Raw genomic sequence first — 213454 nt, 5'->3', positions numbered from 1 at the left:
CGTGAGCCACTGTGCCCAGCTGAACTCATTCTTTTTTATGGCTCCATAGTATTCCATAGTGTATATATGCCACATTTTCTTTATCCAGTCTATCATTGATGGGCATTTGGGTTGGTTCCAAATTTTTGCTATTGTAAATAGTGCTGCAATAAACATACGTGTGCATGTGTCTTTATAGTAGAATGATTTATAATCCTTTGGGTATATACCCATTAATGGGATTGCTGGGTCAAATGGAATTTCTGGTTCTAAATCCTTGGGGAATCGCCATACTGTCTTCCACAATGATTGAACTAATTTACACTCCCACCAACGAAGTAAAAGCATTCCTATTTCTTCACATCCTCGCCAGCATCTGTTGTTTCCTGAGTTTTTAATGATTGCCATTCTAACTGGCATAAAATGGTATCTCATTGTGGTTTTGATTTGCATTTCTCTAATGAGCAGTAATGATGAGGTTTTTTTTATATGTTTGTTGGCCTCATAAATGTCTTCTTCTTCTTCTTTTTTTTTTTTGAGAGAGTCTCACACTGTCCCCCAGGCTGGAGAGCAGTGGTACGATCTTGGCTCACTGCAAGCTCCACCTCCCGGGTTCATGACATTCTCCTCCCTCACCCTCCAGAGTAGCTGGGATTATAGGCGCTCACCACCATGCCCAGCTAATTTTTTTTTTTTGTATTTTTAGTAGAGACGGGGTTTCACGGTGTTAGCCAGGATGATCTTGATCTCCTGACCTCATGATCCGCCCGCCTCAGCCTCCCAAAGTGCTGGGATTACAGGCATAAGCCACCACGCCAGGTATAAATGTCTTCTTTTGAGAAGTGTCTGTTCATATCCTTTGCCCACTTTTTGATGGTTTTTTTCTTGTAAATTTGTTTAAGTTCCTTTTAGATTCTGTAGATTAGCCCTTTGTCAGATGGATAGATTGCAAACATTTTCTCCCATTCTGTAGGTTGCCTGTTCACGCTGATGATAGTTTCTTTTGCTGAGCAGAGCTCTTAGTTTAATTAGATCCCATTTGTCAATTTTGGCTTTGGTTGAAATTGCTTTTGGTGTTTTAGTCATGAAGTCTTTGCCCATGCCTATGTCCTGAATGATATTACCTAGGTTTTCTTCTATGGTTTTAGGTTTTATGTTTAAGTCTTTAATCCATCTTGTGTTAATTTTTGTTTAAGGCATAAGGAAGGGGCCCAGTTTCTGTTTTCTGCATATGGCTAGCCAGTTTTCCCGTTACCATTTATTAAGTAGGGAATCCTTTCCCCATTGCTTGTTTTTGTCAGGTTTGCCGAAGATCAGATGGTTGTAGATGTGTGGTGTTATTTCTGAGGCCTCTGTTCTATTCCATTGGTCTATATATCTGTGTTGCTATCAGTACCATGCTGTTTTGGTTACTGTAGCATTGTAGTATAGTTTGAAGTCAGGTAGTGTGATGCCACCAGCTTTGTTCTTTTGCTTAGGATTGTCTTGGCTATATGGGCTCTTTTTTGGTTCCATATGAAATCTAAAGTAGCTTTTTCTAGTTCTGTGAAGAAAGTCAATGGTAGCTTGATGGGAATAGCACTGAATCTATAAATTACTTTGGATAGTATGGCCATTTTCATGATACCTATTCTTCCTATCCATGAGCACGGAATTTTTTTTTCCATTTGTTTGTGTCCTCCCTTATTTCCTTGAGTAGTGGTTTGTAGTTCTCCTTGAAGAGGTCCTTCACGTCCCTTGTAAGTTGTATTCCTAGGTATTTTATTCTCTTTGTAGCTATGGTTAATGGGAGTTCACTCATGATTTGGCTCTCTGCTTGTCTATTACTGGTGTATAGGAATGCTTGTGATTTTTGCACATTGATTTTGTATCCTGAGACTTTGCTGAAGTTACTTATAAGCTTAAAGAGTTTTTGAGCAGAGACGATAGTGTTTTGTAGATATACAATCACGTCTTTTGCAGACAGAGACAATTCGACTTCCTCTCTTCCTATTTGAATACCCTGTATTCTTTCTTTTGCCTGATTGCCCTTGCCTGAACTTCCAATACTATGTTGAATAGGAGTGGTGAGAGAGGGCATCCTTGTCTTGTGCCAGTTTTCAAGGGGAATGCTTCCAGCTTTTGCCCATTCAGTACGATATTGAGTATGGGTTTGTCATAAATAGCTCTTATTATTTTGAGATACATTCCGTCAATATCTAGCTTATTGCGAGTTTTTAGCATGAAGGGATGTTGAATTTCATCGAAGGCCTTTTCTGCATCTATTGAGATAATCATGTAGTTTTTACATGGTTCTGTTTATGTGATGGATTATGTTTATTGATTTGTGTATGATGAACCAGCCTTGCATTCCCGGGATGAAGCTGACTTGGTCATGGTGGATAAGCTTTTTGATGTGCTGCTGGATTTGGTTTGCCAGTATTTTATTGAGAATTATCACATCGATGCTCATCAGGGATATTGGCCTGAAATTTTCTTTGTTTGTGTGTGTCTCTGCCAAGTTTTGGTATCAGGATGATGCTGGCCTCATAAAATGAGTTAGGGATGAGTCCCTCTTTTTCTATTGTTTGGAATAGTTTCAGAAGGAATGGTATCAGCTCCTCTTTGGTATTATTCTCCTTTGCTAGAATTCGGCTGTGAATTCACCTAGTCCTGGACTTTTTTTGGTTGGTAGGCCATTAATTACTGCCTCAATTTCAGAACTTGTTATTGGTCTATTCAGGGATTCAACTTCTTCTGGAAGTCTTGGGAGGTTGTATGTGTCTAGGAATTTATCCATTTCTTCTAGATTTTCTAGTTTATGTACAAAGAGGTGTTTATAGTATTCTCTGATGGTAGTTTGTATTTTTGTGGATCAGTGGTGATATCCCCTTTATCATTTTTTATTACATCTGTTTGATTCTTCTCTCTTTTCTCCTTTATTAGTCTTGCTAGCCATCTACCTATTTTGTTAATCTTTTCAAAAAACCAGCTTCTGGATTCACTGATTTTTTGATGGGTTTTTTTAGTCTCGATCTGCTTCTTTTTTGCTCTGATCTGAGTTATTTCTTGTCTTCTGCTAGTTTTTGAGTTTCTTTGCTTTTGCTTCTCTAGTTCTTTTAATTGTGATGTTAGGGTGTCAATTTTAGATCTTTTCCGCTTTCTGATATGGGCATTTAGTGATATAAATTTCCCTCTAAACACTGCTTTTGCTCTGTCCCAGAGATTCTGGCATGTTGTCTCTTTATTCTCCTTGGTTTCAAAGAACTTATTTCTGCCTTTCGTTATTTACCCATTAGCCATTCAGGAGCAGGTTGTTCAGTTTCCATGTAGTTGTGCAGTTTTGAGTGAGTTTCTTTCTTTCTTTCTTTCTTTATTTTATTATTATTTTTTTTTATACTTTAGGTTTTAGGGTACATGTGCACAATGTGCAGGTTTGTTACATATGTATCCATGTGCCATGTTGATTTCCTGCACCCATCAACTCGTCATTTAGCATTAGGTATATCTCCTAATGCTGTCCCTCCCCCCTCCCCCAACCCCACAACAGTCCCCGGAGTGTGATGTTCCCCTTCCTGTGTCCATGAGTTCTCATTGTTCAATTCCCACCTATGAGTGAGAACATGCGGTGTTTGTTTTTTTGTCCTTGCGATAGTTTACTGAGAATGATGTTTTCCAGTTTCATCCATGTCCCTACAAAGGACACGAACTCATCATTTTTTATGGCTGCATAGTATTCCATGCTGTATATGTGCCACATTTTCTTAATCCAGTCTATCGTTGTTGGACATTTGGGTTGGTTCCAACTCTTTGCTATTGTGAATAGTGCCGCAATAAACATACGTGTGCATGTGTCTTTATAGCAGCATGATTTATAGTCCTTTGGGTTTATACCCAGTAATGGGATGGCTGGGTCAAATGGTATTTCTAGTTCTAGATCCCTGAGGAATCGCCACACTGATTTCCACAATGGTTGAACTAGTTTACAGTCCCACCAACAGTGTAAAAGTGTTCCTATTTCTCCACATCCTCTCCAGCACCTGTTGTTTCCTGATTTTTTAATGATGGCCATTCTAACTGGTGTGAGATGGTATCTCACTGTGGTTTTGATTTGCATTTCTCTGATGGCCAGTGATGATGAGCATTTCTTCATGTGTTTTTTGGCTGCATAAATGTCTTCTTTTGAGAAGTGTCTGTTCATGTCCTTTGCCCACTTTTTGATGGGGTTGTTTGTTTTTTTCTTGTAAATTTGTTTGAGTTCATTGTAGATTCTGGATATTAGCCCTTTGTCAGATGAGTAGGTTGCAAAAATTTTCTCCCATTCTGTAGGTTGCCTGTTCACTCTGATGGTAGTTTCTTTTGCTGTGCAGAAGTTCTTTAGTTTAATGAGATCCCATTTGTCAATTTTGGCTTTTGTTGCCATTGCTTTTGGTGTTTTAGACATGAAGTCCTTGCCCACGCCTGTGTCCTGAATGGTATTGCCTAGAGTGAGTTTCTAAATCCTGAGTTCTAGTTTGATTGCACTGTGGTCTGAGAGTCTGTTGTCATGATTTCCATTCTTTTGCATTTGCTGAGGAGTGTTTTACTCCCAATTTTGTGGTCGATTTTAGAATAAGCCCTATGTGGTGCTGCGAAGAATGTATATTCTGTTGCTTCAGGGTGGGTGAAGAGTTCTGTAGATGTTTATTAGGTCCACTTGTTCTAGAGCTGAGTTCAAGTCCTGAATATCTTTGTTAATTTTCTGTGTCATTGATCTATCTAATATTGATAGTGGGGTGTTAAAATCTCCCACTATTATTGTGTGGGAGTCAAAGTCTCTTTGTAGGTCTTTAGGAACTAGTTTTTGTGGATCTGGGTGTTCTTGTATTGGGTGCATATATATTTAGGATAGTTAGCTCTTGTTGTTATTTTGATCCCTTTGCCATTATGTAATACCCTTCTTTGTCTTTTTGATCTTTGTTGGCTTAAAGTCTGCTTTATCAGAGACTAGGATTGCAACCTCTGCTTTTTTTTGCTGTCCATTTGCTTGGTAAATATTCCTCCATCCCTTTATTTTGAGCCTATGTGTGTCTTTGCATGTGGGATGGGTCTTCTGAATACAGCACAGATAGGTCTTGATTCTTTATCCAATTTTCCGGTCTGTGTCTTTTAATTGGGGCATTTAGCCCATTTACATTAAAGGTTAATATTGTTATGTGTGAATTTGATCCTATAATCATGATGCTAGCTGGTTATTTTGCACATTAGTTGATGTGGTTTCTTGATAGTGTTGTTGGTCTTTATATTTTGGTGTGTTTTTGCAGTGGCTTGTACCAGTTTTTCCTTTCCATATTTAGTGCTTCCTTCAGGAGCTCTTGTAAGCAGGTCTGATGGTGACAAAATCTCTCGGCATTTGCTTGTCTGTAAAGGATTTTGTCGTTCGCTTATGAAGCTTAGTTTGGCTGCATATGAAATTCTGGGTTGAAAATTTTTTTCTTTAAGAATGTTGAATACTGGCCTCCACTCTCTTCTGGCTTGTAGGGTTTCTGCAGAGAGATCTGCTATTAGTCTGATTGGCTTCCCTTTGTAGGTAACCTGACCTTTCTTTCTGGCTGCTCTTAGCATTTTTTCCTTCATTTCAACCTTGGAGAATCTGACGATTATGTGTCTTGGAGTTGCTCTTCTCAAGGAGTATCTTAGTGATGTTCTCTGTATTTCCTGAATCGGCATGTTGGCCTGTCTTGCTAGGTTGGGGAAGTTCTCCTGGATAATATCCTGAAGTGTGTTTTGCAACTTGGCTTTATTCTCCCCGTCACTTTCAGGTACCCCAATCAATCGTAGGTTTGGTCTTTTTACCTAGTCCCATATTTCTTGGAGGCTTTGTTCCTTTTCTTTCTTCCTTTCTTTTTTTTTTTTTTTGAGATGGAGTTTCACTCTTGTTGCCCAAGCTAGAGTGCAATGGCATGATCTTGGCTCACCACAACCTCTGCCTCCTGGGTTTAAGCGATTCTCCTGCCTCAGCCTCCTGAGTAGCTGGGATTACAGGCATGTGCCACCACACCCAGTTAGTTTTTGTATTTTCAGTAGAGATGGGGTTTCTCCATGTTGGTCAGGCTGGTTTCAAACTCCCGACTTCAGGTAATCCACCTGCCTTGGCCTCCCAAAGTGCTAGGATTACAGGTGTGAGCCACTATGTCTGGCTGTTAGTTCCTTTTCTTTTCTTTTTTTTTTCTAATCTTGTCTTCAAGCCTTATTTCAGTAGTTGATCTTTAATCTCTGATATCCTTTCTTCTGCTTGATTGATTTGGCTATTGATACTTGTGTATGCTTCACGAAGTTCTTGTGCTGTGTTTTTCAGCTCCATCAGGTCATTTATGTTCTTCTCTAAACTGGTCATTCTAGTTAGCAGTTTCTATAACCTTTTATCAAGGTCCTGAGTTTCCTTGCATTGGGTTAGAACTTGCTCCTTTAGCTCAGAGGAGTTATTACTCACTTTCTGAAGCCTACTTCTGTCAATTCATCAAACTCATTCTCCATCCAGTTTTGCACCCTTGCTGAAGAGGAGTTGCAATCATTTGGAGGAGAAGAGGCATTCTGTTTTTTGGAATTTTTAGAATTTTTGCCCTGTTTTTTTCCTCATCTCCGTGGATTTATCTACCTTTGATCTTTGAGGCTGATGACCTTTGGATGGGGTATTTGTGTGGAGGTCCTTTTGTTGATGTTGATGTTGTTGCTTTCTGTTTGTTAGTTTTTCTTCTAATAGGCCCCTCTTCTGCAGGTCTGCTGCAGTTTGCTGGAGGTCTGCTCCAGACCCTGTTTGCCTGTGTATCACCAGCGGAGGCTGCAGAACAGCAAAGGTTGCTGCCTCTCCTTCTTCTGGCAGCTTCATCCCAGAGGGGCACCGGCCTGATGCCAGCTGGAGCTCTCCTGTATGAGGTGTCTGTCAACCCCTGTTGGGAGGTCTCTCCCAGTCAGGAGGCACAGGGGTCAGGGACTCACTTGAGGAGGCAGTCTGTCTCTTAGCAGAGCTCAAGCACTGTGCTGGGAGAATGCTCCTTGTCAGGATCTGCTGCACTCTTCAGAGCTGGCAGGCAGGAATATTTAAGTCTGCTGAAGTTGTGCCCACAGCCTCCCCTTCCCCAGGTGCGCTGTCCCAGGGAGATGGGAGTTTTATCTATAAGCCCCTGATGGGGCTGCTGCCTTTCTTTCAGAGATTCCCTGCCCAGTGAGGAGGAATCTAGAGAGGCAGTCTGGCCACAGCTGCTTTGCCACGCTGTGGTGCGTTCCGCCCAATCTGAACTTCCCGGCCTCCTTAGCACTGTCAGGGGAAAACCGCCTACTCAAGCCTCAGTAATGGTGGATGCCCCTCCCCACACCAAGCTTGATCATCCCAGGTTGACATCAGACTGCTGGACTGGCAGTGAGAATTCCAAGCCAGTGGTTCTTAGCTTGCTGGGCTCTGTGGGAGTGGGACCCGCTGAGCGAGACCACTTGGCTCCCTGGCTTCCGCCCTCTTTCCAGGTGAGTGAACGGTTCTGTCTCGCTGGGGTTCCAGGCACCATTGGGGTAAGAAAAAAAAAAACCAACTCCTGCAACTAGCTCGGTGTCTGCCCTAACAGCCACCCAGTTTTGTGCTTGAAACCCAGGGCCCTGAGTGTAGGCACACGAGGGAATCTCCCGGTCTGGGGATTGGATTGCAAAAACTGTAGGAAAAGCATAGTATCTGAGCCAGATAGCACAGTCCCTCACAGCTTCCCATGGCTTGGGGAGGGAGGCACCTGGCTGCTTGCGCTTCCCGGGTGGGGTGATGCCCCACCCTACTTTTGCTCGCCCTCTGTGGGCTGTCCCCACTGCCTAACGAGTCCCAGTGAGATGAACAGGATACCTCAGTTGGAAATGCAGAAATCACCCGCCTTCTGTGTTGGTTTTGCTGGGAGCTACAGATCCTAACTGTTCCTATTTGGCCGTCTTGCCAATCTCTGGGGATCATTCTTTAGAAAGACTACTGTAAACACTTCCTTTTAAATTATAGCTAACTTGGTCAGGTGCGGTGGCTCACGCCTGTAATCCCAGCAATTTGGGAGGCTGAGACAGATGAATCACGAGGTCAGGAGATTGAGACCATCCTGGCAAACACAGTGAAACCCGGTTTCTACTAAAAATACAAAAAATTAGCCGGGCGTGGTGGTGGGCACCTGTAGTCCCAGCTACTCGAGAGGTTGAGGCAGGAGATTGGCGTGTACCTGGCAGGCAGAGCTTGCAGAGAGCCGAGATTGCGCCACTGCACTCCAGCCTGGGCGACAGAGTGAGACTCTGTCTCAAAAAAAAAAAAACTATCACTAACTTAATCACACACAAAATTCCTTTGATAAATTCTCCTTCACTAACCTTGTCATAACTTACACGTAACTACGACATGCTTGGGGTTCCTAATTTGTCCTCTTTCCTAAATAATCAGTCATTTTGCTTTAGGACAAAAATTTACCATACAAGATCCTTTTTCATAAAAACTATTCTCTTTTCTTTATAGCATTCCTTACCAAAAATATGCCATAACTTTTTTTCACATCTCGCTCCCCTACTTACTGATTTTTTAACCTTCTTCAATAAATAACTTTCAAATAACCTCCAAATGACACAATTTTTTTCAATAAGAACACAAATTACAGAAGTGTATATCAGCTAGAATACTTATCCTTTGAAACCTTAAATTTTAGTGCAGAAAACCCTGAACTGTCTGATGGATGTTAGCATTTTATAAATGAAAACATTCCACAGTTTTAGAAATATGTTTTTCTATATCATAACCTTTTCTTAATTGGAAATTACCCAGACATTTAATAAGAATTTATTACTTAATTCAAAATATTTAAAAAATTTAAAATTATACATAGAGTCCACTTAGAAGCCTTTATCTTACTTACATGTACTCAATTTTTTCATTTTAACAGTTTCTGTAGATTACTTGTGAAAACCGAGATATTACACAAAACTAATTATTATTTAAAGTTATTTCCCAGTTAATCATTTTTAAAGTCGGAATAGCAGGTGAACACTTAAGTAAGAACCTTAAAGTTAAATGCCTTTTGCTGTTAACTCAGAAGATTCAGCTATTTTCATTGAACCAACAATATTAAATTAGTCTTATTTGACAAAAAAAATCACACAAAGATTATTCTGTTTTTGGCTGGGTTTATAGTCTCACAACCTTTGTGACAAACCCTGACACCTTAATATAGAGTCAGAGACAAATATAAAATCATTTGTTCAATAAACTCAGACAAAAATGTATGCTGACAATTCTGATGACATTTCTATTTTTACCAATAATTTTTTTTGAGACAGAGTCTCACTGTTGCTCAGTATGGAGTGCAGCGGTGCAATCACAGCTCACTGCAGCCTTGACCTCCCCAGGCTCAGGTAATCCTTCCAGTTCAGCCTCCCGAATAGCTGGGACTATAGGCATGTGCCACCACACCTAGCTAATTTTTCTATTTTTTGTAAAGACTGGGTCTTGTTACATTGCCCAGGCTTGCCTAAACTCCTGGGCTCAAGCTATTTTCCTGCCTTGACCTCCCAAAGTGTTGGGATTATGGATGTGAGCCACCATGCTTGGCTTATTTTTATCAATAATTTTAAAGCCAGTTTTATTTACCAAAGATTCATGTAAATTTGAAAAGCATTTGGACTTAATTTATGAGTACCCATTTACTTTTAAGCCAATTTTGTAGCATGCTAGACACAACATATAACATAATACATGTACATATCCATAAGCTTATCAAAACATGTATACATACATGCACAAAGATCCAATAGCTTTTACCTCAGAACTCTAGCCATAAGATAGCAATACAAACTCACCACTTTATAAAAGATAGCTGAATCCAAATTATTTTTCTGATGAAATTGGAACCTGTTCACATGGCTAAAACCTGATAGGTAATCTAAGGAAAGCTGTGGACCAGAATTTGGGTAAAGTAGTTTTCATGGCAGTTTTGATTTTAAAAACATCTTTTACCTCTTTTTTTTTCTGTCAGTTTCAAATGAGTTTCTAATGTTTCCATTTTAGCCAGAACTGGCTGATGTGTATAAGAAAAATGAAATCTCCAAGTAACCTTGAAACAGTAAGTTTTATTTCAACATCAGTAGCTTAATAACAGGTTGAAAGTAGGCAGAAAGGAAAATAAATTGATAGCTTTAGAAGACTTCTTAACTTTATAGTTGCAGGCTAACCATTTGAACTCTGAATTTTCCTTAGTATAATTTGCCCATTAGTTAAAAATGTGCACAAAAGCTGGCAATAATATATAACCAGCTGGAGTCCCAGATAGTCTAGGAAAAAGTTCACATGCTTCCCCACTACATCTCCCAAAGCTTGACACAGTTACAGGAAATACTCTGGATTCCCCAAAAGGATGACAATATCAGGGGCCAGGAGATTGAAAACTGTTTCTCCCCAAGTGAGGACAGGAGCAGCCTATCTTGCTGCCTTCTGACAAGCGGATGAGATTGGTCTTATTGGGTGGGACAGAGACTGTGCTAAAGTACTCTTGGAGGGAGGGGTAACAGTAAACAGAGACACAAACACAAACAGATCTGATGCAGACCGAGCATTCCAAATTGATCCTAAAGAGGGAAGACTGGAGAAAAGTCCTGAGATCTTGTCTGAAACCCAGGTGGCACCACAGAGTGACCTGCATTCAGTCCAGATGTCACAGAGGCCCACACAGCACCACAGATGACCTATACCAGGTCCAGTATAGGGGAGACATGAAGGGGAGAGAAGGGAAAATCCCCAAGACAAAAGCAGTCTTGGCAACTGCTGGGAATTCCCTAAGGTCCCACTGTGGAGTCAGCTAGCCATGAGAAGCTGGAGTTTGCAAGTGGACTCTGTCCTGCCTGGTAGCATGGGTGGGTAAGCCCTGGTGCACGCCACAGCCAATTGCTCCACTCATTGGAAACCAGGTGTACAGGTTGAGTCGATCAAAATACACAGTTCCTCACCTGGGGCACCGGATTTGTAACCAGAATGCCCTTTGGCCATTCCCCAACTGCTAGCATTAGTTGCTAATGCTAAAGTTGCTCTTCTTTCACCACACCTTGCTTCTCCTGTATTTGGCCTCTGAGTGCTGAGCAGTGGGACTTACCCAGTCACACTATGACCATGAGTGTACAAATATTCTTTAAGTCCCTGCCTTCAGTTCTTCTGGGTAGATACGCAGAAGTATAACTGGGGAGGCATGAAGTTGAAGGGATTTCTAAATTTCAGGATAATCCAACACTTTCACCTCACCCATCAATAAACCAATCCTTAGTGTTGTTTTGTGGAAATTATACAAATTACCCAAGACCTCTTTTACTTGTTCAGAATTATTTTCATTCTGGTCTAATTTCCGTCCGTCTCCTGTTTCTTGGCTACATTTGCTCCTTATTATTTCACTCTTACTCTTTGGGCCAGAAAGCAATTGTGGGTCTCCCTAACTTTATGCTCAACTCTCAGACTACCCTATTTACAATTCCACTTCTGCTTCTTTTTGGGTATATACCTTGCCCCAGTGATCCTTTGAGGATCGAAATGCCAAATCTGACCCACAAGGCAGTTTTCCTGCCACACCTGAACTCCAGTGAGGGAGGGGCTTATATATTTTATTGCAAATTCCTCTTCCAATACCATGCCCATTGCTATAGCCATACCACACAGACAGGATAACAGGCTTACTTTTGTCACTGAACATGAGAAATGCTGCAGAAGTATGGGAGTACAGGGCTCTGCAAGTAGAAGGTGACCCCGTTGGTCTAGTAACAGAGGCAAGGGCAGAGCTACTGTACTTTATCTGGCCAGTACCACTCACATAGCTCCTTTGAGTCATGTCCACACATCCATACCATACCTGTTAATGCCACCTCTGGAAAAAATTTTCAATAATTCAAAATGTAAATCTTTATAGAAACTTATCATCTATGGTGGGAAGCATAGATGGAAAGCATTTCATGTCCCATACTGCATTTATTAAGTATCCTATTTTACTCCTTTCTCCTTTCCCGTATGGTCAGTTTTGAGCTCTCAGAGCTGGTTTTTTCCCCTATTGCTGCCAATTAATGGCTGGTTTTCTAGGACTTAGGCTTGAAAAACCACAGGCTTTCATAATTATGGTGAAAGAAATACTAACAAGATAAGGAGAAATGTTTAGTCTTCTCCAAGAAGGTCAGTAAATAGATACTAGTTTGTATCATAAAATTATCCTTGTAAATATTAATTTTAATGAAGAGTCTTGTAAGACACTGTGACTTCAGAGATTGTTGCTGTGGCCTCTGAAAGTAACCTTTCATATCTAAAATTCTGTAATTCTGGTTGGTTGTCTTAATAATTTCTTGTCCTGGTAATAATATTTTAATTGAATTCCCTATTTTCTAAAAGGTTTAAATACACATTGTAGTAGATTGAATTGTGTTTCCCTAAAAGATGTGTCCAAGCTATAACTCCCAGTACCTGTGAATGTGGCCTTATTTGGAAAAAAGGTCTTTGAAGATATAATTAAGGAAGGGATCTCGAAATGAACTCATCCTGAATTAGAGGGGGCTGTAAATCCAATGACAGATGTTCTTATGAAACAAAAGAAGAAGACACACAGGGACACACAGGAGAGAATGTCATGTAAAGATGGAGGCAGAAACTGGAGTGGTGTCTATAAGCCAAAGAATGTGAAGGATTTCCTGTAGCCATCAGAAGCTAGGAGAGAGGCATGGAATGAATTCCATCAGAAACTCCAAAGTAACCAACCCTGCTGGCACCCTGATTGCAGACTTTTGGTCTCTATAACTGTGAGAGAATAAATTTTTGTTGTTTTAAGCCACACAGTGGTAATTTGTTATAGCAATCCTAGGAAACTAATATATACATATAAGGTTGATTTCTCTAAATGAAATGACAGGGAGTATATGGGAACTTTCTGTTCTTTCTCCTCAGTTTTGTTGTGAACTTAAAACTTCTCTTAAAAAATAAAATTTTTTAATGGTTAAAAGTTATCTACATCTCGCATTGATTGCTTAATGATAACATTATATTTGCCTAAGTAAAAATGATATAATTATTACTCAAAAAAGGTATTATAGCATTTCCTTTTTAAACCAAAAGAAGACTCTTGGCTCTTCTTGCTTCTTTCACATACCTGAGGGGAAAACTAGAACCAACGACTCAGCTAGATTTCTTTTTAAACAAAAAGTCTGCTATCTGTGTCTAATTTTAATTAAAAGGGAAAGACTCCTTGCCAGCTACTCCCATGACCATCACTGCTGCTTCCACCACATAAAAGGAAAAATAGTGATAGCAACACGGTAGACACCCAGAGGGTCTCACAGGCTCTACAGAGATGAGAATGGTAGCTGAGAATTTGGCTAGGGATCTTACCAGAGGAGTTCACTGCAACTTCAGGAGGTGCCAAAGTGGTCCTGGAGCTGAGGACTCCAAGGAGCATTGTCTAAACATGGGACAACATGGGTGGTACAGCTCTGGGGAGGTTTGAGATCTTTACCATCACCATCGCCAGTATGATGAGGGAGGTTTGCCAGATCCTCAGTGGGCCTAGAGAGGATGGAGCAAACTAGCCCAGGAATGGATTCAGACCAGCAACACCTCCACAAGGCTAGGGTTGGGTTGAGACAGAGGGGCACTATTCACCCCCAACACCAAACATCCACAATCCATCACAGATTAAAGCAGGGAAAAGAGAGGGAAATCTGAAAGACTAAATCATACACAAGAATCCTATTCACCTTAACAGACTGTTCAATTACTTAACCAGACCAAATTTATCAGACTCAATTAAAAGCTACAGGTTTTTTCCCCATATCACCTAATGGAGTAGGTATGGGGGCTCACAAGAAAAAGCAAATTTGTCATAGAAAATCAGCGAAAGTTTCTTTGCACATCCATGTGCTAAAAGTAAATTTGTGACTCCACTGCACACATTTTTACTTATTGATCAAAATTTTTCAGCATGCTTGTGAAAGATTTGGAGCAAAATAGATGAGAACCAGTGGAGTGAATGAAGAAATGTTAGAGATTAAAGTAGAATTTCTCAACCCCAGCACTATTGACACTTTAGACCTAACAATTCCTTGTTGTGGAGTCTGTTCTGTGCATTTAAAGATGTTTAACACCATCTCTAACCTCTACTCACTAGATGCTAGTGGCATTTCCTTCCAGCCATGACAATAAACATGTCTCACAAAATTAGCAAATATTTTGTAGTGGGCAAACAAGCCCCCATTTGAAAACCCCTAGGCTAAATGTTACTTTCTCAGAGTCTTATAGTTTTAGTTTGTACATTTAGACTTCTTATCCATTTTGAGTTAATTTTTGTATATAATGTGAGGTAGTCAGTTTGCTGCCAAATGAGTTATAAAAAAGCTTTGAATTTTAATATATTTTTGGATTTTGGAAGTATATTTAAGGGACTGTGAGCTTGTATTATCCTGTCCTCTGGTCACAGATGGTCAAAGTAGACATGGACAAATCTCCTGAGCTAGAAAGATTGTCATTTTAAGGACTGTAGGTTATATCTATATTGACTAATGATGCTTGGAATTGTATATAGGTATTTTAGTCATCTGTTTTAGTCTTGGAGATGTTGAGTGTATTAGTCTGTTCTCACATTGCTATAAAGAACTACCTGAGACTGGATAATTTATAAAGAAAAGAGGTTTAATTGGCCCATGGTTCTGCTGGCTGTACAGGAAGCATGGCTTGGGAGGCCTCAGGAAACTTACAGTCATGACAGAAGGCAAAGAGGAAGGAGCCACGTCTTTCATGGCTGGAGCAGGAGGAAGGGAGAGAAGGGGAAGGTGTTACACACTTTTGAACAATGAGATTTTGTGAGAACTCACTCACTAGCATGAGAACAGCAAGGAGAAAATCTGCCCCCATGATACAGTCACTTCCCACCAGGCCCCTCCTCCAACACTGGGGATTACAATTTGACATGAGATTTGGGTGGGGATGCAAATCCAAACCATATCATTGAGTGATGAATAATACCATTTAATGTTTTGGGGAGGGCCCTGACACAGTGATAGAAAACAAATTAATATGCCTCCATTTTAGATACATGTTTGGGTTAGTAGTATGAATTATGTGCATCTTTTGCCTGCAATTTCATTTTTTACAGAACTGGCTGCCTACAAAGTTGATTGTTTTCTTCAAATTCCAGACTTTGGCTGCTCTATGATAACTATAATCATTATTTTCTTTGGGAGTTGTGTGTATCTTTGGTTTAAATATTTGCTCAGGATGGGCACAGTGGCTCATGCATGTAATCTCAGCACTTTGGGAGGCTGAGTGAGGCAGGTAGATCACTTGAGGCCAGGAGTTCAAGACCAGCCTGGCCAACATGGCAAAACCCCATTTCTACCAAAAATACAAAAATTATCCGGGCGTGGTGGCACACACCTGTAGTCCCAGCTACTTGGGAGGCTGAGGCAGGAGAATTGCTTGAATCTGGGAAGTGGAGTGAGCCAAGATTGCACCACTGTTTGATTGCCTGGGTGACAGAATGGGACTTTGTCTAAAAAACAAACGAACAAACAAAAAATCGCTCAAAAGAGATTGGAAGAACAGACCAGAAGAGAAGCATGCAGATCTGAAGTCCTTTTCACTGTAACCTGGAGGACAGTGTGTGAAAAGGAACTATACTGTGTCTGTCATAGCAGTGCCTAAGCAGGACAGTCAGTGAACAGCATGGTCCTAGTTAAGGCTGAATAAATCAGACTTTGGGAACTGTACTGTTAACTATAATGTATTGGCTTCCTGGAGCCAGGGTCCATACCATACTTTGCATGGCAGGAAACAGGAGTGCTTTCCGGAATACAATGCACGTTCCCACTGCCAATCATCCTCAAGGAAGAAATGTGGCCCATAGGTAGAAAAGGACAGACTTTTCTCTGGCTGGGTCTGTGAGAAAGATAAACTATGGTTTGGGGAGGAAAAGACAGCCTTGAAGGGACTTCTGCTGCTGTAGTCCTGACCTTGAGAGGGAAGCTGTATTCTATAATTCTGTGACCAACTGAGGGGTGACTGCTGAGAAACCCTCTGGGGTCAAGTATAGCCAGTAGATTCTAGAGTAATGATAGCTGTGTTTTGTTTTAAATAATCATCTTTCCTGTGTTATTGTAGTTCTTTTATCTTGAAGTCAGCAGTTAAATTTATAACACTATAGCCTAACATTTCCTGCATTTTGGGATTTTAGGGAGATGTCTATGTCTATACTTGGGGTAAGGTATTAAGGGGATACCTCTGGCAGGATGGAGAAATGACTTTGAGAGAGTAGGAAGAGATACTGTGAGAAACAAAGAAGTAGTCTGGAGTAAGAGATGGCAGGAAACAGTAAGAATATGTTTGTGGAAGATGTAAACATTTCCCAGGGCATCTTAGAAATGCTTGGGGAGTAGACAAAATTCCCCGAAGTTACATAAGATGAGGGCTTAGACTGTGTTAACAGAACCTGGGCAACATAAAGAGACTCTGTCTCTACAAAATGTTTAACAATTAGCTGGGTGTGGTGTGTGTGCTTGTGGTCCCAGCTACTAGGGAGGCTGAGGTGGGAGGATCACTTGAGCCCAGGAAATTGAGGCTGCAGTGAACTATGATCATGCCACTGCACTCTAGCCTGGGTGGCAGAGTGAGACCCTGACTCAAAAAACAAAACAACAACAAAAAAGACTATGTTAATAGAACATTAAAGAGAAAAGCAATCCCCTTGATTCTGAACTTGGGGGATGTTTGAAGGTTATACTTGTAACCCAAAGAAACTTAACTAAGGCATACCAAGATATGTTAGGACCTTTTAGAGGGCAAAGATCTGGGGCAAACCCTTGATTTGCCAGCCTTGGCAGGGTAGACCTGAATGTGGGGAGTGAGGAGCTTCCCCTGATTCCACATCTTTAAGCCACTCTGGCATACATGATAATGTCAGCTGTAGACGGTCTAATGCTGCTTGTGTCCTATCCTCTCCCACTTTTCACTATTCGTCAAAATATATCTAACCATATTCCCATCTGACTCCGATTCTTGGCTTCATCTCTTGTTTACAGTTCTGCTCCTGTTCATTGGACCAGCATTCATATTTGATCTTCCCTGTTGTATTCTTGGCCTTTTCCCAAGGAGTTGGCTCAGATCCACCTTAGGACTTCAGGTCTCAAAATGAAGTTGTGTTTGGGTTGATAAAAATTCTCTAAAATTAGATAGTGGTGATGGTTGTACAACTCTGAATGTACTAAAAAACACGGAAACATATATTTTATTGTATGCTTTATTTTATTTATTTATTACATATTTATACATATAAATATGTAATAAATATATTATAAATATATATTTTATATATATTTATAATATATTTATATATATTTATTGAGACCATCTCACTCTATTGCCCAGGCTGGAGTGCAGTGGTGTGATCTTGGCTCACTGCAACCTCCACCTCCCGGATTCAAGCAATTCTCTGGCTCAGCCTCCCAAGTAGCTGGGACTACAGGCACGTGCTGCCATGCCTGGCTAATTTTTTGTATTTTTAGTAGAGATGAAATTTCACCATGTTGGCCAGGCTGGTCTCGAACTCCTGACCTCAGATGATCCACCTGCCTCGGCCTCCCAAATTGCTGGGATTACAGGCATGAGCCACCGCGTCTGGTCTGAAACATATAGTTTAAATGTGTGAATTTCATAATATGTGAATATATAAGTATGGTATGTAAGTAAAACTGTTAAAAACATTAAGCTCTGGATCACTGGCCAGTGCACAGTAAAAATAATAGTAGTTTACATAGCATTCACTGTATACAATATAATGATCTAAACTCTTCATTTATAATTCTCACAACAGCTCTATCAGGTAGATATTATCATTATCCCTTCTTTTACAGAGGAGAAACATGAGATGCAGGGAAGTTGTGTAATTTTGTCTAGGTCTTACAGCTTATATGTGCTCAGAGCCAAGAGAAGAGCAGGGAATCTGGCTTCAAAACCAGTTCTGTTTACCATTATGCTATAGTGTGCTGTTAGGAAAGTGTGGGAAGTTAAGTGTGTCTGTTTTACCCAACAAAAAAGGAGATAAAGTTAGGTGCTAAGGATGAGAGTAGGAGCAGTCACTGAATGATGCAAATGTTTAGAATAATTACTGAAGTGAGTCAGAGGGTGTATCATTAATCTATTGTTGCATAATAAACTACTCCAAAACGTAGTGGCTTAAAACAAAAACCATTTATTTTGTTCATGAACCTGCTGGATAGTTTTGATCTGGGTCAGATTCATCTGATTCTGGTTTGTGATTGGTTGGTTGGCTGAGTCTAGTTTGTCCTGGAAGGATTCACTCACGTGTCTGTCTGTTGGTAGGCTGGCTGTCAACTGTGGTGATGAGGGTGACTGAATCATGTGTCTCTCATCCTGTATCAGGCTAGCCCCGGCTTGTTCACATGGCTACAGGATTACAAGATCATTCTAAGTTCCAACCTGCAAGTGTTTTTTAAATCTCTGCTTGCTCATGTATGCCAAAATGTCTCATTGGCCAAAGCAAATCCTGTGGTCAACCTGCATTCAAAAAGTAGTGAAATATTTATTATTATTATTATTTCAAATCCCCTACTTTAAGAAGCATGGTGTGGAGAAATAAATCCCACTTCTTTAGGGCAGGGAAAGAATGCATGGCTATTTTTGCAATCTGCTATAGAAGGAGAGGTAACAATGGTTAAAGATTAATGAGGGGTGTTAAGGGTCTAACTAAAATTAGAAATTATACTTTTGTCATAGCACAATCCCTATGATTTTACATTTTCTGTAGCATGGCTCAGCTTCTTAAAGGCAGATTGTGGTACTAGAGGTGGAAGAGAGTGAGAACTTTGGGAATTAGTCATGGTGCCCACTCAAAGAAGGTGGCAGTGGACCTAGGGATATGGTATTTCATGGATAGGGTGATACCCACCTGATGTGGCACTGGTGCTTAACAAAGGCAGTCCCATGCAGTAGAAGGTAGAGAGTAGAGATCACTATTTTAGTGAGATAGACGAGGCTAAACAACAAGAATTCCAGATAATTTTTGACCAGTCATTTTTGTTGTCACATGTGATGCATTCCTTAGAACATCCATAAATATGAGTGTGGAAGACAGGTGAATTGAAGAGAGAGTGAAGGCAAAAGCCAGAGATACACTAAATCTTAAAATTCTGTACACAATATAAACCACAATTCCCAGGAAGAGAGTGGCTTCAATTTTTAATAAATTGGAAAGTTGGGTTAGATAAGCATGCTTACTTTATTTTTTTTCCTTTCTTTTTAAAAATTTGTGAGTGGTTTGTGTATGTGTGAGAAGTACTGGCAGGGTTATACTTTACTCCTGAATGGGTTCATAGTGATGGTATAGTCAAATTTCTCTGCTGGACTGATGCCAAGGCTTCTGCTTTTCCATTTGCAAGGTTGTATATATTTTTAATAAAGCTTTATAATTGTAATGTAATTTCTAAACAATGTGAACATTTTTCAGGTATCAGTAGACATTTTTTTCCCTGTAAAACATGCTGTAAGGTGAGGTGCAGTGGCTCATGCCTGTAATCCCAATCTGCCTCTGGAAGCCAAGGCAGAAGAATTGCTTGAGGCCAGGAATTTGAGACCAGCCTGGGCAATATAGCAAAGGCCCTGCCTCTGCAAAAAAATATACGTAAGAATAACTGGGCATGGTGGTGTGGTAGCTGCTGGGAAGGCTGAGGCAGGAGGATTGCTTGAGCCTAGGAGTTCCAGGTTGCAGTGAGCTATGATTGCACCACTGTACACTTACCTGGGTGACACAGCGAGACTCTCTCTCTAAAATAAGTAAATAAAACATAAAATGTGCTATAGGGATTCTTTGGTGAATTTGATTTGATGACACGTCTTTGTTAAATAAGATGAAAGTAGTAAGTGTGACAAAACTTAAACCTACTATCTCCAACCAAAAAGCACAAAAATGTCTTAAATAATAACAATGACAACAATAATGAACATTTTTTGAACACTTTATATGTTTTAGGCATCTGATAAGCATTTACAGGTATTTGCTCATTTATTCTTCACAACATGTTATGAAATGACTACTAGTAAAGGGTATTGGTGTGTTTTAAAACTTCCTAAAATGTTCTTCAAATGTAATAATGGTAAGTTCACTCATACTAATCAACTATTAAATTAGTTTGAATTTGGCCGGGCGCGGTGGCTCACGCTTGTAATCCCAGCACTTTGGGAGGCCGAGGCGGGCGGATCACGAGGTCAGGAGATCGAGACCACGGTGAAACCCCGTCTCTACTAAAAAATACAAAAAATTAGCCAGGCGTGGTGGCGGGCGCCTGTAGTCCCAGCTACTCGGAGAGGCTGAGGCAGGAGAATGGCGTGAACCCGGGAGGTGGAGCTTGCAGTGAGCCGAGATTGAGCCACCGCACTCCAGCCTGGGTGACAGAGCGAGACTCCGTCTCAAAAAAAAAAAAAAAAAATTAGTTTGAATTTAAAACAGAGAAGCCATCCTTGACCAAAAGAGATTCAAATTTTCAGTTCAGATATTCCTTAAAAACTATATGATAAAAATCTGTTGTTATGCCATCTTATCAGTAATATTACTCATATTAAAATAACAGAACTTCTTTGAATTGATTTTATTCTTGATTTCCTGCCAAAAGATTCCCCTGGTATTTACTTTTTAAAAATGTCCAATTAAGCTTTACTTTCAGAACATTAACCATTTAAGTAATTAATTTACACAGTTTTATTAAAAGTTTAAAGTATTACTAATTTCATTCAACATTATTGTTGTTTAGTATATTCACTGAAATTTAAATGACCATTGACATATGGAATTTTTTTTTCTTTTTTTATCAATGTGCAGGTTTGTTACATATGTATCCATGTGCCATGTTGTTTTGCTGCACCCATTAACTCGTCATTTAGCATTAGGTATATCTCCTAATGCTGTCCCTCCCCCCTCCCCCACCCCACAACAGTCCCCGGAGTGTGATGTTCCCCTTCCTGTGTCCATGAGTTCTCATTGTTCAATTCCCACCTATGAGTGAGAACATGCGGTGTTTGGTTTTTTGTCCTTGCGATAGTTTACTGAGAATGATGTTTTCCAGTTTCATCCATGTCCCTACAAAGGACATGAACTCATCATTTTTTATGGCTGCATAGTATTCCATGCTGTATATGTGCCACATTTTCTTAATCCAGTCTATCGTTGTTGGACATTTGGGTTGGTTCCAACTCTCTGCTATTGTGAATAGTGCCGCAATAAACATACGTGTGCATGTGTCTTTATAGCAGCATGATTTATAGTCCTTTGGGTATATATCCAGTAATGGGATGGCTGGGTCAAATGGTATTTCTAGTTCTAGATCCCTGAGGAATCGCCACACTGACTTCCACAATGGTTGAACTAGTTTACAGTCCCACCAACAGTGTAAAAGTGTTCCTATTTCTCCACATCCTCTCCAGCACCTGTTGTTTCCTGACTTTTTAATGATGGCCATTCTAACTAGTGTGAGATGGTATCTCACTGTGGTTTTGATTTGCATTTCTCTGATGGCCAGTGATGATGAGCATTTTTTCATGTGTTTTTTGGCTGCATAAATGTCTTCTTTTGAGAAGTGTCTGTTCATGTCCTTCACCCACTTTTTGATGGGGTTGTTTGTTTTTTTCTTGTAAATTTGTTTGAGTTCATTGTAGATTCTGGATACTAGCCCTTTGTCAGATGAGTAGGTTGTGAAAATTTTCTCCCATTTTGTAGGTTGCCTGTTCACTCTAATGGCAGTTTCTTTTGCTATGCAGAAGCTCTTTAGCTTAATTAGATCCCATTTGTCAACTTTGGCTTTTGTTGCCATTGCTTTTGGTGTGTTAGACATGAAGTCCTTGCCCATGCCTATGTCCTGGTTGGTATTGCCTAGGTTTTCTTCTAGGGTTTTTATGGTTTTAGGTCTAACATTTAAGTCTTTAATCCATCTTGAATTAATTTTTGTATAAGGTGTAAGGAAGGGATCCAGTTTCAGCTTTCTACATATGGCTCACATTTTAATCTTAACATAAGATTCTTATAAAAGGTAAAGAGAAAGAAAACAGAATGCAAGAGAAACAGGAATTTTTTTGCAAAAAGAATAAGATTATAATATAAATTTAATCTTAAATGCAGCTTTCTTTTACAGTTTGAACTCTGATTTCCATGGCAACAGAACATCAGCCAGTTTTCTACTGTAGTGAAAAAGAGACAGTCTTTTTTGACAGTCATCCAAGAAAAGTCCTCTTCTTTTAAAGAAAGCCACATTGTTTTACTGTTAAGCTTTGTTCTTATATAAGGCTGTCATTTGGTATTCATTCAACATTTAGCATTGCTTTGGATACTGTAAGATTGTAGATGATTTATGTAAATTAATTAAAATTATGATGTTTACCAATCTTGGTGGCAGAATTTTGAGGATAAGAATAAGTCTAATCGTCTAATGATTCAGCACCAGGGGAAGCACACATATTAAAGACATTGAACAATTAAGTATTCCTGGATCCTTCTACAGCCAATTTTTAAATTTTAAATTTAGTAATTCTCCTGAAAGCAGGAAGTAAGTTGGTGTTTGGGAGCTTCTGATAATAATGATATACATTATGTATCATTTTATAGTATATACATGCTTTTAATTATGTATAGTCATGTGTCACTTAATAACAGGTGCTGCTTACATATGTTCTGAGAAATGCATTCTTAGGCAATTTCATCATTGTGTGAATATCATGGAATGTACTTACACAAACCTAGAGAGTATAGCTTACTACATACCTGGGCTCTATAGCCTAGCCTATTGCTCCTGGGCTAAAACCTGTATAGCATATTACTGTACTTAACGCTGTAGGCAATTGTAACACAATGGTAAGTATTTGGTAGATTATTCTAAACATAGAAAAGGTTCAGTAAAAATACGGTACAAAGGATAACAAATGATACACTTGTATAGGGTACTTATGAATAGAGCTTGCAGGACTGGAAGTTGTTCTGAGTGAATCAGTGAATGAATGGTGAGTGAATATGAAGGCCTAGGACATCACTGTACATTACTATAGAACTTATAAATACTGCATACTTAGGCTACCCTAAAATTATAAAAAAGTATTTTCTTTCTTCAATAATAAACCAATTCTAGTTTACTGTAACTTTTTTACTTTATTAACTTAATTTTTTTAGCTTTTTGACTCTTTGGCAATAATACTTTTCTTAAAACACCAACACATTGTACAGCTGTATGAAAATATTTTCTTTATATCCTTTTCCTATTCTTAACTTTCTTTTATTAAAAATTTTTAAAACGTTTAAAACTTTTTTATTAAGGACAAGACACAAACACTTGCATTAACCTAGATTTACACTGGGTCAGAATCATCAGTCATCTTCCATCTCCATATCGTTGTCCCTCTGGCAGGTCTTCCAGGGCAATAATACACATGGAGCTGTCCTCTCCCATGATAACAATGCCTTCCCTGGAATACCTCCTGAAGGAGCTGCCTGAGGTTGTTTTACAGTTAAACCTTTTTTTTTTTTTTTTAATAAATAGGAGTACACACTAAAATAATGATAAAAACCATAGTATAGTAAATACATAAACCAGTAACATGGTTGTTTATTATCACTATCAGGTATTACGTACTGTACATAATTGTATGTGCTATACTTTTACATGACTGGCAGCACAGTAGGTTTGTTTACACCAACAGCACCACAAACATGTGAGGATGGTTATGACATCACCAGGTGACAGGAATTTTTCAGCCCCATTATAATATTATTGGACCACTGTTGTATGTGTGGTCCATTATTTACCCAAATGTCTTTATGCATTGCATGACTATATTTCATTTCATTCTTACAGTGACCCTGTGAATTAGGTAAATTTACTCAGATAAACAACAAAATTAAAACTAGTAATTTAAATCTGGCTACAAATGGCAATGGAGGGCATTGAGATATAGCAAATGAAGAGTTCAAACAAAATTTTTCTTTTGTTTGAAATAAGCAGATAACTGGTAAAAGTGTATTTTAGTTTGATATCTTTGCGAGGTAGTGAAATAATTTATTAATTCATATTGTTCTTGACCGGAATACACTGAAACTAATTGTATCCACAAGGGAAATGCAGAAGGTGGGGAAAACCTTCTTCTGTTCCAAACTCTAGGACATATTATTTTTCACTTGAGGGAGAATGGATTGGTATGTAAGCTATGAACAATGATTACCCTTTCTCATAGCTCCTGAGCAACCTCTGCATACCTCTGGGATGGTAGCATTTATCATGTATCAGTTGTTTACTGTCTGTCCATCATGCTGGACAGAAAGCTTCTGGGATGTAGTGGATTTGTTGAACTAACTTTGCTTGTTGAGCATTAAACACTTTGAAATTTGAAAACAATTAGGAAATTTTGACTTTTTACCATTTGTTCTTTTTCATGTCTTAAAAACTAGATATTTTACCAGAACAAATTAGTTATCAGCTGCATGACACTCATTTTCAAAAATCACCTTATTGCCAGTATTCTACTGCTCAGTTTCCTCCAGCTTTACAGTCTGAATCTTTACAAAGTCATTTCAACACTTACAGATTGGATCCACAGTACAGTGATGGTGGGCAGTGTGGATTTAGTTCCTGTGAATTAAATAAACCCACTTATGTGGTTGCTCATGATGCTGAAGATGGATACCCTGGAATAAAAAGGTCCAGACCAACCTATTTTTCCTTGAGAAATAAGGGACAGGAAGAATTCTGTGTAGTTTGTGGTGATAAAGCATCAGGATATCATTATAATGCACTTACTTGTGAAGGTTACAAAGGTAAGGATAAGATTAAAATAAAATTGAAATCTTAGTACAAAATTTTAGGCATGTGAGAATACTCTTACTTTTTAAAGTATGAGAGTTAAAACCAGGGAGAGCCATGCTGTGTTTAAATGGATCAATCTGTGGGATCAAAGACATGAAAATGGAATGAATGTGAAGTTTATATATTTTTCATTTTTCATGAGGACTTTTACATTTAAATGTATAATTTGATATTTACAGAGTAGAAGGTTTCCATATTCCTAGATCAGTCTCGTGTTGGAAGAGAAAATGATGTTTTAAAAGATCTGAATGTTTACTATCACATCTTTTTATGTGGTTGCTATAATTCATGCATTTGGAGGAAATTTGAATTGAATGACTTATAAGAGTCTATATTTTTTAATGCTTTGCAAAAACAAATTAAAGGTCTGAAAGTGAAGACCATTGCATTTTCCAAGAGTGAAACAGTCCTTGATAAAATTTGAGGTTTTGAAATACTCCTGCCTGGCTTTTATTAAAAAATGCAGTTTGGGAAGAGAACTTGCGAATCATTAGGTCAACATAGTAGGAAAACATGTCTGGTAGAGGTTCAGAGTGAAGTTGCACTGTTACAATCTTACAGGTCACCCCTTACAAAGAATAGCTAAATGAAGACTATGGGAAATGAAGTAACAGCTTTGTGAACAGAATAGCTGGGCACATGTTTGCTTACTCTTGAAATGCAAGGCCTTGCTATTAAAACTAGATTGACAAATGAGACATAGTTCTGGAAACCAAAGTTGAACTTTTTACTCTTTTTGTTGCATCTAAATCCTGCAACTCCCACTCTCAAGTGTCTATGGAAAAAGACGATATGGCTGGACTTTAAGAGGGATATTGACTAAGTTTATTGACGTCACTGCTTGGAATGGAAGAAAAAGATAGCAGGGATTATTGCATAAGAACAGGAATTGAAGGAGGAAATATGAAGAGGAACTACTATGCATGGATTTAGAAAGTGAAAGAGAGAATGTAGACCTCCCTCTCCCCCTGCCAAACATGGCCCCCTCAATGTCTCAGTCCAAATAAACTAGCAACACTTTCTCATCTGGGAAAGTGCTAAAAAAGAGACATATGTAGGGAAGTAAGTTTGGCAGAATATTTCTTCCTTTGTGGGTTGAGTGGAAATGTGAGAGAAGAAAAAAGATTTTCTCTATAGTTTTATTTTACATGACCACCTATTCTTTAAAGGAAGTCTTGAGAGATGCTTCATTAAATCTTGATATTCTGTAAAATGTAGTTTAAAAAATGCTTTTAGCTGATATAACCACAGTAAAATAGAGAGTTGACTTAATGTAATAGAGCTATTGAGTTTAATTTCCAGATGTGATTACTGAAAGGAATAACCTTGGAATAGAATACATGAATCAGGAGAGGATTAAGACAACTATCCAGATAAATGTATATCAAACAAACTTATTGAGCGAAAAAACATTTTATTGAAATAATTTAGTTAACTTGATTAATATGAAGGCATATATTAATAAAAATAATTAACTAGAAATACCTATGGCAAAAAATTTTAAAACTTTGTTATTAGGTTTTTTTCAACGTAGCATCAACAAAAATGCAGTATATAGTTGCAGGAATGGTAGTCACTGTAAAACGGACATGTACATGCGTAGAAAATGTCAAGAGTGCAGACTGAAAAAGTGTAAGGCAGTAAGAATGTTGGCAGAATGTAAGTGCCATGTGTTTTGCTTTTTTCTGAGGCGGATTTTGATTTTTTTTTTACCTTACTGAGAACTTAATGCATTCTTCAGGTTGTCATTTTGAATGTCTACTTATTTGTTTGGATTTAAGCTATTTCTCTAGCAAACTACTCAATTTGGATGGCCAGTTACGAATGTAAGTAATTATTTCCATAGACCCTGCTCCATACTATCTTGCTCTAATTTTGGAAATAATCACATTTTCTTCTTAATTGAAAATCTTTGTATTTTCATGTTACTTAACCTAAAGTCATGTATTGCATCTAGAAAGAGCAGAATTTTAAGTCAGTAGTTTCCAAAAGCTTACAAGATACCTAGTTATGTAGCATCTGCTGGTAATTAACACACAAGTGTTAAAACTCAACTCTATAGGCAGAAGAGTATGTAATCTTTTTGAATCCCTTCTATGTTCACTGTGTTTTTTGCTTAGATTATATGATGTTATTTAATCCTTACAGTAGTACTACAATTTTGACATAATTTCCTCAATTTCTCCTATTCCTTGTGGCTTAATTTTTAAATTAATTTTTTTCTTGTTTCCCTCCCTCCCTCTTTTTTTTTTTTTTTTCTAGGCAAGGCTTGCTCTGTTACCCAAGCTGTGAGTGCAATGGTGCAATCACAGCTCACTGCAGCTTCCACCTCTGGCCTTAGCTTCTTGAGTAGCTGGGACCACAGGCACATGCCACCATATCTGGCTAATTAAAATAAAATTCTTGTGTAGAGATGAGACGTTGCTTTATTGCCCAAACTGCTTTCAAACTCCTGGGCTCAGTGATCCTCCCACCTCAGACTTCCAAAGTGCTGGGATTATAGGCATCCCATCATGCCCAGCTAATTTTTCTTTAAAGAGTACTATTAATGTTTTCTTTTCATGTCTAATCTAGGCTTGTTCAAACTCTTATTATTTTGCATTTATGCTATTATATTAGTTTCCTGGCCATTTCTTCATTCTCTCTTTTTGGTCAATTTATCTTTAGCTGTCATAATAATCTTCATTTTTTTTATTAAGCTATACTCTTGTGCAATAAATGCCCATGCAATATTCCTTTTATTTCATACTGATTATTATTATAAAACCCAATCTCTTTTGTCAAAGTTCTTCATCAAAAGGATTCCTATTACTTAAAATTTTAGAAATGTTATAGATCTTAAGGTTATCCTGTCCAACTAGCCTGAATCCTTTACTTTAGCCCTGTTTTAGTTAGCTTGTGCTGCCATAAGAAATACCATAAACTGGGTGGTTTAAAAAGAAATTTATTGTCTTACAATTCTGGAGGCAGGAAGTCTGAGATCAGGGTGCCAGCACAGTTTGGTTCTGATGAGGGCTCCCTTCCTAGCTTGCAGATGTCTGCCTTTTCTGTGTGTCTTTACACAGTGGAGAGAAGAAAGAGCAAGCTCACCAGTGTCTTTTCTTAGAAGGCCACAAATCCCATCACCAGAGCTCCACCCCTCATGACCTTATCTAAACATAATTACTTCCCAAAGGCTCCATCTCCAAATTCCATCACATTGGGGGTGAGGGCTTCAATACATGAATTTTGAAGGATGCAATTCAGTTCCTAGCAATCCCTGGTAAGTTATCTTTTAACCTATACCTGAAAACCTATGTGAAAAGGAACTCATTTTCTCCCAGGACAATCCATAAATGAGATCAGTCCTCCTTTCCTCTAAACTTGAAGGAATTATTCCAAAATTGAAAAAAGAGAATCGATATGAGTGTAGTTGTCATGGAATATGAATATAAACATTATTCAAATGTTATTTATATGCTTTCCAGTCTCCCGCTGCATCTTTCTATGCCTCTCTCTCTCTCTCTCGTTTATCCTTCTATATTTGAATTTCTGGCTGTCTGACCCCATATTCTAGGTAAAAGGAGTTTTCATCAGGAAAGCCCTGGATTTTTATGTGGCTTGGTTTCATTCCATAAGCATACAACTGAAATGATGGAACTGGAAAAAAGATGAACCAAAAGTATTAAATACACAGTACATTCCTATCTTCATGGAATACAGGAGTCCCAGTAAAGTAATCAGCATATCATTAAAACTTTGTGATTCCTATGGAGTACACCAAGCTAGTACACTTGCTTCTCAAGCATTTGGTGCCTATTTATCTGAGAGATGTGTTCACAGAACAATGTGCATATCTCTCTAGACTTAAGTCTGCTTAAATCTATATGTGTCAAATAAAACACAGAACAATGGAGATATTTTATTTGAAAGGCGCCGTGCAAGGGGGGAAGGGACTTTTGCAATAGGGCAAGGGGGACTACTGCAATAGGACGAATGCTGTAGTTAAAAGATATACAAGCCATTCAAGAGTTAGGCAAAGAAGAGTTTATAGAAAGGAATAAATAAAGCTAGAAAGAACTGATTATAGAGTAGGATAAAAAGGTGATATGATCAGATAATGTATCAGAGAATGTTTTACTCTGAGTCTAGCCTAGTCTCAGAAAGCTATGTTTGCTGGCTCAGGCTTAGGGTGGATCAAAGTTTCAGGGCCTGGAGCAAGAAATGAAGGTTAGCCAAAGTTTGATTAATACATATTATGTTTTGATTGATCAGTGGGGATAAAACAGTTAAGATAATCATTCAGGAAGCAGAGAATGTGAATTTGCACGGTCTGCGTCTGGCTTTGTCATAGGTAAACAAAGGGGCATCCACGAGTCTTACCTAAGTCAGATTGGGAAAGGTAGTTCTTTGCAGGAAGCCATTTTCCAGAACATAAAAGGATGGGAAGATTCCTTTAGCTTTCGCTATTTTATAGGAGCATGGGACTCAGGTAAAATTTGAAATTGTCAAGACCTAGTGATTTGAGGGTTGCCCCAAGTTTGCCCTAAAGTAATGCATGACTTTGTTTTTATGATCCTGCCACCATTACCATAGATATTCATACTACACTCACCATTAAATTGAAGTAATATACTTTTTCTTTTTTTCAGTTTCGTAAGTAGTTATAGAAGCCTGTACAAACAGAGCCTGTACAACATTATTTTCTTTCCTGTGGAGTCCTAATTCCCTTGCCATATGATGATACTTTAAGTATCTGAATATAGCTATCTTGTTCCTCATGAATTCCTTTCTCTCATTTTAAAGTATCATGTCCACTACCAAACATGGTAATCAAACATGTGCAAAGCAGAGAGGAATTCAGTCTTTCTAGGTACTATGGGTATATTAATATAGTTTAAGAACACATTGGCTTTTAAAGGTGGCTGCACTATAGATCCTTTTTCTCTGTTTTAATCTCAGCTCAATCTTACTGGCTGCTAGTAAGTCTGGACCCTGAAACTATTATCTTATATTGAGCTAAGAGTTGACAGACTACCTCCTTTTGCTTGTACATGTACTGCTATTAATTTACTGTTACTAACCAGTTCACTCTAGAGTTCAAAAGTTGTATGCCAAGGACAAATTTGATTTATTAGCAAGGGTGTCCCCTAACCACACTCTGAGGTATGATTACCGTAGGATATCCCAGGTAGTGGAAGTCATTTGAAGTGAGATGAGTTGTAATGTCATGGTTCCAGATTATTAGTGAATTAAGATCCTAGCCAAAGGTTGCAGACATAGGAGACCAAGTCCTCTACTTTCAGGGGAGCTGGTGAGATCTAAGAATGTTTATAGGCCACTAGAAAAATAGGCGAGGGCTCAAGAGAAGGTTTCACTCTCACTGGGGAGCTGAACAGAAAGCTAATAAAAATAAAAAATAGAACCGACCGTTTTCCACATATCTTACTTAATTCTCACTATAACCACAATGAAATACGCATTTTATCATTCCATTTTATGCATGAGGAAAGCAAGTCATAGAGTCACATAGCTAACTAGGTGGTAGAGCCAACATTCAAACCCAGGCATGCTGACCAGCTCCAGTATTGGTTATGTTAAACATTATGTGGTGCTACAGTCAGAAATACAATGTGTGTGACTGTGTCCTCCTTCATGTTATTCAAGATTGGTTCAGAAACATTGCAAAGCCGACCTTGCAGGTTAAAGATACTAGCACTTCCTGCTAAAGAGCACTGGAAAAGTCAGGGACTGATATCATGTGCAGGTCTTAATATCTATCTTCAGTAAACTTTTCCTTTGTTATATTTCAGCATAATATTCAGTCTGAAGAGCTTTTAAAATTTTTTTTGTCATATGATGTTTGGGTTATTTCTTTAAGATAACATTGACAATTTGATCCATATTGTGGTTTAAAATATTGTCTAGAACTAGATGAAATGTGAAACCTTATGACTTACCATTAAAAATATTCTTATAGACTGGCATTTATCTATTTATCAACTTTCTTTGAATATGGTTCCTCAAGTAGTTATTACTTTACACCAACAATCTTGAATCCAACCTACATCTCCATTCTGGCTCTAAGCATATATCAAGAGGACTTGTGAAATGATGTGTTAAATTCCTTATATGCTTTGTCTAAAGTATTTCCTTGATCTTCCATTCTAAGCATCTGTCCAAGACAGAATTGAAATTAAGCTGACATGATTAGTTGTTCTGTTAATTTATACTGGGTTTCACTGATTATTGCTTTTCCTTTTGAGTTTCCATAAACAAATTGTTCAGGTTTAGTTTGTATGAATTTATCTTTCTGCCTCTTTTTGAAAATCATTATGAAGCATTCTGACTTCTAATGACATTTCCCTTATTATCTACTATTCCTCCAATATCAGACTATAGTTCAGTTCTATAGAAACTAATGTTTTTCAGTTGAAGAGATATAAATGCATTAAGAACACTTGCTTTTAAAGAATTTTTTCACCCATTTAGATGACCATTTTATTTTGTGCTGTCCAAAAAGGTTGACTTGTTTCCTTTAAGTTGTCATCAATATTACGTACAGGCACCAAGCTATGAGTCTCATTTCTTGCTTTGAATGTAACTAAAAACATGCCCTTTTCCCATATATCATGGACTCCATTTTGACATGGCTTCTTATTTTTCTTTTTCTTTTTCCTTTTTTTTGAAACAGGATCTCACTCTGTTGCTCAGTCTGTGGAGTGCAGTGGTGTGATTACAGCTCACTGAAGACCCGACCTCCTGGGCTCAGGTGATCCTCCCACCTCAGCCTCCTGGGTAGCTGGGACTACAGACACACACACCATGTCTGGCTAATTTTTATATTTTTTGCAGAGATAGGGTTTCACCATGTTGCCCAGGCTGTTCTCAAACTCCTGCATGGCCCCTTTCTTTAAAGGAGTCTATAATTTCTCTTTCCAAACAGTTAATTGTTAATTTGAAATCTTTCTGTAGTCGAAATTCTTTACCACCATTTCCTCTTGTGCCTGTGTAAGATTTTATGAATTTATTTTCCACCCTTTCATGACTTATCTTCACTTCTCTGCCATTCCCTTTTCCTTTAGGGTACTCTTCTTTCTCATAACTAAAACCTCTTAAAATATACATCTTTAGTAAGCCTCCCCACAATTAATTCCCTCTGATTCTAATGACTCCTTTTCTTTATATAATTTTTGCATTTGTGTATTCAGTTCTAATGTTTTAATATTTGATATTCTTTAAATGGCTTCGTATTTTGATATATTCTTGTTTCCCAACAAAATAATGAAATAATTTAGAAAGAGGCTAAGGCTTTTTTTTTTTTTTTCTACCTCAGCTCTTGATATACTTTTTATGTGATTGGTATGTTTTAAACACTTAGGAAAAAATGATGAACATAATAAATGATAAAGATTAATATTTGGTTAGTTTTAGTAGTTATTTACAACAACTGTTGCTCTTCAGGTAGAAGTTCTAGTTGAAGATTCAAAGATGTGTAAAGGTGGCAAGCCAAAAATAAAAATTGTTCACTTTATAAAGAGTGTCCACTGCCTTGTCTTGATTATAAGAAAAAAATTGACTGAGCTGATTTTGAACATCACAAGATACTCTCTTGACCATATGATGTAAAAATCAAAGATAAAAGCCTGTAGCTAAGGTAGTTTAACTGCTTTATGAGTTGATATTTTATGTTGTTTCCAAAATATAATTAACGTGAAAATTGTTCTAATATTAAAAAGTCTAAATTTATAATTTGGAGATGCAAAATTAATGTATAATTTATGTCTAGGATCACTATGTACTTTTAAGTAGACAAGATAGTTGTGGAATGAAAAGGAGAAAGTTATGTAGTAAATGTAATTGCTATGTACATACTTGCCCCAAAGAAGGATTCTTTGTAAAAAGACAAGTCTATGATGATATATGTATATATATGTGCACAATATAAGAGAATTTTAATCCTATCATGTTATCTGTCATATCAAAAACATTTTATATGAATTTTGTAATAACACAGGTTTGCTCACAGAAATCCAATGTAAATCAAAGAGACTTCAAAAGAACTTTAAGCAGAAGAATCATTTTTACTCTAACATCAAAGTGGAAGAGGAAGGAGTAGACAACACATTTCTATCATCCACCACTAGATCTGGAAAAGTGGCAAGGCTTTTCTTATAAAATTTGTTTCTTTAATTATGGTGTTTTGTTTAATAACTATGAATTCTATATTTATAATTTTCCTCCTGTATTTTCTTATAGATTCAGGAAAGCATGGAACTAACTCAAGAGGAACATCAACTCATTAATAACATTGTGGCTGCTCATCAAAAATATAGCATTCCTTTAGAAGAAACAAATTTGTATGTGTTCATTAGTGAAAGAAATAATGTATAATTATGTTGGGAAACAAAGGCACAAGCGTAACAGTTTAAAATTTCAAAAGATACTTGAAAAAATAAAATTCATTAATCTTATTGCTTTTTTATGGGTTAGCTGCAGGAACATGCAAATCCTGACTGAGCTTTTTGCGACTCTCAGAGACAGCAGTCTTACACATACGTGGGCTAATGAATTTTACCAAGGGGCTCCCACGTAATTACCTTTGGGAAAAATTAATTTAATACTTAAGCTAATTTTATAAAAAGTTCCCTGTTTTAAGGGAAGTGGATATTTTAGGAAAAGGAAAAAACCCTCTATTTTTTCACCAACGTTTTGTTTCTTTTTTCTTTTTTTTTCTTTTTTTTTTTTTTTTTTTGAGACGGGGTCTTACCCTGTTGCCCAGGCTGGAGTGCAGTGGCATGATCACAGTTCACTGCAGCCTTGAATTCTTGGGCTCACGTGATTCTCCCATCTCAGCCTGCTGAGTAGCTGGGACTATAGGCATGCACACCATGCTCGGCTAATTTTTGTATTTTTTGTAGACAGAGGGTTTCACCATTTTGCCCAAGCTGATCTTAAACTCCTGGGCTCACAAAGCTGCCTCTCAATGCAAAAACGTGTTTATTTTGTCTGCTTTAATCAGATGGGTGAAAACCTAAATATTAAAAAATACTGCTCAGAGCGTAGAATTCAAATAAAGAGGCTAGGAAGAGTAGTGTGGTGAGGGGAGTAAGGATGGTTAATGGGTACAAAAATATAGTTAGAGTTAATAAGATCTAGTATTTGATATCACAACATGTTGATTACAGTCAACAATAATTTATTGTACATTTAAAAATAACTAAAAGAGGCTAATGCAGTGGCTCACACCTGTAATTCCAGCACTTTGGGAGGCCCAGGCAGGAGAATTACTTGAGCCCAGGAGTTTGAGACAAGTCTGGTCAACACAGCAAGACCCCATTTCAACAAAAAATTAAAAAAATCTCAGGCCTGGTGGTGTGTGCCTGTGGTCCCAGCTACTCAGAAGGCTGAGGCTAGAAGATTGCTTGAGCCCAGGAGTTCCAGGTTACAGTGAGCTGTGATCACACCACTGCACTCTAGGGCAACAGAGTGAGAACTTTGTCTCTAAACAACAACAACAAAAAACCCCACAAAACTATAACTGGAATATTTGTAACACAAAGAAAGATAAATGCTTGAGGTGATGGATACCCATTTTTCCTGATGTGATTATTACACGTTGTATACCTGTATCGAAATATCTTATGTACCCTATAAATATATATACCTACGATATACCCATAAGAATTAAAAATAAAAAAGTGAAATTATTCAAATGACTTCAAAGACTTGAAGGTTAATGACAAGTTAATGGGTGCAGCACACCAACATGGCACATGTATACATATGTAACAAACCTGCACGTTGTGCACATGTACCCTAAAACTTAAAGTATAATTAAAAAAAAAAAAGACTTGAGAGTTAAGACAAACAAAAGGTTAATTGTTTATTTTTGGAAAATGACTTTTTTTCCTATAAAGCATGTAACAAAGAAAATTCCCTGTATGATACTGAAAAATCAAACCACTGTTGGCCAAAACTTAGCTGTCTATTTACATGTACAGATATCTCATTGTAAACATAAATTCTTCAAGGCTAAATCAACTATGTTTAATTTGCTCTTGCCATAGGAAAAATATAATTCAGTTCTGATAGAAGTGCCCCAAAATATTACCATGTGGAATCAAGAATTTATTTCAAATTTGAAATAACATATTATGATTATTCTAAGGGAGCATTTAGGATTCATACTATTATATGAATAATTTAAAATGTTAAAATACTACATCTGAAAATTATCTTTTGATTATCGATTTCAAACAATTATGTGATCTTCTCTTTAAAGGATTTGAAAATTTGACCAGTGAGGATCAAACTGCACTACAGAAGGGATCAAAAACTGAAGTGATATTTCTCCATGGGGCCCAACTTTACAGTCAGAAAGAATCAGCCTCTGAAAGTAAAAATGGATTTCTTTCTAACTTTAATGTTAATAATTACTGTTAAATTTAGCAACAAATTGTATAACATTGAGGTATTTTTATTTTAATTTTGCCAGTTACTATAGGCAAAAATACTTAATAATAGCTCTTTATAAGTAGTTTAATAAAAAGCTATTTTTTATTATATAGTGTCATGGAAAACACGTTTTTGGAGGGTCTCTTATACAATCTTTCTATAAAGTACAAACTATTAATTTGACTTCATGTTTCAGTAATAAAAATTATAAATCTATCATTTGCTGGGAGTATTTCTGATCTAACAACTATGCTGGATTCTGAAAGATTGAGTTTAAAGATTAGAAAGAAAATCAGGCTTTATATTTTTCCTTTTTACTAGGTTCTGTGAGAATATTAAATCATTCAGATTATACACCAAATTGTCACAGTAGGAGTGGTGATAGACGTCTTATTTGTTCTATGGAAAAATTTTACAATGAAGAATGTCCTTCTACTACTCTGACTGGTAATATGACTCAATATGAAATATTATATTGGATGGAAAAATTTGTATATAATGTTTCACTTTCTTATATCGCTTTGAGATACAATGATGATTTCCATATGTTTGATTCTACCCTATGTTTGGATGAAAATACATTTTCAAATCAGTTTTTTAGGTGTTACTGAAGAATTTATCACACATTGTTTTACTTCTACAAAAGAATGAGCGAATTTGATGTAACTAATACTGAATATGCTCTGCTTGCAGCAACACTTGTTTTTTCAGGTAAAAACTTTTTTTTTAGGTAAAAACTTTTTTTTTAGGTAAAAACCATTCAGTGGTAAAAATCTGTATTAAATTTGGCAATGAAATGATGAGGTTTGTGGTTACTAAATTATTAATTACAGCCAAATGTACCAATTTTGTTTTATCACAATTTCCTTCTCTACAGGAGCATTCCTTTAAGCTTATATACATGCTATAATTTTTTGCAACTTAAAAAAATGCTTTCTTGACCTCATATCCACTTTCATCTACTCTTATTTCTCTGTTCCACTTTACAGAAAAAGTTTCTTTAAAGGGTTGTGTATACTCCCATCTCCATTCCTTTTGTTAAGTCCTAAAACTTCTGCAGTAAGATTATGTCCTCTCCTCTCCACATCACCATAACTAGTCAATATCTTTAGGATCTTGGCATTGCTGATTCCGGTGGTCAATTCCTAGTCTTCAGCTTACTTGACCCATGAGCTATATTTGACAGAACAGATCATGTCCCCTCTCTTAGAACACTTTCATCACTTGGCTTCAGTTGATCACTTCTTCCTTTTTGACATACATGTTTTTTTCTTGATTTCCAAGACCCCACACACTCTTGATTTTTCTCGTTAGTGGTTGCACTTTCAGTTTATTTTGTTAATTCCTCTTCATCTCCCACAGTGACAAACGACAAGAGTATTCCAGAGCTCAGTTGTCTTTTTTCTGTACTCACTTTCTTTGCAATTTCATCCTATCTCATGGCTTTAAAGGCCATGTATACGCTGACCACTCCTAAATTTATTATATATACCAACCTGGAGTGCTCTCCCAAACCCCATTAAATAGCCTATTCAAGATTTTAACTTGTATATCTAGTAGACATATCAAATTTAACATGCTTGAAAGTGAATTCCTAGTTGCCTCCCCCTCCATCTTTCTATATTTGTTCTCCATCTCTACTAAATGGTATTTTCCATCCTTGAAGTTGTATAAGCTAAAATTTTTTGTCATCCTTAACTTCTTTCTTTCTCTTATACCCATATCAAATATACAACAAATCCCACTGGCTCTGCTCTCAAAACGTATCTGGAACTTAACCAGAACTTACTATTTCTATCCTTACCATCCTACTTTAAACTACTCTCCTAACTGGCTTTTTCTGTTTCTGCCCTTGCCTCTCTACAGTCTATTGTTTATACAGCAGCCAGAGTAATTCTTCGAAAATGTAAGTCAGATCATGTGATACACCTCAGCTCATAACCCTTAAATGGCTTCCTATTTTACACAGATTAAAGCCAAAGTTCTTTTCATCATTGCCTATTACTATTCCTTTTTCTTATTCCATTCCAGCCATACTGCTTTTGATGCAGATATTCCTAGAAAATTTCAAGCAGGCTCCTGGTACAGGTTCTAGTGTATTTGATAAGTCTTCTGCCTAGAAACCTCTTTCCCCAGATAGTCACATGACTCCCTCATTCACCATCTTAGATTTCTGCTAAATGCCATTTTATCTCTGATTTGCCTTTGAGAAATTAGTTGCCACCCCTTACCCTAAATTCTTATCCTCTTCCCTGTTTTTTTTTGGTCTATAACACACCACTCTGGTATATTACGTTATTACTTTAAAAAATGTGTATATGTCTCTTTCCTCCCTGACTCCTCTCAGACCCAGAATATAAATTCAGTGAGGGGAGAAAATTTTGTCTGTTATGTTCACTGCTGTATCACTAGCACAATGACTGGATGGATGAATGAATGCTGCCTAAACATTAATAAATTATTGATTGGCTCTTATATTTTACAGCTGGATACTTGAACAAACAGCTTTGCCTTTTACTTACTGTTGACCTTGGGAAAATTACTGAATTTTTTTAAGTTTCAAGTAAGCCCTTGGTTGCTTTTATATTCTTTTTTTTTTTTTTTTTGAGTAGGAGTTTCGATCTTGTTACCCAGGCTGGAGTGCAGTGGTGCGATCTTGGCTCACTGCAACCTCTGCCTCCTGGGTTCAAGTGATTCTCCTGCCTCAGGCTCCCGAGTAGATGGGATTACAGGCGTCCATCATCACACGTGGCTAATTTTTTGTATTTTTAGTAGAGATGGGGTTTCACCATGTTGGCCAGGCTGGTCTCCAACTCCTGACTTCAGGTGATCCACCAGCCTCAGCCTCCCAAAGTGCTAGGATTACAGGTGTGAGGTACCGTGCCTGGCCCGGCTGCTTTTGTATTCTTATAACTACTTACTGACCCTTCCTTCCTATGTAACTTAGTGGAAATTACTTAATTTTCTAAGTTTCAAGAAGCTCATCTGGAAAACGGTGGTAATAATAGAACCTACCTCATACAGTATAGTGACAACTACATAAAATAATACATAGAGGCAAGTCACTTAGCATAATATTTAGCATATATTAAGGGCTCCGTAAATATTTGTTTTTTGTTATTTAAAAGCTGCATTGTTTTAAAAGATTATGTATCTTTTGCTACTTTCCAATATACATTAAGATAAATATGATGATATTTTTCAGATCGTCCATGCCTTAAAAATAAGCAATATATGGAAAATTTACAAGAACCAGTTTTACAAATACTGTATAAATATTCAAAAATGTATCATCCAGAAGACCCACAGCATTTTGTTCATCTCATATGGAAGCTTACTGAACTGAGAACTCTGAATTATAGCCATTCAGAAATACTGAGCACTTGGAAAACAAAGGACCCCAAATTGGCTACTTTACTCTCTGAGAAGTGAAATTTGTATTCTTGCTGAAATTTTAGAATGTTGTAGTCTGTTTTAAACTTCCTAAATCTGAATTGTTTCCTTTATTATATAGGAGGACTGATTTGGACAACATGAACGGTATTGCTGTGTTACCAATATGTCACCGTAAAATGGACATCATCAATGCTCATCAAAATTTTATCAAAATTTTGTACAATATAGAACTATCACTGAGGGATATCTAGGACTCTTCCTATGATTGGACTCAAAAGAAGCAAAAGTTGTTTCCTCATGGTTCCTTCAAAAGGAGCCAGAGAGTTATTACCTGAAGAAGCTTCACTTTTTTCATTCAGTAAAACATTGAATGAAAATATATAAATTTATGGATATAAGAAAGGCTAGCTAGTGCAAACAGTTGTAATCGGAATAAAGAGAGTTTGGCTGGGCGTGGTGGCTCACACCTGTAATCCAAACACTTTGGGAGGCTGAGGCGAGTGGATCACCTGAGGTCAGGAGTTTAAGACCAGCTTGACCAACATGGCGAAACCCCGTCTCTACTAAAAATGCAAAACAAAATACAAAAATTAGCCAGGCATGGTGATGCGTGCCTGTAATCCCAGCTACTCCAGAGGCTGAGGCAAGAGAATGGCTTGAACCCGGGAGGTGGAGATTGCAATGAGCCGAGATCATGCCATTACACTCCAGCCTGGGCGACAAGAGCAAAACTCCATCTCAACAACAACAGTGACAACAACAGCAGAATAAAGTTTGTGACCTTCATTAACTAAAGCCAGACTGATGGAATAAGGAAGTAACATTTTAAACCTATTCCTGTTACAGCATTTTATGAATGATTAAAGACGAGCAAAACCGTTCAAATCTTATCGTTTCTTAATGCCTTAAAAAAAGAGATGCTTTATAAAAACAAAGTAGAAATTTTGTGATGGCAAGAATAATGAAAAATTCAAATGCAAATTATTAGAATATTTTAACATATATTAGGAAATTAAACATAATTTACTTCTCATTCTGGCACAGAATATTTTAACATTTTTGCCAACATCTTTTGTGGGAAAAAACAAAGTTCTTAAAACCAGAAATCTTTCTACAAATTTTTAAGTCCTTATATGGACAGGATGTTAATATGTTAAATTAAATTTCATGTGAAATACATGGAAGTGAGAAATTCTATGGTGGCACTATTGCTTTGAAAGACTGATTTTAAGTAAATAAAATATGGTAAATTTAATATAACACTAGGAGTAGCATTTCGGTTTTCAATAAAGAAAAAAGTGACCATAGTTGAAATTTTCACTGTCATAAAACTTTTAAAAATATCGGGATATTAGATTTATAGCCTCATTTGAATGAAAATTTTTAATTAGATCAATTATTGCCTCTGGTGGTACTTTGTGTATATTCTTAGTATCATCTTTCTGAGGGAGTATCTTATCTTTTCAGAGTATCTAGACTCAGTTTCCTTAAATAGTAAAATGAAGGAGTTAAACTGGATCATCCTTTACTGCTCAAAAATTTTGTTATATCGGGAATGATTGTTTCTGATTACTTTATACAAAATGAGCTATTAAAATATTGCTAAAGTCCTTAGAAAAAGCATCAATTATATTATGCTGCCCAGAGAAAGTTGGAAAACAAAGTCAATGTTATATTCAAAATGGAGCTCATTATTTTATTGCTCAAAATTAAGTAACTTAGAATTAGGATAATGATAATAGCTAGTTACTCAAGCCTGAAACCAGGTAGTCATCTTAGACTGCTCCCTTTCTTTCACTTCTTACTATTAAAAAGTTATCAAATTCTACTAATTCTACTTCTTAAATATCTTTTACATTTGACACCTCCTCTTCAGCTCCACTGTCCGTGTCATAGCTCAGGTCCTCATGTCTCACCCAGGCTATTAAAACTGTCTCGCTACTCTGGTCTCTTAAACCTAAACCATTCTTCATACTACAAGTTTTCTTCTGAACTCGATCGTGTAATCCTTTCTGCTCAAAATTCTTCAAGATCTCCGTCCACGAAGTCAAAAATCCAGACACTTTTCTAAGGCCTTTCTATGATACTTGCTCTCTCTCTCTCTTTCTTTTTTTTTTTTTTTGAGACTGAGGCTCACTCTGTGGCCCAGGCTGGAATGCAATGGGGCGATCTCGGCTCACTGCGACGTCTGCCTCCCCGGGGGTTCAGGCGATTCTCCTGCCTCAGCCTCCCGAGTCGCTGGGACTACAGGCGTGTGCCACGTGCCTGGCTAATTTTGTATTTTTACTGGAGACAGGGTTTCGTCATGTTGGCCAGGCTGGTCTCAAACTCTTGACCTCAAGCGATCCGCCCTCCTTGGCCTCCCAAAGTGCTGGGATTACAGGAGTGAGCCACTGCGCCCGGCTAATACTTGCTCTTGAAATCTCTAGTGTCATCTCTTGCCATTTTCCCCACTTAATCCTCACACAGAACGCTTCTTGGAATTAGTTGTACTAATAATGTCTCTCACAACTCCAATGCCTTTGCTCGCCTTCGGTCAGCCAGTAATACTCTTTCCCCATTCCCTCTCCCTCTCCCTCTCCCGCTTCTCCCCGCTTCTCCCCGCTCTCCCCTCTCTCCCCTCTCTCCCCACTCTCCCCCGTTTCCTCCCTCTGCCTCCTTTCTCTCCTCTGTCTCCTCTCTCTTTGAGACAGAATCTGGCTCTGTTGCCAGACTGGAGCCAGTGGCAGGATCATTAGCTCACTGCAGCCTCTATCTCCAGGACTCAAGCGATCTTCCCACCTCAGCCTTTTAAGTAGCTGGGGACACAGGTGCGTGCCACCACACCCGGCTATTTTAGGAGAGGCAGGGTCTCACTACGTTGCCCAGACTGGTCTTGAACTCCTTGCTGGGCTCAAGCAGTCCTCCCGCCTTGGCCTCCCAAAGTGTTGGGATTACAGGCGTGAGCCACCGGCCCGCCTAGCCAACTCTCCATTCACTCATTCTTACGTGAAGCAGTAACAGAACCATACCACATCTGTGGAGCTTCTCCTGACTCCCCAAGCCACCCTAAGAGCCACTTTGCCTACGTCCTTATCATAGGAATTACCCTAAATGATTATACGACATTGTAATTGCTTGCCCATCTGTTTCCTTCCTAAGATTGTGACCTCTTGGAGGGCAGAAATGGATTTTTCACTTTCAGCTTCAGTCTGTCATAGCGCCTGACTGTTTCCCCAGCATTCTTTGACAATAGCAGAAGCCTAAAGAACTTCCACTCCAAGGAAATACAGAATCCGGGAAAGAATTGTTCCTAGCGATTAGGGAAATCTCGCGAGATTCAGGTCCTGGGAGGCTGGCAAGCCCATGCAGCGACGGTTATTTAGCCGTTGAACTGCCAGCCGCCCGGGGCCCACGCGCTCCGGGCCGCTCAGGCTGAGCGATTTCCCGCCTTTTCTGAGGTTCTGAGGCGGGAGCTATTGGTTCTTTCTGTTGCCCTCATAGACCGTATGTAGCAGTTCGCGTGGGCACAGAACCCATGGTTTCCCGCTAGTTCTTCAAAGGTGAGGGCAGGTGCCCCGAGTTCTTTTCCTGGGGACTGAGCCCAGAGCGGGGCGATATGGTGCTACTGCACCTCCCCGCCGCAGCCCTCCGCCGTTTTCTTTTGGGTAGTGGTCCAGGAACTTAAGACAGTTCCTCCTGGCGATGTGATGGAATTTAATGGGGCAGGAGAAGGGAACGGGCTTTCTTTTCAGGCCAGCGTGGCGGCGGGCGGTGGGGCGAAAGGGAGAAGAAAACGAGGGTTTATCCCGTTGCCCACTCCGGGGGTAAGCGACGTTGTAGGGCTCCACTGTAGCGAGAGCCCCGTGGATTCCTTTTTTTTTTTTTAGCCATTTAGTTTGTAAACATCACTTCAAAGAATACATAGTGTATTCATGGCACACGGTGAAAAAAACTTTCCTTCCCTTCCCGCCCCCCGGGGCAGTAGATATTTACAACCGTAACAGAGAAAATGGAAAAGCAAAAGCCCTTTGCATTGTTCGTACCACCGAGATTAAGCAGCAGTCAGGTGTCTGCGGTGAAACCTCAGACCCTGGGAGGAGATTCTACTTTCTTCAAGGTAAATTTCCATGTGACTCTTAATTGGACTCTTCTTAACTTTAGGGAAATGAAGAAAAGTGTACTTTCTTCCTGGTGGTGTTTTATAATTATTTCTTCTCAATAAATGGTCTCATTTACCCAAGAATTTTGAATCCCACTGCTTTAAATGAACAGTGAGCATTATTGTTTAGGCATCATTCATTTAAATAATGACTGCTGCCGTAGAACTCTGCATACATAGTGGAACCTGCTTATTTTAATCCTCTTTCTTTCCGTATTTGATTCGAGGCAACTTGTAGGACAGATACTACGAGACAGAAGAATATGTTAGGAGAAAATTAGGAAAATTATCGAGAAAAATAAGGACTATTTGGACAAATGCCTATATATGAGTAATAATTGGTGTTGTGACTGAGCTTCAGATTTGGCTCTGAGCTTCCTAGTGGATAGGGCAAAGAGGGAAATTCATTTATGTAATGGAGTTATCATTGGATAGGAGGAATTATACCAAGTTTCTCAGGTGAAACAGAGCTTTAAAAAATTATTTTAAAAAATTTATCATGTGGATCCTTATATTGGAGATGCGATGATGTAATGAATATTTTATTGTATATGCTGTAAAACAATTCTTGTGGCTGCTATAGGCAATAATATATTATTAAATGCTATTCAATAAAGACAATCTTTAATTCTATCAAGGGAAATCATAAACTGAAGAAATCTACTAATATTATTCTATACTACTAGTTAGATTTACTATTATTCTTGAATGCCTACAAAGCCATATATTGAGTAATTTATGGTTTAGCTTCATCTTACAAGTGGAAATACCTAATTAGAATTTTTTCTTTGTTTATATAGAAAAGGCATTTGATATTTTAAACACTATGTACATTAAAGAATTTGCAATTATAGCAACCTCTTTAAGCAGATGTATATTACGTATGTATATATTACATTATTAGTATATCAGAGTGTATATTAGTATATAACAGCATATTTAAGAACTTCTTTGTGTCTCTAGAGTTTCAACAAATGTACTGAAGATGATTTTGAGTTTCCATTTGCAAAGACTAATCTCTCCAAAAATGGGGAAAACATTGATTCAGGTAGGAGCCTGGAAAAGCAGTGTATCAGCTTATATAGAAACATTGTGTTATATACATCGGTAGTTATTGAAAATATAACATAAGTATTATATCAGTATTCTTGACACAAAAGCTAGATATAATACTTAATATAAAAAATAAGGCTGGACATGGTGGCTAACACCTGTAGTTCCAGCACTTTGGGAGGGAAGCTGATGGAGGGGGATCACTTGAGGCCAGGAGTTTGAGACCAGCCTGGGCAACATAAGGAAACCCTGTCTGTACAAAAAAAACCAACAAACAAACCCCACCACCCCCAAAACTAGCTGGACATGGTGGCATGCATCTGCAGTCCCAGCTACTTGGGAGGCTAAGGTGGGAGGATCACTTGAGCCCTAGAGATGGAGGCTTTGAGGCTGCAGTGAGCCATGATGGGCCACTGCCCTCAGAGCCAGTTGCCCTCTCTCTCTCAAAAAAAAAAAAAAAAAGAAAGAAAGAGAAAAAGATGTTGGCATATTTAATACCTGTTGTCTTTTATCTTGCAGATCCTGCTTTACAAAAAGTTAATTTCTTGCCCATGCTTGAGCAGGTCAGTTAAGCATAGTACATATAGCTATAATCTGTTTAGGTAATGAACTGCTTATTTGAAGAAGAAAAAAGTCTTTAGTTATTGCATTACTAGTCTTCTGTATTTCATTGTTATTATTTAGAAGCTCTTATCAGAAGTATTTTCTTATAGAAACATCTATCTTTTTAGGTTGGTAATTCTGACTGTCACTATCAGGAAGGACTAAAAGACTCTGATTTGGAGGTCAGAAGATTTCCCATTCATATTAAATTTCTTGTAACTGGAATATAACTTATTACCTATATGTATATTTCTTTTGAAGCTTCAAAAGGATTATTATTTGATTAATGTTTTAAGATATATCCTTTAAAACCTTTTTTTCTGCTTCTGTATTTTTTGGGTTATGAAAGTTCCATTTATGTAGAGGCAATTTAATTTTAAACCATGAAATCAAGAAGAGGGGAAATGGGTACTATACATGAAAAGTATAGTATCAAGAGAGTACTTTACAAAATCAGCCTTTAATTAATAGATGAAATTGACTGGTTGACTGGTTTATTGTATAAGGAATTTGTAGGACATGCTATATACTTTTGATTTTAGTTATAAAAATATTTCTTATTTATGGCATATAGATGTCTTTAAAATGAAGAGAAATTCCATAGCCTGGTAAGGTACTGTATGTTTGTTGCTGTGATTATAGTATCACAGAATTTAAAATATATAGAACTTATTTATATATTTTTATAAGAAAAATTATCAACCAGCAAAAATTGATGTGATTAAAAATCTCTGATATTTACAATATAATGTGGATTTTTAAAAAGGCAGGAAATCTATATAAAAATCAGACTTGATGAAAATTATATCTTGTGTTCATTTTTATTTTTCTTGTCATTATATTTTAAACTGCATGTCCTTTAGTGAATCTTCAAACTGTTTGTATAATCAAAGTGTTTCAAGACCATTGTTAAGATTTATAGATTTCTTATAGGGTGATTTATTTTAGCTTTTAACCAGCCAGATTCTCTCACTAAGTAAAATATTTTTATGGAGCCATTTCATTTTATTCAGCAAGGTATAATTTAGTCAAGTGACCGATAACTTTAATGAAGTAGTTAATATTGCCTTAGTAGTTTAAAAGAGTTAATGTGGCTTTTAGTATGCTATTAGTGCTTAAATTGAGGAGACATTTGGTCTCAACTATTAGTATATGGATATTTTCAGTAGGCAGCTGTAGTTTGGTTATATTAGAATTTTGAACAATTAATTTTTGAAAACCTATTTTAATAGAATTCAGAGGCATTGAGCAGAGTGTATTCAAAACTGTATAAGGAGGCTGAAAAGATAAAAAAATGGAAAGTAAGTATAGAAGCTGAACTGAGACAGAAAGAAAGTAAGTTGCAAGAAAACAGAAAGATAATTGAAGCACAGCGAAAAGCCATTCAGGAACTGCAGGTATGACACAATTTTGAATTGTAAACATAGTATAGTAAATCTTATCATAATACTGTTGAAAGTAGAGTATCATTTGGGATAAATTGGATCTTGTTTTTGTGACGAATATTTTAAGGATAATGCTTTTTAAAAGTTACATCAATACTGGATACATCTTAACTTTAAGAATGAGCATAGACAACAAGTTGTATAACACTTAATGCAAATGATTAGGGAAATAATAAATCACTATGTAAAAATTGATTTAATGATTCTAATTTATTATAAAGAGTTTCAATTTTTATTCCTATTGATGTTTTATATAAATATATTCTCTTAGAATACAGTAGTTGTCGGTAACACTTTAAACTTGAAACTGTGTAACTTTATTTATTTTATTTATTTTTTTGAGACAGAGTCTTGCTCTGTCACCTAGGCTGGAATGCAGTGGCACCATCTCGGCTCACTGCAACCTTCGCCTCCCTGGTTCAAGTGATTCTTCTGCCTCAGCCTCCCAAGTAGCTGAGACTACAGGCGCGAGCCACCACGCCCAGCTAATTTTTGTATTTTTAGTAGAGATGGGATGCCACCATATTTACCAGGCTGGTCTCGAACTCCTAGACCTCGTGACCCGCCGGCCTTGGCCTCCCAAAGTGCTGGGATTACAGGCGTGAGCCACTGCACCTGGCCGAAACTGTGTAACTTTATGTGTAGCATAAGTGAAAAAAAGTTGAGAAAATGTGACATTGTGTTAGGACAAAGAAAAAACATTACTTCAAAAATATTTAGAGAAGATAATATTGCATTAAAATATTGTTGAATGTTTTTTGGAGATGATTTAGCCATCTTTATTTTAGATTGATGAAGGCCATATTCTTAAGGGAAATCATAAGCTATTACAAAAATGTTTCCTTTTTATGTGGAAAGAAAAGAATTCTTTTAGACTATTGTGCATTAGTAAAGAAATACTGCTTAATGATTATATTCATGTTTATTTTTGCTAATAAGCAAAATTTGATGAACTGTTCTGTTTTATAAATTAGTTTGGAAATGAAAAAGTAAGTTTGAAATTAGAAGAAGGAATTCAAGAAAATAAAGATTTAATAAAAGAGTAAGTAGTAATTTAATGAATTTGTTCTTTTCACATTTTTTATTCCAAATTTACTACTAAAATAATTTTCAAAAACGTATTGAGCACTTTCTATATGTTATATCATATGAATGTATAAGTAGAATTATATCTGAGTGCTATGGAAAAAGGAAGACATACATTCTTGTGTTTGGCAAACTGTAGTCACTGACTAATAACTTTTTAAAATGTCAAGCATCAGGAATAAACATTCCTTGGTGTCAAAAAAGATGCCTGATAATTCTGTATCTACAACTACCTATATATGTTGTCTGTTTCACTGCTGCCTTGAGTACAGTACTTATAAAATAGGGCTTAACTTAGTTCCAAGTTAATTCTTACTCAAATTCCTGTTTTTGAAAATGTAACAGTTTATTTCTACAGAAAAATGATGTTAGAAAATTAAGTCTAACTGCCATATGTGTTAGTAACTTCAGGATAGCCACAGGTCTCATTATTCACATAATGAATGCCTAATCAGAAAGTTACCTTATTTTGTGTTTTGAAGGTTAGACATATATTAATTTGTTAATGAATGGCCCAACGTATTCTCATTATTTTTCCTTAGGCAAATCTAGACCTGTCTACTGAACGTTTATTGATAGCAACTTGGGTAGAAACTTGTTAAGGAGCTGTCACTTTTATTTGTTTATTTATTTTAGTGGCCAGTTACTAGAACTTTTACTTTTAAAGGGAGGCAATTACTAAATCATCTTTGCTAGTAGTACAGTCAACCCACTGTTTCTTCATATAGTCATTTATGAATAATATGATCTATGCCAAATATTATAATATTTTTAAAATTTCTTAAAAATTGTAACAATGTATTTCATAACTTACATATTGTCATTTTGCTTTGAGATCAGATTACACACAGGCAAACTCTTTCCTTTGTTTCAGGAATAATGCCACAAGGCATTTATGTAATCTACTCAAAGAAACCTGTGCTAGATCTGCAGAAAAGACAAAGAAATGTAAATATCTTTCTTGTTTTATGTGATTTTATCAATTTATTTTACTGGTAGAGGTGGAGAGGGGAAGAAATTGTCTTTTTAATTTTTGGAACCAATTTGATTTGAACAAATTATATGTGCCTCAGACTATTTTTATATAAGTAATAAGGAAAGTCACAGTTCTTTGACTTTTGAAAGCTCAAAATTTTTTGAAAGGTAATATATGTCAAAAGGTATATTCTTGATATTTATAGTTAGTCCTGGTTTCAAGTAAGGTATGATTTTGAGACTAACCTCTGTCTGGAACAACTAGGAAATTCAATCAAGAATAAGATACATAGCCATGCTGGTAACAGAAAATACCAGTAGAGGCTTTGCTAAAGCCATTGTATTTATGAATAGTGGAGCAATGTTTATTTTCAATCTAAATAGAATTCTCAAATTTTTCCTAAAGAAACATTTTTAAAAAATATTCTGATATGATTGTGTTGTGTATGTGAAAGAACAGTTTAAACATTTTTAAGCATGTTTTCATTTTTTTAAATTGTAAAGTAGGATTTTTTCCCATTTTGATGAAAAATAAAAATGTATGATTATAAAATATAATTCTTTATTTTTGCCGTAATTTGACACTAGCTTTACTTTGTTTCTGCCAAGAATCCATTGGGAAATACTGTCTACCTGCTTTTTCAGGATATTCTCCATTTTTCTTAGCTAAAAATTTTAATTTGTATCATGCAGCTTACTACTTAACAGCTTGGGCTTAAGGATTAGATAGCCTGTGCTCAAATTTAGACTTTCAGTTTCTGTCCACCTAGGGAGCTTGAATAATTTGAGTAAATTATGTAGTCTCTCTGTCACTCTGTTTATTAATTAAATGCCTCTTAGTATTGCCCTGAGAATTAAATGTTAATAAATATGCTTAGAACAATGCAAAGTGCTCAATAAATGTTGGGTATTTTATTATTATTATTGTCATTATTTCTAACATTGACTGTTAGGATTTTTTATTCTTTTTTTTTTTTTTTCGAGATGTGGTTTCACTCTTGTTGCCCAAGCTGGAGTGTAATGGTGTGGTCTCGGCTCTCTGCAACCGCTGCCTCCTGGGTTCAGGCAATTCTCCTTCCTCAGTCTCCCGAGTAGCTGGGATTACAGGTGTGCGCCACCATGCCCAGCTAATTTTTTGTATTTTTAGTAGAAATGGGGTTTCACCATGTTAGCCAGGCTAGTCTCGACCTCCTGACCTCAGGTGATCCTCCCAATGCTGGGATTACAGGCATGAACCACTGCGCCCGGCCAGGTTTTTTATTCTTAGTCCCTGCCTGTAGTACCTTGCTTTTCAACACTATATATATCTTCCAGAATGTACCATACCACTACCAGCTCCTCTACTATATCCTGTGTATTCAACATTCAAGATTAATTTTTCTGCCTAGATATAGAAAGTGGTGAAAAGTACAGTGGTAGGGTAGAAGGATAGTACATTGGCTGTCTTGCAGAAAATAACTTGGGTTAGAGAGACAAGTCTGATAGTTTGTTTTTGTTCTTCTTCTTTTTTTTTTTTTAGACGGAGTCTCACTCTGTGGCCAGGCTGGAGTGCAGTGGTGCAATCTCAGCTCACTGCAACCTCCCGCCTCTCAGGTTCAAGTGATTCTCCTGCCTCAGCCTCCTGAGTAGCTGTGACTACAGGTGCCCGCCACCACCCCTGGCTAATTTTTTGTATTTTTAGTAGAGATGGGGTTTTACCATGTTGGCCAGGATGGTCTTGATCTCTTGACCACCTGCCTCGGCTTCCCAAAGTGCTGGGATTACAGGTGTGAGCCACTGCGCCGGGCAATAGTTCTTTCTTACATTTAGTTTTTAGCTAAGTTAGAAATCAGATGGTGAGGAAGGTTTAGAGAACCCAACATTTTTCAAGGTGGTCTCTTTAATAAACTAAAGTTGAGGTATGTCTTGATGTGACATGTAGAAAGTTTTTTTTTTTAAAGTCTTGATACTTGCCTTATTATTAGTTTAAACTCTATGCAGATTCTTGCCTTAAGTTGTTGACCAGTCTTTTTGTTATTGTGCTTTTTTCTTTTTTTATTCATTCATTCAATATTTTTTTAGTGCCTGCTATGTCATGAAATCTTCTAGATGCTGATGAAAAACAGCAGTGCACAAAGTCTCTACTCTTACAAGAGTATATATTCCATGGTGTATATGTGCCACATTTTCTTTATCCAGTCTGTCATTGATGGGCATTTGGGTTGGTTCCAAGTCTTTGCTGTTGTAAATAGTGCTGCAATAAACATATGTGTGCATGTACCTTTATAGTAGAATGATTTATAATCCTTTGGGTATACACCCAGTAATGGGATTGCTGGGTCAAATGGTATTTCTGGTTCTATTTCCTTGAGGAATCACCACACTGTCTTCCACAATGGTTGAACTAATTTACACTCCCACCAATAGTGTAAAGGTGTTCCTAGGCCAGGCGCAGGGGCTCACACCTGTAATCCCAGCACTTTGGGAGGCCAAAGCAGGCAGATCACGAGGTCAAGAGATCAAGACCAGCCTGGCCAACACAGTGAAACCCCATCTCTACTAATATACAAAAAAATTAGCTGGGCGTGGTGGCACGCGCCTGTAGTCCCAGCTACTCAGGAGGCTGAGGCAGGGGAATGGCTTGAACCCGGGAGGCGGAGGTTGCAGTGAGCTGAGATCATGCCACTGCACTCCAGCCTGGCAACAGAGCAAGGGCCCGTCTCAAAAAAAAAAGTTCCTGTTTCTCCACCGCCTCGCCAGCATCTGTTGTTTCCTGACATTTTAATAATTGCCATTCTAACTGGCGTGAGATGGTAGCTCATTGTGGTTTGGATTTGCATTTCTCTAATGACCAGTGATGATGAGCATTTTTTCACGTTTGTTGGCGGCATAAATGTCTTCTTTTGAGAAGTGTCTGTTTATAGCCTTTGCCCACTTTTTGAATGGGGTTCTTTTTTTTCTGTAAAAGAATGAGTTCATGTCCTTTGCAAGGACATGGATGAAGCTGGAAACCATCATTCTCAGCAAACTAATACAGGAACAGAAAACCAAACACCAAATGTTCTCACTCATAAGTGGGAGTTGAACAATGCGAACACATGGACACAGGGAGGGGAACATCACACACTGGGGCCTGTTAGGGGGTGGGGGGCAAGGGGAGGGAGAGCATTAGGACAAATACCTAATGCATGTGGGGCTTAAAACCTAGATGATGGGTTGATAGGTGCAGCAAACCACCATGGCACATGTATACCTATGTAACAAACCTACACATTCTGCACATGTATCTCAGAACTTAAAAAAAAAAAGAGTATATACTCTAGTGAGGGAGGAGGATACAGATCATTAATGAATAAATAAAATATATGTCAGGTGATAACTGCTTAAGGAGAGAATATTTTGGGACAGGGTGATTGGGAAGTTTTTTCTGGTTAAGTGACATTGGGTAGAGACCTGAATAAGGGAGTGGGCCATCTATTTTAGGAAAGGATATTTCAGGCAGAGGAAGCAGTTAAATGCAAAGTCCCTGAGATGAGAGCCTGTTCAATCTTTTCAGGTCACAATAATGAGGCCACTGTTCTGTATTTCTGACTCTGTATTTTTCATCTTTTTTCTCACTGCACTCCACTCAGGATACTTTTTTCTTTTTCTTTTTTTTTTGGCGGGGGGTGGGGTGGTCTCACACTGTCGTCCAGGCTGGAGTGCAGTGGTTCCATCTTGGCTCACCATAACCCCCGCATCCCATGCTCAAGCAATCTTCCTACCTCAGCTTCCCAAGTAGCTGGGACTACAGCTGCACACCACCAGGCCTGTGTAATTTTTGTATTTTTTTAGAGACAGGGTTTCACCATGTTGCCCAGGATAGTCTCAAACTCCTGGGCTCAAGTGATCTTCCCACCTTGGCCTCCCAAAATGTTGGGATTATAGGTGTTAGCCACTGCCCTGGCCCACATAATTTCTTCTAATCTCTCTTCCAGTTTACTGATTTTCTATTTAGTTAATTCTTGTCTGTTTTAAAATTTATCAGTTGGTGTCTTAATTTCTGTTATTGCATTTACTGGTTGAGTATTAGCTGGTTCTTTAAAAATTTGTAGTGTCACTTTCCAGAATTTTAAGTTCTTTGCTGACTTTTTAAAGCTCTACTTTTTGTTCAATTCCCACCTATGAGTGAGAACGTAAAGTAGAGCTTTAAAAAGTCAGCAAAGAACTTAAAATTCTGGAAAGTGACACTACACATTTTTAAAGAACCAGCTAATACTCAATGGACACAGGAAGGGGAACATCACATTCCGGGTACTGTTGTGGGGTGGGGGGTGGGGGGGCGGGGACAGCATTAGGAGATATACCTAATGCTAAATGACGAGCTAATGGGTGCAGGAAATCAACATGGCACATGGATACATATGTAACAAACCTGCACATTGTGCACATGTACCCTAAAACCTAAAGTATAATAAAAAAAAAAAAGCTCTACTTTTTATCTCTATGAACATAATAAAAATAGTTGTATCCAATAATGCCAATGTCTGCAATACCTTGGGGTCCATTTCTGTGATTTTTTTTGCCATAGATCCTAGTTTTATTGGTTATCTCATCAGCTATCTTAGATAATAATTAATAATTTGAGACTTAGAATGGTTAAATTTTCCTAGTTCATTGAATGTTCAGCAATTCTGGATTATATCCTGGATTATGTTACGAGAATCTGAGTCCTCTTCAGATTTCCTAGAGAACGTTTATTTGTTTGTTTTCTAACAGGCAGTCAGCTCACTTAGGTTTAGAATAGGTTCTGTCTTGCCTTTTCAGTGTGGGTGTTCCAATATCAGTTCAATTTTCAATGCCTTTGCTGTGCTGCCCTGGGTCTATTTCATGTATGCTGTACTCAAGGATAGTTCTGGGACTTGGGTAGTGTTTTATGCAGAGTCCAGTTTGCAAAGCTTTTGCCCCATGCATGTATAACCTCTCCGATTATGAACATACTCACCAGAGTGGCACATTTGTTACAATTGATGAAACCTACATTGGCACATCATAATTGTCCGAAGTTCATAGTTTACATTAGTGTTCACTCTTGGTGTTGTACATTCTATGGATTTGGACAAATATGTCTGCCATTGTAATATAATACAGAATAGTTTAATTGCCCTAAAATTCTGTGTTCTGTCGGTTGATTCTCTACACCCTACTCCAGTAACCACTGATCTTTTAACTGTCTCCATAATTTTGCCTTTTCCAGAATGTTACGTAGTTCGAATCCTATAGTATGTAGGCTTTTCAGATTGGCTTCTTTCACTTAGTAATATGCATTCAAGTTTCCTCCATGTCTTTTCATCACTTGATAGCTCATTTTTTAAGCACTGAATAATATTCCATTCATTGTTTGCACATACCACAGCTTATTTATCCATTCACCTACTAAAGGACACCTTGGTTGCTTCCAAGTTTTGGCAGTTATGAATAAAGCTGCTATAAATATCCATGTGCAGGCTTTTGTGTGGACATTTTAAACTCCTTTGGGTAAATACCAAGGAGCACAATTCCTGGATCACCTGGTAAAAGTATGTTAGTTTTGTAAGAAATTGCCAAACTGTCTTCCAAAGTGGGTGTACAATTTTTTATTTCCACCAGCAGTGAATGAGAGTTTCTTTTGTTCTATACTCTCACCAGCATTTGGTGTTGTCAAAGTTCGGGATTTTGGCCATTCGAATAGGGGTGTGTATTGGTCTATCTTTGTTGTTCTAAACTGCATTTCTCTGATGACATATGATGGGAATCTTTTCATGTGATTATTTGCCATCTGTATGTCTCCTTTGATAAGGTGTCTGTTAAGGTCTTTGTCCCATTTTTTAATCAGGTTGCATGTTTTCTTATCGTTGAGTTTTAATCAACGATAAGAAAAAAGACTTAACAATTTTGAGTCTTTGTATATTATAGAAAACAGTCCTTTATCAGATGTTTCTTTTGCAGACATTTTCTCCCAGTCTGCGGCTTGTATTCTCATTCTCTTGACATTATCTTTCGGAGAGCAGAAGTTTTTAATTTTAATGAAGTCCAGCTCATTAATTATGTCTTTCATGGATTGTATCTAAAAAAAAAAAGTCATCGTGATACCCAATATCATCCAGGTTTTCTCCTATTTATCTTGGAGTTTTATGGTTTGTATTTTACATTAGGTCTATGATACATTTTGAGTTAATTTTTGTTAAGGGTGTAAGATCCGTGTCCAGATTTTTTTTTTTTTTTTGCATGTAGATGTCCACTTGTTTCAGCATCATTTGTTGAAAAGACCATCTTTTCTCTATTTTGTAGCTGTTACTCCTTTGTCAAATTTCAGTTGACTGTATTTGTCTGGGTCTATTTGTGACTCCTTTGTCAAAGATCAGTTGACTATATTTATTGGGTCTATTTCTGGACTCTCTATTTTGTTCCCTTGATTTCTTTGTCTTTTTTCCCCACCAATCCCTCACTATGTTGATCACTGTAGCTTTATAGTAAGTCTTGAATTTGAGTAGTATCAGTTCTCCAACTTTGTTCTTCTCCTTTAATATCGTGTTGGCTCTTCTGAGTCTTTTGCCTCACCATATAAACTTTAGAATCAGTTTGTAGATATCCACAATATAACTTGCTGAGATTTTTATTGGGATTGCATTGAATCTGTAGATCAAGTTGGGAAGGATTGACATCTTGACAATATTGAATCTTCCTATCCATGATCATGGAATATTTCTCTATTGATTTAATTATTATTTGATTGTTTTCATCAAAATTTTATAGTTTTCCTCATATAGATCTTGCACGTTTTGTTAGATTTGTACCTAAGTATTTCATTTTTTTGCATACTAATGTAAATGGTATTGTGTTTTCAATTTCAAATTCCACTTATTCATTGCTTGTGTATAGGAAAATGATTGACTTTTGTATAGTATATTAATCTTTTTTTTTATTATTTATTTATTTTTTAATTTTTTAAATTATACTATAGGTTTTAGGGTACATGTGCACAATGTGCAGGTTTGTTACATATGTATCCATGTGCCATGTTGTTTTGCTGCACCCATTAACTCGTCATTTAGCATTAGGTGTATCTCCTAATGCTGTCCCTCCCCCCTCCTCCCACCCCACAACAGTCCCCGGAGTGTGATGTTCCCCTCCTGTGTCCATGAGTTCTCATTGTTCAATTCCCAACTATGAGTGAGAACATGCGGTGTTTGGCTTTTTGTCCTTGCGATAGTTTACTGAGAATGATGTTTTCCAGTTTCATCCATGTCCCTACAAAGGACATGAACTCATCATTTTTTATGGCTGCATAGTATTCCATGGTGTATATGTGCCACATTTTCTTAATCCAGTCTATCGTTGTTGGACATTTGGGTTGGTTCCAACTCTTTGCTATTGTGAATAGTGCCGCAATAAGCATACGTGTGCATGTGTCTTTATAGCAGCATGATTTATAATCCTTTGGGTATATATCCAGTAATGGGATGGCTGGGTCAAATGGTATTTCTAGTTCTAGATCCCTGAGGAATCACCACACTGACTTCCACAATGGTTGAACTAGTTTACAGTCTCACCAACAGTGTAAAAGTGTTCCTATTTCTCCACATCCTCTCCAGCACCTGTTGTTTCCTGACTTTTTAATGATGGCCATCCTAACTGGTGTGAGATGGTATCTCACTGTGGTTTTGATTTGCATTTCTCTGATGGCCAGTGATGATGAGCATTTTTTCACGTGTTTTTTGGCTGCATAGATATCTTCTTTTGAGAAGTGTCTGTTCATGTCCTTCGCCCACTTTTTGATGGGGTTGTTTGTTTTTTTCTTGTAAATTTGTTTGAGTTCATTGTAGATTCTGGATATTAGCCCTTTGTCAGATGAGTAGGTTGCAAAAATTTTCTCCCATTCTGTAGGTTGCTGTTCACTCTGATGGTAGTTTCTTTTGCTGTGCAGAAGCTCTTTAGTTTAATTAGATCCCATTTGTCTATTATGGCTTTTGTTGCCATTGCTTTTGGTGTTTTAGACATGAAGTCCTTGCCCACGCCTATGTCCTGAATGGTATTGCCTAGGTTTTCTTGTAGGATTTTAATGGTTTTAGGTCTAACATTTAAGTCTTTAATCCATCCTGAATTAATTTTTGTATAAGGTGTAAGGAAGGGATCCAGTTTCAGCTTTCTACATATGCTAGCCAGTTTTCCCAGCACCATTTATTAAATAGAGAATCCTTTCCCTATTTCTTGTTTTTGTCAGGTTTGTCAAAGATCAGATAGTAGTATATTAATCTTGTATCATGCAACCTTGCTGTAATTGCTGATTGGTTCCAGGATTTTTTTTTGTTAATTCTTTCAAATTCTCTGTATAGACAGTTATGTTATCTGTGAATAAAATAGTTTTTTTTTTCTTTATTCTCAATCTGATTCCATTTGTTTCCTTTCTTTGTTTTATTGTATTAATTAAAACTTTTAAGTACAATGTTGAAAAAGAATGATGAGAGGGGACATCCTTGCCTTGTTCCTGATCTTAGTGGAAAAACTTCTAGTTTCTCACCATTAAGTATGATATTAGCTATAGGTTTCTGTAGATATTCTTTACTTGGTTGAGCAAGTTCCCTTCTATTCCTAGTTTAGTAAGAGTTTTTATCATGAATGGGTGTTGGATTTTGTCAAATAATTTTTTGATATCTATTGATATGATCATGTAATTTTTTAGCCTGTTATGTTATGGATTACAATAATTGATTTAAAATGCTGAGCCAGCCTTGCATACCTTGACTGCATCCAATTTGATTGTGTTGTATAATTCTTTTTATACTTTTTTTTTTTTTGAGACAGAATCTTGCTCTGTCACCCAGGCTGGAGTGCAGTGGCTATTCACAGGCATGATCATAGCTCACTATAGCCTTGAACTCCTGGGCTCAAGTGATCCTCCTGCCTCAGCCTCCTCAGTGGCTGAGACTATAGGTGTGTGCCACTGCACCCAGATAATTTTAAAATTTCTTTTTAGAGATGGGATCTTGCTATGTTGCCCAGGCTAGTCTCAAGCTTTTGGCCTCAAACAATCCTTCCACTTCAGTCTCCTGAGTAGCTGGAATTGGGATTATAGGTGTGGGCCACTGTGTCAGGCTCCTTTTATACATTGTTGGATTTGATTTACTAATTTTTTTGAGTATTTTTGCATCTATGTTCATTAGAGATATCTGTCTGTAATTTTCTTATAATGTCTTTGTCTGGTTTTGGTTTTAGGGTACTGCTGGCATCATAGAATGAGTTAGAAAATATTCCCTCTGCTTCTATCTTCTGAAAGAGATAGTACAGAATTGGTATAGTTTCTTCCTTAAATGTTTATAGAACTCACCAGTGAAGCTGGCAGGCCTGGTGCTTTCTGTTCTGGAGGGTTGTTAACTATTGACTTAATTTCTTTAATAGATATAGGCTTATTCAGATTGCCTGTTTTTAATTCTGTGAGTTTTGGCAGTTGTGTCTTTTGACAGTTGGTCCATTCCATTTAGGTTAGCAAATTTGTGGGCATAGAATTGTTCATAATATTTCTTCATTTTAACATCCATGAGGTTTGTAGTGATGTCTCCTTTTTCATTTATGGATTAGTAATTTGAATCCTCTCTCTCTTTTTCTTAGCCTGGCTAGAATTTATTGATTTTATTGATCTTTTCAAATAACCAGCTTTTGGTTTCATTGATTTTTTAAAATATTGATTTTCTGTTTCCACTTTCATGGTTTTTGCTCTAATTTTTATTACTTCTTTTCTCCTTCTTACTTTGGATTTAATTTGCTCTTCTCTTTCTAGTTGCCTACAGTGGAAACTTAGATGATTGATTTCAGATCGTCTTTTCCAATTTATGCATTCAGTGCTATAAATTTCCCTCTCAGTTTTTCCTGTATCCCATGGATTTTGATAATATGTGTTTTAATTTTCATTTAGTTCAAAATATTTTTGAATTTCTCTTGAGATTTCTTCTTTGACTCGGGTGGCATTTAGAAGTGTCTTGGTTAATCTCCAGGCATTTTGTGATTTTCCAACTATCTTTCTGTTATTTATTTCTGGTTTAATTCCATTGTGATCTGAGAGCAGATACTGTACAATTCATAATCTTTTAAATTTGTTAAGGTGTGTTTTATGGCCCAGAATGTGGTCTATCTTGATGAATGTTCCATGTGAGCTTCAGAAGACTATGCATTCTGTTACTATTGGATTAAGCAGTCTGTAAATGTCAAGGTGATTGATGGTTTTATTGAATCCAACTACAGGTTAAGCAGCCCTAATCCAAAAATCCCAAATCTGAAATACTCCAAAATCCAATTGAGTGCCAAAATGATGATCAAAGGAAATGCTTATTGGAGCATTTCAGATTTTGGATTTTCAGATTGGGGATGCTCAACTGGTAAACACAATGCAAATATTCCAAAATCTAAAAAAAAAAACCTGAAATCTGATATATTAATTGTTCTGTTCCCAAACATTTTGGATAAGGGACACTCAACTTACATGTCTTACTGATTTTCTGCCTGCTGGATCTGTCCATTTCTGATAGAGATGTTGAAATCTTCAACTATAATAGTGGATTAATTTATTTCTCTATGCAGTTCTACCAGTTTTTGCTTCATGTATTTTGACACCATATTGTTAGGCCTATGCATGTTAAAAATTATTATATCTTCTTGGAGAATTGACCCAAAAGCATTTTATTTTTATTTATTTATCTATTTTCTGAGACAGGGTCTTGGTCTGTTACCCAGACTGCAGTGCAATGATGTGATCATAGTTCACTGCAGCCTTGAGATCCTGGGCTCAAGGGATCTTCTTACCTCAGCCTCTTGAGTAGTGGGTACTATAGGTGTGTACCACCACTTCTGGCTAATTTTTCTATTTTTTGTAGAGATGGGGTTTGCTACGTTGCCTAGGGTGGTCTTGAACTGTTGGGCTCAAGTGATCCTCCATTCTCAGCCTCTCAAAGTACTGGGATTACAGGCATGAGCCACTGTGCCCAGCTCTAAAAGCATTTTGAAATGGCCCTCTTTATATCTGACAACTTTCCTTGCTTTGAAGTTGGCTGTGTCTGAAATTAATATAGCTACTCTTTTTATATGATTATTTGCCATCCATATGTCTCCTTTTGTAAGGTGTCTGTTAAGGTCTTTGGCCCACTTTTTAATCAAGTTGCTTGTTTTCTTATTGTTGAATTTTAATCAACAATAAGAGAAAAGACTTAACAATATTTGAGTCTTTGTAAATTATAGATAACAGTCCTTTATCAAATGTTTCTTTTGCAGACATTTTCTCCCAGTCTGTGGCTTGTATTCTCATTCTCTTGACATTCTCTTTTGTAGAGTAGAAGTTTTTAATTTTCTTTTGATTAGTGTTAATATGCTTTCTTGTGATTAGTGTTAATATGGTATATCTTTATCCATTTACTTTTATTCTAGATGTGATTTTACATTTAAAGTGAGTTTCTTATAGACAGCATGTAGTTGGGTATTGTTTTTTGATCCACTCCGACAATCTCTTAGTTGGTCATTTAGACTATTGTCATTCAAAATGATTATTGATATAGTTGGATTATTATCTACCACATTTATTACTGTTTTTCTATTTGTTGTCCTGTTCTTTGTTCCTATTTTTGTCTTTTACTCTTTTTGTGCTATTTGTGGTTTTAATTGAGCATTTTATGTGATTCCATTTTCTCTCCTTTCTTAGAATATTAGTTATACTTCTATTTTTACTTTTTAAAGTGATTTCACTAGAGTTTGCAATATATATTTACAGTAATCCAAGTCGACTTTCAAATAACCCTCTACTGCTTCAAGGTTAATATGAGTACCTTATAATTCTTTCCTCCCATCTTTTTTTTTTTCTTTTTTTTTGGTTACAGAGTCTTGTTCTATTGCCCAGATTGGAGTGCAGTGATGCCATCTCGGTTCACCGCAACCTCCACCTTCCGGGGTCAAGTGATTCTCGTGCTTCACCCTCCTGAGTAGCTGAGATTACAGGTGCCCACCACCAAGCCCGGCTGATTTTTGTATTTTCAGTAGTGACGGGGTTTTGTCATGTTGGCCAGGCTGGTCTTGAACTCTTGACTTCAAGTGATTCACCCTCCTCCGCCTCCCAAAGTGCTGGGATTATAGGCTTGAGCCACCAGGCCCGGCTGACCTCCTCCCATCTTTTGTATCATTGCTGTCATTAATTTCTTTTATATAAAGCATAAATAAGCATTTATAATCTAATACATTGTTGCTATTTTGTTTTGTTTTGTTTTTTGAGGCAGAATCTCATTCTGTTGCCCAGGCTGGAGCGCAGTGGTATGATCCTGGCTCACTGCAACCTCCGCCTCCTGTGTTCAAGTGATTCTCCTGCCTCAGCCTCCCAAGTAGCTGGTATTACAGGCATGTGCCATGACACCCTGCTAACTTTTGTATGTTTAGTAGAGATGGAGTTTCACCATGTTGGCCAGACTGGTCTTGAACTCTTGACTTCAAGTGATCCACCTACCTTGGCCTCCCAAAGTGCTGAGATTACAGGTGTGAGCCACTGTGCCTGGCCCATTATTGGTATTACTATTTTTGACAAACTTATATGTTAGATCAATTAAGAAAGAGAAAAATAAAAGTTATTTAGCCTTCACTTATTTCTGCATTGATACTCTTTTTTTCTTTCTTTTTCTTTTTTTTGGTAGAGATGGGGTCTTGCTATGTTATCCAGGCTGGTTTTGAACTTCTGGCCTCAAGTGATCCTCCCACTTTGGCCTCCCAAAGCACTGGGATTACAGGTGTGAGCCACTGAGATGAGCTGTTGCTCTTTTTTTTCTTTATAGAGATCTGAATTTCTTACATAAATCATTTTCTTTCTCTTTAAATAATTTCTTTTAACATTTCTTGGAAGGCAGGTCTGCTGGCAACACATTCTGTCTACTTTTGTGAGAGAAAGTATTTATTCACTTTTGAAGGATAGTTTCTCAAATTACGGAATTCTGTGTTGCTGGTTTTTTCTCTCAACATTTTAAATATTTTACTCCATTCTATTCTTGCCTGCATGGTTTCTGAGGAGGAGTCAGATATAATCTTTCTTTTTGCTCCTCTATAGGTAAAATGTTTTTTTTACCTCTAGCTTTATCTTTGATTTTCTGTAGTTTGAATGTAATATGCATAGGTGTAGTGTTTTTGGAATTTATCCTGCTTTCCGTTCTCTGAGCTTCCTGGATCTGTGACTTGGTGTCTGAAATTAATTTAGGGAAAATTCTCGTCATTATTGTTACAAATATTTTTTTATGTTCTTTTTTCTCTTTCTTCTCCTTCTGGTATTCCCATTATACATTTTGTAGTGTCTTACAGTTCTTGGATATTCTATTCTGTTCTTTCTAGTCTTTTTTCTCTTTGCCTTTCAGTTTTTGAGGTTTCTGTTGAAGTATCTTCAACTTCAAAGATTTCTTTCCTCAGCTGTGTCTAGTCTACTAATAAGCCTTTCATTTCTTCGTTTTATTTTTTTTAGAGACAGCGTCTTTCTATGTTGTCTAGGCTGGTCTCCAACTCCTGGCTTCAAGTAATCATCTTGCCTGAGCCTTCTGAGTGGCTGTGATTATGGGCATGAGCCCCCACACCCACAAGCCCTTCATTTCTGTTACAGTGATTTTGATCTGTAGCATTTTTGTTTTGAGTCATTCTTAGAATTTTCACCTATCTCTTTAAATTGCTTATCTATTCTTGTGTGATGTCTACTTTATCTACTAGAGCCCTTAGTATATCAATCATAGTTGTTCTAAATTACTGGTCTGGGATAATTCTGACATCCTTAACTGTATTGGAGTCTGGTTCTGATGCTTGTCTTGTCAAAGTGTATTTTTTGCCTTTTAGTATACTTGTATTTTTATTGTTTTGGATAGCTACACATGATGTACTGGGTAAAGGAATTGTTGTAATGTGCTGGTAAAGTATAGAGGGAGGAGTGTTCTATAGACCTATGGTTAGGTCTCAGTTTTTTAGCAAATTTTTGCCTCCAGATTATGAATTTCATAAATACTTCTCAGCCCTTGCATCGCTCTCCTCCTTAGACGGGACAAGGTGGTAGAGTGGGCTGCAGTTGTGAATTTCCCATTTTCCATCTGGATGGCTAGAGGGGGATGGAGTTGGACATTTTCCTTACTTCACATGGAAGGCTAGAGCTGTCTGGAATTGGGTATTTCCCTTCCCCCAGGTTAGTTAGGCTCTGACAAATTCCCAGCAGATTTTGCTCTCCCAAGGGAGGCCTTGTTAAGAATGGGACACATTGGTATAGTTCAAAACGGCTTTTCCTGTCAGAAGCACAAGGGGATGTTTTTCCTATGTTCATTGTGAGAAACCTGGTAGAGCTCCAGAAGGTTAAACTCACAAGAATGTGGGGCCTCTCTGATGACTGGGTCTCCACAGAGGTTTTTTTATTTTTATTTTTTGAGATAGAGTCTCGCTCTGTCACCCAGCTCACTGCAATCTCTGCCTTCTGGGTTCAAGCGATTCTCATGTCTCAGCTTTCTGAGTAGCTGGGACTATAGGCATGTGATACCATGCTTGGAGAATTTTTGTATTTTTAGTAGAGATGGGGTTTTACCACGTTGGCCAGGGTGGTCTTGAACTCCTGGCATCAAGCAACCTGCCAACCTCTGCCTCCCAAAGTGCTAGGATTACAGGTGTGAGCCACCACACCCAGCCTCCACAAAGTGTATCTCTCAGATGTGTTTACACTGAATTTCCAGCAATGCGTCAATTATAGTTCAGGTTTTCTTTCCCTAACTCTGGTTCCCACAGAGTTTTCTGCTTATGGGTTTCTGCCTTGGTAAGTTGTAATTCTCTCTGTGTTTGCCTGTTTCTCCAATTTTGGGGTAGTAGTTTGTCCTGCGACTTTACTTCTCTTAAGGATCTGAGAAGAGTTGTTAATATTTTAGTTTGTTCAGCTTTTTACCTGTTGTTAGGATGGAGCAGTGACTTCTGAGCTTCTTCACAACAGACTGGACCCAAACAGCTTTTGATGCAACTTAAAAAGACCCAGTAATGATTTAGATAATCCAACGTTCATCATTAACACAGAATTTTAAATATTTTAATGTTTTCTGGAGGCATTTTGAGTATTGTCTTGTTGACATCTTATTTTAAAATTTAATCTTGAAATCTTTATATTAACAATAGATGAATATGAACGGGAAGAAACCAGGCAAGTTTATATGGATCTAAATAATAACATTGAGGTGAGTGTTAATGAAATCTGAGTATTTTAAACATAGGAATTTCTGAGCAAATTAGAGCGATTGCTACAAAGATATGGACAACTATTCTTACTAAAAAGATTATTATTTATTTGTTGATACATTATTGTATCACCAATAAAATTCCTAAGGTTTTATACTATGAGCATTAATGTTTTGTTATGTAGGAGTTTTTTGATTTACATGTTAGTGACATCACTTAATTTATCAAATATTTACTGACTCTTGTCAGAAATCAGCACATTGTGACACATAACCGTTAATTTGAAAACATATAAAGTATTATTCATCTGTGTCTGGCTTCTGTTTACCTTTGTTTTCTCATCTCCTGTCATTGTCCACTTTGCTTTTGTGCTATAGTCACTCTTTTATGTTTCTCAAATTTGCCAAGCTCTTTCTGATGGTGGTTCTTTGAATTTGTACCCTTTTCAGAACTTTTATGGCTAAGATCTTATGCACATTTCTAAACTTCATTCTGCTTTTTTGTTATTCTCCCCTTAATACTTTATCTAAAATTTCTATTTGATTGTTCTATATATATCCACCTCATTTAACTTTTCTCAAGAGCATGTAAAGCTACATGGCATTTATGTGATGTGTGTGTGTGTGTGTGTGTGTGTGTGTATTTGTATTCTTTTTTACACTTTATTGTAAGTTCCAGTAGGGTAGAGACTTTGTCTTTTTTTTTTTTTTTTTTTTTTTTTTTTTGGTAGGCTGTCGCTCCTGCTCCCCGGGTGGGGGGCAATCTCGGCTCACTGCAAGCTCTGTCTCCCGGGTTCACGCCATTCTCCTGCTTCAGCCTCCCGAGTAGCTGGGACTACAGGGGCCCGCCATTACGCCCGGCTAATTTTTTGTATTTTTAGTGGAGACGGGGTTTCACCGTGTTAGCCAGGATGGTGTCGATCTCCTGACCTCGTGATCCGCCCGCCTCGGCCTTCCAAAGTGCTGGGATTACAGGCGTGAGCCACCGCGCCCGACCGAGACTTTGTCTTCTATCCCTATTGCCTAAAAGAGTTCCTGGCACATAATAGGCACTCAGTAATTAATTAATTAATTAACCTGATTTTACAAAGCAGGGTTTGTTGAATGCTGAATGAACACATGCTGCTAGATGATGGAACTTTGGATTCACGGGGAGAGGCCTCACATTACTGGAGAAGACATAAATAAATAAGCACAAATAAATATAAAATTACAGATTTTGATACATGCTATTAAGTAAATGGCTGGTGTACCAACAATCCATTTGCTGCTATTTTGTATTGTATAACATGTTGCCAGTGCATTTAAGCATCTGGGAAACTAACGTAAGGCCCTCTTAATACATTTTGAGTAAGTAATTCAAATTACAGTGTTTTAGTTATTCCAAATTGTATGGTTTTAAATTTAATGATCACATGATACAAATTTGGTAATATTTTCATAGTTTGAAGAAAGCTATTTAAAAAAATCTAAGTATGATTCTTAAAAGTTAAACTTTATATTTCAGAAAATGATAACAGCTTTTGAGGAACTTCGTGTGCAAGCTGAGAATTCCAGACTGGAAATGCATTTTAAGTGTAGGTATAGGGATCTTAATTTTTCTATTACTGTTTTGCTACTTATATTTTTATCAGATTCCATTAATGTTTTCATCTCTTTAGCCTGATGCTCTCAACTATTTTCTATTGTCTTTATTTCTGTAAGCCCCTCTAAATCTTGTGGAATGTGGCGGGGAATTAATATTTGTTAAAAATAGTTTTGAGCTTTAAAACTACATCTTTCGTGAAATCAAACTAATTTTATTTTTTTTTTAGAAATGTGATTTGGTCTCTTTTTACATATCTTGGTATAGTATGCATGCTAAAATAATTGTATATGTATCATATTATATATATTTAAAACCTGTTATTTCAGATTAGTGTTTTAGAGAATAAACTTTTATATATAAGAATTGTAGAATTTTAGGTTATTATAACTGGTATTATTTATATTTACTATTTTACTAAACAGAAAGGAAGAAAACAGCAATATTAGCTCATTACAAACTTTTAGAGTTTAATATAATTTAGAGGTAAATGAGATGAAATAAACTTTAAATTTTGTTTGTAATAGAAATGTTATACAATTATGTTATGACATTACAGTATGTTTGTTTTATTTTTAAAGTAAAGGAAGATTATGAAAAAATTCAACACCTTGAACAAGAATACAAGAAGGAAATAAATGACAAGGAAAAGCAGGTTTTTTAAAAAACCAACTCTTTGTATTCTTTATATTTGCTAATTCATTAAATACTTAAAATTTCAAAAGAAGTTTATATTTGCTGAATGTATGATAAATTCCTGTGAGAGAATTTTAATATTATACATATATAAATATTTAGCCTTTAGACTCACTTAATTTTAATTGACTCAAATATGTACTCACTCTAGTTTTTTTTGGGTTTTAATCAATTATTCTTCTATAATATTTATATCGGTGGGTAATAGGATATTGCCTCAAAATATATTATTTTGTGAGAACTTTTGTTCAGACAAAAAATTCACGAAACATATAGATGATCATTGACTACTCAACTTACATTTTGCAGTTTGTTTTGAAATGTGCTATTCATAATACCAATGAAGAGGAACTAAAATATTCTGTTGCGTCTTTCTTTTTTCTTTTTTAGCCTAAGAAAACAAGACGCAGATGTTTTTTATATTAATGTCATGTAGTGGAAGACTTGAAAATGTTAACTCTATATCCTTTGGCATTCACAAGAATGTTTCAGATTATTATTATGCCATCTCTATCAGTTTCAAGTCTTCTGTTTCCCAAATGGAAAGCAATATATATAATAGAATCCTCTTCTATTTCTCACTGTATTTGCAGTTTTTCTTGTCTAATTTGCCACAAGATGTCTTCTAATATGGTTAACAGGGATATCTACTTAATAATTTAAAAAATTAATTCACAGTACAGAGAGAATAATAAAAACCACAAAAATAGAGTGAAGTACTAAAACGCTTTTTGGAGTTCTACGTGCATGGGCAGAGCTTACAGATTGTTGGGCTTCCTTGTAAAATGATGGCATGGCCAGCTAGTGTTTTTGCTGAGGACTCCTAAATGTCATTATTTGTAACACTTTTTTTGCTGGGGGTTTCTAAATTCTTGCTTGTGGATATAAACTTGGCTGATGGCATTCTGGAACTGAATTGGGCAGGATAGCAAAGACAGACTGAATCTTACCATTATATATGTTGACTTTTCCATTATATATACCCCCACCCATCCCTGTGCCTGGAATACCCATGTTTAGAGATTGCCTTTTTCAATTTGATATGCCACTGTCTCTACATTGGCTGCCAGGGAGTAGAGACCAGGGTGGGAGGGTTAACTGGACCAGCTGAAAAGCATGTAGACAAGTACATAAAATAATTGTAGGTATTATAAATGTTAAGGTGTCATATTTAACTTTTTATATTGATAATGTATTATTTAAATATTTTAGGTATCACTACTATTGATCCAAATCACTGAGAAAGAAAATAAAATGAAAGATTTAACATTTCTGCTAGAGGAATCCAGAGATAAAGTTAATCAATTAGAGGAAAAGACAAGTAAGAATTTATATAAGATAATATAATGTGCCTTATGTATTCCTCTTGTTATGTTCTAAACGTTGACTTTCATTACAAGTTTGTTGTAATGCTTTCTAGTACTGTACTTCTCAATCTGAGTTGGTTCGGTTGGAGGAGGGCATAATAGATTAACCTGGGGAGCTTTTGTAAAATACATGTACTCTTCTTTTCCCTTTTCCATGCTCTTACCTTTTTCAAATGTTTCAACTATATGCTCCACAGAGACAGAGACCTTGTCTTTTTTGTTCACTGACTTGGAACTGTTGCATTCCAAGTGCCGAGAGCAGTGCCTGGCACATACAAAGCACTCAAAATTAATAATATTATTATTTTTTTGAGATGGAGTCTCACTCTATCACCCAGGCTGGAGTGCAGTGGCACAGTCTTGGCTCACTGCAACCTCTGCCTCCCGAGTTCAAGCGATTCTCCTGCCTGAGCCTCCCTAGTAGCTGGGACTATAGGTGTGTACCACCACGCCTGGCTGATTTTTGTATTTTCCTAGAGACAGGGTTTCGCCTTGTTGGCCAGGCTGATCTCGAACTCCTGACCTCAGGTGTTCCACCCGCCTCAGCCTCCCAAAGTTCTGGGATTACAGGCATGAGCCACTGTGCCTAGCAAACATTATTTTTTGAATGAACAAATCATATGGGAGTACGATGGAGAGAGTTACTAATTTTTCCCAGAGAGAGACTTTTAGAAGGCATTAGGGAAAAACTGTTGAACTGCATAAAAGTTTACTAGACAGTGAACTGGAGGAGACAATACAGGTGGAATAAATGGCTTGTGCAAGTCATGGAAGTAGGAATGTTAGGGTATATTTTTAGTAAACTGACTGGTGTGGCAATATCTTATTGAACTCAGACAGATGAAATTGTAAAAGATTTGGATCCCTTTATGAAGGATCCTGAGTGTCATGTCATGTTTAGACTGTCTTATTAGGGAATATTTTTCAAACTTTTTTAAATGGCAGGACACTTGGCATAGTGTTTGTGAAACACCATGCACCTTCCAGAACATTATAGGGATCTTATGGCATTTGTTGTTTTTCTATTCTTCAAAACATTCTCTTATCTTCACATGGCAAATAATTATCTGGTTTCTGCCAATCTATACTTGCTAATTTCATCTTACTGTTGTTACTATATGATATACTCCAGATATATTGAAATAATTTAACTTGACCTATATTTTGTGCTCTTTTGATCCCACCCCATGCTTTTGGCTACTTCCTGTACTCAAAATGAATCTCTTCTCTCCACCCCAAGTCTGTTGGCTAAATTCTTAGTAAGGGCATAAACATTATCTGTTTGTCCCCTGTGACTAGGAGTGTCTTGAGGAGGGATTGGGTCTTAAATATCTTTGTAACTGTAGTGCCCAGTATATGGTTTTGCACATGAGTTCAATAGTTGGATGAATGAAATAATATTTAATCTTATCATATAAAGTGAAAAAAGTAATAAATAACTATAATTCTATATGATTTCTGTAGACTCATACCCACTGAAGTGTGTTCATTTAAGTGACTTTTCATTATTTTCCATAGGTATGTATCTTCTACTTGTTTTTCTCTGTGTTCAGTGTGGATATTTTTTACTGATCTGTTATCTAATCCTGGCTGTGATGTGTCTAATTTCCTTTAAACCCATCTACTGAATTCTTAACTTTAAATGAATCATGTATTTTTCATTTTGAAGTTTCCATTTGATTACTTAAGAGTCCAATTCTCTGGTTAAGTTTTCTCCTCTTTTAAAAATCTCATTTTTCACCTCTTAAATATATATTCATCATTGATATTTTATAGCTATTCTCTGTTTATTTCAATATATGTCTCATCTGTTGGTTTATTTCTATTGTTTCTTTTTTGAAACTGTGGTAAAATACGTGTAACATAAAATTTACCATCTTAATCATATTTAAGTGTCCAGTTCTATAGCATTAAGTATGTTCACATTGTTATGCAACCATAACCACCATCTGTCTTCTCCAAGAACTCACCATCCAAGAACTCTTTTCATCTTGCAAAATGGAAACTCTGTACCCATTAAAAAATAACACTCCATTCCCTTCTTCCTGCAGCTTCTGGCAACCACTATTTGATTTTCTTTCTTTTTACTTTTTCTTTTTTATTTTGCTGTTTGGGCATTTGTTCTTATCCTTTGGTGTGCCCAGTAATTTTTAAAATTAAATTCTGTACATTGCAATAAGAAAAATCTTGGAGCTTCCCGATGATGTTGTCTTTTCTCTGCTGGAGAGAAATTGGGGGTGTGTTGGGCTGATTATCTGATTCCAGTTAGAGACTGAGCTAAATGAAAGGAAACTGGCCAAGTATATAAGGTTTTTCAAGTCTTCAATTTTGTTTCTTCAGCTCTTTGAGACCTCTCAAAAGTAAGCTGGCTTTTCCGTACCTTAGCAACAGGACTCTGCCTGGGTTAAGACAGCATCTTAGTCTTTTGCTTATGCCCAGATCGGCAGGTGTCAGTCGTACTTTATCAGTTCACTTTCAACAGTTTTCTTTTAAGAATCTTAGCCCATTTAGTCCTTTTATGTCATTCTGTCTTTTCTGGTTGTTTCCAGCGTGAGAGTTGGTATGCTACTAACTACTCCACCCCGCCTAGAAATACTCATTTAAATTAATTATGATCAACTAATTTTTGTTTTCCTTTTCAATGTTTGCCTGTTATTACCTAATTTATTTTGTCACTTGCTAATAACGGTTCCTCAAGAGTATTAATTATCAAAAATTTAAGTAGATAACAATCAGATTTTGCATGATTTCATTATTTCTTATGGCTGAACAGTATTCCAATTTGTATATATCTATTCCAATTTGTGTATATATATATATATATATATACACACACACACATTTCTTTATCCAGTCATCTGTTGATGAACACTGGTTGATTCCATATTGCTATTGTGAACAGTGCTACAATATGTGTATGTTAGTTCTATAGACAGGACATTATTATTACTGATTTATACAGACAATATTTATTTCGTTTTACCCATGTATTTTTTTCAATTTCTTTGCTCTTTTTTTTGTATCTTAAACTTTTCATTCAGACCATTTTCTTTCTGTTTTAAAGAGGAATATTCAGAATCTCCTTTAGTGAGAATATGCTTGTGATTAGCTGTCATAGATTCCATTTATCTGAAAATTTGTTTGTTCATTCTCATCCATAAAGGATATGTTTGCATGATATGTCTTTCTCGGTTGGCACACCCTACATTATTTCTAGACATTTCTTTTAGCACATGGAAGGTATTATCCTTCCTTCCTTCCTTCCTTCCTTCCTTCCTTCCTTCCTTCCTTCCTTCCTTCCTTCCTTCCTTCCTTTCTAGATGGAGTCTCGCTCTGTTGCCCAGGCTGCAGTGCAGTGGCACAATCATGCCCTCAAGTGATCCTCCCAACCCAACCTCCTGAGTAGCTGGGATACAGGCAGATGCCACCACACCTGGCTAATTTTAACATTTTTTGTAGAGACAGGGTCTCACTGTGTTGCCCAGGATGGTCTCAAACTCCTGGGCTCTAGCGATCCTCCTGCCTTGGCTTCCCAAAGTCCTGGGATTACAGATGTGAACCACCACGACTGGCTTACTTTGTTGATTTTAAGAAGTCGGTAATATCTTTTCCCTCTCTAATGGATTTTCAGATTTTCTTCATCTTTGATTTTTAGCATTTACAGTATAATATATTAACTCATAGGCTTAGTTTCGTTTAATAGCTTCTTCAATCTGTAAATTACTGTCTGTTACTATTGTTTATTGGAAATTCTCAACAATAATCTCTTCAGATATTGTATTTGCTCTACTTTCTGTTTCCTCATTTTCTGAGTAAGAAAAAATTTTTGAGGAAAAAACATGTGTGCATCTTGGGAAGCTGAGGTGGAAGGATCACATAAGCCCAGGAGTTCGAGGTTACAGTGAGCTATGATTGCTCCATTGCACTCCAGCCTGGGTGGCAGAGTGAGACCCTGTTTCAAAACAAACAAACAAACAAACAAACCAACAAACAAACCAAACAAAACCAAACCCAAAACCAAAATAAAAACCTACATTTATTTTCTAACTCTTCTTTGACTCTTAATCTCTTTTTTCTGTTTCAACAGTTTTGCCTTTCTATACTTTAACCTATATTGTAATTGCCTTAATCTCTTTTTTCTGTTTCAACAGTTTTGCCTTTCTATACTTTAACCTATATGTTTTGCCTTTCTATACTTTAACCTATATTGTAATTCACTAATTTTCTTCTCTTTTATTTCTCACACATTATGAAATTCCTCCATTTTATTTTTAGTTACTAAGATGTTTATTTTAAGATGTTATTCTTCTTTTTCTAACTTGCCATTCTATTTTATCTAGTTTTCTATTTCTTCTTATTTTCAAGCTTGTCTTTTCTTTAAATATACAAACCATAGCTGTTTTATAGTCCTTTTCTGATTTTTTTATTTTAAATGTTTGTGATTCTCATTCTGTCTTGTTTATGATAGTTTTTAGTCGAAGTGCCTTGTTTGCTTGTGTGCCTTATTGTTTTTGACTTTATCCTCATTATTTTTACTTGAAAAAAAAGATTACTTGTAGGAATAAGTTAAGGCCTGCTTAACATCCCCCTGGGAGAATTTGTTTTTTTTTTCCCCCATGCACTTGATGTTTCTATATTTGGGACAACCTTAAGGCAGCTTGAAGGCCTGGGGTGTCCCGAACTACTCAGGTGATTTGAACCTGGGCTGCAAATCTGCCTGTGAGTTGGTTTACTTTTGCTTGCTCCTTACATCAAAACTGTTCCAACTTATTGTACAAACGTTTACTTCTTAGACATCCTCTACCTTCTGTAATCTTTGGGTTTTCATATATTTTAAATTCTTTATCCCATCATATTTCAAACCAAAAGTCCAACTTTGCCAGGGTCTGCAAATGCCCTCTGGGCACAAACAAGTTTTGTGGTTACCTTACTTCTATAGGTTTCTATTTTCTCTTCATTTTTGGCCTGTCAAATTCCTATTTTTTCAGGAGCTTAATGCTTTAATATTCTTAATATTTGATCTTGAATTTTTATTCCCTTTTACAGGAGTGTTTAAATGACAAAGCTCAACATTATCCCTTTGGAGTTTCCAGTTTCAATTTTATGTATTACTTCTAGTAGTTTTATTGATTTACTGATATCTTCCTTTAGTTTACAAAGTATGTGATAATACTTGTTTTTAAATTTCATAGCCAATAATTCTAAAATATGAAATCTTTGCAGATCTAAGTTAGCCTTTTGTTCATTTTCTGACTCTGTTCATGGTGCTTTGTTTCCCATTGTGTTTGTTGATTGTGAGGTCATGTAACTTTATTTGTGGAAATTCTTTAAGGCCTGGATTAGCAGTATATTAGGCCTGGAGAAAATTTGCGTATTCCATTTTCTAGGATCCTGGGGAAACTTAGGAGCACTTCAAATTAAATTTTGGCTCGGAGCTCTTTGGAAAATTCTGGCAGTATACATTCTGTTCCCATACATGCCTAAGGGCTAGTTTGTGCTTATGATTTTTCAGAGGAGACATTTATCACCAGACCATAAGAAATAGTATGATATTGGACACCACAATCATTAGTCAACATTTCCCTCACCAGGCTGGAGTGCAGTGGTGCAATCTTGGCTCACTGCAACCTCCGCCTTACTGGTTCAGGTGATTCTCCTGCCTCAGCCTCTCTAGTAGCTGGGACTACAGGCGTGTACCACCATGCCCACCTAATTTTTGTATTTTTAGTAGAGACGGGGTTTCACCACGTTGGCCAGGATGGTCTCCAACTCCTGACCTCATGATCCGCCCGCCTTGGCCTCCCAAAGTGCTGGGATTACAGGCATGAGCCACCGGGCCCGGCCCAGATTTACTTTTTCTATTTTTTCCCCAGAGTTGGACCAATGACCCTTTCATTCTATGTAGTTTTTTCAGAATGGAATTTTAAAAATATAAACTTGGCACGTACTTCTGTTGCTTAACATCCTTTATTGTTTTGCATGGTCTTCATGAATTATGAACCAGAAGACTGAACAAGTTATAAAAGTCTTGTTATGATCTTGTCCTTGTTATGTTTCCAATCATATCTCCTGTGGCTTATTCGTTATACTTCAAGCCTTATGCTCCTAAAATACATTTTCTTTAGATGCCAGAACGTGTCATTCTATCTCTTCTGTGTTTTCCTTTGTACATGCTCTTACACTTGCCCGTGACCTTTTCTCTCCTAACTCCCATTACCTCTGCTAATTTAATTCTTACTGTCTTTCAAATGTTTCAACTCAGCTGCTACTTTCCTGAAGTCTTTAAACTTTTTCTGTCTCCCTGTACCTCTAACCCTGACTGATCTTATTTGGCTTAGGTGTCCCCTCTATGTAAACTCAGAACTTCTAGTGAGTACCCATCAGCACAATCATTGTTTATTTGCCTGCCTGACCAATATATTGTAAATTATCATGAATATTAGGGTCCAATTTCTACCATATATCACCATTATCATCATCTTAGTAGCAGTTATCATTTATTGATTATAGATTAGACACTGTGCTTAAGCATTTTAAGTTGCATTATCTTGTTTAATTCTAACAGCAGGTGACTCTTCATAATATGGATAATTATCATTATTCTAATATGCCAGGTGGGAAAAGTAGTCAGACTGGTTAAGTATCATGCCCGAGGCCAGGTAGCTTAGTAAAAGGAAATCATATAATTTGAATTCAGAGAATATAATGAACTTCTTTTTTCTCCTATTGTTTTTATGATGTTTAAAAATGAGTGCACAAATATAAAACATATAGACTAGTACCTGAGACTTAGTATTTATTAAAAATGGGCTCTTAAGTGGAGACAGAAGCTTTTATCATTTAATAAATAAAGAGAATATTTTGAAAAATAAAAAAATCAAGATAATCAATAATGAAAATAAAATTGTGAATAATTTTACCATCGGGAGATAAATTACTTTTCATATTTTAGTGTGTATCTTTTCCTTTTGCATGCAGTGTTTAAATATTGCTTTAAACCCACTCTTTTTATTCTATATTTTATGAATATCCAAATTAATAATCAATCAATAAAATTTGTATTACATTTTCAGTGGCTACATGGTATACCATCCCATATATGTACCTCCATAATTTGTCTACTTTTGGATATTTAGGTTGTTTCTAATGTTTTGCTATTATAAAAAATGTTAAGTCCTTAAATATTTATTTTTGAGTTCTTGGGAGATAACAGTCCTGAAAAGTCAATAAAGCTTGATGGTGACCAATATTTGTGTGTCTATATTTGCATATTTCCCCCTCATTTTGGACTATTATCTAATGGAAGAAAAAGACTAATTGTCACAAATAATACTTAGTTTTCTTGGTATATATCTTCTCCTAAGTACTATCTATTTATAACTTTCTCTTTTAGAATTACAGAGTGAAAACTTAAAACAATCAATTGAGAAGCAGCATCATTTGACTAAAGAACTAGAAGATATTAAAGTGTCATTACAAAGAAGTGTGGTATGATTTAAAAACTCATTAGTGTGTAATAAGTCTCACACTATCAATCAGTCAACAAATATTTATTAAATACTAATACAATGTACAAGGACCTGGAGTTTCAAATAGTTAGAGAAGACACAATCCTACTCTGCAAAATGCTATAGTTTAGAGACATTGGATAAAAACGCATCAAAAGTATAATTAAAATACAAGACCCTGGACAGGTGACAACAGGGTGGTTTAGGTAATAAACTAATAGTTCTAAGAATTGCAAGAACAGTATGGCTGGGTTGGCTAGGAAGGCTCCATGGAGGAGTTGGAACTATAGGTGGGATTTGGAGAACAGTGAATTGAAATAAGAGTAGTGGGTGGGCATTCCAGGGTAGGGAGGAGGAATAATAGTTAGGAAAATATGAGGGTGGGAAAGGGGCAGTAAATGTATAGAAGCAGATGAGTTCAGCTTTTTTGGTTAAGGCCTTTGGATCATTGCTCTTATTTTATACTTTATTTCATTTAGAGTACTCAAAAGGCTTTAGAGGAAGATTTACAGATAGCAACAAAAACAATTTGTCAGCTAACTGAAGAAAAAGAAGCTCAAATGGAAGAATCTAATAAAGCTAGAGTTGCTCATTCATTTGTGATTACTGAATTTGAAACTACTGTCTGCAGCTTGAAAGAATTATTGAGAACAGAACAGCAAAGGTAAAATATTTATTATTTTTAATACATAAAATAAGTGAATAAAAAACAATTTACTTTTAATATTCAATGCCATTTTCTTTGCATTGCCAACTGATGTGTAATTCATATAACAACTGTAGTCAGGTCTCTTACGTATAAAGTGGGAATACAGTTTAACAGTTTCTTTGGACATCTTGGGAAAAGATGTAAAAGAAGATGTTCTTTAGGATAGTTCTCATGTATGCTTTGCCATAGAATTTAGTTATATACATAAACTCATGAAGGGTTGATGCAGTGATATGATATATTTAATGACTCTGTAGATTATTATTACCTTCCTAGAAGTAACTTCCAGGCTGTAGGGTTTATCTTACTGAGGTCTGTAGACCTTTCTGATTTATAAATTTAACAGCTAGCCTGGCATAGGTAAGTACTACTCTATGTTTATTAAATTAACCAATTAATCAGTATCAATTTAATTAATATAATTATCATTAACTTATTAAATAAATGGTTTAACAAATGTGATTACATAAAAAATAAACTAGTATTTTCATTTCATCTAAATAGCAGTTTTTCTAACACTTGAGTCTTAAAGACTCTATTTTTTACTACTCTATATTAAGGAAATATTTATATAAAGCTGTGTTAGGAGGCCTAGATAATTATTTTTTGTCTCATTAGCATTAGGGTTAATTAAGTTTGGTAGGATAAAGGAGAGCAGGTTTCTCTCTGAAGCCATAGCTGGGGTCTAGCAATATTTTTTCTCCGTTGCTTGTGCATGGTGAGGGAAAAGCTAGCCTTTCTAGCTCCCCTAATTTATATATTTTTGATTGACCTATCCAGTGATTTTTCATTTTTAAAATGGTAGGTTACCTAAGATTCCTCTATCCCTATTACCTCAGTTTTATACTTTGAGGAAACAGAAAGCCAGAGAAGTTAACCAAATTATACATGTTCTCATAATTATATTGTTCCTAAGGCAGAATTCAGTATAATAGTAGTTACATACTCAATTTCTTTCAGAGTTCTAGGATGCGTTAATCTGATTATCATCAACAGCTAAGAGAAAACTTATACCATAAGCTTTAAGGTATATCTATGTATATTACATAAATGTAATGTACAATTATGTATTTATAATAGTAATATCTTATTTTAAAATGTTACACTATATTGCGCAGAGTAGGTACTTAATAAATGTTTAACAATTCAGTGGGTGAATCTATTCTAAGATATATCAGTTGCTAAATTGCACCAATTTCAGTTATGAGATGAATTCTGACTAAAATAATATTTTGTAATGAAAATGATATATTTTACAAGATTGGAAAAAAATGAAGATCAATTGAAAATACTTACCATGGAGCTTCAAAAGAAATCAAGTGAACTGGGTAAGACTTAGAGAATAATGTGTGTACTTTAATAATATTAGCTTATTATAGAATCATAAACACTGTTTTGAAATAAAATATAATTTCCCCTCTGTCATTTGCCAGTAGAGATTGCTTGATAATATTTTTATTTCAATATTTGAAGGTAGAAAATTTAAACCTTAAGAAAGACTAGTTTATTCAGTTTTATTATGCAGTTAATAGATATTTAGAAGTGTGGGGAGCCTAAGAGAGGTCTGAGGCTCCTAACAGAATACAACTAAGAGAGGTTGATATTCTGTTTTCTTTATTTTAGGATTCAGAGACCTTAATAATTCTTAGTGAGAAATGTCTGTTATTGTTTAATTGAATTTTGAAATTTCATTGCTTTGTCGTGTTACATTATGTACTATTCACAGGAAAATGTGATCCTATTTTATCATAAGGTGTTATTAAAATTCAACAACTTTCATGGCCACGAGAGAGACATTCTCTATGGCAGTTATTTTATAATTTATGGCCATGTAATTAGATAATTCTAATAACATATGCTTCATATTCATAAATCTTCATATCTATAAATGTGGAAAATTGCAAAGAATAAAATATTTTCCAATTTTAGTGAAAAAATATTTTTTATAAATTAAAAATATTCATGAATTGGCAAGTATTTTATAAAATATTTTTATAACTTTATGTAAGCTTTATTATTAGATTTAAATACTTGTATAATTAAAAAAACTGTCAACTAAAATATTATCTGAAATGTGTGCTTTACATTTCACAAGTAGTTAGGTTGTTTGGTTGAATTTTTGGACCATATTTATGCTTTTTTTTTGGTGAGGCTTAATTTTCCACTATAGATTAACCCTTTATCATCTAAAACTGTACTATCAAATGCAAATAATTTTATCTTCTTAGGATAAATTTAAATTAGAATGGTTATAATATAAACCATTCCATTTTTTATTCTTCCTCTGAGCATAAAGTACTGTTTTAAATCATTATATATACCTATACTTACTTTTTAAAAATTATTATTATACTTTAAGTTCTAGGGTACATGTGCACAATGTGTAGGTTTGTTATATAGGTATACATGTGCCACGTTGGTTTGCTGCACCCCTCAACTTGTCATTAACATTAGGTATTTTTCCTAATGCTATCCCTCCCCCAGCCCCTTACCCCCCAACAGGTCCTGGTGTGTGAGGTTCCCCTCCCTGTGTCCATGTGTTCTCATTGTTCAACTCCCACTTATGAGTGAGAACATACGGTGTTTGGTTTTCTGTCCTTGTGATATTTTTGCTGAGAGTGATGGTTTCCAGCTTCATCCATGTCCTTGCAAAGGACATGAATTCATCCTTTTTTATGGCTGCATAGTATTCCGTGGTGTATATGTGCCACATTTTCTTTATCCATCTATCACTGATAGACATTTGGGTTGGCTCCAAGTCTTTGCTATTGTGAATAGTGCTGCAATAAACATATGTGTGCATGTGTCTTTATAGTGGCATGATTTATAATCCTTATTATACCCAGTAATGGGATTGCTGGGTCAAATGGTATTTCTAGTTCTAGATCCTTGAGGAATCACCTCACTGTCTTCCACAATGGTTGAACTAATTTACACTCCCACCAACAGTGTAAAAGCGTTCCTATTTCTCCACATCCTCTCCAGCATCTGTTGTTTCCTGACTTTTTAATGATCGCCATCCTAACTGCTGTGAGATGGTATCTCATTGTAGTTTTGATTTGCATTTCTCTGACGACCAGTGATGATGAGCATTTTTTCACGTCTGTTGGCTGCATAAATGTCTTCTTTTAAGAAGTGTCTGTTCATATCCTCTGCCGACTTTTTGATGGGGTTTTTATTTTTTTCTTGTAAACTTGTTTAAGCTCTTTGTAGATTCTGGATATTAGCCCTTTGTCAGATGAGTAGATTGCAAAAATTTTCTCCTATTCTCTAGGTTGCCTGTTCACTCTGATAGTAGTTTCTTTTGCTGTGCAGAAGCTCTTTCATTTAATTAGATCCCATTTGTCAATTTTGGCTTTTGTTGCCATTGCTTTTGGTGTTTTAGTCATGAAGTCTTTGCCCATGCCTATGTCCTGAATGGTATTACCTAGGTTTTCTTCTAGGGTTTTTATGGTTTTAGTTCTAACATTTAAGTCTTTAATCCATCTTGAGTTAATTTTTGTATACCTGTACTTATTTTCTTTAGAATTGTTTAATTTAGTGTCTTAGGCTAAGGAATAATTTTGTTTCTTAAAATGTCTTTAATGGATATTTATTTGTAATAATTCAGTCTAATATTGAAATTAAGTGGCTGCTATTTGTCATATTAAAAATGCAATTGTATTATATGATTTTCTCATGGTAAGCAATATATTTTGACAAATTTGAAAAAGTATTCTAGAATTGTGAAACAGAACCATGTGTATTTTTTAGCATTGCCTTAGATGTTGTAGGAATGTACAGAAGTAAAATACCATCCTTTTGAGAAATCTCTGATTATTGTTGGAGAAAGCTTAAATACATAAAACCTTTAGAGTAATGGTGTCCCAAATGAAGGGGTGAGCAAAATTTCCTTTAGGAAAAGGGAAGAAAATATTAGAATTTCTATTTTTATTTATTTTTATGTTTTAAATATGTTTTATAATGAATACTATAATACATATTTATATTTTATAAATTTATATTTGTAAACATTAATTTATAACATTATTATACATTTATGTAAATATAAATATGCATTTGTATTTTATACATACTTATATATTTTGGGTGAATGCTCACAGATTTCTTATTGATGGAGGTATGTTAATACTGATACCAAGAGGAAGCCTAAGATAGCAATGTGTACTGCACAGCTGGAAAAGGCTTTATGGAAAAGGTAGATTTAAATTTAAAAGTAGACTTTAAGGCTTTGGATAGCTGTAGAGGATGAAGGAGTGCAAGAAACATCATGTGTAGGAAAGTAGGATTAACAATGACATAGGTACTCAACTTCTTTGGGTGACAATATAGTCTCAAAACCAGAAATCTTGAAGGATATTCTGTACTATTTATTCTCTTTCCCTTATGCTTTACTGCTAATTGGTTATCTGGTGCTCCTTAACACCTAACTCATAAAATATAACTAACTTAAAAGTCCCTCTTAACTATCATTTGAATCTTTTCCTTTTCTTGATTTCCACAGACCTAGAACAGTTCAATTCCTCATTTTCTCTTTCTTGGTTTTAGAGTTTCAGGATGCATGTAAAGAACATAATGGTACAAAAATTGTATTTGTGAGATTAATCATAAAACCGTGCTTCAGATTACCCCCATTTGTCCTAATCTTTATTCATCCCTTGCTATATTTAACTAAGCTTCTGTTTGCTTTGCCTTTCTTTAATAATCTTTTTTCTTACCCCAACAACTCTCATTCTTCTTTGTTTCCTGGCTACACTTTACATTCTTCCTTGATGGTATTTTCTTAGGCTTACATCTTGGTTAAAGTGGTCTTCCATCAGTTCCTCAGCAGTCTCAATCCTCAAAACACTTTTAACCTATGTACTGCTCAGGTATAGCCTGCTCTACTCCTCGTATCTTTTAGGTCAGAAATCTTTGACCAGTGCTATTATAGTTACAATAGCTTGAGAATCAGTCCTTTTCTTTCTAGGATAGCCACCTTTTGCTCATTTTCTACATTGCTGCTAGTGTTTCTTTAAAAATACAAATCTGATTATTCTATGTGGCAAATTTAAGAGGCATCTCATTGCCTAAGTTCAAACTACTTAGATATCAGTTATCTTTTCATTGTTCATTTAAAGAGTGGGAGTACTGCATACCAAGTGAGTTGAAGTCAACTGCAATAGGAAATCTAGGCAAGTAATTTTTTCCCAGTTTCTTAACTTGTTACAGTTTTCTTTGGTGCTTCATGCATTGCCCATCTTCAATTCAGTCTAATATTGCTGTAAATGTGTCTTATTCTTGTACTCATCTTTCCATATGTGGATCTATCTTTGCTTTCAATTTGGTTATGTAACAGATTCCCCTCCTAGTATGTTCTATTGCTTCTGCTTTGATTATTAGATATATAATATAATAACTATTGAACTAAGGCTTAGATGTTTATTCCTTATTTAGCCTTGGATATGTAATGAGCAATGTAACAGACATGGTCTTTGTTCTCATGAGGTTTGCACTCTTCTTGGAGAGACATACAAAACAAATAATCACAAATAAATATTTAATTATAAATTGGGATAAGTGCTGTGAAGGAAATAAAAATGATGCAATGCAGTGGCTGCAATGGACTGTGTGGGCCAGTCCCCAGGCCTACAGGCAAGCGCATGTGGGTGAGTGCCAGCTGTGGTAGTAGTGGCAGGCCTGGCTGACCCTTCATCAGGCACCCAGGAGGAGTGCTTAGGTGCTAATGGTGGTGGATGGGGCAGTGTGATCCCTAGGCTCTTGGACAGTGTACTCAGGCACTTGAGGGAGCAGAGATAGTCCTGGTGGGCCTATCTTCAGGCTTCCCAGTTGTGGTTATAGGTGCCAGCTCTGGTGGGCAGGGGTGGGGTGATTCCTACGCCCCTGGTGGAGCACTCAGGTGAGTGCTGCAGCAGTTGTGGTGAGCTGGGGGAGCCTGCCCTTAGAGCATGTGCAAGTGTGCTGCGGCCCTGCTGCCAGGGAGGGTGGGATTGTTGTAGATGGCAGCAGCTACAGGCAGGCCTCTGAGGAGTGTGCGCTTCAGCCCCAGGCATCAACTGTCTGTGAGCCTGTACTCAGGGCATGTGACCCCGCTGCTGGGGGCAATGAGGTTGCTGCTAGTGACTCTGGCTTCACCTGGTAGCTGGCAGTGGCAGTGAGCAAGGTAGCTTGTCCTTGGGGTGTGTGCAAATGTGTGATGGCCCTGCCGCTAGGGTGACATGGGATTGATGCCATTGGCTTATGCTTTGGCTCCAGCAGCAGCAGCCAGTAGTAGCAGCTGAGGGAGGGGGAGCCTTTTCCTGGGGCACGGGAAGATGTGCTGCAGTCCTGCTGTTGGTAGGGTGCAGGGCTGCTGCCAGTGGGGTGCACTTCAGTGTTGGTGGCAGTAGTCAGCAGTGAGTATTGGCAGTGGGGGATGTCAGTGGGGCTCCAGGGATATGGAGATGCAGGGGTTGTTGGGCCCCAGAGCAGGATGTAGTCTCCTGGGGGCCGGGCTCTCAAAATGGCACTGGGCTATAGCTGCTTAGAACTCAGAGGGTGGGTAGGACCCAGCATAAATTCCCTCTGTGGAGCAATGCCTTTGTGAGATCTCTAGGCAGCTACCTATGTTAATCTCAGGGTCCAAAGGAGTCTACAATGGCTAGGATTGCAGGAGTCTGCAGTGGGACTGTGGATGGTTGGGGCTTTCTCACTTACCCTTTCCCTGCATTAGGGAGCCTTTCCAGGCTCCCAGCCCATCCTGAGCAGGCTGCCTAGCTTTCCTCTCCTTCCTTGCCTTTGGTGTTTCCTGACACATCTCTTTTGAATTCCAGTGTTCTTTCTTAGAGGATCTATTTGAAGTGTAATTATCTACTCACTAGTTTAGTTATTCTTTGTGGAGGAGGTGAGTGGGCAGATGCCTCTAGTCAGCCATCTTGAAGCCTTTCTTGTTTTTAAACTTTCGTCTTACATTTTCTACCTCTTTGTTGTTTTTCCTGAATTGGGAGATATCTCTATCCTATCTCTGTCTGTATCTCTATCTTCATCTGTATCTCCATCTGTATCTGTATCTCTATTTCTATCTCATCTCTATATCTATCTAAATTTGTTTCTCCCTTGCTAATTCAATCTTTAAATATGTCTGTTTTGCTATTTTCAAAATCTCAGTTGTCAAATTTTAAATTTCTAAGAGCTCTAGGTAATCTATTTCAGGGATCTGGTATCCTGTTGGAACACTATACTTAGTCAAATATCTGTTTCTGTTCACTCTATTAACTCTTTTTCTTTGGGTTTTAGTTTTTTTCACAGTTTAATTTGGAGCTTTCTTTTTCATTATTTTGCTTTTCTTCACAAATTGTTGGTACCTGATTGTTGACTCTCTAAGTATAAATATTCTTCTTTTCCCACTTGTGTATTACAATCTAATTCTTCTGATTATGGGAGTGAGTGGGAGTTGTTGTAGGGAAAGGTGGGCATAGTGGCTTGTCTTTTACTATAGGGGATGTTTATCCTGCTTAAGAATAATGAGCTATTTGGAACACTACCTCATCTGCCACCCAAATTCCTAGGATCCTTACTTTATCCTGAGGTGGGCTTTGTGGTGAGAGGTATGGTCACTTGGTCTTGTTCCACATAGCCTTCATTGAATTAGTGTGAGTTTTTTTTTTTCTCCAAGGATTCCTTAATTTTCTGGTTTGTTAATGATAGTCTCTTATTTTGTTAATGTTGTTCTTTTATATATATTTTTTCTTGTACTTTTTTTTCTAATTTTGTGGGATTGGGGTGAGAGAACATATAGAGACATGCTCAGTTCACTGTCTTTAATCAATTTTTGAGTTTTTAAAAATTAAGTATTTTTACCTGAAATAACACTTTCTAGTTAAATAAGCTATGTATATGTCAGGTTTTTCCTTTGGATTCTATATTGACATTTTATATTTTGTTAATTTTCTTTAAAGACTGTGGACAATTATTACAAGTGTTTTTAAAAATGTACAGAGTTTGAGAAATTTTCAGTAAGTCTATTACATCTCCAGTAATCAATAATGACCCTAACAGTGAGGAAGGACAATATTTCAGACACAATAAATTTTTAGCTGACAGCTGGACATATTAGGGAACTCTGTAGGCAGTTTCTTTTTTGGTTTAATTTTTTGTGGGCAGGTTAAATATATAAGAAATTAGAAAAATGCGGGAGGCTTGGGCTGGAAAGATTTTTCAATTTATTAGCATAATATTGAACTCATGGAAGTATAGAAAGAAAAACACTGGGCTTTATTTTTTAGGATGGCAAGAAAGAAGGCTGTCAGCAAAGAAAACAAGAACAAGAGTTAGAGAGGAAACAGGAAATATGAATAGTGCAAAATCAAAGAGGAAAAAATGGGGAGAAGTTAATAGTATCAAATAGTACAAACCTCCACAATGATGAAGACTTAAGAATTGTATCACAAAATGGTTATTGGTGATCCTTAAGATGATAATTTTATTATTATGGTGATAGGCATTAGTTTTACTTGGACTTCAAAATGAAACCTGTAGGTAACAAATAGGAATTTGTTGGAAAAACAAACTAAGAAATTTGATAGCTGCTTGAAAGAGCAGAAAGGTCAGATATTGTTTTATATTCAAATAGAATGTTTGGACGAGACAGGGGAAATTAAAGATTCCTCTACATAGAATCTGTGTGTATTGGTAGTGTAAGAACAAAGTCTCAGAGGAGGTGGGAATGTTGAAATCCAAAGTACAATGCTCAGAGTTAGCTTGAGAAAAGAGAATCACTTTTTTTAAGTTTGGAGTGAAGATTAAAAGGTCAGATGTTTAGATAGTGATGAGTTGAAGGTAAATGTACATTCTGACCTCATTTCAAATATATTTTATATAGATTTATTACTTATTTTGCTTTATGAACTTTGGGTTATTTGGCAATGGCATTAACTTAGAGAAACATTACTATTAATATTTATCTTTTATTAGCTTTGCATAGTTAGATTTGGACTCCCTCTATGCTTTACATTGCTCTAGTTGCATTTATCTCTCCTGATTTTTCCCTTTTGCATAGTATTATGCTTGTTCCTTCTGTCTCTTTTCCTATTCTTTTAATCCAACTTTTTAACACATTTTTTTTTGCTCATTTTAGAAGAGATGACTAAGCTTACAAATAACAAAGAAGTAGAACTTGAAGAATTGAAAAAAGTCTTGGTAAGTATAGTCTTTCCTATTAATATATAGCAATTACTTTTCAGAAGAATATTGAATCCCTTGACTTATAGACTCTCACACTATAGATGTTTTATACTATTTTTTTCAGCTAAAATGTAAAAATTATATTTGGTTTTAAGTAAAGATGCATTTTTTATACCAATTTTTATATACCTTGTTAACTGTCTTCATCAAGCTGTTTAAATCATTTGAATATGTGTTGATAGCACACTAAGATCAAATTTGCATGTTATGTAGCCGATTGTAAATTTGGCAATTTTGGATGTTGTACCCTTTGAGCAATAAAGATGCAATTTTGAAAAAAGTGTATGATATATATTCAGTACCTATATTTAATGTTCAGGTAAAATCATGTTTAGTGAAGATGTAGGGTAAAATTTCATTATATTTTAACTGATTACAGTGTATAGAACATGGGTAAGCAAACTTTCTGTAGAGGACTATATAGTAAATATTTTACAGTTTGTGGGCCATACATGGTCTCTCTTCTCTCCTTCTCTGCCTTTGCCTCCTCTGCCTTCTCTCTTTTATTTTTAAGAACCTTGTAAAAATATAAAAAACATTCCTAGCTTAAGGGTCTAGGAAAAGAGACTGCAGGCTGAATTTGTCTTGCATACTGCAGTTTTCTGGCCCCTGATGTAGAATATAATATTGTTTATGATGACTGATAATTGATTTTGTGTTTACCTATCACATCTCTACCTGATTTCACAGCTCCTAGTTCTTCTGTCCCTTGGGAAGCATTATTTTTAAAAAATTTTCTTTTCTTCATTTAATTGCTCTGGGACAAAACTCTTTGTAACTAATAATAATGTTTTCAGTGCTTTCAGATTTATTAATGCATACTTATACAGGTCTTAGCTTAAGTGTCATTGCTTTATGAAACCTCTCTTGATACTCTAGGCTAGGTTTAGGTCTTTGTATGGCTTATTTCCATAGCACCCTGAATTTTTCCTTTATAACACTTATCACAAATGAAATTCATTTATTTTTGGTATTATTATTTAAGGCTTTATTCACCCTTTAGACTCCTTACCTAGCATAGTAGCTGGCACATAGTAGGTGCTCAATAAATAAATAGTGGAATGAATGTATGCTTCAGCAAGGGTTAGGAGTCTTTGTCTTGTTTACCTTGTAACTCTAGTACTTAGCACAGAAAGTGACACTTTGTAACACTTTATAAATATTTGTTGAATGAATACTAAAGCATTGGCTTTTATATAACGATTCACTTCTGCATGGACAAGGATTGGTTTGGAGGTTTTGTTATTGTTGTAGGAAAAAACTGGGTTCTTGTCACATGACCAGGAAAAATTAGGCTCGCAGACATTTTGAAGGGTGTGTAAGGCAGGCTTTATTTGGTAAAAAGGGAAAAAAGGGAAACAGGGACTGTCAGCAAAGTGAGAGTGCTGCTAGCAAGCTTTCTGCCTCATGGATTGAATCCCGAGTTACCACACAGGAATAGGAGGGATCAGGCTCCTCTTTCTTGCAAATGGCATGAACCCAAGGCCCACCCTGTCCTCCCAGTGCACAGGCTGGTCGGAGGTTCTACGGGGAGACCTTTTTACTTGGAGACCTTTTTACATTCTCCATTCTAAAGAAGTACATCTAACTGCCATTAGAATAAGGATAAGGATAAGGACAAAGACCAATCTTAATTGCTTCCTGCTGACAGGAGGTGCTGTTTTGGGAAAACAGCAGTCAGATCTCCCTTAGAGACCTATCTAAGGATTCCTGGCAAAAGGGGCCAATGTCTGAGGCTCTGGTTGCATGACCGTTTTGGAGTTTGTTTGATAGCCTGAAGGTGAGAAGACACAAACAGGGTTATTAGAAAATATGTATCAAAATAAAATGTGGGGTGGGCGGTGAGGACAGCTCAAAAATCCCAAGGCCTTTTACAAGTTTGCACGGGGAAGGGAGGGCCAAAAGCCTAACTGGTAAAAAAAACTTTTACCCTTTTGCTGGTATGTCAGGCTTCTGGGTTCCCTTCCCCTGAGCCCAATCCTAAGCTGACCAGTTTAAGGTTTGAGAAATTAACTCTTCCCAGTTTGGAGGATGCATCCGAGGGGTGTCTCCCATAGTACAGAGACACAATTACCTATCAGTGAAGAGAGGAGATAGGAGGAAAAAGGAAAAAAGAAGGTTTTTTTCCAAAGGAGTCCCAGGAGTTCAGGATGCATTTGAAAGGGGTACAGACTGAAAATGAATGGCTACTCATCTAGAAAAAGGAGAGCAGGCATCCCTAGCGAATACCTGGGATATGTGAGGGAGAGAAAGTGAGGCATTCCTCTTTCTTTCCTCTGTTCTTGCATCCCTGAGTCCTGGCAAACATGACAGGGTACCACCCATTGCTGTTTTAGTGGCTTTCACTAATGTTAACAGGGGAGCCTAGAGGGTGGAAGTATCTGCTCTTACCCACATATGCTATATCTCCCCTGCTGTCAGTAGCCTTTGAATTCCCTAGACCTCATTTATGTCATGGATACGAGCGTAGGCTTTATCCATGAAATGGGAAGCTTGGCTTAATTGACAAGAATCAGCCACACTCACCTGCACTGTGCCTTTTAACTTCCGTTATTGTCTGCCTCTGGATCCAGTTTTCTTTCCTAGTGCTTTGACCCAAAGCTTGGAATTGAGTTTGGGACCAAAACGTGTCTCAGGGGTGTTGCATGGACTCCTTATCGTAAGCTGAATACTAAGGTAACACTGTGGAATTGAGTTTTCCTCCAACAAGGGAGAGAAAAGGATGTCTTGTGACATGCCCAGATAACTGGTGGCTATCATTATGCTTGCTAAGATTTGGGTGCATTGTGCTTGGCTTTGGCTAGCTCCCTTGGTCTTACTTTCCCAAAAAAGAAACCTCCAGGTGATGGGCACCCTATTTATTCCCATCATCTGTCCGGATTTACAAGATAATTGCTCAGAACTAGAATATTGATCCAGATTTTTACATTACCCATCCCCTTTTCTTCCTTCTGTGCCACATCTGGAGAATGCTGGTTGGTTCATAGGAACAAGCAGGGTTAGTCTAAAATGTAGGCAAAAACTTATAAACAACTAATGAGTTTAGAATGTAATGACAAATGTATGATAAGTTTTGAAATATAATTTCTCTCTCTCCAGTCCTCATCTTTGTTAAAAAAACAAATCATGATAGGACTGAGTTGTTTGCAAAATAGACTTCAGTCTTATACTTGGCCTGATTTTTTGCATACAGTACAGCAAGAATAACTATTTCTACATAGGACTTCTAGATTGGCTTTGATGGTACTCTGTTCCACAAGGAATCTCAGATAACACCCTTTAAAGCTAAGCCCAGCCATGGGTTTGTATCCTCAAATGCCTCTGAGTTGGGTAATCCTCTCCTCCTAAGGTCTGAAGACATACTTGGAACTCCTGGCCTGTTAGAAAGTGACATTCTTTACTGACCACAGGTCAGGAACCCTGTATGGGGCTGTGCAGACAAGGGTGTGAGGCCAGTTTTTTCCCAAGGGGCTTTTATTGGCTCTGCAAGTCAAGTTTGACTCCTTAAAGGGAAGCATACCCTTCTAGTCAAAGCCTTGGTAAAACAACCAGTTTCTTTGATTGTGTCCTGTTGCAAAAGCAAATGGATTCTTATTGCACTGATGCAAACAACTATATTGCCGTAAGTTAAGAATACTCACAGATAGTTTCCAAATTCTAGAGGAACCAGGCCGAGAGAAACAAACATGCTCTAAATTTTGTTTGCAAGAGTATACCTTACTCAATTATTAAAGGCTGTAAATAGTCCAAAATGTTTCCTTTACTGTGAAAAACAAAACAAGGATTAGCAATATTCCAAGCAAAAGTCAAAAAGATTGCTCCAATTTTCTGAATTCATTCAGTTAGCTCTTCTTTTCCTTGATATTCATGAACATTTTAGCTCTTCATGAATTCTGTACATTTCCCTTTATTCCAGTGTCATAATCTTCAAAGTTATCAGACCTGTATTTGAGAGCACCTGTCAAAGTTCTATAGCTTATTATAAACCATCTTTTGAAAAGAATTAAAACAAGACAACAATTGTCTGTGAATAACAAAATGTCCAGGGTAGTTACAACTAGAAACACAATTGACAAAGAAGTTTGGTACCTCTGTGGTTTACAATAACTTAACCTTAATTGCGATTGATAGCATACTCAGACATTAGAATTTTAGAAATCCCATACAATTTGGGAACATATATTAGTATTATTCACCAAAATATAACTTAAAGAATATAGAACACCATTTTGGCAATCCTATGTAACTAAACATGTCACATAATCCTGTTTGCCTCTTTTCTGGATACTCCAGAGGCCTTTCTGAAGCATCGGAAAAGCCTGGCGTCAGGAAAGGCAATTTTGAAACTGAAGTTTGATTGTGGGAAGCCTGTTAAATATGTTAGAGGTTGAAAACACTTAATGTTATGAAATAGAATTCCAGATGACATAAATCATTTATTTTGCCAAAATCGTGATTCAGAAACTTTTATAACCTGCTACAAATTTTGCTTAAGAGCAGATTAGTGCCTTATGAATACCTTGTTGTGCTTTTATTTTAATGCTCAATTTACAGAAAAACCCTATAATGCCTTTTTGAATTTAGTCAATATATGCACACACAGAGTTTTTGCAAGATTAATTTTTACAATCCTTCCACCATGTGTTTGAACTTTTAACTTTATTTTATCTAATTTGAAACAATTCTTTAATCTTAGGCAAGAATTTACATTTTTAATGCCTTCTTATAACCTTTTTTTTTTGAGATGGAATTTCACTCTGTCACCCAGGCTGGAGTGCGGTGGCATGATCTCAGCTCACTGCAACCTCTGCCTCCCAGGTTCAAGTGATTTTTTTCCTGCCTGAGCCTCCCGAGTAGCTGGGATTATAGGCGCCCACCACCATGCCTGGCTAATTTTTGTATTTTTTGTAGAGATGGAGTTTTGCCATGTTGGCCAGGCTGGTCTCAAACTCCTGACCACAAATAATCCACCTCCCTCGGCCTCCCGAAGTGCTGGGATTACAGGCATGAGCCACTGCACCTAGCCTCTTATAACCTTTTATTAAAAATACATTTTACTGTTCTTACACACCTCACAAGTAAATCTATTTCCAGTGGTCTCAATTACATGTCATAATGGTAACTTTTAGCAATTTTTAACTTCAATGTAAAATCTGGTAAGTTGTTTTGAGTATGTGCTAGGAGCAGCTAAGGTTTGACTCCTTCCTGCATAATTAAGGGTGTGGTTAGTTCCATATGTCCCCATGCCTTACCAAGTTGAACAGTTCTCAAAAACCTAAAAGCAGTTTATAACCTTAAAACACTTAACAAACCTTGCATTTGACCTGCATAATTTAGTCTACCTATTTATATTTTGATAATATCTGCTTTTTACCAATAATCTTTAAGTCAGTCTTTATTTTACAAAGATTAAAGTTATATGAACTGAAAGGTACCACAGCTTTTATCTTCCCTTTAAAAAATATTTGATCCAAGCACTTATCTTCTTTTAAGCCAATTAATTAGAGCTCTTTTTAGAGACATCACACATATGTAACTACATAGACAGGCAGAAGAAACCCCAGTTGTCATAAGATCTTTTCAAATGGGGAGAGGGATCTATCTGCATTTAATTCCTGGGGTTCCATGAGGATAACAGAGGTCTCTCCCCACTCAGATGTGCATTAAAAGTGGCAAGGCAAAATCGAGAAAAATAATTCAGTCAACTGAAAAAAACCTTTTTCCAGAAAAACAAGGTCCAATAAAAGGAAAACATAAAGGCCTTATAAATAGAACTATAACTTGGATATCCACTTTAATTAAGCTGAGTGCTCCTTAAGAAAATCCTTTTACTCCATTATTAGCCAACTTTAGTTGGGCCAAGCTACCAATATTTCTGGCTTTCAAACTTTACTAAAGCCTCAGAGAAAGGAAAATCCAAGGCAGTGCGTGGAGGGGAAGAGAGTCAATAAGCAGCAAAAGTTTATGCAGATATGAAACCATAAAGGACTCATTCGCTAAGCTAGGATTGAACCCGGGGCCACCATTGTAAAATGGCAAAGGCTAGAATAAAACATTGCTACGTGGTTACAGGTCTTTCTCACAGGCCTGCAGCAAAGTTTGCTGAGGACTATACAGAACGTCATGCAAAGCACACTAGATTGGTTGCAGCTTAAGACGAACCTCACAAATCCTTTCTCACAACTAAAACTACGGAAAATATTAAGTAGTGATCCCCATCATTCCCAGCCTAGCAAGATGTCTTCCAAAAAGAAAAAACCTGGTTTAAAAGTTACCTGCTGACAAGGTAGAGAAAAGGATGAGACAGCTTAGATGCTAGGCTGTGTTAACTGCTGACAGGGTGAAGAGAAAAGGATGCCTGGGGGAAGAACTTATTCTTATGCAAGTTGTTCCTCCACTAGGGAGAGAAGCATAATTGCTGTGGGATGGAGCTGGACTCCCTGGCTAGGGGAGGGGGAGACTCCACGGGTGCTTGGCAGGGAATGCCAGCCAGCCTCCTGGGGCCTTTGGGTCATGCGTCCCAGCAGGGAGGGGAGGGCGGCGGGGAACTGCTGCTTGCCCATCTGTACCAAAAAAAGAAAGAAAAGGCCATGGAAAGGCTGGGTTGGACTGAGGCCGACATTCCAGATCTCCGGGAGCAATGGGAGTGGGGGCACAGTTTCCTCTATCCTCAGAAGAAATCCGAAGGAAAAAAGCCTTAGAAGCGAAAGAGAAAAAGATTTTTTTTTGGTTTGCATCTCACTCACCCTTTCTCAAGCCTTATGTTTTGCAAACAATATGTTGTAGGAAAAAACCGGGTTCTTGTCACAGGATCAGGAAAGATTAGGCTTGCAGACACTTTAAAGGGTGAGTATGGCAGGATTTATTGGGTGAAAAGGACAAAAAGGGCCACAGGGACTCTCAGCAAAGAGAGAGTCCTGCTAGCAGGCTTTCTGCATCACAGATTGAATCCCTGGTTACCACATAAGAGCAGAAGGGGTCAAGTTCATCCCCCCACCCCGCAAACGGCAGGAGCTTCCTGAGGCCCCGCCCTGTCCTCCCAGTGGACAGGCTTATCGGAGGTTCTCCAGGGTGCTCTTTTTACTTGGCCGTCTCATTATATATGAACAACAATCAATATCTGGATTCTCAGGATCCGTATGTCTTGATTGGTGTGCAGCTCTTTACTTGCTAGCTGTATGATCAAGAGCAGTTTACCTAAACTCTTGATGCCTCAGCTTTTCCATCTATGAAATGGAAAAAATAATTGTACATATTTCATAGGGTGATTGTGAGGAATAAATAAGATAATTCACTTACTCATTTAACAAACATTTGTTGAGTTTTTCAGCTGGGCATGTTCAGCTCACACCTGTAATCTCAGCACTTTGGGAGGCTGAGGTGAGCGGATCACTTGAGGCCAGGAGTTTGAGATGGGCCTAGACAGTATGGCAAAACCCTATCTCTACTAAAAATACAAAAATTAGCTGGGCGTGGTGGCAGTGTGTCTGTAATCCCAGCTACTCGGGAGGCTGAGACAGAGAATCGCTTGAGCCCTGGAGGCGGAGGTTGCAGTGAGCCGAGGTCGAGCCACTGCACTCCAGCCTGGGCAACAGAGTGGACCCTGTCTGAAAAACAAAAACAAACATTTGTTGAGTTTTAATTATGCTAAAACTCTGGGGATACAGTGGGGAGCAAATGGATGCATATACTGCCTTCATGGAACGACAGCCATCAAGTAGTCACACTTAAATTCAATCACTCATTGAAATGTAACATTACAATGGTGACAAGGGCATTAAAGGATTAGTTCATAGTATGATGAGGCCTATGATAAAAAGGATTTGAACTAGTTAGGTTAGGATAGGCTTTTTTGAAGAAGTAAGGATTGAACTGAAATCTGGAGAAAAAATACAGCATATCAGATGGAGGAAACATGCTAAGATTTTTTTCATGGGAGGGAGTATGGTGAGTACACGATGAAGTGAAAGATGCTGCTGGAGAGTTAGATAGGAGCCTTACAATTCATGACCTTGTAAATCATATCAAAGGAATTTTGTATTTATCCTAAGAGGAATGGGAGCCTTACAATTCATGGCCTTGTAAATCATATCAAAGGAATTTTGTATTTATCCTAAGAGGAATGGGACACTCCAGATAATTTTAGCAGGGAGTGACTTGATCAGATTTGCATTTCAAAAAGCACATTTGGCCTGCAGGAGAATAGTATATTAAGGTAGAACAGTTAAGAGTAGACAGACAATCACAGTAGCCAGAGGAGAGATGATGGTGGCTTAGTCTGGGAGGTCATAGTGGTAGTGAGAAAAAGTGATGTAGGATGACATTACTGTTTGTTAAAAATACTGTCTTTTCTCCATTGAATTGCTTTTGCACATTTATTAAAAAAATCAATTGGCCATGTTCGTATGGGTCTATTTCTGGACTGTTATGTTTTCTTGGTGTATTTGTCTATTCATTTGCCAATGTTGCAGTGTCTTGATTACTGTAGATTTAATACTAAGTCTTAGAATTGGGTAATATGATTCCTCCAACTTTATTATTCATTTTCAAAATTGTTGTAGCTATTCTAGTTCCTTTACATTTCCATATAAATTTTATAATTAGATTTTCTTTCTTTCTTTTTTTTTTTTTTTTTTTGAGATGGAGTCTCGCTCTGTTGTCCAGGCTGGAGTGCAGTGGTGTGATCTCGGCTCACTGCAAGCTCCGCCTCCCGGATTCATGCCATTCTCCTGCCTCAGCCTCCTGAGTAGCTGGGACTACAGGTGCCCACCACCACACCTGGCTAATTTTTTGTATTTTTAGTAGAGATGGGGTTTCACCGTGTTAGCCAGGATGGTCTCGATCTCCTGACCTCATGATCTGCCTGCCTCGGCCTCCCAAAGTGCTGGGATTACAGGCATGAGCCACCATGCCCGGCCTAGAATTAGCTTTTCTATACCTTGAAAAACCTTTGCTGAAATTGTTATTGGAATTGTGTGAAATATATAGATTAATTCGGGTTGAACTGACATCATTAGTATGTTGAATCTTCTAGTACATGAACATAGTATCTGTTTCTATTTTTATAGATCTTCTTTATAATTATTTATTTCATTGGCATTTTGCAGTATTCAGCATACAGTACTGTAAATGTTATATTAGGTTTATACCAGAGTATTTCTCTTTTTGCAGGTATTTTAAATAACTACCAAATAGGCATTTGGTTTCTTTTTCTTGCCTTATTGCATGGGCTCAGACTTCCAGTATGCTGAATAACAGTGATGAGCTTGTAAATCTTTGATATCCTGATTTTAAGAGAAAAACATTCAGTGTTTTACCATTAAGTTATGATGTTACTTGATGGTTTTTTGTAGAAAGTTCTCTTGTATTTCTAGTTCACTGAAAGTTTATATTATGAATTGATGTTGAATTGTGTCAAATGCTTTTTCTGTGTCAATTTATATGATCATGTGGTTTTTCTTCTTTAGACCATTAATGTGGTGTATTCATTGATTTACAAATATTGAATGAGCCTTGCATTTCCAGGATAAACCCCATTTGGTGTTGAGTATTGTACTTTTTTTTTTCTATATTACTGAATTTTATTTGTTAATATTTTGCTGAGGATTTTTATGTTTGAGTTCATAAGAGATACTGGTCTGTAGATTTCTTTTCTTTTGCTATCTGTGTCTGGTTTTGGAGACAAAGTAATGCTGGCTTTGTAAAATGAACTGAGAAGCTGTTTCACAGAGGCAGGTCTTTGCAAACCTATCCCAAAGTTCAAAGAAGCTTAGAGGCTGAAGAAAGAGGCTTACAAATCCAGTTTCTTGGAAACGTTTAATAGGGACTTACAAACAGAAGCCATGTGTGTCTCAAGTAGTGGTAAGACAAGATGATGAATCCCTGCATCATTAACCCCCAGATCCAAGGATTATATACCTTAGAGGAGGGGCACATGTGCTTCAGAGGCAATACTAGGAATATGTCCTAAGGGCAGGATTTATGGGAAGTACCTTCTTGTATACAAGGAACAGTAGATAAACTGGAAATCTTAGAGGCCTTCCTGGAACAGGGGTTAAGCAGAAGCCAACATGGTAGATTAGCTTCCAAGATAGAGTTGTTTTAGGCTCCATTGAAGCTTTTGTTTCTTTCCTGTTTTCTGGAAGAGATTGTATAGAATTGGTATAATTTCTTCTTTAAGTGTTTGGTAGAATTCTTTAGTGAAACCACTTGGGCCTAGAGATTTCTTTTCGGCAAGGTCTTCACTATGGATTTAATTTTTTTTATTGTTATAGAAATGTGCAGGTTACCTGTTTAATCTTGAATGATTTTGGTAGTTTTTGGTTTTAAAGAAATTAGTCCATTTCCCCCAAGTTGTCAAATTTCTGTGCATGGATTTTTTTGTAGCATTTCCTGTTATCCTTTTTAATATCTGTATGGTCTGTAAGATTACCTTCTTTTTGTTACTGATACTGGTTGTTGTGTCATTTCTCTTTTTTGTCTCTTTTTTTTTTTGAAGATGGAGTCTTGTTCTATCACCCAGGCTGGAGTGCAGTGGCATAATCCAGGTGCAACCTACACCTCCTGGGTTCAAGTGATTCTTCTGCTTCAGCCTCCTGAGTAGCTGGGATTACAGGCGTGCACTACCACACCCTACTAATTTTTTGTATTTTTAGTAGAGATGGGGTTTCACCGTATTGGCCAGGCTGGTCTCGAACTCCTGATCTCAAGTGATGCACCCACCTTGACCTCCCAAATTGCTGGGATTACAAGTGTAAGCCACCGTGCCCGGCCCCTTTTTTATTAGTCTTGGTAGAGGTTTCTTAATTTCATAGATCTTTTCAAATAATTAGTTTATATTTCTTTGATTCTTTCTATTGTTTTTCTGTTTTCAATCTCATTGTTTTCTGCTCATAGCTTTATTATTTCCTTACTTCTGCTACTTTGAGTTTATTTTGCTCTCTTTCTAGATTCCTAAGGTGGAAGCTTAGATTGTTTTGAGACCTTTCTTTTCCATAAGCATTTGCATGCTGTAAATTTCCTCTAGTCACCTTTTCAGCTGCATTTCACAAATTTTTATATGTTGTATTCTCATTTAGGTTAAAATAGTTTTAAATTTCTCTTGAGGATTTTCCTTTGATCCCAGTTAGAAGTCTGTTGTTTAATTTCCATGTATTTGGAGAATTTCCTGTTAATTTTTGTTATTCTTTCCTAGTTTAACTTTGTTATGGTCAGAGAATGTACTTTTTTTAAAATTTGTTAACGTTTGTTTTATATATCAGATATCTGATATATCTTAGTGAATGTTCCATGTGCACTGAAAATAATATGTATTCTGCTATTGTTAGGTAGAGTGTTCTATAATTGTCAGTTAGGCTCAGTTGGCTGATGGTGTTGTACAAATATATGTTTTTAATTGAATTCTTGGGTCTAATTCTATTATTTATTGAAAGAAGAGTGTTAAAACTGGTACGATTTTGGAATTGTTTATTTATCTCTTTAATTCTATCAGTGATTGCTTCATGTGTTTTGAACTTCTGCTATAAACTTCACATTTATATGTAACTACCATTTCTTCTTGATGAATTGACCCTTTGATTATAATTAAATGCCCTCAATTTCTGATAATACTTTTTTGTTTTAAAGTCTATTTAAACATACTATTATAGCCACTCCATGTTTCTTATGCTTGTTGTTTGCATAATATATCTTTCAACCTACATTTGACTTTATATTTGTACATATGTGCTTATATGTAGCCTGCATATAATTGGGTCTTCTTTCTTTATGCACTCCAACATTCACTGCTAATTGGAGAATTTAGACCATTGATATCTTTAAAAATTGTTGTTTAAGTGTTGATGTGGCTTAGATTAGATTCACCATTTAAAAGTTGTTTTCCGTTTGCTCCTTTTGTTTTGTTTCTGTTTTAAACTCTCTACCTTCTTTTGGGTTATTTGAATATTTTTTGGTATTCCATTTTAATGTATCTACTGGTATTTTATCTATACTTCTCTGCATTTATTTTTGTGGCTGTTCTAAGGATTACAACATGTATCCATTACCTTGTCTATATTCAGTTAATATTGTACCACTTCATGTTAAATGTTGAAACATTTTTTTTTTTTTTTAGATGGAGTCTTGCTCTGTTGCCTAGGCTGGAGTGCAGTGGCACGATCTCGGCTCACTGCAAGCTCCGCCTCCTGGGTTCACGCCATTCTCCTGCCTTAGCCTCCCGAGTAGCTGGGACTACAGGCGCCCACCACCACACCTGGCTAATTTTTTGTGTTTTTAGTAGAGATGGGGTTTCACCGTGTTAGCCAGGATGGTCTTGATTTGCTGACCTCGTGATCCACCCGCCTCGGCCTCCCTATTGATGTTCTTTTCCCACTTTGTCCTTTATGCTAGAGTTGTCATATATATTACACCTACATGCATTTACATCTTCCAAGACAGTGCTATAATTTTTGCCTTAGTAGTCATATGTTTTTTAAATAACTTGAGAAAAATGATCTTTTACATTTACTGCAATATTTACCAGTTGTGATATTCTTTATTTTTTCCTGAAGATCCACGTTTACCTCTAATATTGTTCTCCTTCAGCCTAAAGAACTTCCTTTAGTATTTCTTGTAGTGCAGTTTTGCTGCTGACAAATTTTCTCAGTTTTTCTTTTTGAATATATTATTTATTTACTCTTCATTCTGGAAGATTTTTTTTTTTTTGGTATAGGATTGTGGGTTGACAGTTTTGTTTCTTTCAGCACCTTAAAGATGATGTCTTATTGTCTTTGATCCTCCATGTTTTCTAATGAGAGACCCACATACTTTCAAGATTTTCTCCTTAACTTTGATTTTCAGCAGTATGTAAGTGAAGTTGAATTATTATATTTGAGATTCACTGCACTTCATAAATCTGTAAATTTTTAACTTTCTTCAAATATGGGAAGTTTTGGCCATTTAAATATTTTTCTGCCCTATTTTTGCTATCTTCTCCTTCTAAGATTACAATTGTACATTGATTTGATCTTTTTATATTGTTTCACGGGTTCCTGAGGTGCTATTCATTTTATTTCAATATTTTTTCTCTGTGTTCTTCAGACTATCGTTTCTGTTGTTCTGATAGTCAGATTCACTGTCTCTTTCCTTGTAATCTCCATTGTGCTCCTATGAGCATTCAATGAATTTTTTTTACCAGTTCTAAAATTTCCATTTGTTCTTATTTTCTATTTCTTTCCTTAGATTTTCTATCTTTTTATTCATTTTAAGAGTATTTACTATACCTGACTGAGCATAACTGAATTAGCTGCATTAAAGTTCTCATCTGATAAAGTTCTCACATCTTGGTTATACTGGGGTTAGCATATATTTATTGCCTTTTCCCTTGAGAATGTTGACATTTTACCAGTTCTTTGTATGTTGAATAATTTTGGATTATATTCAGGACATTGTGAAGGTTATATTATGTAGATTCTATTATATTCTTCTGAATAATGTATATGTTTTTATCTATCAATTAGCTTGCTAGATTCAAAAATAAACTTTATCTCACCTTCTATAAATGGTGCTTCAAATCTTAGTTTAATTCTCTGAGCCTTTGGTGTACTACTTTTGACTCTGTATATGAATGTATGCTTCATGGGTTGTTTTTAAATTTGTGTAGTATTCATACATAGAATCAGGAGATTACTTTCGGTGGTTCTTTGTTCTGTATGATTTCTCCTTTATATTGTGGCAGCTGGTTGTGGTTCCCAGGGATCCTTTTCCTGGTTCTACCAGGTTCCTCTAGCAAGAGAGATGGTGGGGTTTCTATTGTAGTTTTAGCTGCCTATACCACACTGCTTAGCAGTGACATTTCACCATTGGGACAAAGCTACCAAAAACTGACAAACTCACTCCTCTTCCAGCCACTTATGTTAATTTTTCTTTTTTTACTTGTTAAAATCCTTAGGTTATATATTGTCTCTCTCTCTCTCCCCCTCCCTCCCTCCCTCCTTCTTCCCTCTCTCTCACCCTTGCTGTACACACACACACACACACATATTCATATGTATTTATGCATTTTGTCCAGAGTTTATAGAAGTTTTCAGTGGGAGAGTTGGTCTCTGGGCATGAGATTATAGTGAAATACTAAAAGCTAAAAGACTGCTTCTATTTTTTGATCTGTCAAATGGAGACATAAAAATCTGACTTTCATAGAGTAGTGTAAAGAATGAAAATATATTTTAAGCATCTAGTGAGGGCTGGTCATACAGAAGTCATTCGAAAGCATGAAACCATGGTTATTATTATCAATCTGTCTCCACAGTCCTTGATATAATTTAAACACTTTTCGTCTTGCATTTGTTTGGCACAGTAGTCGCATTACTGGCTTTCTTGTTTTTAGGTTCACCCTACTGAAGCTTTCTTCTGCACTATTGCTAGTGTTATCTTTTAAAATCACAAATATGATGATATATTGTTACAGTAAAATTTATGATGATTCCACATTGTCTATAGATAAAATTCAAACTCCTTAACTACAATTAGTAGTTTTTATGGTTAATAATAGAGGACCTTTTATTATGAGGCCTTTTATAAAATTGTTGTGATGTCGTGCTTGGGAAGACAAAGTAAAAAGTGAGTTCATAAATATATGCTGTGTTGGATAGTAGAAGGAATGATGAGAAATTAATCATCTGTAACTAAATTAATTATTGTGTTCCAGGGCTGTGTCTACTGAATTGTCTGTCATCATGTTTAGTCTTTGAATTTACTTAATATTGACTAATTTTCTCTTTTTAAAGAATTTTAGCCAGGGGGAAGCTCACAGTTCTTTCCACAGCTCCATTTGGGCAGTTTGATTACTTTCAATAGGTGTATGGTTTGGCGTTCCTGATTTGTTAATGTTTAAAAATAGGGAGAAAAGGAAAAGCTTTTATATGAAAATAAACAATTTGAGAAGATTGTTGAAGAATTAAAAGGAACAGAACAAGAACTAATTGGTCTTCTCCAAGCCAGAGAGGTTTGTTTAAGGAAACATTTTTATTTTAAATATTTTGTTAATAGAATATAGATTTATGGATTATGGTATAAGTATTTGTTTTGTTAAAGATTTCTTCACAAAATTCCTTTCCAAGCATTTATTATTACATTAATATGTTTATGATTGATTTAAAACACATCTAGACAACCTCCATATTATAATGTGAGAAAGATCAGCATTTGAAAGATCAATATGATGCATTATGCTATGGTTTATAATAGTTATATTTCTTGATGTCTTGAGTATTTTTTCTTTTGAGACAGAGTCTCGCTATGTTGCCCAGGCTGGAGTGGAGTAGCTAATTCAAAGGCACAATCATTGCACACTGTAGCTTTGAACTCCTGTGCTTCCTGGCTCATCCCCTCAAGTAGCTAGGATTATAGGGGCACACCACCATGCCTAGCCAAGTATTTCTTAATTGGTACATTTGAAATTTAGCCTTCATTAAGTTAGGTTCTTAGTTTATAGTACTTTTTATAGTGCTCATGTTATAGTTTTAGAATTTGTATTTTAAAGTATGTTTCCAGTCCATGACAATATTACATCTTATCTTTTTATAATAATAAGAACATTTTAGTTTTTTAAGACACTATCTGATTTCATCAATTAATATATTTCTCCTTGATAATATAACATTTTAATAGAAATTAATTACTTGGCAGAGTGATAAGAATATTTTATAGCATATAAATGTTTTTCTGGTTCAATTTTACAATATCAAGATAGAATTTACTTATATTGAATATGTCATTGTTCATTGTTTTAAAATTATGGTGATTATTCACTTTAAATTTACTCATTTAAATATTTGACATAACCTGCCAAATTTTTGCCAAATATATGACTTAATTACACAGTGACTATACCTTATAAATGAGAAAATTTGAAAAACACTTGCCATAGTTATATATGTTTATTTTGCAGAAAGAAGTACATGATTTGGAAATACAGTTAACTGCCATTACCACAAGTGAACAGTATTATTCAAAAGAGGTTAAAGATCTGAAAACTGAGCTTGAAAATGAGAAGTATGTTTTCCATTTATCTAAAAATAGCTTATGTACTCAATTCCTAAGCTTTCTGGTAATAAACAATAATTTAGTAAATTATATTTAATATTTATTTGAATAGATTTGAAATTGTATTTTATTCTTAAGGATCTAAATAATGTGCTAATTTCATTGCTAAGGAAAGTACACATCACTGACATAAAAAGAGTACATCCCAAAGTTGAGAACCACTTTAGATCAATGTGTTACTTTTCTTAGTGGTATTTAGTTCCCCATAAAAATAATCATTTTCAGTTCTAACTAGTTGTTTTGCTAAATTATTTTATAGGTTTTTGCTGATAAAGTGTCAAAATAAAAATTTATTTCTTACATTATCCAAATAAAATATTGAATTAGATGATTTTTACCTACTCAGTAAGTTTAATTTGGAGAGAAAGCGGGGGAAATTATTATTGTATTATTGCTCAGAGAAAAGTAAATTCAAGTAGCTCGTATAGTGGTGGTGAGCATGATTTTTCCCTTTTGGTGGCTTCTCAGTGCTAGATTAAATATGAGAAGTAAACAGTTTATGCAGCATCCTCTCCCTTCCTTTTTATCTAATTCTCTATTTCTGGTACCTTTTCAATAGTACTTTTTTAAGGGCCCTAGGTTAAACTCATCTATTAACTAATGTCCCTGTTAATGAATGGACTGGTTAGTTATTTGTACTTTAATGTAAATTTGTTATCCTTAGTATATTTGCTTTTCAACTTTTAATGGCTTAGTGAAACACTTTATTTCCTCTTTGATGAATTTCCAGTATCATTAAGTAGAAATAGATAATAGATGCTCCTAAAATCACTCTGTAGAGCCACATACTCCTCTGCCTTCATTTAAAATTGACATTGGGGCCGGGCGCGGTGGCTCACGCTTGTAATCCCAGCACTTTGGGAGGCCGAGGCGGGCGGATCACGAGGTCAGGAGATCGAGACCAGGGTGAAACCCCGTCTCTACTAAAAATACAAAAAAAAAAAATTAGCCGGGCGTGGTGGCGGGCGCCTGTAGTCCCAGCTACGCGGAGAGGCTGAGGCAGGAGAATGGCGTGAACCCGGGAGGCGGAGCTTGCAGTGAGCCGAGATTGCGCCACTGCACTCCAGCCTGGGCGACCGAGCGAGACTCCGTCTCAAAAAAAAAAAAAATAAATAAAAAATAAAATAAAATTGACATTGGATGTAAGCAATACAGCAATAATCTCTCTTCCAATGTAGAGCATTTGAGATCTTTTAAGAGCAAGTTAGGTGTTGTGCACAAAAGTTAAACTTAGTTGTTTTTTTTAATACTTTAAGTTTTAGGGTACATGTGCACAACGTGCAGGTAAAAATATCTTAATTAAACGTAGCTCATGCCTCATGTACTACTTTAAGCAAGTTATAGGAAGTTTGAAATAACTTCTAAGAGACAGTCTAATGGAGAGGAAAAAATTATTGAAGAAAATAATGTACTCTTCAAAATTTGTGGAAAGTATGAAAGGATGAGCAAACAGGGAACATGCAAGGAAATATATTGTATGACATTTGAAAATTTAGTAAAAAAAAATTTCAAAAATATAAAAATTAGAAGGAATAATGTAATGATCAACCTATCACCCAGCTTCAGGAATTATAAATCAATAGTCAATTTTGTTTCATGTTTTTCCCCCGGCCCTTCATCCCTTTCCCCTATCATTATGTTGAATTAAATTCCATATTATGTCATTACATTTGTAAATATTTTGGTATGACTTTTTTTAAAAAACAGGCTTAAGAATACTGAATTAACTTCACACTGCAACAAGCTTTCACTAGAAAACAAAGAGCTCACACAGGAAACAAGTGATATGACCCTAGAACTCAAGAATCAGCAAGAAGATATTAATGTGAGTTGAAAAAGAAAGTGCTGGTGACTTAGTTTTCTTCCAATTAGTAGGTTAAAATAGATGACCTCTAAAGACCGTTTGACCTTTAAAGTCTGATTGCTTTAGAGCTAAAACTTTGTTTTAGAAGAAAAATATGCATATTGGTCTTATAGGGTGGTAATAGGCAACAGAGGCCTGATTAATATGGAGGCCACTCCTAGAAAAAGTTAATCTAATTTTAGGCATCAAGATTTTAAAAAAGTATTTAGTCAATAGGTATTTATTAAGTCATATAAGATTGTGGAGGATACAGTAGTGAATAAAATGTCACCCTTTTTCTTTAAAAACTTATGACTTAATAAAAAATAGTAATTTCTCACATAAGCAAAATAGTATGTCATATATGTTGTTAGTGGAACAAGGTGCTATCAGAGTTTGCAGGATCACTTCTGCTTTGGATAAAGAGAAGGCTTCTGAGAGAATATAGCATTGATTTTGGTCTTAAAAGATGAATTATGAGTTCAGTAGGTAACAATGAATGGAAAACATTACTTGAAGTGACAATATGAACAAAGGATACAGACTCAAAGTAGCACTGGAAAACCAAATGATACTTGTTTTGTTAACTGTTATATAGAGATTGTTGGGTGAATAATTATGGAACTATACAAGTTGAAAAGCCCATTTTTTTCTTTATATATAACTAAATAAATTTTATGCTGATAGATAAAGGTCTTAAATCGTAGTTTAAATTTTATTTTAGTTTAAACAAAATAATTGATATAAACAACTATTTCTTTAGAATAACAAAAAGCAAGAAGAAAGGATGTTGAAACAAATAGAAAATCTGGAAGAAACAGAAACCCAATTAAGGCAAGACTAACAAATTGGCCTTTTTTTGTCTGGCAAAAGATTTTGATATTTCTTTTCTATTAACTTGCTATCATTAATTTAAGTTGGACTGCTGTCGAATATTTTATAAAGTAAAAATTAGACATAAATCACTGTTATGGAATCCTGCTGAAAAATAAAATTATAATAATGCCTACTTTATACTTAATGTTAAAAGTTAGTGAGATTAGACAGAAATTTTAAAGCATCATAAACCTTCTAATTCTTTAATATTTAATTAAGAAAATATATTAATCATATTTCATAAAATATAGAAATCTTAAAAATTACTTCTAATCATATGAACTGTTATAATACTGGAGTATTTATACCCACTCTATATTTTAAAGAATGTATTTGGTCATTGCTTATAATCATACATATATAATTTTATATGTGGTTTTTCCATTTAATATTATTTTTAGCATTATTAATGTTTTCATGTGTTTTCACAGTCATCTATTTTAATGCCCATCTACCAGTCATTCAAGTGGATGTAATGACATTATTTTAGTCATTTTTACTTTTGGATATTTATGTTTTTTAGTTTTTCATTTTCATAAATAATACTAGTAAACATGTTGGCACATAAATACTTTTTCCTTATTTTGAATTAGATCATAGTAATAATGATTTCTATGGCGTGATGGTTAAATAGTTTCCAATAGGTTGTATCATTGTAAACAATGCAATGCAACAAATATTATATGAAAATGCTGGTCCTAAAATGTTTTAATTGATATTGGGTATTATTAATTTATTGATAATTTAAAAGATAAGGATAAGTCATTTTTGATATGATTTATGATTTTTATTTTTTGGATAAGCTTTGGAAGCTTTCAAGTTTGATTTTAGAATTTCTTCTTTTTAAAATGGTCTGCTTATACCTGTTGCCCTCTAATCTTTTGAGGTTTTTTTTTTTTATTGATTTGCTTGAGCTTCTAAAAATATATTAATCTTTTAACTGGTTAATTATAGCACATATTTTCCCTAACCTGTTGTTTTCCTTTAACTTCAGAGAACTTTTTATTATATGAAAGGTTTCAATTTTTTATTAGACTTGATTTTCTTTTGTGATTTTACCATTGCTTCTTTTAAGGTTTCTTTTTAATTTTCAATTTTTAATTTTTGTGGGTACATGGTAGGTATATATACGTATGGGGTATGTAAGACATTTCGATACAGGCATACAATGTATAATAATCATATCAGAGTAAATGGGGTATGCATCACTTTAAGCATTTATCCTTTGTGTTACAAATAACCCAATTATACTCTTTTACTTTTAAAAAAAAGTACATGTAAATTATTATTGATTATAATCACCTTGTTGTGCTATTAAATACTAGATGTGATTCACTTTCTATTTTTTGTACTCATTAACCATCTCCATTTCCCCCTATCACCACTACTCTTCCTAGCCCCTGGAAACCCTCTTTCTACTCTCTATCTTAATGAGTTCAATTGTTGTAATTTTAGCTCCTTCAAATAAGTGAACATGCAAAGTTTGTCTGTCTGTACCTGTCTTATTTCAGTTAACCTAATGACCTCCAGTTCCATCTATGCTGTTGCAAATGACAAGATCTCATTCTTTATTATGGCTGAATAGTACTCTGTGGTGTATATGCATCACATTTTTGTTATCCATTCACCTGTTGATGGACACTTATGTAGCTTCCAAATATTGGCCAGTGTGAACCGTGCTTCAATTAACAGAGTGCAAATGTCTCTTAGATATACTGATTTCCTTTCTTTTGGGTATATACAGAGGAGTGGGATTGCTGGGTGATACGGTAGCTCTATTTTTGAGGAAGCTCCAAGCCGTTCTCCATAGTGGTTGTACGAATTTACATTCCCACCAGCAGTGTATGAGTGTTTCCTTTTCTCCGCATCCTTGCCAGTATTTGTTATTGCCTGACTTTTGGATAAAAGCCATTTTAACTGGGGTAAGATGATATCTCATTGTAGTTTTGATTTGCATTTCTCTGATGATCAGTGATGTTGAGCACCTTTTCATATACCTGTTTGCCATTGGTATGTCTTCTTTTGAAAAATCCCTATTTAGATCTTTTGCCCATTTTTTCCCATAGGATTATTAGATTTATTCCCATAGAGTTTTTTGAGCGCCTTATATATTGTGTGCATTAGTCCTTTGTCAAATGGATAGTTTACAAATATTTTCTCCCATGCTGTGGGTTGTCTCCTCCCTTTGTTGATTTTTTTCTTTTTTCTTTTTTCTTTTTTTTTTGCTGTGCAGAAGCTTTTTAACTTGATGTGATCTGACTTATCTATTTTTGCTTTGGTTGTCTGTACTTGTGGGATATTACTCAAGAAATCTTTGCCCAGTCCAATGTCCTGGAGAGTCTCCTCGATGGTTTCTTTTAGTAATTTCATAGTTTGAGATCTTGGATTTAAGTCCTTGATCCATTTTGATTTGATTTTTATATATGGCAAGAGATAGGGGTCTAGTTTCATTCTTCTGCATATGGATATATGGATATCCAGTTTTCCCAGCACTGTGTATTGAGACTATCCTTTCCCTAATGTGTGATCTTGGCACCTTTGTCAAAAATGAGTTAACTGCAGATGTATGGATTTGTTTCTGAGTTCTCTGTTCTGTTTCATTGGTCTATATTTCTGTTTTTATGCTAGTGCCATGCTGTTTTGGTTACTATAGCTAGGTAGTAGATTTTGAAATCAGGTAATGTGATTCCTCTAGTTTTGTTCTTTTTGCCCAGAATATCTTGGGCTATTCTGGGGCTTTTGTGGTTCTATATAAATTTTAGGATTGTTTCTTTTATTTCCGTGAAGAATGTCATTGGTATTTTGATAGAGATTGCATCGAATCTGTAGATTGCTTTGGGTAGTACAGACATTTTAACAATATTGATTGCTCCAGTCCATGAACACGGAATGTCTTTCCTTTTTTTGTGTGTCCTCTTAAATTTCATTAATCAGTGTTTTATAGTTTGCATTGTAAAGATTTTTCACTTTTTTGCTTGGTTAATTTCTAGATGTTTAATTTTATTTATAGCTATTTTAAATGGGAGTACTTTCTTGATTTATTTTTCAGGTTGTTTGCTGTTGCCATATAGAAATGCTACTGATTCTTTTATCCTGAAACTTTCCTGAATTTGCTTATTAGTTCTAATAGTTTTTTGGTGGGATCGTTAGGCTTTTCCAAGTATAAGATTATACTTGGAAATATACGTATTTCCAAGAAATATACATCTGCAAGCAAGGATAATTTGACTTCTTTTCCAATTTGAATGCCCTTTATTTCTTCCTTTTGTCTAATTCCTGTAGCTAGGACCTCCAGTACTATGTTGAATAACAGTGGTGAAAGTGGGCATCCTTGTTGTGTTCCAGGTCTAAGAGGAAAGGCCTTCAGTGTTTCCCCATTCAGTGTGATACTAACTGTGGGTCAGTCATATATGCTTTTATTATGTTGAGCTATGTTCCTTCCGTACCCAGTTTTTTGAGGGTTTTTTATCATGAACAGATGTTGAATTTTATCAAATGCTTTTCAGCATCAATTGAAATGATCATATGGTTTTTGTCCTGTAGCATGTTGATATAATGTATCACGTTGATTTATTTGTATATGTTGAATTATCCTTACATTCGTGGGATAAATCTCACTTGATTATGATTAATGATCTTTTTAATGTATTGTTGAATTTGGTTTGCTAGTATGTTGTTGAAGATTTTTGCATCAATGTTCATCAGGGACATTGCCCTTTAGTTTCCTTTTTTTATGTGTCTTTATTTGGCTTTGGTATCAGGGTAATACTTGCCTCACAGAATGAGTTTAGCTGTATTCCCTCCTCCTTTATTTTTTGGAATAGTTTGTGTAGGATTGATATTAATTCTTCTTTAAATGTTTTGAAAATTTCAGCAGTGAAGCCATTAGGTCCTGGGTTTTTCTTTGCTGGAAGACTTTTTATTATAGCTTTGATCTCATTACTTGTTTTTGGTCTGTTCAGGTTTTAGATTTCTTCATGGTTCAATTTTGGTAGGTTGTATGTGTCTAGGTATTTATCCATTTCTTCTAGGTTTTCCAATTTATTGATGTGTAGTTGCCTAGAGTAGCCTCTAATGATCCTTTGAATTTCCGTGATACCGGTTATAATGTCTCCTTTTTCATCTCCTTTTTAAAATTTATTTTGGTCTTCTCTTTTTCTTAGTTCGTCTTCCTAAAGTTTTGTCAATTTTATCTTTTCGAAAAATCAACTTTTTGTTTTGTTGATGTTTTGTATTGTTTTAATTTCATTTATTTCTGCTCTGATCTTTATTATTTCTTCTCTTCTACTAATTTGGGTTTGGTTTGCTCTGCCTTTTCTAGTTTTTTAAGATGCATCATTAGGTTATTTGACTTTTTAAAACTTTTTTGATGTAGGCACTTATAAACACACCTCTTAATACTCCTTTTGCTGTATCCCATAGGTTTTGGTATGTTGTCTTTCTATTATCCTTTGTTTCAAGACATTTTTCAGTTTTCTTCTTAATCTCTTTCTTGAACCACTAACAATTCAGGAGCACATTTTAAAATTTTCATGTGTTTTTACAGTTTTCAAAATTCTTCTTGTTATTAACTTTCAGTTCAATTCATCGTAGTCAGAGTAAGTACTTGATATGATTTCAATTTTTTAAATGTTTTAAGACTTGTTTTGTGGCTTAACATATGGTCTGTCCTTGAGAATGTTCCATGTGCTTAGGAGAAGGATGTTTATTCTGCAATTGTCGGATGAAATGTTCTGTAAATATATATTAGGTTCATTTGGTCTAAAGTGCAGATTGCTTGATGTTTCTTTGGATGATCAAAGTCTGGATGATCTGTCCAATGCTGAAAGTGGGGTGTTTAAGTTACCAGCTATTATTTTACTGGAACCTATCTCTCTTTAGCTCTAATAATATTTGTTTTATATATCTGTGTGCTCCAGTGTTGGGTGCATATATCTTTATAATTGTTATATTCTCTAGCTGAATTCACCCTTTTTTCATTATATGATGACCTTCTTTGTCTCTTTTTATAGTTTTTGTATTGAAATCCATAATGTCTGGCATAAGTATAGCTATTTCTGCTCTTTTTTATTTTCCATTTGCATGGAGTTTCTTTTACCATTCCTATATTTTCAGTCTATGTGTATCTTTACAGGTGAAGAGATGTTTCTTGTTAGGCAACAGCCTGTTGGGTCTTGTTTTTCTATCCATTCAGTTGCTCTATGTCTTTTGATTGAAGAGTTTAGTCCATTTACATTCAATGTTATTATTGATAAGTAAGGACTTACGCTAGCCATTTCGTTATTTGTTTTCTGGTTGTTTCGTGTTCTCTTCTTTCTTCTTTCCTTCATGTTTTCCTTTTAGTGAAGGCAATTTTCTTTGGTGGTATATTTTAATTTCTTACTTTTTCATTTTTGTTTATTTGTTGTATATTTTTTTATTTGAAGTTACCGTTAGGCTTGCAAATAATATAACCCATTATTTTATTTTTTATTTTTATTTTATTCCATTTTGACAGTCTTATACATGGGTAGATGACTTTATTGAAGAATCAAATGATAGAAAGTGATTCATACTGAGACAACACACACACACACATACACACACAAAACGTAAAAACTCAGTTCTGTCTCTGAAAGTCCATTAATTGTTCCCACTTCTCAATGTTCATCCTTCTAGCACATTTCAGGTCTTCTTTTGTCCCGTTTGCTCTCTGTTCATCTCTGTTCTCTGTTTTCTATTTTTCTTTTCATCCTCAAATTTCTGCCTAGATGGGTTTAGCTGTTTCTTTGTTTCCTAGACCCATTTAATCCATATTTTCAGGATGGCATCAACCAGCCCAGGAAGGTTTTCAATGCATTTTCCTAGACAAAGATAGTTTCCTCTCTCCAAAGATTTTTGAAGCTACTTTTAAACAGATAGTTTCACCCCACTGATCATCTCCTTAAGACCCAGATTAAGTAGCATAGGATTCGACAGGTTGAGTCAGGCTGGAAAGAGGTACTCAGTTATATTAAGACATATTTTAAGGCTGAAATCCAGATAGTAGAGTGGCACATCCTGTGAGCTGTGTAATGATTTATCCTCAATATACTTTAATAGATTAAAACTCGCTGACTGATACTAGCTGGTAGTGATCTTCTTGGACAGGGGTGGGAGGGTGGGCAAAGTCTTTGCTTAATTAAGTCTATGTCTCTAGTGCATAAAATGGAACCTGGAACATTTTTTAGATTCTCAATAACTTTTTCTAGACCAAATTGAATCCAGCCAAGTAAGAAAAAACTATAAAATCAACTATTAATAGATGATTTATCTTGCCCCTCACATTTTTAGTCTATTTTCTTATGCTTTCCTTCCAAATTTACTAGACTTTTTTTAGTCTAGCTTATCTGTGTTATGTAAAAGCAACAAAAAGAAAAGGTTTATGCCATCCCAGGGAACATAATAATGGTGGTGGTAGTGTCAGAGTTAGAGAGAAAACTATCAGTTAAGCCACCCCTCTCTACCTATTGAGTCTTTTTAATGCCAAAATGACAGTATCCACGCATAGTTCTAAAATTGGAGATTTGTTCCATTACACATGTTTATGCATTAATAATAATAATACAATCAGATACCACTTTACATATTAGGATAGCTATTATGTAGAAAAAACCAGAAATGTTGAAGCATTGGCAAGGATGTGGATAAATTAAGTCCCTTGTGTATTTCTGGTGGGAATGTAAAATCATGTGCAATGCAGTATGGCAGCCAATCAAAGACTTAAACATAGCATTACCATATGATCCAGGAATTCCACTGTTAGTATGCCATAGACTGAATATTTATGTCCCCCCAAGTTTATATGTTGAAACCTAATCCAAATGTTAGGTATTTAGAAGTGAGGCATTTGGAGATAATTAGGTAATGAAGGCATAACCTCGTGAATGGGATTAGTGCCTTTGTAAAAGAGACCTCAGAAAGCTGCTTCCTTGTCCCTTCCAACACATAAGGACCTAGCAAGAAGATGGCTATGAACAAGGGAGCAGGCCCTCACCAGATACCGAATGTCTCAGTGCCTTTATCTTAGCCCCCAGAACTGTGAGACAAGTGTTTGTTGTTTAAGCCACCCTGTCTGTGGTATTTTTATTATAGCAGCCTAATGGTAAGACAAGGCATATGCCCAAAAGAATTGAAAGCAATGGCTTTAATAGATATTTGTACACTCATGTTCATAGCAGCATTATTTGTAATAACCAAAAGGTAGAAACAACTCAAGTGTCCATTGATGTATGAATAGATGAACAAAAAGTGATATATTCATACAATAGAACAGGGGTTCCCAACCCCCGACCATGGACAGATTCTGTTCTGTGGCCTGTTAGGAAACAGGCCTCACAGCAGGAGGTGAGCAGCGGGTGAGCAAGTGAAGCTTCATCTGTGTTTACAGCTGCTCCCCACCGCTCACATTACTGCCTGAGCTATGCCTCCTGTCAGAGCAGCAGCAGATAGAATCTAATCTATCCCTTAGATTCCCATAGGAGTGTGAACCCTCTTGCAATATAACCCATTATTTTAAACTGATGACAAGTTAACTGATTGCATAAGCAAATAAACAAAGAGAAAACTAATAAAAACTCTATAACTTTGTTTCCCTGGTTTTAAACTTTTTGTTGTTTTTATTTGTATTTTATTATTGTGTTTATTTCTGGAAAAATTGTTATTATTTTTCATCAGTTCATCTTTTTGTCTTCCTACTTAAGATACGAGGCCAGGTAAGGTGGCTCACTCCTGTAATCCCAGCACTTTGGGAGGCCGAGGCAGGCAGATCACCTGAGGTCAGGAGTTTGAGACCAGCCAGGCCAACATGGTGGAACCCTGTCTCTACTAAAAATACAAAAATTAGCCGGGCATGGTGGCGGGTACCTGTAATCCCAGCTACTGGGGAGGCTGAGGCAGGAGAATTGCTTGAATCCGGGAGGTGGAGGTTGCAGTGAATGACAAGAGTGAGACTCTGTCTCAAAAAAAAAAAAAAAAGATATGAATAGTTACATTCCACAATTACAGTGTTATAATGTTCTATGTATTTACTGTTACCAGTGAGTTGTGTATCTTCAGATGATTTCTTATTGCTCATTAACATTCTTTTCTTTCAGATGGAAGAACTCTCTTTACCATTTCTTGTAGGACAGGTCTGGTGTTAATGAAATTTCTTAGTTTATGTTTGTCTGAGAAAGTCTTTATTTCTCCTTCATGTTTGAAGGATATTTTCACTGGATATACTATTCTAGGGTAAAAGTTTTTTCCTTCAGCACTTTAAATATGTCATGACCTTCTCTGGGCCTGTAAGGTTTCCATTGAAAAGTCTGCTGCCAGACATACTATATGTTATTTATTTCTTTTCTCTTGCTGCTTTTAGGATTCTTTCTTTATCCTTGACCTTTGTGAGTTTGATTTTTAAGTGCCTTAAGGCAGCCTTCTTTGGTTTAAATATATTTGGTGTTCTGATAACCTTCTTGTCCTTGAATATTTAGATCTTTCTCTAGGTTGGGAAGTTCTCTGTTATTATCCCCTTGAATCAACTTTCTACTCTTATCTCTGTCTCTACCTCCTCTTTAAGGCCAATGACTCTTAGATTTGCCCTTTTGAGGCTGTTTTCTAGATCTTGTAGGCATGTCTACTAGGCATTCTTGTATTGCTATAAAGAAATACCTGAGACTGGGTAATTTCTAAAGAAAAGAGGTTAATTGGCTCATAGTTCTGTAGGCCGTACAGAAAGCATGGTGATGGCATCTGCTCAGCTTCTTGGAAGGCCTTAGGGAACTTTCACTCATGATAGACAGCAAAGGAGGCACTTCACATGGCAAAAGCAGGAGCAAGAGTGGTGGGGAGGACACACTTTTAAACATCCAAATGTTGCAAGAGTTCGCTATTGCAGACATCACCAAGCCATGAGGGATCCTCCCCCATGACCCAAACACCTCCCACCAGGCCCCACCTCCAATATTGGTGATTACATTTCAATATGAAATTTGGGAGAGAGCAAATATCCAAAATGTATCATTGCACTTCCCCGCACCCAAATCTCATGTACTTTTCACATTCCTAAATACAATCATGCCTTCCAAATAGTCCCCCAGAGTCTAACTCATTCCACCATTAACTCAAAAGTCCAAAAGCCAAAATCTCATCTGAGACAAGGCAAGTCCCCTCCACCTGTAAAATCAAAACAAGTCAATTACTTCCAAGATACAATGGATAAATACTCCCATTCCAAAATGGAGAAATCAGCCAGAAGAATTGAGTTCAGGTTCCATGCAAATCTAAAACCCAGCAGGGATGTCATTAAATCTTAAAGCTGCAAAATAATCTCCTTTGACTCCACATGCCACATCCAGAGAACACTGCTGCAAAGGGTGGACTCCTAAGGCCTTGGGCAGCTCTGCCCCTGTTGCTTTGTATTTTGATATTTAGTTTGTCTTTCTGTTTTTTAAAACTATAAAAACATTTTAAGCCATGAATTTGCTTCTGAACACAATGATGAATTTATGATATAGTGTTTGATATGTAGTATTTCCATGTTCATTATTTTCTAAACAACTTGTTTTTATATTTTAAGTTTCTGTTTAATCCATTAGTAGCTTAGATGAATTCCACATATTTGGGGGCTCTTGTTTGTACTTATATTCTGAAGTATTCAGTTTTGTTTTTTTACATTTGGTTAAAGAATGTGGTCTTTAAGACTTCCTTATTTTAAGTTATTTGAGATCCTCTTTAGGCCTAATAATTTTTAGTATAATGTCACTCTTCCATTTTCTTTTAGAAATGAACTGGAATATGTGAGAGAAGAGCTAAAACAGAAAAGAGATGAAGTTAAATGTAAATTGGACAAGAGTGAAGAAAATGTATGTTATATTTAATAATAGATTGTATCACAAAATTTCAAATCATAAAAGCAACACCATATGTCTAAACTAAAATAAAGGGAAGTATACTGCTGTATAAATAATAGTGATCTAAAGACTGTCATCAGCCATCAACCTTAAATATCTAGGAAAAGTTGGGTTATTTTACTATTAATCTATTATCTATATCTAGAAGAAATAGTGGCATAATTCTGATTTTCTTTTAACATGTGTTCAATATTTAATGTAGACTTAACATTTTTTAGGCTAAATAAAAGGCTCATACTTCAGTAATATAAAATATATGGATGACAAATTGTTTAATAAGTTTGTGTCATGCTTTGGTGAATATGATATCAAATTAAGATAGTAAGGTTTTTAGGGAAGAGTGTCATGAAAATGGAATAGTACAAGATATGTGACATGATTATAGTATATATTATACAGAGTGGAAGAAAATTGTGCCAAAGTGGAAGATTGATCTAGATTATGAGGTCTTTGATTGTCTTTTTTCGTTCATTCAACAAATATTATTGACCACCTACTATGTGCCAGGCACTGTTCTGGGTGTTACGTTTGGATTTCATTTATTTGGTAGAGAGTAGTGATCTAATTAAAGTTTTTTATTGAGGAGGTGACACCTTTTAATATTTGAGAATGGAATGGGGAGAGATAAAAGGCATTGGAATCAGTTGGAAAGCTATTAAAAGTCACCTTGAAAGTTCTAAAAAAATCTTGGAGAGGACTCTGGCCTAGTTCAGTTCACACTTATTCCTGAGTCAATCACTGTGGCTAGGGGATAGAGTAACCTAGCTAAGTCTGAACTGCATGTCAAATCTTAGAGATAGCGTTAGCCCCCATCAAATTACATGAACTCAGCAAGACTACTATGGATTTTATAGTAGAGGAATTCTTGCAGTAAAGGGTGCTGGCCAGATCAAAACATAGGTTCTCTATTTGGATACTATTAGAGTCTATAGAAAGGACATCTAATCCGAACTTGAGCTAGGGCGTGCTTCCTGAAAGAAGTCACATTCAATGTGAAGCCTTAGATTAATAGGAATTAGTGGAGGACAGGTGGTGGACACAAGTATAGCAGGAAGGATAATATTCTAAGTTAAAAAAACATAAACATTATATGGGTAAGCCTGAAAGTATCAGATCATGGCATATTTAAGTAACTACAAAAAATTCATTGTGACTAAAAGATGGAGTTTAAGGTAGTGGTGGCAGAGGGCAGAGTGAGGAAAGATGAGGGTAGGGAGAGGTAAGCATGGAGAGATGAAGGTGGGGAAAAATGAGGGTGGGTCATTTATGGCCACCTAAGCTACATTTAGGAGTTTGAGGTCATTGAAGAATTTTGACATGAGGATTGTTAAAATTATATTTACACTTTTGAGAGCTGTAAAACTATTGGAATAGTTCAAGGATGAGATAAGGTACCATTTTAAAGGGCTTACAATAGACCAGGTGCATTCTAGGTTCTTTCTATGTATCATCTTACTTAACTAGAAGTCCTTATTGCTCTTATTTTATAAATTGGGAAATCAGACCTCCAAAAGATAAAAACCTTCAAAAGGTTACATGACTAAGAATTAGTAGAGATGGTCTTCTACATTCTTTAAACTATACCACATTTTCCTCCCTGAAAAGCTATTTTTCTTTTAGTTCATATTTATTAGTTAAATTCAACCTGAAAAAATGAACTTAATATGCTAAATACTTGGTATGTAATTCACTACGTTAAAATTTGTATCAGGGGCCACTGCAGATCATTAAGCCTGTTGTTTGTTAATGGAGAAAAACATGAATTTAATTTTTAATGTAAAATAAAATCCTCCATTAAGAATTTAAAACATAATTTATTTTGCCAATATAGAAAATATTAGTGACGATTTAAGGAAAAAAATGAAATGCATGACAGATTTTTAGCATATTTCAGTTTTCCATATTTGGATTTCAACTTACCTGTTAAAACAGTTTCCCAGAAAGAATCCAGGTTGTAAATATTTCCCAGATATTTTGTGTGAGATTGAATTTCATTACACTTTTCTTCCCCCAATCTGCTACCTTAGTTCAGACATTTTTTATTTTATATATATTTTATCTGTCTGAGCCTTAGTTTCCTCATCTCTCAAATAGAGATAATACCTATTCTTTCTATCTCATTGGATTGTTGCAAAGTTCAGAATTAATAAATGTTTGTGAAAGCTATATTTAAGGGATTATAAATGTTTATATACAAGACAATTTAAAAAATTCGAGATAAACTGGGAAAGCTGATAAAACATTGCAAAGATAAGAATGATAAATGTTGACATATAAGCAGTAACATGAAAATGATTTTTTTGACTGAGAGAAACTGTATATATTTATGGTATACAAAATGATGTTTTGATATATGTATACATTGTGAAATGATTAAATCATGCTAGTTAACATATTCATCACTTCACATACAAAGATAATTTTTTTTTAAAAAAAGAGATACTGAGGCTGAATATAGTGGCTCACACCTGTAATCCCAGCACTTTGGGAGGCCGGGGTGAGAGGATCACTTGAACCCAGGAGCTGGAGGTTGCAGTGAGCTATGATTGCATTTGTATTTAGATGATCTTTATTGAAATTTGTGATTTTAGTATAATTTTTATATTAATGGAATTACCATGATTTTGAAGTGAACTTTATAGTACTTTATGCAATATTTTTATTAGTCTGAAATGGCCTGTTTTGACTGGTATACTGAATAAAATAGCTATAATTTCTCACAATTTTTTAGTGTAACAATTTAAGGAAACAAGTTGAAAATAAAAACAAGTATATTGAAGAACTTCAGCAGGAGGTATGTATTTTTTAAAAATATTCTCAAAATCAAACTGATATTTTCACCACAGTTTTAAAGAATAATGCTTTCCTTTCCTTTAGTAATTTAAGTCTAAGTCAGTGGCAAGATAAATTTGAATAACTTTAGTACTAAATATAATTATTTTTACTTTTAACAGAATAAGGCCTTGAAAAAAAAAGGTACAGCAGAAAGCAAGCAACTGAATGTTTATGAGATAAAGGTATTTGGCATCTTTATTTTCGTTTTTTCAATACTAATAGATAGATGAGAATTTAGACATTTTATTCCACTTGTTTATACAGTATAAATTGAAAAGTTGAAAGGTTGTTATCTTTTTAAATAGAGGAGATCAATTCTTTTAGTTGTAATAGAGTACATATCTGTGATTTAGCATGCACATATATTCTTAAGCTTGGATTCAAGCAGCTTAAGAATATATGTGCATGCATGAACTCTTTGTGTGTGGTCGTATTCCCTACTTCCATATTAAAAAGTGAAATTGAGTAAGTGGAATGGATTCTTGGAATCTACATTTTAAAAAGCTCTATGTGTGATTATCCTGCTGCAGAAGGGGACTGAGAACCATTTACTTGTATAAAACAAATTAAAGCCTTACAGTGTAAGCTCCTGATATTAGAGCCATATTTTGTAATCTTCTTCCTATGTCTTTGAACAACGACTGACAGTAAGTATTCAATAAATAGTTTTTGAATTGTGAATAGAAAACAGCAGTTCTCATTGTATTAATTATGTGCTTTTTGGGAGGAAACATAAAAATCTTATACCTTCCTTTAATAGTATTTGAAATTAAAATATGTAAATGTGATTAAAAATTAAATCAAGTAAGGATTTTCATAAACTGTTGATATTCTATATAAATGTAGCAGATTCATATATCTTATAATTCAACTCTTCTACTCCTAGGTAGAGTAAGGAGAAAGGTACAAAAACATTCATAGCAACATTCTTTGTATTAGCCCCAAACAGAAGACAACACAAATGTCAATCAATAGTATAAAAATCAGTCAATAAAAAATAACACCAAAATAACCCAAATGTTAGAATTAGCAGATAAAGTCTTTTATGCAGCTATTATAAACATCTTCAAAGACAGAAAGGAAAATATGGTCATAATGAAAGATCAGATGGGGAATGTCAGCGAAGAAATGGAAACTGAAAATAATCAAATGTAAGTTCTAGAACTGAAAAGTAAAATGTCTTTAAAAACCAAAACCAAAACAAAAACCAAATGGTCCTAATAGTAGATTGAAGGCAAATGAATCAAGTGTCAGTAAATTGGAAGCTGGGTAAATAGAAATTATCTAGTCAGAAGCACACAGAAGAAGAGTTTTTAAAAGAAAGGAATAGTGCCTCGGTGGCCTGTAGAACAATAACAAGTGTTTTTAAGTATGTAATTGGAGTTCCCAAGTAAGAAGAGAGAGAGAATAGGGCAAATAAAATTTTCATTTTAGAGACAGAGTCTCACTCTGGCACCCAGGCTGGAGTGTGCAGTGGAGCGATCACAGCTCGCCACAGCCTCGACCTCCTGGACTCAGGTGATCCTCCTACCTCAGCCTCCTGAGTAGCTGAGACTACAGGAGTATGCCATCACATCCGGCTAATTTTTGTATTTTTGGTAGAGATGGAGTTTTGCCACGTTTCCCAGGCTGATCTCGAACTCCTGGGCTCAAGTGATCCACCTGCCTCAGCCTCCCAAATTGCTAGGATTACAGTTGTGAGTGACTGTGCCTGACCTGGGCAAATAAAATTAATTGAGAAATTTCTTAAAAATTTATCACACTTAAAACAAACTCACAGATCCATGGCCCTCAGCAAATCCAAAGCAAGATAGACACAAAACCATATGTAGGCAGTCATATCTTAGTCAAAGTGCTAAAACCAAAGATAAAAAGAAACTTTTAAAAGCAGACAGAAAAAAAGTCACATTGCACAACAATGACACAGATGATGGCTGACCTTGTATCAGGACAGTGAAGGTCAGATGACAAAGGAATGACATTTATAAAATGCTAACAAAAATAACCATCAACCCAGAGTTCTGTATGCAGCAAAAATCTTTATTAAATGAAGACAACATGACTTCAAAAGCTGTACCAGCTTAAAGGAAAATAAATTGCTATTATAGAGTTTATAATCTGTGTGACTACCATAACACAAAGGACAGGGGAGTAAATATAACTATTTTGTTGTAACATTTTTATATTACATATGAAATAGTACAATATTAACACTTAAATACAGTTTGGTAAGTTAGTGATACATACTATCTTCCTTAGAGCAACCCCTACAAAATAATGTAACGAAGTATAGCTGTCTTAGTTTAGGTTTCTAAAACAAAGTACGGTAGACTAGGTGGCATATAAACAATGAACATTTATTTCTTATAGTACTGGAGGCTGGGAATTAAAAAATCAAGGCACTGGCAGATTCAGTGTCTGGTGGGACCCTGATTCCTGGTTCATAAACAGCCAGCTTCTCATTGTGTCCTCAAATGGCAGAAGGGACAAGAGAGCTCTCTGGGATCCTTTTTACAATGTGACACTAATCCCATTAATGAAGGCTCCACCCTTATGACCTAATCACTTCCCACAGGCCCTACCTTCTAATACTGTCACACTGGAGGTAGGATTTCAACATATGAATTTTGGGAGAATACAAATATCTAGTCCATAACAACAGCAAAAAAGTCAGTAGAGGAATTGAAATGAAGTGGAATATGAAAACACTTTGATAAACTCCAAAGGAAGGGCAGAGAAACAAAAAAACAGACATGAATAGAAGACAAATAACATAATGATCTGAACTCAAGCATATCAATAATTACATTAAATGTCAATGGACAAATGTTTTAATAAAAAGGGAGAAATGGTCATGCTAGATTAAAAAAATCAAGGGCAAACCATATGCTACTACAAGAGACACATTGTATTTAGCATAAAGACACAAAGAGGTTTAAAGGGAAAAGATGAAAGAAAGAAATACTATCATGCCAATAGTAAGCATAAGAAAGTGGAGTGACAACTTTAATAAGAAATGACAATTTTAATAACAAATATAAGACAAGTAGTATTATTAAAAATCAGTAGGGGCATTTTATAATGATAAAGGTGTCAATTCATTAAAAAGATATAACAATTAATTAGGTATATCTTTGCACCTAATAATAGAGCTTCAAAATAAATGAAGCAAAAACTTGAAAAAATGAGCAATAGAAAATGCCATACTCATATCCCCTTTCAACAACTGATAGAACAACTATTAAAACATCTGTAAGGATGTAGAAAACCTGAACATCACTATTAACTACCTTGATTTAATTGATATTTATAGAACACTATATCTGCAACTATAAATTCTGTTGAAATTCACATAGAATGTTTACCAAAATAGACTACATGCTGAGCCATAAACAAGTCTCCATACATTTCAGAAGACTGAAGTCTTACAGAATATATTCTCTCACTCCAGTAGAATTGAATCAGGAGTAGGTAAGTATAAGATATCTGGAAAAGCCCAAATATTTGGGAATTAAACATCAGACTAGTAAATAATTCATGGGCCAAAGAAGAAATCACAAGGAAAATTTTAAACGGAATGATGATAGACATAAAACATAAAAATTTGTAGGGTACAAATAAAGCAGCTCTTAGAGGGAAATTTAGAGTTTTAAATGTTTGTTTTAGAAAAGAAGAAGTGACCTAGGTTTTTATCTAGAAACTAAAAAAGTGTGCAAATTAAATTCACAGAAAGTAGACAAAAGGAAATAATTAGAATAAGACATATCAAATAAATAGGAGAAACAATTAAATGAAGTCAAAAGTTGATTATTTGAAAATATCAATAAAGCTGATAAGCCCTAGCAGAACTGACCACAAAAAAAGGGAGAGAAAGTAAAATTCACTACAGGCAAGAATGAAAGAGTACATCATAAGTACAGATAATACGAGCATTAAAAAGATAAGAAAGGAGGGACTGTGATGGATTACTTCATGCCAGTAAATTTGAAATGTAGATAAAATGGGCAAATTTCTTATATATCTTTTAGGGAAGTTGAATTTGTCATTAAAATATCTCCTAGAGAAAAATCCAGATCTGGATGATTTCACTGGTAAATTCTGTCGAACACTTTAGAAGAAATGATACCAGTCTTCCACAAAAAATAGAAGAGTGAAAACAATTCTCAAGTAGGTTTTTGATACCAAATCCTAACAAAGACATTATAATAAAAGAAAATTACAGACCAATATCCCTATGAATATGAGTATAAATATAAAATTCTTAATAAAGTATCAGTAAATCTAATCTAGATTTTAATACATGATAAAAACCATATTACATCAAGCAATTTATTAGGAATGGGATTTATCAGAAATGTAAGGTTGGTTTAAAATTTGAAGCTATCAGTGTCATTTACTGTATCAAGTAATAAAGGAGAAAAATAATATAATTATCTCAATAGTTGCAGAAAGGCATTTGACAGAATTGAACACTCATTCATGACTAAAAAAAAACTTTCAGCAAACTAGGAATAGATGAGGACTTCTCCAATCTGATAAAGAACATCTACAAAATACCTACAGTTAGCATCCTATTTACTGATGAAAGGCAATGTCAAGAGCAATGTCTGCTCTTACCACACCTATTCAACATCGTACTGGAGGTTCTGGCAACAAAAATAAATATATACAAATGAGAAAGGAATACGTAAAACTGTCTCTTCATAAATGACATGACTATCTACATGGAAATTTCCAAGGTTTCTACAAAGTCACTACAAGATTAGTAAATGAATTTGACAAAGTCACTGGATACAAGGTCAATGGCCAAAAATCAATTTTATTTCTATATGCTAACAGCTAGTAATTGAAAAATTAATTTTAAAACATGATACCATTTACAGTAGCATAAAAATCCATTAAATAGGGATAAATTTTACAAAATGTGTGCAAGACCCATACAGAGAACAGTACTGAACATTACTGAGACCAATGAAAGAAGACCTAAGTAAATACATATGTACCATATTCACTGATTGGATGTTTAATGCTTTTAAAATGTCAGATTTCACCAAATTCATCTAGAGATTGAGTCACCATCATAATTTCAGCAGTATTTTTTAGTAGACTTTTACATACTGCTTGTAAAATGCATGTGAACATCAAAATACCCAACAATTTTGAGAAAGTAGAACAAAATTGGAAGATTTAGGCTGCCTGATTTCAAGATTTGCTGTAAAGCTATAGTATTTAAGACAATGAGGTATTATTTTTAAGATAGACAGAGATCAGTGGACTCTAATAGAAAGTTTAGAAATAAACTAAATGTACAGACTGTTAATTTTCAACAAAGGTGCCAAAAAATCAATGGAGAGAAATGAAAGTCTTTCAACAAATGATTTGGAATAACCAGATATTCATATGGGAAAGAAAAAAAAAAACAAATCTTGACCCTTACATCAGATCATATACAAACATTAATTTTAAATGGGTTATAGGCATAAAATCTTGAACTCAGAAGCCTTTAGAAGAAAACGTAGGGGGGTACTTTCATGGCCTGAAGGTCAGCAAAGATTTCTTAGGGAAAAGAAAGCAATATTCTTAACATGTCTAATAAGTTAGACTACATCAAAACTTGAAAGTTCTGTTTATCAAAAGGCATTATTAAGCAAATGAATAGGCAAGGTACAAAGAAAAAGAAAACACTGACTAAACATTTATTTGACAGATGACATATATCCAGAATATATAAATAACTCTTGAAACTCAATAATAAAAAAAAATATCTCAACTAAAAATAGGCAAAAGACAACTGTAAAATAAACTGGTTAAAATATTGGCTAAGGGGGAAAACTGGGTTCCAAGATGGCCAAATAGGAACAGCTCCAGTCTATAGCTCCCAGCATGAGCGACGCAGAAGACGGGTGATTTCTGCATTTCCAACTGAGGTACTGGGTTCATCTCATTGGGGTTGTCAGACAGTGGGTGCAGCCCACAGAGTGTGAGCTGAAGCAGGGTGGGGCATTGCCTCACCCGGGAAGCGCAAGGGGTTGGGGAATTCCCTTTCCTAACCAAGGGAAGCCGTGACAGATGGTACCTGGAAAATCGGGACACTCCCACTCTAATACTGCACTTTTCCAAGGGTCTTAGCAGACGGCACACCAGGCGATTATATCCCGCGCCTGGCTGGGAGGGTCCCATGCCCAAGGAGCCTCACTCACTCCTAGTGCAGCAGTCTGAGATTGAACTGCAAGGAGGCAGCAAGGCTGGGGGAGGGGTGTCCGCCATTGTTGAGGCTTGAGTAGGTAAACAAAGAAAAGCTCAAACTGGATGGAACCCACCACAGCTCAAGGAGGCCTGCCTGCCTCTGTAGACTCCACCTCTGGGGGCAAGGCATAGCTGAATAAAAGGCAGCAGAAACTTTGACAGACTTAATCCTCCCTGTCTGACAGCTTTGAAAAGAGTAGTGGTCCTCTCAGCATGGAGTTTGAGATCTGAGAACCGACAGACTGCCTCCTCAAGTGGGTCACTGACCCCCGAGTAGCCTAACTGGGAGACACCTCCCAGTAGGGGCAGACTGACACCTCACATGGCTGGGTACCCCTCTGAGACGAAGCTTCCAGAAGAACAATCAGGCAGCAACATTTGCTGTTCAGCAATATTCGCTGTTCTGCAGCCTCCACTGCTGATACCCAGGCAAACAGGGTCTGGAATGGACCTCCAGCAAACTCCAACAGACCTGCAGCTGAGAGTCCTGACTGTTAGAAGTAAAGCTAACAAACAGAAAGGACATCCACATCAAAACCCCAACTGTATGTCACCTTCCTCAAAGACCAAAGGTAGATAAAACCACAAAGATGGGGAGAAACCAGAGCAGAAAAGCTGAAAATTCTAAAAATCAGAGTGCTTCTTCTCCTCCAAAGGAATGCGGCTCCTCACCAGCAATGGAACAAAGCTGGATGGAGAATGACTTTGATGAGTTGAGAGAAGAAGGCTTCAGATGATCAGTAATAACAAACTTCTCCAAGCTAAAGGAGGATGTTTGAACCCATTGCAAAGAAGCTAAAAACCCTGAGAAAAGATTAGACAGGTGGCTAACTAGAATAAACAGCATAGAGAAGACCTTAAATGACCAGATGGAGCTGAAAACCATGGCATGAGAACTACGTGATGCATGCACAAGATTCAGTAGCCAATTTGATCAAGTAGAAGAAAGGGTATCAGTGATGGAAGATCAAATGAATGAAATGAAGTGAGAAGAGAAGTTTAGAGAAAAAAGAGTAAAAAGAAATGAATAAAGCCTCCAAGAAATATGGGACTATGTGAAAAGACCAAATCTACATCTGATTGGTGTACCTGAAAGTGATGGGGAGAATGGAACCAAGTTGGAAAACACTCTGCAGGATATTATCCAGGAGAACTTCCCCAACCTAGCAAGGCAGGCCAACATTCAAATTCAGGAAATACACAGAACACCACAAAGATACTCCTCGAGAAGAACAACTCCAAGACACATAATTGTCAGATTCACCAAAGTTGAAATGAAGGAAAAAATGTTAAGGGCAGCCAGAGAGAAAGGTCGGGTTACCTACAAAGGGAAGCCCATCAGACTAACAGAGGATCTCTGCAGAAACTCTGCAAGCCAGAAGAGAGTGGGGGCCAATATTCAACATTCGTAAATCAACCCATAATTTAATATCCAGCCAAACTAAGCTTCATAAGGGAAGGAGAAATAAAATACTTTACAGACAAGCAAATGCTGAGAGATTTTGTCACTACCAGGCCTGCCTTACAAGAGCTCCTCAAGGAAGCACTAAACATGGAAAAGAACAACTGGTACCAGCCACTGCAAAAACATGCCAAATTATAAAGACCATCGATGCTAGGAAGAAACTGCATCAACTAATGAGCAAAATAACCAGCAAACATCATAATGACAGGATCAAACTCACACATAGCAATATTAACCTTAAATGTAAATGGGCTAAATGCTCCAATTAAAAGACACAGACTGGCAAATTGGATAAAGAGTCAAGACCCATCAGTGTGCTGTATTCAGGAGACCCATCTCATGTGCAGAGACATGCATAGGATCAAAATAAAGGGATGGAGGAAGATCTCCAAGCAAATGGAACACAAAAAAAGCAGGGGTTGCAATCCCAGTCTCTGATAAAACAGACTTTAAACCAACAAAGATCAAAAGAGACAAAGAAGACCATAACATAATGGTAAAGGGCTCAATTCAACAAGAAGAGCTAACTATCCTAAATATATATGCACCCAATACAGGAGCACCCAGATTCATAAATCAAGTCCTTGGAGACCTACAAAGGTACTTAGACTCCCACACAATAATAATGGGAGACGTTAACACCCCACTGTCAACATTAGACAGATCAACGAGACAGAAAGTTAACAAGGATATCCAGGAATTGAACTCAGCTCTGCACCAAGCCGACCTAATAGACATCTACAGAACTCTCCACCCCAAATCAACAGAATATACATTATTTTCAGCAGTACACCACACCTATTCCAAAATTGACCACATAGTTGGAATTAAAGCTCTCCTCAGCAAATGTAAAAGAACAGAAATTATAACAAACTGTCTCTCAGACCACAGTGCAATCAAACTAGAACTCAGAATTAAGAAACTCACTCAAAACCACTCAACTACATGGAAACTGAACAACCTGCTCCTGAATGACTACTGGGTACATAACGAAATGAAGGCAAAAATAAATATGTTCCTTGAAACCAATGAGAAGAAAGACACAACATACCAGAATCTCTGGGACACATTTAAAGCAGTGTGTAGAGGGAAATTTATATCACTAAATGCCCACAAAAGAAAGCAGGAAAGACCTAAAATTGACACACTAACATCACAATTAAAAGAACTAGAGAAGCAAGAGCAAACACATTCAAAAGCTAGCAGAAGGCAAGAAATAACTAAGATCAGAGCAGAACTGAAGGAGACGGAGACACAAAAAACCCTTCAAAAAATCAATGAATCCAGGAGCTGGTTTTTTGAAAGGATCAACAAAATTGACAGACTGCTAGCAAGACTAATACAGAATAAAAGAGAGAAGAATCAAATAGATGCAATAAAAATGATAAAGGGGATATCACCACTGATCCCACAGAAATACAAACTACCATCAGAGAATACTATAAACACCTCTATGCAAATAAACTAGAAAATCTAGAAGAAATGGATAAATTCCTCGACACATACACCCTCCTAAGACTAAACCAAGAAGAAGTTGAATCCCTGAGTAGACCAATAAGGCTTTGAAATTGAGGCAATAATTAGTAGCCTACCAACCAAAATAAGTTGAGGACCAGATGGATTCACAGCCGAATTCTATCAGAGGTACAAAGAGGAGCTGGTACCATTCCTTCTGAAACTATTCCAATTGATAGAAAAAGAGGGAATCCTCCCTAACTCATTTTATGAGGCCAGCATCATCCTGATACCAAAGCCTGGCAGAGACACAACAAAAAAAGAGAATTTTAGACCAATATCCCTGATGAACATCAATGCAAAAATCCTCAATAAAATACTGGCAAACCGAATCCAGCAGCACATCACAAAGCTTATCCACCACAATCAAGTTGGCTTCATCCCTGGGATGCAAGGCTGGTTCAACATATGCAAATTAATAAAAGTAATCCATCACATAAACAGAACCAAAGACAAAAATGACATGATTATCTCAATAGATGCAGAAAAGGCCTCTGACAAAATTCAACAGTCCTTCATGCTAAAATCTTTCAATAAACTAGGTATTGATGGAACGTATCTCAAAATAATAAGAGCTATTTATGACAAACCCACAGCCAATATCATACTGAGTGGGCAAAAACTGGAAGCATTCCCTTTGAAAACGGGTACAAGACAGGGATGCCCTCTCTCACCACTCCTATTCAACATAGTGTTGGAAGTTCTGGCCAGAGCAATCAGGCAGGAGAAAGAAATAAAGGGTATTCAATTAGGAAAAGAGGAAGTCAAATTGTCCCTGTTTGCAGATGACATGATTGCATATTTAGAAAACCCCATCGTCTCAGCCCCAAATCTCCTTAAGGTGATAAGCAAGCAACTTCCCCAAAGTCTCAGAATACAAAATCGATGTGCAAAAATCACAAGCATTCCTATACACCAATAACAGACAGAGAGCCAAATCATGAGTGAACTCCCATTCACAATTGCTTCAAAGAGAATAAAATACCTAGGAATCCAACTTAAAAGGGATGTGAAGGATCTCTTCAAGGAGAACTACAAACCACTGCTCAGTGAAATAAAAGAGGACACAGCAAATGGAAGAACATTCCATACTCATGGATAGGAAGAATCAATATCATGAAAATGGCCATACTGCCCAAGGTATTTTATAGATTCAATGCCATCCCCATCAAGGTACCAATCGCTTTCTTCACAGAATTGGAAAAAACTGCTTTAAAGTTCATATGGAACCAAAAAAGAGCCCTCATCGCCAAGACAATCCTAAGCCAAAAGAACAAAGCTGGAGGCATCATGCTACCTGACTTCAAACTATACTACAAGGCTACAGTAACCAAAACAGCATGGTACTTGTACCAAAACAGAGATATAGACCAATGGAACAGAACAGAGCCCTCAGAAATAATACCACACATCTACAACCATCTGATCTTTGACAAACCTGACAAAAACAAGAAATGGGGAAAGGATTCCCTATTTAACTAATGGTGCTGGGAAAACTGGCTAGCCATATGTAGAAAGCTGAAACTGGATCCCTTCCTTACACCTTATACAAAAATTAATTCAAGATGGATTAAAGACTTAAATGCTAGAACTAAAACCATAAAAACCCTAGAAGAAAACCTAGGCAATACCATTCAGGACATAGGCATGGGCAAGGACTTCATGACTAAAACACCAAAAGCAATGGCAACAAAAGCTAAAATTGACAAATGGGATCTAATTAAGCTAAAGAGCTTGTGCACAGCAAAAGAAACTACCATCAGAGTGAACAGGCAACCTACAGAATGGGAGAAAATTTTTACAATCTACCCATCTGACAAATGGCTAATATCCAGAATCTACAAAGAACTTAAACAAATTTACAAGAAAAAAATCAAACCACTCCATCAAAAAGTGGCTGAAGGATATGAACAGACACACTTCTCAAAAGAAGAAGACATTTATGCAGCCAACAGACACATGAAAAAATGCTCATCATCACTGGCCATCAGAGAAATGCAAATCAAAACCACAGTGAGATACCATCTCATGCCAATTAGAATGGCAGTCATTAAAAAGTCAGGAAACAACAGGTGTTGGAGAGGATGTGGAGAAATAGGAACACTTTTACACTGTTGGTGGGACTGTAAACTAGTTCAACCATTGTGGAAGACAGTGTGGCAATTCCTCAGGGACCTAGAACTAGAAATACCATTTGACCCAGAGATCCCATTACTGGGTATATACCCAAAGGATTATAAATCATGCTGCTATAAAGACACATGCACATGTGTGTTTATTGCGGCACTATTCACAATAGCAAAGACTTGGAACCAACCCAAATGTCCATCAATGATAGACTGGATTAAGAAAATGTGGCACATATACACCATGGAATACTATGCAGCCATAAAAAATGATGAGTTCATGTCCTTTGTAGGGACATGGATGAAGCTGGAAACCATCATTCTGAGCAAACTATTGCAAGGACAGAAAACCAAACACCGTATGTTCTCACTCATAGGTGTGAATTGAACAATGAGAACACTTGGACACAGGGTGGGGGAACATCACACACCAGGGCCTGTTGTGAGGTGGGAGGAGGGGGGAGGGATAGCATTAGGAGATATACCTAATGTAAATGACGAGTTAATGGGTGCAGCACACCAACATGGCACATGTATAGGTATGTAACAAACCTGCACATTGTGCACATGTACCCTAGAACTTAAAGTATAATTAAAAAAATAAAAAATAAATAAGTAAATAAATAAGTTTGATAAAGGAAAAAAGAAGAATGAGTGGAAACTATACTCTCCTCTTCAATATTCTGGAACCATTTGTTTAGAATTGGTATTATTTTTTCCTCAATAGCTTTGTAGGATTCATCAATAAATTCATCTTTGCCTGGAAAAAAAATAAAATAAAATGTGGGCAAAAGGCTTCAATAGGTATTTCTCCAAAGATACACAAATGGCCAATAAGCACATAAAAATGAAAATATGCTTAATATCACTAATCATTGCAAATCAAAATCTCATGAGATATTACCTCATACCCATTAGAATGGGTACTAATGAAAGAACAGAAAATAACATGTTAATGAGTTTGTGGAGAAATTGGAATTCTCGAGCACTGTTGGTGGGAATGTCAGATGGTACAGTCACTGTGGAGAACAATTTTGTAGTTCCTCAAAAAAATAAAATTAGAATAGCTATGTGATCCACTAATTTCACTTCTAGATATATACCTAAAAGAATTGAAAGCATAGTCTCAAAGAGATACATGTTCACCTATGTTCATAGCAACATTATTCACAATAGCCAAAAGTTGGAAGCAACCAATGTGTCCATTGACAGATGAATGGGTAGACTAAATGTGGCCTCTACATACAGTATTCCATACAGTATGGAAAATGTTTTGGTGGTTTCTTCTAAAACTAAACATGCATCTACTGTGTGATCCAACAATTATTTTCCTAGATATTTACTTAAAATAAATGGAAACATGTCCACTAAAAACCTTGTACAAGAATATTCATGGTAGCTTTATCCACGATGATAAAAAATGGAAACACATAAAATGTTCTTTAAGAAGAGACTGGATAAACAAATTTGGTATATTCATACAATGGAATACTACTCAGAAGTAAAAAAGACCTACTGATACTCACAGGAACATGGATGAGTCTTGTAATATGCTGAATGAATAACCTATATACAAGAGAGTATGTTTGTCATGATTTCATTTAAATGAAGTTTTTGAATCGACAAAACCAATTTATGGAGACAGAAAGAACAATGGTTGCCTCAGTGGGGTACTATTAGTTTGTTAAGAGACATGAGGGAACTTTCTGGGATTATGGAAATTATGTCTTGATTGGCATTACATGGTTTTAAAAACAATTTGTCAAAGCTTATTAAACTTTACACTTAAAACCACGCATTTTATTATATGTAAATTATGTCTCATTGAAGTTGAACTCATCAATGAAAGCTACTGGGCCTAGAGTTCTCTTTATGCAAAGGCTTTTAATTTCTGAAGCAATTTAATCGTAGTTGCAGTATAACTTAGTTGTCCTATTTCTTCAAGTTTGATAAATAATATTTTTCTGGGTTTCATCCAGTTCATCCACATTTTCTACAGTTTCAGAATTGTCTGTAGCATTTACTGTTAAAAACAGTAATAGCCTGTTTTTAATCTGATGTTGGTTATTTGTTCCTTCTTTTGTTTTTTTCTTTATCAGTGTCACCAGGAGTTTGTCAATTTGGGAAGTTTTTTTCCTTTTTTTTTGAGATGGAGTCTGCCTCTGTCACCCACCCTAGAGTGCAGTGGCTGTGATCTCGGCTCACTGCAACCTCTACCTCCTGGGTTCAAGCAACTCTCCTGCCTCAGCTTCCTGAGTAGTTGGGATTACAGGCGTGCGCCTCCACGCCGGCTAATTTTTGTATTTTTAGTAGAGACGGGGTTTCATTATGTTGGCCAGACTGGTCTTAAACTCCTGGCCTCAAGTGATCCGCCCATGTCGGTCTCCCAAAGTGCTGAGGTTACAGGTGTGAGCCACTGAGCCTGGACCTATCTTAAGATGAATTCTTAGATCATTAATTTTCAGTCTTTCTAATGTACACATTTCAAGGCTATAAATTTCCCACTAAGTGTTCCTTTATGTAAAGAATACCAGTTATATTCTTTATATTTGTGTATCTTTTTTTAATTCTGTAGCCTCTGCTTTTTTGTATTTGTGTTTTATTAAGTAGTTGACTGAGATAGATGTGTTTAAAAATTTTACACAATGATTGTGGATTTCTGTTCTCTTATTTGCAGTTCTGTTAACTTGTCTTTATTTCAAGGCCATATTATTGGGTGTACATTATTTAGAATATGTGCAACTTTTTATTTAACAAAAATGATCATATAGGCCAAGAATAACTAAAGCAATCTTTAAGAACAAAGTAGGAAAATGTGCCCTACCAGATATAAAGATTAATTGTATAGCTAAGGTAATTAAGACAGTATGACATTGGCACAGAAGTTGTCAAGTCAATTGAATAAAAGAGAAGCCTAGAAAAAGATCCAGGGGTACATGGTAACTAGACACAATACAGAAGTGAGATTGCAGATATGTAGTGCTAGAACATTTGACTATCTATATGGAAAAATATGAAAGTCTACCTCTACACTACATACAAACACAAATTCCTTAAGGATATAAATAAATGTGAAGGGCAGGGCTCCAAAATATTTGAAGAAGATGTGGGACAATATCTTTGTGACCTGGTAGTAAAGAAAGATTTCCTAAATAAGATTAAAAACACAACCATATTTGAAAATATTGATACATTCATATATGCTATAATAATTTCTGGTTACTTGGAAAGTAAAGCAACGAACCTCAACGTTGGAGAAATATCCCAACTTTACATATATAAAGAACAAAGGATTAGAACCCATTAAATGTAATTAAGAAGAAAATGAAGCACCAAGTAGATAAATGAGTAAAATATATGAACAGAGATGGTCACAGAACAGAAAACCTGAAGAGTTAAACATGTTACATAATTTTCTGGAAAATGCAAATAATACAACAAAACTTCAGTCAAATACTTTTGTCTGACACTATCAACTCTTGGTGAGGTTGTGAAGCAGGAAAAGTCATAACCTTGTTGCTGAGAATTTAAATTGGTATAAATGCATATAGAAAATAATGTCATCTTTAAAGTTGAATATGTAACCTGCCTTATGACCCGGCAATTCCAATCCTAGGTACATACTATAGAGAAATTCTACATTTGCACCAGGAGATGTTTACAAGAACATTCATAGCACTATTGTGTGCATACCAGTCCCAAAATGGAGACAACTCAGTGCCCTGAACAATTGATTACATAAACAGTGTTATATTCGTACAATAGAACACCACTCAGCAGTGAAAATGAAAGAACTGTATTTTTACACATAAATACCTCAAACATAACTGTTCAATGAGAAAAGCAAGCCAGAAAAATAATGTACTATGAAAACATTTATATGAAGTTCAAAAAAAATCTTGAAATATTGTTTAGGGACACATAATTATGCAATGAATCTATAAAGAAGAGTAAGGGAATATAAATTAAGAATGTTTTTTATGCTTGAAAGAGCAGTAGGGGAAAACTAATGAAGAGGGAGGGGCATTTAATAGCTTTTATCAATATTGGTAATGGTCTGTATTTTAAAGTCGATGATTGACTCATGGATACAAAATACAGTCTGATTCATCATTATATTACCCATAACCCTCTTCCCAATTCCTGTCCCTGCCGTATAACACCTTTCCAGTATTAATGTAGCCCTAAGATAAAAGTGAATATGAAGGGTGCTAATTCAGGGCTTTCCTTCCCTCTTGATAATTTCTATATTTGAATTATATCTACACAGCTCAGTAAATATTTACACAAAGTATGTAAGAATAATATAAATGGAAGTTGTTGCTTCTTTATAGAAAATTAATCTCATTAAGAATATGCCTTTACTTTGAATCACGAGTTTACTGCACAATGGAAATACTTATTCTAATAAAGCATATTAAACTGAGTGAGAGTAGCCAATGTAAATGTTGTTGAGAAATTCATTAAAAATAAATGCATGGGTTTTTACTTTATATTACTCGTCAAGACAAAATACATATTTTAGGGGAGAAGATAGATTTTGTGAAAACAAAACACTTCTCACCATATGAAAATGTAAGGAAAGTGATCCAACCTAATTTCCATGAATAAGTAATCTTTTAAGATTCACAAAATCACAAAATGAATATGGAATGTTTTCAAGTAATCCATAGCATTTACTAATATTCATGCTATTTTTTTTTACTTAAAGGTCAATAAATTAGAGTTAGAACTAGAAAGTGCCAAACAGAAATTTGGAGAAATCACGGACACCTATCAGAAAGAAATTGAGGACAAAAAGATATCAGAAGAAAATCTTTTAGAAGAGGTGGGAAAAACAATGTATTCAGAACTTATTATACTAAAAATCTATATTTTTATTAGGATTTTAAGAGAAAAGTAAAAAAATCTTAATTTTTAAATTATGATTTTAAAAAAGGTTTAGTAAATTTATATAAGGGTCAGTTTATCAGTTTTTATAGAAGCTAAAAGTATCCTTGCTATTCTAAGTATTTGAGTATATAATTATTTTGAAAGGATTAAATGATTGCCACAGTGGTATACTGTCATCTTACTTCATAGAACACCCTGAAAAAACCCCAAACAGTGCATTTTCTACTTGTTTTTCCAGTTTCCTCGTGTTTGAGGTTTGCTTTTATTTAAGTAGAACATATACTTTTTACACTTAAGTTTGTTTTTTGTGCATTTATTTTAAGAAACTTCTTTTTTGCTTATTTGATAGGTTGAGAAAGCAAAAGTAATAGCCGATGAAGCAGTAAAATTACAGAAAGAAATTGATAAACGATGTCAACATAAAATAGCTGAAATGGTAGCACTTATGGAAAAACATAAGGTAATTTTTTTCTTCTTATATAATGAAAATTATTAATTGGAGCCATATTTCTGTTAAATAATGGTGAAATCAAGATAGTATTCGTATTTGTCAGAGAAGATTATTGTCTATGCAACAGTGACTGACTATAGCTAGAATACCCTTGATGCCCATTTCTTCAAGTTCAGATCTTAACCATACAAAGTTGAGCCTGTGTGTCACATCCTTGAGGACATCTCTCTTTGTTATCTGTGATGAATGGAAGTGATCACTCTTTTTCTGGATTCTCCTAATAGTCTCTTATAGCACTTTCTACCTTATATATTTTTAAGTACATAACCAGGATAAGTATCTCATTGATATCTAACATATAATAGGCTAAATCAATTTTTATCAAAGGAATAAATAGATGAAATACTTAGTGTTTGATGTGTTTGTGTCTTATATTTTTAATTGTTATTTTAGAGCATCCATCTGTTAAGGAATTAAGCCTCATTCTCCTTAAGATTTGGAGAAGAGGTAGGGTATACCTACCTATTCATTTAAAAAAAAAGCTGCTGAAATACAAGATTATTATGAGGGAACCGGTGAGGATTTAAAAAATAATTTAAATAACATTGTAAACTCATAGATTTAAACACATTTGGTATGTTTCAATCCAGTGCAGCATTTCTCCTTATTGATAACTCACATTTTCCCACCTTTGGCTAGCAGGAGCCTCTTTAAGCTGACTGGCAAGTCCTTTTGACTTAACTGTAATTTTCTCTGATAACTTTCTTTGAGTTATGACAAAATGTTTAAGGCTTCTTTTTTTGATGTAATAATTTTTTTATTATTATACTTTAAATTCTAGGGTACATGTGCACAACGTGCAGGTTTGTCACATATGTATACATGTGCCATGTTGGTGTGCTGCACCCATTAACTTGTCATTTACATTAGGTATATCTCCTAATGCTAGTTTGAGGCTTATATTTCCTGTCCCAGATTTGAAATCAGTCAGTTTTGTAGAAGTCCTGGTGTTTCTGGCATTTTTAAATGTTAAAATTCAATGTTTCCAATAAAAGAATTATCTTTTGCTCTTAGGTTATTTCCAAGACTGTTGTGTGTTTCACTGTTGAGGTTGTTTGAATGAAAAAATATAATTGAAATATTAAAAATATATACCCATATATATTACTGAATTTATAAACGTAAGTTTCTGCAAAATTAAATACTAAATAATTAATTAAATACTAAATTAAATATTAAAATATGTTAGGATATCAATCTTATAATCTATTCAGTTTTAATATATCTAAAATGTCTTCTTTGTTTAATATAGCACCAATATGATAAGATCATTGAAGAAAGAGACTCAGAATTAGGACTTTATAAGAGCAAAGAACAAGAACAGTCATCACTGAGAGCATCTTTGGTGAGATACAGAAAAAATAGCAGTAACGGCCAGTTTTCATAATGTCAGCAGTGACTGGTGGTAAAGAATAATATTAAGTAAAACTAATTTTTGAGCTATAGAATCAGAGTCTTAAATCTGAAAGGGATATTGTAGATCTTCTAGTTACATTTTTTTTCTAATTTAGTTTTTGAAATAGTGGAACAAACTATTTTTTCAAGTGAAATTTTATAAACTCCAGTAAACAAATAAGTTTGGAGCTCTGATTGAAATTGGGAGAAGAGGGTGGGATAAATTGGGAGAGGACGAGGAGAGATATACTTTGTGTTAAATTTTTCTTTAAAGAAAACTATAAAAAACTTGATTTTTTTTGTTTTTGTTTTTGTTTTTGTTTTTTGAGATGGAGTCTTTCTCTGTCCCCCAGGCTGGAGTGCACTGGCACGATCTTGGCTCACTGCAACCTCCACCTCCCGGGTTCAAGCAATTCTCCGGCCTCAGCCTCTTGAGTAGCTGGGACTACAGGTGTGCATCACCACACCCCGCTAATTTTTGTATTAATATTTTTAGTAGAGACGGGGTTTCACCATGTTGGCCAGGCTTGCCTCAAACTCCTGACCTCGAGTGATATGCCTGCCTCTGCCTCCCAGGGAAGTGCTGGGATTACAGGCATGAGCCACTGCACCCAGCCCAAAAACTTGTTTAAATGAGGTTTTTAGCTATGTCAAGCTAGCAGCCTTTATATCAGTTGAGTTTAAGAGTATCTACATTTTATGAGTGAATTTATTTCTCTACAATATTAAATTTACTCAGAGCACTAGTTTATATTTTCATTGTCTTGAGAAATACATGGAAGCTCTTCTAAACTTCATGTTTCTTTTTCTTTAGGAGATTGAACTATCCAATCTCAAAACTGAACTTTTGTCTGTTAAGAAGCAACTTGAAATAGAAAGAGAAGAGAAGGTAGGTTTTTTGGCATTATAGATAAAATGATTGTAAGGTTTAGGAGCAACTTTGCATTTTTAGAATTATGTCATATTATAAAATAATTTGATAAATTTCAATAACAGGATGAGAAAATAGTTTTCCCCGATAAGCTTTTTTCTAGAAACATTTAGAATATTTCCTAATGTAAATGCAAAACATATGTAAATATAAGTGTACTTTTAAGAAAAGGAACACTTTTGTGGCTCACGCCTGTAATCCCAGCACTTTGGTAGGCCGAGGCAGGAGGATCATGAGGTCAGGAGATCGAGACCATCCTGGCTAACACGGTGAAACCCCATCTCTACTAAAAATACAAAAAATTAGCCGGGCGCTGTGGCGGGAGCCTGTAGTCCCAGCTGCTCGGGAAGCTGAGGCAGGAGAATGGCACGAACCTGGGAGGCGGAGCTTGCAGTAGCCGAGATCGCGCCACTGCACTCTAGCCTGGGAGACAGAGCAAGACTCCCGTCTCAAAAAAATAAATAAATAAATAAAAAGAAAAACTTTTTTTTTCCTGCAAATACTGTTAACATTTTTAATGTATATCCTTCTAGCATGTTTCCTTTTTTTTTTATTATACTTTGAGTTTTAGGGTACATGTGCACAACATGCAGGTTTGTTACATATGTATACATGTGCCATGTTAGTGTGCTGCACCCATTAACTTGTCGTTTAACATTAGGTATATTTCCTAATGCTATCCCTCCCCCCGGAACACTTTTAAATATACTGTATTTGAGTAATATTATCTCGTATTAAAATGCTTATGTATTTAGATATGCTTTTTTTTTGAAGCTATTCATCATGTTTCAGAAAAAAAGGCTATCTCTGTAGTGTTTTACAGTTTGCAAAGTGAATTGATTCACACTATAAATGACAAATACCTTTTTTGGTTTCTATGAGATAGGAACTGTGTTTAGTACCCTACTTACATTTAATTTAATCTTTACAGCAATATTATATGCAATACTTTATTATTATCTTTATTTTGACAGAGATTACATTATTTATTCAGGATTACATAGTAAGAGAGCAGAATGACTAGAATTTAAACCTAGGTCTATTTTTGCATGGCTTCAAACCTATTCTCTTAATCACTCTGCAGCAGCTTAGGTAACATACACTTTCAATTTCAAGCCTCTGAGAATTTGTTTATTTTGTTTCCTGCATTTAATTCCTTTCATCCTTTTCTATCTTGGAAAATCTCACACATCTTTCATCTTATAGTTGTGAGCTTACTATATATGTGTGTATTCTCATAGCACTTTGTTTTTAATGTTAAAATGGTTATTTCACTCTGTGCCCCGTGTTATATTGCAAGCTCTGCAAGGGCTAATTATGCCTTATTTATCTTTGTTTTCCCTTTATCTGAGTACAGGGCTTTGAAATTTTTATATTTTCAATTAAAGAACTAACAAAATGGCTTTCATTTCATCTGCAATGATAAGATTCATGCTTACCTTTATCCTACTGTTTCAGTAGAAGAGGAATTCTTCTATGGCTTAACTCTCGATGCTATTAAACCCTCAGCAATCTTTACTTTTTACTCTGGTCAGTAAACATAAATAAGAATTCTGTTACTGTAGCTTGTATCCCAAGTTCTTTGGCTCTCACATAAGTAGAAATTAACACCAGGCCAAAGAGACATTTTTCTCAGGGAAAGTTTAATAGGCTTGTGGCTCAGTCAAAGCAAGGGAACAGTTTACGGCAAACGGGTCTCGGTGCTAGCTCCCTGAGGCTCAGCTCCTGTCATTTTAGAAGCTGAGGCAGAAAATGAAATGATGTACAAGCATGTTTAGGCGAAATTTTCTTTGCATTTGCACAATGGGGCATCATGCTCTGACATACATTGCATGATCAGAAAATGGTGGAAAAGCCCTGCCTTGGGTGGTGATTTTAGTATTAAAATGATATTATAATGAGGAAAAAAAATCAGCGAAAAGTCAGTGTTGGAGTCTGTCTTGTCTTCAGCAGACTGGATCTGGCCCAGTTCTTATCGGGAATGCCAGAGCCTCACTCACCTTGAAAGATGGTCAGGTTCTTATCAGAAATGCTAGAGTCCAACTTTTAGTAACCTTGGGAGACATCACTTCAAGGAGATAAACAATTAGTTTCTTCTTTTGATACTTAAGAATTCAGCCTAGTCAGCTAAGTTAGGAGAGGTCCTCCTTCTGCTATGTGACTTGGGTCAGCTTATTAAGGGGGACAGGAAGGTAGGGGAGAGAATATGCCTTGATATGTGAGGCCCATGGGGTCTTGATTACCATGTCTGTGGTCTACCAGGGCTGAATCCCTTCCCTATACTGTCTCATTTCTATCATCTTATAAAAACTTAAACCATTAAACTGCTTAAGCTGCTATACTATTCTGTTCTTTTCTTAAGTATTAGTCTGTTTCTTCAGTTCTTATCTCCTCACCTATTACAATTTAGCTATTGGCCTAACTGCTTTCTTGTCTTGGGTCACACTGAACTCCTTATTAACAAATTTAAGGGCTTCTTTTTTATTTGCATATCAAAAATAATTTAGGACCTCCATTTACATCATATTGTGTTTCTTTCTGATCATTTATCTATGAAAAAATATATAAACTCACACATGTGCACACATGCACACACACAAATATGCCAGTACATAGATATATTTAAAAAATTTGGGCTTGTGATAGATTGTTTTATTCAAAATGTATGCTGCCCTTTTCTATTAGGGTCCCTCCCAAAGGAAGAATTATGTATTTCCACCTCGCTGACTTCAGATTTGGCCAAATGTTTTATTTTGCCCAATGGAATGTGAGCAAAAGTGGCTTTCCTGAGAGGATGCTTTAAGAGACACCACATCATCTTCCCAGCCTCTCTTTTCCTTTGGCCTTGAGACTGACGTAGAAGTTGCTTCTTCAGCCTAGATTCCTGGAGATAACAAGGAGTAGGGTAGAAACCAGTCTATAACTGACATGTAATGTGGTTGAGAAATAAACTTCTCTTGTAATCCACTAAGATCTAGGGTTGTTACTACAGTATAATTTAGTCTGAGCTCGTTGATATAAGGATTTATTGTATACATAAATTTATATTGTTTAATAAAAACACATTATGTTTATATTTTATAAAATATTAATACAGAAAAGTACAAAAAGGATAAGAATAGCCTACAAACCCATGTCTCAGAGTTTACTGTTTTTCCATCTGCTTTCCAACTTTCTATATACTCAGATTGGACTAACAGTTATAGAGATAATACCTTTAGGTGGTCTTCTTCTATTTAAAAAATGTCTACTTTTATTGCATTGTCTATACTATTGTTACTTTTTGGAAATTTCTTTGGCATTTTCTTTATGCTGTAAAATATAGTCAGTATTTATGAATATACATGAGGACATAAAATGAAGGTATAATTATAATCTATAGACTGATTATCTAGCTAATGATGAATGCTAATTATACATATATATATACATTATTATGTTAAATTACACTTTTTTTTTTTTTGAGACGGAGTCTCACTCTGTCTCCCAGGCTGGAGTGCAGTGGTGCAATCTCAGCTCACTGCAAGCTCCGCCTCCCGGGTTCATACCATTCTCCTGCCTCAGCCTCCCGAGTAGCTGGGACTACAGGCACCCGCCACCATGCCTGGCTAATTTTTTGTATTTTTAGTAGAGATGGGGTTTCACTGTGTTAGCCAGGATGGTCTCGATCTCCTGACCTTGTGATCTGCCTGCCTCGGCCTCCCAAAGTGCTGGGATTACAGGCCTGAGCCACCACGCCTGGCCTAAATTACACTTTTATACACATTTTAAGAATGTAAGTAATACATACAAATGTAGAGGAAAATGTTGATGGGATTCTAGAGTTTACATCCCAGAATAACTTTTATTTATTTTGGGCGTATATCACTTCCTATGGCTCCTTTATGAAAAAACAAAAACAAAAAGAACCATAGTCAGATACACTTACACATATCAAGAAAGATAAAGAATACCTTTGAACAAAATGCCATATTAGTTAAACTAAAATATACATATTATATTTGAATTTATTGGAAAAAATAATTTGAAATTGGAATTGCAGAATTATTATTAAACTTTAGATATTTCTTTACAAAATATTTAATAGTTCTTGAAAGAGCTTAGATTCTAAGGTGAAGAAAACAGACTGAAAAACATTTTGAAGAGGGAGGAAAGTTATAGGTGCCAGTGTAGTTTCTTTTAATTAAGCTTTTTATTTTGAGATAATTGTAGATTCACATGCAGTTGTAAGAAATAATATAGAGAGATCCCATGTATCCTTTATTAAGTTTCCCCCCATGGTCACATCTTACAAATTGTAGGACAATATCACAACCAGGATTTTGACATTGACACAATTAAGATACAGAACAGTTCCATCTCCATAAAGATTCCTCATATTGCCCTTTTATAGCCACATCCACCTCCCTCCCCCACCCCTGGCAATCACTAACATGTTCTCCATTTCTATAATTTTGCCATTTCGAGAATGTTATCTAGATGGATTCAAACACTATGTAACCTTTTGTTATCAGCTTTGCTCCTTGGAGATTTATCCAAGTTGTTAGTCCAACCTGAGTATATAGAAAGTTGGAAAGCAGATAGAAAAATGTAAATAAATTTTTTTTAGTTTTTATTGCCAAGTAGTATTCTGTGGTATGGATGTACCACAGTTTAAGAGTTTGCCCAGTCAAGGGTACCTAGTTGTTTCTAGTTTTGAGCTGTTATAAATAAAGCTGTTATGAACACCTGTGTACAGGTTTTGGTGTGAACCTGTTTTCATTTTTCTGAAACAACTACCTAAGAATACAATTGCTAAATTGTATGGCAGTTGCATATTAGTTTCATAAGCAACTGCCAAACTATTTTCCAAAGTGGTGGTACCATTTTACATTACCATAAGCAATGTATAAATGATCCAGTTTCTCTGCATCCTTACCAGCAGCAACTTGCTATTTTTTGTTTTAGTTATTCTTGCAGGTTTGTAGTCATAATTCATTGTGGTTCTAATTTGCATTTTTCTGCTGTTGAACAGTGTATTAGTCTATTCTCATGCTGCTAATAAAGACTTACCTGAGACTGGGTAATTTATAAAGAAAAGAGGTTTAATTGACTCACAGTTCCACAGGGCTGGGGAGGCCTCAGGAAACTTACAATTATGGTGGAAGGGAAAGCAAACATGCCCTTCACATGGCAGCAGGAAGGATAATGAATGCCAAGCAAAGGGGGAAAAGCCCCTTATAAAACCATTGATCTTGTGAGAACTCACTGTCACGAGAACAGCAGCATGGGGGTAACCAAACTCATGATTCAATTACCTCCCTCTAGGTACCCTCCCACAACATGTGGGGATAATGGGAACTACAATTCAAGATGAGATTTGTATCTGTGTTTTTATTTTTAACTAATTTTCTAATTAGACTTGTTTTTACCTGTTGAATTTTGAGAATTCTTTATATAATGTAATTATTAGTCCTCTGTCAGAGGACCTAGTCCATTTGTGTTGCTATAACAGAATACTTGAGACTGGGTAATTTATAAAGAACAGAAATGTATTTTTCTCACAGTTCTGGAAAATGGGAAATTCAAGATCAAGGTGCCAGCATCTGGTGAGGGCCTTCTGTGGCATCCTCCAGAGAGAGAAATGCCCTGTCTTCATATGGTGGAAGGCAAAAAGGCAAAGAATAAAAAGAGGGCCAAACATGCCTTTTTATGATGGGATTCCTGCCACCCATAAGGGCAGAGCCCTCATGGCCCTATCACCTTCCAAATGTCCTACCTCCTAACACTGCCACAATGACAACCAAATTTCACCATGAGTTTTGGAGGGTACAAACATTCAAACCATAGCATCAAATATGTGGTTTGCCAGTGTATGCTCCCAGTCTATAGCTTATCTTTTTATTCTAATGGTTTTTTTGCAGAACAAGTTTTTAATTTTGATAAATTTTAATTTCTCAGTTTTTCTTTTTATGGATTGTGCTTTTGATCCCAAGTCTAGGAACTCTTTGCCTAGCCCTAGATCCCAAAGACTTTGTCCTGTGTCTTTTTGTAAAAGCTTTATTTAGAATTTTATTTTTTATGCTTATGTCTGTGATCCATTTTGAGTTAATTGTTATATAAAGCGTGAAGTTCAGTTTTTTGCCTATGGATCTCAGATTGCTCTATCACCAGCTGTTGAAAAGACTACTTTATGTCCATTGAGTTACTTTCAAACTTTTGTCAAAAACTAGTTAGGCATGTTCTTATGGATCTATTTCTATGGTCTTTATTCTGTTCCATTGATCTATGTGTCTCTTCACCAATATCACTGCCATGATTATTTTATAGTAAGCCTTAATATCAAGTAAAATGATTCTCCTACTTTATTTTTCTCTGTCAAGATTGTTTTAGATGTTTTAGTACCTGTTACTTTCCATATATTTTAGAATAAATTTGTTTATTTTTACAAAAACCTTGCTGGGATTTTGATAGAAAATTTATTAAACCTATAGATCACAGTTTGAGGAAAATTGACATCTTTACTTTGTTGAGTTTTCAAATATAGAGCATGGTATTTTTCTCCATTTATTAGATATTTGATTTCTTTCATAAGAATTTCATAATTTCTATTATATAGCCTCTAAACCTGTTTTGTTAAATGTATATCTATTTCATTTCCTTTCATGCAATTGAAAAAAATAGACATTTGTTCTTATTTTTATTAATTTTGAATTGACAAATAGTAATTGTGTACATTTATGAGGTGCAATGTGACATGTTGATATACGTACGTGTATGTTATAGAAGATTCAGTCAAGCTAATTAACATGTCTATGACCTTGCCAGCTTATCATTTTTTTGACGTGAGAACGTTAAAAATCTTTTAACAATTTTAAAATATGCAATATCTTATTATTAGTGGTGGTCATCGTGCAGTGCAATAGATTGTGTTTTTAATTTTGTTTCCTATATGCTCATCATTTGTGTATAGAAACATGATTGATTTTTGTGTTTATTTTGTATCCTGTGCCTATGCTAAACTTATTTATTAGCTCTATAATGCTTATTTTTATTCTTTGTGATTTTCTGTGCAGACATTTGTCATCTGCAGGATGATTGGAAAGGATAAAAAAATTAATAAATACAATAATAATTATTATATTTTATTTTATCCTTTCCAGTCAGTATGCTTTTTATTTATTTTTATTTTTATTTTTATTTATTTTTGAGATGGAGTCTTGCTCTGTCACCAGGCTGGAGTGCAGTGGCATGATCTCGGCTCACTGCAACCTCCACCATCCGGGTTCAAGAGATTCTCCTGCCTCAGCCTCCCGAGTAGCTGGGACTACAGGCACACGCCACCATGCCCAGCTAATTTTTGTCTTTGTAGTAGAGACGGGGTTTCACCGTGTTGTCCAGGATGGTCTCAATCTCTTGACCTTGTGATCTGCCTGCCTTGGCCTCCCAAAGTGCTGGCATTACAGGCATGAGCCACTGCGCCTGGCATTTATTTCTTTCTCTTGACTTATTGCAGTGAGTGACTAGAACCTCCAGTACCATGTGGTAGATAATAAGTGGCGAGAGCATACATACTTGCAGTATTGATAAATGTAGGGAGAAAAGCATTCAATTTTTTAGCCAATAAGTATGATGTTAGCTATAGATTTTTTTCTAGATTTAAAAAATCAAGTTGATGTAATCTCCCTGTAGTAATTTAATTAGAGTTTTTAAAAATCATGAATTGGTATTGGATTTTATCAGATGCTTTTTCTGCATTGATTGATATTATCATATGATTTTTCTTTTTATCTTGTTGATATGGTGGATTACTTTGGTTGATTTTTGAATTCTATTCCCTAGAATAAATCCCATTTGGTGTATGACATATACATATGGAGAGTGAGAAACAGAGAGAGAGATAGAGGGCACTTGCTAGATTTAATCTGCTAATATTTTGTTGAGGATTTTAAATCTAAGTTCATGAGAAATATTGGTCTGTAGTTTTCTTCTTTATACTATCTTGTCTGGTTATGATATCGTGAGTCTGGAACTGTTTTCCTTGCTTCTGTTTTCAGGAAGAGATTGTATAAAATTGGTGTTAATTTTTCTTTCTGTTTGGTAGACTGGTAGCCTTCTCCACTGAAAGTATCCAGGCTTGTAGATTTCTGAAAAGGACTTGTAAACAATAAATTCAATTTTTGTAATGGTTAATTAGGCTGTTTCAGGGTCACCATTAACCCACTCATATCTCCTCAAAACAACAAGAATTCTGCACCTATCCAGTCAAAATCTCACTTTGGGAGCCTCAGGACAAAAGTGGGAGTCTCTGAAACCCTCATGGAACCAAAGACCTTGGAGGGTCATTTTGAGAGTGCAGACTGACAGTAGGTCACAGGTGGCTGACCTACTGAGCTTGCTCCTAGGTTCAAGCCCAGGAATGGCCCAGTCCTCTAAGTGGCTTGGCTATAGCCCTATTTGTCCTTGAGCTTGCAATCAAAACCATCTGCCAAAGAGTCCAGGGGGAATCACACTATTAGTGCCTTGATAGAAAGGCTTGTCTGCTTGCTGATATTGGTTTTGGCAGTGAACATAATAGTTGCTTTGTGGCACTTCTCTAGCCCACTTTATTTGAGGTCCCAGCTGAGAGCTGCTAACACAAGGACCCAGAGGGAGACTCACCCATACCTCGCAGCTGAGGAGTCTAAGCCATCCTGAATAGGATCACCAACCTCTTTCCTTGTGCTGTGTCTGAGATCTGTCTTGTCTGGGAGATGTGTACCTGTTTGGGCTAACAAGATGGGCTCTCCAGCCTGTGTCCCTCAGCAGATCTTGGATGGGTGGTGGGGGGACAGTCACAGGTCTGGCCCTTCCTGCTGCAATCAGGGAACTATCCTGTCTGTGCAGGGCCCTGCTGAGAGATGTACATTCCTCTAATCCAATGGGATGGGCATTCCAACCTCTATCTCACAGTAATCCTGAGGGAGCTGATTCTCAGCTGCAGTCCATCCTGCTACACTTAGGAAACTATTCTGTCTGTGCAGGGTTCTCCTAGGAGACATGTGTTCTCTCAGCCACCAAGACTAGGCTCTCCAGCCTCCAACCCACAGCAGATCCTGAGGGGAACTATGTCAACTCCAGCCCCTCAAGCTGCACTTGACATCCTATCTTGCCCATGCAGAGAGCTGCTGGGAGGCATGTCCATCTCAGCCACTGGGACAATCTTCTGAACTCAGGTCCCTGGTCAGCATTCCCATACAGCTCTAGTACCCTCCTTGGATCTTTCCCAGTCTTATCTGGGCTGGAACAGCATGTCAACCTTGGAGTCCTTGCAAGACTGATGGCAAGTGTGGACTGATGGCAAGCATCTGATGGCAGATGCAGCAGACTGATGGCAAGACTGATGGCAAGCATCCTCTAGTGCTGAGATGGCTGCAGTGGTCACAGGCTCAGGAAACACAACAACCAGACTTCTTAGAATCACTAGAATCACTGAGAAGCACAAACAAAGGCAGACTGTGCAGACAATTAAATACTTAATCTCTCAGTGTGCAGACATTGTCACATATCCACAAGCATCAAGAACATTAAGGGAAATATAACCTCACCAAACAGACAAAATAAGGTGCCAGAGACTGACCCTAAATTGATAGAAATGTGTGATCTCTCAAAGAATTAGAAATGGCCAGGCTTTGTTGTTGTTGTTCTTGTTTGTTAGTTTGTTTTTTGTAGAAACAGGATTTCTCTCTCTTGCCCAGGATGAAGTGCAATGGTACAATCATAGCTCACTGGAATCTCCAACTCCTGGGTTCAAGAGATCCTCTGGTCTTAGCCTACTAAGTAGCTGGGACTACAAGTGAGCACCACCACACCCAGCTAATTTTTAAATTTTTTTGCAGGGGTCTTGCTATGTTGCCTAAACTGGTCTTGAACTCCTTAAGTAAACATTGTTTTCTTAGATACAAGACCTGAAACTATGAAATTACTGAAAGAAAACACTGGGTAAATGCTACAGGGCATTGGTCTGGTCAAAGATTATTTGAGTAAGACCTCAAAAAGCATAGGCAATGAAAGCAAAAATGGATAAAACAGGATTATATCAAACTACAAAGTTTCTGCACAGCAAAGGAAACAGCAAAGTGAGAAAAGTCAACCCTTGGAATGGGAGAACATGTTTGGAAACTATCCATCCAACGAGAGATTAATAACCAGAATATATAAGAAACTCAAACAATTCAATAGCAAAAAACCCCAAATTATCTGATTAAAAATTGGGCAAAATCTTGAATCAACATTTCTCAAAAGAAGACATACAGATGGAAACAGGTATATGAAAACATGCTCAACATCACTAATCATCAGGGAAACGCAAATCAACACCACCTCAATGAGATATAACCTGTTAAAAGTCAAAAGATAGTAAGTGTTGATGAGGATGTGGAGCAAAGGGAACCCTTGTTTACTGTTGCTGGGAGTGTAAATTGGTACAGCCATTATGGAAAACAGTCTAGAGGTTCCTCAAAAAACTAAAAATAGAGCTACCTTATGACCCAGCAATCCCACTACTGAGTATATATCCAAAAGAAAGGAAATCAGCATATTGAAGAGAGATCTACATTCCCATGTTCACTGTAGCATTATTCACAATTGCCAAAATATGGAACCAACTAAGTGTTCATTAACAAGTGATTGGATAAAGAAAATGTGGTATACATTCCATATGCAATGGAATATTAATCACCCATAAAAAAGAAGGAAATTTTGTCATTTGCAACTGCATGGATGGAGCTGGAGGATATTAGGTTATGTGAAATAAGCTAGGCACAGAAAAACAACTGTTAAATATTCTCACTTATATGTGGGAGCTTAAAAAATTATCTCATGGAGGTAGTAAATACAGTGGTGGTTACTGGAGGCTGAGAAGGGTAGTGGGGAGGGAGGGATGAAGAGGGATTGATTAATGGGTACAAATATACAATTAGATAAAAGATATAAGTTCCAGTGTTTGGTAGCACAATAGGGCTAGTGTAGGTTTCAAAATATTGAATACTTCAAAACAGCTATAGGAGAAGAATTGGAATATTCCCAACACAAAGAAATGATAAATGTTTGAGATGATAGATATCCTAATTACTCTGATTTTGATCGTTATGTATCATATACAGATACCAAAATATCACATGTACTCCCAAAATATATACAACTATTATATATCAATAAAAATTATTTAGTAATTTATCTTTTTATTATTCAGTTTTAAGAGTTCTTTATTTCAGGCCGGGTGCAGTGGCTCATGCCTGTAATCCCAGCACTTTGGGAGGCTGAGGTGGGCGGATCACAAGGTCAGGAGATTGAGTCTATCCTGGCTAACACGGTGAAACCCCGTCTCTACTAAAAATACAAAAAAAAAAAAATTAGCCGGGCATGGTGGTGGGTGCCTGTAGTCCCAGCTACTCGGGAGGCTGAGGCAGGAGAATGGCATGAACCCGGGAGGCGGAGCTTGCAGTGAGCTGAGATTTTGCCACTGCACTCCAGCCTGGGTGACAGAATGAGACTCCATCTCAAAAAAAAAAAAAAAAAAGAGTTCTTTATTTCAGATACATGTTATTTATATGATGTACTATTTGCAGATATTTTCTCTCATTCTTTGGGTTGTTTTTTCAGTTTCTTGTTGGTATCATTTGCAACACAAAAGTTTTCATTTTGATGAAATTCAGTTTATCTAGATGTCCTTTATCAAACTGAGAAAGTTCTCTTCTATTCCTAATTAGTTTAAAGGTTGTTTTGTTCTCTTTTGTTTTACCATGAAAGGGTGTTAAATTTGTGAAATGCTTTTTCCATGTCTGTTGAGGTGATCATGTGGGTTTTTCCCTTTATTCCATTAATATTATGTATTACAGTAATTGATTTTCAGATGTGAAACCAACTTTACATTCTTGGCAGAAATTCTACTTGGTCATGGTATATAATCCTCATTTTATTTTGCTGGATTTGGTTTGCTAGCATTTTGAGCTGAGAATTTTTTGCATCTACATTTATGAGAGCTATTGAGCTATAGTTTTCTTTCTTTTAATTTTTAATTTTTGTGGGCATATTGTAGGTGTGTACATTTATGGGGTATATGGGATATTTTGATAGAAGCATACATTGTGTAATAATTTTATCAGAGTGAATGAGGTATCCATCACCTCAAGCATTTATCCTTTGTATTACAAACAATCCAATTATACTCTTTTAGTTATTTTAAAATGTCCAATTAAATTATTGGCCATAATCACTCTATTGTGCTATCAAATGCTATATCTTATTCATTCTTTCTATTTTTTATATCCATTAACCATTCCCCTTTCCCCACACACCCCCTCCCCTCCTCCCTACTACCCTTCCCAGCCTCTGATAACCATCCTTCTATTCTCTATCTCCATGAGTTCAATGGCTACAATTTTTAGTACCCACAGACAAGTGAGAACATGCAAAGTTTGTCTTTCTGTGCCTGGCTTATTTCACTTAACGTAATGACCTCCAGTTCCACCCATGTTGCAAATCACAGGATCTTATTCTTTTTTATGGCTGAATAGTACTTCATGGTGTGTATGCGCCACATTTTCTTTATCCATTCATCAGTTGATGGACATTTGGGTTGCTTCCAAATCTTGACTGTTGTGAACAGTGTTACAGTAAACATGGGAGTGTAGATATTTCTTAGGTATATGGATTATGGATTTCTTTTCTTTTGGGTATATACCTAGCAGTGGGATGACTGGATCATATAGTCTATAGTAGCTGATTATTTTTAGTTTGCTTTTTTTTTTTTTTTCTTTTGAGATGGAGTCTTGCTTTGTTGCCCATGCTGGAGTGCAGTGGTGTGATCTCAGCTCACTGCAACCTCCACCTCCTGGGTTCAAGTGATTCTCCTGCCTCAGCCTCCTGAGTAGCTGGGATCACAGGCATGCACCATCACCCCTGGCTAATTTTTGTGTTTTTAGTAGAGATGGGGTTTTGCCATGTTGGCCAGGCTGGTCTCAAACTCCTGACCTCAGGTGATCCACTCACCTTGGCCTCCCTAAGTGCTGGGATTACAAGCATGAGCCACCATGCCCGGCCTATTTTTAGTTTTTTGAGGAACCTCCAAACTGTTCTCCATAGTGGTTGTACTAATTTACATTCCCACCAGCAGTGTATGAGGGTTCCCTTTTCTCCACGTCCTCATCAGCATTTGTTATTGCCTGACTTTTGGATAAAAGCCATTTTAACTGGGGTAAGATGGTATCTCATTGTAGTTTTGATTTGCATTTCTCTGATGATCAATGATGTTGAGCACCTTTTCATATACCTGTTTGCCATTGGTATATCTTCTTTTGAGAAATGTATTATCTTTTTGATATGCTGTTAGGCTCGGTTAGCTAGTATTTTGTTGAGGATTTGTGCATCTGTGTTCATCAGGGATATTGGTCTGTAGTTTTCTTTTTTTATTTTGTCCTCTCCTGGTTTTGGTATTAGGGTGATACTGGCTTCATAGAATGATTTAGGGGGGATTTTCTCTTACTCTATCTTTTGGAATAGTTTCAGTAGGATTGGTACCAATTCTTTGAATGTCTGACAGAATTCAACTGTGAATCCACTTGGTCCTGGACTACTTTTATTGGCAGTTTTTTAAAATTACCATTTCAATCTTGCTGCTTGTTATTGGTCTGTTCAGAGTTTCTCTTGCTTCCTGGTTTAATCTAGGAGGGTTGTATATTTCCAGGAATTTATCCATCTCTTCTAGGTTTTCTAGTTTGTGCATGTTAAGGTGTTCATAGTAGCCTTGATCTTTTTTATTTCTCTGGTATCAGTTGTAATATCTCCTGTTTCATTTCTAATTGAGCTTATTTGAATCTTCTGTTTTCTTGGTTAATCTCACAAGTGGTCTATCAATTTTGTTTATGTTTTCAAAGAACTAGCTTTTTGTTTCATTTATCTTTTGTATTTTTTGTTTCAATTTCATTTAGTTATGCTCTGATCTTTGTAATTTCTTTTCTTCTGCTGAATTTGGGTTTGGTTTGTTCTTGTTCCTCTAGCTCTTTGAGATGTGACCTTAGATTGTCTATTTGTGCTCTTTCAGACTTTTTGATGCAGGCATTTAATGCTATGAACTTTCCTCTTAGCACTGCTTTTGCTGTATCTCAGAGGCATTGATAGGCTGTGTCACTATTATAGTTTAGTTGAAAGAATTTTAAAATTTCCATCTTGATTTCATTGTTGACCCAAAGATCATTCAGGAGAAGATTATTTAATCTCCACGTATTTGCCTGGTTTCGAGAGTTCCTTTTGGAGTTGATTTCCAATTTTATTCCACTGTGGTCTGAGAGAGTACTTGATATAATTTCGATGTTCTTAATTCATTGAGACTTGTTTTGTGGCCTTTCATATGGTCTGTCTTGGAGAATGTTACATGTGGTGATGAATAGAATGTATATTCTGCAGTTGTTAGGTAGAATGTTCTGTAAATACCTGTTAAGTGCTTCTGTTCCAGGGTATAGTTTAAGTTCATTTTTTCTTTGTTGATTTTCTGTCTTGATGACCTGTCTAGTGCTGCCAGTGAAGTATTGAAGTCCCCCACTATTATTTGTGTTGCCACCTATCTCTCTCTCTCTTTTTTTGAGATGGAGTCTTACCTTTTTGCCCAGGCTGGAGTGCAGTGGCACGATTTCAGCTCACTGAAACCTTCGCCTCCCAGGTTCAAGTGATTCTCCTGTATCAGCCTCCCAAGTAGAGTAGCTGAGATTATAGGCACCTGGCACAACATCCAGCTAATTTTTGTATTTTTTTAGTAGAGACAGGGTTTCACTGTGTTGGCCAGGCTGGTCTTGAACTCCTGACCTCAGGTGATCTGGCCCACCTCAGCCTCCCAAAGTGCTGGGATTACAGGTGTGAGCCACTGCGCCCAGCATGTCTATCTCATTTTTAAGGTCTAGTAGTCATTGTTTTATACATTTGGGAGAACCAGTGTTAGGTGCATATATTTTTAGGTCTGTGATATTTTCCTGTTAAACAAGTCCTTTTATTATTATGTAATGTCTTTTGTTTTGTCTTTTTAAACTGTTGTTGCTTTAAAGTCTGTTTTGTCTGATGTAAGAATAACTACTCTTGCCTGCTTTTGGTGTCCATTTGCATGGAATATCTTTTTCCACCCCTTTACCTTAAGTTTATGTGAGTCCTTATGCGTTATGTTAGGTGAGTCCCTTAAAGACAGCACATACTTGGGTTGGTGAATTCTTATACATTCTGCCATTCTGTATCTTTTAAGTGGAGCATTTAGGCCATTTACATTCAACACTAGTATTGAGATGTGAGGTACTCTTCCATTCATTGTGCTATTTGTTGCCTGAATACCTTGACTTTTTTTCATTGTGTTATTGTTTTATAGGCCTTGTAAGATTTATGCTTTAAGGAAATTCTATTTTGGTGTATTTTTAGGTTTTGTTTCAAGATGTAGAGCTCCTTTTAGCAGTTATTGTAGTGTTAGCTTGGTAGTGGCGAATTCTCTCAGCATTTGTTTGTCTGAAAAAGACTTTATCTTTTCTTCATTTTTGAAGCTTAGTTGCACTGGATACAAAATTCTTGGCTGATAATTATTTTGTTTAAGGAGCCTAAAGATAAGACCCCAGTCCCTACTAGCTTGTAAGGTTTCTGCTGAGAAGTCTGCTGTTAATCCAATAGGTTTTCCTTTATTGGTTAGCTTGACGCTTTTGCCTCACAGCTCTTAAGATTCTTTCCTTCATTTTGACTTTAGATAATTTGATGACTATGTGCCTAGATTATGATCCTTTGCAATGAATTTCCTGGGTATTCTTTGAGCCTCTTGTGTTTGGATGTCTAGATCTCTAGCAAGGTCAGGGAAGTTTTCCTTGATTACTCCCTCAAATAAATTTTCCAAAGTCTTAGATTTCTCTTCTTCCTCAGGAACACCAATTTTTCTTAGGTTTGTTTGTTCAACATAATCCCAAGCTTCTTGGAGGCTTTGTTCGTTTTTTTAAAAAGTATTTTTTCTTTTTTATTATACTTTAAATTCTGAGATACATGTGCAGAACATGCAGGTTTGTTACATAGGTATACATGTGCCATGTTGGTTTGCTGCACCCACCAACCCGTCATCTACATTAGGTATTTCTCCTAATGCTATCCCTCCCCTTGACCCCCACCCCCTGACAGACCCCAGTGTGTGATGTTCCCATCTCTGTGCCTATATGTTCTCATTGTTCAGCTTCCACTTTCAAGTGAGAACATGTGGTGTTTGGTTTTCTGTTTCTGTGTTAGTCTGCTGAGAATGATGGTTTCCAGCTTCATCCATGTCCCTGTAAAGGACATGAACTAACTCTTTTTTATGGCTGCATAGTATTCCATGGTGTATATGTGCCAGATTTTCTTTATCCAGTTTATCATTGATGGACATTTGGGTTGGTTCCAAGTCTTTGCTATTGTGAATAATGCTGCAATAAATATATGTGTGCATGTGTCTTTATAGTAGCATGATTTATAATCCTTTGGGTATATACCCAGTAATGGGATTGCTGGATCAAATGGTATTTCTGGTTCTAGATCCTTGAGGAATCACTATACTGTCTTCCACAATGGTTGAACTAATTTACACTCCCACCAACTGTGTAAAAGCATTCCTATTTCTCCACATCCTCTCCAGTGTCTGTTGTTTCCTGACATTTTAATGATTGCCATTCTAACTCGTGTGAGATGGTATCTCCTTGTGGTTTTGATTTGCGTTTCTCTAATGATCAGTGATGATGAGCTTTTTTTTCATGTTTGTTGGCTGCATAAGTGTCTTCTTTTGAGAAGTGTCTGTTCATATCCTTTGCCCACTTTTTGATGGGGTTGTTTGTTATTTTCTTGTAAATTTGTTTAAGTTCCTTGTAGATTCTGGATACTACCCTTCTGTCAGATGGATAGATTGCAAAAATTTTCTCCCATTCTGTAGGTTGCCTCTTCACTCTGATGATAGTTTCTTTGGCTGTGCAGAAGCTCTTTCATTTAATTAGATCCCATTTGTCTATTTTGGCTTTTGTTGCAATTGTTTTTGGCATTTTAGTTATGAAGTCTTTGCCCACGCCTATGTCCTGAATGGTATTGCTTAGGTTTTTTTTCTAGGGCTTTTAATGGGTTTAGGTCTTAAGTTTAAGTCTTTAATCCACCTTGAGTTAATTTTTATATAAGGTGTAAGGAAGGGGTCCAGTTTCAGTTTTCTGCATATGGCTAGCCAGTTTTCCCAACACCGTTTATTAAATAGGGAATCCTTTCCCTATTGCTTGTTTTTGTCAGGTTTGTCAAAGATCAGATGGTTGTAGATGTGTGGTGTTATTTCTGAGGGCTCTGTTCTGTTCCATTCTGCTTTGGTACCAGTACCATGCTGTTTTGGTTACTGTAGCCTTGTAGTATAGTTTGAAGTCAGGTAGCATGATGCCTGTAGCTTTGTTCTTTTGGCTTAGGATTGTCTTGGATATATGGGCTCTTTTTTGTTCCATATGAAATTTAAAGTAGTTTTTTGTAATTCTGTGAAGAAAGTCAATGGTAGCTTGATGGGGATAGCATTGAATCTGTAAATTACTTTGGGCAATATGGCCATTTTCATGATATTGATTCTTCCTATCCATGAGCATGGAATGTTTTTCCATTTGTTTGTGTCCTCTCTTATTTCCTTGAGCAGTGGTTTGTAGTTCTCCTTGAAGAGGTCCTTCACATCCCTTGTAAGTTGTATTCCTAGGTATTTTATTCTCTTTGTAGTAATTGTGACTGGGAGTTCACTCATGATTTGGCTGTTTGTTACTGGTGTATAGGAATACTTGTGATTTTTGCACATTGATTTTGTATCCTGAGTTTGCTGAAGTTGCTTATCAGCTTAAGGAGTTTTTGGGCTGAGATGATAGGGTTTTCTAAGTATACGATCATGTCTTCTGCAAACAGAGACGATTTAACTTCCTGTCTTCCTATTTGAATGCCCTTTATTTATTTCTCTTGCCTGATTGCCTTGGCCAGAACTTCCCATACTATGTTGAATAGGAGTGGTGAGAGAGGGTATCCTTGTCTTGTGCTGGTTTTCAAAGGGAATACTTCCAGGTTTGGCCCATTCGGTATGATATTGGCTATGGGTTTGTCATAATTAGCTCTTATTATTTTGAGATATGTTCCATCAATACATAGTTTATTGAGTGTTTTTAGCATGAAGGGATATTGAATTTTATTGAAGGCATTTTCTGCATCTATTGAGATAATCATGTGCCTTTTACATGGTTCTGTTTGTGTGATGGATTATGTTTATTGATTTGCATATGTTGAACCAGCCTTGCATCCCAGGGATGAAGCCAACTTGATCGTGGTGGATCAACTTTTTGATGTGCTGCTGGATTAGGTTTGCCAGTATTTTATTGAGAATTATCACATCGATGTTCATCAGGGATATTGGCCTGAAATTTTCCTTTTTTGTTGTGTCTGCCAGGTTTTGGTATAAGGATGATGCTGGCCTCATAAACTGAGTTAGGGAGGAGTCCCTCTTTTTCTGTTTGGAATAGTTTCAGAAGGAATGGTACCGGCTCCTCTTTGTACCTCTGGTAGAATTTGGCTGTGAATACATCTGGTCCTGGGCTTTTTTGGGTGGTAGGCTATTAATTACTGCCTCAATTTCAGAACTTGTTATTGGTCTATTCAGAGATTTGACTTCTCCCTGGTTTAGTCTTGGGAGGGTGTATGTGTCCAGGAATTTATTCATTTCTTCTAGATTTTCTAGTTTATTTGTGTAGAGGTGTTTATAGTATTCTCTGATGGTAGTTTCTATTTCTGTGGGATCAGTGGTGATATCCCCTGTATCATTTTTTATTGTGTCTATTTGATTTTTCTCTCTTTTCTTCTTTATTAGTCTGGCTAGCAGTCTATCTATTTTGTTAATCTTTTCAAAAAACCAGCTCCTGGATTCATTGATTTTTTTGAAGGGTTTTTCATGTCTCGATGTCCTTCAGTTCTGCTCTGACCTTAATTATTTCTTGTCTTCTGCCAGCTTTTGAATTTGTTTTGCTTCTCTATTTCTTTTAATTGTGATGTTAGGGTGTTGATTTTAGATCTTTCCCACTTTCTGATGTGGGCATTTAGTGCCATAAATTTCCCTATAAACACTGCTTTAGCTGTGTCCCAGAGATTCTGGTACATTGTGTCTTTGTTCTCATTGGTTTTAAAGAACTTATTTAGTTCTGCCTTAATTTTGTTACTTACCCAGTAGTCATTCAGGAGCAGGTTGTTTAGTTTTTACATAGTTGTGTGGTTTTGAGTGAGTTCCTGTTTTCTTTCTTTCTTTTTTTTTTTTAGATGGAGTGCAGTGGTGCCATCTTGACTCACTGCAACCTCTGCCTCCTGGGTTCAAGCTATTCTCCTGTCTCAGCCTCCCAAGTAGCCAGGACTACAGGCATGTGCCAGCATACCCGGCTAATTTTTGCACTTTTTGTAGAGACAGGGTTTCACCATGTTGGCTAGGCTGTTGTTGAACTTCTGACCTCAGGTGATTGGCCTTCCTTGGCCTCCCAAAGTGCTGGGATTACAGGCGTGAGCCACTGCACTCGGCCTTGAGGGAGTTTCTTAATCCTGAGTTCTAATTTCATTGTACTGTGATCTGAGAGACTGTAATGATTTCCGTTCTTTGGCATTTGCTGAGGGTGTTTTACTTCCAATTATGTGTTCAATTTTAGAGTAAGTGCTATGTGGTGCTGAGACGAATATATATTCTGTTGTTTTGGGGTGGAGAGTTCTGTAGATGTCTATTAGGTCTGTTTGGTCCAGAGCTGAGTTCAAGTCGTGAATATCCTTGTTAATTTTCTGTCTCATTGTTCTGTCTAATATTGACAGTGGAGTGTTAAAGTTTCCCACTATTATTGTGTGGGAGTCTAAGTCTCTTTGTAGGTCTCTTAAAACTTGCTTTATGAATCTGGCTGCTCTTGTATTGGGTGCATGTATTTAGGATAGTTAGCTCTTCTTGTTGCATTGATCCCTTTACCATCATGTAATGCCCTTCTTTGTCTTTTTTGATCTTTGTTGGTTTAAAGTCTGTTTTGTCAGAGACTAGGACTGCAATCTCTGCTTTTTTTGTTTGTTTGTTTGCTTTCCACTTGCTTGGTAAATATTCCTTCATCCCTTTATTTTGAGTCTGTGTGTGTCTTTGCATGTGAGATGGGTCTCCTGAATACAGCACACCAATGGGTCTTGACTCTTCATCCAATGTGCCAGTCTGTGTCTTTTAATTGGGGCATTTAGCTCGTTTACATTTAAGGTTAATATTGTTATGTGTGAATTTGATCCTGTCATTATGATGCTAGCTGGTTATTTTGCCCATTAATTGATGCAGTTTCTTCATAGTGTTGATGGTCTTTACATTTTGTTTGTTTTTGCAGTGGCTGGTACCAGTTTTTCCTTTCCATGTTTAATGCTTCCTTCAGGAGCTTTTGTAAGGCAGGCCTGGTGGTGACAAAATCCCTTAGCATTGCTTGTCTGTAAAGGATTTTATTTTCCTTCACTTATAAAGGTTAGTTTGGCTGGATATAAAATTCTGGGTTGAAAATTCTTTTCTTTAAGAATGTTGAATATTGGCCTCTACTCTCTTCTGGCTTGTAGAGTTTCTGCAGAGAGATCCACTGTTAATCTGATGGGCTTCCTTTTGTGGGTAACCTGACCTTTCTCTGTGGCTGCCCTTAAGATTTTTTCCTTCGTTTCAACCTTGCTGAATCTGACAATTATGTGTCTTGGGGTTGTTCTTCTCTAGGAGTATCTTCGTGGTGGTCTCTGTATTTCCTAAATTTGAATGTTGGCCTGTCTTGCTAGATTGGGGAAGTTCTCCTGGATAATCTCCTGAAGTGTGTTTTCCAACTTGGTTCCGTTCTCCCTGTCACTTTCAGGTACACCAATCAAATATTGGTTTGGTCTTTTCACATAGTCCCATATTTCTTGGAGGCTTTGTTTATTCCTTTTCATTCTGTTTTCTCTAATCTTGTCTTCACACTTTATTAAGTTGATCTTCAGTTTCTGATATCCTTTCTTCCTCTTGGTTGATTCAGCTATTGATACTTGTGTATGTTTCACGAAGTTCTCATGCTGTGTTCTTCAGCTCCATCAGGTCATTTCTGTTCTCTAAACTGGTTATTCTAGTTAGCAGTTCCTGTAACTTTTTATCAAGGTTCTTAGCTTCTTTGCATTGGGTTAGAACATGCTTTTTTAGTTTGGAGGAGTTTGTTATTACCCACCTTCTGAAGCCTACTTCTGTCAATTCATCAAACTCATTCTCCATCCAGTTTTGTTTCCTTGCTGGAGAGGAGTTGTGATCCTTTAGAGGAGAAGAGGCATTCTGGTTTTTGGAATTTTCAGCCTTTTTTTTTTTACTGGTTTTTCCTCATCTTCATGGATTTATCTACTTTTGGTCTTTGATGTTGGAGACCTTCAGTTGGGGTTTTTGTGTGGGCATCCTTTTTGTTGATGTTGATGATACTGCTTTCTGTTTGTTAGTATTACTTCTAATAGTCAGGGTCCTCTTCTGTAGGTCTGCTGGAGTTTGCTCGGGGTGTACTCCAGACCCTGTTTACCTGGGTATCACCAGCGGAGGCTGCAGAACAGAGAATATTGCTGCCTGCTCCTTCCTCTGGAAGCTTCATCCCAGAGGGGCACTCGCCAGATACCAGCCAGACTTTTCCTATATGAGGTGTATGTTGGCTCCTGCTGGGAGGTGTCTCCCAGACAGGAGGCACGGGGGTCAGGGACCTACTTGAGGAGAGTGTCTGTCCCTTAGCAGAGCTCGAGCATTGTGCTGGGAGATCCTCTGCTCTCTTCAGAGCTGGCAGGCAGGAACATTTGAGTCGGCTGAAGCTGCACCCACAGGTACCCCTTCCCCCAGGTGCTTTGTTCCAGGGCATTTCTTTCAGAGATGCCCTGCCCAGAGAGGAGGAATCTAGAGAGGTGGTCTGGCTACAGCGGCTTTGCCATGCTGTGGTGGGCTCTGCTCAGTTCAAACTTCCCAGTGGCTTTGTTTACACTGTAAACGTGGCATTTTACCAGTCTCTTCAAGCTCTGTTATGTCACTTGCACAGTTTTGTGAGTGAAAATATATAAATATCATGATTTGGGATATTCTGCTTACAGGGTGATGAGAGGAGCCCAGAGAAAAAGATAAAGTTTACCTGGTGCTCTTAGTGAGTCTCTTTTTGTGCTTTGTATTCTTTTAGGGGAATCTTCTGTTTAAGAAGTTTATCTTTTGACTTTATGTCTAGTATGTTCTGTTTATTGGCAAGGATAATTAATTCTTTATGGTTGTAGTTGTGCTTCCTTTCTCCAATCGAGACAGGCCAAAATAGAAACTTAAGTGGTTTTTTCCTGCTGATCACTCATATGCATTTTCTAGGCATCTTTTTCCTGTATTGCCTATTTATGTCCTCAAATCTCTTCTTATAAAATTCAGGTATATTAGTGACCTTTACTTTCATTATTATATGTTTTCATTTTCTTTCACCAATACTATACAAGTAGTTATAGGGTGAGGAGCCACAGTGAGTAGGGTGAAATGAGCACAATTGTATATTGTGGCTCTCTTACTGAGCCTCACTAGTATTACAGATTATAGCATGAGATTGTATGTTTTTGTTGTTGAATGTATTTTTGCCAGTTTTTAACTACTTTTGTTTCTTTCCTCTCTTCCTCTCTTGCTTTTTTGTTGTTGTTGTTAGTTTAGGAGAAGGAAGATTTTGTAATCTGGCTTTACCATCTTTACCAAGAAGTTTGATTTACTGTGTTATTTCAGTTATGTATACTTTAAGTTTCCTATATATTTTTTCTGTTTGATCAGTCATGAGCTAAAAGGAGTTGAGCGTTCTATTACTATTATCTTTCTCTTCCTTTTGAATTCTTTACTAATTTTGCATTGTATATTTTGATGAATACTATTTGTCGTATAAAAGTTTATACTAATTCATTGTTTTTTTTGGAAATAGTATACTTTATTTTTGTATTTTTGCCCCAAAGTCAGCTTTATCTGGTATTCATATTGTGACCCTCACTTTCTTGTTGTATTTGTCTCCTGTGTTTTTGTCTATTTTTTACTAACCTTGATTGAATCTGTAACCCAAGAGTCTTTTTTTGACTAATAGGTTAGTTATCCTGATTGTGTTTGTTGATACGATATGTATCAGTTTTGAATTATTCTTGTGTTTCTGTAATAAACTCTATTTGGTCACAATGTATTTTTAAAATATAATGTTAGATTATGCTGGCCAATATTTTATTTAGCACTTTTATGTTGATACGCATAAGTTGAATGGTTTGTACTTTAACTTTGTTATTGTGATAAAAACATATAACATTAAGTGCACCATCTTAACACTTTTTAAATGTACAGTTCAGCAGTGTTCAGTATATTCACCTTGTTGTGCAACAGATCTCTAGTAGTTTTCCATCTTGTAAAACTAAAAGTCTATACCCATTCAACACGAATTCCCTTTTCCTCTTCCTCCCAGTCCTTGGCAACCACCTTTGCACATCCTGTTTCTGATTTTGAATACTTTATATGAGTGGAATCATACAATATTTGTGTTTACGTGACTGGCTTATTTCACTTAGCATAATGTCCTCGAGGTTTATCTATGTTGTGATATGTAACAGGATGCCCTTTTTAAAGGCTGCATAATATTCTATTATATGCATATACCATATTTTCCTTATTATTTTTCTCTTGATGGACATTTGGGTTGCTTCTACCTCTTGCTATTGTGAATAATGCTGTAATGAATGTGAGTGTGCAACTATCTCTTTAAGATCTTGCTTTGAATTCTTTTGGATATATTTCCAGAAGTGGGATTCTTGGATCATATGGCAATTGTATCATTAATTTTTTGAGAACCTCTATATTGGCTGTAGTGACTGTACCATTTGACATTCCCACACAACAGTGCATAAGGATTCTAATTTCTCTACGTCTACATCAGCATTTGTTATTTCCTATTCATTTGATAGTGGCCATCCTAATGTGTGTAGGCAACATCTCATGTGGCTACGATTTGCATTTCTCATATGATTAGCAATGGTGACTATTTTTAATATGCCTGTTGGACATTGTATATCTTCTTTGGTGGTTTGATTATTCAAGTCTTTTGCCCATTTTTGAATTGGGTTAATAATAATTTTAATGCAATTTTTTTGTTGTTGAGTTTTAGGAGTTGCTTATGATTCTGGATATTAACTCTTCATTGATTATATATTTTAATAATGTTTTTGTCATCTTATTTTTCACTACATAGTAATACTTATTTTCTTTCTTATTCTCTAAAGTGTGTGTGTGGGTGTGTGTCTTACTTTGGTTGATTTGGAAGGTATATGTAGTCTTTTAAATTAGTTTATTGATTACCTTTATATTTTAAAATAATGTATCTAATACTGTCTCCTGTTTCATATTCCCCTGCATATACAATTTTAGTATTTATTATTTTACATTGTCAAGATTGATAAAAATGTATATTCTATTATTTCACTATGATTCCTTTATCTCTTTAACTTGAGCTTTATATTTACATAGATTCAGCTCATCTTTTATATGCTACTTTTTTCCAAGTTCTCAGTCAATATGACAATCCCCACTTTACCTATAAGCACATTGGCATAGGAAACTGTTACTAGATGACCATCTTAACTTCTAATTAAAATAGATGGGCTTTTTGGGATTATGATAAATCATTTTTCCTGTATTTTTCATTAATTTGATGGGGCCTTAATCTCTGCCTAGCAATGTGAAATTTGTTTACTATCTTGATATGGAGAAAGAGATTCAAAATTGGTCCTTTCAACCTTAAAATCTCTTACTCTGTGACTCTGTGGTCAGAACCAACATGGGGATTATTCCTTTTATTGAGTTCATTCAAACTATATTCTTAGAATCTAAAAAAATGAGCACAAGATAGGTTTATGATTCCATGGGTTCACCATGAAGTAGACTCTGATAAAATTCTAATTATTGCTTGACGCTGATATGCTTGCACTCTGACTAGTGAAAAAATAGTGGCATTATAGATTCCAAGAATTAATGTTAGTTGATGTGCAATTACCCATGTATTAATATTTTAATCTTTGGTGCACAAGATAGTAGGAAGGATGCAGTATGTATTTGTGATATTATTTCAGAACTTTTCCACTAGAGTACCAGTCTTCCTTTTTATTCAAAAGGCTATAGACTGATAAATTTATTTAGATCCAAAATTTGGTTACAAGGCTGTCATTCCCTACTCTGGTGATCAAGTCAACCCTCTGTTTGCCAGGCCATATTATAGGAATATCTTACTTATTCAGATTAAATAGGAACCTTAGTGGTCTGGCCATCTCTTTGGTCTAAGGGAACTGATGATTATTTAGCTACCACTAAAGATACACGTTCTTGTATGAGCTGTTTCACACCTTGGAAACATATATTATACTAGAACAGACTTTACAAAGATCTCCAGACCAGGAAAAGTCAGAATTGCAGAGACAGTGCAGTTGTAGGCGATGGTTTCTCCCGTCTGTCCTCTAGAAGCCAAGATACATATTCTGAGAGTCATTACGATGTTGCTGGTTTAGAAAATGTGCTTTGTCCTAAAAGACAGCATTCCAGCCCCTTAGAGTACACTCTAATTATCACTATAACTGAAGATCAACCATTGGTAGGTGATAGGATACATAATAAGAACAGTAAATACTATTACATCAGTTTACAGCCAGCTTCTTTCATAGTGAAGTGAGTTCTGTGATTCGGAGCAATGCTATGGGAGAGATAACATGGTGTATGCAAGGTATTCAGTGAGGATAGATACTGGCATAGACATCATGGGCAAGTTTTACTGCCTACAGTTCTGCACACTTGGAGATTTTTACTTTCTAAGACCTCTAATGCTCCCTGGAGTTGTAAAAATTTTGTTCTTCAGATAGTTGTCATATTACAGGCACCCTATTTATTCACTTTTGTAGACCAGGCTTTTCTTTTATCTTACTGAATAAATTCTATCTAGTGATATTAGCATATCACTCTTTCCACTCTGACCACAGCTCTCCTTTCCATTTTTATCTTGACTATACACATACCCTATTCTTCAGCAAAAGTTATGTATTATTTCCTAAGTATTGTGCTCTTTTCTGTATTTATTCGTGTGATGATTTTTCCTTCTCAGTTTTTCCTTTTACCCGTCATCTCTACTTATCCCCTGTTGAAAACTTGTTCATTATTGAAAGTCTAACTGAACTGCACCTTTTCTCAACATGCATGGAAAAATCTAATTCTGCCTGTAAAGGCTCACAATATTTTAGATCTTTTTGCAACTTTTCACAGCTTAGTTACTTGTGTGTATCTCTCATTCTGTAATTTGTTCCATTAGCTTTATTTTACAAATAAGAAAGCTGAGATTCAGAGTTTTAAGAGACTTATTCAAAAGTCCGCAGATATACACTAGAGACTGATTAGAATAAAGGAAAAGATCATCAAAACCAAATAATACCTCTGTAGAAAGGAACTAACTTTTCTTTTTGTTCTTTTTATTACTTTATGAGATTGAGAGGTTAGTCATCTTTCTTTGTTAATACTTACTAGGAAAGATTTTGATAATATTCATTTGTGATCATAATGATGTTTATGTTATTTGTACTTGATATTTATTTTTAATAGGAAAAACTCAAAAGAGAGGCAAAAGAAAACACAGCTACTCTTAAAGAAAAAAAAGACAAGGTAAGAGCATGTAATTCTCATAGTTTTAAAATATCAATTCATTTTCTAACATCTACTTAGAAATGATTTTTTTGTTTATAAGTAGGAAAATAACATTTTAAATATATCATACATTTCATTTTTTAAGTTCTTTCTTGCTATTTATTAATTCAAAAGCATTTTAGCTAAAAATTTCAAAATTTTGTCATTTGGAGATTTGGAGAAGATTTCAGTCTAATGCAGAAACAGAAAAGAAGAAAAAAAGAAGGTTTCAGTCTTTCTCTACAATTCTTATTGTAGTTTTAATTTAATTAGGTACCTCTGTGTTTCTCTCTTAAGAATTTTTTAATGTTAGAGGCAAAATATTTTCATAAACAATTCTAAAGTTTATTTAGATTATATCTAATTTTGAGTTTTGAGGGGGCTTAATAAATGACATCCTGTTTTCCTCACTTATGTTCTGAACCAATTGAGAAAGACAAGGGAGAATAAAAATAATATTTTTATTATTGAAGACTTTATTAAAAAGTATCAATATTTTAAATACTGGAGAATGCAGTTTATATTTGAAAGCAAGAGGATCTCTTAATCTTGAAATCCCAAATTAGACAAATTTATCTTCTGTCACAAGTAGAGCTTGACTAGCATAGGTCTACCCACTCGATCATCTGCTGTTGTAAAACTTAGGGTATAAAGGAGAAGAGCAGAATTTATGTGTAATTCTAATAGTTCTCAAGGGGAGGAATAAGGAAGAGGCTGAGCTGTATGTGTCCACCTTCTCCTTTTCTTTAAATTCACCAATCACATTAAGTAATTTTTTCTCCCCTAAGGAATCAGGAAGAGGTTTGGTATGTTACCCTAGTAGTACTCCCTGTATATGGAAGGAAACTATCAGTCATAGAGAAGAAGAATACCCCTCAGCCTCTAACCTATTTGATAATATAGGATCGTTGCAGAGGAATTTTGATTTAGCAAATTTTTGGTTAAAATGATTAAGAATTTTCCTTACATATAGTGATATAATCTCCTAAGTTCCCACAGAGGTTGCTATGATTATAGTTAAACTGGAAGGAAATGACACTCAGAGTAGTTTGAGAACAGTTCATTACATTTTATTACATTTGGGTTAAAAGAGAATAAAGGAAAGATGTACTGAACCTGTGAGTGAATACTGAGTGCTTCGTATGTTCCAGACACTGTGCTATACAGTGAAAACATTATATTTGGAGAAATTATAATCATAATAAAATTAGCCAGAATGGTTAGATATAGACTTAAGGAAGTATCTAATGAATATAAGCAAATTGGTTAATCTCCAATATTCTTTTTTAAATTTAGAATGTGTTCATATTATGAAAGTATGTATCACATATTCTTATAGAGATGTTTTGATTCATGTATAATTCTATATGTTTCCATTATCAAGTAGATTAGTAAATGCCATATATTTTATCTGAGAGTCTAGATATATATGTTGGAAAATGAACCATATATATGTTGCAAAATGAAAAAAATGATAAATGAAGAAATTTAAAAGCAAAATAGGCTTTTTTTCTTTTTTGTTTTTGCTATGCTTTATTCCAACACTACTGAAACATAAGCCTTGTTAAATTTACCAAACGTTTCTGAGTTTGGACAAGTTACTTAATTTCTTCATGTTTCAATTTTCTCATCTATAAAGGGATAATAATAATACCTATTTCCTAAAGTTGTTATGAGGATTAAATGAGATGGTATTTGTAAAACATTTAAAATAGTGCTTGGCACATAGCACATGCCTTATAAATGTTTGTTTGAAAAATACGACAGAGAAAATTGTGAATTTTCTGTCTACATGAATAACTATAAATGTAACATCCTTCCAAAAAAGAATGTAACTTGTAAGGAAGTACATGTTTCCATCATGTGTTCTGGAAAGGGATAGTTCAGTATTGTCACATGCAGAATTTTCTTTAGGTTACCAGGGAAATGTCAAATTCCAGATATGGCCACAAGGTGGTGCAGTGACCTTAAATTGTCATTCTTCTACCTGTAGGGGGGAACAATTTGTCCATTAAAGCAGTTACATTTTGGCGCTTCCAAAGTTTACCCCTGATGAATCCAGAGAGCAGTAAAAAAATTGCTTTCATCAAAATTTTGTCATCAACTATGATGTATAAATATATAGGGAAAAGGATACAGAAATGCAATTCTGAAAAAATTCATACTTGCTAGAAAAAGGATTATGAAATGACAGATCACTAGAACTGGGCAGGAAAGATATAAGCCATCTCATTTAGCCCCTTGATTTATAGATGAATAAATTTAAGCTTGGAGATACTTGTAGATTTACTTAAATAATCTGGAAAGATAGGAAAGATCTAGGAGAAAAGACCACATGATGTACTTGGCTCCTAGTTCAATGATTTTTTGTAGTACATGTAGTTGCCTCTTTATCCTATACCCTAATTTAAACGCACTGAAAGTTCAGCCACCATGCTTTCAAATTTTGTCCTTGTATTCCCTTTTTGTGTGTGTGTGCTCTAGAGAATTTAGAGAAATGAGAGATGATCTCAGAAGAACACGGTCCTGTAAAGGAGGGCTCTACAATGAAAGGCAGTAGGAGAACTGAAAGAACACAATTCTAGAAAAAGGGGAATTGGAGTTTCACAGTTAATTAGCTGTGGAATTGAGTAAATTAACATGCCTCAATTTCCTTACAATTTCCTTATGAGTAATTGCCACGATTGTATTCGTGGAGATGGTGGCGACCAAAGAAAGTGTAAAATAGAAAGTGATCGGCATGAGTTTCATGTAGAATCCCACTAAAGCAACTATTACTAGCTTTTACTAGAAAGTTAGGTCAGGTGCTAAAAGAAGCTGTATACAAAGGTAGAGTGAAAGAGAACTGAGGAAACTGAGTTGAAAAAATGTCAAGTATTTAGAGTAAACTTGCAATTTATTTATTTATAATTGAAGCAAATAGCCATTTTCTCAGTTTTTTCCCTGAAAATTTTTCTCATTCTTTACTTTCATAATTATTCTCCTTGCTTTTGGAAGCAAGTTAGGCTGGTGGATAGGAAAAGGCTGATATTTTTATAGGTGAAAAAGAAGAAGTATCAATGTATGAAAGAGAATGAATGAAAATTAGAATAGATTTCCTTCTGACTTTTAGGCTACCGCAATGAACCATAGATTAGGGCTTTTTGCCACGAGGAGTAAAGATTTTTTATTTTTATTTTTTAAAGAGAATCCTCAACTTTTGATTAGAGAGTTGAGATATCTTATTTGTTTCCATTTTTAAAAATTTAACTTTTATTTTAAGTTCAGGGGTACATGTACAGATTTACTATACAGGTAAACTTCTGTCATGGGGGTTTGTTGTACAGATTATTTTGTCACCCAGGTATTAAACCTATACCTGTTAGTTATTTTTCCTGATCCTCTCCCTCCTTCCATCCTGCATGCTCTGATAGGCCCCAGTGTGTTTTGTTGTCTCCCTCTATGTGTCCGTGTGTTCTCATGATTTAGCTCCCACTTATAGATGAGCCCATGTGGTATTTGGCTTTCTGTTCCTGCATTAGTTTGCTAAGAATAACGACCTCCAAGATATCTTATTTGTTTTCATAGAGGCTGTGTGAAGACAGGCAGGGGCAGATAACATTTGCATCTTAAATGGGCAAGTAAAGTGACAAGACAACTGTAATTTATTCAAACATCTAGTTAGTGATAAATTTAGGGATAAATTTGCTTATTTTGTTGTTAATTCTACTAGTTGCTGCACTTTAATTAAATAAATAAATAATTAATATGACATTTAGTGATGGTTTTATTCACTCTTGTTGTTCAATGCAGAAAACACAGACATCTTTATTGGAAACATCTGAAATTTATTGGAAATTTGATTCTAAAGCAGTTCCTTCACAAACTATATCTCGAAATTTCACATCAGTTGATCATGGCATATCCAAAGATAAAAGAGACTATCTGTGGACATCTGCCAAAAATACTTTATCCACACCATTACCAAAGGTTTGTGTCTCAACTTTCCATGTTAGTAGTAATTTTTAATAAATAAATAAAGTTCTGTTATCACCATATACTTGGCATCACGCACACATATATAACTAGTTTCTTGAAAGTTTCGATTTTTTTTGTGGTATCAGCATGAAATATAAAGACAAGGTCTTGCTGTGTTGCCTAGGATGGTCTTGAACTCCTGGCCTTAACTCATCCTCCTGTCCTGGCCTCCCAAAGTATTGGGATTATAGGTGTGAGCCACTGTGCCTGGCCTTCAACATGAAATTGTTTCATTTTTTTCGATCACTGTCCACAACTTAATGTCATCTTGGGCAGATTTCATAACTTACTTGTTATGTATCAGTGTTTAAGGCCCTGACACAGGAAATCGGATTCTGACTTGACATTTTATAGCATCACCACAGTTACTACTTCCCTTTGCTGTTTACCCCACATCATCTTGCATCTGTAGTCCTTAGCAGTCATCTTGGAGCAGATGCCTCTAGCAAAGTGGCTCAATTCTGACTGTCTTTCATATATCCACTTAATCCATGGGGAATTCATACAACTTTGCCATGCTAAATGGCACTGCAGATGCTCTACTTTTGATCTCTCTTTCCTCTCTCTCATTTACTTTTCCTCTCCTCAACTAGATACAAAGACAAACAAATTTGCTGCCTACATTCATATCTAACTAGGGAATGAGATGCCAGTCTTTCTTTCTTGGAAGCACTTCTAGTATTCTTTATAAAGATGCTGTTGGAGTTCCTGTCTTACTTGTCTTGGGAGTTGAAAAGAAAAGGATCTCAATTGTCTCCATCCCACTAAGCTTAAATGTTATGCCTTTTCCTTCTCAGTTTCCCAGTTGTGTTTGATGATGTCTGCAAGTCTCTGAGACTTTGTTTTTCTTCATTTTTTTTCTATTCCATATCAGTTGAATTATATTCAGGCTCATGGATTCTTCTGCTTGCCTGAATCTGCTATTGAGCCCTTCTAGTAAATTTTTCATTTCAGCTATTGTAGTTTTTAATTCCAGAATTTCTATTTGGTTCTTTTGATAATTTATTTCTCTTCATTGATATTCCATTTAGTGAGATGTTGCTTTCATGCTTTTCTTCATTTCTTTAGACATAATTTTCTTTAGCTCTTTGAACATATTTAAAATAGCTGACTTTAAATCTTTGTCTAGTTAAGTCCAATGTCAAGGCTTCCTCAGGGAGAGTTTCTATTGTTTGTTTTTTTACTTTTCTATTTGTGCCATACTTTCTTCTTTCTTTGCATGTCTCGTAAATTTTGTTTAAAACTGGACATTTAAAAATATAACAACTCTGGAAATCAGATTCTCTCCTATTCCCATGATTTGTTGTTGCTACTTGTTGTAGTTATTGTTTGTTTTGTGACTTTTCTAGACTAATTCTGTAAAGTTTGTATTTTTTGTTGTGAGTGCCACTAAAGGTTCTCCTTGATTAGCTTAGTTTTTAGCTAATGTTTGGACTCAAATTTCTTTAAATGCCTAGAATCAATAAATTTCCCAATCTTTGTCAAAGGTCTCTGTTATATGTGTGTAAGGGCATGCTTTCAACACTTAGCCTGGTAGTTGATAACTCTGCCTTAGCTTTCCATTCCTGCTTCTACAGAACCTCAAGATTAGCCAGTGGTGAAAACTTAGGGCCTTTTCAGGACTTTCCTGAGCCTGTAGATAGCCCCACACATATGCGTGGCCTTCTATATTTCCAGGAATATGTCAGAGCTTTTCAAAGCTTTGCCATGGATATTTCATTTCCTAGCTTTTCTTTTAAGGTTTCTGGTTAGTCTTTTGTTTGTCCCAACTATTCATCACTGCTTCACGTTGCTGCAAAGTTAAAACATTTGTTGTTGTTTTTGACAAATTCTGCCCCCTGCTTCACACACACACCAAGGAGAAGGCATTTTTTCACTAGTGAGCGCTTGGGTTGAATGTAATCAGCCATCAGCCTTGTAAGTGAGATCTTGCAGAGACCCACCAGACAAATCAATGACAATTCTTTGGGAATAAAGCTTTGAAAGAGCTTCAGTTCAGTTCTGTTCTGTTCTGTCTGGTGGTTGCCAGGCTGCACCAGGAACGTGGGCTGTTATTCTTTAAGGATAACATAGAGCTAGAGCAGGGGATGGGACCGGGGAAGTTAAGACACCACAAAGTTTGGGGTTTCTAAAGAGTTATAGCCATTTTATTTTCTTTTTTTAAAGAGTAAGTACTCTCCAGGTGGCTGCAAGCCTTTGGTTAATTTCCAGAGTTCTGAAAAAAACTGATTCTGACAAGTTTTTACCAGTATTTTTATGGCTTTTATGGAGGAGTGAATTTTTAGAGCTCATTACTCTGCCATTTTTACTGATGTCTCTGACCTTAACTTTTTAAATTAAATTTAATTTAATTTTTGTTTTTGCTCTGTTGCCTGGGCTGGGCTGCAGTGGCATGATCATGGCCCACTGCTACCTTGAACTCCTGGCTCAAGCAATTCTCCTGCTTCAGCCTCCTAAGTAGCTGAGGCTATAGGGATGGGCCACCATACCTGGCTATGTTTTTTTAATTAAAAAAAATTTTAGAGTTGGGGTCTTGCTATGTTGCTCAGATTGGTTTTGAACTGGCCTCAAGCAATCATGCTGCCTTGGTCTTCCAAAGTGCTGGGATTACAGGCATGAGCCACTGTACTTGGCTTTTGACCTTACTATTTATTTATTTATTTATTTATTTATTTATTTATTTATTTATTTATTTTTTGAGACGGAGTCTCGCTCTGTCCCCAGACTGGAGTGCAGTGGCACGATCTCGGCTCACTGCAAGCTCCGCCTCCTGGGTTCACGCCATTCTCCTGCCTCAGCCTCTCCGAGTAGCTGGGACTACAGGCGCCTGCCACCATGCCCGGCTAATTTTTTGTATTTTTAATAGAGACGGGGTTTCACCGTGATCTGATCTCCTGACCTCGTGATCCGCCCGCCTTGGCCTCCCAAAGTGCTGGGATTACAAGCGTGAGCCACCGTGCCGGCTTGACCTTACTTTTTACAGATACTTTTACAAATTATAAAAATTACAAGATAGTATAGAATGTGAAACATTGACTAATGTGAATTACTTTATTAATATAAAAATAAGCAAGCATATTTTCTCACAAAGTAATAAGGAGTTTTGTGGAGAGAGCAAAGCTCACTCAGTTATTTTTTGCGATCATGATTAGAAATATTAAGGCCCCTAAGACTGTTGATTGCTGAATCTGGAGTGTGTCTGTCTCTGTTTCACTCTTTCTCTTTCTTGTTTTCTTCAGCAAGTTAAAGGAAGGGCAGAGAAAGTCTACCATTGTAAAATTTTTGAAGAAAGACAACTTATAGTATCAAAAACATCTGAATTAAATTCTTATCCAAAATTTTAGCCTCATATACTTGCCAATAATAATGGAGGTTTCTGATTACTAAGGACTCAAATTGCCTTAAAATTATTTGTGAAACCCTTTATTAATAATGCATATTTTATTTGATATGATAATGTATTGTTTTTTATTTTTGGATAGGCATATACAGTGAAGACACCAACAAAACCAAAACTACAGCAAAGAGAAAACTTGAATATACCCACTGAAGAAAGTAATAAAAAGAGAAAAATGGCCTTTGAATTTGATATTAATTCAGATAGTTCAGAAACTACTGATCTTTTGGTAAAAATTTTACAAATAATATTTTGTATTTATTTATATTACTTATTTGTATACAATTTTCCTTGATATAGGTGTATAATATATTTACGTGGTACCTACCATTGCAATAGTGATATACAGTGGAGCTCTGCTAAAATGCAGATCCTTGTGCTTTTGCAGCGTTTTAGAGAAATTAGGGTTCAAATAATTTCCCTGTAAATTTCAGAAAACCTGGCACTTTGAAAATACTTGATATAGCATAATGGGCATATGATATGATTAATCATTGTCTTGTTTTCTAGAAGAATGTCTTGAAGGAGTTCTTACTATATTTTTAAAAAGAGATGGAGTGAATATTTTACTGCAGCCAAATCTGTTATTTAGGTGTCCCCTCTATTTTGCATATTATACATGCTCCTTTTACATCACTGGTTGATGTTTATATCAAGGTATTAGTTGACAATTATAACATTTCCATCACTCTAAAGAAGTTAGTGTATTAAGGACAGCATGTTTAAGCAGGCTATTTCCTCTACCACTTTGTTTCACTAGTTACTCCCGTTCACATATACCACTATTTTCTGAAGGCATAATAATGGTTTATTGAGAATAATGAAGCTTAGATTCATTTAATTTTTTTAAAAAGGTGAACCATACCAGAGTAAATGAAGCAATGCACCAAAAATTCCTAATGACAAAATACCAGTTAAATTCATTTGTTTTATTATTCCCACTTATAACTAGAAGACCCTCCAAGCTTTTCTACTGCTTTGGGACCCTCTATTTTCATTTTTTCCTGGGATAATGAGTAGTTGAAGTCTTAAAACCCTAACTATTGAAGTTAACATGCAGAGTCCCTACTTCAGAACCCCTGTGTTTTATAGATAATTATTAACATCTTAACAATTAAAACTGTGAACCAGGTACTATTGTAAACACTTTATACAACGAAGATTACTTTAATTATTTCTTATAACAATTCCAGCCTTTAGAAATACAGTTGGCCTTCTGTATTCACAGGTTCTACATCTGTGTATTCAACCAACTACAGCCCCAAAAATTTGAAAAAAATAAAAAATAACAATTCAATAGAAAATAATATAAATAAGAAAGCAATACAAAATAACTATTTACATAGTGTTTACATTGTATTGGGTATTATAAGTAACCTAGAGATGATTAAAGTATACAGGAGGAAGTACATAGGTTACATGCAAATATTATATTATTTTACATAAACATCCACAGATTTTGGCATGCATGGAGGGATCCTGGATCCAATCCCCCATGGATACTAAGAGATCACAGTATATACTGTTCTTTCCAGTTTACAGATGAGGAAACTGAGTCACACAAGTATATTTTTCAAGATCACATAGTTAGTAAGACATGGAACCAAAATTTGAACACAATCTGGCTTCATAGACTATGTAAGTCATTGCACATGATAACTGCCAATTCAAACTGTAGTCCAGATATATGAAAATGTAATAATAATTAGAAAGAAAATGAGCTTTAGAATTAAACATTCTAGGGTTGTAATCTCTTATTATTCTAGCAGTTTGAGTTTAGGCCCATTTCTTAGCTGATCTGAGATTCAGAATGAGCATCACAAACTTGCAACACAATAAACATATTACAGTATTATAGAATTGCACACAATTGTTCAAACTAGTCTAAAAACACATTTCACAGTCAGTTTCCTGGTTATAATTATTATATGAACCTGTTAGTCATTTTGTAATTTTCTTAGCTCATGTAGTTGAATTTTGAACATTCAAATTATGAAAATCAAGATTTAAAAATGGGTTGTTGAGCATGACCTCAGGAAGATGGTGGAGTAGGAAGTGCCGGGAATCCATCTCTCTACCTAGACAAAAAGTATACTGGCAGAAACTGAAGTAGCTATTTTATAAATATGCAGTCTTATTTGAATGTTTATAGTTTTTAGGGGAAAGGTTAGCTGGTAAATTGCAGTTAATTTAGGTTGATTTCAGCCTTAAGTATGATAGCAGCTACCAGTCTCCCCAGCCTACAGTCCTGTGTCAGGAAGCCATGCTCATGTTCCTTGAGTGACTTGCTGGTGCCAGAGGGGGCAATAGGACTTGTCCTTCAAATATCAGAGTTCAGTGTTTCAACCCCCACTGGCTGAAGCAACTTCCAGGAATTTACATGAAGCACATCTGTCTTTTCTTTTTTTTTCCTTTTCTCTTTTTCCATCTTTACCCTTTGGGAAGCCAGGCATTTAAGGATTAGGATATTCAAAAGCAAAGCAAAAAGGAATTTAGCTACAGCACATGTTCAAGCAAAGAGGCTTAAAAAAGACTGGAGAAGACCATAAGCTTTTATCTCAGGCTGATCCCTGGCACAGAGACTTTCAACAGTAAAACAAGAGAAAACAGAACGCAAACAAAAACAGAAAATCCTGGGGAAGAGGGAAAATCTTATTTCCAGAGTTACCAAAGTATAATATTCAAATGTCCAGTTTTCAACAACAAGGGCCAGGCACAATAGCTCACACCTGTAATTTCACCACTTTGGGAGGCCAAGGTAGGAAGGTTTCTTGAGGCCAAGAGTTTGAGCCTAAGTTGGGCAACAGTGAGATCCTCTCTATACAAAAATTTAAAAAATTAGCCAGGTGTGGTGGCAGATGGCCTGTAGTCTAATTACTCAGGAGGCTAAGGTAGAAGGATCACTTGAGCCCAGGAGTTCAAGGTTATAGTCAGCTATGATCATGTCACTGCACTCCAGCCTAGGTGACAGAGTGAGACCTTGTCTCTAAAAATTTTTTTAAACCAAAAGACCAATAGTAACAAATCATAAGGCATACAAATAAATAGGAAAATATGATCCATTCAAAGGAACAAAACAAACCAACAGAAATTATCCTTAAGGAAGCTCAGACATTGGAATTACTAGACAAAGACTTCAAAACAGCTGTCTTAAAGTAGCCCAAATTGCTAAAGGAAGACATGGACAAAGAAAAAAAACCCTAATTGTGTGTGAATAAAATGAGAATATTGATAGAGAGTTAGAAATTATAAAAAGAACCAGAAAAAAACTCTGGAACTGAAAGTACGATAACTGAAATGAGAAACTCACTAGAGGGATTTAAAAGCAGATTTGAGTAAGTAGAAAAAAGAATTGGTGAACATAAAGACAGACAATTGAAGTTACTGAGTCTGATAAAGGGCAAAAAAAAGGAAAAGAAAAGAGAAGAAAAGTGAACAGAGCCTCAGAGTCTTATAGGACAGCATCAGCTGGGCCAATATATACATTGTAGGAGTTCCAGAAGGAGAAGAGGGAGAGAGGAAGAGGTGGGGGGAGGGGTAGACAGAGAGAGAAAAAGAGAGAGAGGTAGAAAGAGTTATATGAAGAAATAAATGCTAAAAACTTCCCAAATTTTGATGAAAGACATGAATATACAAATCCACAAAGCTCAACAAACTCCAGTAAGCCCACATCAAGACATTTTATAATCAAACTGTTGGGAGAAAAAAATGAATCTTGAAAGCAGCAAGAGAGATGCAACTCATTATATGCAAGTTATTCTCAACAAAATTATCAGCTGATTTCTCATCAGAAATGTTAGAGGCCAGAAGACAGCGAATTTATATATTCAAAGTGCTGAAAGACCAAAATTATCAACTGAGAATTTTATATCCAGCAAAACTGTCATTGAAAATGAAGTAGAAATTGAGATATTTCCAGATAAACGAAAGCCAAAAAGAGTCTGTTACCACTAAACCTGCTCTTCAAAAAGTACTGAAGGGACACCTTCAGATGGAAAGGCTGCTAGACAGTGAAGCTGTATGAATAAATAAATATCTCTGGTAAATGTAAATACATGGGCAATTTATAAAAGCTAGTATTGTTGTTATTTTGGTTTGTAACTTCAGTTTTTATTTTCTATATGATTTTAAAGACAAATGCATGTAAGTGGTTAATTTATGTTACTAGGCACACAATGTATAAAGATGTAGTTTGTGACATCAATAACAGAAAACGGGCTGGGCACAGTGGCTCACACCTGTAAACCCAGCATTTTGGGAGGCTGAGGAAGGTGGAAGTTTGAGACTAGCCTGGGTAACACAATGAGACCCTGTCTCTACAAAAAATATGGAAATTAGTCAGGCATTGTGGTTCACATCTGTAAACCCAGGTACTTAGGAGGCTGAGGTGTAAGGACCATTTGAGCCTGGGAGGTCAGGGATGCAGTGAGCCATAATCACACCACTGCCCTCCAGCCTGGGTGACAGAATGAGATCCTGTCAAAACAAAACAAAACAAAACAAAACACCAAAAAAACCCCCAAAAACAAAACAGGGAAGATGGAGCTGTGTAGGAGTAGAGTTTTTATAGGCTATTGAAGTTAAGTTGGTATAAATTCAAATTAGATTGTTATAACATTAAGAAGTTATAAGTTGGTATAAATTCAAATTAGATTGTTATAACATTAAGAAGTTAAATGTAATCTCCATGGTAACTACAATTACATTATATAATATATACAAAAAGAAATGAGAATGGAATCAGAAAAATTTAGGTACAAAAATCACCTAAATAGAAAATAAGACAGTAATGGAGGAGACAAAACCCTGTAATAATGGAGATAAAACCCAATAAGACATATTGAAAACAAATAGCAAAATTCAGAGCTATGTCCTTCCTTACAGATCATTACTTTAAATGTAACTAGATTATACTCTCCTATCAAAAGATATAGATTGGCAGAATATATTTTAAAGACATGATACAACTATATGCTGTTTTCAAGACACTCATTTTAGATCCAAAGCCAAGAATTGATTAAACGTGAAAGAATGGAAAAAGATATTCTGTGTATATAGTAACCAAAAAATAGCTGGTGTCTATACTACTATCAGACACAATAGACTTTAAATTAAAAAGTATAAGAGACACAAAGGACATTATATAATAATAAAAAGTTTAATATAGCAAGAAGATATGACAATTTAAAACATGTCCACGCCTAATAGCAGACCTTCTAAATATATGAAGCAAAACTTCATAGAACTGAAAGGAGAAATAGACAGTTCTACAATAATTGTTGGACACTTCAGTAACCCACTTTCAATAATGAATAGAACAACCAGACAGAAGATAAGGAAATAGAGGACTTGAACAACACAATAAACTAATTAGGTCTAACAGACATGTATAGAACATTCTACCCAACAACAACAGCATACATATACTTTTCAGGTGCACACGAGACATTCCCCAGGATAGATCATATGTTAGGTCACAAATCTCATAGGTTTTAAAGGATAGACATTACACAAGGTATTTTATTTGACCACAGTGGGATGCAGTTAGAAATCAATAAGATAAGGAAAACTGGAATATTTACAAATTTGTGGAAATTAAACAACACACTTTTAGCCAATCAGTGGGTCAAAGAATTCACAAGGGAAATTAGAAAATACTTAGAGATTAATGAAAAGGACAACACAATATACCTAAACTTATGGGATACAGCGAAACAGTGCTCAGAGGGGAATTAAGTGTCTATTAAGAAAGATCTCAAATCAATAACCTAACTTTATACCTTAATAAAGAACTAGAACAAAAAGAGCAAACTAAACTCAAACCTAGTAGATTGAGGGAAATAATAAAGATTATAACAGAGCTAAGTTAGAGAATAGAAAACAATAAAGTCAGTGAAACCAAAAATAGTTGGTTCTTTGAAAAGATAAACAAAATAGGCACACCTTTAGCTAGAGAGAGAGAACAAAATTAAAAATGAAAGTGGTGATACTACTGACCTTTCAGAGATAAAATGAATCATAAGACAATACTATAAATTATTGTATGCCAATAAATTAGATAACCCAGAAGAAATGGAAATATTCCTTATAACTCACAAATTCCTTAGATGAACTCAAAAAGAAATAGAAAACCTCTATAGACCTGTAACAAGTAAAGAGTTTAAATTGGTAATCAAAAACCTCAACAAAGAAAAGTTCTGGACCAGTTGGCTTCATTGATAAATTCTACCAAATATTTAAAGAATTAACACTAGAGCTTCTGGATAGCTGAACACAGGGAGGTTCCTGCAGGGTGGCACACCCAAGGAAGGCATGAAAGCGCATGCACCTTCCCCCATATCTTGCCCTACACATCTCTTTATCTGTATCCCTTGCATGCAGATAATATTAGTAATCACCTCACAGGCTTTTTGAGAAAAAGTTAAATAATGCTTATAAAATGTTTAACAGATCATCTGGCACAGAGCAAATGATCAATTAATATTAAAATTATGATTATTATTATTGGAAGCTTGAATCCAAATACACTGATAGAGGGGTATAAATTGGTAAAAAGTTTTCAGAATAAAAATTTGACATATTTGTTAAGACCTGAAAAATAATTAACACCAATTCTTCTTAAATTCTTCCAAAAAGTTGAAGAGGGAACACCTCCTAACTCATTGTATGAGGCCAGCATTAATTACCCTGATACCAAAGCAGATAAAGACACCACAAGAAAGGAAAATTACAGACCAATATCTCTTATGAATTAGATGTAAAACTACTCAACAAAATATTGGCAAATCATATTCAATAGCATGTTAAAAATTATTTGCCATGGCCAAGTGGAATTTATCCCAGGAATGGCAGGGAGGTTCAACATAAGAAAATAAAGCAGTGTAATAAACCACATTAAAAGAGCAAAGGAGAAAATAGCCATAACATCATCCTGATGCAAAAAAAGGTATCTGACAAAATCCAACGCTCTTCATGGTAGAAAACCTCTCAGAAAATTAGGAATAGAGGGAAATCTCCTCAGTATGATAAAGGGTATTTACGGAAACCCCTAGCTAACATCATTCTCAATGGTGAAAGACTGAAAGACTTACCCCCTAAGATTAAGAATGAGGCAGGTTGCCCACTTTCACTGCTGCTATTCAACATAGTACTGTAAATTCTAACTAGAGATACTATAAAAGAAAAAGCAATAGAAGGCATTCAGATGGAAAGGAAGAGGTAAAACTGCCTCTCTTCACAGATGACATGATCCTATGCATAGAAAATTGTGAAGACTCTTTAAGAAAGCTATTAGAACTAATAAATAAATTCAGCAAAGTTGTAGGGTACAATATCAACATACAAAAATTGATTATGTTTTTATATGCCAGTGATGAACAATCAAAAAATGAAATTACACCATGGAACACTACGCAGCCATAAAAAATGATGAGTTCATGTCCTTTGCAGGGACATGGATGAAACTGGAAAACATCATTCTCAGTAAACTATTGCAAGGACAAAAAACCAAACACCGCATGTTCTCACTCATAGGTGGGAATTGAACAATGAGAATTCATGGACACAGGAAGGGGAAGGAACATCACACTCCAGGGACTGTTGTGGGTGGGGGGAGGGGGGAGGGACAGCATTAGGAGATATACCTAATGCTAAATGACGAGTTAATGGGTGCAGCAAAACAACATGGCACATGGATACATATGTAACAAACCTGCACATTGTGCACATGTACCCTAAAACCTAAAGTATAATAATAAAAAAAAAAGAAAGCAATTCTATTCACAATAGCATCTAAAAGAATTTAAATACTTAGGAACAAATCTAACCAAGGAAGTAAAAGACTTGTACACTGAAAATTACAAAACACTGGTGAGAGAAATTTTGAAAGACCTAAATAAATGGAAAGACATCCTATGTTTATTGATAGAAAGATTAAATATTGTTAAGATGTCAGTAGTACCCAAATCTGCAGATTCAATGCAATTTCTATAAAAATTCCAACAACTTTTTTGCATAAATGGAAAAAATACTCAAATTAATGTGGAATTGCAAAGGGCCCCAAATGGCTAAAACAATCTTGAAAAATAAGGATAAAGTTGGAGGACTCACAGTTCCTAACTTTGAAACTTACTACAAAGCTAGTAATTAAAACAGCATAGTACTTGTATAAGGTCAGACATACAGACCAGTGGAATAGAATAGACAGCCTAGAGATAAACTCTTACATATATAGTCAGTTGATTTTTGACAAGAGTTCCAAGACCATTCAATGCAGAAGGAACATTTTTTTCAACATACGGTGCTGGGAAAACTGTCCACATGTAAAAAGAATTAAGTTGGATCCTTTATATCATATAAAAAATGACTCAAAATGGATGAAAGACCTAAACTTAAGAGCTAAAACTATAAAACTGTAGAAGAAAACACTGTCGAAATCTTCATGATATTGGATTTGGCAGCAACTTTTATGGATAACACCAAAAGCACAGGTAACGAAAGAAAAAAAGATAAATTGGACTGCATCAAAATTAAGAACTGTTGTGAATTAAAGGAGACTATCAAGAAAGTGAAAAGACAAGGTAAATAATGAGAGGAAATATTTAAAAATCATATATATGACAAGGGATTGATATCTAGGATATATAAAGAACTCCCACAATTAACAAGCACAAAAAGTCCCAATTGAAAAATGGGGAGAAAAGATTTGAATAGCCATTTCTCCAAAGATGAAACATAAATGGCCTATAAACACATGAAAAGATGAATGCTACGAAGAGTCATGAGGACAGATGATAAGGTTTTGTTGTTTTAAATTGGATTAACTTATTAATCATTTTTATATGGAGACTCATGATGAATAATCAATTACCTTGCACTAAGTAAAATTGTAATGATAGTTTAAACAACATGATTTTAAAGATAATTTATCTTGTTTAAGCTGGTCAGTTGGTACACAATGATTCTGAGTATATCTGCAAAGGTAGCTCTATGACTTACTTATTGAATTCTGTTGAAATCTTAGATGTATAAAAATCTGTTTGAAATTTCTCATCCACGAAGCTTCTGAAGTTTTTGTTAAATGTGGCTTTAATAAGCATGAAAAAATTGTGTGAACTGACTGCTTACATGACTAAATTGTGTTTCATATTCATTAAGAGAATGGATTCTGGAGTCAGATTACCTGAATTTGAATTTCCTTCCACCTCTTCCTAGCTATATAATCTAGGGTACATTACTTAATATTTGTGTGCCTGAGTTTTCTCACTTGTAAAATGGGGATAATAGTATACCTACTTTATAAAATTGTTATGAAGATTAAAAGGAATTAAAATATGCAAAGTGATTAAAATATAGACTTGCACTAGAAAGTACTAAATAAGTGTTAGCTATCATTATTTGGGAGAATTACAATAATTGTAAATTAAGTGACAACATTATATTTATTTGTTGTTTTGATATAATACACATAAAACTTACCATCTTAACTATTTTTAATTATATAGTTCAATGTTATTAGATACCTTTATAATGTTGTGTAACCATCACCACCATCCATCTCCATAACTCTTCATCACAACTAAAACCTTCTACCCATTAAACAATAACTCTTTATTCCACCTTCCCCCAGGCCCTGGCAGCCACCATTCTACTTTCTGTCTCTATGATTTTCCCTACACTAAGTATCTCATATAAGTAGAATCATACAAGATTTGTTCTTTTGTGACTAGTTTTTTTTCATTTATGTCCTCAAGGTTTATCTATGTTGTAGCATATATCAGAATTTTCTTCCTTTTTGAGGCTGAATAATATTACATTGTATGTATACACCACATTTTGCTTATTTATTCATCCATGGATGGATACTTGGGTTGCTTCCATGTTTTAACTATTGTGAATAATGCTGCTATGAACATGGGTGTACAATTATCTCTTCAAGACTCTGCTTTCAATTCTATTGAGTATATATCCAGAAGTGGAATTACTGGGTCATAGATAATATAATTTTTTATAGAGTTATAAATACTTGTTATAAGTTATAAATGTGAGTTTGAATAAACAGGGTCAGGGAAGGAGGACAAGATGGTATTATAAAGACTCTGAAACTGAAATAGAAATCAATAGAGAAATGCTACTCGCTATGCATGTCTTGTATTTCACATAGCCTTTCAGTAATATAGTTAACAGAATAAAAATCTAGGTCCTTTCTCGGCCAATTGATTTATTTTGTTATTGTTTTCTTTGTTTGGTCTTCTTTCTTCTCTCTATAATCTTCTTTCTCTTTCCTCCTCCCTTTGCCCTTCTCCCTTCTACATCCTTCCTCTTTCTACTCTTTGTTCTCCTCACATGTGATATGTTGACAAAATGTTAATAATATAATATTAATGATGGTAAGCCCAACATCATATTTTTTAATTTTTCTTCAAGAGCATGGTTTCAGAAGAAGAGACATTGAAAACACTATATAGGAACAATAATCCACCAGCTTCTCATCTTTGTGTCAAAACACCAAAAAAGGTAGCTTTTAAATTTTATTTCAGAAAGCAAATTTTAAAAGCTGCACTTAAAAAAATTAAACATGTTATGATTTTTAAATTTTATTTTGTATTCAGGCCCCTTCATCTCTAACAACCCCTGGATCTACACTGAAGTTTGGAGCTATAAGAAAAATGCGGGAGGACCGTTGGGCTGTAATTGCTAAAATGGATAGGAAAAAAAAACTAAAAGAAGCTGAAAAGTTATTTGTTTAATTTCAGAGAATCAGTGTAGTTGAGGAGCCTAATAACATGAAACTTACAGTTAATGTTTTGTTCTTATTTTATCTGGAAGTTGAGACTTTTAAAACATACTTGCATGAATGATTTGTGTTTCTTTATATTTTTAGCCTAAATGTTAACTACATATGGTCTGGAAACCTGTCATTATATTCAGATAATTAGATGATTATATATTGTTGTTACTTTTTCTTGTATTCATGAAAACTGTTTTTACTAAGTTTTCAAATTTGTAAAGTTAGCCTTTGAATGCTAGGAATGCATTATTGAGGGTCATTCTTTATTCTTTACTATTAAAATATTTTGGATGCAAATAAGTGCTTCTTATTGATTCTGTTAGGTCGCATAAACAGCTCATCATTATAATTTTGAGATAATATTATTCATTTTAAAGTCTTGAGAGCATTGTAGAGGAGTTTTGTACTTCTGAGGCAGCTTTGACTTTTTTATTTTATGAAATTGAGAAATGGCTTTTAGTGGCAGGAAAAAGTGGCTATACCAGTATGACTTCCTGAAATATTTCATTTATACAACATTTATAAAGCAAATATTTATTAATGTTTACTAAGAGTCAAACAGAGTTCTAGATACTGGGGATGTAATAGTGAGCAAAACAGAAAAATAACTTGTGTTTTCCTAGAGCTTACATTCTAGTGAAGGAAATAGACAATTAACAAAATAAAACACAGTATATTAGTTAATGATAACTTCTAAGAGGAAAAATAAAACAGGGAAGAGTATTAAGGAGTATAAAGAAGGCTACATTTTAGGTATGATATCCCTTACTGAAGTGACATTTGAGTGAAGATACGATTAAAAAAGCAACTGAGCCTGGGGTTACCTAAGGGAATAACATTTCTCACAGAAGGAATAGGAAGTACAAAGGCCCAGAGGTGGGAGTGTGCCTAGCATATCTGGGAAGCAGCAAGAGACCAGTACTGGGAAGGATAGTGAGCAAAAGAAAGAGTAGAAGGAAGAGAAGGCCTAATAGTTAATGGGATGAAGATTTTGAGCGGGCAGATTATGTAGCACTTTAGGCCACTGTAAGAACTTTGGCTTCTCTGAATATGATGTGACATTAGTAGATGATTTTGAGCAAGGAAGAACCAGGATTTGACTTATGTTTTAACAATATCTTTCTGGCTGCTGTATTGAGAACAGATTGAAAAGGGGACATAAATAAACAGAAGATTATTTTAGTAATGCCTATGAAAGGTGATAATGGCTTAAACAGGAGCAAGAGCAGCAGAGGAGTAAAGTAGTTAACTTCTGGATATATTTTGAAGATATAGGTAGAATATGAAAGAAAGAGAATGGGCAATATTTTTGGCCTGAACAGTGTAGTTTTGCACATGTTAGGTTTGAAATACCTGTTAGACATCCAAATAGAGATGGTAAGCAGGCTTAGAGACAAGTCCAGACTAGTGATATAAATTTGGGAGTCAACATCATATTTAAAGCTATCAGACTGGGTGAGAACATTTACAGTCATGGGAGTGAGTGTACCTAGGAAAGAGAACAGGTCAGAGAGATGAGAAGGGGCCATCAAAGGACTGGCCAGAGTGGTAGTAAAAAAAGTAGGCTATGGTTTCTTGGAAGCCAAGCAAGAAAGTATTTCAAAGAAGAGGGAGTGATAAATTGTGTTAAATGCTAATCAGAGGTAAAGTAAAACTGATTAATGTGTTATTAATATGAAGGTCATTGGTAATCTTAATGTCAGTTTTAGTAAAGTGGAGCTTGATTGGAAGGGCTTAAAGGAAAAAGAGGGAGAGTAAGCAGAGACAGCTATTTCTATCAGGTGTAATAAACTCAAGAAGTTGTACTTCACATGAAGATGATAAATAGGGAAGTTACTGGAAAGGGAAATGGATCAACAGAAGGTTTTTTTGTTAAGACATAAGAATTAATAGCATATCTAAATAATTAGAGGAAGATTCAGAATGGGGAAAATGATGATGTGGGAGAGAAAGGGAAATTTTTTGTATAATGTCATAACAGGGAAGAGGGATGGAATTTAGTGGATAATTGAAACTGTTGGGCCTTCGGTAGGAGAATAGACACTTCTGCCATAGCAATAGGAAAAAAGAAAGAGTATACATCACAAGATGATGGTAAGTGTATGGGAGTTTGTAGAAGTTTTGGTTCCATAATTTCAGTTTTCTCAGTGAAGCTGGAATTAAGATCACGCACTGAGAATGAGGATAGGGAAGACAGTGTTGGAGGTTGTGGAGAGAAAAGTAAGCATGAAAGACTCAGAGTAGGAAAGTAAATGGGCTTTATGAAAACAATGAATACATGAATAAAAATGGTTTTAGAGTTATCTGTAAATAACTATAGTGAAGTAAAATTAGAATCCTCTTATGGTATAGATTATGTTTGTAGGAAAGGTTAACCAAGAAAAACTGGAAATGCAATAACGTTACAGAAATTATTTTGTTCCTCCTTTAATTTGTGTGACTACAACTATACTCTCTTAACTGGCCATGGTCTTGGGATTTCTAGCTTTTGATCTCTTAATTGAAACTTTATAATAAGTCTCCTGAGCCAGCATTTTTGGAGAATTATTGGTCTTGAAAATGTGAAATTTCACATCTGAAGCTATATATTTTCAAATATAAATAATAATATAAATAAATATATTTTCAAATTAAAATAACTATTAATCTATACATTTAATGTAGTTTTAATTTAAATATTTACAAAAAGACTAGTCTATTAAGCTATATATTTTCAAGTATTTAGAGTAAGACTAGCTGCTCTGGCTAACTATTGATTTACTTCTAACTTACCTAAAGTCCAACATAATGTTTCTGTTTAGTGAGAACCATTCCTCTAGGCAGTAATTCAGGAACCTTGGCTCCTTTCAACTTCTAATTCTGCCATCCTCAGGAGCTGGCTTCCAGGTTTATGCTAAAAGGGAAACACCATGGAGTATCCATGTGGGAAGTTTCTAATGACCTAGGCATGAAAGAGATAAGCACTTCCACCCACATTTCACTTTCTAGAACCAAGTCAATATGGCCACACCTAACTTCAGGGGAGACTGTGACCCGTGTTCCAGTTATCTCTCAGGAAATTAGGGAAAAGGGTAAACAACTAGCCAGACTGCCACAATTAGTTCACAGTCTTCAAATTTTCAAATATTGTTCTTCCTTGCTTTTAGTTAAAACAGAATGAGTTAGTTAAGGCTCCTAAGTTTTGGAAGATTGCTTCTCCTTGCTGTTCCTTGAACATGCTGGGTATGTTCCTGCTTTATAACCCCCCTCCTTCCTCCAGCATTTCTTATTTCCCTTATATCTTCTAACATACTGTATACCTTATTTGGTATGTTTATTATCCATTGTCTCTCCTCACAAGAATGTAAACTTCACAAAGGGATTTTCGTTTCCTTTGCTTTGGCTTTCCTTTCCAAGTGGCTAGAATCATGCCTGGCCCATAGTAGGTATTCAATATTTGTTGAGTAAGTAAAATATTAATACATATTTAAGAAAAACATACATATACCATATTAGTGATTCTTACAATAAGTAACACCTTACAACCTAAATGTTGAGTGTCTGATTTAAAAATAAGATTAGATATTGGAAACTACAAAAATCACGAAATTTTCTAAAAGCATATTATTATAGTATCCTATATTTGACTCTTCTTTGCACTCTGGAGAGTTCAGTTTTGACAATAAAGTCCCCCCTAAAAATTTATAACTAATGTTATTGTTTTTACTTTTAAACTATTCCATTAAAAACCACTAGTCTTAATGAACAATTGGCAAATTCATAATTTGATTATTTAATTATGAAAATTTTGTAAGCTAATTACAAGATTATTAACTAATGCCTTTTTAAACATTGAATGCATTTTGGAGGTTATTATAGGAAGAAGCTTTTGAAAAAGCCTATTTTTAAGTTGGTAGGAAACTTCCTGCCTTTTAGCCACTCTTTGTGGGATTGACTTAATCTGATGCATTTAGGATCAATCAGATGTGTTTAGGAGTAGGCATATGGGATACACACTATTCTCTGTCTCTCTCTTGGGGGTGGAGCTTCCTACAGGAATCACATGATCTTCTCTATGCTGCAAGTTTTATAGGGCAGTTGGAAGAGTGGTCCTGTTGTGAGGGGATAAGTTCAATAAAATAAAAATTCAGAAGAATATTTGCAAGTTCCAGTATTTTGATGAATAGGCTGGGCACTTTGAGAAGGAAATAGAGTAGAATTCAGAGGAATTAACATACCAATATCGAAACTCTGATGTGGCTTTGGTGGCACTAATCTGGAAAATAGTCACATAGGAATTTTCACTTGTTGGGTCATTATAGCTTAATGGTAGCCTTATCTTTACATGAGTTACTGTTTTTACAGAAACAGGCTGCAAGTTCTGGGTCTTAAGTGAATAGTGCATAAGCTTTATCTGAAGCAAAAATGAGCATTTAATATGTCTGCAGGCCATAAACTTTAGAAGATGCATGGCCTGAAGGGGCCTCAGCCAAATTATTGGCTATTAAAAAACAAATATTAGCCACACTAGACTGGGCAAAGAGGTGAGACTCAGTCAGAGATAATACTTTGTGTATATTTTGATGATGGAACCAAAAAGATTTCTGGAGATAAGGATTAAGTAAGGGAAAGAGAAGGTACAAGGTTTGGTTTTGAAGTACGGTTTTGGGCATATGTAATATTTGAGATATTTTAGATACCCAAGTGGAGATATTCAGTAGACCATTGGATAAATGAATCTAGAATTCTCCAGAAGGGTAAGTATTTAGTAATCATTGACATATAGGTTCTATTTAAAGTACAGAACTGAATGCACTCTTTTTACAGTAATAAATGTTAGTTATAAAAGAGAAAGGAATTAGTACCAAGCCTTGAGGTAAAGGAATATTTGAAAGTGAAGCAATAAAGGAAGGGCCACAAAGAAGCTAAGAAGGAGGGACTGCTGCAAGAGGGAAAAAGCGAGTGTAAGGGATGATGGAAGCTTAAAGAATAAAGTGATTCAAGAAGAAGGGAATATGTGTGTGTGAAATCCTAATGAGCATGAAAGCAGAAAATAAATAATTGGACCTATGGCTATCTGTATGATATAATCTCTGCTCTCAATGACTCACAGTCAAGGAGCAAAATTTTATATGTAAACAAATGAATCAACTATAATTAATTTGACGGTACACACACATAAGAGCTACAGAGAAGTGAATGATAATTTCATGACATAAATTCAGGCATCAGAGAAGGAATTCTGGGTTTTGGACATAAATAGGAGTGCTGTAGGTGTATAAGGAGGACAAGAGAAAACCAAGACATAAGAAATCGCAATATAAAGGATGAAGTGAAGAATAGTTAGGAGAACCAAGCCATGGTCTCTTCATGTAGGATTTTATGTGTTATCTTGCAAAGCTTGGACTTTTCTGGTGTGGGAAATGGAATAGAGTATAAGCAAAGAAAATCAGACTTTATTATTTAAATATGGTATTAAAATGTTTTTATTTCAATAAGCTTTGGGGAACAGGTGGTATTTGGTTACATGGATAAGTTCTTTAGTGGTGATTTGTGAGATTTTGGTGCACCCATCACCTCAGCAGTGTACACTATATCCAATGAGTAGTCTTTTATCCCTCACCCCCTCCTGTCTTTCCCCACTGAGTCCCCAAAATCCATTGTATCATTCTTGTGCCTTTGTGTTGTCATAGCTTAGCTCCCACTTATTAGTGGGAATATACAATATTTGGTTTTTCATTCCTGAGTTACATCACTTAGAATAATGGTCTCCAATTCCATCCAGGTTGCTGCAAATGCCATTATTTCATTCCTTTTTATGGCTGAATAGTGTTCCATGGGGCTGGTTCCGCGGTTTTGCAATTGCAAATTGTGCTATAAACATGCATGTGCAAATGTCTTTTTCCTATAATGACTTCTTTTCCTCTGGGTAGATACCTGGTAGTGGGATTGCTGTATCAAACGGTAGATCTACTTTTACTTCTTTAAGGAATCTCCACACTGTTTTCCATAGTGATTGTACTAGTTTACATTCCCACTAGCAGTGTAAAAGTGTCCTCTTTTCACCATATTCATGCCAATATCTATTGTTTTTTTGATTTTTTGATTATGGTCATTCTTGTAGGAGTGAGGTAGTATCACATTGTGGTTTTGATTTGCATTTCTTTGATAATTAGTAATGTTGAGCATTTTTTTCATGTTGGTTGGCCATTTGTATATCTTCTTTTGAGAACTGGCTATTCATGTCCTTAGCCCACTTGTTGATGACGTTGGTTTTTTTTTTCTGGCTGATTTGATTGAGTTTCTTGTAGATTCTGGATATTAGCCCTTTGTCACATGCATAGTTTGTGAATATTTTCTCCCACTCTGTGGGTTGTCTGTTTACTCTGCTGATTATTTCTTTTGCTGTGCAGAAGCTTTTTAGTTTAATTAGGTCCCATCTATTTACCTTTGCGTTGCATTTGCTTTTGGGCTTTTCTTCATGAACTCTCTGCCTAAGCCAATGTCTAGAAGCGTTTTCCTGATGTTATCTTCTAGACTTTTTATGGTTTCAGGTCTTTGATCCATGTTGAGTTGATTTTTGCATAATGTGAGAGATGAGAATCCAGTTTCATTCTTCTACATGTGTCTTGCCAATTATCTCAGAACCATTTGTTGAATAGGGTGTCTTTCCCCACTCTATGTTTTATTTTCTTTGTCAAAGATCAGTTGGGTGTAAGTATTTGGGTTTATTTCTGGGTTCTGTATTGTGTTCCATGCGTCTGTGTGCCTATTTTTATTACCAGTTGCATGCTCTTTTCATGACTATAACCTTGTAGTACAGTTTGAAGTCGGGTAATGTGATGCCTCCAGATTTGTTCTTTTTGCTCAGTCTTGCTTTGGCTATGCGGGCTCTTTTTTTGCAGTGTACATATTTAATGCAATTCCTATCAAAATACCACCATCACTCTTCACAGAACTAGAAACAACAATCCTACAATTCATATGGAACAAAAAATATAGTATTTTTAAATTTAAATTTTACAAAAGGTTATAAAGTATAAGGTCTCCTAACTCTATCATCCATGCCCCAACTTGAGGAAAATACTTTTCTTTTGGAAGACAACTAAGAATAATTGGAACTGGATAAAGCAATTGCAGCTATTGAATAGTCCAGGTAAGAGATAACATAACCAAAATGCAGTTTAGTTGTTTGCCACATGCAGAGTCCAAATAACAAATGGGAGGTTTGATGCATATGTCTTGCCATATTGCTTCACTTTGGGAGTAGAAATCAGGCACTTTCATAAGGTAAGGGAGGAAATGAGCAAGGGCAAGTGTCCCCCTGCTAGCTCAGTGCCTTATCTATCCAGCAGTTGAATTGGTGACGTCCTGGGAAGAACTAAGTTGTAAAAGTGGCCAAGTGGGCATGCTTTTGACATACCCTCCTAAGGGGACCTCCTGGAGGTGAGAATTCCATAGTGGGGTGCAAGGGACATGCTTTGGTCTGCAAATTGGCTGTCAACTCTCAAGAAGAAATCCATCTAAGAGCACATACATGAACTTCCCCTGTAGGGAATGTCTGGTGAGTGGAGATAAAAGGTTATATTTGTGTTTCTAAAGGGCTAAGTAGGAAGTAGGGAACAGGGGAAATGAGAAGAGAGGAAAAAAAATTAAACCACCTCTTAGGAAAATGGGGGTACTCGATTACAATGGGAAAATTTCTTAGGTTGAAAGCTTAGGTTCCAAACTTTTGGATTAGATCTAATACCTGTCCTGAGAAAAATATGCATAATTTTATCACTCTAACAGTAATAAAATGTCTTCTACTTCATGTAAATTTAAATCAATGATGTCAAAGCAAGTTGCTTTGGTTGATATAAAGGTTAGAAATAAATTATTAATAATTTAGGTAATCTGAATTCAGTATAATTAATACTCCACAGGCTATTGTAGTACATCAGGAACTTTAATCAGTGACAGGTCAACCATGGGTTAGAAATACAAAATGACAAACAAGAGACAGATAAGACAACATTATTTAAGTTACAAAATCAGTTTAGAGATGAAGGGAACCAAAAGGATCATTTGATTTCAAAAGATCAGTCATTTGAGTCCTATAAAAGCAATAAAAATGAAAAGGAAAGGATAGTTTTTAAAAAACGACTCTAAATTTCAGTATACATATACATAATTTACACTAATGCATAAATATGAGCATATAAAATCTTAGTGCCCTCCTTTTTTTTCTTTTGCTTTCTCCCTCAACCTCTCTCTTCCCTGCTCCACACACTTGAGTCCCCCTCTGTTAACTTCTCCTCTCTTAGGTAACCCTCGACAAAGACCTACTGTGTTAACTTTCTTATTTTTCTCCATGACAGAAAGACATAGTTATAATGTATTTAGTAGTTTGTCATATTTTTACACATATATACATATACATAGGATTTTCTGGTTATGGTTAAATTACAAACATGGGATAATATGTATATTTTTTAGAGTCTTGCTTTACTCAGTGTCATGGAAATCTCTCTAAAACAGGTAAATCTCTCTAAACATGTGGTACGGTTGCAGTTTATTCTTTTTAGTGGCTGTATAATATTTCATGGGTGTATAATAATTCACTATTTCTCTATTAAAAGGTGTGGTAGAGACCTTGATCACTTGTATCTAATCTTCTCTTCTCCCAGGCACATGAGAAGATTATACTTCCCTCCCTCCTTGGTGATGCTGTTTTAGCAAATGAATTTTAAGTAGAAGTGATGTGTGTTAATTACTTCTGTGGTGTGAGACCCTCTATCACACTCTTCTTCTGTTGCAGCAATTTGTGGTACTATAGATGACAAAGTCTCTGTCATCCTCAGTTCCTGAAGTGAAAATTGCATGGAACAAAGTTCCCCCATTAACCCATTGTGGTTATGTAGTAATGAATTTGATTCACCATATAAAACTGGAAATTCAACAGGGGCAGTGAAATAGGAGGACTGGTGCTCCAGAAGTTCCTTAGCTACAAATTTGTCCTATGTGCTCTCTCCATCCTCAGAAACCTCTCTCCTGTCCTGGAAGGACCTGCAACATAAGTGGAACCCATATTACCAGATTGGTGTTTTTTTTCTTTTTTTTTTAGGTTGGTGTCTTAAAGTAGCCATTATTATTACCTACTTGCTTCTCCCAGGTTCTTTAAAAATTGAAGTACAGAGCCCAACACTGTCCCAGCCACTCCAGAGGCTGAGGTGAGAGGATCACCTGAGCCCAGGAGTTCGAGGCCATCCTGGGTAACATAATGGAAACTTCATCTCTAAGAAAACACAAAAGGAATATAGGCATACCTGGAGGATTGGTTCTGTTCCCTGCTGATTTACCAAAAATCCATGCCTCACAATTTAACCTGCAAAACCCGTGTATACAATATATGTGGTTGTTGCAGAATTCATGGGATACAGAAACCCACAAATTATATTTTTTCTCTTTCTTTCTTTCTTTTTCTTTCTTCTTTCCTTTCTTTCTTTCTTCTTTCTTTCTTTCTTTCTTTCTTTCTTCTTTTTCTTTCTTTCTTTCTTCTTTCTTTTTTTTTGATGGAGTCTCACTTCTGTCACCCAGGCTGGAGTGCAGTGGCACAGTATCAGCTCACTGCAACCTCCACCTCTCAGGTTCAAGTGATTCTCCTGCCTCAGCCTCTGGAGTAGCTGGGATTACAAGCATGTGCCACCACGCTCCGCTAAATTTTGTATTTTTACTAGAGATGGGGTTTTGCCATATTGGCCAGGCTGGTCTCGAACCCCTGACCTCAGGTGATCCACCCACCTCGGCCTCCCAAAGTATTAGGATTACAGGCGTGAGCCACTGCACCCGGCTGAATTATGTATTTTCAATTCACGTTTGGTTGGAAAAAATCTGCCTATAAATGGACCCATACAGTTCAAACCTGTGTTGTCAAAGATCAACTGTAGATTGCAGGCTGTAGTTCCGATGAATTAACACATGAGGGCTACCACAGGGAGGCTCTGGCCAGTGATAGGTAGCTACAGTATAGGACATGCCAGATGGGCATGATGGGCCAAGAAAGTAGATGGGTCATCCTTGGACCCATCTACTTTCTTGGCCTGTCAGGTTCATTTGGCGTGTCATGGATCTTGAGATTCGTATCTGGGTCTCAATATCCAAAAAAAGGTTATGAATGTGGCATGGTCTCACCCTTCAGATACCCTGTGGCAGGGAGAAGTCAGTAATGAGATTTTTGTCCAGTGAATTTGTATCCTGCAACTTTGATAAAGTCAATGTATTAGTCAGGGTTCTCTAGGGGGCAGAACTAATAGGATAGATGTATATATAAAGGGGAGTTTGTTAAGGAGTATTGATTCATATGATCATAAGATGAGGTCCCACAATAGGCCATCTGCAAGCTGAGGAGCAAGGAAGCCAGTCTGTGTCCCAAAGCTGAAGACCTTGGAGTCCGATGTTTGAGGGCAGGAAACATCCAGCACAGGAGAAAGATGTAGGCCAGAAGACTAAACCAGTCTACCCTTTTCACATTCTTCTGCCTGCTTTTATTTTGGCTGCACTTGCAGCTGATTAGATTGTGCCCAACCAGACTGAGGGTGGGTCTGCCTTTCCCAACCCGCTGACTCAGATATTAATCTCCTTTGGCAACATCCTCACAGATGCACCCAGGAACGATACTTGGTATCCTTCAATCCAACCTTGTTGACAATTTTTTTTTTTTTTTTTTGAGACAGAGTCTCACTTTGTCACCCAGGCTGGAGTACAGTGGTGCAATCTCGCCTCACTGCAACATCCATCCCCTGAAGGATTCTCCTGTCTCAGCCTCCTGAGTAGCTGGGACCACAGGTGCATGCCACCATGCCCAGCTAATTTTTGTATTTTTAGTAGAGACAGCATTTTACCATGTTGGCCAGGCTGGTCTCGAACTCCTGATCTCCAGTGATCCACCTACCTCAGCCTCCCAAAGTGCTGGGATTATAGGCATGAGCCACCGTGCCCAACCAGACACTCAATATTAACCATCATAAGCCCACCCCTTGTCAACTTGAACCCATACACATCTCCTGAAATCACACATAATCTTCAAATAAAGGCAATAATAAGGTCATAATTACACCTAACATAATACAACTATACTTCATACAATGGGAAATGCACAATCCCCAACCCAAATGCTATTACATAAAGTTAACACTTAAATGCTGATGTGAAGTCAATAAATCTTATGTCACATGATAAAGGAAAAAGGAAATAAAATGATCTTTTCTTAACAAGTGTATGCGTGCACAAACATGTTCTTAACAAAAGAAGGAGGAAATACTCATGACAATTACAGTCATTGTTTCTGCAACTGGTCACGTGGTCATGGCTGGTATTGGTGACTACCTTCTTTTACTACCCATGCTGTATTCCCTTTGCCTGCAGCAAGCACCTCAGGTGGTTGTGGTTTTTTTCCTGGTGGAGTGACACAAACCTTCATTCCTGAAGGGTCCCTCCCATTCATAGACCTGCCTGGATCAGGCTATTGTAGTTTCCCATTGACCTTAATCACAGGGCATGGAAATACTAAGAGATGCCCTAAGGGATCTCCTGTATTCCAGACATACTCTTCCTTACCTCCATTGTGGAGTGGTAGACTGATTTCATCTTGATAGTCCAGGTCAATCACCCCAGCCAACACTTATCTCCCTTCTTAGGCTGTTGACTTAAAGGTAGGAAGAGCCCAAAGTGTTTAGGTGGCAATCTTAACTTCCAGTTTAATGGAATCATTATTGTGTCTCCTGGTGGCAGCATTCCTCCCTCTGGAATCTAAGACATCTAGGCCAGCAGAACATAATGTTGCAGGAGCAAGAAGCAAAAATTTTGCTAGTGGGTCACTAGGGGTGATGGTGAGTGGTGCCACTTCCACTTCCACCCATTGATTTCTGGACCCATGAATCCTGGCTATGGGAGAAACAGTACCATATATTGGACACTAATTCAGAGTATACACAGCCTACTGGAGAACTTTGCCCCAGACTTGCAAAGTATTGTTACATAGTTGGTGTTGTAATTGTGACCTCAAAAGCCCATTCCACCATTCTATCAATCCAGCTGCTTAAAGATAATGGGGAACATAGTAAGACCAGTAAATTCCATAAGCATGAGCCCACTGCCGCACTTCTTTAGCCATAAAGTGAGTGCCTTGGTCAGAGGCAATGCTGTGTAGAATACCACAAATCCTAAAAGTTCAATAAAACCCAAGTGAAATAAACATTTAAAAAACAATTCTGCTTATTGAACTTTTAGGATTTGTGGTTTTATAGTCTTCAAATTTGGAAATATTTTAGCCACATTTTTTCAATTTTTTTGGTCCCCACTTCAATTCTCACCTTTTATTCTGGACTCCAATTACATGTATTTTATTCTGCTTGATATTATTCCACTAAGGCTTTTTTTTTTTTTTGAGACGGAGTCTCACTCTGTCGCCCAGGCTAGAGTGCAGTGGCTCGATCTCGGCTCACTGCAAGCTCTGCCTCCTGGGTTCATGCCATTCTCCTGCCTCAGCCTCCCAAGTAGCTGGGTCTACAGGCGACCACCACAATGCCTGGCTAATTTTTTTGTATTTTTTTAGTAGAGACAGGGTTTCACTGTGTTAACCAGGATGGTCTCAATCTCCTGACATTGTGATCTGCCTGCCTCAGCCTCCCAAAGTGCTGGGATTACAGGAGTGAGCCACCACGCCCGGCCTCCACTAAGGCTTTTTAAAAACTTTTTTTCCCTGTGCTATTCATTTTAAGTAGTCTCTGAATTAGGTATTTGTTGCTCCTCAACAAATTATTCTGAAAATTAATAGGTTAAACCAATGATAAACATATATAAAATGATTTCTGTGGATCATGAATTTGGGTGTGACTTAGCTAATGGTTCTGGCTTGGAGTGTCTCTCATCAAGTTACAGTCAAGATATTGTCTTAGCTGTAAACTAGTTCACCCATTGTGGAAGTCAGTGTGGCGATTCCTCAGGGATCTCGAACTAGAAATACCATTTGACCCAGCCATCCCATTACTGGGTATATACCCAAAGGACTATAAATCATGCTGCTATAAAGACACATGTACACGTATATTTATTGCGGCACTATTCACAATAGCAAAGACTTGGAACCAACCCAAATGTCCAACAATGATAGACTGGATTAAGAAAATGTGGCACATATACACCATGGAATACTATGCAGCCATAAAAAATGATGAGTTCATGTCCTTTGTAGGGACATGGATGAAACTGGAAAACATCATTCTCAGTAAACTATCGCAAGGACAAAAAACCAAACACCGCATGTTCTCACTCATAGTTGGGAATTGAACAATGAGAACTCATGGACACAGGAAGGGGAACATCACACTCCGGGGACTGTTGTGGGATTGGGGGAGGGGGGAGGGACAGCATTAGGAGATATACCTAATGCTAAATGACGAGTTAATGGGTGCAGGAAATCAACATGGCACATGGATACATATGTAACAAACCTGCACATTGTGCACATGTACCCTAAAACCTAAAGTATAATAATTAAAAAAAAAAAAGATATTGTCTTAGGATTGCAGTCATTTGAAGACTTAATAAGGGCTGAAGATCTACTTCCAAGATGGCTCAGTTACATTGTTGATAAGTTGGTTCTGATTGTTGGCAGGAGGTCTCTGTCCTTTGCCATTTGGACTGTGCCATAGTTGCTGTCATTTGAGTGTTTTTGTGACTTGATGGCTGACTTCCCTCATAGCAAGTGATTCAACTGAACAAGATGAAAGTAGAAATGTCTTTTATGACAGCTTTAGGAATCACATAACTTCAATTCTGCTCCATTCTGAAGATCACACAGACATATCAAATCCTGGTATTACACAATGGGTGGGTATTACACAATGACACAAGTACGAAGAATTGAGGATCACTGGTACCATCTTGGAGGTTGGCTACCATGGTTACCATCTTGGAGGTTGGCTACCATGGTTTCTATTGTTATGTCTTTAAGTGTACTGATACTTTCTTCTGAACTATCCACTCTGTTTTTCAGTTCATTCAGTGACTTTTCTTTTTTCATTTTTGGATGCTGTATTTTTAATCTCTAGAAGTTCCATTTGGGTCTTTTATTATACCTTTTATTTCTCTTTTCCTCGTGTTCATGTTTTCATTTAGATTCTTAAGCCTATTAAAAATGTTTGTAAAAGCTCTTTGACGGTTCTTGTCTGTGAATTTCATTATTTCTGCCATTTTGAGCCTGTTTCTATTTATTGATTTTCCTTCTGGTATGGGTCATATTTTTCATTTCTTTGCATGCCTAGTAATTTCTTATTGGATGCTAGACATTGTTAATTTTACATTTTAATAAGTGAGTTATATTTTGTTGTATTTTTTAAAGGAATACTGAACTTTGTTCTGGCAGACATTCATGTTACTTGGCTTGCTCAATCCTTTTGAAAGTTCCTTTTTATCTTTGTTCAGGAAGGTTCAGAGCAGCCTTAACTCTAGAGTTAATTTATCCTCATTTTTAAAGCATGACTTCTCTGAGGACTCTACCTAATTATGTATTATAATACTTCTCCACTCTGGCTTATGGAAGCACAAACTATTTTTAGACATAAGTAAGCTCTAGGAATTGTTCAGCCTCCTGATTTTCATTGATCTTTCCTTGGCTTCATAGTTTCAACCCCGTCATATCCAAATTGGTCATCATTCGAAGACTCAATGAAAACCCCTTTCAGATCTCCAGATTTTCTTTCTAGGCAGCTCCCTCCTCTTCATTTCTCTGTCCTAAAAATTCTAGGCATTTCAGCCTCCCTGAACTTCTATATGTGTCTTCACAATTCCTTAAGAATATAATCTCTGTTTTGTTCCCCCTCTCTGTGCTGTAGCCTAGAAACTGCCTTCAGGTTTCTAGGACAATCATAGGGCTTAACTTATTTGTTTCTTTTCTTTCAGTATCAGCCTTCTGGTGCCTGTTATTCAAAGTCTATGAATAATTGGTTCATATATTTTGCCCTGTTTTCTAACTGTTTTTAGTAGAAGGGAAATTCTTACACCAGTTAATCCTTGATGGGTGAAAGCAGAAATATGTGGGGCTTTGGGGAGAAGCTGAATCGTCTGGGCACTGACCAATGAAAACAATTGTTAGTAGTGCTGGAGTAGAGACTGGGAGGCCTCCTCTTGTGCCAGGCAGGGAAGAGCTTTTCCCTACTCTTGACTTCCTTGAAATCAAAATGTGTTTACCTAAGCACATTTTGGTCCTCTCCCTATTCCTTTACTTACTTTACCTATGGGGAGGTTCACCAAACCTGGTTCATATTTTGGGCTAGAAAAGCTGGCTTAGTGCTGTTCTCCTGCCTTCTTTTGGGAGTAAGCCTAGAGGGTGATATGCTGGTATAAGAAGGAGGCACGTAACTCAGTCCCTGGGATTCAGGGTGCTCACTGAGTTTGAAGTTCCTGTGGAACATGTAATTGGAGATGTCTTGTAGGGAGTTGGATACATGGGTCTGGGGCTCAAGGAGAGGTCTGGACTGTTATTTTATAGCTGTGTGAAGAAGATGACTGGTAAGAAGGAGTTTCTTGAGGGCAGTGTCTGGAATCAGGTGGAAATCCCATAGATTTGTTGAACAAATGAATTAATGAGTTCATGAATAGCCATTGTTCCCAATAGAAGATAATTCTAAACACTAGGAAAACTCATATATACGTAGTGAGACAAGTTAACTACATTATGGATTTGTTGTTCTGTGACTACCACTGATTAATTTGCTAACTAAATTTTTGATTAATTTTTGCATATTCATACTGCAAACTTCTTTAGAAATAAAAGGTGTGCTAAAAAAAGATAAGAAAAGTTTAAAATTTTAGGGTGAGATTGATAGCATATTGTTCATTAGTTGCTGAGAAGTGGTTATACTTGTTATTGTGAGTACAATTAATACTGCTCACATTATTCAGCCAGATAAATAATATCTAATTACCAAGAGGTTATATAAAGTAATATAAGTAGAAAGAAAGATATTATACTAAGGGATAGAGAAACTAGTTTTGACATACAGGTAAGGAAAATTGGATACCAATCTGAGTTTATAACACTACAAATTTTATTACAGAAGATGTTAGCAATTTCTATTAACATTTATAGATGACCTTAATTTCAAAAAATGTTTTGAAATAGAAAAGAACTTGCATACATTCATGTAAATCTGGTATACAAGGGGCTTTAATCTGTTACCAAAAGAGAAAAGCAAATTGACATAATTTTTATACATATTAAATCAATTTTGTCTTCTCACTTGAGAGCTTTAAAATAATAAAATGATCAATATGCAAATAGGGTGAACTCTATTTGCTACCAATTATCTGTATTAAGAAAAAAAGCATTGAAAGGAATTAAGTAAACAAACAGGTTTTGTTTTATGTTGCAGGCCATTTTAATATGACTCTTACTGATAACTCAGGCTTAAGATGGCTAAACTGATTATTTTAAAAGTGTCTATATTGTGCAGGATTTTAGAATTTTATGGATATAGAGAATAGTAGGAGCTAGAAAAGTACCCAGTCTTTGGGCTAAAGGATAATGTCAGTAAATCTGATTCATATTTTAATGCCACTTCTCTGTTTAGCTAAGTAAAGAGTATGAGTGTTTGTTTTTCTTTGAAAATGAGTTAAAATTTTAATGCAACAAAAACGATGTCAACAAACTCGGATTTAGCCTGACTTTGCCTATAACTATCTATAGAACATCAGAGCATTAAATAACCTCTCCATGGATGTGAAATGTCAGAATAGGATCTATGTTTCCATTTATTTATGTAATCAATATTTACTGAGTACCTAATATATAGCAGAGGCTGGTTTGGATTCTGAAGATATGGTGATGAGCAAGACAAACAAAGCTTCCATTTAAATTGCTTACAGTCTGGCTGGAAAGGGGGAGACAGAGAATAAGTATATAAACAAATAATATAGTATCAGAAAATGCTAAGTGCAATGAAGAAAATATGAGATAACAGGATAGAAAGTGACAGTGGCAGTAGGCTGCATTAGACTTGGTGGTCAAGGAAGGGTTTTCTAAAGAAGTAATTTTTAAGCTGAGATGATAAGGAGAAAGCCATTCAAAGACTTGTTGTAAGGTTGCTCCATAATGAACAAATAGCAAATGTAAAAGCACTGTTCCAAGAACAAGTTTGGAATATTCTAAGGGACATAATAAATAAAAGGTGGAGAGAGGTGGGTATGACGTGAAGTTAGACAAGTAGGCACAGATGATTTCCACCTACCATATATTTTATCAGTTTTATTGAGGTATAATTGACACACAATAAAATGCATATATTACTTTCCTAGGACTGCCATAACAAAGTACCATAAACTGAGTGGTTTAAAACAACAGAGATTTATTTTCTCACAGTTCTAGAGGCCAGAAGTCCAAGATCAAAGTATCTGCAGGACCATGTTCCCTCTGAAGCTGCTGAGCTAGGATGTATTCCAGGCCTCTATTGTAGCTTCTGGTAGTCCTTGGTTGGAGGCAACATAACTTCATTCTTCACATGGCATTCTCCTTGTTTGTGTGTCTGTGTCCAAATGTCCTCTTTTTGGAAGGGGATATATCCAATCATATTGGCTAGTGGCCTACTTTACTCCAGTATTATTTCATATTAATTAATTTCATTCGTAATGAACTTAATTCCAAATAAGGTCACATTCTGATATACTACAGGTTAGAACTTCAACATTTGAATTTTGAGAGTACATAATTCAACCCCTAACCCTGCATATATTTTGGTAGGTTTTAACATATGTATATCCTGTAAAACCATCATCACAATCAAGATAATAAACATATTTTTCACCTCCTGAATATTTCCTCTGCCCCTTGGAAATCCCTCTTTCTTCCCCTTCCTTGCCTTTCCTCATCCCCAGGCAATCATTAATCTGCTTTCTGTCTTACATTAATTTGTATTTTCTGGTATTTTATATAAACAGAATTATATGGCATGTACTCTGTTTTGGTCTATCTTAATAATATTAAGATTATAACATAATTATTGATGTTCATGTCACTGCTGTGTCAGTAGTTTATTCCTATTTATTGCTGACAAATATTCTACTGCATATATATGACATATTTGTTTATCACCTGTGGGTGGACATTCAGGTTGTTTCCAGTTTGGGGCTATTAAAAATAAAGATGCTATAAATGTTTGTGTACAAGTTCATGTATGGATATATCTTATTATTTCTCTTAGATAAATACTGAGGAGTGGAATGGTTGGGTCATATTGTAGGTGTATGTTTAACTTTTTGAGAGACTTATGGACTGATGAACCTGTACCATTTTATGTTTCCATCAAACATTGTATACAACTTTCGGTTGCTCCACATCCTTGCTAACCCTTGGTATTTCCAATTTTTAAATTTTAGGCAGCCCAAGAAGTGTGTAGTGCTGTCATTGAGGTCTTAATTTGCTTGTCTCTGAGACTAATGATGAAAATTTTTCATCTGTTTACTTCCCATCTATATAATTTTGTGAAATGTCTATTCAAACATTTGCTTATTTAAAAAATTGGATATTTTTTTCTTATAATTGAGTATAGCAGGTTCTTCATATATTCTGTATACAAGTTCTTTATCTTATGTATAATTTGCAGGTTTCTTTTCCTTCAGTTTGTGGTATGTCTTTGTTCTTTTAACAATGCCTTTTGAAGAGAGTTCTTAATTCTGATGGAGTCCAATTTATCATTTTTTGAAAATGGATCATGCTGCTGGTGTTATATCTAAGAAAGTTTTGCCTAATTCAAGTTTTGTCTAACAAAGGTTTTATTCCATGCTTTCTTCTAGAAGTTTTAGAATTTTAGTTTTTATATTTCATGTTAACATTTGTATATAATGCAAGATATGTATTGAAGTTATTTATTTATTTTAAAAAATATTTATTTTTATATCTGGATAACGAATTGTTCCAGCACCATTTGTTGAAAATACTATTTATTTTCTACTTAATTTCATTTTCACCTTTCTTGAAAATCATTTGACCACATGTGTACAGGTTTATTACTGGACCATATTTTGTTCCAATGATCTTTCTTAACACCACTTTCTTAATTACCATAGTTTTACAATCTTGAAATCAGTGATTCAATAAGATTTTCTACATAGATGGTCATGTTGTATGTGAATAAAATTTTACTCCTTCCTTTCCCATCTGAATGTCTTTTTTCCTTTGGCTTATTGCATTAACATTGCACTTACAGTACAGTGTTTAATAGAAGATGCAAAAGCAGACATTTTTGCCTTTTTCCTGATCTTAGAGGAAAGGTACTCTGTCTTTCAATATTAAGTATGATATTAATCATAAATTTTTGATGATGCCTTTTATTAAGTTAGGAAGTTTTCTTCTATTCCAAGTTTGCCGAGAATTTTTTCAGGAATCTATGTTGGATTTTGTCAAATGCTTTTTGTGTATGTGGTTTGTGTGTGTGTGTTTCCACTGAGATCATCATAAGGCTTTTAGTTTTTAGTCTGTTAGTAGGGTGAATTTTCTTAATTGAATGCATACTAAACTTGCATTCCTGAAATAAATTCCACTTCAACCATGATGTATTATTCTTTTTATATATTGTTTATTTTGTTTTGTTAAATTTTGTGAAGAATTTTTGCATCTGTGTTCTTTTCATGAGGGTTATTAGTTTGTGATTTTCTTTTTTGATAATGTCTTTCTTGTGAACTCTAGCTGCCTTGGGGATCGGTGGACTCCCAGGTCTCTCTCTTCAATTTGGTGATGCTTCTGGCCTCTGCCTTGGTAACTTTTCATGCACTATGGCCCAGAAACTTTCTCCAAGCAGTTTCTCCCTGTTTGTTTCCCATCTCTCTCGGATCACGTACTTTTGTTACCTGATGTCCAATATGTATAGAGACATTATTTTATATATTTTGTACTGGTTTATAATTATTTTAGGTGAGAAAGTAAACCTGGATCAGAAGCACAAATTCAACATGCCTGGATTCTTTTAACAGTATGAGATCATATACACTAAGGCCTCTTTAGCAAGAAAATCACTACCCAAATGCATGGTATTTATTATAGTTCTTTTAGTAACAGGCCAAGTGTCTATCAGTTGCCCATTACATATGTACACACACACATACATATATATATATCTCCCAGGGATAGGTATATAAATCCACTAGAAAATGAGTTCCTGAATCAATGCTTTATACAAAGGAGGCATTAATTCCATTAGAAACACACATCCAGCATTCTTCCATTTATCATACTCTTGTGTTACCATCTTGTCTGAAATTAGGTTGGCGCCCTCATTTCCAGTTTCCCTGTTTTCAAAATTATCTTATTACATAGTAGCTCACATTCCCAAGACTTTGGAGCCCCTGGCATGGCCATTTCTAGGTATATATCTGTTAAACTAAATGTGGCCTGAGGATACCTCTGTGTTGTGAGTTCCTACATAATGAACTGCAACCTAACTTAGTATGTACACTAACTGAAAGCCTAACTTAGGAGTATACTTTTGTAACAGACAGCTGAATTTCAGCTCATCACAGCAGCTGAACTTCAGTCAATTACAGGCAGCCAGCTGATCAGACTTTGTCCAAGTAAGGCAAGTGCTGATGTATAATGAAATCAAGCTGTTTCGATATCTCATTTCTACTTTCTGTCCATAAATGCTGTCTGCCCACATTGAGGAGCAGAGTTCTGTGAATCTCTTCTGATTCTGAGGGCTGCCTGATTTGACAATCGTTCTTTGCTCAATTAAACTGACAAAAACAAGCAATGGGGAAAGGATTCCCTGTTCAATAAATGGTGCTGAGATAACTGGCTAGCCATATGCAGAAGATTGAAACTGGATCCCTTCCCTACACCATATAGAAAAATCAACTCAATGTGGATTAAAGACTTAAATGTAAAACCTAAAACTGTAAAAACCCTTGAGGATAACCTAGGAAATATCATTCCAGATGTAGGACCGGGCAAAGATTTCATGACAAAGACGACAAATGGAGTTTCAACAAAAACAAAAATTGACAAATGGGACCTTTAACTAAAGAGCTTCTGCATTATGGCCCAGAAACCTTCTCCGGGCAGTTTCTCACTGTTTGTTTCCCATCTCTCTAGGATCGTGTACTTTTGTTACCTGATGTAACAGCAAAAGAAACTATCAACATAATAAACACACAACCTACAGAATGGGAGAAAATATTTGCAAACTATGCATCTGACAAAGATCTAATATCCAGAATCTATAAGGAGCTTAAACAATTTATAAGCAAAAACTGAAGAACCCCGTTAAAAAGTGGGCAAAAGACACAAACAGACACTTTTCAAAAGAAGATATATACATGGCCAATAAGCATATGAAAAAATGCTCAACACCACAAATCATTAGAGAAGTGATATTGCCTTTTAATAGAAACGGAAGAGGTCAAGCATGCCAATGTCATATAGCAAGTAAATGGCAGGGCCAAAATTTTATCTCAGGTCAGCTTGACATCCTGTCAGATGTGGCCATGTTCCTCACAGAGTCATTCTTTCATACGTGTAAATTTTACTTAATATCTTAAAATCCCCCCAAAATATTTTGAACTACACATTTTGTTCTAAACAAAATGTTTAGATGCGGAATAATTTTATATATCTTTACATGAACATTTAGGTAAAACTTGAAGCACTCAAGCCCTAAATAAATTTTTATTCCCAAGACTTACTTAGAAGATGTTAGAATGTTTTTTGAATTTGGTTTTTCCCATTTTGTATCTATCTTTTATTAATATTAATAAATATTGATAAAGAATACATTTAAAAGGTAATTTTATTTTGAAACAGGAGAGAGGAAAATGCATGCTTTAATAATGTCAGTTTCCAGGTAAAGATATTGTGAGCTTGTTTGTCTAAATACATTTTATTTGGAGTTCAGTATGAATTTTCAATAGATGCTTTTCAGATAAGAAAGCAGTAAATCAGATGCAATTATATAAACAAGAAGATCAGAAGGATTATCCTGAAGGGTATAAAATGAACCAAGAGCTTTTAGTTTGGGTCATCACAGCATCTGCTCACCAATGCAAAGTAAGGTAGGTGTCTATAGTGAGAAGGCTCTGTGAAATGAAATGTTCTTAAGCTATTTTTTTTCATTTTCACCATTTTATCATTTTTTAGAAAGTGGCAAATGCTGAAAGATAATTTGCTTCAACAGGCTCTAATATTTTAAATTATTGCTCCAAATTGTTTAGTAGTAGATGAAGGTGGGAGAACTACATACATACGGATAAGGAAAAAATTCATTGACTTAAAGAAAGAGAAACAACTGATTAGTTTCCTAATGAAGGATATTTGATATTCATGACTTTCTTCTGTTTTCATTTTGATTTAAATATTGTTATCAATTTAATGATCTGTGTATTAAATCCTCTCAATTACTGTACTAATGGTCATCTTTTATGAAAATATACTTCTGGGAATGTTAGAGCAAATTCATTTTTGAGTACCTGCAAGGGTAATGCACTCTGTATTATAAGTTTTTTTTAGTTATTTAATAGCTAAACCTCCTTTGATAGTGTTCAACACACACACAGCTGCTGTACAGCACATTTTGCTTTCTAGAAAAATATACTGCTTTAGTGAAGCTCTAGGATTATTCATAGGCTGGGCAATTAGTTCTTTTCATAGTAAGGGATTTGGAGAGTAAAAATTAGTGAAGGAAGTTAGCTGAGCAGAGAGGAAATTGTTTATTAAGAATGAAGCATTGGGAGCAAAAATAAGAGAAAAAAAGAGGAAAGGAGCAAAGGAAAGAACATATCTTGGAATAAGAAAATATGTTGAAAGTAGGGACATATATGGTCATGCATCTGGAGAAGGCATCTCATTATTTAAGTCCTGCCTGAAACCATGCCTTCTATGTTTAGGTACCCAACAAATTATTTATGATGATTTCAGAATAAGCAATTAAGTGGCAAAGATGAGAACCCAGATGACAACGAGGAAGAAATTGTGGCATATCACAGAGGAAGGGATTAACTAATGCTAATTTGTACAGTGTTATATAGCTATATGATCTTTCTTATATAGAGTGCCAAGTGTTTCACATGTATTGTTTTATTCTTTTTATGACTTTAGGAAGGGACATATGGAAAAATGAAAGCACAGAGATACTAAATTGCTCAGTTGCACACAACTGCAATTAAATCCTAAAGTAGAATTTAGATCACTAACTCTTATCAATCAATCAGATCTGACACTAATTTATCATATAGAATTACAGACTATTTGTGCTGGGAAGATTTTCATGATCATCTTCTGGTTCTAAGCCTTCCTTTTATAGTGAGAAAGTTGAGGCCCAGAAAGATTCTGTGGGTGAAGTTTTACTATTCGCAATAAAGAAGTAAAGGAAAAAGAAAAGTTCTTGCTTTCTTTATGCCCACAAAGTTGTACAGCTCCTGTGGCTGGTAATTCAGCACTTTCATTTTCTACTTTTGTTAGTTTAGAGTTCTACATTTATAGGAGAAACTTCAAAAAAACATAGAGTATCCATAGTTAGTATGACAACAGGAAAACCAAAACAAATTTTCATTCTACATTTTAAAAAGGGTCAGGTGTACTTGTCATTTTCTATTTTGCAGATGGGGAAATAACACTCAAATAGATTATACATTTTAGTCAAGTTCTCATAGATTTATGGAAGAATTCTGTTTCTTAATTTTTAGACCAATATTTTCATCACCAGGTCACCACATTGATTTTATACAGACTCATAGAGCTAAAAGTTAAAATATGTGAAGTTAATTGTTTCCTATAGAAAAAACTCAGTAGCTGGCTGTCTAAACAAGCAAGAACTATAACGACCATGATGAGTAAGCATTTTACATAATTTACCAGTTAGTAATTTTAAGATCCTGCAGAGGATCATCAAGATCTGTATCTCTAAAATACTGGAACCAACTGTACCATAGAGGGAGCTCACATTTGAGAAGCGCTTGAGAAAGCCAGATTCCATGAGTAAGGAATTTGTATGTTTTTGCTCCTTAACTCAAATACCAAAAAAACCCTCCAAGGAATGTTTGAATATGCAACATTTCATTTAAAAGAATTTGTGAGAAAAACCCCTGTTATTTTAACCTTAAAAGTTAAGTCTTCCTAAAATGGGTTAGTTTACTTTCTTGTGTAATAAGAAGTATAGTAAACATAAATCTTTGATAATTGTAGGTCTTAAAGTCTTAATTTGGACTCTTTCAGAGCACTAGAACAATCTGTGTTTTTATTATTTGTGTTCCTATTAGCTCCTCCACTGGACAGTCAGCCCTTTAGGTAAAGGACCGTATCTTTTCCGTTTGTGTCTGTCAGTGCCTGGTTCAGATGCTCAATATATGTTTATCTAATTTATCTGCAATTCTCATTCTAGGAATAGAAGGTTGACTGAAATGACCACTAATCTCTGGAATTTGACATTTAAAATAAATCCCTGGTAACCTGTGTAATGTGGTTTTCATGGTTTCTTATAAGTTGATTGAAAAAAAAAATCCTGGTTAACCAAGGCTGAACCTCTGAGGTTTCAGTTTACAGAGGTTTTAGTGTATATAGCTTAAAGATGCTGTTGGGATATAACTTCCCTGACAGATTTGGGGAAATCTTGGTACTTCTGATTATTGAACAAAATATTTAGTAAATTATAATTTATTTAATAGAACAAGCAAACAAGTTTATGTTCATAGACAACAATACTACTCCATTAAGGTATATATTTTCTTTACTGACAATGATACTTGAGAAGGAAAAAAATCCAAACACACCTAGCTAGCTGTACAATATTTGTAAGATTAAGAAAAGTCTTCTTAATCTTCAAGGTGATCAACTTACATTCAAAAGTCTGAAATTTAATTACCCTTCCTCAGTAGTAGAACTAAAATAATTATGTCATAACATTATCCAGAGGGATAATATCAATATCAATATCATATCAATATCATATTGATAGATATCAATATGATATCTATCAATATGATAACTATATCCAATCAATACATATTGATAATGATATCCAATTGATATTGAACAAGTTCTTCATCATGCAAGCTCTATTGAGATGCATGTTCTGTTTCTGCCTGAGGCACTGTGGATCCTCTATTTTCTTCCATGCATCCAAAAATTGTTTAATATTCCTGGCTAACCCATAATGGAGCTGTCATCCTTGATTGTATTCTTCTAATTGTGTCAACCTTTTTTTCTTGCCTGTTAATCTTTTTGAGAACAAATTACATGCCTGTTCTGTGTAAAATAATCTTTAATTTGTTCCAACTGTACATATTGCAACCTTAAAGGGATATCCTAAGGGTTTGGAAGTGGGATCGGGGGTTCCTAGATTTCTGAGTTAGCCCCTTAACACCAGTTGTAATTTCAGTTGACCTTTTTTGGACTTTATCTTTCTGGTGTCTTCCTTGAACAAATGGTAGAATTATAAGCATGATTACATACATTGGGATGGTACTGAAGTTTGGTTATACTTTTTCTTGTTTTTTTTTTTTGTTTTGTTTTGTTTTTTTGCCCTTTCTGATTTTAACCAATAGGTTCTTTAATTTTATCTTTGACTTAGCATGACTGCTGTCTTTCTGATGTCCATGCTTTTTGGCCTTGCATGTGGGCAAGCGATGTCTTTTTGTATTCCAACTGAGTATACAATGCACATCGAAAGGAGAGAGTGTGCTTATTGCCTAACCATTAACACCACCATCTGTGCTGGATATTGTATGACGCGGGTATGTAGTTCATGTCACTTCTTTTGGCTGTAAATTATATAAGCCCTGAAGAAGTCCATTCCTATATAGAAAAGAAATGAAATAAATCACAACCTCATTTCCCAAATCTAATGGTTATTGGCTCCTTAGAAGCAGAGTACACAGGTTACAATATTATGTGAATCTACTCAGCACAATGGATACAGATAATTTTATAACAGTTTTATGTCCCAGCTTTACTTAAACCTTATCTTGTTCCCATGATCAACGATAAAAGAGAGGAGGGTGTCACTTTTGTCTCTGTAGAATTCAACGTGGTTAAGTTGGTATTGGAGAATGGGGCTAAGGAGTTCTTTCCCAGTTGTATTTGTGATGAAGGAATATAAGTGAATTTATTTTTATGTTTCTATTATCTATATGTTTCCTACAGTCCTGTCACCATTATGCTCTCTTTTCTGTTCTTTCCCCAGGATATCAACGGCAAACTGTTTCTTCCCAAATATGCTCTGTCCCAGGATGTTTGCACATACAGAGACTTCATCTACAGGACTGTAGAAATCCCAGGATGCCCACTCCATGTTGCTCCCTATTTTTCCTATCCTGTTGCTTTCAGCTGTAAGTGTGGCAAGTGCAATACTGACTATAGTGACTGCATACATGAGGCCATCAAGACAAACTACTGTACCAAACCTCAGAAGTCTTATCTGGTAGGATTTTCTGTCTAATAGTGATATAATTTGCAATTTGGTTAAATGTGCTTGCCTGAAATAAAGCCAATAAAAATATTATGTTTCACAATATCTTCTGTTCATTTTGAGTATTATTTAATCCATACCCATACCTACACAGGCATTAGAGAGCTTAAGCGGTTTTAGAAGAAAAGGTGAATGAATGGGCCTTTTGGGCTCAGTTGAAGGTTGGTTTTCACGTGAAAAAGCAGAGTGGAGGTAAAATGGAGAACAGGGATATGAAATGCCAAAAAGCTCACCTTGAGCAGTCTCTCCTAACAGAGGGCCAGGAGGTTTCTATGATATAGAAAGTGAATGTGGGATGACTACAGAGTTATGAAGAGACAGTAATGTGATCAAAAGCTGAAGGAACACATGGTGTCAGGATACTGGAGACATCTACTTCCAAAGGCTAGAAGCAGGGCTGGCATGGAGGTGGTGAGTAAGGACCATGTGGAATCTGCAATGGAGTGCTTCATTCCTGGTCATTCAAATGCACTAGATAAAACTCCACCCAAACTCAGAAGAGTCTAGGAACTATTTTCTTTAATTAATTACTCTGGTGCGCCAAGTGACCTATGAAAGTTATACCCCAAAAAGTCAGTTTACAAAGCCTAGAAAAGAGGTCACGATCATTTTACATGTGGAAGTCTAAATCTTCCGTAGGCCTTCAAGTAATAGGAGATGCTTTACAGCATTTATACCAAAAGCAACTGGTGCTGTTTTGGCTTTTAATGTAATGAAAAACTGGTATGACAATAAAAGGTTTTAGGGATGGGGGAGAGTGCAAAGGGATTTGAGAGAGTGGAATTATCCTAAATTCTAATCTAAACCTTCATCAATATTGAAACACTGTTTTCTGGTAAATGTGCTTGGTAAGCAGCTGTTTATTTTTCTTCTCCTTCGTTAGATACTCTTTCATGAGAATTTGGTTTTAACAGATGATTGATGTGAGACAGACCTAGTGCCCTGTAGACTTGATCTCAAAAAGTTGATATACCTTCTATTTGTCCATTCCTTTTCATTCACACTGCCCCCACCAAGGAGAAAAACAGTTGTCAGCAGGGCCAGTTGCCTTTGCTGTATTCTACAGCCACCAGTTAAATTCAGCTAGGCATACTGTAAATGTCTGTATGCTGACAGTGCACGGGGTGGGCTGAGGAGGGTGGTAGTGGTAGTGGTGGGGTCCTGTAGATGGATTAGTACAACGGGGAGGGAATAGATGTGTATTTACATACAAAAGTCAGAACCCACATTATTTTACTTTAATATCTGAAATTGATATTTGTGTGGTCTCCACATATTAATCTAGGGTTTTGGGTTCTCATATCAGCTGATACCATGGACATTTAAAGCTGCATACCACTTAAACTGTATGTCAAATATAGATCTTTGATTAATAAATAAAAAGTCTAATGTTCAAATCTAACTGGCACTAGTCACAAATGCCTTCATGGATTCTGAAAAAGTTTTCTCAAGGATTTGAACTGTCTGAGTCTAAGTGCAATAAAAATTCTTTTATAAAGGTAACTTCCACTCTACTGTTCACTGTTGGGTTCTTCCCTACTTGCTCATCTCTCCTGGTTAATCCCCACTTATAAGACAACTCTATCTCACTTTCTCTACTTCTGCTACCCTCCTTCTACCTGCTGTTTCTGCCTGCTTAGCATCCATGTCTCTTCTTCTGGTAGCTGCACCTTGATTTCCCTCTGGGGTTCTCTTCACCTCCAGTTTGAGTTCGAGTGGTTTCATTGGGGATGATGAGGGTGGGTATGCTACTAGGCTCAACCAAACCTGGACTATTAGAAGGAGAAGTGGTTGGCCTGTTGGGATTCCTAAACTGATAAAATGTGAGCCTGGAGTTGCTGCTGGCCATCTTTGGCATCCCTTGGAAACAGCTAGCTCTCCAACCCAGTGGAGAGCAAGAGAGACTGCAGAGAGAGAGGCCTACTGATATCATTTGAGCCTAACCTGAAGCTGGCTTCACCCCTTGAAAGAAACCATAACTTCCCTTTTCTGCCTAGTTAGAGTTAGGTTTCTGACACTTGCAACTGAGAAGTTCTGATAGATTCAGCTCTTTCCCACTAGTTTCAGAAGATGCTCCTAATTCCATTCCTCATCTCCCCTAGGACTTTGTTGTTTGCTCTTGTATTTTCTTTTGCTTCCTTTTTCTTAATTCCTTCTTTTCAGTATGAAGCATCCTTAAATCTCTTCCCATCATAAAAAAAGCAAAAGCAAAAAAAAAAAAAAACCCTCTCTTGATCCTCTGCAACCATCTAGTTATTTGCCCCCTCTCTCCTTGAGTTCTTATTTCAAGTTTTTGTGTGTGTGTGTGTGAAAGAGCCCACTACACTAACCAACTACTTCCTCACTTCTCATTCTCTTCACAATCATTACAATTTGGCTTCCACTATTGTCCCCTCTTCAAATTGTTTTCAGTAAGGTCAACAATGACTTGCTAATGGGCCAATATACAGGACAACTGTTAGTCCCAATCTGCCCTGACCTCCCTTTTTCCCTAGAGGGCCGAGTGGTCCTCACATATCTGGATTCACAATGCAATACATCTTATTGTAGCAGCCTTGCCAATGCACCACAATGTTTTAGTTTTGTTGTTTTTAAGTAGGACCCAGAGTTCTTTGTCTTACCACCAAGAAAATTAAGGAGCATGAACACTAGGGTGAGGATGAAGCGAAAGTTTAATAAGTGAAAGGAGAAAGCTCTCCTTTCGAGGAGCAGGGACCTGAAAGAGGGTTGCCATTCTACAGTGGAATACAAGGGCTTTTATAAATAGGCCAGTAGGGCAAGATATTTCATTTACATAAGGTGTGAAAAAATGGTTAGGACTAGGTGTTTCATTTGCGTAAGACTCAAATTCCTGACAGTTCCTCCCTGTCCTTTTAGTGTGCATGTGGACTCTTAGCCTAAGTTACTCCATATTACTTAGCTTCCCTTACTGTGCATGTGTAAGGGGGCGGAATTCTCCATTGTGGACGTGCCGGGTTCTGTGTTACTGCTCTTGGGCATGTTTCAAGCAAGCCCCCTCCTCCCTCCCCTGTGCAAACTCCCTTATCTCAGTATGTTCAAAAAAGGAAAGGAATGTGCTTGCTGAAGCCTGCTGTGTATAAGCGACCCTTGCTAATTACACAGAAGGCATCTTCATGGTGGACCTTGCCTCCTTATCTATGCTTGCAGTCTGATCTTTCAGGTTGTTCCTTTTTTAGACAAAAGGAATCCTACAGAGGACTTATCCTAGCTATCTGCCTAACTAGTTCCTTTCTTTCTTTTTCCTCATTATGGCATTTATAACCAGTCTTAATCAAGATGAAATCCACATTTTCTCCTTTTTTCATGTTTTCTTTCTACCCTCCTTCTCCAAGATGACTCAAAATCTATGCCATGGTCTTTAGCAGGCAACAGTAATGTAGGTCTGGACTGTACTTTTGCTTGGTGATTTTGCTTGATTCTGTAGCGATGAAGATTCTAAACTTTGTGAAAGGAGGGCCAGTGTGGTGATAACTTTATGTGTCGTATTGACACTTTGGACATTGTTAAATGTACAGCATATGAGAAACTTGGGTTTGTATTAATTCAGCCTTGGATATCCTAAGGATTTATACTCATTAAAGACAGTTTTGATGGCAGTTGTTAAAGAAACACAGGCAGCTAAGAGAGACTCTCCAAGTTTAGGATAAGAAATAGGTGGGGAACAAAGAATTACTGTGGGCTTTTAACTTACTAAAGTAAGTTTAAAACTTTCTTGCTGGGGATTTAATCATAAGGGGTGGCTTATCTTGTTCAAATATGGGCATTACCATGCTTATATTGATTCCTATAGTTTTAGTTCAGACTTATTATCCTGAGCTTCAGGGCCATATATTTAGTGCCTGTTTATATTTCCTCTTGGGTATCCTATAATCATCTCCACCCCATGTCATCATCACAATCTGCTTTTCCTCCTATGTACCACTATCTTCCACCTGCCAAGTCGGAAACCTGGGAATTACTCTAGATTCCTCTTTTTCTCTCATCCCTCACATCCAATTTCTCTTAAGTCTGTCTACTTCTTAGTAGGCTTTCCAGTACATTAGTTACAAATCTTCCTGACTCTGGTGTTTGCCATCCAGTAATTCTTCATATTAAGACTGAGTGATTTTTAAAAGGTTCAAGTCTAATTTTGTAACTCACCATGTAAAATTTTCCCCATGGCCTCAGGACAAAGATAGCATTCAAGTATACTTTAATAGGGCTGTTTATCTCCTTAGCACTTGACTCATTTTCTTTGAATGTTTCCATGCCTTTAATGTTTCAGGCTCTTCTTGCATGCTGTTCCCCAGCAATCCCCTCATCTTCTTCTACTACTTTTGACTTGGCTAATTAGTATGGGTTCTTTAGGAGTCAGTTTAGAGACTCCAACATAAAGGAAGCCTCTCTCCTGACCACTCTCTCCAAAGGTGAGTGGGCCCATTCTATGTTAATGAGTATCATAACACTTATCTATAGTAATATGCTTGCTTGCTTTTTTCCATAATAAGCTGCTTGACAGCAGAGACTTGTCTTGCCCATCTTAGCATATCAATATTCTTATAGTTTTTCCAAATGTACAAAATAGTAACCCCCAAAGTAAAAAACCAATCAAATATTAGTGTGGGTTTCATCTTATAAGGTAGAGTAGGCCCAGAGAAAAGCATAAGGACTCTAGCTATGGCTACTGATCTCAAGTCTTTGAATTAAAATAGAATTGGGAAAGATATCAAAAGCTATTCATTAATTCTACAAATAAATGTGTTCAAATGGATAATTGGTATCATAATGAAATATGTTCAGTTTTGCATCATTTCTAGAAAACTGTTTGACTTGCAATTAGCAAAAAACTTTCCTCGGCTCACACCTGTAATCCCATCACTTTGGGAGGACAAGGTGGGCAGACCACCTGAGGTCAGGAGTTCAAGACCAGCATGGCCAACATAGTGAAACCCTATCTCTACTAAAAATACAAAAATTAGCCAGGCGTGGTGGGGCATGCCTGTAATCCCAGCTACTAGGGAGGCTGAGGCAGGAGAATCACTTGAACCCAGGAGGCGGAGGTTGCAGTGAGCCGAGATCGTGCCACTACCCTCCAGCCTGAGCAACAGAGTGAGACTCCATCTCAAAAAAAAAAAAAAAAGCAAAAACCCAAAAAACCAAGACCTCTCCTCATCAGAGTATTAACATAATTACAACAGATAATATTCATTAGTTGCCAGGCATGCTAGGCATTTTATATTGGTAATTTCTTTTAAATTTTTTCCATTTAATATAAGAACATCATAAATTATACAGTCCATGCTGCCTCCCGCCACAAACAACTACCAAAGCTTTGAAAGGATTTCTGATACATTAGCCAAAAACTTCATGAAATCAGCATAGATTATGCTTTGCAACATTCAGGACATATTACTCCTGTTCTTCATGGTTCCCCTATCCCCAGGAGATAAACTATATGAACAGTGGATTCCTGGAATGTATTTAGCCTTTGCTGTTACAATGAGGATATTTTTAAAAATCATTTTGCATTGGTGAAGTCTTTTTACCTTTCAAAAGAAACTTACATATAATACCTTACAGGTACATGTTATAGTAAAACATGAAAGATCATGCTGAAAAAAAGTAGAAACCTTTTGTCCCTCTTAAAATATAACAACATAAATTTGATTTGGATGAGTCCGAACTAAGATGATGCAGTTAATCTACTAGCTTTGAAGGCCCATGAGTGTTCTCTCCCAGGGGTGGCGAAAATGAAGTTGTTGAAATTGAGGAGCTGGTGGTCAAAGAGGATGTCAAAGGGGCCATGAACCAGGAAAGCTGGGGTGTGGTGCACCTACTAAAGGTCCAGTGGCTTTCCCAGTGGCCGTGGAAACTGCATTTTACCCATGACAGAAGGGTACCTCTTCCTTTTCATCTTCAATAAACTTGTTTCAGAAGGGAAAAAAATGCTATCTCCTTCATTGCCATCTTCCCACCAGCCTCATTCTCACTCAGCCAAATCTATATACACTGCTCACAGGGTAAGGAGATAAATTATAGTTGCTGACTGCATGAGGAACCACACTGGACCCTGCATCAGTGTGCAATTTTATAGCTTGAACCATGGATAACAAAGGAGCAATTCTGCAGAAAAGAGGTATGACTTACATAAAAAATATTAATTAAAATACAACTATAGTTCATCCTCAGTATCTGTGGGTTCTGCATCTGTGGATTTAACCGACTATAGATTAAAACAATTTGGATGAAAAAAAAAAAGAATGGTTGCATCTGTACTGAACATGTATAAAATTTTTCTTGCCATTATTCCCTAAACAATACAGCATAACAAGTATTTACATAGCATTTACTTTGAATTAAGTAAATAAGTAATCTAGAAATGATTTAAAGTATACAGGAGGAGCTAGGAAGTGGGGCAAGATGCTAGAATAGAACCCTGCAGTGATAGTGCCCCCTACCTGCAGGAACATCAAATTGAACAACTATCTACAAAATAAAGCCCTTTCAAAAGAACTAAAAAATCAGATGAGAGATCATAGCACTTGGTTTTAATAAAATAACAAGGAAAGACGCATTAAAGAGGGTAGGAAGGACAGTATTGCATTGCCTACACCACCCCATTCCCAACCCCAGGCAGTGCAGCACAGAGAGAGAATCTGCGTGCTTAGTGGAGGGAAAGCAAAATATGAGGGATTTTGCATTGGAACTCAGAGCTGTTCTGACACAGAACACAACACAAGGCAGAATTTCTCTGATACTCAAGAAGGGAGCATTTCAACCAGTCCTGGGACAGAGGGGAATCTTTTGCAGCAGGAGGAGGAACACAAGTCACAGCTGGCTTCACTACAGGCTGACTAAAGTGGTCTGGGGCTCCAAATAAATTCAAGTGGCAGTCAGGCCATAGTGACTTTCATCTTTGGGCAAACCCTGGTGTTGCATTGGTCTTGGAGGCAGTGGAATTGGGATGTGACCTGGTGCAACACCAGCTGCAGCAGCCACGAGAGTGCTTGTGTCACCTCACCCCAACTCCAGGCAGTGCAGCAAGGATGGAGACTCCTTCTGCTTGGGGGAACAAGATGTTACTCTTTGTCTTGCAACTGGGTACCAGCCCAGCCACAGTAAAACAAAGCACCTAGCTGAATCT

General features: G+C 36.1%; 3 protein-coding genes across 8 annotated transcripts; all 3 read left to right on the top strand.

The window, feature by feature from the left end:
* The first annotated feature begins 13434 nt into the window (after positions 1-13434).
* Positions 13435-35286, top strand: LOC116467944 (bile acid receptor-like). The gene is given in 8 exon segments (XM_032151556.2): positions 13435-13486; positions 24447-24812; positions 26380-26520; positions 32858-33000; positions 33100-33204; positions 33334-33352; positions 33355-33432; positions 35126-35286. Coding segments are annotated over 8 exon segments (1065 nt in total).
* A 6794-nt stretch (positions 35287-42080) lies between these two features.
* Positions 42081-180139, top strand: SYCP1 (synaptonemal complex protein 1). Of its 6 annotated transcripts, none has more exons than XM_058439428.1 (33): positions 42089-42236; positions 42662-42793; positions 43799-43883; positions 44408-44451; positions 44620-44673; positions 45724-45888; positions 46911-46978; positions 47897-47970; positions 63136-63194; positions 64702-64771; positions 65361-65434; positions 66688-66796; positions 68307-68360; positions 74236-74330; positions 74830-75014; positions 76320-76387; positions 84175-84236; positions 99157-99261; positions 100207-100310; positions 102069-102186; positions 102968-103038; positions 112862-112943; positions 115723-115785; positions 115946-116008; positions 131890-132006; positions 132421-132531; positions 133835-133927; positions 134792-134866; positions 161559-161618; positions 165432-165608; positions 169139-169282; positions 179479-179568; positions 179664-180108. In XM_058439428.1, the coding sequence occupies exons 2-33, from the start codon at positions 42686-42688 to the stop codon at positions 179799-179801; spliced, it is 2985 nt and encodes a 994-aa protein (XP_058295411.1). In that variant the 5' UTR covers positions 42089-42236; positions 42662-42685; the 3' UTR covers positions 179802-180108. The 6 variants fall into 6 exon arrangements, with proteins under 6 accessions (XP_032010792.1, XP_058295411.1, XP_058295412.1 ...); XM_058439429.1 differs by having other exon boundaries at positions 42097-42236; positions 42659-42793; positions 179664-180109; XM_058439426.1 differs by lacking the exon at positions 42089-42236 and adding an exon at positions 42379-42500 and having other exon boundaries at positions 179664-180109.
* A 21727-nt stretch (positions 180140-201866) lies between these two features.
* On the top strand, positions 201867-206362 carry TSHB (thyroid stimulating hormone subunit beta). Its single transcript, XM_032154899.2, has 3 exons — positions 201867-201901; positions 205414-205576; positions 206026-206362. Exons 2-3 carry the CDS (start codon positions 205415-205417, stop codon positions 206278-206280), a joined length of 417 nt encoding a protein of 138 aa, XP_032010790.1. The 5' UTR covers positions 201867-201901; position 205414; the 3' UTR covers positions 206281-206362.
* The last annotated feature ends 7092 nt before the right edge of the window (positions 206363-213454 follow it).

Source organism: Hylobates moloch, unplaced genomic scaffold (assembly GCF_009828535.3).
Source record: "Hylobates moloch isolate HMO894 unplaced genomic scaffold, HMol_V3 SCAFFOLD_5, whole genome shotgun sequence".
Classification (NCBI taxonomy): domain Eukaryota; kingdom Metazoa; phylum Chordata; class Mammalia; order Primates; family Hylobatidae; genus Hylobates; species Hylobates moloch.
Note: the sequence above shows the minus strand (reverse complement) of the source record. Positions and strands in the feature narration are given on the sequence as shown.

Excerpts from the sequence above, each read along its gene's own strand:
- SYCP1 (XM_058439426.1), top strand. The coding sequence starts at position 42,384 with ATGGAATTTAATGGGGCAGGAGAAGGGAACGGGCTTTCTTTTCAGGCC. Across the intron at positions 66,797-68,306 it reads TCAATTAGAGGAAAAGACAA|ACTCATACCCACTGAAGTGT; the intron begins GTAAGAATTTAT and ends TGATTTCTGTAG. Across the intron at positions 103,039-112,861 it reads GAAACAGAAACCCAATTAAG|AAATGAACTGGAATATGTGA; the intron begins GCAAGACTAACA and ends ATTTTCTTTTAG.
- TSHB (XM_032154899.2), top strand. The coding sequence starts at position 205,415 with ATGACTGCTGTCTTTCTGATGTCCATGCTTTTTGGCCTTGCATGTGGG. Across the intron at positions 205,577-206,025 it reads CTGGATATTGTATGACGCGG|GATATCAACGGCAAACTGTT; the intron begins GTATGTAGTTCA and ends TTCTTTCCCCAG.